We start from the raw sequence: 288,358 nt of genomic DNA, 5'->3' as shown, positions 1-288,358 counted from the left end.
TGTCTCATTGCTTTTCTATAAAAACTAATGATTTTCTTTTATGAAAACAGATGTATAATATATTATACAGTATTTCGCTATTATAGAAGGTGATTATATTGTAATATATTTGTGGAGTTTGACAGGTGGATCTAGCTTTTGTAAATCAATCCTTCCCTTTATAACAAGCTGGAACAAAACCCAGATTCCAAAAGCGCCTAACTGTGATGTTTTTCATATCCAGGTCTGAATCCAGATCTGAATTTTGTGGGTTAAACCTATCACTAATTTTGAATCCATTTACCATTGTAGTCTCCATTTTGGTCGCAATCTCTGGTTGTGTTCTAATTGGGTAAGGACCTGATCCAACACTCATTGAAGTTAAAGAGAGCTTTTTACATTGACTTCAGCAGCTATGAGGTCAAGGCATAGATACTCAAATATCTGAAGCTCTCTTCTGTTGCCAGATGGGCCTCGAACTCCCAGCATAATTCACAGTTATGATGAGAGAAAAACATGGAAAATCTCTTTCACCTAAATTTTATATTTATTATGGGATCAAAATGCAACTAGGCCAGGACCTGTTTTTACTGCTGCACAAAGTAGTTGCACATGTGGTTGCAAATGTGATTGGCCTTAACTACTTGGTGAACAAGTTATGAAATTGTATCCACAACCTCAAGAAAGAAATAAGTCTTGCAGGCGTATAGGAAATGTTGTCCACAAATGCGACATTAACATATGATTGGATAATATAAAATTGTAACCAAATGCAAATGGCAAAATGAAATGATGGGTTGAAGAGCAAGCCATGTAACCTAGTATTATCTTTGTTGTTAAGTAAGTCAAACTGTTCTTGACCTTTTGTAAGTATGTCTAGTTGGAAACTTGGAACCTAAGACTTAAGATGTATGTGTCTAGACCATTGACTGCAAGGTTGACATTTGATGGTGATTGGATGATAGAGGTGTGTAGCTAGCAGCAAATTATAAAAAAAAGGTAAACAACTAGGACATAAAACCCCACGTAAAAGTAATCAATTTTGGAACAGTGACCGCTGCAACCTGTGTCCCCACATGGAGGTGTTATAGAAATCTTAACTTTTGGCTTTCTGTACTTGTGCTGATCTCTCTTAGTTAGAGCAATCTGATAAAAATGATTGAGCTTGGATATCTGATAGCTCTTTGATTAATATCTAAACTGAATGGAACCCATTTTTAATACTCTGGAGAGGTAATATCAAAGGTATCCAGTTTACATTTATAAATTAACAGATACAAATGAATTCTTGTTTTTATCTCCAAAGTACAATATGTGATACAAACATGCACTCACAGTTGTGAAATCTGCTGTCAATCATTCCAAACCTGTAACAAAAGCAAACCAACCCCCTGTTAGCTAGCAGCCTTCCAATACTGCCTTCAATGCTACAGAGGCTGCTACCTAGAAACCTAACAAAATAATACATTATACAGTGCCAACACCTGAAAAGCAAAACCATACCATGGAGTGCTAAATTTTGCTCACTCTAAGACTTTGTGGAGGCTGCAATTAGCAATGAGAATGGCATTTGCAAACATGAGTATTAACAATTTTAGTTTTCCTATTTTTTAAACAAAAATAATATTTAAATCTGCAGTTTTATGCATGTGTTGAAATATTTTTTCTCTTTTTGTAAATATGCATGGGTTAGTTACCATTTGTTTTAATCTTCAGGGATTCTACTGCCATCTTTGAAAATCATCATAGAATAATGTTTAAAAGTATCTTAATTGGATGGTCATTTGAGTCCACCACTCTTGTAGGTGACTGAATTGTACATTAAAACACTTAGTTACGCTAACTGATGGTCCTGTTAGCAGTTCCAGCTGACAGGTCAAGGACTGTAAAAGGTTAGAATCTGAACTACCCTTTCACCGTTCCAGGAGGACATTTTGGTCAGTGTTGAGATACATTAACAGGGTACTGTGGGAGAAGTGTGTACTACCACTGCCTATGTTATGAAATATGTTATTAAATAAAAGATTTCAGTCACCTGGGCTTTCCCTCTGGTTCCTTTCATATGCGCAAAATTCACTCAAAATACAAAGATGTCTGAAACACTTAACAAAATGGAAGATACTGTCTTGAGCACTAATAATGGATTATAAATATGCCTTTAAATTCCACTCATTTGGAATAACTCAAAATAGCTCACACATGGTATGAATTTTGCATTCTTTCCTGAATTATATATTTTTTTCAAGGTGGGTGAGGTAACATCTTTTATCAGACCAACTTCTGTTGGTGGAACGGGCAACTTTTGAGCTTCACAGGTCTGAGGAAAAAATTATTGGATGAGGTTCTTTGGTTTATGCTCTTGAGAACATCAGACTCGATGATCATAATGATGTTGTCTGGTCTTAAAAATCTAAGAATCATCACATTATACCTATTACTTTCACAAGCAAACAATTGTTTATAGGTGTAGTCCCTGGTTTCACGTAAAAGGCTGTTCATCCCATCTTGTGGTTTCTACAGTAGGATTGATAGGCTAGTGTAGATTCTGCTTCAACTAAAGGATTAAGTTAAAAGGAATATTGGGTAGTAAGAGAGTAACGGATGGAGAATAATTTTATTTGTTGCTTTTAGAACGTTAACTCCTATATCACAGAGATTACACCAGCATTTTAGGATATTTACCAAAAACTTAGCTGAAAAAGGCTCAGAATTAGCAAAGATAAAATATATTACTCACAGAGCATTTGGGTATAAGAAGCAGTCTGTTGCCATGACACTGTATTCTTGCTTCTCCAGCAGATGTTCTTTTGTGAAACTTGTTTTTGTGATTCATAATAAAATCTTGACAAGCATGAGTGACCAGGCATATTCTTCCTCCCAAGGCCACTTAAATTAACATCCAAACATTGTCCAATGTCCAAACAGACATTTACATTACCAAACTCTTTGCTATAGCTTGCATTCTCTAGGAGCTTGGTTCCAAAGCTATGGAAGTCAGTGGAAAGATTTAGTGGCCTAAACATGCAGATAGGTGCCTAGTGGGATTTGTAAAAGCATTTGATTTTAATTGAACCCATTTGCCTCTGGGCACTTATCTAAATCACTAGGTACATAACTTGATTCCAGTGACTCCAATGGACTTTGGATCAGGCTGAAGGTGTCTGACTCTTTTTTGTTGATTGGTCTGTAAGGTAAGAAGGCCACCTTTTTCTTTTTATTACTGAGGCACCAAAGAAGTTCAGCTGTTTCACTTCAGTGCCATACAAACTAGAAAGGAAGGACCTCCAATACACTTACTCCTTAAGATCTACAAGAACAGATTATGATTAGGAGAATTCAGTGTTTTCAGTGCACATATTCTTAATTCTTTGTGAGCAGAAGCTATCTTCTTGGGCAACTACTTGTGGCCTGTAAATATTCCAGTATCTTCTACAACAGGGGTGTCCAAACTTACTGACCCTTCGAGCCACATATGACAATCTTCAGAAGTTTGAGAGCCAGGGCATGCCTGCCGGGGCTCAGGACTTAACCCGCAAGGGAGTTGCCTGCTAGGGCTTCAGCCCCACTCCTGCTGAAGCCCCAAGCCCCAGCAAGCACACCCTGTGCGGGCTGAAGTCCTAGGACCCCCCTCCCTTCTGGACAGAAACCCCTACCCCACAACCCTGCTGCAAGGCAGACTTCCCAAACTCCACCACCCAGTCAAGTAAGTGGAGAATGGGGGGAGGTGAGAGGGGCTCCGTGAGCTGCACTTTAACTATAAAAGAGCCCCATGAGGCTCACAGGCCACAGTTTAGCCTCCCCTGTCCTACAAGGACAATAGAGGCTTTTCCCAGCAATGTTATACATATTTATTGAAAAGTGAAACTTTTTGGTATATTAATCCATCCATAACTCCTTACTCAGGCAAAACTCCCATTACCAAAGAAGGGAATTTTACCTGAGGTAGGATTACTCACTTAAATAGTTACTTATTTGAGTAGATGTTCGTAAAACCAGGTGCCAATTTAACATCAGCCTTCATTTTCATAGAATCATAGAATATCAGGGTTGGAAGGGACCTCAGGAGGTCAACTAGCCCAACCCCCTGCTCAAAGCAGGACCAATCCCCAACTAAATCATCCCAGCCAGGGCTTTGTCAAGCCTGACCTTAAAAACTTCTAAGGAAGGAGATTCCACCACCTCCCTAGGTAACACATTCCAGTGCTTCACCACCCTCCTAGTGAAAAAGTTTTTCCTAATATCCAACCTAAACCTCCCCCACTGCAACTTGACACCATTACTCCTTGTTCTGTCCTCTGCTACCACTGAGAACAGTCTAGATCCATCCTCTTTGGAACCCCCTTTCAGGTAGTTGAAAGCAGCTATCAAATCCCCCTCATTCTTCTCTTCCGCAGACTAAACAATCCCAGTTCCCTCAGCCTCTCCTCATAAGTCATGTGTTCCAATCCCCTAATCATTTTTGTTGCCCTCCGCTGGACGTTTTCCAATTTTTCCACATCCTTGTTGTAGCGTGGGGCCCAAAACTGGACACAGTACTCCAGATGAGGCCTCACCAATGCTGAATAGAGGGGAACAATCACATCCTTTAGTCTGCTGGCAATGCCCCTACTTATACATCCCAAAATGCCATTGGCCTTCTTGGCAACAAGGGCACACTGTTGACTCATATCCAGCTTCTCGTCCACGGAAACCCCTAGGTCCATTTCTGCAGAACTGCTGTCTAGCCTTCAGTCCCTAATCTGTAGCGGTGCATGGGATTCTTACTTCCTAAGTGCAGGACTCTGCACTTGTCCTTGTTGAACCTCATCAGATCTCTTTTGGCCCAATCCTCTAATTTGTCTAGGTCCCTCTGTACCCTATCCCTACTCTCCAGCATATCTACCTCTCCTCCCAGTTTAGTGTCATCTGCAAACTTGCTGAGGGTGCAATCCACACCATCCTCCAGATCATTAATGAAGATATTGTACAAAACCGGCCCGAGGACCAACCCTTGGGGCACTCCACTTGATACCGGCTGCCAACTAGACATGGAGCCATTGATCACTACCCATTGAGCCCGACAATCTAACCAGCTTTCTATCCACCTTATCGTCCATTCATCCAGCCCATACTTCTTTAACATACAGGCAAGAATACTGTGGGAGACTGTGTCAAAAGCTTTGCTAAAGTCAAGGAACAACATGTCCACTGCTTTCCCCTCATCCACAGAGCCAGTTGTCTCGTCATAGAAGGCAATTAGATTAGTCAGGCATGACTTGCCCTTGGTGAATCCATGCTGACTGTTCCTGATCACTTTCCTCTCCTCTAAGTGCTTCAGAATTGATTCCTTGAGGACCTGCTCCATGATTTTTCCAGGGACTGAGGTGAAGCTGACTGGCCTATAGTTCCCAGGATCCTCCTTCTTCCCTTTTTTAAAGATGGGCACTACATTAGCCTTTTTCCAGTTGTCCGGGACTTCCCCCAATCACCATGAGTTTTCATATGTGCAACCACAGTGAAATCAACGGGTCAGAACTTTATTGTAGTTAATGTCAAGGAGATTGATTTATTACTTTTTTTTAAGCATGAAAAATGTTTTCAGTTTGATACCAGAGAAATATCAATCCTGGACAGTTTACAATCCAGAAGTCTAACAGAAAAACAAAATCAGAACCAGAGTTAGGAAATAGATGACATTTTACCATTCTTCTTAATCAAATATATTTTTAAATGAAATTGTGATTACATTTATTTTTCATTAAGAACAATGTGATTAGGACATTATAGTACAGTAGTTTCATATCTAAATTCCAACCATTTTTATTCTTTCCCCCCTCAGTTTCATATCTTAAATCAGGATTTTGAGTGACATCTCAATCAGTTCTGTAACATGTAATTTAACACACTAGAAACCTATTGCCTGATCCTGTTTCATATGCATAAATATCTGTAGCTATCCAGAACAGAATGTGCTCACTTCAAAACAAAGTTATTTTGAACATCAGGTCCCAGAGGTGAAATGACAGTGAATTAAGGTAAAAAAATACAACTTTGAGCTACTCAATGCCCTGCAGAATTTCTTTCTTTCAGATGTGTCTCTCTGCCAAAGCTGGAGATGTCAGCTTGGAGCCATTGTGTTGCCAGTTTAGTTGTGTTAAGGAAGTATCAGCACAATCAATGACATTTTACAAATCTTGCAACAGTGGGATTTTTGACACTTTATTTCCGATGTTGTCTGGTGCCCTGCCTTAGTAAGAGTTTTAATCTATGTGAAAACATTGGCTTTGGCTTAAAGTGTTAAATCAAATGACAGACAGTGTTGTGCTATGTCAAGGTTCCTCCCCCACTCTGAACTCTAGGGTACAGATGTGGGGACCTGCATGAAAACCTCCTAAGCTTACTTTCACCAGCTTAGGTTAAAACTTCCCCAAGGTACAAATTAATTTTATCCTTTGTCCCTGGATCTCCACTGCCACCACCAAACTCTATCTGGATTTACTGGGAAATGTAGTTTGGACACGTCTTTCCCCCCAAAATCCTCCCAACCCTTGCACCCCACTTCCTGGGGAAGGTTTGGTAAAAATCCTCACCAATTTGCACAGGTGACCACAGACCCTAACCCTTGGATCTGAGAACAATGAAAAAAGCATTCAGTTTTCTTACAAGAAGACTTTTAACAGAAGTAAAGAAATCACCTCTGTAAAATCAGGATGGTAGATACCTTACAGGGTAATTAGATTCAAAACATAGAGAATCCCTCTAGGCAAAACCTTAAGTTACAAAAAAGACACACAGACAGGAATAGTCATTCTATTCAGCACAGTTCTTTTCTCAGCCATTTAAAGAAATCATAATCTAACACATACATAGCTAGATTACTTACTAAAGTTCGAAGACTCCATTCCTGTTCTATCCCCGGCAAAAGCAGCATACAGACACAGACACAGACCCTTTGTTTCTCTCCCTCCTCCCAGCTTTTGAAAGTATCTTGTCTCCTCATTGGTCATTTTGGTCAGGTGCTAGCGAGGTTACCTTTAGCTTCTTAACCCTTTACAGGTGAGAGGATTTTTCCTCTGGTCAGGAGGGATTTTAAAGCGGTTTACCCTTCCCTTTATATTTATGACATGCTGTTACATAATTAAAGCGGGATACTGCTTCTATAGTTAACTCAGAGAAATCATGCCAGATGTTGAAAGGAATGGGCAGGAGAAATAGTACTTGGAAACATTTCTGAATCATTTAAATGTTGTGCAATCAGATTCGCTTATGTAAACTAATATAAATCCTATGGGAATATTGGGAATATCTCTTCCTTTACGAAGTGGTGTAATCTCAGTAAGGGAAGAAAAGGGAAGATGCTGGGCAAAAGGTCAAGGGACTAATTGTTTTTTGATCGGCAAGTGAATAAAGTAGACTTTCAGGGTAAATTTTACTAGGGAAAGGACTAGGATGGATTCATAGAAATCACTGACTTTAATTATGATTTAAATCAGGAAACTGCAAATCTGTATTTTAATCTTGTTTTGCATTTGTACTTTTTCCTAAAGAAAGGTTCATTCTCATTTATTGGTATAACAATGAAAACATGTTTCAGAGTAACAGCCATGTTAGTCTGTATTCGCAAAAAGAAAAGGAGTACTTGTGGCACCTTAGAGACTAACCAATTTATTTGAGCATAAGCTTTCGGAGCTAAGCTCACTCATGGATGCATCCGATGAAGTGAGCTGTAGCTCACGAAAGCTTATGCTCAAATAAATTGGTTAGTCTCTAAGGTGCCAAATGAAAACATGTCAATTTTTTAACCACATATAACCTTCACTCTACCTTTGATACTGTTTGTTTGTTTTGTTATCAGGAGAACATACTATATCTATACACATTTATTTAAGCAATTATATAGCTTACCATACATGTTGATTTTTACATTTTTCTGTGAGAAAATGTAAATAGCGAATAACATTTCTTATTAAAAAGATGATAAATCTTTAATCAGGATTTATATCAAGCTGCATTTGGATAGAAATTGGAATTCAATTAAAATGTACAAAAACTACCATTTTCAATTTGTTTTTATTAGTTATATAAAACTACCTTCAGTGTTCTGGAAACTTTTTTTTAGTGTAAGTTTATCTAAACATGTTTTGCATTTAAAACTGATTTATTATACAAGGGAGGTAATATCTGCAGTTAGTGAACTGATGGATTGTTTCTGGTCTCCATGGGTCAGATTTTCAAAGTGCCTAAAGATGCAGATTTTCAAAAGTGCCTAAACAGATTAGTTGCCTAACTCCCACTGAAATCACTGAAACCATTGCCAAAATACCTTTACAAATTTGATTCTGTGTCCCTCAAGATGTTAGAATTAGTAGATCTTGTCCTCTCCTACCTGTTTTTTCATAGATTGGAAGAGGAAAACAGGCTTTACTGATTTTTTTCAACTGCCAATTGGCGTTTCATGTTTGAATGAACAAGAAAATATTCTCTCAGCACCTGCTAGTGAAACCAAAACAAAAACTAATTAAGGCAAATGCTTTTCTTCACAACAAAAAGCAAAAGTACTTACATGTAGAAAAGTATAAATTCCAGCATTTTTCTCTATTGTAAAAACTGTAAATAAAATAGATAGGTACTTAATGAAATACAGGACTGTGACATATGTACAAAGTTAGATTATAGTAAATTTAGACTTTAACACAGGTTGTCATAATTTCAAATTTAATATTAATGGGTTAATCTAGTTTAGTTTATGAGAAGTGTAAATATAGATATGTTAAGCAAGTAGTATATTTTAATCTGATTCAATTTTTCTCACTCTCTCTATCTTAAACAAGAAAAGAGAACCCTGTAACCTTGCAGGAGAGGTGATCAAAGGTAAAGAGTTTCTGGACCCTCTGCTGAAAGTTTAAAGTTTAAAGTGATGCACAATCATTTTTTCTGAGAAACACATTATCAGTTCATAAATTGATGAATGATCCCATTGCTTCAACCTATGGATGTATTCACATTACCTTTAATGGATAGTCTCTGCGCATATAAAGGGGAAAACAGACCACTAGTCTTGCATTTAAGATAGAATGGACATTTTCCCTTGATCTCAGTAATTCCAAGTCTTTTTTCCCTTAGTGAAATCATCAGTGACTTGGGACATTACAGTATATTTCTCATTCAAGGTAAATTTAATTCATATACATTACACTCATAATTTCAATTTCTTTCATTGGAGGAATTTAAAATATTTTACATATATTAATTAATTGTACCTCACAATATGAGTTTGAAGTAAATATATATTATGCTTATTTTACAGATGGGAAAATGGAAGCACCCAGTGTGAATTCTGCTGTTAGGTATGCCATTATACATCCAGAGTAACACCACTGTAAATAAAGGTCCCAACTCCTTCGCTACAGTGGAGAAGCACACATTGCAACTCTTGCTGGTGGGAAAAGAGAGGATCAGCGTGTGTGTGTGTATGTGGTGTGTGTGTGTGTGCGTGCAATGCTTGTTTTAGGCATCTTTGCACTCCTCTGATCCTGGGCCAGTTATTGGTATGCCCAGTGAAGTTAGAGCCATCTGAGAGTAGTACAAAACAAGAAAGGAGGGATCACTCAGAAATTCTAAGGTATGAAATTTAGACTGCGCTGGAGAAGCCTTACCTGCTGTTCTACAAGGGTCCACACAGCACTTTTCAACAAACATCATGTATGGTACAATGTTTACATCTGGTATATCATCAGTCTACACTCCCATGTACAGTCTGCTGCACTTCCAAGAAAGCATGTCCCAACCCTCCCTATTGTTCTGTGTGTCTAAGGTCAAGATGCAGCACATCTCTCTGCACAGAGCTCATTGAAGAATCAGGACATACATTTGTAGAAGGTGGTAGGGTATTACATTATTTGTATTCCCTGTACAGTGCCTAGTACAATGGGGCTCTATTCTTGGTTGGTCTGACATTATTTTAATAAGCATGATTACTATTAATAATGAATGCATAATAATATTTTAGAAATAGGGTTTGATTCTGTAATTAATGATTCAATTATAGTCTATAAACTAAAAGAAGCATGGATGGAAAGAATTACAGTTGCATTTGTCATGCTTTCTGGGGTAACTCACAACTGTGAGTGCCAGCCTCAGGGCAGACTGTCAAAAGGTAGGGCAGAAACCCCAGACTGATTCTATGTTCAATAATTAGATTTCAGCAACCCAGTGACAAGTATGAACTCCTAGAGCACTATAAGAATCTCACCATGGAGTCCCTGACAGTCCCTTTGGGCATGCCAGTCTGTTTTGCCACCCAGGCAAGCTGGATTATATGATAGGTGGTTACTTTACAGCAACAAAATCACAACAATATTCAGGTTACTCCCAGTCCCAAAGGACCAGGCACTTACTCCAGGTCATTTTTACTCAGATCTCAAACCAAAGACAATGCTTGTAGCCAATCCTGTAATAAACTAACTAAAGATTGATTAATAAAAATATGAGAGTTATTTACAAGATTAAAACAGGAAGCATACACACACAAATGAGTTCAGTCTTAGATTTTAAGAAGTAATATAAGCTCAGGGAACTGATGGGCAGGATCCCCTGAGAAAATAATATGAGGGGGAAAGGAGTCCAGAAGAGCTGGCTGTATTTTAAAGAATCCTTATTGAGGTTACAGGGACAAACCATCCCGATGTGTAGAAAGAATAGTAAATATGGCAGGCGACCAGCTTGGCTTAACAGTGAAATCCTTGCTGATCTTAAACACAAAAAAGAAGCTTACAGGAAGTGGAAGCTTGGACAAATGACCAGGGAAGAGTATAAAAATATTTCTTGGGCATGCAGGAATGAAATCAGGAAGGCCAAATCACACCTGGAGGTGCAGCTAGCAAGAGATGTTAAGAGTAACAAGAAGGGTTTCTTCAGGTATGTTAGCAACAAGAAGAAAATCAAGGAAAGTGTGGGCCCCTTACTGAATAAGGGAGACAACGTGGTGACAGAGGATGTGGAAAAAGCTAATGTACTCAATGTTTTTTTTTGCCTCTGTCTTCACAAACAAGGTCAGCTTCCAGACTGCTGCACTAGGCAGCACAGCATGGGGAGGAAGTGACCAGCCCTCTGTGAAGAAAGAAGTGGCTCTGGACTATTTAGAAAAGCTGGACAAGCACAAGTCCATGGGGTGGATGTAATTGCAGAGCCATTGGCCATTATCTTTGAAAACTCATGGGGATCGGGGGAGGTCCTGGATGACTGGAAAAAGGCTAATGTAGTGCCCATCTTTAAAAAAGGGAAGAAGGAGGATCCTGGGAACTATAGGCCAGTCAGCCTCACCTCAGTCCCTGGAAAAATCATGGAGCAGGTCCTCAAGGAATCAATTCTGAAGCACTTAGAGGAGAGGAAAGTGATCAGGAACAGTCAGCATGGATTCACCAAGGGCAAGTCATGCCTGACTAATCTAATTGCCTTCTATGATGAGATAACTGGCTCTGTGGATGAGGGGAAAGCAGTGGACGTGTTGTTCCTTGACTTTAGCAAAGCTTTTGACGCAGTCTCCCACAGTATTCTTGCCTGTATGTTAAAGAAGTATGGGCTGGATGAATGGACAATAAGGTGGATAGAAAGCTGGCTAGATTGTCGGGCTCAATGGGTAGTGATCAATGGCTCCATGTCTAGTTGGCAGCCGGTATCAAGTGGAGTGCCCCAAGGGTCGGTCCTCGGGCCAGTTTTGTTCAATATCTTCATTAATGATCTGGAGGATGGTGTGGATTGCACCCTCAGCAAGTTTGTAGATGACACTAAACTGGGAGGAGAGGTAGATATGCTGGAGAGTAGGGATAGGATACAGACGGACCTAGACAAATTAGAGGATTGGGCCAAAAGAAATCTGATGAGGTTCAACAAGGACAAGTGCAGAGTCCTGCACTTAGGACGGAAGAATCCCATGCACCGCTACAGATTAGGGACCGAAAGGCTAGACAGCAGTTCTGCAGAAACAGACCTAGGGGTTTCCGTGGACGAGAAGCTGGATATGAGTCAACAGTGTGCCCTTGTTGCCAAGAAGGCCAATGGCATTTTGGGATGTATAAATAGGGGCATTGCCAGCAGATTGAGGGATGTGATCGTTCCCCTCTATTCGACATTGGTGAGGTCTCATCTGGAGTACTGTGTCCAGTTTTGGGCCCCATCCTACAAGAAGGATGTGGAAAAATTGGAAAACGTCCAGCGGAGGGCAACAAAAATGATTAGGGGATTGGAACACATGACTTATGAGGAGAGGCTGAGGGAACTGGGATTGTTTCGTCTGCGGAAGAGAAGAATGAGGGGGATTTGATAGCTGCTTTCAACTACCTGAAAGGGGGTTCCAAAGAGGATGGATCTAGACTGTTCTCAGTGGTAGCAGAGGACAGAACAAGGAGTAATGGTCTCAAGTTGCAGTGGGGGAGTTTTAGGTTGGATATTAGGAAAAACTTTAGGAAGGTGGTTAAACACTGGAATGCATTACTTAGGGAGGTGGTGGAATCTCCTTCCTTAAAAGTTTTTAAGGTCAGGCTTGACAAAGCCCTGGCTGGGATGATTTAGTTGGGGATTGGTCCTGCTTTGAGCAGGGGATTGGACTAGATGACCTCCTGAGGTCCCTTCCATCCCTCATATTCTATGATTCTATGATTATAAGCTTTTATAATAAGCAGCTATATATGTCGTTTAGGGCTGACCCATGCCAAGTAGCATGAGGATCTCTTCTTGTGTTTAGGAATCTTTGCCCCTCAAGAGTTCAGACAGCATAAATATCCTGGTTTCTCCTTATCAGGGATTTTTATTCCCCTTCACCTCTGAAACCAAGCTGATGGGATGATTTCATGCACAGGTTTCTTCTTCCTGGAGGGAGAATGCAATCAGCAAAGTCTCATTGGTGCTACACAATGCCTCATTTGCCTTCAGTGAGCCGTCTTGTGTGCAGGACCAGAACTCTATCTTAATTAATGTGTCTTTCCTGTTTGTTAAATTACACAGTTAGAGATTTACAATGCAAACACTCAATATAACTTTATACCATGGGGTACAGATACTATAAGTAGGATTAATACCTGCAGCATCCTAAAACAATCCCTTAAAGTGTAGACATTAAACACATTCTTATAACTCTAATATGTATTTAACTATATCTACCCACAGGTAAGCCGGACTGGTTTCCAGCTGTGCATTTGTAAGATTCAGTGAGGCCTGTGGGGTGTTGGCATGAGCTGTCATCTGCTTTGCCAGCATCACAGTACTTTCAGCCTCAGCTTTGTATGTCCTGATTTCTGTAGGGAATCATGAAACTGTAATCATGCATGAACATACGTTTCTGTTGGTTTGTTTTGTCTTTGATCATACAGATTTATTTTTAAAATAAAAAATTACAGGTAAACCCCACAAATTTCAGTCAGGAGGTTGAAACAAACTTTTGAAGTTCAGAAACATTTCAAGATACCTTCCTTTTTCTTAATTTTTGCATATCTCTGTATTTCTTGGACTGGGTGAGAGTAAGAGGCAAAAATGCCAAAATATTACTAGATAGTTTTTCTCATGATATTTCTAACCCAATCTTCAAAAGGAAGCACTGAAAATCTTGCAAGTGAGTTTGTTTTTATAAGATTTTCAGCCCAGGATAAGAATCTGAACTTCTGGGCTTCACTAAATAGAACTGTTTTCAGCCACCTCACATATAAATTATCCTTTTTAATGAGACTGTTGGTCATGTAATATGTGTATATATATATATTTTTTCATTCTTTTCAGCAAAAGATGTCAAAAGGCGGGGAGGGAACATGATATATCTGAAGTCAGGAAACAGTTATCTAAGACTGTCCATTTCTGAATCATCACAGCCCACACAGCTTTCTAACTTCACCTGCTGAAAGAAATTGTTTGTTGCTCTTTTTGGAGACTGACAAAGGTGTTGGACGGACAGGTATCTGTGAGGAAACTCTAATAACAGCCAAGGGAGAAAACAGAGGCTGAGATTTATGTTTGTCTTGTTGTTATTTAAGTTACAAGTAAAGCACAATCTCCAGGAAGGGGTGCGGAGGGGTAGGGTTAGACTAATTACAATGGAATAGATTGTACAACTCTAGTTATCTTGACAAGCATTTACTCACCAGAGTGGAGCCATTGACTTCAGTGGGCCCACTGGTGTAAGTACTCAAGTAGATTCCACAGTCTGGCCTAATTGGTAAAGGTTTTGTTCAGAACAGGGTGCAGGGAAGTCCACCTGCCCCCAGGAAACACTTTTAGAAACACTTTTGCAGAATGTCAATTTTAAGCATATATTACTGTCCTTGTTTTATGTTCTTACTCGCTATGTTACATAGGACCAACAGCACAAGTTAAACATTGTGTGACAGTGTAAAATCTGAATGTTTTTGATTTTCTCAATTTAAATTAGTCTTTCAATGTTGTTTTAATGTTGTGGGGTGGAGGGGGGGTTGTATATAAACAGATTCCAGAGGGAACAGATTTTGTCTTTGCTTTTATCTGGTCAGGGATGAAAATAAGTGTTAAATCCACAAGAACTAGGGGAAAGAAAATCAAGTTTCATATTGTACAACCAATGCCAAATCTAGGTCAGTGTCACTTTCATTGCTGGATCCTGTCCAAAGTAGGGTGAAAAGCTCCTGATTTGGTTTATTATGGATTTTTACTGTTTTTTATGAACTGAGACTTGCTGAAATTTTCATTAGAATGATAATTTTCAACTTTTGTCTTATCCCTTGTCCCTTTCCTCTTGCATAAATGATTGGTTTTAAAATTCTTGACACTTCCATTGATTTTAGAAGTCTTGCATTGAGAAAATTTTGTCTAGTAAAATCATTCTTCAGCAAGGTGAATGTAAGAATATGACATTCAACAAAGGATTATCAGGCCTGAATCACTAATGGGGGCTAATTAAATAGGCTAAAGCACTAATCAGCTGAGATATTTTATATTCTTTTAGGACACTGATCTGATCCAAAACCCAGTATTTTCTCTACCAGTGTAGTAAGGGGGCTATTTCTCAGAAGAGTTCTTTCTGTTATGTTTACAAGCTGCTCTTTATTTTGCTTATCCTGAAACTTAGAAATAGCTACTGCATATAGTGTATTGCACTTTATGGTACTGAGCAGACTAAACACTATGAAACAACATTAAAATGCCTTTTTTTCTTATTCAAAGATCAATGGTTTTACCCTTTTAAGTTTTCTCTTGATTCACTGAGTGCTTTACTGAGGAAAACAGTAAATATACACACTTCATTTCTGTTTAAATGAACCTTTCCACAGAATTTGGAGTCTACTTCCTTTAATAATGGTATTATGACCTGAAAATAATGTTGTGATATGACTGATCAAATTATGATAAGATAGATCAAATTCCTTGGCTTCTGCTGTGATCTCCATTGCTCTTCTGTGCTCACTTTAAGCAACCTTCTCACCAGGATTGCTATTTATCAAATGTCCCTGAAAGTATAAGTCTTTTGCATTGAAACAGAAATTGGCTTTTTCTTTCCCAATAGGTGTAATGGAGCAATACAAAATGCAATAAAGAGATAACCAACATCCCTGATATCTCTTGATTAAACAAAATAGGCTTTATTGGTTGTAGCTGGATACTCATAGATTCCTTAATTCATGGACATTCGGCATTCGAAGGATCTTATTCTTAGACTTCAAGGCGTGCTGTGTCAATCTGGATTAATTATTAATTCACTTGTTCTCAGAGTAGTTCACTGATCATTTTATTCTTTCAGATATATGCAATAAAAATATTATGGGCCAAATTCTGACCTGATCTTTATCCAAAGCACCACTATTGACTTTTTTCTAAAAATGATCAGAATTCAGCCTTGTGTTAAGTAACTATGGAGTTACCATATTCTTTTGTAAAAAAAAATAAAAAACATTAAAAAATAATCTTGTTTTGGAATGCAAGCTGTGACAAACTTTTAAACCCCAGTACATATGAGTAGTAGCAATGTATTTCAACTCTCACACTCTGTACCAATCAGTCCCCAAGTTGAAACACAGTGTGATACCTCATTAGAGAGACTGGAATTATACATAAATAAGTGAGGCTGGAAGAACCAGAGATGGCAAAGCTCCTTTCCAATATAAATTATATATTTGCTTAGTTCAGAACTGATCTTTAAATAACCATTTCTGGCTAGAAGAAATATTACTGCTGGTATGAAAAAAGCCACTTACATTTATGAAAACAAAAATACAGATATTTGACATTAAAATAGAACTGTCAGATTTGTAGCATGCATCAAATCAGGGTCTAGCAGAAGGATTTCCTGAACCTTGATTTTCAAAGCTGTTTCGGGGAGCGTGGGAGGAGGAAAATGGAAGGAATGAAGCAGGAATTCAACAGGGATCAGGAAAGAGTGTTTAGACATTTGCTTAAGTTTTGCATTAACATATTGCTTGATGTTTCCCTGAAGCAAAATTTTAGAGATTCATCCACCATAAATCAATGTAAATGCATGTATACTTTTGACTTATATGCTATATGCAATGATACCAACTAGAGACTAATTATGCCTTCTTCCAGAACCCCAAGATTCACATTGATAGTTTCCTACTGAGTTTCTATTTCTCCTTCCTCTGCCTCCCTTTGTGATCATGCAACTACCACCTGCTTTACAGAGTTACAGACATATATCCAGGAGAGATCTGGTCCCCTTATTTTTCTGTCAGTGATATGTGTGCTGAACAAAACCCAGTAGGAAATATTAGCACAGTTCAGTTTATTAGTTGTATTTTTGGAACATTTCTTCTTAGAATGAATGTGAAGTTGATGGAAACTTCTCCTCAAGAGACTGCTTCACAACAAGTAGCATTTGTAAAAAAGTCCAGTGTCAGAGATATAATGTCTCATACGGTAATTGTGAGGTGCTAGCTGTGCTGTCAGATGGTGATGATGAAGAGAAGTTAAAAATCTTCAAGGCCCTTTCTTTTCCTCTGTTTTTTCCTCAGCTGCACCTGTCAACTGTTGCATGTTCCATTCAGTCTTGATGACCCTTTTTTGAAGTGTGACATTCCAAAGTACTTGAAAGAGAAAAATAAATCCAATTATGTTAGTTGCCTAATATTGTTTGTATCCCTTAAATAGTTTCACCGTAACCCTCATCCCCATTTTATATAATAGCTATATCATATTTTATGGGGAACAGACATTCAAAGCCATAAACTTCTATTGACTACAGTGGAAGCTGTATGAGGGATAAATTTGGCCTGTTATATCTGCTGAGGATATACAGAATGGTAGTATTCCCCAATGTAGTAGAAAGGGGTTCAACTACAATAACTGAACAAGGTAAGAGATATGAATATTTCACAGAGCATTATAAATACCACTTAACTTCTACAGTCATTTTGCCTTACAAAGGCTACAGGCCCAGTAGGAGTTCAGCAAACACTCAACACCTCCACTCCCCATTCAACACCTCTGAAAATCAGGCCCACAGTTTTTACTAGAGACTAATGTGATGCACAGAATTTGGATCCTAACTAGAATTTCTCCATGCTTAGAAGGGTTAGGAGGATAATTTTTTTTTCCCATTCTACTCTTACATGGACAGTGCCTTTTTTGCTGATGTTCATGGTGTCCAGTACATTTTCCTGCACTTTCCACACAAAACTCCATAAAACAGGTCTGGCCACCACTGCACAACAGCCCATAGAATGGGATGGGAGTGAAGAGGGAAGCAGGCTTTGCAGCCCCCCTGCTCAGCAGAGTATATTGTTATCAGACAGAATGCCAGAGGGAGGTGTAGCTCCACTCCACCCCTCACTCATGCCTGTGCCTAAATCCCAGAGTTTGGTCCTTTAGCATATGTATATCTTCTTCCCTGTTAGAGAATCGGTCACTCTTCCACTCCTGGTTTTGTGCCTGGTATCATGCTGTCCTCTATTGCTGGAGAAGTCTCTTTGTGTTCATCCATCCAGAAGCTGCTTTTGCCTTCTCGGCATTCTTCCTTGAAGCCCAGCCTTCCTATTATCAGTTTTAAACTCCACACTATCTTCTGCTGAAACTATGCTGTCCAAGATCTTGTTTAGATTCTAAGCTCTTCTGGAGAGGGATTATGCCTTATCTAAGTCTGTAGATGTCATAAATATAAAGGGAAGGGTAAACACCTTTAAAATCCCTCCTGGCCAGAGGAAAAACCCTTTCACCTGTAAAGGGTTAAGAAGCTAGGATAACCTCGCTGGCACCTGACCAAAATGACCAATGAGGAGACAAGATACTTTCAAAAGCTGGGGGGAGAGAGAAACAAAGCCTCTCTCTCTCTGTCTGTGTGATGCTTTTGCCGGGGACAGAACAGGAATGGAGTCTTAGAACTTAGTAAGTAATCTAGCTAGATATGCGTTAGATTCTGATTTCTTTAAATGGCTGAGTAAATAAGCTGTGCTGAATGGAATGTATATTCCTGTTTTTTGTGTCTTTTTGTAACTTAAGGTTTTGCCTAGAGGGATTCTCTATATTTTGAATCTGATTACCCTGTAAGGTATTTACCACCCTCATTTTACAGAGGTGATTCTTTTACTTTTTCTTCTATTAAAATTCTCCTTTTAAGAACCTGATTGCTTTTTCATTGTTCTTAAGATCCAAGGGTTTGGGTCTGTGTTCACCTATGCAAATTGGTGAGGATTTTCATCAAGCCTTCCCCGGAAAAGGGGGTGTAGGGTTTGGGGAGGATTTTGTGGGGAAAGGTGTTTCCAAGCGGGCTCTTTCCCGGTTATATATCTGTTAGACGCTTGGTGGTGGTGGCAGCAATAAAGTCCAAGGGAAAAAGGAAAATAGTTTGTACCTTGTGGAAGTTTTAACTAAGCTGGTAAAAATAATCTTAGGGGGTTTTCATGCAGGTCCTCACATCTGTACCCTAGAGTTCAGAGTGGGGAAGGAACCTTGACAGTAGAACACTGGATACATGTATGGAAATGTAAGTGTTCATTTATTTAAGCTCAGAAGGGACCATTAGATCATCCAATCTAATCTCCTGTATAACACAAGCCATAGAATTTCACTGTTACCCCTATAGTGAGCCCAAAGTACATATTCCAAAAAGGTACCCCATCTTCAACACATCACGAGATGAAGAACCCATCACTTCCCTTGGAAGGGAATTCTACTGACAGCTTAAACCCTCACTGTTAAAAATGTGTGCCTTTATTTCTAATTTGGACCTTAATATAACGTACACTTGAGTCCCTCTCCTTTCAAATAAGCATATGGCTCAATTGTGGACAAACCTTGGACTGAATTTACCTTCATTAGATTCTCAATTTATTCTTAAACTACATAATTACAGTACAGGATAATTTATGTAGCAAATGTTTATATCTAATTTTTATTTATAGGTTTCTATTATTGAATCTGAATCCTTTCTGTGCAGTCATACATCACTTAGGGCAAGAATAAAGCTCTGCCATTTTAATCTGTCACGCTGTATGATGGAATGGCTATTATGCTGTGTTTTTATAACTTTTTTTTGTTGAGGATAGAATATTGGCCTGTCACTCAACTCCTAACCTGGAGGATCAATGCACAGGTTTTCATCTGATCTCTACCCTATCAGGAATTAAAACTCCCACTGGCATAGCTCTCAGGATCAGTGGAAAACACAAGCCTTCCCATTATGTCAAAGTGCAGTCCCCAGACATTATATGATGTCTGTAGCAATTAATGAATCCTGGCAATCCCTGGATGACTGAGAACTAGATGTCAACCCAGCAAGTCCCATTCAGTTCATTAAACTATTTCCAACATTCAGTCAATCCTTCCCACCCACCCACACACTACTCCCAAGCTTTTGAGAAGTGGACATCTGAGGAAAGCTATCTGGGAGAGGTGAGTCATTTAACATTTCTCATTTAAGTGGTGTTCTGCTCTTTTTGTTACATGAGGATGTTTGGGCTGCTAATTTTGCCTTATTGCCTGATTTGTGCTTTTAGGTTTACTAGGTTGGCTTGTAGGCTTTTTGGAACAGCGCTCTCTTTTTGTTCTGTTTCTACAGTACCTAGCTGAACAAAGGGGTCCTGGTCCATGACTGGGGATCCTAGGTGCCACTGTAATAGAAATTATAAGAAGTATATGGATAGATGCTTTTTATTTTGAATTTTTAGTTTTTATTACATCAAATAAATAGGTATAAAAATCACTCAATATCATTAGGGTAAAAAGCAATTTAATTTTCTTTTTGAAAAGGTCATTTGGAAACGGTAACACATGAATATACTAACTCAACCAAGAACACAGTATCAGGGAATATGGGTTGGCTTATTAAGTCTTATTTCTTATATTATTTCATAGGTTTCAAAAATACAGTTCATTGTTGCCAGGTGCACGATGAATTATAAAATCTGCTCACTGACCTTTCTGATTAGATCAAGGTCACATTGTGCTAAATTACAGTGGCTACCACTATTGTAAACCACATCTTTGTATTTTCTTGTCTTTGAACTATCATCTAATTTCTTCAGCCTATTCATCTTTTAGACACTCTTGCTTTCACTTTCACAGTGAGATACCTGCCGGAAGATAATGATTTGGTACGTTTTCTCTGTCCTTTGGATTGTAAGTCACAGATACTTGTCACCCTATTCTTTGTGGTGATGTGAACTTCCATGAACTTTCTGTTTAGTGAACAAGACCCCATAAGACAGAAAATTTACTATCATTCACCTGTTAAGCTCCTTTATGGGATCTTTTGCTCTCCTCTTCTGGGTGCGTTCATTTTAGTGTCTTAGATAACTATGACAGAGAGAGAAACAATTGGTGCCAATAATCACTGAATGCTCTGATTTAGTCTATCACTGAAGCAGTCAAATGAAGATGATATAAAACTATCATTCAGCATGGCAGAGTAGGGAAAGGCTGGCTTTTTTCTATTATTTTTGTTAACAGAGGTGGACACAGGGAGTGTGTCAGATTTTGTAGCTGATAATATAGTTCAAAGACAGGCCACTATTTTTACCGTGTATAAATCAGTGTGTTCATGAGGAATACATTATAGGCTTTTACTGCTCTGCAATGGGAAGGGAAATTGAATTCAAGAGTTCAAATTCTGCCTCCTTCTTCCCCCCATGTAGTACGAGTGGCTTCAAAACTATTGCATGAGGATGTGAAAGTAAGTACTGAATTTGTCCCAAAGAGTCTGTCTAATATCATTTGCAATGATATAAATCCACAAAAAATCCAGTAGTGTCCATGGAGTTATCTGGTACAAACCTGTGTAAATTCAAAATTAGCCCTCATAGAGTACATCTACATTGGAATAAATGACCCTCAGCATAGCCATGGCTAGCCCGACTCAGCAGACTCAGACTCCTGGGGATCAGGCTACGAGAATCTTAAATTGCTGTGTAGATGTTTGTGTAGATGACTGGAGCACAGGCTCCGGAACCCTGCCTCCTATCAGGATCCCAGAGCCCAGGCTGCAGCCCAAGCATGGACGTCTACAGAGCAATTTTACAACACTGCAGCCTGAGCCTGTAACCCTGAGTCAGTTGTCCTGAGCCATTCCCTGCTGTGCATTCATGAAGTTACTCCAGATTCATGCTCATGTAAAATGAGACCATGAATATACACTAACAACTGGTCTTATTTTATCAGGTACTGCTGTGGAATGAGTTTCTGCATTTGGAGGCAAGAGAAACAGAGACATTTACCAGAATGGTGAAAATTTAATTCATGCTCTCTGACCCAAATCTCAAATTAAATGGATGTAATTCCATTGCATTAAATCACTGAAGTTGCACAATTGTAAATGAAGGCAGAATTTGTCTTTATACTCCACATAGTTTGAAAGCAAAATTTTATCTGAGTATACAGCAAAAGAGCAGTGATCAGTTTTTCTGTGTAAAGGCATGATTATTATAGCAACTACCACATCATATAATAAACTATCGTATGTCTCCATTCTGAGACAGAGCACATTTTAAAGATACATCCTCACTAGTATTCATTGTAATTACAATGGATGTTAATAGAACAAAAATGATCTTCAAATGGCAATATGTTAGTTGTAGACTTTTAAGCATTTACTTTTCTGTTTTCCTTTCCAAAAGTTTTTGAAAAGAATATAAATTAATTGGAATTATTTATTAAGAAAGAAAAAAATGGCATGCAAGTGGATTGTGTGTGTTTGAGAGGGAGGTGGTATTTTACTTCAGTATCCTTTTGCTACTTCTATAGAAATACAGCAAATGTTCTCAAGTAGTATTTCAGCAACAGTTTCTGTAGAGGAAAATATAGCTATCACTTTGTGATCAGAAACTGTAACAGAAACAGGTAAAAATGTGCTCCCCATGCCAAATTCTGCTTTCATTTACCCAGTATAACTGCAAACTAAATCTACTGAAGCCATGAAATTCCATGTTTACAATGAATTGTTGCTCAGATCTACATATTTTCATTAATTAACCTTTCTGACACCACCTAGCCTGGTTTAGTCATCGGGACGGATTCTCCCATATGACCTATCCCCTTTGAGCTGCTCAGTTCATATAAAGGGGACAAATTCTCTCTGCAAATGGACACTGAAGAATTCCCTTGGCAGAGGAAGACTTTCCATTAGTGTAAAATAGGATCTGCACCAGCTGCCATCACCTCCCAATCTATCCTAGGAGAAATGCTGGAGGAGGAAGTATGAAGAGCTGAGCTATACTTCATGGGTCCTCCACTGGCTTAGGTCCTTCAGACTCTAGGTTGCTTTAATTTATACCAAGGTTGGCAACAGCAAAGGCCACCCCAGGAATAAGGAAGCCATAATTGGCTTCCTGATGTCCTCCCTTCCCCACACACTCATCTGCACTGAGTAGAGTTCAGACCCTGGGGGGAAGCTGACAATTGTTTTTATTTCTAATGAGGGTACAAAAATATGGTGAAGAGCAGCAGATGGAAAACAAAGGTCTCTTTAGGATTTCACTGCAATTCTAAAAATACGAGATAACATTACATTTCCTCTGTCTTCTCCCACAGCTCTAGCCAGTGATCTGGAACCTGATTTTGGACCCTTGATATCCACCACAATATTCTCATTGGCTTTAATGAGTACAGGATTGGTCCCTTATTTTATTCATCCTTTCTACAGTTCAATCTAATTTAGTGATTTCATTAAAAGTCTAGCAGAGGATTTAAAGCATTCAAGCAAAGTTTAGTCACTATGGCAGTTTATCATTATACAGATAGTGGATAAACCGGTCTATTCAATTGTATCAAAATTCTGGGGAAATTGTGGATAATACCTAAAATGCTCTCCCCTCCTACTTTCTGTTTTTTTTCCATTAAAGGCATATGCTTTCACTAAATGTAATTAAACTTGTAATACTAATTAATAAATCAGACCCCACAACTTGGTTTTGTATAACATTTTGCTATTCTATAGAATGAATAAAAATCTATGGATGCAAATTATTACTACAAGCTTGAATTATATACTAACATGAGTATCATCATGACAGTGGTTACTAAAGTTCCATCAAGAACTGTCTTCTTTATAAGAAGAAAAGGAGTACTTGTGGCACCTTAGAGACTAACCAATTTATTTGAGCATGAGCTTTCGTGATCTACAGCTCACTTCATCGGATGTAGCTCACGAAAGCTCATGCTCAAATAAATTGGTTAGTCTCTAAGGTGCCACAAGTACTCCTTTTCTTTTTGCGAATACAGACTAACACGGCTGTTACTCTGAAACCTGTCTTCTTTATACGACATGAATATTTTGTGTACATTTTGTGTATTTAAGTCAGGATATATTTTGTGCATGTGACAAAGCATGGTTATTTATGTGTTTAGTGACTCAGCTGTACTATTGCATTACTATTACTGAAAAAGTTTTAATATTCTATAAATTTATTTAATGAATACAACAACCAAAACAGAATCCCGTAAGCCACACTGATGCAATTAAATTACATCTCAAGGGATAATCATTTTGTTTTGGATATCTACACCAGGAGCATTAAAAAGTTTATTATTTTGTTCCCATGTTCAGATTAGGGTAAAGGTGTGTAATTTTGTATTAGTGGTGTACAGTTATAAGGAAAATTTAGACTGTTGCCTAAATAATGCAAAATTCATTTTCTGAGTTTAGGAGGCCAGAATATGCCCCATGATAGGGAAGACAGCTTAATCAGATTCCTGTACACATTCACCCTGTCTCTACAGACCCTGTTGTGAAGAGTGTGGCTAGCAAAAGGGAGGCATGGCTGGAAAGCCTCTGCACTCTGGCTGTTCCTGGCTGCCTTGATTCACCAGAGGGCCTCAGGCAACTGAGGTGGGATAGGGAAGACCTGAGTCTGCTCTAAATTATTCCAGGGGCAAAATGCCCCCCGACTTAACCCCAGAATCAAGGCGCCACAAAGGTGGCATGAAGACAGCTTACCTTCCTTCTCTCTTGTGTCTTGTGCTTGGGACACTTAGGTCGAACATTAAGAAGCTGAGCCACGGAAACCTAAATATTTTGTATCATACTCATTTACTAGAAGATTCTTTCTGCAACACAAGGCTATTTTCCAAGTGCAGCGTATCACCAGTTATTATAACTAATTATTATAATTTGGGGCAAGTTCTATGGCCTTTGTTATACAGGAAATCGGACTAGATAATCACAATGGTTCCTTCTGGCACTGGAATCTATTATTTATTTCTAAATTGCCAGCACTAGTATACTTAGTAATGCTGCACAAAACAAAAATAAAGACACAGGCTCTTTCCCAAGGAACTTACAATTTGCAACACAAAGATCAGTTAAGAACTCTCTGAGAGAGACCCGATGACTAAGAACTTAGAACTTTAAATATATACACCTACAACCATCCTCACAGACAGTAGTGGTGATAGCGTCATATTGACAGGTTGCCATTTCTTGGGCCTTGTGGTTGAGGTGAATTTCAGTGACAGGTTTAAATGAAGAGAGGGTGGAACTGAATAAACTAAGATGGAGAAAATTCAGGAAGAAGGAATGGAATAAAAGATAGTATGACGGCAAGAGTGGGAGAAGGAAATGAAGGAGAAAGCTATGAGGCTGATATTGCTGGTGGAGCAATGGGAGAAAGATAAGTTACACTTGGCCCTGGTCTACACTAGGACTTTAGGTCGAATATAGCAGCGTTAAATCGATGTAAACTTGCACCCATCCACACGATGAAGCCCTTTATTTCGACTTAAAGGGCTCTTAAAATCGATTTCCTTACTCCACCCCTGACAAGTGGATTAGCACTTAAATCGGCCTTGCCGGATCAAATTTGGGGTACTGTGGACACAATTTGATGGTATTGGCCTCCGGGAGCTATCCCAGAGTACTCCATTGTGACCGCTCTGGACAGCACTCTCAACTCAGATGCACGATTGTTTGCCATTGCTCTGACGCAGGGAGGGGCGACTGACGACACGGCTTACAGGGTTGGCTTCAGGGAGCTAAAATCAACAAAGGGGGTGGCTTTACATCAAGGTGTATTTCAGGCAGGACTTCACGGAGGGTTCCAATAAGATATGGTGCACCTAAGTTATTGTTCTTATTGGAACAAGGAGGTTAGTCTGGCCTCTGATTGATACATGGCTAGATTTACCTCGCTGCACCTTCTCTGTGAGTGACTACAGTGTGACCTAGAGGAATGAGTCCCCTAGACAGGGGAGGGGGGGAAGCAAATGAGTACAAAACAAATCTGGTCTATTTCTTGTTTTGATCCACTCCATCTATCTTTTACATCTTTGGCTGGCAGCAGACGGTGCAGAAGGACTGCATGCCATCCACATCTCATGGCTGCTCGGCAGAAGATGGTACAATACGACTGCTAGCCATCCTCATCTCTTGCCTGCCCGGCAGAAGATGGTACAGTACGACTGCTAGCAATCCGTATCGCCTGCCTGCTCACCATAAGACGGTTCAATAGGACTGGCTGCAGGACTAAAGAGAATGACCTGGTAAAGTCACTCCAAATTTAGTCCCTGCGCCCATGTCTGCCCAGGCGCTCCCAGCCGACGTGGCCAGGAGCACCTCGGACATGACGATGACGGCTACCAGTCGTATTGCACCGTCTGCTGCTACAAGGCAATGGGTTGCTGCTACGGTGTAGCAATGCAGTACCGCGTCTGCCAGCACCCAGGAGACATACGGTGATGGTTACCTGAGCGGGCTCCATGCTTGCCGTGGTATGGCGTCTGCACAGGTAACTCAGGAAAAAAGGCGCAAAACGATTGTCTGCCCTTGCTTTCACGGAGGGAGGGAGGGAACGGAAGCCTGACGATATGTACCCAGAACCACCTGTGACAATGTTTTAGCCCCATCAGGCATTGGGATCTCAACCCAGAATTCCAATGGGCAGCGGAGACTGCGGGAACTGTGGGATAGCCACCCACAGTGCAACGCTCCAGAAGTCGACTCTAGCCTCGGTACTGTGGAAGCACTCCGCTGAGTTAATGCACTTAATGCACTTAGAGCATTTTCTGTGGGGACACACACACTCGAATATATAAAAACGATTTCTAAAAAAACGACTTCTATTAATTCGACCTAATTCCATAGTGTAGACATATCCTAAGAAACAAGAACAGCAATAGAGGCCCTGATTCAGTGAGGAACTTAAGTGTGTGACTAATTCAAAGTCACAGTATTACTCTATTATTATTTTTAATTATTTTTAAGAAAAATGCATAACCAAGATATCCCCCCAGAAACACTCCAAAATAAACAAAACAAAAAACATACACCCAATCAATACGCAAGCACATTTAATTTAATACAAACATTTTGCTTAGCTTTTGTAGAAGGAATAGAAACATATAAGTTTATTTCTTTATGCTTCTGTTTTCTCTCTTCGTCCATTTTAAATTTTGACGCAGGAAAGGACTAGTACATGACCATATGATCAGTATCATCTTTCATCCTGCAACATAAAGTTCTATTTTATGAAAATTCTACACTGAAAAATCACTTGGAAAGTGACAATAATTCCATGTATATTATCTGCCTATAATGTCTATAGCTTTATTATTATTGTTATTATTGTCTTGTTTTGTATGCTACTAAAGCAAATAGCCTCTCTATCTTACTGTTCCACTAAATCTTTTAGTTTTGGAGGCCACATATTAGTACCATATGTCTACACTCTTATCTTTTAGTTATTAAGTGCTGTAGGACATTGACTGGGATCATTGATTTTTCTATGTGCAAGTTCTAATTGCTTATTTCCTGCACCAGTTGGCATAATTATTCAGTAATGATTTCCTTTCCTCCCACCCCCCCACCCCCCCTCAAAGTGGAGTATGTTATGGTTTGGCTTCAGAGAGAAGCTGAAAGCAAGCCCCACAAAATAAAGAATGATTCCATAGAATCTTTATTAAATTATACCTATTTTTCAATTTGGGCCATCATAAAAGCAATATAATCTGCTGCTATAACATAATGTTATAAAATGATCATATGAAAAGTCAAGAGTTCCTATTCTTTATATCCAAAATGTGCAACCACTCATCATAAAGGCATAGATATCATTTCAACTGTGTTTGAGACTTCTCAAAGATTTCAAAATGAAAACACACAATCATTTTAATATATCAATCCTGGATATACCAACCAAAGGGAATTAAATATAACTCAGACACATCATTCACCAGTGGTCAAGGAAGCATAAATATTGCAATGTATGGTAGCACTTATTTTAATACACTGAGGACTGTTTATAAAATGTAGGATGACCTCTCAAGAAAAAGGTCTAATGCAAGGTTAGAATACCTGCCCTCCCATAACCCCCTATGGCAAAAAAGGGGGAAATATTTGAATATGTAAATTAATATTAGGCATAGGTCCCTGCATGGAATTTGAAATATTTCAATTATCAAAAGTATTTTGGGGCCTGGAGGGTTCAGAGAACAATTTTTAGTTTGTGAAATTTTCCCCGACCCTTTTTCTTTTAAATCCCACCTCCCCAGGGCGATTCAGTTTATTAATTATTATTAGTTTAAAAGAAATGGAAGTCTGAGCTATGCAGTAGGAACAGAAATATCCCCTTCCCCCTCTCACCAGAGGACAGGATTGTAGACAGACAAATAGATACACAGGCTCAGATTTGCATTTCATGAAGCTGCTGGGGGTAATACAGGTGTACTTGAGAACAGAGCTTGTTCCAGAATTCAGTGGGAGCCGAGGGCAGACAGCGCTTTTGAAAAACTGGCCAAACATTCTTGGCAGCCTAATTGTAGGCACTCATTAAAAAAAATATAAAAATCTCATTTGCAATGTCAGATTCAGCATCTCACCATTCTGGAACCACTAACAAAAAATAAATTCACACATTTATAAATAGTTTCTTTAAACAGGGGCCTCTTGCCCCACTTAATGTTATCGAACAACTCACCTTTGCTTTTTTCTAATTATTTCTAGCACATTCTTTAATGGGCTGATTCTCAACTGATGTAAATTGACAGCTTCATGGGCCAATATTCTTCACCATGCCTGCTTTCTTGGGAGCTGCTGTGGTGCAGTAAAAATTATAGAGCAATTTTCTACTTCAAGAGGCTATTTAAGTAGTTGTGTAGCTATGTCAGCATTCTATCTACCATCGTTATTTCTTTCCTTTGCATTACCTGGGACATGTAAATCAAGAGGCCGAGCTGTATGAATGGTTGTGACTTCGATCTATACAGTGCTTCCAGACAAGGCAGTATTTTTTCAGTGTGATATGCACTACTTCTTTAATCCGTGACTAGTTGGTTTATCCTATGAGCACTTACGGTTGCCTTGTGTGTTTTTTGAGTGACATGCTTTTTCTAATCTCCATTCACCTCAGGGTATGTCTGTACTGCAGTAAAAGACCCTCGGCACAGCTATGGATGGCCTGGGTCAGCTGATGGTCTCCTGGGGCTTGGGCAGCAGGGCTATAAAATTGCAGTGTAGATGTTTGGGCTTGGGCTGGAACCTGGACTCAGACTTCAAAAGTGGGGAGGGTCTCAGAACCCTGACTCTAGCCTGAGTCTGAACATCTATGCTGCTATTTTTAGCTTGGCAGCCTAGCCTGTGAGTTCGAGTCAGCTGACCCAAGCTCTGACCCTTGGTGCTGCAGGTTTTTTATTGCAGTGGAGCCATATCCTAAGAGACCACACAGCTGCTATGCTACTTGAGACCTATTAGTCAAACAGCCCTGTCTGCTTATTAAACTGCTGATCTTGATCTCAGCTACCAAATATTTTAGCAGAAACATGATTATATTCAATTCCTGCTGCTTCTTTCTTATGGAGATGCGTTAGCATTGCTCCATAGTTAAAGCTCCCTGGAGTTTGCTACTTTAGTCCTGATTCAGCAAAGAACTTAAGCATGGGCTCAAAAAAGAATCTCATACTTAAGATATAATGAATTTCAGTTCAGCAATACAGTTAAGCATGGGCCTGACTTAAAGAACATATATGCCTCTGTGACTTCTTATGTGCTTAAATGCCTTGCTGAATTGAGTCTTAAGTGCTTTGCTGAATAAGGATGAACCTAAGCATGTGCTTAAGTGTTTTAGTGTATCAGGGCCTTAAAGAGGATAGCAAGTTCCTTAATTAAACAGAGAAGTCACAGAAATTATTCTCAAAGATGGACACATTTTATTTTTTTACACAGCTACTATAGAAATTTAAAAGATTGAAAAATCACTCCTTTTTAAAATTTTCCCACAGATTCTATTGTAAGGTCCCACTTAAATAACAGTTTCAAAAGTCACAAACTTTAAATTTCACACAAAGTTTCAGAGACAGAAGAAACATCTATCAGGGATGGTCTAGATAATACTTATTCCTGCCATGAGAGCAGGGGACTGGACTAGATGACCTCTCGAGGTCCCTTCCAGTCCTATGATTCTGTTCTATGAAAAACAAGATTATTTTTTTGGGGGGGTAGGGGAATGTAAACTTCCACACCATTTTTTGGTTTCTTTTTCAAACCTGTTCTATTTTTCACCACAGAGAGAGAGAGAAAGAGAGAGAGAGAGAGAGTGTGCGCGCGTGCGTGTATGAAGGGTGGTCAAACAGACTAACATATCTTCATGGAGAACTTCTGTGCCTTAGCATCCCTATCCAACCCCCCTCTGATTTCTTACTACAGCCTTTTGCATCCCTTAACATGCCTCTGTGCCCATGATGTTACATGGAGGTAAGGATGGGATGAATGTTAAAGTTGCTTTAATTAGCAATTTCCTTGATTTTTTTTAAATGATTTCATGGTAGAAAATGCACTTGAACAACCTTAAATTAAGCTCCCACAACTAAGTTTTTTTGTGTGTGTGGGAATCAGACAAACTTTTCTCCCTGGTCAGATGTGTATTTCTTGTTCATCCTTCCCAGTAAACAATATTCCCATGTAGATTTCTACAAATTAATTTGGAATCCCAGTTAACAACTATTACCTGCAATGTTTCTTCTTCATATTAACAATGAATGTAGTATGTTTAGTTTCTATTCTTCCCTTAAGTAGACTACTATTCATTCCCACAATTTCTAGAACAATAAGAGAATTGGGGGTGGAGGGAAGAATCAAAACAGATGTGTTATTTCATTTGAGGTTTACAAGCACCAAATCTTAATTATTTCTTGTTTTTGAGAATAATTAATTGTTTTAAGCCCCATCAGAATATATCTAATCATTTTTCTGTCTTCTGTCCTCATTAATTCTCCAGCGTTCCCATATACACTAAAGTGCATGTGTGCCGATGGTAGGAACAGACAGCTGTTGTTATTATTCAAAGGTCTATTAAAAATGTACCAGAAAAGAATATGAAATGAACAGACTAGCTTAACTAATGTAGAAGATCTTCTCTGTAAGTTTCATAAAACGTAATGCTCATTAAAAGTTTTTAGAAGGACTTCTGTAAGCTAGAAACAAGCACCGTAAATGCAGGCATTTTAGGAACTCCCCTACACAGTTCTGCCTTTGCACCTCAGGCCTAGTCGATCACAGTCACCCCATCTTTATGGTAACTTCTGCTGCATAATATCAGTGGACTAAATCCTCACATCCCTCATAGACTTCCATAGCACTGTCTCCTGCTGTTTCTAGTCCCAGAGGCATGCCTTCCATGGTTTTATGATGGATGAGGGAGATGGAATGGCTGAGACAGGGGCAAGGAGGCATTGTTCTGCCTCTCGTTCCATGGACTTTACCTGAAAATTGTAGTATAGACCCAGGCTTTATTACCTTTTTTGTAAAGCCATTTCAGGATTCCAAGGGACTGTGCAGCCAGGATGATTCCTCAATAGTGTGGCTGCAATGCAGATGAGGGTACTGACATTCCAGAGCTGGAACAGACTCACAGGGTCTCCAGGCAGCTGCTTCCCATTGAGCCTAGGATGGGCACGTGGGATACACCTTTTTTTCCACAGAGAAGTAAACCTGGTCCCTAGGAGTATAATCTTGAGGAACCTCATTGAGGCAAAGCCTGTGGAGATTTCTTCCGACAACTTTTAACACAGCAGGAGGATGATCTAGCCCAATATGAGGACATCAATAGCTGTCAAAGCTCCTCAAGTCAGACCTCATTTGTCATTTACCTGTACATTATGGCTACACAGAAAAAAAAAAGTATATTCTTAATTCAGTTTAGCTAACCTGCGTTAGCTAACTCTTGTTATAACAGCAATTTCTTAGCATTTAACTGAAGGCAAAACATGAGAGTTACAATATTACCTGAAAATAAAACACTTATTCTGTGCTTGGCAACCAGTCAAAATTCAGGCTTTACAAAGCTACTTTATCCTGTCCCTTTGGCCTGTGAGTTCTGCGCTGCACCTCTAAGGAGAGACAAGTTATCATGACCAAATGGACAGATATTTTATACATAGTTACTTCCCTGTTTTCTCTTTTATACAGTACCAGAAATATTGTGTTACAATCTCCAGTGATTTTTGTCATATGTATAACACGATGGCCATCACTTTCACTATTCAGGGCAACTGAACACCTGTATTCTATGGTCTACCAAAGGAACCTACTTTTAGGCTTCTGGCTCCCCAGCTGTCACCTCTATTGGGTGGAAACCCCTTTCTCTTTCCCTTATGGATGGGGTTGCTCCAGTTCCCTGCTTACACTGTGTTATTCCCAACAAGCCAGACTCCCTAAACTGGCCAGAGTCTGTGCTTTTTGCTTTCTCCTCAGAAGCTATAAAAAGAGTATAATTGCCCACAGATATAAGTTACCATACAGCTCTTTCTAAGCCAGCACATTTATTCTTAAAGCAAAAGCATTAGAGAGAAAACATTAAAAATAATAAAAGAATGTATACTATGCTAATTTTATTTTAATTTTATTTTTAATTTTATTATGCTAATAAACTTACCAGAGTTTACCCTCCACTCCAGCAAGGGCTTCAAACCCCACCAAAGCTGTTTTCTGTTTTTACAAATTCAAAACTAGCACACCCATGCTTAGGTTAATATTTCCTTTGTACAGCATGGGCCTTTCATCTTCAGGTTCCGGGAACAGGTAATCAGTAGACAAGGATTCCCTCCTCAGGGCTTAGCTTCAAAAGACTGGTCTTTTGTATAACCAGAGGTAGGAATTTTCATTTACCTCCCACTACAGATTGCCCAGGCAAACAACTTAACAAGTTTTGTCCAAAATTCCATTCCGGCTGATTGTTCAGTGTAGTCCTTTGAAGTTCATAACACTTTCTGGGGCAGAGGGGGTGGTCACAATGTGGACTCCAAAGATACTTACACTTAATTCAATCAGGCTTTTCAAGGCTATTGCAGGAAATTGCCATCAAATCAGTTGTAAGTGCCCAGCTCTGCCCTCACATTCACTTCATTAAGAGAATTTCAGACTGGGCAAAGTGGCCTGCTGTTAAGAATGAGATATGCAGAAATTGTGGGGGAAAACAAAAATTTTTGTTCCTGAGATCTTTGTATTGGTGCAGATGTAAACTTCATATTATTCATTGGTTATCTATTGGGAGAAAGCTGTGCCAGAAATTCAAACACTTATTTCCCTGGACAAAGCCTTCAAATGGATTTATAAATTGCTGTGCATGAACTGCCTCAGCATGGGGGCGTTGGACTAGATGACCTCTCGGGGTCCCTTCCCTCCTGATGGTTGTATGATTCTAGTCTATAAATTAGTTTTTAATATTTGGCTTTCCTTCCCTTTTCTTACTGGATGGTTCTGGAGTAGCAGAGCACAGGAATTGATTAACAATGCATAAACAATATTGAGGTGTGTGGGGATGGGGTCATTCTGTTTTTTTCCAACAACCTGGTATTTTTATTGTATGTATGATTCCTTACTAGATGAGGACAGAGTTAAGAACAGCTGTGCAAAATGTTCACAGTAAAGCCAGATGTACCTTACCTGAGTTTCAGTTTCCTTGCAAAGTTTAAACTCAGACCAGATTCTCTGAAAGGTTTACAAATCTTTCATGTGAACTTGGGTCCTGTTTTGAATCACTCCAGGCTGATTTTGTGGCATTTGGAATAATTATGCTTAAGAGCCTGGAGACAAGCAGCTAAAATCAGACAACTTCATGTCTGCTTTGAGGACAGATGAGTCCCAACAGACCAATTACTCAAAAACTATGACGAAGATATCAAGAAAGTTAGACCCTTGAATAAAATACTCACACAATAGACCCAATGATACATGGAAATTGAGAGTGGTGAAAGAGCCCAGACAAACTTCTGATAGTAATTTTTCTGCACCCAAGCCACCTGCTACCATATACTGTGAGATTTGTATATTTAAGAGAACAACATACACTTGTATAACTTCATGTATTCCAGATGCCTTATAGACCAGTGCAGAAGATGTCAAGGGTACAATCCTAGCCCCTTTGAAGTCAATGGGCCAGGAGTTCACCCCAAGCACATGCTTGATGTATATCTAGCTCTAACAACCATTTGAAGATACAAATATATAGTTATTGGATTTAAAAAAAACCTGCTTCATTAAACTTAATTCAGCAGAACTGGAGTCTTCACTAAGCCAGAGAACCAGTTCAGACTAATTTTCAAAGAACTCCACCCACTCAACTTTTCCAGTTAGATATTGACTGCTAGAACACCTCACCAATGAAACAAGACAGAAGCACTGTATATCAGAATGTGCATTGGCTGAACATACCCAAAAGGCAGGATTTTTTAAATAAGATTAACCCTTTCGTGTATGTCACATACACCACAGGTCTATGCTTTTACATTTAAACCAGGTGGAGTTTGTGATTTTGCCTGGCTTAAACATGAAACCAGGGAGATCTAGGAGGCGCTGACTAAAGCTGGTTGAAAATTGTGAAGAAAATATAATAATGGAAACTGGCAAATAACTTTTGACATTTCTTGTTGCAATTTTGAAATGTCAAAATATTTTATCCAGTCTAGTTTTGATTGTTTGGCTTTGAAATTCTATTTCACACTCACAATGCATAGAAAATCCAATGAGAAAAGCATGCATTCATATGGATTTAAATCAAATTGAATGTTTGCAGGAACCCAAGTGAAGCAAAGCTATGACATTTCTCACACCTTATTTAAATCTTCTTCAAACCCTGGGAGTTACAAGTTGACAGTGCCTCTTTAAGAGCAATAACACTAACCCACATTTTACAATCCATTTAACATTTACATATATTTATGAAAATGTTGTGTCTGTGTGGTAATATATATTATAAAATGGTCAAGTGTAAGTATATATCAACATCTTTCATGTACATTGTTTATGCAAATATTTACTTATACTTGCACATTTTATAACATGTTGTGTTCAACTTTTTATAATGTTGAAAGCTTGCAAACTGTTTAACACTATTTTTATAATGCTTACATTTATACCAATTCACAAGGAATGTCAAATGAACATACTGAAAATTGCAAAACTTTTGTCACACAAATTAAAATTTAAAATGAAAGTTGGCAAAAGAGCAGTTTTGGAGGAAAAAATCTAAATTCTGAAAACATGGTATTTGCATAATCTGGCATCACTAAGGCCATATGAGTTTATTTCTTTCCATTTCTGTCTCTGTTAATTTAAAAAAAAAGTTACCATTATTCAACAAAAAGCCAATGTAGCTATCTCACTGTCATTACAGAAATGCAAGCACACTGTTCACAGTCATTTATTAATAACATTCTCATTTTCATAAAATACAGGACAAATGGAGCCTGCGGGTATGGAGCTAGGTCCGAAAAATACTTTGATTTCAAAATATATTTTACCTGGAGGACCAAACAGCACAGTTCTGTATTTGCTGCAATTTCTTGCTAGCCTTTAATTTTAGTTCCAAACTCTTGTTTTTAATCTAACAGTCCGAGCTTTAACAAAATACAAGACACCTCTGATGCTCAAAGTTCTAGATGTGTGAGTATTGTGCAATATCCATAATATGCTTTTTCTTCAAGTTCGATGATAAATATAATATTAAAATCTTTTATTTCCTAAGGGTAATTCAAAGAATAATTATACAAAACCTACTGAGCCATTTGATGAATCACAGTGCTGAGTAAATTATATCTTTTTTATTTTACTTTAGTGAGGTCAATATAATAGGTCTTACTATTCCATGTTGCATGCTATTGTGTAACGGGACCTGTTTTTCAGTGAGATGGGGGAATAGCCCTGGCCCCCTGTGCAAAACCTGAGTGAACAGGCTGTGCATACAGGACCTATCTGGAAGATAGGGAAGGCTGGGAATCACACTAGGGAAGACTAGGAGTAGCTTGGCAAAGAGACTTGGACTGGGAACAGTGGGGTGGATGGAAGGGAATGAGGGAGTGGGTACGTAAGAGAGAGCTGATGAGGAGCTAGTGTCGAGGAGAAGAACTGGGACTGGGTGGGTAAATAAAACTGGGACTGGGAGCCACATGTTGGAGGAGGACACTGAGACTGGACAAGTTGCCTGGAGAGAGAAACTGGGGACTGGGAGTCTGTAAGGACAGGAAACATAGGTTGCGGGGTGACTGGAGGCGAAGGCGTGTGGAGAGAGAGACATATCAGATAAGGAGCTGTGAGAGGGGAACTGGGGTAGTCTGGGCAAGGAGACTGGGGACCAGAAGTGGAGGGTAGGTAACTGAGAATGAATTGCCTAGCAGACTGGGACTAGGAGGTGGAAAACTGGGAGTGGGATGGGGAGTCCAGAGAGAGCGGGCACTGAAACTGGCTTGGCAAGGAGACGGAGACTAGGATCAGAAGCCGAGGAATGGAGTCTGACACGGTCCAGGTGAGGAGAATGAGACTGGGATGAAGAGACAGAGGTGTTAAGAGAGAGAACTGAGACAGGAACAGGTTGGATGGGACAGGGCAGAAGGGGTCATGCTTGGGAGAACAGGCAGAAGAGTCTGCATCCAGAGCACACTGACCGCCAGAGCCTAAAATCAAACCCAAGATTCCTGAGTCTTGCCATTCCTCTGCTGTCAAGAAATATCTGTGAAACCCATTGGTAAAGTGTGTCTCACCCATCTCTAGTGCTGGTCAACACAGAGGGTGACCACATATCACTGCTACCAGTTCCAGTCCTGCTGATGACCTATGTGGATGTAGGTATATTACAACTTGATGGATTTTATATTTTTTCAGTTTGCGTTTTTTTAAACCAAGGAAATTATAGACACATATTGTTAAGGTTGCAATGTTGAGTTCTTAAAGTTAGGGAATACCAGAATTAAGGCTGCCTGTGCACAAAGCCTCTCTGTGGCCCATACCCTTCTGAGTTATGAAGGAACCAAGAAGTATTGCCAACCTCACAGCCTTCAGAAATAATGAAATTCTGCATTAAGGTTGTGAAGCTTTTCTCCATAACCATGAAACTTATTAGCTGCTCATGTACTCACAGGCGTACTCATGTACTGGAGGAGCTGGAGCTTTAAGGAAAGCACCAAATATCACAAGACTTGCAATGAAATCAGGAAAGTTGGCAACACTGGTCTTCTGCTGCTTTTGGAGCTGTGAACACCTTCAGAATAGGGCACAATTCACTGTAAGTGAATTGAATGTATATGAAAAATGTTGCAATGGCAACTAAAAGTCCCCTATTAATCTAGGGGTACACCACAGGTTTTCACCAGGTAGCCCACTAATGCACCTCAAAACCAAGCTGGAAGGACCATCTCTTGGAATGTGAAGGTAGCTCAGTCTCTAGGTTTATTTGGACTCTCTTCTGAGACTGTCTATTAGGATCAAACTTGATGTGTGATTTAAAAAAAAAAAATCTTTTCTCCTTCATCTGTCCACTGAGATCTGGATTGAGAACTTCAGCTCTATTTCACATGGGTCTCAATAGCCATTAGATTAAAATAATTTTTAGTCACTATTCACCTAGGTCAAATTCTAACCAGTAACCAAGAGGTGTTGGTTATATAGCCCCTTTCCAATCACCCTGAGCCATCAACCTGTGTGCTCATTGTGTCAATATAACACAAGACTAAAACTGGAAATACGTATGTCTTACAATTTTTCTCCACACCTCTTTTATTCTCAAGAAACTCTAACCCAGTACATTATTTTTAACAAATTCTGTTAAAATTAGGTCATCCCAGCTTTTTGCTACCTCTAGATACAAGGGGAAAGTTTTCAATCTGCTATACAAAGTAGCTGCTCAGTTTGTTTTATCTGCTTAAGTGATTATTTAGTTGTTTCATGGTAACATCATTGTCCTGAGCAAATACGTCAGAAACTCCCAAAAAATTGTAATCATGGTCTATTCCAGCAAAATAAAAGTTCTATGAAGAAGACAACACTGATCCTGATCTGCATGTGACAAGCACTTGTCAGGGTTCCCTCCCCACTCTGAACTCTGGGGTACAGATGTGGTGACCCACATGAAAGACCCCCTAAGCTTATATTCCACCAGCTTAGGTTAAAAACTTCCCAAGGCACAAATTCCTTTCCTTGTCCTTGGAGAGTATTGCTGCCACCACCAAGTGATTTAAACAAACATTCAGGGAGGGGCTACTTGGAGCCCTATCCCCTCAAAATATCCCCCTTCGCCCCCTTTCCTGAGGAGGCCCGAGAATAATATACCAACCAATAGGTTAACAAACTGAGCATTGACCAAATCCCTAGTTTTTAGAACACTGAAAATCAGGTTCTTAAAAGAAGAATTTTATTTTAAAAAAAGTAAAAGAATCACACCTGCAAAATCAGGATGGAAGATAACTTTACAGGGGAAATAAAAAGATTTAAAACACAGAGGATTCCCCTCTGACTCTGCTTCCTAGTTACAAACAGGAATAAAATTACCTCTTAGCATAGGGAAAATTCACAAGCTAAAACAAAAGATAATCTAATGCATTTCCTTGCTATTACTTACAATTTCTGTAATTTTATATGCATCATTTCAGGATCTTTTTAGGAGCTGGTTTACCTGCTTGGTCTCTCTCTTTGTCCTGAGAGGGAACAAAATAAAGAGAGCACAAACAAAGCCTACCTCCCACCCCCAGATTTGAAAGTATCTTCTTTTCCCTTTGGTCTTTCTGGTCAGGTGCCAACTAGGTTAATTGAACTGATTAACCCCTTACAGTAAGGGAATCTGTACCTCTGGCCAGGAGGAATTTTATGTTACTGCATACATAAGGGTTGTTATCCTTCCCTTTATATTTATGACAGCACTAAACATTAAGCTCAGGAAGCTGTGAAATGTTCAGTGTTGGACTAACTCTGCTATCACTGACAAAGACTGAAGCCAATGGGAACATTTTTGAAACTCGCCCCTACCAAAAGCATGGGTGATGTTAACCAAGGGAAATAAAATATCTTCAATAAATAGAATGGATTTTTATGACAAAATCATGATACACTGTCTCTGTCTATGATGTAGTGCTTTGAGAAATAATCTAAGGAAGTGAAAGCTTCAGTGAAAAACCTGAGATTTCCTTTTCAACATATTTGCTGCTTGTGAAAAGTGCCAGACTGACAACACTGGAAACTGAAGCCCTCTCTCTATCCACAGAACCAGTAAAAGCAAACGCCCATATCAATGCACATTAACCTTGATGTACAGGAACTACCTTAAATGGGGATAAGAGAGTCTTTCTTTCTTCCATGACTAAGAAAGCATAAAAGATAAGCACTCTTTGCTTCAACTGAGATTGTCACCAACTTCACCAATGGTCATCTGTATAGTAGAAACTGAAGCCATCTATTCAGTTCATAAAGTCTATCAAGCAGCTGGTAGATGGTAAGGAATGTTAGGCCACTAGCAACCGGGGTCAGGTCCAAACTAGTGACCTACCGATGAAAAATATCCCCTTTCCATTCATAACCTTTTTTTTGCTAAGTTTAGGAGTCAGCTTCTGGCTACAGCATATCCTGTAATGTATTAATTAAAAACAAATGTTCACACAAGGAGTACAATTTCAACTTGAGCAGTAATCACTGTAAAATAGTGGGAGGCAGCCATTTGCAGTTACTGAATTTCAGATTAAGTTATTTGAAATCCTTCCCTTTGGAATTTATTAGTCTTGTGTAAGCATAATAAACTGTCCTGTTTAGAGGAAAGTAATAGCAAGCATTTCCCCTGACACTCATAAAGTCTCCACAACTCCAGCCTCAGCATTTTAGGAAAAACGTAGCTCTTAATTCCCGGAAGCCATATCAGGACACAGCACAATTGCTGTTGTTCTCATTCCCAGATTTTATAAATTCCCTTTCTAACTCTAACAGCATAAATTTATCTGTGTCTGGAGTCCTTCAGATTCCAGAGCCCTCCCAGGCCCTGTTCAATTTAAAATCTCAGAATACAAACAAATATGTATTCAACTGGTGATTTAGATTTTGTGGAAAATTAGCCTTCTAGTAGAGCTGGTGGGGAATTTTTCAAACAAACATTTTTTCTGTCAAAAAAAAATGCCTGTTGGTTGACACTGAATTAAGATGTTTTGACATTTCAAAATGAAAAGTTTTTTTTTTTCTTTTTTCAAAAGGACTTTTCATTTCAGAATTTAAGCTAAATATGGTAGAAAAATGTTTAAAGATAGAAAAATGATCCAAATTAAAATGAAATATTTCAAAATTTTCTTAAAACAACAACAACATTTAAATTGACCAGGGATGGTTTCATTAAAAAAATAAGCAAACCTGTATTTCAAGTTCAGGTAAGGCCTGTGCTATGTATAGTCAACTCCCTAAAATCTAGCATGCTGCAAGAGGTTCCCTCTCTACTGCATTTAGATTGCACTTTTCCCCCTTTGGAATTTACCATTTCTTCCAGAAAACAGCCTCTTTCCCCGACGAGTTTTTTTCATGGGCCCAATGGCTTAACCAAAGTAATTCTAAAAAGATTAAATAAAAGGAAGGAAAGAACTCGGACAGCCTATGACTTGCATATCTTGAATTAGTTTTTGTAGTAAACATACACACATTTCGATTAATCTAGAAAACAGTTTAGCATGTAGAGCGTTGGGTTCCAACAAACTGGAGTTTCTTATCTTTAGGTAACAGTAAAACTAGAAGAAATGTTCTGAATTTCAGTCTGTTAAGTTTTTGTAGAGATATTTTGATTTTTGGGGAAAAAAAAGGATAGCTCAGTCATGACTTTTTTGTGAAAAATATTGCCTCATTTTTAACCAGTCTTGGTTAAGAGCTATTCTTCACCACTAGTTATAAAGTGCACTGTATGAATATTTAATACGCCTAATAGATTTTCAGGTTCCCATACAGGGAATCCACAGCCAGTAACTATTTGAAGCATGGTATATGAATATATCTACTCTATTTTAGGGTCACTGTGTAATAAAACTAATCATTCTTCATAACAGAAGATGCGATACTCTTTTTCTTTTAGATTAAGATACATTTCTCTCTTACTACAGTTTCTAAATTTCCTTCTTCTTGATGCAAAGGCTATAATTGATGTACACACTGTGTATATAATAAACCAGTGCTAAAGATTTTAATTCTGTTAGCCATTTCCCACATGAAAAGATGTTGGGGGTCTCGTATGATATAGCTGTGACATGACCCTGCAGTTTCAAAGGCTGCAATTTCCTAATGACAATTGTGATTAAAACTGGTGTTTTGGTTCTTTCAGAACCTTTCTTCCTCACTTTTAATTATTAACAAGTCAGCATTGAAAAAAGCACTGAGATAAAACATTTACTAAAAACTAAAAACCAAAGGTTTGGAAGAGATGGGATCTCTGAAAGCCTGGAATTGGATGATTTTATAAGTAGGTGTTAATACCTTCACCAAAATACTTAGCATTTGTATATTGTCACTTTCCAAATATTTTACACATCTTATTTAATTGTAGCCTAGATCACACCCACCCTCTGCTCAGCAAATATGGGATCAGCCAGAGGGGAGGGATACATCTGAGATTCTCCTAGCAGAGTTTTAGGAAATAGGGTTTGACCTCCTATGGATGAAGTAAGGAAATCAGCCTCACAACTCTGCAGATTGCTAGAGATCCACTGTAACAATTGGGCCATCCACAGAGAAGTCGTCTGCCTCCATGTTGTGTACTGGCCCTTTATCAGCATGATTCTAATAGAGCCACAAACCACCAAGAGACAAAACCACAGACTGAAATTTCATTAACTTCAGTGAAGTTACTCCTGATTTAGGCCGATACAAGTGGGAGAAGAACTGGGCTTCAGGTTCATAAGCAGAGGGAGATGAATGCTCACTACTACTGTACTAATCTTGCCTACATATCTCAGAAATTCTAGTCTTTACCAGTTCCTTTGTTTAGTCTAGTTTTCAGGGCAAATGATTGGTAGCTGATCTCTCTTTTTATCAGTTCACACTCCCTAATGGAACAATCATTCCCAGCTAAACCCAGACCCTATCCCTGGGTTCCGCTCCAATCTCTGCACTGAGTAAAGGATCAGTTCCCAGCTCTTTTCCACTTGTGACAAAGTGCAGGGAGTTAACAGGTGAACCTGTACTCTGACCTCTCTGGCACTAATTGGTACCCCCCACCCCCAGAGGTCTGGCTGGGGAATGAAATGCAATTAGCTAATCAGGACCAGAGTCTGAGTGAGCTAAATGATTACCGGTAATTAGTCAATCAGCTGATGACTGATAAACAAGGGATAGGAAGGGAAGGCAATGCAATGAGGAAGGGCCAGTGCAGTGCAGTGCAGTGCAGTGCAGTGCAGTGCAGTGCAGTGCAGTGTCAGTGGGTTGTCTAGGAAGGGTGATCTCTTTTCTTTTGGGGCTCTGGGAAAAGAGCTGAGAATACAAGGGACATTGAAAATAATATTTCACAAAACTATAAGTCTAGGTGGTGGGATCTGAAATAAACAGCATGGTATGATATCCAGCCAGTGGAGTCTGAGTAGATTTCTGTGGTATAAGAAGGCAGGAGTGAACTGTGCCTTGATGCACTATGAAGCTATAGATAGAGTCTATACACACTTCCTTATGTTTTGTATGTGTAGCAGATGTTATATATTTAGTATTTTCATGGCTTATTGAATCCCTCTGGGTAGGTGTAGAGCGGGGTGCATGTTCACACTTATGGGCAAAGATCCAATGTTTGAAAGATAAGTAAATCAATGCAGAAATTAATCTTGTACCTTTTCTTTAAGTATTGATTAAATGAGATGGTTCATCTCGCAGGCTTTACCCTTAAACTATGCATTGTTTAAAAAGGTGTTTTCATATCAATCCAACTAGAATTTCAGAAGTTACATGCTGATTTCATTAGGCTGAAGGGAGAAAACTCTTTTATGTATGTCCATTATCTTAAATATGAATCATATTTCAGGTTAAACTTAGAGTAATTATGGAACAAAGGGGGCATACTTGATTAGTGGATAAGCAACATATTTGCCTAACAAAAGTGGGTATACCAGACACCTGGACACCATAGTGTGGGGTGCAGTATAACAGCCCAGATAGAAGATACTAGAGTAGGAAAAAGGCAGTACTAAGGGTAAGCTTGACAGGGATAGTTGAAAACTGGTTGGATTTTTTTTTAAAATGGGTACAGCTCTCAGGAGTATTGGTAAGGATGCAGTTTCAGTCTAAATTATTTGAACCTAAAAGTAATTTAAACAAACTTTTCTCTTAGTTACTCTTTATTGCTGCCTTAGAAAGAGGCATCTCTTTTGTTCTTTTACATTTTAAATTTTTTTAACAAATGTCAATGAATATAGTATAAAATAAAACTTCCTAAAGCACTTTTCTAACAAGGATCATGTTTCCTATAGCTCAAACATCACCTATTTCAAAATACATTCTAATTTTAAGGAGTTAAAATACTAATAACTCCCATCAATCTTCAGATAAGTTCATGCACCATTTATTTTTTTAGCCAGCAATGGAAATAGCAAGGAATTATTTTCTTGCACTTGATGGATGAGTGAAATTAAGTGTAGCATGCAAATGAAGCCTGTCTGAGGTCACAACTCCCACTGACATGACTGGGAATCCTGTGCCTGGACTGACCGCATTATCTGGCCATAGATTATTGCACTTGAGCTATTCAGGAGATGAAAATGGCAACAGATAAATATACTGAACGTGTAATAGTGTGGTGTGGAGGAAAGAAGGCCTTGGATGTTATGGAGACTGGTTTTGGATGATGGAGAAGTTAATAGCTCTAAAGAATCACAGAAAGCATGCCTGAAATGAAGAGATGGATATTATGATGTTGGGTTGGAAACCGAGTGAAAACACCTTGGGGGCTGAGGGACATGCTTCAGAGCAGAGAGCATTGTCTTTTTATTTTTGATCTAATAACCTATCTGGTTATGAAAACTTCTCACTCTGTGTAATTTACCTTTGAAAACCACAGCATACATTTTTTTGCAAAAATTTAAATACTAAAATGCTGCATATATCAACTAATATATAGTAAGCATGAGTCTATAGGTCTGAAAAAATCCATTCCTGAGGTGTTTGTAACTCTGAAGTTCTAGTGTATTTATCAACACTGAACTCTAGACACCAAGTGTAAAATGTGCAAAAAGTGTCAAGACCAAGAACCAACTAGTTAAAGACCATATGTAAAAAGTATAGCTCTATTGGTTAAATCTCCTCATTAGGGAAAGAGCAAATTCTTCTGCTCTGGCAAACTCTAAACAAAGTTAAAATAACACTGCAGTCTGAGTGTGACTGCAAATAGGAGTATGCAACTGTGCTTGAAAGACCACCACATGGACTACTAAATTACATACACAGGTCAGGGAGGGAGAGAAGTGCTTCTGACACACGAAAGATAGCTAAGTGTTGCTCACAGAGCACTACAAGCAAAACTGGATAGGGTGCATTGTCAGCGCATGCCTGTGAGACTTACTGGGTATCCTCCATATTAGAGACAAAAAAACCCCCAAACAAACATATATCGCAGCTGGCAGCAAATTCCAGTGACATGTAGTATGTACTTAGTACACTGCCAGTTGTCTGGGTTCATCTTCCTCCCACATACCTTTAAGAAGATCGGCTCTCCGCTCACCAGTGACTAGGATGTTTACAAGTGTAAAGGTAGCCAGTGATTCTAAGCACACAACCACACACAGCTTTAGGAAAAGAACAGTCTAAAGCAACAGCACAATAATAATTATAACTCCATCCTGACACTAACACTTATTTACTGTACTTTGTCTCAGAATAAAGGTGAGTGGTCCAATGTAATAACTTAAGCTGTAGTGTAGTGGGGTTGTCACCCACTCTACCGTGAAGGGCTTGAAATCAGCCCTGATGAGGGCTGAGGCTGTGAGAGGGCTGCTGCTAGGGAAAGGCTCAGCTGATTGGGAAAACAGCCACAGCTGCAGCCATGCCCCAATCAGGGCCCACTTGGCCTTTATAAGAGGGCAGTGGGCCAGGAGGACACAGTCTCTCTCTAGATGTTAAGAGGGAGGGTCCTGACTGCTGGGAGCTGAGCAAGATACCTGTCAGGATTCCTTCCCCACTCTGAACTCTAGGGTACAGATGTGGGGACCCACATGAAAGACCCCCTAAGCTTATTCTTACCAGCTTAGGTTAAAAACTTCCCTAAAGTACAAACTTTGCCTTGTCCTTGAACAGTATGCTGCCACCACCAAGCGTTTTAAACAAAGAACAGGGAAAGAGCCTACTTGGAGATGTCTTCCCCAAAATATCCCCCCAAAGCCTATACCCCCTTTCCTGGGGAAGATTTGATAATAATCCTCACCGATTTGTACAGGTGAACACAGACCCAAACCCTTGGATCTTAAGAACAATGAAAAATCAATCAGGTTTGTTAGGATATAGATATTCAGGCCTGTCTATAAAGGCCTATACTCTAAGAATTTAGGTGTATTCTTATCACTTAGCTAGTTAGAGGTATAAAAGAAAGAAAGAAAGAAAGAAAGAATCAAAATCACTGTCTGCTGGTGTAAGAACCTTCTCTTACTGTGACAGTCTGAGGCCCTGTTCTTAGGCTAAGGCCTTTGGCTAAGCAACTGAGGCAGCCATAAGCTGGGAAGCGAACGGTCACATCCTCACATTCCAAACTAGTCACATTGAAATAAGGTGCTATTGGGCTGTTAGGCTAATCAGGACAGGATTGTATTCCTATCACCACCAGAGAAAGGGAAGAACCTAGAAGATGTAAAAGGAAACTTAGTTTGATAAGTGAGTTCTTGCCAGACAGGATGTTATCAATAGCTGGGATGTAAAATCCTCATTTCTGTGTTTGTTCTATCACTGTAGTCCCCATTTCCCTATTGTTTGTCTGTATAATCTCTGTCTGGTTCTGTGATTATTCCTGTCGGCTGTATAATTAATTTTGCTGGGTGTAAACTAATTAAGGTGGTGGGATATAATTGGTTAAATACTCATGTTATAATATGTTAGGATTGGTTAGTTAAATTTTAGTAAAATGATTGGTTGAGGTATAGCTAAGTAGAACTCAAGTTTTACTATATAGTCTGCAGTCAGTCAGGAAGTGAGTGAGTGGGTGTGTGTGGGGGAAATGGGAACAGGGTATGGGGAAATTGGAATCATGTTTAGCTAAGAGGGGAAATGGGAACAGGGACACAGGTAAGCCTCTGTGGTGTCAGAGCTGGGAAGGGGGACACTAAGGAAGGAAACTGGAATCATGCTTGCTGGAAGTTCACCCCAATAAACATCAAATTGTTTGCACCTTTAGACTTCGGGTATTGTTGCTCTCTGTTCATGTGAGAAGGACCAGGGAAGTAAGTGGGTGAAGGAATAAGCCCCCTAACAAGGTTCTTAAAAGAAGAATTTTAATTAAAGAAAAGGTAAAAGAATCACCTCTGTAAAATCAGGATGGAAAATACTTTACAGGGTATTCAGATTCAAAACACAGAGGATCCCCCTCTGGGCAAAACCTTAAAGTTACAGAAAACAGGAATAAACCTCCCTCTTAACACAGGGAAAATTCACATAAAACAAAAGATAAACTAATCCGCCTTGTCTGGCTTACCTATACTGGTTGCAATACTGGAGACTTGGATTAGGATGGGTTGGAGAAGATGGATTTCTGTCTGGCCTCTCTCCGTCCGAAGAGAGAACAAACATGTAAACAAAGAGCACAAACGAAAAGCCCCCCCAGCCCAAGATTTGAAAGTATCTTGTTCCCTTATTGGTCCTTTGGGTCAGGTGCCAGCCAGGTTAGCTGAGCTTCTTAAACCTTTACAGGTAACAGGATGTTGCCTCTGGCCAGGAGAGATTTTATAGCACTGTTTCCAAAAAGGTGGTTACCCTTCTCTTTATATTTATGACAGTACCTAAAATGGAGCAGGGCTGGAGAAAGGGCAGAGGAGCTGGGCAGCTCTAGTCTGGGAACCCCCTAGGCTGCAGGCCTTGATGAAGGCCTAGAAAAGGGTACTGGGGTTGCAGAGGGCAGCCCAAGGGTAGGCAGAAGCAGCAGGACCTTGCCGATGATGAGTGGCAATTATACTGCAGTCCGCCCCAAGGAGTGGGGGCTAGATGGTGACTGGCAGTAGCCAAAGACTGAGGCAAGGTGTGGATGGAGGGTGGGGGTTCCCTGGGAGTGGGGGAGACCCAGATCTGTGGGGGTACTGCCAGGGAGCAGCACCCCAGCATGAAAGGGACACTGGGGTCTGGGAGGGACTCAGGGCCCAGCGGCAAGTGGGACACCAGCCTGCAGAGGGTGCTGGAAATGCTGGAAATGCTAATTCCCTGGATGACCAGCAGGGGGCGCCGCAGCGGTGAGTCCCGCCCCGCCACATGTAGTAACCCAGAAGCAATGGCAGTGACCACAGACTTCCATATTTCACAAACTGATTCAATAACTAGTGCATTCACATCATCTAATGAAAAGGATCCGGAAACTTCTTTTGTGAAGCAGACTGCATATCTGGAACATAGGACCAGTGGTCCATCTAATATTCCATCACCAACAGTGTCTTCTACCAAATGCTTTAGAGAATGATATGAGGTGAGATAACCTGGCCTCAAGGAAAGTTTTATCCTAACCGCAGTATCTAGAAGCTAGTTTATGCCCTGAAACATCAATAGTGCTAGTCAAAAAGTAATAACAAAGAAACATAGGGAGAATCTCATAAATATGACATAAGGGCATCCTATATTACATACAGTTGATCTGATCCTGTAGTCCTTACTCAGGCAAAATTCCCATTGAGTCCCAAAAGAACTCCAGTGTCATGAGTATTACTGCAGTGTTAATGTTTGTAAACAAAGATATTTCAGCCACTGAAAAATGATCACCTGTGTACAATACAGAAATTTCCAAAACCAAAAAACTAAATTCAATGTGCTTTTGTAGTGTTATATGATGTAATGATCTTGGTTATTTTACGTTTCCTCATCTCTTTCAATTTGGGCTATATTATGGTTGGCAATTCAAGATTCTTCTCTTCTGATGCAGAGTGGTAGTTCTTCAAGCAAATCAATTAGTTTACCTAAGGACTTATTTTAAGCAAATTGAATGCGACAACACTAACATAAAATTTGATCTCATTAAGAGGCAAAAGGGAAATAAGACACTTTTTATATAATAAGCTGATTTATAATCTATTAACTGAGACTGAAAATTTCATCATATCCACATCCCAAATTCTCTTTGCTTAGGAGCCTGAAGAAAAGCTCGTGGGTCATGAAAAGAGGTAATGTGATCTCAAAATTTGTATGCTCTGTGCCAGCCTTTTCTAACTTGCCAATTATTTAAGTTTATCATGAAACTCTCCTCAATATTATTGCTATATCTAGATGAAGGAAAGTTGAGGATCATTTTGATGATCAATTAATAGAAAAAGCTGAGCAAGAGACAAACTGCGGAAATTGGTAAGTCATAGCAAATACAGTCCATGATTCAACTACATAAATGTTGCCGGCACAGAGTGCCCGAGGCAAGCAACAGCTGAGTTCGTTGCCCGGTGTGCCTCGCGTCAATGACCACAACGGGATGGAGAAGCAGAGAGATTTATTTGAAGCTTCAAATAGGGCGCAGGGAGACTGAGCTGTCTCAAATCCTGCCGCAGTGCAGCAGATTCCAGTATACATTTTATACCTTTGCCTATTTCACTACATAAGCTTATGCAACCAATTACCTGTTGCCCTGTACAATACCGTAGCCAATCAGCTAAAGCAGCCAGTTGTGTTTTTCCTCAGTAGCATTGCCCGAGCCTTGCCTTATTTGGTCCTAGTTGTTACTGGTTTCGCTAAACATTTCTGCCTTATCTATCCATTTCCCAGGCCGAAGCTGGCCTTGGCTGGCGAGCCATGTGCAAACCTGTCTGTGTGCTAGCTTCCTCAGAGTTATGCAGAATCACAGAGGGTTCAAGGAGCACAGGGGCCTTAGTTTATCCGGGCCTAGAGCAAGAGGGCTTCGTCGACACTCATGGTCTTCCACCCTCCCGAGTTACCTAGTGTAGTGCCCAGTGTCACCAACATAAATATATGATAAGTCTATCCAAACTAGGATGGTTTGTATGCCCATTAAAGCAGCTTTGGGCCAGATCCTCAGAGGAGGCAAGTCAGCATAGCTCAGTTGACTTCAATGTTTTGTTTTGTTCTATGGTTTTTATTTACGGAATATTGTGGATATAGGAAGCAAGGGTCTTTTCTGATCACTGAGCCATTTCAATAACTAATCCTTCCTTTATAAAACAGTTATGTGTTTTTCTCAATGAAACAAATCAATCGATAATGTTACTGGAGTTTTGACTTTTTTTAATGGGAGTTTTTATGGCATTTGTTAGTTTATTTGGCCATATTGCTGCTTGAGCCAATACAATGTAAAAAAGTACTTGCTTTTTAAAAGGCCAAGAAAAGAGATGGCATGAACTGAAAGTGCCAGATATTTTGCCTGTTGACTTTGCTGCTAAATCAAATGCCCACAGTAGCAAATCCCAGCCACCGGGTTTGTGGGATACAGTGATATGTCTTTTGTTAACGCAGCAATAGCGGCTTGTTAATAACAGAGAGAATGGTGTCTTGTAACCTGGCCAGTCAAGCACTGAAGAAAAATGACTTAATACATTTTAAAAATCTGTGCAGTTTCTCTCCAATTATTTTTTAATGTGCCTTTTGACAAATTGTCAAGAAGGAAAGTTAGCAGATTTTACTTTTATGGCCATTATCTTTTGCATCCTGCCAAGTGATGAGCGGCAGAGTTCTGAACAGGATGAATGGAGTGTGGAAGGAGGGTCACCATGCAGAATTTATGATGACAGGCCTTTTATTTTACTGACAGAAAGAAAATGTGGGAGGTGATGAGAATCTGATTCTAAATGTTTTAACGGTGTCCACAGGAATCTGGAATAATTGCTGGAAACAGGTTCAGAACTGAGCAGAAAAGCTGTAATTAGTATAGAATTTACAAGCAAGGTATATAAAATGCTATTTGATTTCCAATAGGGAATATTTCTAGTCTACACTATTTATAAGTGATACATGCAAAGCAAAGGCAGAATTTTTTCTATATATTTAGGTATTATTTCAAGCTGAATCACCAAAGGAATATGATCGTTAACATGAGGAAATATATCCATCCCTCATAGAATCAGTGTTCATTTATATAGGATTTTTAGTGACAACCACAGCATTAACCTTACTCCTGAAGAGTCAGAGGTTTGCTTGCTCACTCAAATGTTGCATGGCAAATTCTTAAGATGTGCAAATAACATTGTAAGAAGAGCAGGTCAGGGAAGGTAGTGTCCTCCTCCCCCTCTTCAACAAGAAAAAAAATAGATTATTTTTTCTGTCTACATTGAATTTGCTACAATTTATTTTTGGGGAGTTTCATAGAAAAAAAAAGTCTGATTTTTCAGCAACCAAACAAAAAAACCAGCTGATTAAACCACAATTTGGTTTTGTTGATTTTATATATTTTTTTTATTTTTAAACTGGGCTGGCAAAAAACTAAACAATATTTGATGAAAAACCTGAAAAATTTTGTCAGAGAGAGGGGTAACATTTCCATATGGAAGAAGCAGCCATTTTGTTGGGGGGGGGGGGGGGGGGAAATGATTTGAATGAAAAATGTTGACCATATTTTGAAAATATATTGCCCACATTTTCTAAAAGGCTGAAGCATATTTTTGAAATATTAAAATATTTTTAAAAAATTGTATTTAATCTTTCATTAGCATGGAAAATTTTAGTTCCAAAGTAAGAGTTTCAGAAAGTTAGTAGTGACTGTAAGAGAAGTTTAGAATGGAAATCATTATCTAACCTTAGGTGAAGCGGTTGGTATCAAAGTTAGTTACAAGAATCATTAATATTGCACTGTTAACCACAGGAAATGTGGAAGTCAAAGCTGCATATGGCACTTAAACACAGCCTTTGTGTGATCACAGGCTATTTCTGAAATAACACACTATCATACCAATTTTCTATTCTCTTGATTGTGGATTCTCATTAGGAGGTCATTACTGACCTGCCCTTCTTTTCGCCATACAGCTAAATGGGGGTAGGTCCCAGCTAGATGGGAGGACGGTTTTTGGTCTGTCCTGACATGGAAAAGGTTTAGAATGCCCTAGATGGGCATGTGTAACATCTTCTACTGCAGTGGTTCTCAAACTAGGACCTCCGCTTGTTCAGGGAAAGTCCCTGGCGGGCCGGGCCGGTTTGTTTACCTGCTGCATCCACAGGTTCGGCCGATCGCGGCTCCCACTGGCTGCGGTTCACCGCTCCAGGCCAATGGGGGCTGCGGGAAGCGGCACGGACCGAGGGATGTGCTAGCCGCCCTTCCTGCAGCCCCTATTGGCCTGGAGTGGTGAACTGTGGCCAGTGGGAGCCGCGATCGGCCGAACCTGCAGGTGCGGCGGGTAAACAAACTGGCCCGGCCTGCCAGGGGCTTTCCCTGAACAAGCGGTGGCTCTAGTTTGAGAACCACTGTTCTCCTGTACTGCTCTCCAAGTGTCATACATACATATTACCTCACCCACCTTGTCTCTGTCTATTATTACACAGAAAGAGTCCATCACAGCTAGTTACAACAGCACACGGTGTGCACTGAATGAGACCAGGCTGCAAAGGAAACACCATCCTACTTTGTGTACTGGGAGGAGAGGGAAGCTTTTGTTCTTGTCAGGGTTTTGGAGTGGAGCCGCTCCGGAGCAGTGGAGCTGCAGGTTTTTGCCTGGAGCTGGACCGGAGCCGGAGCACAGCTCCAAAGCCCTGGTTCTTGTTGTAGCTCCACAACAAGTCAGTACATCCCTTAAAATAATGATACTACTTAGTTCCAGGCCTCTTCTGGCTGACTGCAGGCAGAATGGAGGTGGTAGGCTGCTTACCCTGCTCTTGCCCCACTTCAAGTGGAATTTCCATAACTGGAGATTTTAAGCCCGGGTTTCTACTGGCAGAAACTAATGAATCTGGCCACTGTGTGTGAACACCCCCTCCCCCCCGGGGTAGAACTCAGTGGGGTATGTACAGAGTCTTCCACCACTTAAACCTCACAGTGGAGTTTCATTTAGCAGAGTGTGAGGAAGGTGGCCACAGATGAGGTCTGTTCAGTCCTGTACATTCCTATACCTCAGCAGGGGTGTCAGCCCCAGTTGCCAGTTGGCTTAGGAATTAATGGAGTTGAAGAAACACAAAAGTAGAGCTACTAGGATTTTCTATATGGCCCACTTTCCATCTAGACACATGGCTTCAGCAGATGCTGCACTGCCATTGACCACATTACTCTGTGGTTTCTAAGTATCAGCAGTAGGGGGACCCAGAGGGAGGCACACACAAGCCCCAGATATACAGAAGCCTCTTGGACTTCCATGTAGAAATCCCTAGGCTCTTACAATGGGCAGTCACAGAGAGCGGTACCTCAGCTATTCTCTTTCAGGGAACCCTGGTGAGAGGTCTCCATGAAATATTAAGTAAAGGGGATGGTACAGTTCAAGCAGCACATCACCGTTCCGTGCACAAGAGGGAAATCCACAGACAGAGGTACCTATTACATTTGTAGCTCCATAAGCAAAAATCTGTCCCCATTCATTTATAGTTTGGCTGCTCCAACACCCACTGCAGTTTCAACTATGTAAGCTATTCCTATTTCCTTCCTTTGGGACCAATCCAATGGAAGCCTTTGCATTGACTTTAGTGGGAATGTGAAACAACCTTCATTTCACCTCAGTTGTGTTTGCATTTCAGCGATGGCTGAAGTAATAAACTTATTTATAAATTATATTTAGGTAAATTTTTGAAGAGCTTTGAGAACCTTCAGGCATTATATAAATATAAACTAGTCATTATTATTACAAATACAAGCTCCAAGTATCTACTGTGAGTTCTCCAAATTGTTATTTTTGATTCTATGATGCTACAATATAGAAAACTATTAATACACATTAGATTATTAGATGAAAACACTTGTCAATGAGGATAGATAATTAAAAGGCATATGATTTACTGTGCTTGTGACAATAAGTGACTGTCAAAAAGAAATAAAAAAGAAAGTATATATCTGGTCCTCCTACAGTGTGTCTGTGCCTTGAAAGTCATGTCATGAGCAATTTTCATTATTCCTCTTGAAGTATGGGAGAGTAATATAATATCAGTGAATTTAAGTTGACCATTTGCAATATCAGTAAAGCCGAATTCACTTGGAAGTCAGCTTGACTTGTGTGAAAATGTTAAAGTGCTGTCCCTAATGCATGGGCACATTTCTCTACCCCTTGAGATAACAGCAGTCAAAGAGAAACTGCACACATAAAAGCCTCAGGGGTTACTCATAAAAGGGCAAAGAAATTTATCAAAATTGAGAGAAAGTGTTCTGTACTTCTGAGAAAAGTGAAATCTTGCATGACAAATTGAGTCAGTTTTACGCAGTGTAATTGAACAGCGCTGCTCAAGTGGAACTCAGCCTACTCAAAGGGCACGTTATACAGTGGGAAGGACTGACGTATGTATAGTGTGTTCAAGGTAAATATACAAATGTACTTAAGAGTTGAGTGACTTTGAAATTTTATTGGAGATTCGATGACAGTCAGCAAACACGGCCTTCAGGAAAAAAACAAGTTGGGAAGATATAGGCTGTTGAACAACTGTTTTGTGGCTTGGGTACATAAAGGGCCCAGGGTTGTACAGTTTTAAGAATTCAGGAAGTCATGTACAGCTTTCTTTTTTAAAAGAATGAGTTGTTTCATGCAAGGCAGGAAGATTTTGTTGAGTTTTCAGGGTTTAGGTTTTTTTTAAATTTATTTCCAGAGTAACATGCTAAAATAAACAGACCAATAAACAAAAATCAGATCATTCCATTTAATATAGTTTACAAGATGTTACTCACATAATTCCTACTCACACAATCTGTCATTTCTCTATATGTAGTTATATAAAGCATAGAAAATGCTGCCAATATTTTACATTGCATTGGTTAACTAAGTGTTCCTGTTTGAACCATGTCTTTTCCAAGGTTCAGTGACCTTTGATGAGCTTCATGTTTGCATCACATGACCTTCATTTGGGTTAGGATATCAGTGTGAAGGGCTCTTTCACAGCCACTTGTGTTCTCCTTCTGTTGTTTGAAGGGTGTAGAGACAGCTGTATTTAAAAGTGGAGAAGAGAATTGGAAAATAGTAATCCCATGTTGATGGAAAATGCTCTTTAGAACTATATTACAAGTTAGTGATCTGGAACATTAAACAGATGTAAAGATGATATGTAGGCCTATGTGATTCATCTTTTGGAAGAAAAGGCACATGGATATATACTCTCAACTTAATACATATCACACACATACACAACCCTCCTCTTCACTCCATTATAAAGAACATCATTAAGGTTGAGAAGTCAACCACTCCACAATTAGAAAATGCCAGAATTAAGGTGTCCTTAATGCATCCTTAATTTGGGCACCATATACATTATGTCACTGTCTTGAATTTATTACATACTATTTTTTTGCCTCATTCAGGCACACAGTGGGTGGTGCTCACTTATTCAATATTTTATTGTATCCTCTTTGTTCAAAGTGCACCCATGACCTATTTACTGCACTCTATCCCAACCCTACTCTGAAGACAGAATTATTTTTTTCCTTGGGGCCTTTTCTATTGCACTGATCACTATAGCTTTTGAGTAGACCTGGTTGGAAACTGAAAGAAAATGGAAATTCTAGAGAAATTGATAAATAATAGCCCTCTTTCAAAATGGTACCAATTCTCATTGTTCTCAATGGGGCTGAGATCAAACACTTCCCTTAACTACTGCCTCCAGTCATCTTCTCTTCACAGTGCTCCTCTCTGCTTCTGACAGCATAGGGACTACCATCTTTAAGAGTAGCTTGGCTTGTTCCAACTTGAAACAATGGGAAGCAGTGGTAGGAAGCACAAACACTAAACAAAAACATTAATAATAATTTCATGGTTACTGCATGACATCACTATAAGCCAGAGTTAAGGTTCCTTTTGGAATATGCAATGTGAGATTTTGCATGTATATTTCTTTTACTGTTCTTGTCCCTACTTTTAAATTATTTATTTTTCTTTTAAATGTTAACAACCCTTGGTGTATGTATATATATGTATGTGTGTGTGTGCCACCTTAAATTAGAGGTTTTAATTTGTTAGTATACCAGAATGGCTTCATCTATGAAAAGGAACATTACATAAGTTTTACAGAAATACTTTGTCCAGTTTATACTGGATATATAAAGGTAAATAATTGCTAGTATTTAGATATTCAGGCCTGTCTGCAAAGGCCTATACTTTAAGAATTTAGGTATATGTTTATCACTTAGCTAGCTATAAAGGTATAAAAGAGAGAATCAAAATCACTGTCTGCTGATGTAAGGGCCTTCTCTCACTATGACAGTCTGAGGCCCTGATCTCAGGCTCAGGCCTCTGGCTAAACAGCAGAGGCAGCCATAAGCTGGAAAGTGTATGGTCACATCCTTACATTCCAAACTAATCACATTGAAATAAGGTGCTATTGGGCTGTTAGGAATACAATCCTGTCCTGATAATGCCTATCACCACCAGAGAAAGGGAAGAGCCTAGAAGATGTGAAAGGAAACTTAGTTTGATAACATCCTGTCTGGCAAGAACTCACTTATCAATAGCTGGGATGTGAAATCCTCATTTCTTTAAAAAAAGAACAGGGTACTTGTGGCAACTTAGAGACTAACAAATTTCTTAGAACATAAGCTTTCGTGGGCTACAGCCCACTTCATCGGATGCATAGAATGGAACCTATAGTAAGAATATATATAAGTTGGAAGTTGCCATACAAACTGTGAGAGGCTAATTAGTTAAGATGAGCTATTATCAGCAGGAGTAAAAAACTTTTGTGGTGATAATCAAGATGGCCCATTTAGACAGTTGACAAGAAGGTGTGAGGTTACGTAACTTAAGGAAATAGATTCAATATGTGTAATGACCCAGCCACTCCCAGTCTCTATTCAAACCCAAGTTAATGGTATCTAGTTTGCATATTAATTCAAGCTCAGCAGTTTCTCACTGGAGTATGTTTCTGAAGCTTTTCTGTTGCAAAATTGCCACCCTTAAATCTTTTACTGAGTGGCCAGAGATGTTGAAGTGTTCTCCTACCGGTTTTTGAATGTTATGATTCCTGATGTCAGATTTGTGTCCATTTATTTTGCGTAGAGACTGTCCGGTTTGGCCAATGTACATGGCAGAGGGGCATTGCTGGCACATGATGGCATATATCACATTGGTACATATGCAGGTGGACGGGCCCCTGATGGCGTAGCTAATGTGATTAGGTCCTATGATGGTGTCACTTGAATAAATATGTGGACAGAGTTGGCATCGGGCTTTGTTGCAAGGATAGGTTCCTGGGTTAGTGTTTTTATTGTGTGGTGTGTGGTTGCTGGAGAGTATTTGCTTCAGGTTGGGGGGCTGTCTGTAATGAGGACTGGTCTGTCTCCCAAGATCTGTGAAAGTGAGGGATCATTTTTCAGGATAGGTTCTAAATCTTTAATGATGTGCTGGAGAGGTTTTAGTTGGGGGCTGAAGGTGACAGCATTTCTTTGTTGTTCTATCACTGTAGTCCCCATTTCCCTATTATTTGTCTGTATAATCTCTGCCTGTTTCTGTGATTGTTTCTGTGTGCTGTATAATTAATTTTGCTGGGTGTAAACTAATTAAGGTGGTGGGATATAATTGGTTAAATCATGTTACAATATGTTAGGATTGGTTAGTTAAATTTCAGTAACATGATTGGTTAAGGTATAGCTAAGCAGAACTCAAGTTTTACTACATAGTCTGCAGTCAATGAGGAAGTAAAGAGGGGGAAGGGGAACAGGGAATGGGGGTGGGGAACTGGAATAATGTTTTGCTAAGCGGGGGGAATGGGAACAGGGACATAGGCAAGGTTCTGTAGTGTCAGAGCTGGGAAGGGGGACACTAAGGAAGGAAATTGGAATCATTGCTTGCTGGAAGTTCACCCCAATAAACATTAAATCGTATGCACCTTTGGACTTTGGGTATTGTTGCTCTGTTCATGCGAGAAGGACCAGGGAAGTGAGCAGGTGAAGGAATAAGCCCCTAACAATAATTAAAACTGTGCTACATTGTATGTGCTAGCTTACATGTTGAAATATTTCTGTATATTTCTCTCTCATCATTTTAAGAAAACATGTATATTTGAAGATGTCAGACTATGCAATGCAACACATTTAATTTAAATGCAGAGTAATTGTGACAGACTGCTAGTGGCTAATGAGTGAGCCAGATCTCTACTTAGATGCCAATTAGTTCCCCAGAGAAAGCTGAGGGAGGTAATTAGATACTCAGGCTGGCTAGGTGGTTGGGATAAGGGGCCAATTAGCCCATCTGCCCAAGTCTGATAAAGGGGCACAGGAAGGAAGTGCCAGACAGAGGGAGGGGAAATAGGTTTAGTTGAGCCCAGTCACACACACAGGCCTTAGGGAAGAGCAACCCCTGTTTCCCTCATTTCCTGAGGAGAGGGCCAAAGCACTGTAGATATTGTAAATAGACTGTTGCATAAGGATTATAGTAATGGTGGAGGGAACTTAAAATTAAAGGATGCTGTGATTGCATAACCAATGGAGTCTGCACAGTTTCTGGAGGAAGAAGACAGGAGCGAAATCACACCCTATTACAGTAATACACAAGGGAACAATATCTGTCTGAAGAGTCAAACATTTGCAAGGGCAGTTGCTATTATCACAAAGAAACACAAGAGTGAGCCTGCCTATCAAGCAATATCATGTACTGAAACACTAGTGAAAAATTATACCAGCACAATGATCTAGAGGGCTAGAGAATTCTGTACAGCCTGTATCTCACAGAGCTATTGTAGCTCAAGAGGAAAGGGTCAGTAAGTGCTACTGGTCTCCCAGAATTCATTAAGCTAATAATACATTGTTCTTCGCCATAATTAAGCTCATTATTAGGGGGTCAAGGTTGTATGCATTTGGATGAAATCTTGGGAAGTTGATTCTTTTATTGAACTACAAAAGGGGTGAAATCTACTATACGGACAAGTCCATTCAGTGATGATGACCTCATTATCTCATATACTACTTGTTAAACTACAAAAGATAATAAATTTTATGACCTGAAGATATTTATAGGACCTCATAATCCTATGTTGTAACGGCACAACCAAGCTGCATCTCCCACTATGCCCCACAAAGAACTCCAGCTATATCTTTAAGACATGAGAGCTTCCTTTCTAGGAATAAAAGAAAATCTGTAATATAAAGAAATAGCAACTCATCTCCCAGTCATGCTCTATGTATAGTTCTGAGAGGTGGAATTGGTAAAGATTGTTAGCAGAACTCCGGACTGAATTTGATTTCAAGTGAAAAGATAACTCCTTAACCTTTAATCAATTCAATTGCTGTCTGTACATGTAGCTGCTGAACATGACTAACATGAACATCATGCACCTAGAAATTAAAGAAAATGTGGTATAGAACCATGAAAAACTACATTTTTTTTCTAACCACGATTGATGTTTCAAAGCTGCCTTGCATTCCTTTGTTCACAATGGCACCTGTACTAACTAGCAAAGGTATAGAAATATATACAGGCTAAAATGTTCAGTCTACCAACTCTAAAATTAGGTACCTAAATCAAGTGCCCTGATTTTCAAAGGTGCTGAGAACACACTGATCCCACAGAAGTCACTAAGTATGGATTTAGGTGCCCAACTTTAAAAATCCAAGTTTGCTAAACAATTCAATAGTCCTTTCCCTCCTCCCTTCGAGCAGAAGAGTGTGAGGAGGAGAAGGAAAACTGCCTTTTATTCTTTTGGGAATCCCCAGCTGGGAACCCTAAAGAATAGGTGAACACACAGGGCCTCAAGCCCACACTGCTTCTCTTGTCTCAGGGTATTTCCTTCTCCTGCTTTCTCTTCACAGCTACACTTCCACCCCTTAATGCAGGGCTCTTGGCCAAGCTTACTCTGCCCTTGACACTCCCAGGGTTCCTTTCTTTCCTTCTAATTCCCTTTCAGGACTTAAGAACTAACTGATCCCTAGATTCCTGATTTTACACCGGACCTGTTCCACAGCTCTTCTTGGTCTTCTTCCCCAGCTGTCTTGGTGGAGAGCCTCACTTCATGTCTTGTCCAGCCCTAGATCTATACAGATATGAACAGGTAGCTTTGTGACACTCTGTACCTCAGGGGAACAACCTGCACCCCCATAAGCATCCTTATGATTGTGTGGTATCCAATGCAAAGTTTGTCATGTCGGGTGTCTTCGGAAGGCTCATGATGCACTGAATAGTGTTGTTATAGTAATGTTATAGGTTGTAATTTCATGTATGTAGTTATGAGGCTGAAAATGTGTCCTCATGGCTTAAAAAAAGCCCAGGCAAAACTCTCCAGGAGCAGAGGGGCAGTTCACACCTCATCAGGGCATGTATGGGACAAACCCAGCCCAGCCTCACAGAAACAAAGGACACTGGCCTACAATCTGTTGGACTCTCGAGTGAGTTACCCCGCTTCCCTTGGTCAGTTTGGGACTACAATGAGGTAATGTTCACCTGACTCTGAAATGGGGGGGAGAGGGGCAAAGCCAAGAGGGAAGAAAGGGTATGGTAAAAGGGAGAGACATTTGCCATGCTCTTTCTCTCTCTTCCACCTCCATCTATAGACACCACCACCTAGCGACTAAAGCACTGATCAAAGGGGAGAGCCTGGCTGAAGGGCAACCAGCCAGCCTGTGATGAGAAGAATCTAAGTTTGTAAGGGCACTGAAAGTGTTAAAATCAGCTTAGAATGCATTTTGCTTTTATTTCATTTGACCAAATCTGACTTGTGCTTTGACTTTTAATCACTTAAAATCTATTTTTGTAGTTAATAAATTTATTTGTTTATTCTACCTGAAGCAGTGCCTTTGGTTTGAAGCATGTCAGAGACTCCCCTTGGGATAACAAGGCTGGTACATATCAATTTGTTTGATAAATTGATGAATTTATATAAACTTGCAGCATCCAGTGGGCATAACTGGACACTACAAGATGGAGGTTCCTAGGGTTGTGTCTGGGACCGGAGATATTGGCTAGTGTCATTTGGTTGCATAATCCAAGCAGCAGCTTGCCAAAAGTGCTCACTTGTGTAGCTGGGGGAAGCTCACACGCTAGTGGTTGTGTGTGAACAGTCCGGGAGTGGGGGTTCTCACAGCAGAGTAGGGTAAGGCTGGCTCCCAGAGTCGAGAATTGGAGTGACCTAGCAGATCACTGGTCCAGATAATACCAGGAACATCACAAGCTTGTCTGATATAATCTTGCCTTTCTCGGAATTTTCTGCTATCCCTAGCCTCATTCTGTGCTGAAATCAGGAATAGGCTGTGCTAGTTTTGTAGCCTTCCATTAAGGACCAGCACTCCTGTAGGGTATGTAAGGTCCAGGAAAAGCTGCAGTAGACAAAACCAAAGTCTTCTGTTCTTGACAAATTGGAAGCTGCATATGGTTATATCAGGTGGTTATTATAAACCTCTCTTCCAGAGGGGGAGTGGAGGGTGTGAGATAGAAGGAATTTGCTGAATCAGGAGTTGGGGGTCATATTTAGGAGATTTTTTGTGATCAACTTTTAAGTAGTTGTTATATTATTTTTTGTGTCTTTCCAAGAGACATTGATAAAAGATGAGGTAAAGAGTAAATGGAGCTGCATAAAGTCAATGGAACTACTTAGATGCTTAAAGTTAACCAGGTTTATGAGCCTTATGTAATGAGGTTCACAAATCCTATACAGAATGCAGACAGAAGAGAGAGGAGAGCTTTGCTGGCTTCCAGGCTGACCATACCTCAGCACAGCGGCCAGAACTGTCAGCCATGGAGTCCCACACCAACAACTGGGACCAGTAAGGAAAACAAGCCCAGCTATAAAGGAAGGAGAATAGAGAGAGAAGGGAAGGCAAAATTCTGAGAAGTATATGTAACAGTTGACCTAATGCAAGGTTCTGAGAGAAAGAACCAAGTTACTCTATTTAGAATTCTAACTGATCATTGTGGATTAAATAATAATGTATTTCTAAATAAAATGCACAAAGATGGATTATGTATAATGTGTAAGATCCAGGAAAAGCTAGATCATATCCTTGGGGATAGTAAAGAATGTACTAGTGAAAGGAGGTGTTTGTATAGAAAACTCAGCAGCCACAGAGTAACAGCATTTTCTTTGCAACCTCTATCAAGAATACAAAGAAAATGGGGCTCAATTAAAATAAAAACTCTTCTGCAATTCTTTAAGAACACTGGGAAAAGTGGAAGGCTCTAAGTGATGAAAAGAGACAAAGTAGAGTGTATGGAGGTCATACCCAGCAATGACAAAAATCACAAAGCAGAAGAAGAGGAGGAGTCAGAAAAAGAAGGGCTTGGGATAATTGAGGGAAAGCAACCCCATGCCAGGCTGCCTTGAGGGAACCAAGAATACAGAATAGGAAGACTACAAGCATTCTAGTCTTAGGGCTGATTGATTTGTTTTATATTGAGTTGATGAACTGGACTAATTTCAGTTATATAGAGGAGAACCAGCTGAGTGAAAGTTGGGACACCAACAAAAAAAAAAGGACAATGCATAGAGCAGCTGACACATGTTTAAGTGCTTTGTTGGTGCAGGGTCTTCTGGGGGAAGTGATTGGGTTGAAAAAAATTAAACGTATTTGTGGTGTTTAGATGTTGCTTGTAATTATTAGAGTTGGGAGTCTGAAAGGACAGGAAACAGGAAGGAGGGGGGAGGAGTTGAGAGGCTGGGAGAGAGCTACAGAGGGTGCAGCAGGAGCTTGGTAAAGAGGTTTCCACTTTGAAAATAAAGTCCTGTTGAAGCTTGTTAGTACTTTGCCTGGTTGATACAATAGTATTGTTTTAGCTGTTCAGTTTTGCTATGCTGATAATGTGATAGCTCCTCTCTTGTTGGGGCTGACTCTTTACTTATGTCCTACCCTATCAATTTAATATTTGCTATGATTATTTGGTTTGTCTTACTGCGACCCAATACATCTGGGATTGCTTTAAAGTGCTCTCTGCTGGATACTTAATGAGTTTACATAAAATAATGTTTCCGCAGATCAAGGGCATTGTGTTTCCGACACTATCTGAAAAGGTTAAGCCCCCTTTTCTATATATATTTTCTTAGTTCATAACTACTCACACTCTGCCTAGGAACACTAATTCTAAATTTAATGTTGCTATAGGTATGGCGTTTGTCTTAGATTCCATGCAAATGAAATTGTACAAATAGAAAAGTAGCATTACAAAACTTCCATTGTCTTGAGCCCTAAAATGTCACCTTATTCAATTGGTCTATCAGCCCTTACAGAGAGATCACCAATCATAACATGTTGTTTGAGCCATTTTTTTCAGCCACCCGCTGGCCAGGTTGTCAGTAGAACTGGACACCAAATCAGCATAGTGCAATGGAGCCCAAGCAATTGCCAGCCTCAGCCTCCCACGTGGCTGTAATTACAGGCACGTGCCACTGTGCCCAGTCCTTAAAATGTAAATGCAGATAAATTAGGAAGGCTTTACCACAGTGTTGCTGATATAGGTTTTTATAGTTAACTTGCTACTTTTCTTCTTGAAGAACACCACAGCCACTTAATATGAAGCCCAAAGCCAGTGGCACGACCCAGGCAACATCACCATGTCTACCATTTCTTAGTAGAGCTGTAGCTATAGACCCTCTAGTGAACAGACTCCAGGATAAACTATATTTTCTTCCCAATAAGTGCAAAGGTTTTTCCACTCTAACAATAACACCTGAATCAGCAGGTACTACCCCCTGTCATCTGATAGGGTTATTTTGCAAACCCGATCCAAGTTAGGTGGGTGGGGTGAAGAAAAAAAGTGCATTTTCTTACCAGCACACTTTTATAGCATTTGCTAGAGGAAATTGTTTTTTTAATTTTTGCGGAAATGTATCTATAGTTCTACGAGTGTGATGAATATTTTAGCTGCATAAAAAATGGCTTATCTTGTTTTTTTTAAAGTTACTAGTGATTTTAAATATCTTAATTTTTGGATGCCCAAACTGTAACACTTTAAAGGAACTTCATTTTCAGGAAAGTGGTGAAAACCCATCCTTTCAAAATCAGGCCTCTTTAGTATGGCTCAAATGGAACACCTAAAAATTGGGATGCCTAAAATCACCAGTTTCTCTTGAGTATCGGGTCCCTATTGTTGTATTTAAGAACAATAAGAAGGCTAAGAGAATATCCTTAAAACTTCAAGAAGAAACAAATATCAAGGGTGGATGGCAGATAAACCCTGCTGAGTGGTTTATCATCCCTTCAAGTCTGTACTCTGCACCCAATAACATACATAAAACAAATGAATCAATAGTTTTCCTTGTTCTAATTGATGTTGATATTCAATGTATTTTTCCCCACAACATAATTAAGAGTTTATAGGGATAGATTCAAGTATGTTAATCTGATAACATTTACAATAAGGCTACCAAGCATTCCTACCTGCCTCTACTCCAATTTCTATAAAACAATACAGGGTTTTTATTTTGACCCTTCCTAATGAGTATCTAATTTTCTTTAATAACAAATGGTATTAAATCTATGACTGTTTTACTAGGGGGGAAATATAACGATGGCATTGTCCTTTCTGTTATGTTATTAGTAAGTCAAGAATTTTTGGCAGGTGACTCATATTTATTTCTGAGTAACTCCAACTTAATTGTGAACACTTAACATTCTATGCAAAATTTAAGAAGTCATAAAAGTTAATAATGCATCACTACTGACTAACAAATCACTATAATTAAAATGCCTATATGATTAAAAATCAATATATTTTGTCCTGGGAAGTGCAAACCAGCATCTGTGAGATATCTTCCCAGTTTTGATTAGAAGGATCAGCATTACTTCAGTCTCACACCATTGTTACATTTAAAAGTCCCTTTGTTTAGACTTAAAACAACTGTAGTAATAATACTGATTACCTAATAAACACATATTGCATCAGTGAGGTGGCACAATTATTATCTGGGGCAAGAATATTGCATGGTGGATATCTGGGCTGATGCCTATCTTTCCATTTATACTCATAAGTAAGTTAGGCCGGGATTCAGCAAAGCACTTCAACTTGTATTTAGAGTCCCATAGGACTTAAAATGAAGCTCATGCTTATGTACTTTGCTGACTTTGGAATTTAATCACCACAAGAGTGAGGAAATAATTGTTATAAAAGAAAGTCACCAACACAAGTCAAAGCTGAAAAGGCAAATCTTCACCCTCCCCCATCCCCCACCCCCAGACAGTAACAATAAAATTTTCAAAGCCGTGATCAAATATGTGAGATTCCCATTGACCTTAATGTAATTCATGCTGTTAAATCTCCATGAAAGAAAAACTTCAGGTGGCATGTTATTAGTGTTTTACTAAGGAAAGAACTATCCCAGGAGATTATTAGACACACCAACCACTTGATCGTGCTACTCGTGGCACATCAATATTTAGCCCAGTTATTTTTTTTATAAATTATATACAATACATAATAAAATAAAGCAAGATAGTCATTGGCTGAAAATCTTCTTGCAATATAAGGGCCTGATCCAAAACACGTAAAAGTCAATGGAAAAATTGCCATTGACTTCAGTAGTCTTTTATTAAGGTCCTTTGAAAAAGGAATGTTCAGGGGGAAAAGTACTTAACACCAAAGCATACAACCAAAGGAATCGACAAAGCATAGTTACTCTTATTGTGCCATTCTCTAATTTTTTGAAGGAGAAATGTTTCCCCAAGTACTGCTAACTTGGGGAACTGAAGGCACAGTATGTAGAGTAGCAGTGCAAACTTCTCCACAGTGTCCCCATCAGTACACCTCAATCTTTAACTTAAGGGATCAGCCTCTAGTGTTGGGTAGGCTGTTCTTCATTCAAGCCATTCCTTCTTTGGCTTTTATGGTAAGACTATTGAAAAAGAGTCACAAATTGGGGAAATGTGATGCTGATATGGAGACCTATCCAGTAATAACAGGACTGAGACAATCAATATACTTCACCTGGACCACTAAATACTCATCAGAAATAATTCTTCTACCACACTGTCAATGGAAAAAGCTACTTATCTCAAGAGAAACAGCTATTCAATGCACAACAGCAGTTAAAATGCAAACACAATATTAAGTTGAAATAAAAAAAGAGACACACACTAGTCCAAATGGATGCTACGCTTGCATCCTGGATACTGTGTTTAGATTTTGTCACCACATTTGAGGAAGGATTTAGTGTAAAGGGAAAAGCTCAGAGAAAGGAAAATGATCAGAGGTTTGGAAACACTAGTATGAGGGTGTATAAAGAGACTAGGGTCCTGATCCTTTAACCTTGCACAGTAAGGGACTGCTGCACCTATACAGAGTCCCATTAACTTGAAGGTTTCTGCATGGAGAGCAGCATGTCCACTTCCAAGGAGCTGGAGTCTCTGGCTATATAACTTAGAGAGGAAAACAAAACATGATATGGCATAAAGAAGGTAAACTGAACTTCCTGTTTACCAATTTGCACAATGCAAAAAGTCAAAGAAATCAAATGTCAACAAATTTAAAACTGATGATAGATGATTCTTGTAATTAACAAGTGAACTCACTGTTATTGAGTTAGAGAGCTTAAAAGGATTCTCAATAGAATTAGACTTATATATGAATAATAAGAATATTCACAATTATATTTAGATAGAAATGAGTAAGAGTATAAATCCTCATGTTCTGAGATATAAGGCAACCACTAACAGCCTGGGCTGAGGAAAAATAGCCTTCCTCAAGATGTTGCCTATTGTGAATGATTTTCACTTTTCTCTGAAGAATCTAGCATTCACAACTGAGAAACAAGGGATACCAGACTAGATAGATCTTTGACCTGATCAATTTTGGCAATTCCTGTGTTCTTATGTCAGGAAAAATAAAATATGAAAGACTTTGAGCCTGGTTCTGCAATTCAGACATATGCAAACCCCCCTAGACTCCCAGTGAGACTTAAATATAAGTATATGCATTACTGAAAGATCAAACTTATTCATATTACATGCACACCTGACACTCAGAGTCAAGCTTTCCCTGTGTAGTGCTGGTGGTATGCTCAATCCTCTCAAGGGAAAAAAATATCCTGTTTAATAAATGTTGGGTTGTGATTTACTGTAGTCCATGTTAAGAAACTTCCCTATATTAAAGGCAGACTGTCTTTGAAATTTATAATTGAAAAGTTATGAAGAATCCATGTACAATATATAATTGTTACACATTACTTTCCCTGTGGTGTGCTGGTTGGTTTGCTCAAAGCGAGGTTGGTTCTTGTTCTCCGCTCAGAGAAGAATAAACTTTGAAATGGATCTTCATTAGTACATTTGTCTTGAGCCCTTGCTATTTTCTCAGACGATTGTGCCATGCAAATGGCAACTCAGTTATTACTGTAGATGAAAGAAAACATGAAATGTAAACTCAAATAAAGTTTACATTATTTAATTGCAAATTAGGTGTTTTTTTTTAAACAAGAAGTGAGCTAATAGAGGGCCTGTTGTGTTTTTTTTTTTATTTTATCCATTCCTTTATTAATGAATATTTGATATCACATTTATTTAATTTGAGAAAAGAGAAGATGTTTACAAAGAAAAAATCTGGTAAGAATTTTCACAGAAAAAGAATCAGTCATAGTAGGGGATAGGGTGAGAAAGGTGCACCAGGCAATGGCTGTCATTGCCAAGAGCAGGCAAAATGCCTCTAGGAGTGTTGGAGAGTATATTTGGCAGAGGAACTTATTGTACCTCTAGAAGAGTTGTTGCTTGTCCCCTTGCAATTGCAGTGATGCAGCTGTTTACTGAAATGCAAGGAGCTGGATCTATGACTAGCAGCTTCTCGTTGGCATTCAGGGAATACCAGCTGCCACAGTCTTCACGTGGACTCTCATAACTACTACAATATTTTGCTCTTAGACAGTCTACTCCAACTCCCATTGAAATCAATGGACTCTAATGGAATTTGGATCAGGCCCATATAGCACCTTTCAACCCAGAATAAAAAAAGGCCTGATCCAAAGCCTATTGCAATCATTGGGAATCTCTCCATTGGTTTCAGTGGGCTCTGAATCAGATTTAATGCACTTCAATAATTAATGTCTATAACACTCTTGTGAAGAACAGCAGGAAAAAAGTATTACTGTGGGCATTGCACAGATTTGTAAAGTAAGGCACAGAAGGGATAAATATCATGTTCAAACTCAAAGTATCATGTGGAACAGGATCAGCGAATCCCAACACCCTGTCCCTTGCTGTAATCAGTCAATGTGCTACCTATGTTTTGTGACTTCTTTAAAGGCCAAACCTTCAGTAACACAGAAAACAATGAATACAATCTGGCTAATAAAAAAATTGCAGTATACATGGACTGCACCCACAGTGAGGCACACCATTAAAGTGGAAGTATTTAAAAGTGAATGAGACACAGAGAGACACTTAGTGAGGTAGGGACATAACAATGAGTACTGTCGAGATGAAACATATGGTGGCTAAATTAAGCTATTTGGATAATATGCACCATTTAAAACTTTCAAGAGATGATCAATACAAACTAAAATGTTTCTTAATGTTTAAAATATTGATTACATTAGCCAACATGATTCCTCTGTGAAATGAAGGTGCCTAGTTGGTTTAAACAAAGATTTATAAAGTGCTGATTGATCTTCTGCATTTTTATGTGTAAATTGTCAGTGAGACTAAAGTATGTACCATTTCACCTCTTGACATGAAAGTAATGCAAGAAGTTCATTTCTTAGTCCCTTCTAACGTATTAGTTAAGGAAGCATTTCTGTAGCAGATAGAATGTGAAAGTCATGATCCTCAATGAAAAGAGGTGACAAACAATTTCAAGAAAATAACTACGGGGTCAAGATTTTCTGATACAGCTAGTGATTCTCGGACTCTGAATTTTTGTATACCCAATCATAAACAGGCCTGATTTTTGGAGGGTGCAGATTGACCATGTTTTGAAATATGGGCCTCTTTAAGGTGTCTCAGGTTGGGCACCCAAAAACTGAGGCACTCAAAATCGCTACTCACTTTTGAACATTTAACTTTCTACCATTAGCATGTTATGAATTAAGAATCAAATATAAGAGGCAATATTAATCTGACTGTTTCATTATTCCTTCTGAAATTGACAATGATTGATTCATAGAATCATAGAATATCAGGGTTGGAAGGGACCTCAGGAGGTCATCTAGTCCAACCCCCTGCTCAAAGCAGGATCAATCCCCAATTAAATCGTCATGCACTTCTGAATATCAAAGATGAGTCGAATTTGGGACCAAAGATGTGTTGTTTTTAGTCCAATATCCTGCTCCTGGGGCTCCTGGAGGGGGAAATAAGACTTGTGCACAGTAGAAAGTTAGCAGAGAGGAGTAGCTGAATATACACAAGGAGTACTGTTGGAACATACACTCTGCAGACACATCTGCAAGTTGCACAGTATGGTACCTTTGAAACACTGACATTAATATGGCTTTAGTGAATTAATTTCAAATTGAAAAGATTGCTCATTGGCTTTTTATTTCTAACTGCACTGCAAAGCAGTATTGTCATATGGATTTTTTTGTGTCAAATAGCACAGCTATTGACACAGCCACTAGATTCCGTATATACCTCTGGAGAAGAGGCTTTTCTGTCACTACTCCTTTCACACACTTCATTTTATTGTAATTGGGATTGAATTAACATTTAATCCTTTTCTTCCAATCTAGCCAAAAGCGATACGAAAATCCTCAGAGGAAATCTCTCTGGAAAACAATTTACAGTTAAACAGAGAATAAAAAAGGACAAGTAAAAATAAATAAATAAAGCAACCACAATGAGGATAAAAATAAATTATCAAAGCATGTCTGTGCAAGAAATGTAATGGATCTACAACTGAAAACAAGATTAGTATTTTTTTAAATAATATGGGCCAGATCCTCAGCTCACAAATTGGCATTGACAGTAACCCCAATTTACACTATCTGAGGATTTGGCCCTGTATGCATAGAAGTTAGCATTAATATAGGCTATCTGGTTTCTTAAATAGTAAGAGGCCATACAGAGTAGAACAGAAATGTTATGAGAAAGCTCGTTTCCGCTTGAATTATAACAAAGTTCAGATTTAAGTTAGGAACAGCTAGCATTAACTCCCCAAATTTTATCGACCGCATTTTCATTTCCTAATTCTGTAGGCTTTCCATTCAGTGGGAAATGTTCTCTTTCAAAAAGCAAGTATGAATTCTGAGAGATAGCGTATGTCTCGTTATTATTTGTATACAGTTAGTCCATATTCAAACACAGCAGGCCAAATTCATTCCTGGTGTCACTCCATTGAAGCTAATGGAGGAAAGCCAGGGATGAATCAGGTCCTTTAAGTTAAAGCTGTGCAAGTCTAGTGATAAGGAAATGGAAAGGAGACCCTAAAAAGCCTAAGCAGACTTTGAAGACATAGTGTTGGATGTCTGACAGTGAAGTTTTCTCTGAGAGGCTGGAATTAATGTGAAAAGAAACAATATTTTTAATTCATGGAGCAAGAAATGTCCACTTATATTACGATACAGAAATCATGTTCTCTCAGCTTTCAATGGCATTTCCGTAAGAATTCTTTAAACTTGATTCTTTACTTGTTAATAATAATACTACTATAAATAATAACACCCCCAAAAAAGGCTTCACAAACCTATTTAAATGTCTGGAGCTAAAAGTTCAGTCATATGAACTGTCACTCTGGGTTGAAAGGTGGCAGTGAGACCAGCTTGTTAGCAATTGCAAACTTAAACAGTAAAAAGATGGAGCTTCTTAAGAGCCAGGCAGTTGCTAAAGCCCAGGAGGCAGCCTAAACGCCCAGGCTGTAAGTCCCTGGAGATTCCCTGCTGAGTCCTTTCCCCCCCATCACCGCCCCCACCACACCTCCCGCCAATGTATTCCATCTTCCTAGGTGCAAATTGGCAGGTGGATCCTGCACACTGGACACAGAAAGCTCCTTTGGAACAGAAGTCCTGAGCACGCAGAGGGTGTGGATCCCTGTGCAGGCTTTCCAAATCTTCTTCCCCTTTTTCCACAGTGGAATTGCTTGGTTTCCACTCAGTCAGGGCTCTCCAAGACTACCAGGGGTGATGGGTCATGATTTGGCTCCCAAGGTGAAATACATCCAAAGCAATCAGGCTTTGTGTGTGGAACCAAGCAGGGTAGCTTCCTTGTGGCTCAGCAGGTTAGGGTTATCAACAGAGATGCTTCTGTGAAGGTTACTGGCTCAGCAGCTTTTGCATAATGTTCTAGTGTCAAATGAGGCTTCACTGGCAGATAGTGACATCAGTCCAGGGGCAGGTCGCAGGGGCACGATTGTCTCAAGACTCCTAGCTTGCTGGTCTGATGTCAAGGTCAGTCCTTTGTGAGGTCACTATCTCAGCAACCGTGCTAAAGTAGATCAAAACAGGAGGGAGAGACCACTTATGCTCATGGTTATTTGTGGTCATAAATTTGTCTTCATGTGATGATATGACATTGCATCATCTTTTGTGAGAGAACATGGTGTGGGGAAGGGAATAAATGTATCTATCAGAAGTCCATCTCCCCAAGCAGGCCCATAATCAGTAAAGCAAATATATGCATTTGTATGTGAACTAAACAGTCCAAGTGCTCCCCCATGTGCTCTCTCCCTCTCCATCCACTCCTCACATGGAGAGTCAGGGTCAGAGAAAAAACATCTAGAACCATTCTGGTTCTCATCGATTGTGATGCGGTGTTGGGAAGATGTTGGAAAGGCTTTCCCATTTAAGGGACTGGGAAATGGTCTTCATACAGCAAAAAGGGCTCCCAGTTTGGATAATTCCTCTCTTATACGGTGCCAATGCTTCTCCATCTACTGGAAAGAAAGAATTGGAGCACTGTGCAGAGACAACTAATACAGTGTTAAATCTGAGCACAGAGGGCCAAAATTTGTCCTCATCTGGGCTCCTACAGCCCTACTTATTTTAGTGAGGAGTGAGAGAGGACAGAATTTGACCCATGCCCTTTACTTAGCTCACTAAATTCATCCTCAGTGTAATAATCTTGATTTAACTGGAGTTGCATCAGGGATTTGGTCAACTTCTTCTTCTTTCTCCTCCGCCTCCTCTTTTTGTTTTGTTTTGGTCAGGAAGTGAAACTGTGTTTAACATTGATTTTTATCTTTTCCTACTCTATTGTATTTGCACTAAGATTCATCACAACCAGCTCGTAAACTGGAGACACACCATTGAATATTACAACAATTGAAGTAGAACTCCTAAAATGATCTATTCAAGACCATTCCATTTTTCAGGCTTTATTATTTTTAATTTCTTGACAATTTTTAAAACAATATTCTCTTTTCCATCTTATTGTATTCTCTGTTTGCATAGCACCCATGGGAGCCACACACTCCTTTGCAAAGGAGAAAAAATTCTTCTCTATGTAAGAAGGTTCATTACACCTTTTGGTAGGATTTTAAGGATTGACAGATGCAAAATTCCTCTGACTTTTTAACCCTAAATAAAAGCTGCAGCATAACAATAGGAACAAAAAAATCAACTGTAATTACTGCAAAAGCAAAGTGAAGTGTTTTGCATGCTCAGCCACTGGACAACTAGTTAATTAATTTTGACACACATAAAAGCTTTGCTATACTTTCATATTATGGTAGTGATACAAAGAAATGCTAGCAGTCTTATCGACAGGCAAATGTATGAAATGCTCTGAACTGTTTCTCACTTACTGTAGCTCTGTTGTTTTTAAGATACAACAGTCTATTTGCAATGACAAAATGAGCACAATAAGAAATATTTGTGCATATATTTGAATTACATCAAAAGCATTAATTCTAATAGTTTTTTTAGAAAGAAGCACAGGTAAAAATAATGAAGCCTTTCCAATAAACTGAACACAGAATTATGTCACACCGTAAAGTGTGATCTCGCCTTTACGCTCTAGACTCACAGCGCAGTCGTCTCTTGCTAGATGTATGGTGAAGGATCACACTGAAGCTCGATCCATACTGAAATTATTTGGAGTACAAATTGCTAACCAAGATTTAATTCTAAGCACTCTCACATTTACTTGTCAGTAAAGAGCTAATGCAGTTAAATGAAAACTGTATCTTAATGAGTTACTAAGGGCAGACCTTCAGGAAACTGGGGAAAAATAAATGAGCAGTGTGCAAAAATTCCATGGTTTCCATTTATTAAACACAATAAAGCCTATCAAAGAAACGACCATGACCAGTTACCATAAGATCAATAGAGAAGATTCCATTAAGAAAAACTCAGATCTTAAAATATTTTTTTCCTGGGGTAGCGGGAAAGGGGTTCAGTCCCACCCCCTTTCACTGTTACTATATGGGTAATATTCATCACAGTGCAAAGGACCGGCTCAAGCCTATGCTCCACTGAAGCGCTGTGAATTTCAGCCTTTCTGAATATGCATTTTAAAAGGTCATCTTTTATCCCAAGTAGCAATACAAAATTCTTACTATTAGGGCAATTGGGTGATAGAATAAACTAGCAAGAGAAAGTCACAGTATCATCACTGCACACATTCAAGAAGAGATATATGCATGGTATACTGGAAAAGATGTAGCGAACAGTATTTCAAAACACAAGGAATCACACATGATAAACCAATACAAATTAAACTGTATGCTCTCAGGGACCTGGTCTTACAGATTAAATCATAATAATTAATAAATGAATAGCATTTCTGGCTATCTGATCAAAAATTTTATGTTCCCACACATAACTAGAGGTGCTTGAAAAATAATTAATATTTTCACTGTATTAAAAATTGTTTTCTCTAAAATTTCCAGACTGGGGAAGGACATTTTTCCCAATGAAAAACTGAATCTGAAAAGCATTTTTTTCAGGTTTTGAAAAAAAGTTGTAAAATTCTTGGTTATTAGAAATCTGTTTGCATGAAGTAAAATAGTCTTTCAGGAAATATCTTTGGTGTTTGAAAAGTGAAAACATTTACTGAAAAAATAAGTTCCGAAATGAAAATTTTCTGAGACAATTTATGCTTTGGTCAAAAAGACTCATCTCAAATAACTGTTTTGGTGAAAAAAATCAACCATCTTTATATTTTACACATTTTGGTTGTGGTTTTACTTATCAGTTGAGCATCTCTTGCTATACTACAACTTTCCTCTAATGCTAACTGTTATAGACACACATGAAAGAGACAAAAACTATTGCCCTTCTGGAAACTAAGGTGGCTGTTAATTTTATGCCTTGGGCCAAATGACAGCTTGCTGCAGCATTGGTAGGCAGTGTATCTTCATTGGCAGTACTGCAGGCATGCTGGTTTTAAAAACAGAATACTGGAAGTGTCTATATTTTAAAAAGGAATGTGTTATTTGCCTCCAAATGTCAGAAGAATCTCAAAGCAACAGTATTAAGGATGTTCATAAATATGAATAATTAATGGCAGGAATATTGTGGTAGCTTCAGTTCTGTTTCAGATCTTGAATTTCAAATAAACAAAATGGCCATGAACACAGATATGCAAGAGAGAATCTGAGCTATATTAGCCTTTCCCTACGTCTGCCTAGCTCTTGTTAATTATTCCAGGGTGAATATAGTAGCACATCATATTCAGCATACTAACTGTAATGCATATTTAGTTATTATTTCAATGTATAAAAAGAACCCAGGCTCTGAATGCCTTGACATAATTTAATGTCACAATGTGACCTCAAATGCAATGGATTACTCTTCCAAATGTAAAATAATTACATATTAGAAGATAAAGTAACCCTAACAGCAAACAACAAATCTTTTCCAGTCCTCAATCCACCTCATTGCCTGGGAAAAAATGGACCAATCATCTTGCTCTGCTGGTTTACAGACCTAACTCTGGTGCCTTTGAAGCCAATGGCAAAACTGGAAATGACTTCAACAGGGTCTGAAATTCAGTCATGGGTTTTAAGTTAATAGAAGGAGGCGTGACTTCCTAAAAATCTGGATTCTTTACCCACCTGAGCTCTCCTCACATGCAGTGTAGGCAGAGGGACATAGGGAACAAATTTCAGCAACCTGATTGTGTAACTTCCAGCTCAGGCATTAATTAGAAGCACTGAGGAACAGCTTTAACTTATTCCCTGGGCATAAGATCCCTCATGATCTCTGTTCTGCCACACTCCTCCTTGACGGCAGCCCAGCATTTGCACAATCCAACCCGCCCCATTCCTACACGAGAGGGGCAGGGACTCCACTATCTCTGCCAGCAGCATATTTGGGGAGAGCTCATCTATACATGAATAATTCTCTATTGGCTGTTTCTGATCCGTTTAATTCCACAGTGGATTTGGCATACCAGAGCAGCTGGCCTTAAGATTCCATATATGCCTTTATTGAATCTGGATCTAGCCTTTTCATCTTCAGGTCATTTGATCATTTTCTTTCTTCTTTACAGCAAAAATGAAGTGAGGAAAAGAACAAAAACAAATGTTAAAAGTGTCAAAACCAAATGAAACCTACTATGTATTACTACTAGTAGGTATAATTTGTATTACAGTAGCACCCCGAGGCTGTAACCAAGATTTGGGGCTTGTGCTGGGCACCATAAAAGTCATAGAAAGAAACAGTCCCTGCCCCAGAACTCTTGTAATTTAAACAGACCACACAGACAAAGGGTGGGAGAATGAATTATTATTATCTGCATTTTACTGATGACAAATGGAGGCAGAAAGCGATTAAGTAATTTGCCCAAGGATGTCTGTCCCAGAGTCAGGAAATGAACCAAGTTCTCTTGACTCCCACTCCACTACCTTAACTACAATATTATCCTTCCATATAAACTTCAATTTTCTGCTCTGTTTATCCACTTTTTCTGATGTGTGTCCAGAAACTGGGGTGATAACAATCTTTGTCAAATGCACATTGCCATGTGAACCCCCCTGCCCCAACCATTCATTTTAATGAACACATGTTAAGTCCAGAAAGTATAACTTCCACTGATTTCACTTTGAAAGCTGTTGGAACTCTTCATCTGCAGCATCTCAGAGGGTATGTCTACACTGTGGACACCCTAAGGAGAACTTCCTGTAAAATAGACATGAACTGAACCACAATGGCAATGAATTTGATGTAAACATAGCAGAATGGAAAAAGTCAGAGTTCAGTGTTAGGGATGTGAAAGACAAGCACCTGTATTTGGCAATCCCAGGTGTATCACGTGTTATACGTGACATTCAGTGGTGGGGTGACAAGGAGGAGAACCTGAACTGATTTTCTTCATTGTGGCAAAATGGTCTGATGTGCAATTTATTGATGGGAATGAACTGACTGGAGGGGAGGAAGAAAGGGTGAAGTGATTTGATTAACTTATGGGTGGACTAACTAACATGATTGAGGTGAATTAATTTAAGTGATTATGACCATTTTATTTATTTTCATTATGGTAGTTGCTAGAGGTCCCACTAAGGGGCCCTGTGGTGGTAAGCACCGTACAGATATAGAATGAAAAGATGGCCCCTGCTCCAAAGATCATACAAACTAAGTAAAAGAACTGGTGACATAGCAATCTAAGAAAGGGGGATGAACTAATATAATGGAAAGGAAGTAGAGAATGCAGTGATTTGATTGAGGGTTGAATTGATTTGCTTGGGTAAGGCTTTATTACTGGCAGTAGGCAGGGCCATTCATGGATGTGGGCATATAATCTTTGGCTTTGGCCTCAGTATCCCCCAGCACATTCACCCTTAATTTTGGCATTTTCTGATTTCTGAGTGCTTAACTGTGTACTCTGGGTATTCTCTTTCAGCACAGGTTTATACATTTAATAGCTTACTGTTTAGATAGTCTCAAATAACCATTGTAACAATGATAAATCAGTACAGCCAGAAAGCATAAGGTGGAATTTTTATTTCATTTGTGGTTTTGTTCTTTGTTTTTTCAGCTATAAGTGAATTTATTGCTGGTGAAAGATGCTGTATTTATCCTGTTAAAAAGATAAGGCAAACAGCAGATTTTAAAGCTTCTCCATTTTGCCCTGCTAACCTAGTTTAAATCTAACCACTACAGGCAAGAGAGTATTTAGACTCCCAGGACAAATCAGTCCTGTGAATCTCTTTTAAGGTTGACCGCCCTACACATTTAAGTGGGTGGGGGAGGTATTTGGCTGGCTGGCCATGTGAAGGGAACAGTGCTTTATGGCTTGGGGGGGGTGGGGAGGATGAAAACTGTTGCAAAAGGGGTTGGCATGGTTGCTTACTCATCCCCTGGGAATGCAGGGTTTAAAAGGGCAGCCCTGGGCCTGAAGCCTCCCTTTTACACCAAGCAGTCTGAAGCAGAACCCACCTTCCCTCCTGGTTATGTGGTCAAATACCAGGGTTGGTCAAGACCTGCTGTGGGCATTTCACTAGCCACCCCTTTTATAGAGGGTCTGGGAAGGAATTTTTCCCTTACCACCATATTGGCTTGGGTGCAGTTGGGTTTTATTCGCCTTCCCCACAGTGGGTTCAGGAGGGGCTCTGTTTATGCATGGCAGGAAGAGCGGTTGGCTATATGTGACAATTCATTATTTAACTGTAAGGCAGATGTCCAGTGCAGGTGCTCCATAGGAAAGGTACACAGTGACCGGATCAATGGCTTGGAAAAGGACTTAAAAAGAGGAACACACTGCGGGTGGTTGGGGACTCCTATTATTGGTATAGCAGGGAGCCAACCCCGCATTCTTGTAGCCCACCTTAACCCTCCTATGAGGGGGGTGGATGATAAGATCCCAGCAATGGATTTGCTGGAGGGACCTGGATGGAAAAAGAGGGGGAGCTGGTAAAAGCCCCTCAAGTAATTACAGAATAAACATGGTGTTACCTGCACTGTACACTTATCTGCTGGGTAGTTCCAGATATCTAATTATAAAGTTGCAGCCTGATTAAGCCCATGTCAGATGTCTCCTGCCCTTCTTTCGGCATAGCCAGACAATGCTACCAATGCAGTTGAGATTAATCGTGGAGTGAAATTTTGTGATGACGATTCAGTGCCTGGGAACTAGACTGGCCACTAGACAACCACCATCAGCTCAATGGTCATGTCCTTTAGTCACTGCTGACCTGGATAACATTCAGAATAGCAACCTGCCATTTAAGATCTGTAGGTACTATGAGCAATGTCCAAAATGATCTAGTCCTCAGGACAGAATTTTTTTAAGAATTCAAGTATGTTTTCCACATCAAATTATACATTTTTTAAAGCATTCTTTTCCAGTCATGACTGATCTTAATCTGTATAACTTCAAAAACTCATATTGGAACTCAACAACTAGCTGATGCCTGGCATTTCCAACAGTGTGTAACCTGGAGAAGTTTAACAAAATTTCAGAAATCATTATGCTGCAAAAACATGCCTATCAGCTGTGCTGACCTTTAAGCTTACCTTCATCTTCATTTTAGGATTAATAATTCCATATCTTGCATTTGTGAACCTCCTTACATAGTGATGATCATCATGTGAATGAGAGATGGCACCTGTTTCTGTGTTCATGTCCTGTCAAATTACATTTTGGAAAAAAAAAGTTTTTAATTTGTTTCCTTACAGGCAAGGAAGTAAAACAAAAACCTTTTACCAAAAACCATTGCCAAAGCACAGATAAAATTTTACTCACTAGATTTGCAATATGAATAAATCCTTAAACAACAACAACAAAAACATTTGTCACAGTAAAACATATGTACTCAAATGCAAAGCAAATTTCATACGGGACTATTAAAATGCAGACAATCCTCACAAGTTTTTTGAAAATAAGGTTCCATTAAAGTAAAGCATTTTATTACCATTGTAGTTTTCAAAGTTAGTGCTATCAAGGGATCACTAGGAAAAAATCTCAGTTTTACTTATGTTTATTATAACTCTGGTACCAAGTATAAGATGGGTAGCCATGTTAGTCTGTATCCACAAAAACAACGAAGAGTCCGGTGGTACCTTAAAGACTAACAGATTTATTTGGGCATAAGCTTTTGTGGATTAAAAAAACACTTTTTCAGATTCATGGAGAAAGCTTCTGCCCAAATAAATCAGTTAGTCTTTAAGGTGCCACTGGACTCCTCGTTGTTTTTATAACTCTGGTGTTGCTTCTTTTGCTGGCCTGAAATCAATATCACTACAGAAGGTCTGAATTGTCATTTTTCTTTTTAATGCTATTATCCCAAATATTAGAGAAGTATTTAATATAATTACATACAGAGCTGTATTGTGTAAGGTGCACAGAAAATTCTGCATTCTCTGAATATTGTTGACATTGCATTTTCACTTGAAAGCATGTTCACTCTCTTCTTTGATCTTTAAGTAAAAGTTAGGGATGTGCCCAAGCCACAAAGTTTTGATCCAGAGTTAGAGCCAAACTTTCCACAAGTTGAAAGAATTGTGGTCTGTTGCTCCATCTGGAGCTTCTCTGTAATTGTAGGCAGAGAAAAGTTGGGAATGGGGCTAACATTTGCATTCCCCATCACATGTTGTGATAGGGAACTCTACCCAACTACTGTGGCAGATTTTCAAATTAAGGGGCTGTAGCATATGACCACTGCACCTTTTCTATAAGGAGACTAAGGTCAACCAATGACTTATTTTTCCCCCACCTGCAAGTTTCCTTTTTTCCCCTCTAACCAAAACCACCTGTTTTGAGACAGTCAGCATGTATTATTGATTTTATTTTCTGTGGTAATTTAGATATTACTGCATACTTGTTGACTTTCTTTACTTTGGTTGTTTGAAACTGTGAAGATACTTTGGCCCCTTAGTGTTATACTATTATTTTAAATTTGCTCCTTGTTTCAGAGCCTTGCAGTGGGCCATATCCATTACTAGAGCAACCAGTGACATGGAGTCATCTTCCAGTGTAATTTATTTTACACTATGTATGTAAGTCCTATGGAGGTGGTCCAAACGGCATGCAGACAGCCCCTCTCTGCAGAATTCTCCATTCAGTTATTAAAGCAGGCACTACTTTCTATTTTAAAATAAATACCCATTTTGTCAATGAAGAAAAAAGAGATGAACATTAAAAGGTAGACATAGTTAAGTAATATTTCCCATTTAAACTTTGCTCAGTTGTTTAGCATATCTGAGTAGTTTTACAAAGGGAGTAAGAGGAAAACATACCTATTAATTAATAAATAGTACATCCTCTTTCTCTCAATTTCTCCCCTTTGTTATCTATCTCCAAGGTATCTAATCAGCTCATCTATTTTATTCCCCATTTAGCCAAGAAAATAAGATAATAAAATTTAAAAATGCATTTTAGAATTGTATGCTCAATTTACCATAAATCATTAAAAGGACTGTTTTAAGCTGAACAACTATTATAAACAGAGAAATTTTAGTATTTTGTAATAATTGGTACCCTCAGAATATGGTGAAAGAGAAGTTGACAACGAAGGAAACTCTGCCGCAGAGAAGTTCTGAAGTATGAAAGAACATATAGTATTTGCCAAGGACACGCTAAGGATGACTCTTCCACTGTGATTGGAAAGACTTGCATGTAGATCACATCTGTAGGCAAAAAGCTACTGTTAGGGTATGTCTTCACAGCAGTTGGGAGAAGCAGCTGGGTACATACTCGGGCAGCTAACCTGAGCCATTGACTGTGCCATCGCAGCCACATTGCTACTTTTAGGTATTAGCTCGAACAGAGTTAGCCCTTGTATGTCGATCTGTGCAGGGAATTACACCACTCAGCTGCTTTGGAGACATGCTCTTAGTCACCCACATGAAACCCTAATGACAAAACCCAGGCTCCAGACACTAATTTTTGGAGACTTAAAAAAATCAAGGTTGAATATCAGTTTTGAATTTTAACTTACATTTATTTTAGCCTTCTTCCTTGTGACAGCCTTTAACATGTAAAGCAAACATTCATTGCTCATTTTTCTTACTGAACCAGGAGCAATTTTTGCAGGGAAAGGCATTTATCAGAAGACAAGACTAATTTTTTTTTTTAAAAAAATACAGCCCTGTAAAATGAGGACTCAACCTGAATGCTGTACACAGTACTTTTATTCTTCACACTTCTGTAACTTAAAAGGAACTTAACCATATTTTAAAAAAATAATAAAACAAAAAATCGTGTTTGCCAAGTTTCAGCCTGAAGCAATTTTTTAAACTGGGTTAAAACTCCAGGAAATAAAGGTTAATAAATGGCAGCACTGAAAGATCCTGACCCAAAATGTTGTTTGCTGTAATTTTCTGTCATTACTTGTCACAAATCATCCTTGCAGCTTGAATCTTGACATGTCGGATCAAGGACTGTCAGTAAAGTTAGAAATTGCAAGAGTTCCAAAAAGAAATGGATTTGACAATTGTCCCAGCCACACAAGAATAAAGACAAGATGCAACAAATGTGGTTTAATTAGGCTACAACTTTATTACACCACAGATCATCATTATTTCCTTAATCATTAACACCTATTTGGGAGGGCTACTATCACCCTCCGTCTTCCCAACCTGGCCCCAGCCCATTGCTGGCACCCCACCATCCTCCACTCATATGGGGGTAAACGGGGGTTCTCTTCGCTGTACCAGTTGTTAGGAGTCCCACCCTCCTTCCACAGCTTCTTTAGGGTATGTCTTTCCCTGAATCTACTTCCTACTCCAGTTTATCAGGGAACCAGATCCCATCTGGAACAAGTACCTGCACTGGACCTCTGCCATACCTGCTGCCTACTAAGGTGCGGCATCTGAACCTAATCTCGTTGCTCAGCCAACCAGGTCCATGACCTGCTGAGGGGAAGGAGAAAAAAAAATCACCCCACCTTGGCCAGTCTGTGGATGAGGGAAAAATTCCTTCCCAGAGAAAAAGGAGAGCAGTGTAATGCCTATAGCAGATCATAAAGCCCCATTGCTACTTTGATCCCATGGGGAGGAGTGTAGGCGCTACTAGTGTGTGGTGAGGGAGGGTTCTGTTTGGAGAGCACAAGGTCTAAATGCTCATAGCATCATCTTTTACACAGTTATACTAAAACAAAAAAACCCCCTAAAAACAAAAATGAGATTGCATGTTCCAGATTTAGAAAAAAAATTAGCTCCCTGTGACAAGATTAAGGTGGACCCCATCAGGTGCAGGGAAAGTGCGCCCGTCTTCCTCGGGGAATAGGGGCAGGCGCATGAGCCTTACGTGCCTATTTCCCCCAACTCAAGTCCGCATGTATGGGCTTAACTGTGGGGTAGAGTGGCCCTATGGCCAGAGTCAATGCAAATGACACCACTCATTTGGGGTAGTACGGCCCAGCGGCCAGAGTCCATGCAACATGCCCCTACTGTCAAGCAGTGCAGCCCAATGGCCAGAATTCATGGGGCCGGTGGCCCAGATAGGAGGGCCTGGGCCCACCCAACTCCACCAGGCCCTGGCCCAGGGCCCTAGTAGCTCTGGAACTACCAGATACCAGCTCAGCAGGAAGTCCCACTGAAACACACCAAGCTTATCTCAGTGGGAGATACCACTCCAACACCGCCCCGGGTCACTTCCTACTGCAGTCTCAGGTGTTGTAGTCCAGGAGCCGTTGGGATCTCTTAGTTCCCCAGCACCGACCACTCCCTGTGTCTCTGTGGGCTGCTGAGGTCAAGTTGTGGTCCAAGTCTCTGCTCCCCTCTGACACAGGCTGGAGGACATCCTTAGCAGAAGCTCCTGGCACATGTTCTTCCCTGCCACAGTCTCCCCCTGCTTGAGCTGGGCTGCTCTCTTTTATACTTTTACAGCTGGAGCATGCCCAGTAGGGAGAAGGGGGCATGGCTGCCTCAGCCCACAATGTGGCGTTATCCCCTTCCCGTCCAGTGAAGGGTGAGTGCACCCCATCACACTCCCCATTGTGTATTTCTTTGAAGGATGTTGAGAGATGATGATGATGATGGGTGATCACTCGTTACCAAGTATGATCATCTTCCATGGGAGTTATGGGTCCTCAGGTGGCTAATAAGGCCAATCCTTGAACCATAAGTTCTATTACAATGAGGGCAGATGTTTTCAGGCTAGTCTCTCCTTCCTACTGTGCCTCTTGTCCTCTTCAGCTTGTTGGCGAGCAAGTTCAAAATACAGGAGACCATCATGTAGGACTTCACTCCATTTTAAGCGATCCTGGGCAAGTGTCTGCCAAGTGTCAATGTCAATATTTCACTTTTTTAGGTTGTCCTTCAGCAAGTCTTTATAATGCTTCCATTGTCCACCCATGTTATGGTCCCCTTCTTTCAGTTGAGAGAAAAGGACCTGTTTTGGGAGGCAATGGTCTGGCATCTGGACAATGTGACCAGTCCAGCAAAATTGCTGACGGATTATCAGTGTATCGATACTGGTGGTCTTTGCCTCTTTCAGAACACAAATATTGGTGCGCCTGTCTTCCCATTTGATCTTCAGAATCTTACGAAGGCAGCGTTGATGGTGCCTCTCAAGGACTTTTAAGTGGTGTCTACAGGTTGTCCAAGTTTCAGACCCATATAACAGTGTTGGGAGAATAATGACTTGATAAACAAGACGCTTGGTGTCTGTTCGAATGTCGTGATCTTCAAAAACCCTGTGCCATAAATGAGAAAAACCTACACTAGCACAGTTCAAGCAATGTTGAATTTCTGCATCAATATCTGCCTTGGATGAAAGATGACTTCCAAGGTAGAGGAAGTGATCGACATTCTCCAGTGCCACTCCATTGATTTTGATAGATGGGGCATGTAATACCACATTTGGAGAGGGCTGATAGAGCATATCAGTCTTCTTGATATTAAGAGTGAAACCAAGAAACGCGTAAGCATCGGCAAACACATTCAAGATAGTTTGGAGATCTTTCTCAGAGTGGGCAAAGATTGTGTTGTCATCAGCATACTGAATCAAAGGCTTTAGTTAGATCAATAAAATCCATGTACAGTGGTCGGTTTTGCTCCCAACACTTTTTTTGCAGCTGCCATGCTGTGAAGATCATATCCGCAGTTCCAGGAAATGGTCAGAAACCATTCTGTGACTCCGGTAAAATTTCTTCTTGACAGGGGCAGAAAGCGGGTTGCAAGGATATGCACCAGGACTTTTCCTGCAATGGCTAGGAGGGAGATACCATGATAATTTCCACAGTCCACTTTATCCCCTTTCTTGAAGAGGGTGACAATCATGGCATCCATCATTTCACTGGGTATCTCCTCCTTTATCCAGATTTTAAGGATAAGCAGGTAGAGCTGCCAAATTAGCTCTGGTCCACCGTCTTTAAAGATTTCAGTGAGGATCCCATCTAGACCTGCTGCCTTGTTCTTCATCTGCTTGGTGGCATTGTGCACCTCATACAAATTGGGAGGGTCTCCAAGCTCATCCCTAAATGGTTGTTGAGGGATTTGCTCAAGGACTTCATCTGCAACCACAGAATTACAGTTAAGGAGATCTTCAAAATGTTCTTTCCAGTGAGAATTAATGGCTTCGTTGTCCTTCAGAAGTGCGATTCCATTCTTAGAACAAAGAGGATTCATACCATGTCAAACTGGTCCATAAACAGCGTTGGTGGCACTAAAGAAACCATGTGTATTGTGGATGTCCACAAGATGTTGGAGTTCTTGTGCTTTCTCAGTCCACCATTTGTTCTTGAGTTCTCTGGTTTTACGTTGTACTTCTGCCCTCGCCTTGGCATGGACTTCTCTTTTTATATTACAATTTCTGTTGTTCTGCCAAGCACAAAATGCCATTCTCTTGTCATTGATGAGTTGCTCAATTTCAGCATCATTCTCATCAAACCAGTCCTGATGTTTTCTGGTTTGGTAGCCTATGGTTTCCTCACAGGCATTGATGATTACTGCTTTCAACTGGCTCCAGTGTTCCTCAATTTCTTCCAGAAACTCTGATGGGAGCTTTTCTTCTAAGACTGCTTGGAAGTGGTCATGCTTAATAGGGTCCTTCAAATCTTGAACCTTCAACTTGCTCCTAACCTGCTTCTTTTGCAGCCTCCATTTGGGAGCGATCTTAATTTTCATTGTGGATCGAATAAGGGAATGATCAGTACAACAGTCATCAACACTTGTCATTGCTCTGGTGAGAAGTACGTCACTACGATCTCGGGCACAGTCTATGACGTAGTAGAGGAAATGCCAGTGCTTTGACCGTGGGTGTCTCCAAGATGTTTTGAACTTTTCCTGTTGTCAGAAAAGGGTGTTCATAATAATAAGTTCATGTTCAGCACAGTTGGTCAGGAGAAGAATTCCATTTGAATTGCTTTTGCCAACTCCTTCTTTCCTGATTGTTCCTTTTCACAGGTCTGAGTCTCACTCAACATGTGCATCGAAATCCCACAGAAGGATGACTTTGTCTTCTGTAGGGGCTCTGATAAAATGGTTTCCAAATGAGAGTAAAAATCTTCCTTTATATTTTCATTGGCATCCAGTGTTGGTGCATAGGCACTCACAGTAGTTGCCTGTTGATTTTCGGTGAACCTCAATCGGAGTGTCATAAACTGCTCATTGATGCCAACTGGTACCTCAGAGAGGCACCTTCCAAGCTTGTTCTTTATAGCAAAGCCCACTCCATGCAATCAGGGTTCATCTATGGATTTTTCCTTCCAGAAGTAGGTGTATCCTCCTTTCTCCTCCCTAACCTGTCCTTCAACAGTTGTCCTTCAGCATGAAGAGAGATAGCGTCTATGCTCACCAAAGTGGCTGCACTTTCAGCTCACTTTCAGTCTGCCTTTGGCATTGATACCTGACTAGATTTCTAATTAGAAATATTGTATATATGTAAAAATAACTAAAGAAGTGAAAACTACAAGCTGAGGACTATCTGAATACCAAAACGTTACAAGATTATTTTACAGGTATAACGTATGATTTAAAAATACTTTCACAAGAAAAGATTATACATTTCAGATGTGATGTACAGAGAACATAATGGAAAGAGAAATAGTATGGGAAAGGAACAGTATGCCATGAAATAATGGGGGTGGGAGAGTGCAGGGGGAAGTACCAGCTTCTTCCATCTGTAAAATTTATTTATGCACCTTTTTAAAGTGGCACAACTTGAACAGAGTTCTCAATTACTGACTACTTAAACCAATGTTTTCCAGTCGAGATGGTCTATTCAGTGTTTTAAACCTTCTTGAAAATTTCTGTCCATTTCCTACACAGTTTATTTTATAGACCCAAGGCTTAGCACTTTTGTCCCTTCGTCCCTCAATTTTTTGAAATGGCATTCATCAAACACAAGGATCAAGCTCAGACTTCAAGAGAGATGCCACGATCTGTACTGAAACACATTATTTCATCTATTTTAAACCTCTGGCTAGATTAAAAATAAGAGAGGCCTGTGGGAGGTACATCCAGAAAAATGTGGTGCTTGAAGATGAACCATATTTGTGTGACTGCTAGGACATCTCAGCAGCTCTGTGTAGATTCCTTTGGAGAGTCTGGATGTGAATTTCATAGAATTAATTCATTCTGTCTGCACAAGGGTTCACGCCTCTTATCAGAAAATCTGCAGGAGCATTGGAGAGTTATGTGACCGTGATAGGCTGTGTGTGTGCCCTATCCCTGGCTGAATCAAAAAGGGGTAAAACCTTTTCACTAGCTGGAGAGAAAAAAACGAGCCTGTCAGCTCTGGAGTCTTTGTAGGGGAAGAACAAAATTTTCAAAGGTACAAATATAGGCATTAACAGTGAGTTAGGCACTTATTTCAAGGGGAGTTAGACACCTCGCTGCACTTTGTATCTTTAAAAATCTCCCCTCAAGTTTTTCCTCTTAATCCAGTAAAGAGTTTTAACCATTTCTTGGTTCAGCCAGAGATAGGACTTTATATATCATGTCATACTGAAACATTCTTGTGAAAACTATCAGCAAATGCAAACTGGAAAATTTTCTCTCATTGCTCATTTCTAGGATTATCAAAGGGGATAGAAAGCAATTAATAAGATAATATTCCTAGGGTCTTCAGTATTCCTTAGGCAGAATTTACCATCACTCTCTGTTCATCTGGACTGCTTTGATTTTATTCATTTAATTTTTAATCTGTTGGATGTAGGTGCAGTGCTATGAGGTTAAAAAGACCAATTTTCCCCCTTCATTTTATCAAACAGCAGTTTATGGAATGGATATGGAAAAAAATTGTGTGTACACTGAACATGTGATTGGGAGACCCTTAAAGCTGTTACCTCTTGTAGTTCTGATGCTTTTATTGACCTGTACAATTAATACAAATCCCCATCTCTAGACCTCAAAGTGCTTTACCATCCATTATTATCAGATGGGGAAACTGAGACACAAAGAAGTGCCTCGCTCAAGGTCACCCAGTAGACCTGGGGCAGAGATAAGAATAGAGCCCAGGTCTACCTGGATTCTAGGTCAGTGTTCTAGCTACTAAACCACACTGATTCCCTAAAGACTAAAGATTGTTTTCACTGAAAATATGTGCCTAAAGGTATTAATCAATATTTGTAGGCTTTTATCTGAACTGCTGGCATTTTAAAAAATTGTGGTTCTTGGTCATGAAAAAGAAAATAAAGGTAAAATGTAGAGTATTGTTCCAATATATGTTTAAAACAGAAAATACAGTAGTACATTGTTCATTTCAAGAGTTGTGATGGATTGTTTGTAGACCTCTTTTTGCATGGAAGACTGCCTCTTACAATATGTGGCTAGTACACTATATAGAAAATTTTAACTTTTATTTCCTAGTCACAATACATAGATTTAATAATTTTGTTTGCACCAATTTACAGTAACAAAGGGAAAATATATGAGGAAATGTAAGGAGAACACATAATTATACAGCTTGGTTACTTCACATTACTTTGAAGAAACTGCATTCCATGCCGTGTTGATCTAAGAATGATTTTATGCATGGATTTAAAGTAGCAATGAGAAAAAGTAAGGCAAGTGGAAAAGTGAAGTACTGTAATTATATTTTGACAGTCCATGGGCTCTTGTAAGAGGAATAATTTGGTTGTTGTTTTAAACAGGTATGTGAGCTATCCTTCCTAAAGGTTTTGGAAGAAAAAAAAATGCATTCCCTTAGAAATGAGATCAACCCCTTCGTCAGGGATAGCCCTTGATGATGGCTGTCAGATACCACATTGATCATTGTTTAGATACATAGATATGTCTTGAGGCTAGGGCTAAATACTGAACAGTTAATGTAAAAATTCAATAAACATGCTTGGCCAAATTCATATTTTTTGAGTTGAGATAGCAGACACAAGCCCACCAAACTCTCCAGACACCTCTTCCCATCCTCCAGCATCATCTTTGTCTTGTCTGGTTTAGACTTCAGCCTACTCTGCCTAGGCCTTGCTCCTAGCAAAGTCAGTCATAAAGAAAGCAAAAGGATTGCTCCACCCAGATATTATAGAAAGAGGGACTATACACAGTGTTGTCAGCATGCTGCTTTACACTGCATCCATAATCCTCTGTTTCCCCAAGCAGACTTTCATATGCATTAAACAGAAGCAGTGACAGAGTGCTACCTTCATCCAATGATAGGATCCTTGGAGAAGACAAGCCCATAACCTCCTGCTGGAGAAGAAAAACAAAAAGGGAGGGGAATTTAAAAAAATCACAACCTTCACCCCATCTTTTCAATCAACTCTCTATGACATACACTAAAGTCAACGGAAAGATTCCCACTTTCTTCAGTGGACGTGGGTTTTGGCCTTGAAAGCAAAAGATCTAAAACTGCTAGCATCTCCCAGATGCATCATATCTTGTGAAGCCTTAAATATAATGAGTTTTTCACTAGCTATGTCTTCACTGAAAAAAAAAAAGTGCTTTTACATTATGATAGCTAACTTAAGATACCTATCTTGATGTAAAATGCTCCTGGAGACAAGACACTGCTACTGTTGACTGCTGTGTAGCTAGTTGAGATCAACCCCAGGTGGAGGATGTAGGGGTGACTTCAAGGTGATGTAAAAATACACGCATATTTTACACTGAAGACATAGCCACTTTAATACAGATGCGCCAATTCTTTACAAGCTATTTTCAGTATAAAACGCACCCTCATACTACAGGCAGTCCATTTATGTAAACAGGGTGTGTGTATTGTATTGTATAGCCAATTGATTTCTACAGCAGCCTCATTTCAGCAATCCCTGCATTTTATGTGTTAAATTCAGATTTTTAGTGTTATACACCACCCCTTCTGCAGTAAATTTGTGAAGAAAATATTTATATCTGTATTTGTTTCGGGAAATGTCTGCAATATCAGAAGAGTCTTTATCTTGTTTCTGCAATGCAAATGGAAGTAATTATTTCCAGTTCTTAAGAGCATGGATTTCTTTTAAAATCACTCTAGCTAAAAACTGGAAAAGTAAGCATTTAAATAAGCTCACCTTTTAATGTTCCATCCCCACATTAGAATATTCTATTCCTTCAAAAGAAAGCCTGAAAATATTTTGTTCTTAATAGGTTAGCATAAAAAGATAGTTACAAATTTACAGGCTGTAAATTATTTTTCTCTCCTTAAAAATGCTTGATCTGCCTTCTGTTAGTTATGTTTCTGAACATATAGACTCATAGATATTAAGGTCAGAAGGGACCATTATAATCATCTAGTCTGACCTCCTGAACAATGCAGACTGCAGAATCTCACCCACCCACTCCTGCAATAAACCTCTCACCTATGTCTGAGCTATTGAAGTCCTCAAATCATGGTTTAAAGACTTCAAGATGCAGAGAATCCTCCAGCAAGTGACCCGTGCCCCATGCTACAGAGGAAGGCGAAAAACCCCCAGGGCCTCTGCCAATCTGCCCTGGAGGAAAATTCCTTCCCGACCCCAAATATGAAGATCAGCTGAACCCTGAGCACGTGGGCAAGATTCACCAGCCAGATACCCAGGAAAGAATTCTCTGTAGTAACTCAGATCCCACCCCATCTAACATCCCATCACGGGCCACTGGCTATTTACCATGAATAGTTAAAGATCAATTAATTGCCAAAATCACGTTATCCCATCATACCATCTCCTCCATAAACTTATCGAGTTTAATCTTGAAGCCAGATTGGAGGATTCTCTGCACCTTGAAGTCTTTAAACCATGATTTGAGGACTTCAATGGCTCAGACATAGGTGGGAGGTTTACCGCAGGACTGGGTGGGTGAGATTCTGTGGCCTGCATTGTGCAGGAGGTCAGACTAGATGATCATAATGGTCCCTTCGGACCTTAATATCTCTGAATCTATGAATCTAGGTCTTTTGCCCCCACTGCTTCCCTTGGAAGGCTATTCCAAAACGTCACTCCTCTGATGGTTAGAAACCTTCATCTAATTTCAAGTCTAAACTTTTTGATGGTCAGTTTATATCCATTTCTTCTTGTGTCCACATTGGTACTGAGCTTAAATAATTTCTCTCCCTCTCCAGTATTTATCCCTCTGATATATTTATAGAGAGCAATCATATCTCCCCTCAACCTTCTTTTGGTTAGGCTAAACAAGCCAAGCTCCTTGAATCTCCTTTCATAAGACAGGTTTTCCATTCCTCGGATCATCCTAGTAGCCCTCTGTGCCTGTTCCAGTTTGAATTCATCCTTCTTAAACATGGGAGACCAGAACTGCACACAATATTCCAGATGAGGTCTCACCAGTGCCTTGTATAACGGTACTAACACCTCCTTATCTCTACTAGAAATACCTTGCCTGATGCATCCCAAGACCGCATTAGCTTTTTCCACAGCCATATCACACTGGCAGCTCATAGTCATCCTATGATCAACCAATACTCCAAGGTCCTTCTCCTCCTCGATAACTTCTAATTGATGCGTCCCCAGCTTATAACTAAAATTCTTGTTATTAATCCCTAAATGCATGACCTTACACTTCTCACTATTAAATTTCATCCTATTACTATTACTCCAGTTTACAAGGTCATCCAGATCTTCCTGTATGATATCCTGGTCCTTCTCTAAATTGGCAATACCTCCCAGCTTTGTATCATCCGCAAACTTTATTAGCACACTCCCACTTTTTGTGCCGAGGTCAGTAATAAAAAGATTAAATAAGATTGGTCCCAAATCCGATCCCTGAGGAACTCCACTGGTAACCTCCCTCCAGTCTGACAGTTCACCTTTCAGTGTGACCTGCTGTAGTCTTCCCTTTAACCAATTCCTTATCCACCTTTCAATTTTCATACTGATCCCCATCTTTTCCAATGTAACTAATAATTCCCCATGTGGCACCATATCAAATGCCTTACTAAAATCGAGGTAAATTAGATCCACTGTGTTTCCTTTGTCTAAAAATTCTGTTACTTTCTCAAAGAAGGAGATCAGGTTGGTTTGGCATGATCTACCTTTTGTAAAACCATGTTGTATTTTGTCCCATTTACCATTGACCTCAATGTCCTTAACAACTTTCTCCTTCAATTTTTTTTCCAAGACCTTCCATACTACAGATGTCAAACTAACAGGCCTGTAGTTACAAGGATCACTTTTTTTTTACTTTCTTAAAAATAGGAACTATGTTAGCAATTCTCCAGTCATACGGTACAACCCTTGAGTTTACAGATTTATTAAAAATTTTTGCTAATGGGCTTGCAGTTTCATGTGCCAATTCCTTTAATATTCTTAGTAAAGATTATCTGGGCCCCCCATATATTTAGGATCTGAATCTGTAAACCTTTACTAAAATGAATAGTCTATAATTAGTATCAGTATATCATTTGTGAATATTATAGTAAGATTAACAGTGCATTTACAACTGCTTGATATTTTTCCTTTTATTTTCACATAATTTAATCATATTGTTAACTCTATTGTCTGGTACTTTAATCTTTAAAAAAACAAAACAAAACTGTGCCCAGAAGTTATATGCTTACCTTAAAATCCCATGCACTTGGTGTCACATAGTAAACCAACTGAACTGAAGAAAATACGCTACACTTCACCAATAATAAATTTCCCCAGGTAAACTATTAAACCTGGGCAGGGGGAAGGGGGGTTACTAGTGGGGGGTTCTCTCCCCCCCCCAAAAAAAGCATCTACAGAGACACACTTGCCATTGTTGCCCAAGGTATTTCAGAGAAAAATAAAGACGCTTAATAAAATGAACCATCTTCCAGGGAACAGAATTTTAAAGTTCAATTTTTTTTTTTAAATGAACATGGTTCTAAAGGCTTGTTCCATTCCTCCATTCCCCCCTCCCCTTCCCCATCTAGTTTCAGTACTAATGAAAACTGGGGCACCAAAAAATCCAACACCAAGTAGATAGTTCACATTTCAGTATTAGACTGTAAACAGAAAAAATACATAGATATGACAATTACTACTTACCAAATTTTTGTGAAGAAGGTACAACTCCCCTTGTGTACTAGATGCACAGCCAACACCACCCCAATCCACTGCCCCACATGTGCCTCCAAAATACAGTATAATTTTACTGCAGGGAGATGATTTTTTTTCCCTTCCGTGCAATCAAAAAGTGGAAACCCATCAACATTGTTGCTTTTACCTCTCCCCTCCCCCAGGTAGGTGGTCAAATACAACATAATGGGAATTGATTCTACAAAATTATACCTCCAATTGTCTGTGTCTATATAATTATGGGTGCAAAAAGGAAAACCTGCCTAAGATCTTATTAAAAACCTGGCCTTTACACACTATGTTGGAAAGAAGAGTTAAGATATTGACAGCCAGGCTCAAACTTGGCCCATTATCATCATAATTCTGTATTCCATTACAGTGGGACATGGATCAGCATTCACATCACACTTTCTGTCAGCACCTGGCCCAAGCTGGGGAAGCTAATCATCCAACCAGTGGACCAAATTAGGAGATGTATCCTGGTCACGTGCCACTGAGGCAAGTTGCACATATGCTTAGAAGAAGATTCCGTTGCACAAGTTTAAGACTGTGTGCAACAAATTCTTTGATGGAATAATTTCAGTGAAGTAAATGGAGTTATTCCAGCATATAAGAACATAAGAACGCCCATACTGGGTCAGACCAAAGGTCCATCTTGCTCAGTATCCTGTCTTCCTACAAGTGGCCAATGCCAGGTATCCCAGAGGGAATGAACATAGTAGGTAATCATCAAGTGAGCCATCCCCTGTCACTCATTCCTAGCTTCTAGCTAATAGCCATTGATGGACCTATCCTCCATGAACTTATCTAGTTCTTTTTTTAACCATTATAGTCGTGACCTTCACAACATCCTCTGGCAAGGAGTTTCTCAGGTTGACTGTGCATTGTATGAAAAAATACTCCATTTTGATTGTTTTAAACCAGCTGCCTATTAATTTCATTGGGTGATCCCTGGTTCTTGTGTTATGAGAAGGAGTAAATAACACTTCCTTATTTACTTTATCCACACTAGTCATGATTTTATAGACCTCAATCATATTCCCCCTTAGTTGTCTCTTTTCCAAACTGAAAAGTCCCAGTCTTACTAATCTCTCCTCATATGGCAGCCGTTCCATACCCTTATAATTTTTGTTGCCCTTTTCTGAACCTTTTCCAGTTCCAATATGTCTTTTTTGAGATGGGGTTACCAAATCTATACGCAGTATTAAAGATGTGGGCATACAATGTATTTATATAGAGGCAGTACAATATTTCCTGTCTTATTACTATCCCTTTCTTAATGATTCCCAACATTCTGTTAGCTTTTTTGACTGCCGCTGCACACTGAGTGGATGTTTTCAGCAAACTATCCACAAATGACTCCAAGATCTCTTTTTTGAGTGGTAACAGCTAATTTAGACCCGATCATTTCATATGTATAGTTGGGATTATGTTTTCCAATGTGCATTACTTTGCATTTATCAACACTGAATTACATCTACCATTTTGTTGCCTAGTCATCCAGGTTTGTGAGATCCTTGTGTAGCTCTTTGCAGACTGCTTGGGACTTAACTATCTTGAGTAGTTTTGTATCGTCTGAAAATTCTGCCACCTCACTATTTACCCCTTTTTCCAGATCAGATAATTTAGCCCTGTGGCTCTGCTGAAATACAAGGAGTTTCACCAGCTTAAAATTAGAGTAATGGAATGGAGAATCAGAGATGACAATTGCTTGTGGTGAAAATTAAATCATAGGGTTTAATTTGTAGTTTGGCCTTGCTTCATGCTACACTTTTTGCCCACCTGTGATGTAAGAGGGTATTTGGGTCCTGATTACAACAAACAGGAACTCTGAACAGAAGGCTAGGGTTTTAGGTGTGAACACATAGTTGAACTCATGCCTGCAATAGGGACCTACCCAATCTGGCTTTGGGCCTGTCTACTATCTCAGTTTTCCCTTGCATCATCCAATCAAATGGTTCTCTAGCTCCCAGCATGATTACTCTACAGCCAAGATGCAAAGTTGGTGGACTTTGTTATTAAGGTCCAGGTTATCAACAACCAAACAAGCACAAAACTAAAGAGACTTCTGTCCCAGACTTGATCTGGGCACAGACTTTCTTTCCTGAGGGTCTGTCTTTTCTTCCACAGCGTGCTCTTCCAACAGTGCCTTCCCCTGGGTTCAACTTTAGCTGCTTCCCCCCTGCCCACCATCCCGGAGTCTACTCAGTCTCTCTATCCTCCCCTTGTTCCTAGGTATCACTGCATCACTTAGGACATCCTCTCAGTCCTCCTCTTAAGGGCTGTTGTCCCAGGGTGGCAGAATAGGAGAAACTCACATCCATTCTCTTCTATAGGTTCCTGGCCCTAGGAATCCTAAGCAATTGGGCAGTCTTCTCCTCATTCCATAGCTTCACAAACCTAACTCTCTTTCTCAAGGATTCTTCCCATACTCTAGCCCTACTTGCTTCCCCCGTTCTTAACCACATGTTCCCCTGTCACATGACTTTGCTCATTTCCTCTACCTAGGAAGGTGAGCTGTGCCTTAAAGTGTCATCTCACCCTGTGACAATGCTAATAAAAATGAAATTGTGGATACAGACTAAAAACATGGGAAAATAATTTTGATACTGGGTGAAATCCTGGCCCTGCTGAAGTCAATGGCAAAATTCCTGTTGATTCAACAGACTCAGTGTTTCACCTGTTCTATCCATTATCCACAGGGAGTAGCCAAACAACAGATATTTTCAACCTCTTTTAATAGGGCATTTACAAGCTAGATTCCAGCTTATTTTCACAGATATTTTTTGTTTAATGTGTAATGAAAGATAAAGGAATTCAGGTTTTTTTATGGTTTTGTACATTACATTCTCTGCTGTTTGTTTCACAAAAGGTAATCCAACATCTATATTAAGCAGTCCCCTTCCTGTTGGTTCTTTACATATTAATTTTCTGTTTGCTTCTCAGTGGCTAACGTGTCCAAATGCTCCATTTCACAAGGTCCAAAGATACAACACATTTAAAATTAGTAGCTTTTGTGGAGCTGTCTGGCTATGTATATTCAGCAGAATAAAATGACAGATCATGACAAACTATTTTGAAAAGGCAAGTCTAAGTAGTACCACCTTTCCCCTTACACTCTTGGTTCTATTCCAATGTGTAAAGTATGTTGCCTGAGCATGACTTCCCCTTGTCACAGCTGGCAATCACAAATCTTGCAAAGAGCAGATGAAATGATGGTGATTATGAAGATCCATAAGGAGGATTTCCACAACCAAGGAAGAGAGCTAACTCACTAGTAAAGGGAGGAATTGATTGTGGTGTTTGTACAAAGTCATAACAAGTTCCTCATTGGGTTTTATAGAATATTATTAGAGTGGCTTCCTCAAACAGAAAAAGTAGAATATACAAATCCATTAAGAAAGAGGTTGATGGATTTATTTCATGCAAATGTTTGTGAGTGGTTGTGTGGGATTTTACTCTAATCTTCAAATTAGTAAGGATGTTATTCCTGATCTGACCTTGGAAATTTTGCTATTCTCTCATTATAAGAAAGGCTGCCAAAAACTGGGTAACTTTAACCACCAGGAGTAAAATAACTGTGTGGATAATGCACTGTTCCAAGAAGTCTATCTGATATTATGAAATGATCTACTAGGAAATACATACATTGGTAGAACACTTAGTCTCATGAATTTATTGGACATCACAGTCAAGAGAGTGACTGACAGCCATCATTTTGTTCAAAGTTACAAAGCCATTTCATAACTGGCATTAGCAGTGTATATTAATGCCATCAATTCAACTCTGTGGTATCACTCTAGGTGATCTGGACTGATACTAATTAAGGTATTTGTATATTACTATGAAGCTAATTCAAAAGACTTTTTTTTGTTTTGGTCCAGTAGGGAAAATTAATTAATTTCATTGAAAACTCCTGGGAAGGAAGGTTAAGTGGTGAGTAACATTCTACTTTACTATAATCCATGGTTTGAGTCTAATTCACAATCGCAGTACTCCAGTGAAATGCCATTGAAATCAATGGAGTTACACCAGTGAAAAAAAAGAGTAGCACAGTGATGAATCATCAATATCACTGTGGCCACATAAAAAAAAAAAAAAAACCACTTATCACACAAGAACTCTAACAAATTGTTTAACATTCCTGAACATATTCACTTTGAGATATTGAGTTGCAATGGCAAGTACCATGTTTTTTATCAGATTACAGTAAAAACAAATAAACGATAGTAACTTATTTCTCTGGAAGGAGGGGATTAAATTTACAGCAGAAACTTAAATTTAACTAGAAATAGAAAATTGGAAGAAACAACTGCTTCATTTATTCCCAGCTCTGCTTCCTGGTATGAATAACCTTTTGAGTGGGCACAGTAGACCCATACCTGTCTTCTATATGCAAACAAACGTCCATCTTTAGTCCCCTTATACTAGTACCCATGCTATTTCTTGTTGTAGACTTATGAGACTATCCATGACTCTTTGAGTGAGGAAGTCTTACCTTTGGCCAGATTTCCAGCTTGTGTCAGTTGCAATAGCAGTATTGATTTCAGTGGAGCCAAGCTGATTTACACCAGCTGAGGATCTGATCTATAGTGTCCAAATGAAATCTTTCTTGTCTTAGTTTAAGGTTATGACAATGGAATATAGCCTTTCCCTAACCCAGGTCTAAGATCTCTCATTGACTCTTTTCCACCTTGATACAGTTTCCCTCAAACTTTTTTCAGGACTGAGCTTTTATTTTACAATTTGATTTTCCTTTTGAATGGGACCACATTACAACATGTGTTGTTGGATTTTCTGTTTTGTATTTCAGCCTCCTTTTTAAACCTTCCTATTCATATTGGTCATGTATTTTATTTTGTTTATAGGAGGGAATAAGATGAACAGGATAAAAATACCTTTTGTTTTTCAAAGACAAAAACACAAAAGTAAAAAGGTCTAGACTCGGGGATAAATTGGTGTCCCTCTATTAGTATATGCTAGCTGAGAATTTGACCCAGTATATTTAATCTATTCAACCCATTCTTCCCAAATCATTTAAACTCATAAGGCCATATCCTCCCATTGATCTGTTAGAAAAACTTCCACTAAACACCAGTGGAACATGTACTAGTGGATCATAAGAATACATAGCCCATAATATCTACAGCATTCTCTCCTATCTTTAACTATTCAAATATGTTTCAATTACTGCTCTCTAGGAGTTACAAGTAAATATTTACACTGTACAAAAATGAAAGCTGGAACAAATAATAGATTTTGCTAGAGAACAAAAATATTGTACATTCCAAGTAATGGGAACTGTACCACATGTTAAAAGTAAGTAGATACCACTATATTTGTGAACATGTATGTAAATTATTTTCAAAAGAGAAGGTTTAAAATTCTACAGATGGCAATACATCTCGTCTGCAACAACATAACCAAATAGCTTAATATGTATGTATGAATTGATTTCAAAGTTTTCATTGTGGTGCTTACAGCAGTCTCTCTCTTACTCTCAGTGTATTTTTTTTTGCTATGTAACTCCCTGCTGTTTTCAACTATATCTATAACAAGAGACAAAATTGTGTTTACCCATTTATTCTTCCACATAAGGACTAATGGATGTATAAGCAAACTGAGCCATGAAAAAATAAAACAATTTAAAACTCCATAACAGAAAGTTACACAAATCAGTCCCAAGAAAAGGATGCCCCAACCTGCAAATACTTGTGCAAGTGCTTAATTTTAAGCATGTGTGTACTGTCATGGAATGTAGTCAGATTACTCACATGATTAAATTTAAACCTTTGCAGAATTGACATCCTGGTGGATCATGACCACTGTCAAGTGATCGCTCCAGTTTTAAGATCCCTTTTTATTAAAAATGTGGTTTGCAATAATTTCTAATACTCTAGGCTTTCATTTAGTGTTGTCCAGTGGCTCAGCTGGCAGAGTGGGAGGAACAAAGAGATGTGGCTTTCATAACAAGGCCTGATTCTGAACTTTACTTCTCTGCACAAGCAGAAGCTGGTTGTGTGATGTAGGTGATATTCACAAGCTACAAGTAAAAGGTACAAACTATGCTATCTCTCTGTAACCATTAATATCTGGCAGTCCCCTCAAAACACAATATTAGTTCTACAAAGTATCCATTGATGAATGGAAGTGTGATTTTGGGGGAAAGGGGTGGTTCTTCAAAATAAAACAAAGGCCTAGGCAAAAGTTCAAAGCCCCACCTTCAGATGATCGAGTATCATGCATCCTTCTGTGTCATTAGATGAGAAACCCTTATCATACACTTCAGATCAAAAGATCTGAGAGAGAACTCATGCTGATATAATTTGGGGCTCCCTCTGCAAAAGAAGAAAATTTCAAGTTCTAGCCCATACCTGACCACAGATTTCATGTCTACTATATAATACAGGTCACCCCAGTCTGTCTCTTTAATAGTATAGTAAAAAAAATATGATGGTGTAAGGATAGCAGTTGAAGGCTTAATAACATGTAAGAGATTATAACTAAGGTGGGGATAGGCCATGAAGTTCTCTAAAAGGGAAGTCAACTTTGACATATTGGATAATGAGGATCCAGTGGAAGGATGTAAAGAAAGAGATGGTGTGGTTGAAGCAACAAGCCAGGATATGGATCCTTGCAACAATATTATGAATGGATATAAGTGGGATAAAATAACATTTGTCATGGCTAAAGAGGAGGGCATTGCAGCAGTTAAGATGCAAAATGATGAGGGCTTTCATGAGAGTTTCAGCATTGTGGATAAAGGGGAACAATTGGATCTCAGAGGTATAGACATCAGTGAAAGGCCCGATCAAACTAGAAAAACTTTGGACTCCCCTCTGGCCACTATTCAATAGAAAATTAGATTTTAAGATTAATTTAGTGATGATTAATGGTGCCAGACTAATGGGCAATACACACAAAGGTCCTTTTTTTATCCCGAGAACAGATTCACCAGACGTGGCAGCTGCCATGCCACACTCGTAGTTTGCCTCAACCTGAATCTAAATGAACCACCTTCTCTGGGTGACAGGGTATTTCATTCTCCTTGCCACTTCAGTATTCAACCTTTCTAGTGAGACTGCCAACAAGGGTTCTAATTATAATGATGGTATTTAGGACAGAGATTACTGGACACCTGCATACTTGGAACTGTACTGAGACCACTAATTCACAGCAAACTTGGGTAGTGAACAAAACACTAAGTCATATGAAAACTGTCAGATGCTAACTTGTTCACTACCAACAGGGGATGGAAGTGCACAACCCTTCTGAACATAGTATGAGGATACTGAAAACCTTTGCCTACAATTTTTATGATGCATCTAATTTATTAAGCATAATTGAAATACAGTATCTTATATAATTTAGGATTATTATTTTTATTTTACATTTCTGCCTGTAAAATTATTTTTTGGTAGATTTGTAACTTGGTGTGTGGGGAAAAAAGTTATTATTCTAATTAGAAAAAAAAGTATGCTGATGGCTTAGTTCATCCTCCAACAAATCAATAGTTAATTAACAGTATGTCGTAATCCAAATACTTGTTATTACATTCTATGTGGGTAAGATGGCAATACCATTCTTCACAATAACTCTGCTCTCAGTCTCCAGGTCTCTGTTGCCACAGTTAGAAAACCCTCTGTAGCTTCCCCACGACTGCCTCAGATGTCTCACAACTACTTTTCAAAAGCTCCAGTTAAAAACATTCTTGCTGAGCAAGCAGTGATCATTGAGCATTTGTTCTGGCCTTGAGAAAAGAACTTGGAAATGGTTCTGGTTCCTGGACACTTCTGCAAGTCTGGCCTATTTTCTCATAGTTCTCTTGGTCTCCGAGCAGGCCTTTTTGAAATCCCTCACAAGCCATTACTTCAGGCAGCTATGCTAGGAACTGAGGGATGGGTCCCCAGAGGGCAATGCCACTATAATTGTGAAGTACAGCCAAGTATGGAGAGGAGGCACAGCTACACAAAGAACAGCACTGTTAGGATGGACACTTGCACGAGTGGTATCCCATTGGTTCGGTTCTCAAGGGGATGCAACCAGTGCTTGCCTGAGTATAACTGAATGAAGACTGTATTCATTTTTAAAATTAATAGTGGGTACTGGATTCACTCACAAATTGATTTTTTTTACCTGATTTTTTTTAACATAAAAAAACAAGCCAAGAAAATGTGTTCCCAAGGAATCTCTCATGCACATTACTAGCCTCTAGCTAATTTTCACATTCCTGTTTTGACCTCCCAGGAATAATGGTTTATAACTGCAATGCTTCAAGACTTTTAAGTAGGCAGGTGGTAGCAATCCAACCCCTTCTCTGTCACGCTCAGCCCTCTGCATTCATCTGATATATTGTCTTCACCAAGGGTATTTCTACACAGCAATTAAACCACCCGCAGTGGGCCTGTGTCAGCTGACTCAGGCTGTGGGGATGTAAAATTGTAGTGTAGAAGTTTGGACTTGAGCTGGAGCCTGAGCTCTAAGACCCCTCCCCCTTTATGGGTTCTGAGATTCTGGGTGCCAGCCCAAGCCTGAATATCTACACTACAATTTTACAGCTCCACAGCCAGACCCCTGCGAGCCTAAGTCAGCTGACTCAGGCCAGCTGCAGGTGTTTAATTGCTGTGTAGACATACCACAAGTATAGGTGCTGGAACTAGGGGTGGTTTTCATTATATACAGGGTTTACAGTTTGGTACGATGGCTCTCAAAACCCCCACTATAAAAGTTGTTCCAGCACCCTGGCCCCAAGTGAGCTGCAGTCACTGTAACTTCTTCAAAGACACTGCCTAAGACCAAACACTACTTTTCGCAGAAATAGTTTAGCAACCACCATGTGTGCATTTCCAAGTTTAGCCTGACCAGTGTTTCCACATGCATTAGGGTCAGTACAAATGCCATATTACAGCACTGGATTGAGAGTCACCTTCCAAGAATTGTGAGCTAATCACTATATTGCAGTGGAATTTCTCCCGGCTTTCCAAATGGGAAATTACATGTACCCTTTTGAAGTGTATTAATATCTTTAATCAACATTGCTGGAGTTATTGTAAAGAGAATAATGTTTTCATTATCACCAAGGCAAAATTAAACAAAACCATTGTGCTGCTTTAGAGAAAATAAGATCCAGCTCTATGCCTGGCATAATAATGTGTGTCAGTGTGAGATTTTAATAGTATTTTATTACAGGAATGGAATATCCTGAGGAAAAAGTGACAAAAACATCACCGCTTGTAGCCAGGGAATATCCGTTTTCCATTATAGTAATCATCGAGCCAGGCAGAAATGACAGATTTTATGTTTCCAGTTTATGTTGGTTCTGTATTTATATAAAATTATTTTGAATCAGTTTTTTTTTTAATTATTACTGTAATTTTACCTGTGTCTGGACTTTACACTCTTTACTGGGTGGGGTGTTGTCTAGTGATTAGACCACAGGACTTATACCTCAATCCATGTGCTTCCTCTAGCTGTATTTCCGCTGGAGTGCCAGCTCTCCAGGGGTGGAACCAAGTCTCCATCCACCTGTGTAAGTCAGGGAGAAAAGGCCCTTCAGCGGCTGTTCTTCCCCAGCAATGATTCCTGTGATATGAATTGTGAGTGAAGAACAGTAAATAATCTCCTTCATGGGCTCACAGCCAAGGTTATGATCCAGCCCCAAATGAATAAGGTGTTACCAGAGTCAAAAAGATGATTGGTTGGTTACTGAGCTTAAAGTGTTATCATTTTAGTTACATTAGTCAATTAAAAATTAGGTGCTTTATTTGTCTTGTCATAAAGTCATGGGGGAAGAAGAACACAATCTGAGGTACTGTCACATGGGAAAAAAAAACCAAGCACAGGCTCCTGAACCCATTTTTCTTGTCTGACGTGAAAAAGTCGGTCATCATAATCAAAACCTGCATTCTGAGCTAGGTAACCACATGTATTTGCTTTCTTCCTCAATGCCAAGGGGAAAGCCAGTTATCACACTTGACTGACTAGACAAAACCCAAACATTAAACCAGTGATACTCAGACTGAGGCTGGGAAGCTGCAAGTGGCTCTTTAGCGTGTCTCCTATGGCTCTTTGCAGCACATGCTATTAAAACAGCATGTGATTTAATTATTAACCAATTTTAAGTTATTATCCAATCAGGATGTTGTTACTATGTTATTAACCAATTATAGTTGATAAAATAATAATAATACTTGGTCAATCATATATATAGTGAATGAAACAATGAATGCACACTATTGTGGCTCTTTTGGGTAATGTTGATCGCTAATTTGGCTCCTGAACCACTTAGGTCTGTGGAAAAGGAAGAGGGAATCTTAAGGAATTTGAAAATACAATTGATCACTTATTTTAGGACCATAAACCAATGCTAAATAAATAAATAAATAATAGTAATAATAATGAATAACAATAAACTCCATGGACAAGCGTGCTTTACGTTTGAACTATTTTTCCCAAAAAACATTGTCACCATTTTTATATACGTAAGAGGATTGCAATTCATTCCAATTTTAATGTGCTTACCAGTTCCAGGGTAGTCCATATATTGAAAATGGGGATCATCATTAATATCTCCAGAACATTTTAAGTGGATTCACTATAGGTATATCCTATAACTTTGTGTTCAATTAATCTTGTATTGCAATGCACTCGGATCTCACAAAGACAGAACTTTTTTTTCCTCTTGATTAATTTAGTATTTACACTAGATAAAACAAATGTTAAGTTCCATCTGTCTGTTTAGTGTTGTGAAGTAGTTCCAAGATGCTGCAGGCAGCCTTGATCCCATAGAGAAATCTTGCCTAAAAAGCACTGCAAGCTTTAGTCAAAAAATCCCAAGAGCAAATGAAAACAAACCTCCTATTTCAAGCTTTGTGAGGGTTTATATTTTCCATCCCTTTCATTCTTCCTGCTACTAACTAGTTTTACCACATACAGTAAGAAGTGAGATTATCCTCCAGACATCAGCCAAAGAACCACCTCCCAAACATTTCCACAAATGTTCATATTAAGAAATACAGCTACAACAACTTTTGTCAAAAATGTTAGATTATTACAACAGAGAAATTCCTTTCATTCTCATCTGCAGCGTCCAATAAATGCCATGTCTCTAAAACAGAATGAAAGCAGGAATAGACAAAAACAGAAAACCAAAGAGAGCTCAGACTACAGAGAAAGGAGTTTTAAGGAGCTTCATCTTTGTTGTGATATGGGTCAAATCAAAATAAACCATCAGTTTACAGACAGTAAAATAACCCACTTCACTTGCAATATACCGGATGAATTTATATATCTTAAACATATTCCTAGATGGGAAAGTACTAAATGAGTAGTTTTTCTAGGTGCCTGATTTGCTAGGCCAGGGGTTTCCAACATTTGCAGGCAAACATTTATCAGACTTAACGGCTATGGTTCCTGCTTGTTCCCACCACTTTCTTTTCAACTCTGGGGGCCAGATCCTCCAGTGATGTAAACTATCCTAGCTACACTGATTGCAGTGGAGCCACAGTGATTTACAACAACTGAAGAACTGGTCCCTTGTGTTTTATATCCTAATGGACTCACCCCCTTCGCCAGTCTTGTCACGAATTGGAATATGAAAAATGCAAGATTTACTGTGGATTGGAGAAAGCATAACTGAGTGGGAATTGTGCCATGATGAGGTGCCAGGTCTGAGCACAAATTCTCCTCTCTGTAATAGGTGGAGAGTAGCTTAGAATGACAGTCATAAAAGCCTGAAGCATAGCACTGTTAGGGAACATACCATGTTCTCATTTAGATCAGGATTACAAAGAGAAAATTCAGGGTGACTGTATTTTACTTTCAAAGTTAACTCTCCAGTAAAAGCTCCATTCAGTGTAATGGAGAACCCAAAACAAAATACAAATTTTTAAACATACCCCAGACAGTCAGATCTTTTTTCATCTACACATATCACATGTAGGCAAAGCAGGTCCGGTGTCAGCCAGGTGGATGAGAGGTGTTTGTTGTCTTTAAGAAAGGAAGGTCTTCTCACTGTAGTTATAAGAAATTGCCTCTGCTAAATAATATTGCATTGAGCTGTGTGAAAATTTGCTGTGGCCAATGACCCTCAAAATTTCTCATTTTTTTCCCTTTTGTGGAGTGGTCAGTCTAGTGAACGCACAATGAACTAGTAGAAAGCATATGTAGACATTGTTTCATGCTTTAAAGCTAGTTTCCACACTGCCTACAAAGTAGATCTGGATTTCTTTTCTTTTAATATCTTAAGTTTATACTGAGAAAATTTGACAGTAAGATTATTTTAAAAGCACACAAACAGAGGCCATTGTAGACCTAGGATTACATCTGGCCCGTTAACTTCTGCAAAAGATGGGGCTTGAAGTTCCAAGGTCCTCACCCTGAATACAACTTCACATAGACAGAAACCCTTAGTACACATAGAAGCCTACTGAAATGAGTGGGATCCATGCAGTCCCATGTGAATCAGATGCAAGGTCCAAGCCTAACAAATCTTCAATGCAATGGTTATGGACAGTAGTAAAACATATTTGTAACATTATTTTTAAATATCTTGTAATTCATTTTTGCACATTTAATACACAGAACTGCTCAATGTCCCTTTCTCCCTTTGAGTGTGTGTCTTATCTGGTATCACTAACTCCACGCATTCAAAAGCCATGAGTCATGAACCCTAAAAAATCATGAGTTTGGGTTCAAAATCATGACTTTTTTTAAAGTATGGGTTTATTTTTCCTTTTGGTGTTTGAGACTTTAGCGCTTACATTTTCAAGTTGTTGTTTTTTTCCAAAACCATAGGACCAGAAACTTACCAACTAGTTTTGTTTTGTTTTAAAAAGAAAGCTGATATTTCCACATCAGAACACAATTCCAGGAGCTGGGACTTGAATAAAAATACAAAATATTGTAGAATTGGCAACACTGTTACATTGGCATGTGACCTATATAGTACTTTATATGACATGTATGTTTAATTAACATACAATCCTAAAAAGTTTTCTTTATAATTACAAAAGAGAGCTCATCTAAGCCATTTATTATAGCATTTTTTTCTTCCTATTAGGAGTTACTTTCCTGTTAAAAAAATAAATACTATTAGACATTTTTCTTTTTTATATACAGATACAATTGCCTTCAGAGATGTTCCTTTTCAGAACAAACAGATGGTCTAGATAGTGAGATTACTTTTTTAACAGAAGCTTTTCTCTCTGAGTGCTGAAAATAGGTCTCTCTACTGTTAACAGTGGGAGGGAGATATAGAAGCATCTAGGCTCTTAAAAGCACTTTCTGTACTATGCAGTCTAACTTCTTTATTGTGTTTAAAGCTGTCAGACTGGTCACAACTACAGTTATTTCTTATTACCGAAGAAGAAAAATGTTGGTTTGAAGATTTTTAAAGGTATCAGGGCTGCAAACCTCTTCACCTCTAGATATTTGACAGACTGTAGTGTTTCTTATACATGCTATTTGATATGGGGCAATTAATTCAATTTCTTATATGGGTTTTTTTGGTGGAGAGCTGCAGCATTGCTTTATAGGATTTTTTAGGCTTCCTATTTTTTGGTACTGCAGTTATGGGTCAGTTGCCCTTCCTATTATAAAACCCTGTTTCAGAGGGAATTACAATTCTGCAATAAACTATCCTGCCTGCTCCACTGCCCAAACCCCTTTCTATTCCAGTCTAAAGAAGGACATTTTATGCTATAAAACTCAGCCTACATTTTTCAGGTGGTATTAAATGCAATATATTTGGTGTGTGTATTAAGGAGGAATGAAAAAATAGACACCTTGGGGATTCTGTTAAAAAATATATATTACCCTAAATCCTTTAATCACATTCTTGTAATTGCTACTTTTGGAACGGCTGGTAAAGTAAGAGTAATCAATTGTGAGCCAGAGGAGCTAAAATAGCAGTTGGGTCTAATTTATAATGGCTCTTGTTGGGCCTAATTGGGGTGGAGCAATAGGCGCTTTTACTTCTCCTGTTGGCTGTTTGAATTCTGCTAGCTGCTATAAAAGCTTCACTTTCGGTGCTCAGTAAGACTGAACTACTCAGTTCTTTAACAAGAGAGAAGGGTCTTAGAAGTACTTTGCCTTGTGTGGAGGAGAGTTGTGTTGTCTAGAGAATTCTTATTTAATAGTGGATTTTATTTAGTGAGGCATTCTCTATGAACACTTTTCTTCCTGTGGCATTTTCTAGGATATTTCTGCCTCCTCATTAGTGGAGCTTGTCTATCATATAAGTTTTTTGTCTGAGTTGAGGCATGCTTTTTGCACAGAAACAATACTTAAGTGCATAGTGGCTGTAGATTAGGGAGTGCAAAATTTATCTCCTGCCAGAGAGACTAGTGGCAGTTTTATGAGTAACGCTTGTGTGTGACATCTGTCAGTCTCTTTAACAGCTTATAGCAATTTTTCACACCAATTTATGACAGGAAATAAAGATATTTTAGGGTGAAGGCTATCCAGGCTGGAAGAATGTGATTACCTCAAATACAAGTGGCTAGGTCTTCAATACATCTCTTCTGAAAGAGTAAAGGTCAAATGTCCTCTAATGGCCTGGAGATAATACTGGCAGTTCAGTTGGTGGCAACACAAATTTCTGCAGCTCTGAGTTTTCTGTGCAGGTCTAGTCATAGCTTGACCAATAAATCTTTGGGAAGTGGCACATTTTGCCTACTGAGCACATGCAAATTTTGCTATAAGATTCTAACTATTAGAGTTAGGAAAGTGCTATCAAATCCTATACCCTGTTAGGGTAGGAAAGAATCCCTTAATAGAGGCTGTATCAGGCATTCAATAGCTGATCCAACTAGAACTAATACTCCAAATCTGATAGCTAACAAAGAATCCTTGGTGTGCTTGACTAGGCAGTTTTAGACCTGCACAGAATATATAGCGTTCACATTAAAACATATGGAAAACTCTTTAATCTATGTCACCTACTGGAAAAAAAAAATAAAGAATTGAAAGGAGCTGTCTGGTTGTTTCTTGTAGAAGACTGTGCTCTACTAGCACCCAAAAGACCTGTAACTAATCAGCAATTGCACTACAATTTTGGCAGAATAGAACACTCAGATTAAAAGAGACAGAAGCAATGTATCAACCTTCAGCTGGCAAAAAAAAGGTTCTTTACCTGCAAATCAGCATCTGTGATTATCAATTAGATCAGTGGCTCTCAACCTTTCCAGACTACTATACCCCTTTCAAAAGTTTGATTTGTCTTGCCTACCCCCAAGTTTCACCTCACTTAAAAACTACTTGCTTACAAGATCAGACATAAAGACACAAAAGTGTCACAGCACACTATTACTGACAAATTGCTTACTTATTCATTTTTACCATATAATTATAAAATAATTCAATTGGAATATAAATATTATACTTACATTTCAGTGTATAGTATATAGACCAGTAAAAACAAGTCATTGTCTGTATGAAATCTTAGTTTGCACTGACTTTGCTAGTGCTTGTTGTAAATGTAGGCAAATATCTAGATGAGTTGATGTACTGCCTGGAAGACCTCTCTTTACCCATAGGGGTATGTGTACCCCTGGTTGAGAACCACTGAATTAAATGCAATGCAATAAGCAGCTGCTTTGGAAACAAAGAGCAAAATTATTTTCTTTGATCAGCACAGTGAAACCTGATTGTTCTGCCCATGTAGGGGGAACAGAATATTGGAATTGTGACCCTCCATGTGGGCATGAGAGGAGAGTTTTTTGTCTGTATTTTTAGTGCTGTCACAGGGAGCATCTCCCCAAACCAGAAAAGCCACCAGTGCTTTGGCAGCCTTAGGAAATCAGATTTGAAGTTAGAAACTTATCTCGAGGTGTGTGGCATGAAAGCAATAATTTTTTTGGTCCATCTCATTGAGCAATGAGACCAGGAGATGTCTGCTTCTGTCAAAGGTTCAGCACACACTCTTCTGAAAATTTAACACACCCAAGTGGTATCTAGCTACATTACTGATGCTGGTTCACATTTTCTGAAATGTTGTCTTTTGATGTAAATATTAAAAAAACATTCTCAAGAAATGTTCATTCTTTCTTGACCTGCAGTATACACTGTTACCATGAATTTGGGATATGGGATAAATCACAACTAGAACCACACAACCCTAGGATCACTTCAAGTACACATGAGTGCTATCGGAATAATTACTCAGTTTATGAGAACAATTATCAAGTAACTTATGCCCTGAGCTACACACTTCTGTATTGTATCCAGTTGCCTATTGTGACTGTAGCACTTGGAGGGATCACACTGAGATTGCTCCGTCAGGGCAAACTGCAAAGATGGGGCAGCCGGTCCCCAAAACTGGTGATTTATTCTAATAATTAGACTCACCAAACCAGCAACAAAACAGCTTTTACAATACCTCACTTGTTACCCAGAAGCCACAAACATAGCTCCCTTAAAACAGCCCAGCCCTGGGCTCCCACCCAGACAGCCAAGTCAAATATGATGAGGATTACTGAAAATCTTTTAAGTAAAACCTCCTATTTTCTATGTATACACAGGTAATTAGTTGCATTTGTCAGAATTAAGCAGTTTGCAGACAGTTTACTACAAACTTCAGAGAGAAATATAGACAATTATATTATTACACCACGTTGCATCTCTGAATCAATAGAATACAGTAACAGACAGGACCCATCTGGCTAGGTTGTTAACATCTAACAAGATATAGGTAAACACAAACACAATCAGTATCTTCTTCTAATTCACTAACAATACAAGTCTACATTTCAAAGCTCTAATCTATCTAGCATGGCTTTGTTAGCTATTTATAAGGAAAGGCCTTAATTACCATGTATATAATTTTCTAATATGCCTTTAAAGGTTGAATTTGGGTAATTTAGCCCGCTAGTTGCTGGCTCAGTGTCACACCTATGAAAATTGAATTCCATAATTTGGATAGGTAACTTTGCTGTATTCCTAACACCTACTACTTGTGAACCAACATGTGTACCTCTGAATCTGTATACTTACCTTAATGCAACATTCACTTGTACAACTTCAAGTATACCACCTGGCAATTATATATGTGTTCCTAAATGTAGCCTTGATAGTGAACATACTATAAATAACTCTCTGAAATGGAAATAACTGGTTTAAAATGAACGAAAGAAATATTAGGACAAAGTTATACTGGTAGACATACATTCAGACATCTTTCTATCAACCTTTGTGACATAACTTCCTCTCCCCCAGACAGACTTGGTGTTCATAGTCTTGAAAGTGATTCATGTATATACAGAGTACATGGGTTGATACTTCTGTAGAAAAGATATTTAGATAAATGCATATTTTGCTGTGAATTTTAGATGAGGTATTGCATAAATTAGAAAGGAGATGATTTGTCTACATCAATTACAGCTTTAAAGATCAAATGTAAAATGATATGGAAAACCTCTGGAAGACAATGAATGCTTCTGGTACATAAGAGAGATCTTTCTGTTTACTTAACAGAATTTATGTGTGTTCAGTGGCAGGAGGAGAATATAGAGATGTGATGGGGCGCCTACCGCACACTGGGCTTTCAGGGGTTAATAAAGCCTTAGAGGAGGCTGCAAAGGAGGCAGCCAAACAGAGAAGGGCTGAAGGGAGAAGTGAAGCAGGGCCAAATAGGCCCATATAAAAAGGGAGCTGCAGGGCAGAGGAGGGCAGTTCTGTGCTTGGATCTCAGAGACGAAAGACTGTGTTTCTGAAGGGCTAAGAGAACTGCCAGCAACCTGGACAGAGCAGTGATACTAGCAGGGACTGGGGGAGTGAGAGACAGCTCCTGGATGGATGCTAGGGTTTGCAAGCAGAGGCCCTGAGGCAAGGGCAAAAAGGATGCTGGGGCCACGAGGAAGTGACCAGATAATACACTGCAGTAGCCACTAAGTGAAGTGGCTGAACAGCAGACTGCGGGTCCCCAGGAACAGTGGAGCACCATATGTGGCACAGCTGGAGAGCTGTGTTACTGAAGAGGATTCCGCGGACCTTGGAAAGGTGCGGGTCCTGGAACAAAAGTGATGGCAGCGAGACACCACCAAAGGAGGGCATATTGGTGAACAGAGCTAATCCCCAAGACAGCCAGCAGGAGGTGCCACACTGGAAAGTGAGTCCTGTTACAAGAGATATAATGAACTTTGATGAAGAATGTTACCGTAAAACTAGAAAAACTAGAAATTATCATATTGCATGACTGTTTCAGATATATGATGGCCCATTGGCTTTTATTTGACCCAAAAGTTCTGATTCCCCATTGCCTGTATTTTGTGAAACCATTTACACATGTGAAAAGTAAATGCAAAATATTACTAAAGTTTATACTAACTTTACATGGGTGTGAATAATTTTGCAAGATACAAGCCAGTGTAAAATAAGGGAGTGTGTTTTACTCAGTTCAACCCCCATTAAAGACAACAGAAATACTTTTACTTCAATGGGATCTCCAGTGGTCCTTGTATTTATCCATTGTTAAACAAGTGAGAAACGGCAAAAGTTTTGTCAAATGGAGCAGAAGAAAAGCAGAGAAAAAACCTAGGAAGAAATTGGACAGTTGGCTACTCAGACTTTATTAGCTAATGACATATTAACATTTAATATTAAACAAAACAAATACTAGATTGTTTATCTTCATACCCATTCTTATGAACAAAACAATGCTCATGCTGTAACAAGGAAAGAGACTGGTCCTGTGTTTTCAGCTCAGTCAAATATCAATTCAACCACATATTTTCATCCACATGAGGCTGGATTGAGAGTGACTGTTAAGGCTGAGGCTAAGACAACTGAAGGAGCTTCATACTAAAGCTGCATGATACAAAGGGCGGAAGCTAACTCTGATTCTCTGTAACAAAAAGATGTCAATAAAGTTAAAAGGTAGAGTGTATACAACTGTAATTTGAGCCATCTTAATATACGGAACAGAGACTTGGCCAGCCATAAAAAAGGAAAACAGTATGGTCTCCACCATGGGAATGAAGATGTTGAGATTGTCAAATAGTTGTACACTCCATGACAGGAAATTAAACAAGGTATTAAGGGCCTAATATGGGTTGCTCCAAATGAAGACAAGTTGAGGAAGTCTAGGCTATGTTTATATGTGCATATGCAGCAGAGAACGGACAACTATATCAGTAGGTTGGCTCTTGCAATGATTTTGGATGAAAGACAATCCAGGGGCAGACAAAAGACTCTTTGCATACTAGCTATCAGCAAGCCTCAAAGAGACCAATCTGTATCACAACCTGTATGATCATGATTTTTGTAAGACTCAGAATAGGGAAGTGGCAAAAAAGAAGATATTTTAATCCACATGAATGTTTTGCCATTGGCTTCAATTGAAGGAAGATGGGGCTCATAGGATGATTTTTGGGAAAGGATTGAAATGCCTCTAGAGTTTTAGTAACTGGTGGTTTGTCACAGTAGTTTTAGTCTGCACAAGAGCAGAATGCTTGGAAACTGTGTGCCATTTTGTGAATAAATTGTAAATAAAGCATTTAATTACATTGTTTAGCTCCATAAAACTGAAAATGGTGTATAGGAAATTGGGATTACAGTTAACTAATGTGTTATGAAGATTTTGTTAATCTCTAGAGAGGACATTCTTTGCTAGCTAATTTGCTCTATATAATAGTCTGGATAGAAACACCAATGGTCCCCTGGGGAAAAATACATGAATTTACAATACTATTTTATCCATGACTTGAAATAAACAAAATGCTGCTATTGAATAACAGTAATGAATGTTTGTTATTTTTTATATTGATGGAAAAATGTCAACAAAATTTAGTTCCACTGCTATTTATTACCCTTATTTGAATTACAGTAGCACCGAATTGAGGCTGCATTGTGCTAGGCATTGTACAGACTCATAGTAAGAGGGAATCCCTGTCCTCAGGAGCTTACAATGTAAATACAGAAAACAGACAATTGGAGGGAGAGGAAGCCTAAATGAACCGGTAGCACTGGCCACAGAAATCAGATGTCCTGACCTTCAGTCCAGTGAGATCTGCACCAAATAGCTCAAAATTCACAAAGCCCCATAATATCAGTAGTTCAGTCCAGTCCACTCTATTTTCTAGAAAGAAAAATTATCACCTCCATTTCAATGACAGATATTGAGCAAACAGTAGTAGATCCAATCTAAAGGGCCTTGGAGAAGCAATGCTACCTCTGTGGCATGCTCTCCCTTCTCTGCTCAGTAGATGCACTGCAGAAATCAATCTCCAGATCTCAGACTGAGGGTTTGGTCTGGAGAGGAGAGAATTCGGAGGGGGATAGGCAGGTCAGAACTATATTATGCTCCGTTCCTACCAGGTAAATTCAACAGGGCTTCTCCAGAACCATTGTTGCTATAGCGCTCAGGGCAAACTGGGAGGCTGGGAATCATAGGGTGGTAGCATAGGGTGGCCACTCTTTCTATGTATCTGACCTTGGGTAAAGCTCCCAGGAACTGTAAAAATCTGTCCCTAAAACAGAGTAAACAGTTAATCAAGAACTTTGAGTTAAAACGTGTGAAGCATCCTGTTACATATGCAGAAATAATCCATTCATGGTACAATCTGGTTTTGAAAAAGGAAGTCCCCATTAAAAAGCCAATATTAATATAAAATAATGATCTACACATAAAAGTATTATTTTTTTTCTTAAATGTAATTGACTCTTTATTGTCATGTTTATTTTGGTAGGGTCAGATTTATTGTGTTAATTTCAAACATTTCTTCTCATAGATGTCATTTTCCCCCAATGCTGGTTCAGAATATGAATTTCAATATACCTAACATTCTCAGTTCAACTAAAATGTTGTTCATTGATGGCAAAATATCACAAACTGATTTTTTAAACTTGGTTTGATAAATGAGAACTCTGGAATATATAATCTCAAAAACACACAGAAAAAGCAGAGAAATATGGGTACCCAAAGATATAGAAGCATGTTACTTCCTTTGAACTATATGTACTATCAAATCCTCAAATAAATAATTAGATCTATACTCCCATTGAATTGTTTTGCTTTTTATGAGTTCCTGTTCATTTTTGTTTGATTCAGCTGAAGGTTGATACTTTTCCATTATCCCCTACCTCTGAAGGAATGTTAAAGCTCTGATGGAAAAAATATGTCACAGTCACACCAGTTTACACAGTTGTGTTTTCTTTGAGGGTGGGCAAGGAGATGTGCATGAAGGGAGAAGATTGCACCACTGTATGCTTGGTATAGCTCCAGCATTTTCAATATTTTTCATTTAAGCTACAACGTATCCTATTAGGTTCATAGTCAGTGACAAGGCTGAAAGCTGGTGCCCACACAAAGAAGTAAACAGAATGTTATTGATTTCACTTTCATTAGAAATTCAGTTGGGGGAGAATGCTTTCCAAGTGGAAAAAAGACAAAAATCAATATTATTTTAAGTGTATTTTTAAGCTTCTTGCTGTTAATAGGGTGTTACAAATAATGAAAAGTAATAAAACATGAACTTCATTCAACCAAAACTATTTGACAGCTTCCATTTAGGCCCTGATTAAATGTGAATTCAGTTTCAAGATCAAGGCCTTGAGGATGACATTTTAATGTGAAGTTTTGCATATCAGTGTTTTACTTTGATTGTCACATATAAAATTTGCAGAAACAATCTAAAATCTATAAAACATTATTTTAAACTTTTTTTGTTTTGTTTTTTACCTTCAGGCACTGTTCAAATTATGTTTTTTGTTTTACTTTTTAAATAGAAGAGATTATTACTTCTTCAAATTTTCATTTATTCTATGGCATAGACTAACACAATGCCAATGCAAATGAGCATAACTACTCATTTTCAGGGATCTTTTTATTTTTTAGATTGAAAGGTGGAGTTTATGTCATCTAAAGGCTTTTTCTTTATTGCCCCCACAACTGCAGTAATTCAGCACTTCATCAGCATTAATTAATTTAGTCTCACAATATCCCTGTGAGGCGAGGTAGTATTATCCCCACTTTACATATGGGGAGCTAAAGCACAGAAACAATCAATTATTTGCCCAAGGTCACACAGGCAGTCTAGAGCAAACAGGAATAGAATCCAGATCTCTTGCATCTGAGGCAAGTGCTTTACCACAAGACCATCTCTAAGTGCTGCAGAATCACTGCAATCCACTGGAGACTCAGGGCCATTCATGCTCAGATCCTATGCATCCTCACTGGGACTAGCCACCCTGGTCTTCCCTCCAGCTTCCTAATAATACAGCTAGAAATTGTCCTTTCCAAGGCTTCCTGTGGAACCTCTCTTAGATGGAGATTCCCCAGCATCAAGGGAAAAGTTAATACAACCTCAGATAGCATTAACTATCCTTTGGATTCCCATTGGTTTGTGGGGGAATGATACACCTCCCCTTTGACTTCACATTCCCGAACCTACCCCCACATTATACATTGATTCACTCACCCTTGGAGGGGTCTCTGTGGATACAAGACTGAGGATAATGTTGAGGAATGAGCAGCATCTTCTTTCGTGTGAGGAGAACACTCATGAGTGGACATCCATGTATGGGTGTAGGACATGAACTCACCTCTTGATAAACACTGCAGAGTCACAATAACATAATAATGGTGATGCATCAGTCTATCTGAGGACTTTCATAATGCCATGTAGTAAAAGTGCATTGTTGTTACAAAAGCAATCCCTTGAAACAAGTGGTTATTTAAATAGAGTGGTGACATGATTTTAGCTATAGCAGGGAAAATGATACAATGCACTGAAAAAACCCCACTTCCATATTAATTTTACTCTAATTTAAATTTGTATTAACAAATTTGCATATATCCCATTCCCACTCTCAATGTTTCAAATCTTAAATTAAGCTAATTAAACTGGAAATCTCTAGGTAGGTCACAGCTCTCAAGTTTAATAAAAATTGAGTGAAACAGGTTTAATAGAAATTCATAAATTACCAATGTTCTTTGGAGTAATACATACATAATTTATTTCTGAACGATGCTCTACACATTTTACTGTATTTGGGCAACTAATTGTGTTAGATATAATGTCCCTGTGTGAATATCTTTCAAGATACAAGACAGCTACTCACTTAGCTCATGGGACTGTTCACAAAAGCAAAACCCAGCTACGGTATATTGATTACTCTTTATCAACAGTTTTAGTGACAAGAGAACACTGCATAGGATAAACTACAAACTTATTAATTACTTTTAATAGGCCTTGGTTGGCAACGTTTGAAGGAGGTTATCCCAGAAATTATTTTAATGCATTTTTTAAGTACCTCAAAACAACATTAATTTATTAGGTTAAGGGTTTGATATCATGAGGTGCTGAGCACCTGCCTTTCTCATTGATTTCAGGTAAAGTTGTGGGTGCTCAGCACTCCTGAACATCAGGTTCAGCATTGTTAAATGTTTCAGACACATATAAATTTTGGTTTATATAATGCACTATATAATACCAGACAGGATGAAAATTAGTGAGGTATCAGTTGTGATAACTAAATTTTACACCGAAAGGGAGTGTAGTCAAGGCAGCAGCTTCTATTGTGTATCTTGTTAAAACTTTGTTCTCAAGTGACTTGATGGATCACCAAGTTCCCATAACACAACCAGTCCTACATGTACTATCGTCTAGGACAGGGGTGTGCAAACTACAGCCCGCGGGCTGGATCCGGCCCACCAGCCATTTTAATCTGGCCTTCAAGCTCCCGCTGGGGAACAGGGTCTGGGTCTTGCCCCACTCCAGCACTCCAGCTGGGGAGTAGGGTTGGGACCACTCTGCGCAGCTCCCAGAAGCAGCAGCATTGTCCCCCCCTCTGGCTCCTATGTTTAGGGGCAGCCAGGGGGCTCTGCTCAGCATGTTGTTTCCACCCCAAGCACCACCCCCACAGTGCCCATTGGCTGGTAACTATGGCCAATGGAAGCTGCAGGGGTGGTGCCTGCAGACAGGCAGCGAGCACCAAAGCTGCCCAGCTGCCCCTCCATGTGGGAGTTGGAGAGGAGACATGTCACTGCTTCTGGGACCAACTTGAGGTAAGCGCCACCCGGAGTCTGCACCCCGAGCCACCCCCCGCCATGCCCCAACCCCAATTTTGTGAGCATTCATGGCTCGCTATACAATTTCTATACCCAGATGTGGCCCTTGGTCCAAAAACTTTGCCCATCCCTCATCTAGGAGGATTTTGCATGGAATTGGAAACAGAATAGTCCAGAGAGAAATTTCTTTTTCCCTTGGAAAATTTTAAAATTTGTTGTTGTTGTTTTCTAACTTTCCTATGATTTTTTCTTTCACAACAAAAGATAAACACCAATTAAAAAACCAACTTTGTTTTATTTGAAACATAATGATCCCTTTTTTCATTTCAATTAAATTCATGAAAAGTTCAATTTGTTTTGAAAAGCCATTTTTAAAGTTAAAAAACAACCAAATAAACAACAAACTTGTGAATGGAAAATGTTTTGACCAGGTCTAGTTGAAGTTAGGAGGGGTAGAGTGCTGTGGGCCAAAGACACAACAAAAAGTATGTTCCATATCTTCCCAAAGTTGTACAACAGCCACTCTGCGGTAGAACCATATACCTGAATATTTGTAGATTCAGATTTAGTAAGTCTCTTACCAGATGCAGAATGAAATATGCATTTCTTTCAGTTCCCATAGTATGTTGAGTGAAACCAAAACTTCTAACAGATGTTACAACAAGAACAGAGTTGGCTGAGAGAGAAAGTCTATTTCACAGTTGGATTCCCTTAACCCAGATAGTGTCTGCTAATGATGTAATGAGTCACAAGCACGTATGTTTCTCAAACATTTCTTTATCTTTCATACTACGGATTGGAAGGACTCCTTTTGCCAAATTTGAAACTCACTCAAAAACTGTGAGTTCTACCAAAATTTCAGTTCTAAGCTAGTCGGTAAACAGATTTTGAGTGTTTGGAAAAAATTTTGAGAAAACCTGGGTCATTTCTTGATTTCAGAAGGAAGGTATTTAGAATTCAATGGCTTTGAATTGTTTTACCTCAAACAAGCTAAAACTCAGTAGTTATAGCTGAGCTTTTCTTTGAATTTTAGGTCTTGATCAATCTCAGAAAAATTCATTGTGTCAACAGGAAACAAAATCCATAAAAGGTTTCTCACTAAGCCCTTCAACTGAAACTGGTCAGTTAATTATTCATTTATAAGGCTACAGTAGTGCATAGGGTTCCCAACTGAGATTGGAGCCAAATAATCCTTGCTAGAGGCTGTACATATACACATTCAGAGATAGTCCCTATCCCCAACTGTTTACAATCAAAATAAGCAAGACCAAAAAAAAAAAGGGTCAGAGGAATTATTATTATCCTCATTTTACAGATGAGAAACTGAATTAGAGATCAAGTGGCTCATGAGAGGTCACAGAAAAAGTGTGTGGTAGAACCAGGAATTAAATCTCACAAGTATTAGTCTAGTGTCTTAACCACAGGTTCAGTCTTCATTTATACTTCATATCACCTCACTATTAACCTTATCATTTATTTCTTATTACCATTCATTAAACAGGACTTTCCTCATGAACATAAAACTGTTCTTAATTTCCTCTTTGATGAATACAGTGAAGCTGCTAATAAGGACTTTTGGTGATTGTCTATTGAGATCTTTCTGTTTCTAGTTTACTGGGGACCTACAATAACTCCTGTGCTGGTGCCACTTTCCTGATTTGTTTTTCCTTCTGTATATTCTGATTTGTTTTGTTATATTTTTTAATATTTAATAGTAATTATTTCCAGTTTAGAAAGTTTTGGACAAGTCTGTAAATATTAATTTAAGAGGAAGTTACTCAAACTTCAGTTTTTCTATTTCGAGTTGGAAATCCAGTGTATTTGGGTGAAATGTAGAAATGAAGCAAGAACTCTGCCCACTTGTTTGTTATGCAAAGGACAAGTAAAAGTGTGAAGTGCAGAAGCTCAGTACTTGTACCAGAAGGAACATGCAATACAATTTGAATTACATGCAGACACTTCATGTACAGAAAATGGACAGGTAAGGGTCCATCAACATTTAAATGTGTTTTTTTTTCTATTTAGTTTATGAAAACTCTGGGGATGTGTAAAAGCAAAGTTATGTTTCTTCCTCTGGACTTCCATGAACATCAACTCCACTCCATTCTCCACTTATGGAAAAGAGCTTGTGTACAAAATGCTAGTCTATGCTGGATAAAGACAAGAATGATATCTGAGATTGCTTGAAGACTTATACCATTTGTGATTTGTAGTTCAGGAGAAGTACTATGAAGAGATATTTTCTGCTATTTTTGACTCTGGATGCATTCTTTGTGGTGCAAGAGCAACATTAACACGGGGAGTAACCATTTCTCATCTAAGAGAGCATGAGTCCAGGTGTGAGTGTTGAAAATGATTAATGTCTTCTGGTGCAGTGAAAAAGTCACCATCTTCATTTGCAACAGGATCTTATACCCACAAAGCAGTCTGAACACTTCCACCTCCTTCAGGGATGATACAATTCACACTGAAATCAATGGAATTCTTGATGCTTTGTGGCAAATTCCGCGAGGTACTGAGTACAATGTTGGTTGAGGATTTTTATCACTTCCAATAAGACACTCAGTCAGCACCTGGCAGGATTATAACTTTTTTGTGAGTATTTGGTACTTTTCTTGGTTAGATTTAGGATATTATATCTGGAATGATAGTTTGACACTTGCATCACACGCAGGTTGAGGAAATTGGTGCTTTACTCATAGACTCTAAGGTCAGAAGCGACCATCGTGATCATCTAGTCTGCCCTCGGGCACATTGCAGGCCAGAGAACCTCAACCAGCCACTCTCTCGCAATAGACCCCTAACCTCTGGCTGCGTTACTGAAGCCCTCAAATCATGGTTTAAAGGCTTCAAGTTACAGAGAATCCACTTCTTCCTTGTATGACTGTAGTACCTGGGATGTCTAGTTATGGATCAGTACGCCATTAGTCTACGTGCTGTACAATCACAAAACATAAAGATGGTTTCTTTTTGGTGCAGTGGCATATTGTTCCTGGCAAAAAGATGTGTAGACAAGCTGCTGGGGCAATATTTTTATATTTCCTGTATTCTGTGGGTTAATACTTATTTTACTAAAAAAACATGCACCATAAATAAAACAAAAATTTCATATGTCAATACAAGTTCCTGGCACTTGATTTGCAAAGGGTGTGAAAGCGTGTTAATATTAGTACAAAGAGAAAATAACTATATAAGAACTGAATTGCTTACAGGAATGACATTCCCCGTACTCAGAACAAGACGTCAATTTAAAAGCCATTTTAATGGGATTTTCAAAATGTGATGTGAAGAGTGTTTAGTACAAGAAAGTTCATCTTTGTAACAACAAATTCCAACAATTATTTTGATGCTAAAAGTGTACATAGAGTAACATGGTATTTTAAAAACATGTAAACAGTTATGGTAGGTAGCTCCTTTCATCATGTAGCTACAGGAGAGGCATATTGATTTATGACCTTAAACTGCATGTCAAAACTAATTTAAACATTTCACTCAAATGTGATGCAAACAACCACTCTATCCTGGGAAATTCTTTACAGGGTTATGAGTATATTACAGAGTAATCAAAAGTCAAAGCTTGTATTTGTAAACCAATATACAAAGAAAGATGGCAAAGCCCGAAAATTATGAGTTATTGACGGTCTCATTGAGAGAGTGTTTTATACATAAAACAAAGTACACTAGTGGAGGAAAAATCCATAAACCTTACAAGCATCTGCAAACAAATCGGCTTGCACAGAGGTCTGCAGTGGAGAGCTTGATGAATCAGCATTTCCTCTCATTATGGTCAAAGATCTGGGTTTGAATTAGAGTTGCCTAAACAGTGAGAGGTTGAAGTTTTCAACTGCAGGCTATGTACAGGCGTATGTAGACGAGGCAGATTCTGAGCTGATGTAAATCAAAATAGTTCCAATGACTTCGAAGAGCAACGCTAGTTTACACCAGCTGAGGATCTGGCCTTTTTGATCTTATTACAGATAACAAGTTGGTCTTCAGAGCTAAACTACGGTTGGATTATAGTGTTAAACATATAAAGAAAGAAACTGATTAGGTCATTAAATAATCCTCAAAACACAGGGGAAGGCAAAGTACTACGAACCAAACAGTCTCAGTGCATCTGTTTTTATCATAACACTTATAGGCAACAAAAAACATGCTATGAAGGGTACAAACACAAGAGTATAATGGAAAATAAGTATAATAATGATTGTTCCTATGGATAGGCCAGATGTACAAAATCATTACTTTTATCTCAGTGACAGAATTTTATAGAAAACAATAAAGGCTAAATCAAATAATGCTGATAACATCACTTTGTTCTCTTGGCACAAGCTAATGAGAGGTGTGGTTGTATGTGTCAGTACAGAAGGAGGGAAGAAGGGACATGCTATTTGACCATTACATTAGTGAACCTGATAAATGGAATTGTAATAAGGATATAAAGTAGCAGTATGGCTTCCTTAGAGTCTGCTTCTTTCATTTGAGTCACTTTAACATGGTATTCCCAGCTATTTATATTTTATAGTTGCCTGTTTTGATTTGTTCTTGCTTTTTAATGATAAGCTAGGGTTGTTGTTTTTTCCTCCTTCCTGGAGGGGAAGAGTGTAAGGGAAAACACCATTCCTCTAAAGTCCCTGGCACCCTACAAAGGAAGTTGAGGATGTTCAGCACATGACAGAAGGCAATCAGTACTTCCTTGGATTGGGCCCTTAAACACTGTTTCTAGTGCTGCAAGATGTCAAACACTCTGGTGCTGATCCAGAAAAGCACTTAAGTGCATGCTGAACTTTAAAGATGAGAAATCAAACAGCAAAGGTTCATAATATAATGCAACTCAGACAAATCGCATCCTTAAAGTTGTGCTTTGCTGGATTGGGGTTAGAGTGCTCAGCATCTTGCAAGATTCAGCTCATATGGAACAGAGATTTTCAGATGAAAAGTGTTAAAATAAAAGGTCATATTTCAATATTTAAATAAGTGCATATTTCAATATATATTTAAATGAAATACACTATACAATGTCTTTCTTTAGTGTGGTGAAACGCAACTGGAAAACACAGTTCATTTCAACACAAAGCTCCTCATATGTCAGGTCATATCTGGGGACAAAAATAAAGACTTTGTTCATATGCAAAGGTGCCTCTAGGATGGATATATTGTTTTTTTCTCCAAAAAGTTAACTAATTTGTTTTTTTGGAGGTGGCAGGGGGGAGGAGGCAGGCTAAAAGTCTACATTTCTGAATAACAACAATTCTAGTTTTAGGATCATCAAACAATTGCAAAAAAAACAACCCACTATTTATCAAGACTTTCAAAATAACTGATGCAAGCTACATTTTCCATTAAAAGAAACCTTAACTGTTGTTTTCTAAGTTTCAAGCTGTAAGGTACGTAATTGCATGAAACAAAATAATCATTAACCATCAATCAAAAACTGAGATACTTGTACAAAATTATTATGCATATAAATGCTTGAAGTGAAAAAAACCCCACAAAATTGCAACTTCTAAGTATTCTCCATATCTTTGGGGAAGGCAGGGGGAAGATAAACTGCTGATACAAGCAATTTTGTGTGCAAGTGCAGAGGAAATAGAAAATAAAAAACCTTTTTTTGTTTGATGTAACATTAACTAGAACAAATGAGGTTTGCAGAATAGATGATTAACAAAAACTACATAGTCTTAGGCAATCAATGTCTGTATAGATTAACTTCAAGGAAAGATCATCACTTATCAACGTACATTTAAATTAAATTTTAAAATACATTGCTGGGCAGATACAGAAATGACTATAAGAAGCTTAAGACTTCCAGGTTTTAATGACATCTCCAGTTTTAAATGGATACTTCTTCATTTTATGTCCTAGACTATTATTTAGTGTTGCTGTGCATTGCTAAATAGCTACTGTATACCTCACCAGGGTTGACTTCATTTCAGTGGTATGTAAAGAGATTTTTGTACATATAAAGTCTACCCTTAATAATGTCCAAAATTGCATTTTATTTTAAGGGAGTCCTAGTAAGAAATGTTAGTTAAATATATATAACCTATGATTTACATTTTCAAACGTGACTAGTGTTTTTGGTTGCCTCAGTAGCATGTCCACTTTGAGACAATTTAAGGGGCCCGCTTTTTAGAAAGCACTGAGTGCTTAAAAGAGCTCTCGAGGTGAGCACCCAGAATCACTGGTCTCTCTCAAAAATTTAGATCCACAGATTGTAAAACACATTGGGATGTTTTAAAGTGTACCGTGTGATGATAAAATTGTTAATATTGATTATTGTTATATTCACTGAGCTGTAATATACTAGAAATATGTTCTAACTGCACTGTCGCACTGTCGTATTTTTACAATGAAACTGTACTTTGGCTAACATTTAGAATGAAGGATATATTTCAAAATACTTCACAGATGTAATATATAGTACAGACAGTATCAAACTACTATTTTATGGTTGCTGTTTACTCCTTTATGCTGACATGCCATTTCAGTGTTCTGTCAAAGCCATTCTATAATCAAAGGTTCTCAGTGTCCCATCCTTTGGTCATACAGAGATAATCACTCAGCTATTCCCCCACCTGTCTTCTCTTCCCATGCCTCTCTCTTCTGGCCAGTGTGTTGCTCCTTATTCTGTTCCCGCCAGTGGAACTAGAGCTTCTTACCTACCTTAGTTAGGCTATATATAAAGCTGTTGTTCAGCTGTTGGGCACTTTTCAAGCAGTCCGCTACTTACTTCCCTCTCCAGTTCCTCTTTCTCTTCAGCTGCCTGCCTCTGCAGCCACCAGCCCAATTTCTCTGACCTGCTTGGATGTGCCTTGCTCCCATCTCCTACTTTCTAGCTGCTCCTTCTTCCCCATCCTGCTGATATCTACTCTACTACTCCTGGGACCTTAGAGACTAACCAATTTATTTGAGCATAAGCTTTCGTGAGCTACAGCTCATGCATCCGATGAAGTGAGAGCTGTAGCTCACGAAAGCTTATGCTCAAATAAATTGGTTAGTCTCTAAGGTGCCACAAGTACCTTTTCTTTTTGCGAATACAGACTAACACGGCTGTTACTCTGAAATCTGCTGCTCCTGTTCCCCCAATCCACACCTCAGTCCTGCTTCTCTAGTTCCCAGCTACTCCTTCCCCTGACCACCTGTTCCCTTTCACTTTAACGCCTCCCATTGCTTCACAACCCTCCACTATCCAAGAACCTACCTACCATTGTGGATACTTGCAACCATCCTCCCACTGTCAAATTTTAGTTGCCTACCCTCATCTGCCACTAATATTCCAGCTGCACCCTTGAGCTTTAAAATAAAGCAGGTATAGATGAGTTGAATCTAAAGAAACATTTAAAGGCTAAATCTAAACTAGCCAAAGACAAACACGGCCAATGCAAAATGTTCTGAATGTTTCTAGATACTCACAATGAAACCGAAAGACAGACTGATTATGGAAACCCCTTTCTTTCTACAGGAGGTAAAGACGATTGTCTTCCTTTCTCTGGGGAAAATTCCAGATTTTGATTGCTTGTCTGCTGACTTTTATAAGATTCTCCCTTATGAAGTGTTGGCTTTATCACTAAACACATTTAGTGGGGCAAAAGAAAAGAGCTTGTAGTATGACATGCTCTGTAGAAAGTCACCCTTGTGAAAGACAGGTCACCATTTTGTTGTAAGGTTTTTGGAATATTGGTTTACTCTGCATAACTTATAACTTTGTTACATTGTTTTTTTTTTTCTCACCTTAAAAAATGATTGTTGGCAGATGACTGAGAAAATGTTAAACTATTATAAATTAAACACTATCACAGCTCCCAGGGTAACTGCACTTCTGACTCTTCCTGTGTTCCATGAGGGTACCTCACTTAGGTCTCAGACCTCTAGCTGTAACTCCTTTTGGGGTGGGATCCTGTGATCCACTCCCTCCAGATCGGGGTCTAAGGCTGAAGAATCCTGAAATTTACTGTGATTATCTCAGCAGGTCTGAATTTATTTCAGTACCTGAAGTCTTGTTCTCTCAGATTCAATGAAAGAGCTAACCAATGACCAGCCAGCCAGGATAAAGCAAAGTACTATTTATTCAGAACAAAAGCATTACAGAGAAACCATATAATAAAAACAGTGGATAGCTTATCGGGAGGTCTATTTTACCAGGCAGTTCCCAGTATTCCATATGGAGACCCTAATACTTCAGGCCCTTTCAGCAGATTCTGCCTTCCTTAGTCCTAGTTTCATGTCAATTTCTGAATCAAGTGAGCATGACCACTCTCCCTATATCAGTTTATACAGTTTAGAGTTCTTTGTCTGCCAGGCCTTTTGACTCAGTTTAAACCAGTATGTGCTATTTCACCAGCTGGCAAACCTTCCACAGAGTTGTTACCTGCATTAGGAATTTGTATTAATTACCTACCAGCAACTTTAGTGCCTACAGGAAACATCTTTTAGATCACCCATCAAACCAATAATGTAATCACTAGCCAGCCCATAAAGATACACTCAACACTTATAATGTTGATAAATAATCTTTGAATATTCCTTGTGTCCATAGCATCTGTCACATCTCAGTATATTAGTCTTTGGATATTCCATGTTTCTAAAGAATCACATCTGTCACAAACACCTTCTCCCAAGAAAATGAAAAAGCTTTTCATGGGGTGAAAAGGAACAAGATACTTGTAACTTAAATCCTTTAGGGAAATGGCTTTTCAAGGCACCATGACTTCAATAAAAAATCTCCTACCCATACTCAATGCAATCTGTAATGTCTGATGGAATATACTGTGACGACTTTGATCTGGCTTGAGGTACATATTAAGTGTCCCTTGTCCCATTTACTATTTCTCCTTTCAACAGAATCCCTAGCTGTCAAAATCAACAATCATTCACAGATTTTTGTCATCCAGAATGAAACAGTACCCACAAAAGCTGTGTATCTGGGCACATTATGACAGCACAGGTGAAACCATTCTCTAGAATATTGCCTCACCAAAAGAGCATGAAATAGTTTGGTGTTTGGCTCATGCCCAATTCAAGGATATGGAAGACAAAAAGAGCAAGATCAACTCTTGCTATACCCCTGTGCAGATTCTATTGTGCAGCCTCATGGAGACTCAGCCATTGGCAGCACAGCTCCTGTGGTTGGAGGGAGAAAACACTGCAACACTGCAAAGGGGTATACAGGATGGCGCCAACCTTTGTGGATGGGTACGGCTCTCCATAATATGGGAGGCCTAATCCCCTCTCCACTATATAGTTCAACAAACACGTTCTCCTTGAGGGCATGCCGTTCACGTTATTTACCCAGCAGGTTCATATTTTGTGACTTTTTGGTCCCCAACCCATGAAGTTTTCCCTATAGGAAAGAAAAGAGAATGATCTGACCAGTTCAAAGGGGATAATTATGCAGAAAGCACTATGGACACAGCAAGAAAAAGCATCAAGAATCCCATGTGAGCTGAGAGTCAAGATGGGGTCTTTCTGGCTCACTAAGAGTATTGTTTTGACATAGAGATATGATTCATATATTCAGTGTCTTTCAAGTTTTATCAGGGCCTCTGTGACTTTCAATAGCTATTGGGTCCTTAACAAGATTCTCAAAATCTGCCCTCACTCACCTAATCAGCTCTACTCCAGAATGGTAAAGAGACCCAAAGTTCCAGAGACTACATCCTCCGTAGTCAGAAGGGGTGCCCTCATTCCAGATCTCACAAAGGAGAAAATACCCACTGTCAACTCCATCCTAGGCACACCATAGGAAAGGAGAGAGAAAGGAAGCACAAGGGATATGGCAAAGAATAGATAACCAAAAAACAAAACAAAAAAATAAAGGATGAATCAGAAATTGGCAGCTCCGCATATAACTCTGTCATTCTCAAATCCTGCCTCTGCCTGACCACCACTACCATGTGCTGGGACCCCACTTTCCACTTACCCTGAATAACGGTAGCAATAACATATGCCTCTTTAAATTAAACAGCTGTGTATCACTTTTGGTCACTAACAGAAAATGACAAGGCTGATTGTAATTAGTAGTAGTTGCTACAGCTTCCTAACTATCCCTTTCAGCCCACACATCTTCAGGAGGGAGACAATAGGTTTTTTGTGTTTGTTTTTTAAATTTGATTTCAAATATTCTTTTATTACAGAGGTAAATTATTTAAATAATAACAGTGTGAGCCACATGGTCACTAAGCGCTGTTGTACCATTAGTATCCCCATTTCTTTTCAGTGGGACACAATAAATAAGAGTTATTTTTCATTTGCTTAATTATCAAATCTACTAGTGGGCAGAGACTTAAGGCAGGAGTATGTGGGTGGGTAGTTAAATGATCTCCATTTCCTTCTAGACGTGAGCTTTTATACTTTCTCCTTCGTGGCCCTACTGCACAGTGGCTCTAGGCAGCTACTTCTAACACCACAGCCATAAGGACTACTTTAACGAAAAATCCTGGGAGTCATATTCCAACACATTTTGTCTATAGGTGCCTGCCAGGAAAACCATGCCCCATGGTGGGAGTGGAGGGTGGCTACCTCTCTTCTGACTGACCCACAGCCTATGGAGAAACCTCTCAGCAGGCCTCTTGTGCCAGGAGAGACCTACAACTATAGCAATGTTTGGTATATTTGTCTGTGTATTCTCCGCAAACAAGTAAGAGCCCTTTCACGAGACATCCCACAGATGTTAGTTCCTGCCAGCCTCAGAAATATCTGTATATGGTTGCAGAGGTGGCAGCTGGTGTGGTGCTGCTACCAGCCAGAAGGGAGGCATATGTTAACCCTGATTGTGTACTTCATGATCTGGCATTTCCTTTCATGCCATCACAGAGCAGTGCTCATGCAGAGCCCCACTGAAGTCACTGTGGGTAAAGAATCAAGGCTTATATTTGCATCCATTTAGGGGACACTGTATCACATAGTCCCCGAATTTGTCCCTACATGTAAGTGCAACCAAATGGCACAACTGTCAAGATCTATTTAATTTAAGGCACTTAAAACCTTTACCACGTCCCTTTGTTTTAAGTGTACTATCTTTCATTTTCATAATTGGTAGTGCAGAGAAGGCTAAGTACAAAGTCAGAAAATTAATTTAGATATGATGCCTTTATCTACATTTCTTTAATTCAGTCTGACATGCTCAATTAGGGGTCACTTTCAGTGATGATGGACTAGAAGTGTGTCACCAAGGAGGCCAATCAATGACAAACCTAAGCCAGGAAAAACTTGAACTGTCAAAAACACGAGAAGCTGTGGTGGAGTGTTTTCCATGTGTTGTTTTCATTTGAAGAGAGAAGACGACTCCTCTAGCCTCCAGTCCAACAAAACACTTGAACATATGCTTAGCTTTAAGCATTCAATTTCGCCCATAAAGCAAAGCCAATCCTTAAAGTTAAATATGTGTTTTGCTGAATTGGGCCCATAATCAGAGCAAGAGGCCAACAAATCCCCCTGCATACGTTAGAGTCCTGTTCTCCCTTTTATCTCCCCCTCCCCAAACTCCTGAGAAAACTGTTGGATTTGTAACCTACTGAAGGGCAATTTCATTCCAAGGGGGGAAGTGCATTCCAGAATCTAAGGCACCTCAGAGAAAATGTGCCAGAAACTTTTCCCTGTTTAGACCATATGTGTTCTGATTCTATAGTCTACTCTGATCACAACTGTTGGGAATAAGGAAGAAAAGGGCCCCTGAAGTAGGTGCTTGCAAAGCATTTAGTGTTTTGCAGGTGAAAACAAGCAAGTTATGTGCCACCTGTCAATTAATAGGCAACTAGTGCTGAAGTACAAAACCATATCTTTAAGAGTATTTGTGATTATTCTTACCAATAACATCTATCAATTTTGTATCTCTGATATTCATAACCTTTTTTCTTCATTTATCTGCAAACATTCTGGTTTGTATTAGCTAGAATGTTCTCAGACCAGCAAAAATGTCTTGAATACTATCACAAATAAATATTCACAAGAACATGTGCACTAGAGGTACCTCAGCAGCCATTTTGAAACCTCTTTCTAAAATGTTTCACACAGTATATCTGATGACCAATTTGTTCTCACCAGTGATTATGTGTAAGTAATCATGACCAGTTTGTGAATAATTCATGAACACAGGAAAATAAAAGACAAAAAAAAAAGGCTAAATTGTTCAGTTAAATGATTCACAATGAATAATTCAACCAACTCTGCTTGGCAGTCTGATGCATGACAAATGTGTATGAGATTTCCTGTTCCAGCCTTGAATTGTTTTGAGCTGCATCTCTTCTAATGAGTAAAGACAGCCACAAAAATAAATACAAGATTTTTTTTTTTAAATGGCGAGAAACTGGTATATAAAAGAGGATACTTCAAGAAAAGTAAATCCTATTAGAGACATGATAGATTGCAGGCACAAGGGTAAAACTGGGGAACTGGTGCTGATAAGAAAAGCAGGTTCCTAAATTCATCAGTTTCCTGAAAGTCAATTTTTATAAGAAAAAATGTGTTTTCATGATTAATTGTTGATAATATGCTGTAGGACTCAAAAGTTTGTACATTAAAGGCTGAGACTGCAGGCTCCTGCAGTCTTCTGTTATACTTCCTAAGGTTTTAATGGGAAGGTACTTCCTAGATAATTTACTCTAAGTGTTATAGATCTGCCCAGCAGCATTGCTGTGGTTTATTTTATTTATTTCAATTTCTAAAGACAAAAAAAGTAACTATTAATCACCATGAGCCCCCTGTTCTCATACAAAATTACTCCTAACCTTCCCCCTCTCCTCCCCCCAAAACCCACCTAGTCTTACCCCTCACAAATGCAATCATAACTAAAGTAATGGAATGAAGAAGCCTATATAGCAGGGCTGGTCATGGGCAGCCTGGGGGTGCTCAGTATCATGGCCAAAGGTCAGACATCAGTCTGGGGCCAGGCCAGTCAAAAGAACAAAGCCCTGTCAGAGTGAGGAAGTGAGACTGAGATATCAAACCAAGAGCCATGAGGCAAGAATCAGGGACAGTCCGGGCCAGGGTCAGCAAATGGTCTTAAGCCAGAGATAGTAAACCAGAATCAGAATTTGGAGGGAGCCAAGCCTAGGTCAAGAGTCAAGAGTCTGGGATCAAAACAAGTCATAGTAAGGAGTAGCAAGTGGGGTCTTAAGCAGAAGCACACCAGAAGTCTGCATTGTTCAGACAACTCCCAGCAATGGGTTCCTCATTTATGTAGGGAGTGCCAACCAGCCTGGCAATCACAGAGGCCTATCTTGCATGCTCCTTATCATGAGACTTTCTGCAGGGATTAGCTTCTCAGTTCCTCTTGGTGTCGTCCTTACCTAAGCCCCTGGTGGCAAGAAGGAAGCAGTGCCTGCCTTGACCCTTGCAGACCCCGTTGCAGGCCTGTGGTTCTTACACTATACCCATTTCCACCTCTGAGTCCTATTTCATTTTCTCTGTATGCCTACAGTTCCAGAATACCTTGGGCAGGGGAAAGCGGGCTTGCAGTATGTTCTTGAGGTCAACAGTTTAAATTATTTCCAACCAAGGGGTATGGAGGCAGGAATGAATTTCAAAGTCAAGGGTCCATTATAAATAATTCTTTGCCAACAGCCTCCTCCCATGTAAAACAAAGGATCTCCAGCTCAGGTGTTTCAAGGCAAATGGGTTGGTACTGTATGAGGAGATAGACATTTTCAATTATCAAAACCCCATATGAAATCAAAACTTTTGTGTGCTACATTTTCCTCTTATGTCTGGTCACTTCAGTTCAGTTTTGCACCCTTTATTATGATACTTCTGGCGATTATGTAACCTACCTCTATAGACGTATAAGACTAGAGTACTGTCTCTCTCTGTTGGATGGATGTCATATATAGTCATTGAATATTAAATACAAGAAGTATTGCATTTGATCCTCAGGTGTGACCAATCTTTGCTCAGTGGAATGATTAAGGAATAGGAGTAAAAGTGTCTTAAAGCTACCTTCTAGCTCTCCAGATCATGGGACTAGTGGACTTTACAGCAGGCTAAGGGCTAGGGATTATAAAAGCCCAGGCTGCTCCAGCCATTTCCTCTCCCATTCCTGACCACACCTCAGACACATTATTTATGCTGGGAGAGGGTGGTGCAGAAGTGTGTGGTTTAGAGCTACCTACATCAGGTATATTCCCAGCTGTTACTTTAAGGCAGATTTCTGGCTACTTTGTGCCCCAGGAGCAGCACAGAAGGGAATGGGCAGAGGGCAAGGATCTGGCTCATTATTTGTTAATGTTGTTGAACAGAACAACACATTGAAAACAATATACTGCAGCATGAAATCTTACTGTAATCAAAGAGTGCAGCTGAGGGATCTGATGTCCACCAGATATTAACACCCCAAATCTCAGTTTTTTACTGGGGGTTGAGGATGCTAAGCACTCCTCAGGATCACACCCTTTGTTCTCCAATTATATGGGAACTGTCAGACAGAAATATATTCATTCTTAAGAAACTGGAAGTTCTCTTTGAGAGTATCCCTCCTCTCTTCCATATGCTGAAAGTCTTCCCCTATTCACACTGGTAAGAAAATGCCAACTCTGACACTAGGATTTTCAGCACTGGCATAGAATCTAGAGGGTGGGAAAAAAATCTGTGCTATTTTAGGGGTTTGAACAAGTGCATTGCTGGAATGGACTGTAGTCATTATCATGACCCAGGGTGCTCATTTTCACAGACTGAAATTCTTTGACAAATAAGTACTAACTTCTAATGAGTGCTCATATGGCCCCTGCTAAGATGGCAGATCCCTTGGATCTGTGACTATGGTAATAGCATTTCATGGGGTTAGCAATCACATTGATTTCCCATGAGAAATAAGGAGAGTGGACCACTATATTTCTGGATGGAGTTTATTGAGTATGCAGGATATTAGCAGTCATAGCTGGTTAGACCAGGTATACACAAACCAACTTTATCTTTATCACTTTTATTTCCCAAACACTTCATCCCATGTCTCTGTTCAGGGCTTACATTCTATGAAACCTTCAACAAACATTCACGTTACACAACAGTGATGCATAGCTCCCTAGTCCTTCTTGAATTTTACATAAAAGGACATAAGCTGGGGGGGCTTATCAGTTGAAAGCTTTAGAGGAAGAGAGAGACTTTATGAGTGTTGGTTGATCACAGAATAGCTATAGTCACCAATGCTATGTGGCTGCAAAAAAGGCAATTGTGATCCTAAATTGTCCCAAGCAAGGAATTTCTAACAGAGATAGGATAGTGTTGGTGCCATTGTACAAGGAATATTGTGTACAATTAATTTGGAATACTGTGTACAATTTTGGTCACCCATGTTCAAGAAAGATTAATTCAAACTGGAGCAAGTGCAGAGAAGAGTATCAGAGGAATGGAAAGCCTATTTTACAAGAGGTGCCTAAGAGTTAGGCTTGTTTAAACTACCAAAGCGAAGTCTGAGAAGGGATAGGATTGCTTTCTTTAAATATATCTGGGAGGTTAACACCAGCAAGTGTAAAGAGCTGTTTAAACAAAAGGACAATGATGGCACAAAAACAAATAGGTATAAACTGGCCATGACTAAATTTACACTGGGAATTAGAAGAAGGTTCCTAACCATCAGAAGAGTGAGGTTCCCAATCTGGAACATCTTCCCAGGAGGAGCTGTGGAGGCAAACAATGTAATTAGTTTTAAAATAAACCTTGATGAATTTATGTGGGATTATATGATGTGGTTGATTGTCTTGGTGGGGGGCTGGGCTCAGGATCCCTTGGATCCCTTCTGGTTTATGTCTTATGTTAATAAAATCTCCTGCTTCAGGGTTCCTGTCAGTCACCTGTTGGGGTCAGGAAGGATTTTTTCTGCAGTGTATTCTAGGTATTTTTCTTCTTCCTCTGAAGCAACAGAGATGGCCATGGCTGAAGGTGGGACATGGGATGGCGTGGGCTGGTGCTCTAAGGTGGTATTGAGGATTGTCTTTCCCAAGTGCTTAGTGGTTGGTTTTTGCTCACAATGCTCAGGATCAAACTGATTGCCATGCTCAGGGTAAGGAAGATATTTTCCCCAGATCAAATTGAAAAGGACCTTGGGGTGTTTTCACTATTCTCTGCAGCATGGGGCGTGGATCATCTGTTGGGATCATCTGGGTTTATTTCAATCACTTCCCTGCCATTTCAGGGCGTTGGCCGTTGGTGCTCCTCAGTGTTTCCTGTTCCTTGCCTGTGGTACACAACATATTAATCTCCTGTGGGCGATAATACTTTGATCTAATTCTGGTTGTTGGGGTTGTTGTGAAGGTGGCAGGGTAGTGTTTAGTGCTGTGATATATGATAGGTCAGGCTACATGATGTGGTGTTCCCTTCTTTTCTTATTCTATTCAAGGTTTTATACCAGGCTCATCACCATAGATTCTAAGCATCTTCCTATAGTGCATTAAGCCAATGGTTCTCAAAGTCGGTCTGCCGCTTGTTCAGGGAAAGCCCCTGGCAGGCCGGGACGGTTTGTTTAACTGCCGTGTCTGCAGGTTCAGCCGATCGCGGCTCCCACTGGCTGCAGTTCGCCGCTCCAGGCCAATGGGGGCTGCGGGAAGGGTGGCCAGCACATCACTCCTGGCGGGAGAGATAGCTCAGTGGTTTGAGCATTGGCCTGCTAAACCCAGGGTTGTGAGTTCAATCCTTGAGGGGGCCATTTGGGGCAAAAATTGGGGATTGGTCCTGCTTTGAGCAGGGGGTTGGACTAGATGACCTCCTGAGGTCCCTTCCAACCCTGATATTCTATGATTCTGTGCTGTGTTTAATAAATTTAGGGTGCCTTCATGTCTATAAAACTCAAGATATTCTTGGACATTATCTCCTTAACATATATATAAAATGCTGACATAAGCATATCTAAACTAGGGAAACTAATAAGAGATTATTGTTTTTGCAGATATTTTCTATTGGGGAAATCAACATGGAAGAATGATTGTGGGGTAAGAAAGACCCACTTAGAGATATTAACTTGAAGAATTGTTAGCCCTCTCAGCTGTAAATAATCAAGTCTTCTCATATGAGTCAGGTAAACTGAGACTGTATAGAAATGATATCAGAACATATGTTTCTGGGAGAATTTTCTTGGCAACTAGTTTTCCTTTGTCTGAAACCCTATATGATAGTGACATGAAAACTTAGTTGCGGGGAGGGGGATTAAAACTGTGCATCCCTTCCAGATACAAGACAGACACATATCCAGCTCTTAGTTTGAAAACAAAGGGTGGTAATGTATCTATTTATTTCTGTATTTTGGATAGTGTTGTATTAATCTCTGACTAATACTCTTATAGTAAATAATTTCAATTAAGCCCATTTCAAAAATCTTGAGTTGTTAATTCAGACGCGCAACACCTCCATCCCCCTTTTGTTTTTAATTTATTACCTGGATATAATTGTTGCTATGTGTTTATATTACAGAAGGCAAGATCAAAGAAATGTGTCTTACACTTGGAGCAGAAAGTGGTGAGGTTTTTAAGGGGCCTTAGTTCCTTGGGGAGTTAATTCCACTATCTTGGACCACTCCCAGAGGAGGTACAGTTCAGAGATGGCAAAGTCATGAATATCTGAAGCCACGTCTTTGGCTGTCAGGATGGGACAGAGTCTCCTATACAAGTGGAGATGCTAAAAAGTGTTCCCGTCATAATGTTGGTTATCATTATCACCATAGTAGGTGCTGTTATGTGAGAGCTCAGTGAGAAATCCAAGAGTACTCCTAGACTATGGATTGAACTGATCAATTGTGGATGTGTATCTTCAATGATGAAGCACTGTAGCTACAAGTGCTTAAAATACTTTCCTCTGCCCACCAGCATCACCTCTATTTTGCTTGGTTTCAGCTTCAGGCAGATGCTCTTCATCCATGGGTTGACCACATCCAAGCACTGGACAATCTTGGGGGTAGTTTTGTGGTTGTCTGTGTGTCATTTTCATATTGCTGGCACTATGTCCATGTTGCCTGAGCAGTTCACTTAATGGTTACATGTAGATGTTGAATAGACTGGAGAGAGAAAATTAATCCTTGTGGAACCCCATAAGTGTAGGCTGAGTGGTGAAGATGAAGTTTCCCAACAGTACTCTTTGGGTGTGTCCCTCCAGGAAGGAGTCCAACCATATTAGTGCATTACCTGTAAACTCTATTACTCTATTTTAGGCATTGAGAGACCAGTCTTGCTCCCTTTGACATCAATGGCATAATTGCCATTAGCTTGAATGGTTCAATATCTGGCCCCTAATATGGGCCAATGGATCCAGCTATAATGGATGTGCTTTAGTAATAGGAAATCAAGGGTTCACTAAGAGGGAACTCCTTTATATACAATGTAGCCAAAAAGACTTATAGACCTACTATAGGGTCAGATTCTATTCTCATTTACACCGGTGCTAAGTTTATTTTTTGTTTTAAGCTCATTCAAGTGAGAGAGTTTTCCACCATTCTGATGTAACTTTGAAAGTCCATTTAATGTTCCTTGGAGAGAAGCTTATGACCAAAGATGAAGCTGATTTTTAACTACCCACATCTATGTGACTTCTAATATCCTGCATGCTCAATAAGCTTCTACTAAAAATATAGAAGCCCACTCTCAATATTACTTATGGGAAATCAATGTAATTGCTAACCCTATGAAATGCTATTACCATCATCACAGAGGTAAGGGATCTACCATTTTAGCAGTTGTCATCTGAGCACTCATTAGAAATTACTAATTTGTCACAGAATCACAGTATGTGGAAATGAACACCCTGGGTGAGACATGATAATGCCTGTATTTTACTCAATAATGTGTTTGCTGGAACCCTATGGATAGTAGAAATATTTTCCTATCTCCAGGCAGCTTAAGAAAGAGCTATGCTATGTCAGTGCTGGAAGTGTTAATGTAAAAAAACTCTTGAAATTGTTTTACCACTGTGAGTGTGGGGAGAAATTTAATATGGAGAGCACAATGGAGATACTTCAAACTTATCTCAGTGTAAATGAGAGCCAAATCTGGCCTGGCATAAAATACAAGAGGAAAAATACAAACAAAATAGACTGCAGGAAAACTTGGTTAATGAAAAACTAAGCAATTTCTTGGGAATTCTAACAGGAAATGTGTGCTAAAGTGGAAAGTAAAGACATATTTAATAATTTTTTTAGATTATTATTACAGAATGTTAAGGTGTCTCTCTCAAGAAGTAAAACCACCTACATTTAATAATTAGCATCTGATTTTCAAACTACTTTCAATCTGGGCTTTAAATTTGCTTCTGGGTTATTTATGATTAGTTATTATTATTATTATTATTTTATTATATTACGTTTTTACATCTCTTTGTTATCATTCTTCACACAGTTTTCCTTGCAAAGCAGTTTGTGCATGTAGAGTAATGCTCTGATCCTGCAATGAGCTCTATGTCTGTAGACCCTTTCTCTTGCACAGAGTCAGTCTTAATAAACTAAAGTTTCATGTTACACTGAGGTCTGCCTGCATGAAGCCAGTTGCAAGACTGGGATCTTAGTTAGAGGCCTACATTTCGGTTTTCCATGTGCAAATGAAAATGTGCACAAAAATTTGAGGTTTTGACCTTTTAAAATCTGGAGCCCAGTTTTGAGATGCTGACCCTTAATATAGGACCAAATTTTGATGTCCTTGCTTGGTTATGCATGTGCCCTCTTTTAAAGGTCTTTGGGGGAATATTTCCACTATCCTAATCTCTATATTTAGGATATAATTTATAATTTATGTTATATGGGGAGTTAGATATGTGGAGTTACTATCTCCACTTATCAACCATTCAGACACTGATCATGCAGTCTCTTGATTTCCAGTATGTGCTAGAACTGCTTCCCACATTCCATGCCATGGTCCCTCTCATGTGGCCACTCTTATTTACATTCCATACACTCCCCTCCTCCCCCATCCTAGTGCTGTTTCTCCCACTTGGTGTACTTTTTCTCTCTTTGAGCTTTTCTCCCTTTCCAGTTGCAGTTTCTCCAACTCCAATTTCCAGTTGCCCACAAGCTTTTCCTGGATGGTCTCCAGCTGCTCCTCCAACCATTGTAGAAAATATGCATTATTGTTTCCTTCCAGATAGTGCCTTCCTCCTTGTATTTCTTTGCATCCATTTGACCCTCTCTTCTGGTCAACATCACCATTTCTCTCTGTAGTCTCTGAATATGGACTCTTTACTGGCACCACCCGACAGTGTTTCTTACGGCTGCCTTTTACTAAAATGCTTATATCTGATTTCTCTTTGTTTAGGTCTCTGAGCTACTATTTCTTTAATGTCTCATCGCTTATCTGTCCTCACCTTAATCTTACTCCAAAAAGATAATAAGAAAATGACAAAGGTTTTCCCTTTTTTTCTCTCTTTATATTTTTTTAATGATTTTCCAAGTTTCATTGTGGGGGATACCATAGGCTTTCATTAGGTCCTCTATTCCTGCCACTCTTCTTGATTCACTGGCTTGATTCACTGGCTTGCTCCATGCCACCAAGAAATTACAACCAGTTTCTAGATAGCACCCATGAACAGGCTGTGTCAACTTCAAGTTGGGGTACCATTTTCTCCTGACTGCCCCTGACAAGAGGCCAGAAGTTTGTCTCCTCTTCAAGGACTCATTGATGTGACTTAAAAAAATTGGACTCAAATTAATAAGGTTTATAAAGCCTGGAGCAAGCAAATCCAATTAAAAGCAATGAAATTATGCTTATAAAGTCTAGTCTTACATTACAACAGCTATACTGGACAGGTGCAGTTTGGGAAAAGTACAGCAAAGAAACATGGTCTTACATGTCTGCAGAGTGCATTCTCTTTCCACAAGTGTGACAGGTTGTACCCCTATGTTCACCCATTTTACAGGACTATGATAAATTTCACACAAAATATGTCTTGTGAGGTATCATTTGAGAACTCATAATTTGCTGACCATTATTGTCCTGGTAAAATGTGTGGCTTCATTGTGTGTAAAGTTATAAGCTTCTACTGCGTAATATTGCAAAGACATGTTCCAAATCTGGGGGTCAGTCACAAACTAGTTTCCCAGAGACAAAAGGCGATGTGATGCCTCAGCCAGGTGTAAACAAAATCAAACGGACCATCATCTGGTTAAAAGCGGCAATTATTTGCAGGAAAGAAGGTATGAGCAAAAAATCTACATCTTGACAAAGAAACAGCTTGGGGTTCCCATCCACAGTGACTTTGTCTCCTGAACCTCAGCTGGAGATGATTCACAAAGAAGAGAAAGAACTATCAGAAGGGAGAGCAAAGGCCCCAAATGATCTTTTCCTTTCTCTCTACCATGGCATTGACGATACTTGAAAAACAAAGGAAGCAGCATTGGATTTAGAGAGGGATCCTGATTGAAAAAAATTAAGCTAGTAAGATTGCTGAAACATGTGGTGAGAGAGACCTTTGCTTTGAATTCATTTAGCTTGTTAAATTAGGGATTCATTTTGTTTTGCTTTTATTTTCTTGTAACTAATTTTGCCTTGTATGCCTCATTATTGTAGTGACTTAAAATCTATCTTGTAGTTACTAAATTTGTTTTTTTGTTTTACCAATGTGTTTGGATTGATGTGTTTGGGAAACTGCATTTGGGATAACAGGAATTTATATAAAATATTTATAATAAAGTGACTGACTTTATATGAGCTTGAATTGTCCAGGGGGCAGTACAAGATTTACTTCTCTGGGGAAATTCTGGGACTGGGAACTTGTTGATGTTGCTCTGCCATGGTATTCAAGAGTGGCTGACTATAGGACTCATACAATATAACTGAAAGTAACCTACATGCTGAAGGATGTGTGTGAGCAGACCAGAAGTGGTTGCTCTCACAGCAATGTGGTGTAAAAGGCACCCCAGGTTGGAGAACTGAGGGGACACAGCTGTTCATTGGTTCAGATTGTACCCTGAGTAATACCCCAGCAAGTTCATCCTATTCTTCTCTCTTCTCTCTGATTGGCAGGCAGCATTGCTAGACACATCCTCAGGTGTTTCAGGTCAGTATATTTTTCTTCTTCTCTAAGTGCTTCATATCCTCTCAGTTAATAGCCTGTGATCCTCTTGATGTTTAAGGCATTAGCCTGCTCTTTATAATATCAAGCATTCCCAACAAAGATTTTACACAAAGGGTTCTCACTGTCACCTTTGAATGCATCCTCAAGCCAACTCTTGCTCTGAACAAACAATTTTGGTTCCTGTTTAGCTCACCTAGGTTTAACTGTTCTAGAAAATGTATATGCAACAATGCTTCCAGTTGGTTCATCTGAAGGGACTGAACCTGAAATTTTTGGAACTAAAACTATGAGCATCTACGGTTTGACCTAAAAGACCATTTCCATTAGCTGAAAGGCAGTAGCAGATTCATAATCCAAAATCCATGTATTAGGCATTAGAGCAGGCAAAGAGCTGATAGCCTGGATTATACATACAGACAACATTTTCCCTCACCCCAGACTTAAGCTCATTTCCAAGTAAGCATCCTCCTCCAAGGGCTGTGTGCTCCTTGTTCTGGCCTAACAACCCTGCTCCTGCATGTCAGTTGTTCCGACTGGCTGTGTTAACCTGAACTTCCTATCTCCCTTACATCTGAGGCTACGTCTACACTTGGAGCCAGTCCTACAGACATGCTTGCACTAGCTCTCATCGAGCTAGCATTCTAAAAATAGTATATCTGCAGTAGCACAGGCGGCAGCAAGCTGAGTCAAGTACTAGCTGACATGAATATAAACCCACCTGGACCCTGAGGGTGCATCCTCATGGCAGCTAACCCTTGCTGTCACTCATCACTGCCTGTGCTACTGTGGCTACACTACTATTTTAGCTTGCCAGCTCAATGGCAGCTAGCATAAGTGTGTTTACATGAACTGGGCATCACACCCCTGGCTCCAATTGTAGACATAGCTCTCTAGTAACTCTAATTCTGCTCTATATCAACTATGACTTCCTGTGAGATTAACACTGGATGATCTGTCACACTAGCCATGAGGAACCTCAGAGTGACCATGTCGTTCTGAGAGAAAAGAGGTATGTGTGTGGACGTGTGTGTAAACTGTAACAAAAATATGTTTCCATGTATTTTTTTCAGAGAAGACCACTTGAAATTGAAAGCAATTTGCTGGGTAAAAATAATAAATGACTGAAGTAAAAGAATTGTCGGACCTGATTCTTTATTATATCATTAAAGTATGTTTAATCCTGCAGTAACACAATACTAGGTATCTAAATGTCTGACATGTCTCACACATATTAGGAAAGCTCAAAAGTATTTTGATTTTGTTTCTTTTCTGTCACTCTATTTTGAACGTGTATGAGAGCCACGTACAAAATTGTTCCCCCTACTTGTATGCTTTTCTATAAAGATATGTGCTGTCGTGTAAAAAAATCAAAATTTAATATCATTGCTGTGATGTGTGTGGCTTTGATTTTTGGCCACCAGAGTGAAACTGACTTTCTGTATTTACACATAATTAAAATGATCAGGGAGTTCCTCTTCAACAGGTCTCTCTCGTATGTTTTTTTAAACTCCCATTCTACCGTCATTAATTGCCATTCTTGGGGCTTTTAGTGATGTCCAAGAATCAAAATCCATTCATTCACCCAAACTTCTATCCAAACCCTATGTGCCATGTCAGCCTCCATATTTTTTTTTTTTTGCCTTTCTGGAATATCAGCGTTATCCATTACTAATTATGCCTCCAACTTCTAGCTGATTTATCTTAGATTTATCTTGTCTCCCACTATTTCAGTACCCAGTATACTCAAAGGTATTTTGTTGGTTTAAAATAACAGCGCTATTCCAATATCCAGAAGTTCAGAGTTCTCTGAAAACCAGAACATTAAATTTTGTCATCTTACTCCAGTGTTATCTGCTAAAGGATGGTAAGTTTCTTGCACCTTCCACTTAGAACTATGTACTGGAGTCTCAATGTTTTTAAACTAGCAGAGAACCACTGAAGTGGAGGATCTGGCTCCCAGGACTTCAGTGGAGTCAAACGAATGTAAAATCAATGCAAGTGAGTGGTGAAGGTCTTTAAATCCTACATTTACCTTAAACCTCTCTCTCTGTAAGGTCCCTAATCTTTTAGTCACTGTTTAAATGTCAGTTAGTTCTGTTTCAATCTTGACTCTTTGCACGGGTCTCCTAGGGGCTATTTTTTAAATCCAAACCAAGAGTAATCAAATCTGCTGTCATAAAATGGATAAATACATCCATGCCATACTTAGAATGAACTATGTGTATGTTATATCAAAAATATATGTTAAAAGATGTTAGGAAATGCCATCATTAAAGATGCCTTTGCCTTAATTTGTCATTTTTATGCATATTCGTTATGCTGCAGTCTTTTAATTACATGATCACATGCTATTTTGTCCACAGGCCCTGACTTCTGTCTAATTCTCCCTCTGATGCCCTTACAATGGATCCTGTCCTTTCCTCCCCTTCCTCCTTCTTCTCACCCTCTCATTCTGCTCCTCACCCCTCTGATTTCACTATTTTCTCTTCCTCTGCTGGCACCTCAGCACCCCGATCTGCAGGAGGAGCAATTGCAGGGAAAGTCCTGTTTTACTGAGCATATGCAAACTATAGTTTTGCAGAGCATTATAATTTGGCCAAATTTAGATAATTTTTTGGGGGGTTGCAAGAGGAATCCTTGACAGCAGGGCAACCTCCTGCCTAGTTTCAAGTCCCTTCTCCAAAATACGGAAGCACTAGCACTTCTCAATGAAATGGTTGTCATGTTATACCAATAAAATAAAAACCAGCAGGATCTTATTAAAGGGAAAAAGGAAAAATGCCACATTTATTGTGAATACAGAAAGAATCATAGTAAGCAGTTAGTTATAGCTATAACATTCCATTCAATTTCATATTTATTCACACATTCATTCATACACACACACACACACACACACACAGGTTCTGCAAGGTTGTTATCATAGTTACAAGCCTTAGAGTTGCTCATGCCAAGCCACTGGCCAGTTGGCCTGGACATGAGAAGGGAGCAGGGCCTTGTCAGATGCTCATCTGATGCTCCTGGAAGTTGGTTTGCAGAATCAGACCCCAGAGTTCTCACTTTCTAGAGTCCATTTTTATAGGAAAAAGAAAAGGAGTACGTGTGGCACCTTAGAGACTAACCAATTTATTTGAGCATAAGCTTTCATGAGCAACAGCTCACTTCATCGGGTGCGTACTGTGGAAAATACAGAAGATGTTCTTATACATACAAACCATGAAAAAATCATACACATTGTAAGGAGAGTGATCACTTTAGATAAGCTATTACCAACAGGAGAGTGGGTCTGTGTGTGTGGAAAAGGCGGGGCGGGGGGAGGGGGGAGAAAACCTGGATTTGTGCTGGAAATGGCCCAACTTGATTATCATACACATTGTAAGGAGAGTGATCACTTTAGATAAGCTATTACCAGCAGGAGAGTGGGGTGGGGGGAGAGAAAACCTTTTCTAGTGGTAAACACCCATTTTTTCATGGTTTGTATGTATAAGAACATCTTCTGTATTTTCCACAGTATGCATCCGATGAACTGAGCTGTAGCTCATGAAAGCTTATGCTCAAATAAATTGGTTAGTCTCTAAGGTGCCACGAGTACTCCTTTTCTTTTTGCGAATACAGACTAACATGGCTGTTACTCTGAAACCTGTCATTTTTACAGGAATTTCTTCCTATGCCAGTCTAAGGGAATTGCTTCATCATGCTGTTGCTGAATCAATCAGCAGATGGCACATTCCTGATGGCTCCGTGCTGCCAGATGTTATCTTGTTCTTTGGTTCTCCCATTCTTGAGGCTGTTGGGTGGATTCCAGTCTGCCCTCCGGGGGTCCTCTGGTTATTTCCACTTGACGCCTTCTTCAGCCGATGGACACTGGATTCTTAGGCTGGCACCTCCCTGATCATTCAGTTATTATCCACACCAAGCATCCATCCACATACATCCTCTATCTCTATTTTAATCACAATTGTTAACAAAGCTAGATGAATATAACAAAAGGGCAGGGAGTTTTTGGGTGCTGTTTCTGTTACAGAGTATTGCTTTGAGTCTCTCTCTCTGAGTAGTTGTTACAAAGAATTGCTTTGAGAACAGACTCTGTCTTAGAATGTACTAACACAATTAGCAGCTTGCAAGTTTCACACATAGAGGGAGAGAAACAGTACCAAAAACCAAGAGACCTCTTAATTAGTAATACCCTGGAATTTAAACTATGGGGAATCAAACTCATTTGTGATTTTAGAACTTCTTTAATATGATCCAACAGTCAGAATATTTTTAACATGGGGGAAAACATTTTTTTCCATAATCTTCTTCTCAGAAATGGCTGAACTGTTTTATCTGGAGCTTTCTATATATATCAGCCTAAGGCAGATGCTTTGCATGGAAAAAATGCAGCCTGAATGATTTAAATTCGGCAAAGTTATATGCAAATTTAGGCACTGGAAAGTGTTAACCAACCTTATCTATAGGCTCTGCCTATAATATTCCATTTTATTTTGAAGGATTTTGGAGTGATTTATCATCCACTGAAATGAAAATAGAGAATAGGAATTTCTATACTGGAGAACACCATTGGTCCCTCTGGTCCAGTATCATGTGACCAACAGTGGCAACTATGAGACGCTTCAGAGGAAGGTGTAAGAAATCCTATAGCAGAAAATTATGGAATAAGCTACTGTCACCGTGCCTCAGTGGGTCACACCTGAGAAAACCAGGTTCAGGACAAACTGCTGAGAAATAGGGCAGACTCACCCCAAGCTAATGGTTATTCTTCCATTAGCTATACCAAGTCAGTAACGAAGTCTGTCTCTCAACATTAAATAACTAGAAGTCAGAAATGCAGTCTCCTAAGGCATTTCAGCCCTTGTCTCACCACCTAGACACTGGACTCTATAATGAATGGTTACTGAAAACCAATTTCATTACACAGGGTCCTCTAATCCCAAGTGATCAGGCACATAGCCAGGTCAATATTTAACTCAGAACTTACCCAATAATCACACTGCAGCCAGTCCTTCCATATCTAAAATCTAAAGGTCTATTCATAAGAGAAAAGAAGGAGAGAGTTAAAATGGTCAACAAAATCATATACCTATATGTATAAATCATATACATATATATGCAAAGTTCTTGGATCAGGTTGTAGCAGTGACGTTATAGGCTGCTGTCTTGTAAATCTTTGGTAACTTCCAAAAGATTGGAATGTCTTCAGTTCATAATCAATATGCTCCTTTTAGTATATAAGTCCATAGATCAAAGCAGGAAAGAGGCAAAATGGAGATGCTTCCAGGGTCTTTTATATCTTCTCCCACGTGGAGAGAATGTTCTCAGTTTGTGGAAAATTACAGGCACAAGATGGAGTCTAGGCTCACATGAGCAAGTCACATGCCCTTACAGACTTTGATTACTGACAGGAGCAGCCATTACCCATATTCTGGCTAAAGCATCCACAAGAAGGCTCACTTGGAAGGATGAATTTCTTCTATGGCCCATTGTGAGAGTTAATTGCCTTTAATGGGCTATCAAGCTTGAATAGTCCATCCACAATGGCTGGCTAGACTGGATGTAAACTACCTTGTGGGTGTTGCGCAGGAATACAGCACATAGGTAGGATGCCAATATATAGTCAATATTTATAATTTCAAATACAAAAATGCATGCATTTAAACAGGATAATCATATGCAGCCAATCATAACTTTTCTATTAACACTTTACACGACATACTTTGTACAAGATTTGTTGCAGTTGTCTAACAGTGGCAATATTAATGATATAAAGGTCATTTTCAATCATACATCATCACACCTACCACCAGGGAAAGTTGGTCCTGAACCCCCTTAGTTAGAAGCTGGATTGTGCCATGAAGCATAATGAGATCAGCTCTGATGTCCACACATGGCCAGACAACACATAGCATTGGACTGAGAGGAAATCTTAGCAAGGACTTAGGAACAGTTCCCTACTCTCACATAAATTGGAGTAGGGTTACAATTAATGTTCATATTGAACAAAAAAAGGACTTTATTTTTAAAAATCTTATGCAAAAGAATCCCATACAGTCACAGTGATGTAAAATTGGGGTAGCGAATCAGACCCCTTTAGTTATCTAAATCAGAAGATTGGACAAGACAAACTCACAGAAGCCAGAAGTTACATGTAATGGGAAAAATGGATATCACATTATGTATAACCTTTTTTACAGCCTGCTTATCAAACACAACATCCAATATTAATCCTGAGAACAATTCTCCACATTTGCCTGCTATCAGATATACAGCGGTAGCAGTAAGTCTTATTTGATTTTTATGTTTTGATAGATTTCCAGCTATTCTGAGAGACAGTGAAAGAAATCATATGGCTAATGGTCAAGCTGGAACATAAAATACAAAGAGGAGAAGTATGAAGAATTTGAGCTCAGCAAGTATAATGCAAATGGTTATTTAAAGCGAAGGAAGATATGGATAATCAGAAATAAGCATTGTTTTAAGTTTGTGTACAGCAGCACAGAAAAAACATCAGATCACCAATTAGTTGTATAATGTAGTTTTGCAATCCTATAATGCAAAACACTTATTTTAAAACACAGGTAGAAGCCCATCGCAACGATCCTAGATTATTGTGTATAAAATGATGCGCTTATTTCTTTTTGAAGAGGTTGCTGCATAGTTCCAGCCTGTTGATAATCCTAAACAATTTAGAATGGTTTAGAATGTACATTATGGCCCTCTGTACATGTTAAAATAATGCTTAATACCATACTAGTTTTAGAATAATTAACAATTAACACATACATAATGCATTGTATATACACAATACCTACATTTAAAGCAAGAGAATCTCGGACTAGGTTGCCCCCTCCAACAGGAAAAACCTGCAAGAGGATTTCTAGGAGAGGCAAACTTCCAAGGCATACTCCTCTCAGGATATTACCCACATTCTTCCAGTGGGGAACTGTGTTTGCCCTGCCACTTACCTCCAGGAAACAAACGCGTTCTGATCCTAACATCTACAGGTCATCTGAGATTGTTGTGGATCTGGGATATACCCTAGTTATATTCTGTGATGCTCTGTACCTTAGGGTAACACCTTACACCCCCATGTTCATCTTTATAAAATGATTGTGTGGTATCCAACGCAAAGTTTGTCACGTTGGGGGTCTTTGGAAGGCTCATGATGCGTGGAGCATTGTTGTTATAGTAATGTTATAGTAATGGTTCCAGTAATGTTATAGGTTATAATTTCATGTGTATAGTTATGAGGTTGAAAATGTACCCTCAGGGCTTAAAGCAAGCCCATGCAAAACCTCTCCAAGAACAGGGAGGCAGTTCATACCTCATCAGGGCATGGATGGGACAAACCCAGCCCAGCCTCACAGGAACAAAGGATGCTGGCTGAGGCAGCAACAAAAGAATCTGTTAGACCCTCGAGGGAGTCACCCCCTTCCTTTGAGAAGTTTGCGACTGCGATGAGGTAATGCTTGGCTGACTCCGAGGTGGGGGCGGGGGGCAAAGCCAAGAGGAAAGAAAGAATATGATAAAAAGGAGAGACATTTTGCCATGCTCTCTCTCTTCCACCTACATCTACAGACACCACCAGCACCAAGCGACTGAAACGCTGATCAAAGGGGAGAGCCTGACTGAAAAGTAACCAGCCAGCCTGTGGTGAGAAGCATCTAATTTTTTAGGGATGTTGAAAGTGTTAAGATCTTAGAATGGGTTTTACTTTTATTTAATTTGACTAAATCTGACTTATGCTTTGATTTATAATCACTTAAAATCTACCTTTGTAGTTAATAAATCTGTTTTTATTCTACCTGAAGCAGTACATTTGGTTTGAAGTGTGTCAGAGACTCCCCTTGGGAGAACAAGCCTGGTACATACCAATTTCTTTGTTAAATTGACAAACTTATATAAGCTTGCAGCGTCCAGTGAGCATAACTGGACACTGCAAGACGGAGGTTCCCAGGGTTGTGTCTGGGACCGGAGATATTGGCCAATGTTATTCGCTTGCAAGTAGCTGGGAGCATCTTACATGCCAGACGCTGTGCGTGAACAGCCCAGGAGTGGGGGTTCTCACAGCAGAGAAGGGTAAGGCTGGCTCCCAGAGTCAAGGATTGGAGTCGCCTAGCAGATCACTGGTTCAGACAACAGCAGAGGGGAATGTCACATATCCCCACAGTATATCCTTTATGTCTTCATGGACTGTAATATTCTGTAGATTTCCCATCTCGCTAGAACCATGGCCCTATCAGACCTAGGCTGCCAGTGACTTTCTTATCCACAGCTTCTCTAGTAAAACCGTGAAAAGCAGGAAGTTCACCTGTGTAAAAGTGACTTCATGCCATTTTCAGTAATTTGAGGGATTACTTTGACAACAAAATTAAGAAGAGTGGGTTTCGCCCTTAAATGCCTGTTTAATTCCTCAGCAAACATCTAGCACTGCAGTCTAGGGATAATCCATGTGATGAGTGAAAATTAAGTCAGAAACTTGAAAGGTTCATTCGGCAGAGAAAGATGAATGGCTGTGCACCTTCTAAGAGTCTTTTTTTTTCAACATATAGTTGATGGCTTCACAAGAAAGAGAACAGTCTGTGACTGTGGACAGCAATGGAATATCCTCTTAAAGCTATTGCACAAAGATTGCTCCAAAAGTAACTGTACGGAATATTGAAATATCAAATTAAAGAGACATCTCTTGCAGGTCTCTGAAGTTCAGTGCACATTTCTTGTTCTTTTTATGCCACAACTTTCTTTTCCTGCTCTTTTTATAAAATTTTACTTTAGTAAATGAACTGTGTATTTAGTCCTGCTGAGACCAAGGTTCTCTTTGATTTGAAAAGTGATGCATTATAGAAATAATTTAGTCTCTTAAGCTAAAGTACAGACAGGGACTGAGGCTTGCTGCTGCTGCTGTTTCTTCTAATTCTTCCATTCTTTGGAATGTCCCTAAAGAACCAATAAACATTGCTATAAAGGCATATCTGATGTAGCTCTCCCTGAGACCTTAAGCCCTAAGAATTCTTCTGCCTCTTGGAGACAAAATAAAAAAGGTCAGGGGACCCAAAAGGAATGATGATACATGTCCTTCCTCACATAAAGTGAAATTGGCACATTTGGGTCACAATCAGATCACAGAAACATATTCTCCCACATTCTTAACCAGTCAAGATTACACTCTAGTAACTCTTTTTTAGAATTTTCCAAATCAATCAATCATTATTCTGCTTGCCCCCCAATAAAAATAATAATTATACATAAAGAAAAAAAAATCATAAGATAAGATTAGCTATAATGATTAATTCTGAGCTCTTTCCAGTCAGGAGGGCAGAAGTCTACATTAAGAGCTAAATTCAGATGATTTGCCCCAACGTGACATTACATATTACTATAAGTTATAGATAGCATAATAATTTTGTGCACTCAGTATGTTGTTCAAGTCTGCTGTATTGAAGTTCTACTTTGCCTCCATAACTAATTTTTACTAGTGAAGCTTCCATATTGGGGCAGCCATGTCTATGATGCATTGAAAATTTACAGTACCATAGAATGCTCCTTGGACCTCAGTCATCATTACTCTCAGGCTGATTTCTTTCTCTTTCTCTCCTGTTGCACTGTTGTGGTCACATGGCACTGGTGTTTGTTTGCATAGCAAACATTACAAGAATGGTTTTGATAAGAGCTCTGGATCAAATGGAGCTTTTAGGTATAAATTGAACTACATATTTCAGCAACAGAAGGTGAAAACTGCTGTAATTTTACTGATGCTTGGATCAAATTGAGCAAAGGAAGGGCAATTCCTTTGTCCCCTGAATTTTTTACTTCGTCTTTCAGAGGCATTTGAGTTCTTTGGGTTTAAGATTTCAGGGTGCAAATGACAGAAGAATCACCGGTTAACTTCCTTGGTGATGTGGGCTGAAACTGTAGTTGGAAAATGGGACAAAACAGCAAGGGGACAACTATTAAGAACATCGGTGGGTAGATTTCTGGGTTGACAGATCTCCACACTATCATGTAAAATAACTCAGATGCACATAAATAAATCTGAAGGAGGACAGAGTATAGTATCAGAGAGATCAACCAGATAGGGTGATGAGAATTTAGAACGCATTGTGGGAAATGTGAAGGAAAAGTAATTTGCTAACCATGGTTTATGAAACAACAATATCAGAGACACAGGAGATGTACCGATAATGAAATCAGATGATACAATGTAACATGGACCATATAGAGATCCAGAGACCCAATAAGAAAATGCACAGGAAAACTGCAGCAATGGATTTGTAGGAAGTTATTGAATCAGTGGAGGGCAGACTTAAGAAACCCAGAAGAAGGTACAGAGATATCTGCGACTGGAAACAAGGTATCAAGGTGTCTTGGAATCAAGACAGGCCCTGCCAAGTACACTGCAGTGCACATAACTAATTTGTCTGCACAACTAGTTTGTTCTAGTCAGATTGCAATAGCTGAGGAGACATGTTTGGAAATCAAGAAAAAGGGCCTTGGCCAGTTCCTGAAAGCTTAATCATTTTCACTCTCAAGGCTGATCTCTCCCTACATCACAATCACGAAATACTTTATCTCACATTTAGAAGTTCACTTATGCCTATTCTACACCATACCCTTGTTTTCATACCAGTAAAGTGACAGTGTGTTTTATTAACAGATCACTGTAGAAGATGAGCACATAAGTGGCCACAATGGCCACTTACCAGGCAGAGCTTCAGGGCTGCACATAACAATAAATGCATGCACAATTACAATATTTCAAAGGTTTTGTATCGTTCCTGATAGAGTCATAGAAGTTAATCAATGTCTACATTCACCAGCAACAACAAATTATCCTCCCCATCTCAGTCCCTTTTGGGTAACCCGACTATTGGGAGTGTCTTATGCCTAATACTACATAGTTGCTTCTATTGCACAATCCACATTTTTTCTTCCTTTAAGGAACCCCACCATTGACTTTAGTTCTACGAGGTGAATATGGGACAGCTCCTCCAGTTCATTATGACCCCCTTTTGCTCTACTATAATCTAGTTGAAAATGCCTGGCAGAGAATTCCCCTATCAGAGAGGAACTCCCTGATGAAACAACTATACTGCAGCCAGGCTCTGTGCATGGGATCCCTCCCAAGTCCAGCATTGGGGGCGAAGGCTACTGGGAATAAAGATAGGTTTTGGTAGAAGTTAGAACACAGTTCCACTAAGGCAATCCTCCACTGGCAATGGTCCATTGAGACCCTATATCAATAAAGCAACGTAGGACAGCCCATTAGCTGCTTTAAATTGCACAAGGGATAAGACTATCCCTGAGAATTAAGGAGTCATATTTTAGTCTCTGATTTCCCTCCCGCTCCCCATCTCTAGAATATAGCCTTACATTTTTAGAAATTTTAACTAACTCCATATCTAATAGATATATATTGAAACTCAGCAGATCCCTAAGTATGCTGGCCTCCTGGAATAATATAGTGTAACAGCTTCAGAATTTCTCGTCGGTTAAAGGAAAGCTACAAGTGAAATGAAGCTTAGTCCACAATAGACAACTTTACAGCTATACTAAACCAGCTCACAAATACTGTAATTTAACATTTAACTTGCATTCAAATTAAAGGAAAAAAATCAGCACAAGAAGCTACTTGCAATATATGCCTTTGTGCAGCTTCTATTAAAAATGTGCAAACAACATTGTTATGCTAGACACAGAAAAGCACTTTCCCAAATGTCATATTAAACACATTACTAGGAAAATGGCAAGCCTCTCTAATGTGATTGCTCTTTCTTCATAATAAAGGTGAAAATTACCAGTGCCTCAGCGCTTAAAATGAGATGTGATTGGAGTTAGATGAATGGGCGCTGATGAATATTCATTTGTACTGGTATGCATGTGTGCAAAGGCATGATTACATGTGTATGTTTCATCTGCATTGTTAGCATGTATTCAGCAGGCCAGATCCTTTCCTCAGTCACATATGTGCAGCTTCCACAAAAATCAATGGCAAACGTGTGCATGCACTTGAAGGCAGAATTTGGCATTTATGGGTAAAATCCTGGCTCTGTTGAAGTCAGTGGGAGTTTTGACATTAACTTCAATGGAACCAGAATGTCACATCTATTCATTTTGTTTTAGCAAACTGAACAATGTGTTTAGACTATCGGTTGTCATTTGGTAAGTCCCACAGATACCATGGTAATGTGCATGGTATTGATTGGATTAGATCAATAGAACAAATTGATAGGCAGATACACAGACAGTTGGAGAACACGTTCCTCTTTCTTTTTAACCTTCTCTATATTAATGAATTGCACGGCTGACTCTTACACTGGTATGCAAATTGCAGTGATGCTGCAAGAGGAGCAACTGTATACATACATAGCACTCTCTTTACTGGTACAGTTGTGCTGTATTGTGGACACGATTTATGGCATAGTTGTCCATTGCTGCTCCATCACTTTTTTTTCCTACTGGTATGCTATACACACTTGCATTTTCTAGGTAGGAAACATGTTTATATGTTGCAAGGGAAATGAGCAGGTTTGGGGGAAACTAGGCCACCAATATATATATATATATATATATATATATATATATATATATATATATATATATATATATATATATATATATATATATATATATGTTGAGGGGTGTCGAGGGGACTGTGGGGGAGTGTTTTATTTAGCATTCATATAGTTATATTATTACTGTGTCCCTTTTTCCCTAGTAAAGTTTCCCTTGTTTCATACACAGACTCAGTGCTTGTGAAAGGGGAAGTATTGCCTGTTAAGGGCACCCAGAGATGATATTTTGTAACACCGGAATAGCTGGTTAGAGGCATGAGCTAGTGTTGTTTGAGGGACCCCTAACTGTGTGAATCTGGTTGCTTGTTCCTGCTGAAAACACCTAGCTACACTAACATGTTTGTGAATATGTTCTCCCACTAGTTGTTCAGCCCTAATCGTTAGCTTCTTAGGCCCAGAAGTGGGGAGTGGGGGGAGTACAAAACAAAGAACTCATCTTAGAGTACATCAAAGCCTGGGTTTTATATGAAGTGTCAGCAGTAGCAGCTTCTGAAACCAAAGCAGCTGAAAAATAAAATCTCTGAAGGTCTTTTGTGCCGCTGAATTTTTACAATGTTTAATATCCTTTAAATGATCTGCTAATTTCATTACATATTTAAAGCACCAGTAAATTTCCCCTTGTGTTGGGTGATACCTTATGCCTGGCAAAATGTCAGGAATGCTCCAAAAGAATATACAAAAAATATGAGCATCTTCCAAAAGAATTTGAGAAAATTCTACTGTAACAGCCAAGAATATGGTTGAGCAGACCAACCATTACATTATTCTTGTTTTACTAGTGACTGTCATCTCTGGATGTTGATTTCTTACTATTTATGTCATGGTTTATAATGAGCAGAAAATAATAAGTACCAAGCAGAGTCAGGTGAAAATGCTGGCTGAGAAGAAGATGTATTCAGGCATTCTACATAATTAGATCTGCTCTGTGCTAACCTTGGAAGCAAAATCTGGAATAAACCAACAATGCTGTATTCCAAGATATAATGAGCAACCTGTATATTTTAACAAGAAACATCATCATGATTTTAAATGTAGCGAAATCCTTAACTGGTATTAAGAATGTAGCACAAATTTGTTTACCTCTGTGGTATGCATTATAAAATCTAATTGGAGGGAAAAAATCTTGAAGGTTAATATTTCTACATCAAACTATGAATTCATGCAATATTTATCCTAGAGAAAAGACTGAAGTTATATCAAATAAATAGAAGAGAGACACGATACATACAAAAGTACTATGGCATTGGTGTTCTGAATAAAATGGAAAAGATTAGGAATTAAAATTTAAACAGACGAGGCGTATCTTCAGCTGGTGTAAATTGTCATAGCTCTATTGACTTTGATGGAATGATGACAATTTACACCACCGAGGATCTGCCCCATGATGGATTATAGGCTGAGATTTTCAAAGGAATTGAAGGGAGTTAAATCCCATTGAAAACCTTCTGAAAATCTCATACATTTATGACTGAGCAGAGTATGTCAGGGATAAAGGACAGAGGGGAGAGTCTCAGTGGGGTAGACCTCAGTTAGTATAAACTGGCATTGTTCCATCAGAGTCAACACAACTGCACATCCATTTCTACCAACTGAGGAGCTGGCAAGGTAACTCAAGACGTAGTGTGATTATAACAGCTGATACTTGTAGAAGCTTTTTGCTTCCCTCACAGAAAAAAAATATAACATCTTATCAGGCATCTAATGTTTCATGTCTGACTTGGGCAAATTATATCACTGAACATGTGAGTTAGGTGAGCAGTGTTTGATACCACATGATGTTTACAAATTAATAAACACGAATTCTAATTCTCATTGGAAAATGCAGCATGACCCGCTGGCTTACCCTGGTAAAGCTTATATGACCTATTCAGATGGAACTGGGAGGAGTCTAAATACACAGAACACTTACTATCTTGATTCAAGCAGAAGAGGTTGGAGGTGCTGGACAGTCCCCCACCTGAAAAAAAAATGGACCAGGTCTACTGCTGTAAATCATGACAGTTCCTTTAATCAGCTGAGGATCTGGCCCTAAATAATCAGGCGTGGCAATTAAAAGTTTATGAAAAACCTTTATCGGATGCATGCAGTGAAAAATACAGTGGGGAGATTTTATACAAGCCGTCAGGAACAGTATCCCCGATAATGTCACGGCAAACCTGGTGGCTGAACTTTGTGACTTTGTCCTCACCCATAACTATTTCACATTTGGGGACAATGAATACCTTCAAATCAGCGGCACTGCTATGGGTACCCGCATGGCCCCACAGTATGCCACCATTTTTATGGCTGACTTAGAAGAACGCTTCCTCAACTCTCGTTCCCTAATGCCCCTACTCTACTTGCGCTACATTGATGACATCTTCACCATCTGGACCCATGGAAAAGAAGCCCTTGATTTCACCATGATTTCAACAATTTCCATCCCACCATCAACCTCAGCCTGGACCAGTCCACAGAAGAGATCCACTTCCTGGACACTACAGTGCTAATAAGCGATGGTCACATAAACACCACCCTATACCAGAAACCTACTGACCGCTATGCCTACCTACATGCCTCCAGCTTTCATCCAGACCACGCCACACAATCCATTGTCTACAGCCAAGCTCTACAATACAACCGCATTTGCTCCAACCCCTCAGACAGAGACAAACACCAACAAGATCTCTATCAAGCGTTCTTACAACTACAATACCCACCTGCTGAAGTGAAGAAACAGATTGACAGAGCCAGAAGAGTACCCAGAGGTCACCTACTACAGGACAGGCCCAACAAAGAAAATAACAGAACACCACTAACCATCACCTCCAGCCCCCAACTAAAACCTCTCCAAGCATCATCAAGGATCTACAACCTATCCTGAAGGACAACCCATCACTCTCTCAGATCTTGGAAGACAGGCCAGTCCTTGCTTACAGACAGCCCCCCAACCTGAAGCAAATACTCACCAGCAACCAAACACCACACAAGAAAAATACTAACCCAGGAACCTATCCTTGCAACAAAGCCCGTTGCCAACTGTGTCCACATAACTATTCAGGGGACACCATCATAGGACCTTATCACATCAGCCACACTATCAGAGGCTCGTTCACCTGTACATCTACCAATGTGATATATGTCATTATGTGCCAGCAATGCCCCTCTGCCACGTACATTGGCCAAACTGGACAGTCTCTACGTAAAAGATTAAATGGACACAAATCAGACATCAAGAATTATAAATGGCCCAACTTGATTATCATACACATTGTAAGGGGAGTGATCACTTTAGATAAGCTATTATCAGCAGGAGAGTGGGGTGGGAGGAGGTATTTTTTCATGCTTTGTGTGTATATAATAAGATCTTCTACGCTTTCCACAGTATGCATCCAATGAAGTGAGCTGTAGCTCACGAAAGCTTATGCTCAAATAAATTGGTTAGTCTTTAAGGTGCCACAAGTACTCCTTTTCTTTTTGCGAATACAGACTAACATGGCTGTTACTCTGAAACCATTCAAAAACCAGTCGGAGAACACTTCAATCTCTTTGGTCACTCGATTACAAACCTAAAAGTAGCAATTCTTCAACAAAAAAACTTCAAAATCAGACTCCAACAAGAGACTGCTGAATTGGAATTAATTTGCAAACACGATACAATTAACTTAGGCTTGAATAAAGACTGGGAGTGGATGGGTCATTACACAAAGTAAAACTATTTCCCCATGTTTATTTCCCCCCCCCCCCCACACACACACACTGTTCCTCACAAGTTCTTGTCAACTGCTGGAAATGGCCCACCTTGATTATCACTACAAAAGTTTCCCCCGGCCCCCCGCTCTCCTGCTGGTAATTGCTCACCTTACCTGATCACTCTTGTTACAGTGTGTATGGTAACACCCATTGTTTCATGTTCTCTGTGTATATAAAATCTCCCCACTGTATTTTCCACTGCATGCATCCGATGAAGTGAGCTGTAGCTCACGAAAGCTTATGCTCAAATAAATTTGTTAGTCTCTAAGGTGCCAAAAGTACTCTTCATCTTTCCAAGAGTCTATACAAATTTATTCATGGGTTATAGTTTACCCTGGAACTGCCTGAAGAGAATGCAGAACAGGCCAGCCTTTCATTCTGAAAAATATGCATCTGAAATAGACTCATTCATTTGTTGTCTGTGGCTATGACTTTAATGTTTGCTGGGTTAGGATTTGGAGCCAGCTGAAGAGAAAGATAAAAAACCAGGAAGAAGTGCAATCTTCCACAGCTCTCACTCAGTTTAATTTTGGCCCAAATAAAGTCAATTTATTCAAAGATTCTGGACATGTTTTTTTTTAAAGTTACTCATGTATGTGCTGCTCACTGTGAGGGAAGATTGCAGAAGCAGGCCTTTAGCACTTAGGATTTGGGGTTTTTTAATTCTTTGTAAAGACTTCACTAAACTGCATTTTAAAATGGAGAGAGTTTTCATTTTCAATTTCACAACAGGTATCTACAAAAATATGAATGACAGAAAATGCCCCTCTCGATGCAAATGGAGAATATAGATGCACTCATAGATCTCATGCATTTATAATAATCTGGGATTAGGTCAATGAAAGTGGAATTCGTTTTTAAATAATGACACATTTTAAATTCTGGATGGTCATGTTTGAAACAACCCTTTGGTTGTCTTGAAGGAGAAAGGGCAAACAAACACCTTAAAAATGAACTATTTGAAAGACAGCAACATGACTATAAAAATCCAAGAGCATAGAAAGCAACCCCATTGTCTTCCATGTCAGTGCTTTCTATCTGTCCCTTGATGATCTGGAGGAACAATAGGAAAAGGAATAGAAGTATGACTGGCCTGTGGCCTGGGTGTATGCAAGAGAAAAAGAAGAGGCTTTATAACTAGTGCAAGTCGAGGGTCTCTCTGGAGTTCATTTCAAGTTTCCTGAGAGGGAGGTTGAACACCTGTAATGCTTTTCCTCTTTCTTCAAGAATTCCCAAACCCTTAGAAACCACAATAGATCAGCAGGGAGTCAGAACGAATATGTCTGTGCTTCCTACAAACCTGAGAATAGAGAGGAGGGAAATTGAGGTCTTGACCTAAGGTCAGAGTCTATATGGAAAAGGCTACTCTCCAGATGCCATCTATATTGCAATCTCTCCGGCTTATTTCAGTTTGTTGGTAAATTACATGTACAGTAAGTCTTGTGCTTGAAGTCTCTCACCTCAATACTTACCAGACCTCATTGTTAACCTTTTGCCTTCTTGAAAATTGATCACTTATTCCTGTTCTTTGTTTTCCATCTCTTAGCTAGTTTCTAATCTGTGGCAGAACTGTACCTCTCACCTCATGACTACTTAGTTTCTGGAATAGCTTCCTGTGAGGGACTTTGTCAAAATCTTTTTTGAAAGTCCAAATAAATTGATATCTATCACTTCCCCTTTATCCATTACTTCCTTGACACTCAAAAAATTACAGTAGATAGAGGCGGTGTGATGGACAGTGCTGAGTTTGCATATCATTTCCACTCAGCACAGCTCAATAGTCAATAGTCTTTAGTGGAGGGACACCATGGAATGGTTGGTGATACAGGATGGAGCAGATATGAGGATAGAGTATAAGGATTGAATAAGAAATTAAATGGCATTAGACTTTAGCTGTGAGCTTTCTCCATAGTAACTTGCAAACTTTTATTTGGATCAGATGTCCTGGCAGGATCAGATTGTGCTCCAGGCCTTTTCTGAGAAAAAGGGTTTGAATGTTGCACAGAAATCCTCTGTGTCATCACTCACACAAGGCTCTTCATTTTGTCGCTTGATAATGTATTGTACAGTGAAGATTGGAAGCACTTGATGGCAACTCATAAAATAAAAACAGCTGCATAGTACTGGAATAAACAGTGGGCAGAATGGAATGATAAGTCAGTTCTGTTTATTATTAAAATGTAAGCAGAGTCAGGATGAGCTCCACCCTGACATCTGGTGGTGAGGTGTGGCAAGTTGTGGAAAAGAACTTCAGGGGCTGACCTCATTTGCATAGGCACAACCACCCCGCCTAGAATGAGGCCATAGCTGCCCAAATAGTCACTTTGGCTGCTGTGGGATCCCTAGTGTCTCTGTTATTGGGGCAGGAAGAATAAATTGTTATTACCCTGATTATGGGAATCAAGGACAGTGGAACTGCACTTGGCCTTTTGTTATGATGGAGGGACTCACCATCAACTAAGTAGCACTCGCTAGGCAAGGGACATGGGTTCCAAAACTCTGTGAATTGAGAGAGGCTGGGAACAGGTTTTAATACTTGGTGGTATGGGCCCCCTGGTGAGGGCCTTACATGCTAATTGTACTTCCTCTTCTCTCCACTGTGGAATATCAGAGCTAATTTTGATTCCATTAGGAGTCTAGTTACAGGCTGCTGAGCTGAATTCACTTTGGGCTAATGGTACACCAGCACTGAGGCTCCCCTACAACAAGCTGAAATCACAAAAGAGCTGGAATCACTAAGAGCTGAAATCACTGAGTGTTGTGTTAAGTAGTGGGGGAGCCTGAAGTTACATGGTAGAGCAGTTTGTGGGACGGCGAGCGGAGCGGCTGGCGGAGCAGAGCAGTTTGCGGGACGGCGAGCGGAGCGGCTGGCGGAGCAGAGCAGTTTGCGGGACGGCGAGCGGAGCGGAGCCCCATGGAGAGGTGGGTCCATCAGTGTTGGACCATGTAAGGTGCCCCTTAACACGCCCCCCCTCAATCTCCACCCAGGTTGGGAGGTAAAACTCTGCAGATAAACTTTTGAACTCTGGGGCCGCCCTGACCAAGGACAGAGACTTTTGGGTCGTTGGACTTTTGGGACTTTGGGTGATTTTGGGTTGCTGGACTCAAGAACCAAAGGGAAAGGACATGCCCCAATTTGCTTGGGGCGCGTTTTGCTCATAGGTTGTATTATGAATCCTGTTGGTGGTGTTTCCCCAACATAATGCCACATTGTTTCTCTCTGTTATTAAAAGGCTTTTTGCTATACTCAGACTATGTGCTTGCGAGAGGGGAAGTATTGCCTCTTGGAGGCGCTCAGCGTGGGTGGTATATATTTGTCCCAGGTCACTGGGTGGGGCCTCGAGCCGGTTTTGCATTGTGTTATTGGAATGGAACCCCTAGATACTGAACTCGGCCCTTGTTGCTGCCAACTCTGACAGGCAGAAGGGTTACAAAAGCATTATAGAAACTGATCTTTAAAGAAAGTAAATAAGTGATGCAAAGGATCCTAAATATTCCCCCACCAAATTCAATTAATGCTGCAGTAGAGGAAGAAAACACCAAAGGCTGCAGCTACCCTTATAAGAATGAACCTGGGTTATATCTCTCACAAAGCAGTCCATTTGCATATCGTACAATGGCTAGAACTAGGAGTCCTGACTTCTGTTGCCAATTCTTCTAACCACTAGATTGCACTCCACCCCGTTCCCATACGCTGTGAGAGTGAGCAGGTGTACTGATCCCTAGATCCTGTGCTCTAACCAGCAGACCATACAACTGTGAACAGCAGTAGTAGAAAGCAAGAAGCAAGAAATTGTGGAGCAATGCAAGCAGCAAGAGATCTTCACTGTCTGTCTCCCCATGCACAGCATTTCCCATCAGTCACTAATGTGTCCTTCCTAACAGATGTTGTTTTTCTCAAAAGTGTTTTCTCAAAACCCCATGAATCCACCAAAGAGTTGGGTATCTAAAGAAAGGGAAGATAGGGTCTGGGAGAATGGAATTAGCCCCTTCCTCCCTCTACAAAATTTACTTTTACCAAGAGTCTTATTTTCTCAGCAGCAGGGGGCTCTCCCTAAGGGGAGTTCTGTGCAAGTGCAAAATGGCAAGACATTCATTTTTGTGAAATGTAACAAAGCCACCATTTGGCTGAACTATTTATTCAGCCATCAGAGTCAGGCAGTCCTTTCTATGCTCTGATTTTCAAAGACATCCAATCCAATCTCTTGCCTGTCCATTTTATAACTGACACTTCTTCTTCCCATTGAAGAAGGAAAGTGCTGATAAAATATAACTATTTTAAGAGCCTCAATTCAGTTCTCTTAAAATAAATCATTTTGTGGTACTGGATTTTCTACAGCTGACATACTGTAAACCCTTTCACAAAAACATGAAATCATTGGCGCTGGCATATTGCTGCTCTGTATGTCTGTCAGTTGCAGATTAACAAAGTTTATCAAGCAGCAACAAGAAAAGGCAGATATCAGAGTATGCACTGCAGCATTCTAACAGCAATGTTGTTCCTGAAAGCTATTTCTTGAACACACTGTCTTCCATGCACGTCATAGATTAAATGCATGCTGCTTAGCTTGCTGACAAGGAGATGTGGAAAGTTACTCATTCACCCCCAACATATTCACTCCCCAACCAGACTTTCCATCACATATGCTCAGCCTCCATCCCCTCTCTCCCACAAGCGTATGATGGGGTGGGAGATGCCAAGAAGAGTCTATGCCCTCTCCCTGCTTGGGGCCTCTGGGAGCTGCTACTATGTTTTCTGCTTCTCCCCATGGCAGCCATGGGCTTGGGACAAGCACAGCTTGGTGATGGCTCACTAATGGATATGGGAAAGGTCTCTGATCATGGATCCCACCCAGATTGCTCTAGGGTATCCCACATAGGGCAGCAACAGCTCTGAAGTAGCATGAGGGCCAGCACTACTTGTGCTGTAATAGCAGACCCATAGACTCCAACACATACTGATGGTCAGGCCTGGGAACGCAGAAAACTAGGCCATGAAGTGCAAGTGACCTGAGGGGTTGATAATGATTATCAAGGTTCTATTGTAATGGGAGCACAAATTCTTTCCATCTCTGCTTTTCGTAGTGACAGCAGATCTCAATCGTTGATCCTATCTGGACATGTTTACCCTCTTGCTGTATATATGTATGTTTTCCCTCTGTTTCTGCACTTGCTGTATCTGAGACTTCCCTGCCTTGTCATCCTTCACATATAGCAGGGGTGGCCTAGTGAAAGTGTGGCTTGCGGAGACCCTCATCCCCTTTCCCCCCTCCCTCCGCATTCTCCACCTACCAGACTGGACGGGGAGCTCGGAGATTCTTCCCTGTGGCTGGGTGGGGGGGTAGGGGCTTCTGCGCAGTGAGGAAGGAGCTCAGGGCTTCAGCCCTGTGGGAGGTGCCTGCCAAGGCTCAGGACTTCAGCAGGAGCAGGACTGAAGCCCCAAGTCCTGGCAGGTGTCTCCAGCAGGGCTGAAGCCCCAAGTCCCAGCAGGTGTGCCTGGCTCTTGAACTTCTGAAGATTATCGTATGCAGCTTGGAGGATCAGTAAGTTTGGCCACCCCTGACACATACATATGCTGAGTGGGAATTTAGGTTTAAAAATCTCTTATTTGTAGGTCTTCTAAAGTGACCTCTGCCACTTATACACTAATATATAGGGTGGATCATCTTGCCTTTAAAGTATACTTTTTACAATCAAATATTTGGATCTCTCTGACTGAATTCTCATGTGTGTCTATTACTTTAGATGGTGATGTGCACAAATAAACTCTTTAAATCTGGAAGGCCTACGTAAAGAGATGTCCGGCAATTCTTCGTACATGTTGCCAAATCCATGCTAAAATCTATTTCTGGTGAGAGTGAATTCTATAGACAAAACTATCCCATCTTTGACTTCCATGGATTTTACCATCAAAACAGTTTCAACATTCTGGTGGAATGCATAAATCAGATGGTGGTTTAGAGATGAAGCAGCAGGCTTTGGGCCTTCACCAAGTAAATGCTCACCACCAGCTTGAATTTTATAGTCGGGTATACTGGCAGCCAGGGAGCAGAGCATAGCAATAGTAAGATTGAAGAGACCAGACCATATCTATCTGCATTAAAATCACCCCAAAGATTATATCAAGCCTAAGAACTGAGGAAGTTAAAATATATACTCTGCCATTACAGATATGTAAATGTTAAACAATAATATGTCTCTTTTCCCTACTAAGCAATATACAAGAACATATTTTCCCTGAGTGCCAGGTACCATAGTCTAAGTTCTCAGCTTGTGAAAATGAGTGCAGCTGCAATAACTTTAGCTGAGTTTCACCATATGTGCAAGCAAAAAAATTGGCTCTGTAGTTTTTGCACTGCTGTGAGGAAATCTATTCCATGCTTAGGTGTTTGGTATGTAAAGACAACTCAATCTTTACATATGCAAGTGAGTAAGACATGTTTATTGGGGGAAATGAATTTGGTTCCCAATCTCCTTAACAAAACAAAACTTGCTGAATGTCATCTAGTTATTAATATTCTCACTTAAAGTACATGACAGGGATATCCGCCATATTGATAATGAACCAAGCATACCTCAATTATATGCATTTTTTTCTGAAACATTTTCTACTCCTTTTTTTCAGTTTCAAGGTAGATTGATTGAATGATTGGAAATGGTGTATAAATAGTTCTAGCAGTTAACAAGTGCAGTTTTCCAACCTGGAAATTGCATGAAGAAGGCCTGAAGTAGATGTGGAAGTTCTGAAAATCTGATGCAGCCAAGAAGGTGCATCGCATTTCCAACCAACCTTTTTCTAGCTTCAGAAATTATTTATCAACCAATGACGTTAGTTCATAGTTTATACAAGCTGTTTCACCCAATTCTGAAAAAGATATTTGCCACTGGAGCACTGATGCAATGTTTTTAAGGTTGTACCAAAGATGTCACTCTAATCATGGCACTAAATCCTTGGCTAGAATTCAACTTCATTAGGATGAATGGTTTCCTCCTAGTGTCCTTGTTTTATTTCCCATTTAACATCCACCTGTCTTTTTTTCCCCCTTGGGCACTCCCAATTTAAATCAAAAGCTATTTACAATATTTTGTTTTTGTTTTCCATGAGTAATGGCACCACATATCTTATTGAAGAACTGTGTACAGTATCAGTATATCCGATCACTTTAGGTCTTTGGAATCAATTCTGCTTACTTCTGTCCACCACTATACTTTGAGTTCTTTAACCAACAGTCCAAGCTGTAAAAATCAAAGTTTAAAGCTCCATCACTGAATGCATAGTTCTTGATTTCATCAGTTGAGCCTTAGGAAAGCCTCTGCCGGAATGTTTATTTTAACTCTTTTCAAACATTTTTTTTGGTAATTTCTAGATAGACTATACATTAAGATGAGGTAAAGGCTCAGTCCAAATCAGTAATTTAAGAGTACAAATATTGCAGGATGATGTGTATGTGACAGGTTGGATCACAGAAACCCCCTGGGAGCTGCCACCTGATGTGCCAAGATTACTTCTGCTCCTGCTTTCCTGCCCAGTCAGCTTAGGACCTCAGTGCCCTGCCTGGCTTGAGCCAGACCCGCTAGCCTGCTGCAAGCCCAGACCCAGGTCTGAACCACGTTCCCTAACAGCTGTAGACTTAACTGAAAGCAATTTAAGAAGTGTTTCTGCCTTTAACACTCAGGTGCCCAACTCCCAGTGGGGTCCAAACCCTAAATAAATCCATTTTACCCTGTATAAAACTTATACGGGGTAAATTCATAAATTTTTCATCCTCTATAACACTGATAGAGAGATATGCACAGCTGTCCTCCCCCCCCCCCCCCCCCACAAGTATGAATACATACTCTGGGTTAATTAATAAGTAAAAAGTGATTTTATTAAATACAGAAAGTAGGATTTAAGTGGTTCCAAGTAGTAACAGATAGAACAAAGTGAATTACCATGCAAAATAAAATAAAACACGCAAGTCTATGTCTAATCAAACCGAATACAGATAAAATCCTCACCAGTTCCAGTAAACTCTCTTTTACAGACTAGCCTCTTTCTAGTCTGGGTCCAGAAAGCACTCACACTCCTTGTAGTTACTGTCCTTTGTTCCAATTTCTTTGAGGTATCCTTGGGAGTGGAAAGACTATCTCCTTAGCCAGCTGAAGACAAAATGGAGGGGTCTCCCACGGGCTTAAATAGACTTTCTGTTGTGACCCTCCTCTCTCCTCCTCTCTCCTATGCAAAGTCCAGCTCCAAGATGGAGTTCTGGAGTCACCTGGGCAAGTCACATGTCCATGCATGACTCACAGTTTTTACAGGCAGAAGCCATTGCCCACATGGCATCTTGAATGTCTCCAGGAAGACTTCTTATGTGGATTGCATCCGATGAAGTGAGCTGTAGCTCACGAAAGCTAAATAAACTCAATAAACTCAAATAAATTGGTTAGTCTCTAAGGTGCCACAAGTACTCTTTTTCTTTTTGCGAATACAGACTAACACGGCTGTTACTCTGAAATATGTGGATTGAAGCATTCCAAGATGCATTGTTCCTTACGTGCTTCTTGATTGGGCACTTAACTTTGTGAATTCCTTTCTCCAGGAACTGACCAAATGCTCTATTAAGGTTATTTAGAAATCAAGCCAGTACATGGCCAATATTCATAACTTCAAATACAAAAATGATACATGCATACAAATAGGATTAATAGATTCAGTAGATCATAACCTTTACATAGTTATGTGACATGGCATATGTAGCATTGAACATATTCCAGTTATGTCATATATATTCATAAGCATATTTCCATAAAGCCTTATGGGGGGCACCATCACAGTGTAATTATCCCAAAAGCAAGCATTACAAACCCAGGGAATTCAATGTTAGGATTACACTTAAAAGAAGATTAAGCATGTTAAGGTATGGAAAGTACAGTTAAGGCACCCAAACAATTTTAACTCTGCCCTGTAAGGACATTATACAGTAAGCATACAGTTTTGATTTGTAAAGAATAACGTGCATAGTTCTGAATTAAACTGATTTTAAAAAACACACACTTACAACCTTACATATCCCTACCCGGATATGTATCTTTAAAATTTTGTGAATACTTCAGAATAAATGCTACAATTTTGGGGAGAGAATACTGTATCCTTCATATATTGGAAAGTGATTGAATCCCTACTTTAAATGCAAAACTCAATTTACCTTTAACTATGGAACAATGATGGGTGCCGCCATAATTAGCAATACAAACACAAATCTTGAACTTTAGTAACATGATACATACCCTTTTTTAGTTTGTTTAAAGAAAAAAGGGGAATAGAAAGTTAAGGGGCATTTCTATTTTTGTGTGTTAGAGTAAGGACAGGTTTCAGAGTAACAGCCGTGTTAGTCTGTATTCGCAAAAAGAAAAGGAGTACTTGTGGCACCTTAGAGACTAACCAATTTATTTGAGCATGAGCTTTCGTGAGCTACAGCTCACTGCACAGTGTTTAAATAAATGTTATCAGATGGACACGTGGCAGCTGCTTATTTGTTGATCAGAGATTGGAAGGCATTATTCCACTAGCCTCATCAAGCGTTGTTGGGAGGAGGAAAAATGATTGATGCTATTTTGAAATTCTGTATGAATTCATTTGTTTCATTTTTACAGCTCTTTCAGTGGTAATTCAAAGAGGGGAAGGAGAGGAGGTTTTACTTTTATGGTTCTTATCTATTTCCAAACGGACATGAATAGTAAGTGGCATAGCTTACTATTCATGCATAGCTATGGTTAGAATGAAGAGTATGGGAGACTGGGTCATCATAAAGGACTTATAATGGCAGACTATATATTTCCCTGTCAAAGATGAATGGTTGGGAAACTGTAAATCTGTATTGAGTTAAAATATATGAAATGTCAGTTGGTGCTGAGGATCCTGGATGCCAGAAAACTTTTGAATAAACAGTAGTAAGGCCAAAGATGTATGAAAAGAAAATATCCCATCTCCTTTCTTTCCAGTCTGTTTTCTATTGAAGGTTACACATACTTAGTCTCAGTTCTTCTGATATTTCATTTTCTCAACTTTTGAGCTTTATTTCAGATCTCCTAAATAAGTACTTTATTGAAATGTTAACTGCTGGGAGCAAGGAAACCTAACATAAGACTTAGAAGTGAGTCCAGGTATGTTCAGGTGTATTAAAAAAGCCATGGATGTGGTAGGGAGGAACAAGTGGTGATTGCAATGTATCTATACAGTTGAATGTTCTGCAGCATCTTAATATATTAGCATATTCTACCATAAAAACAGCCACTACCATAAAAAAGCCATAGATGCACTCTAAAAATATTCTGCTCTAAAGTTCTGATTCCACAAAGCATTTCAGCACATTTGAAATATAATGTACGTCAATGGAACTTAGGTACATTGCTAAATTGGGGTCTTAGATAGCATCTTTAAACAAGGTATTGAGAAGCTTTAGTTAATTAAGACTTGCAACACTCTTGTAAGGTAGGCACTTATTTAATGCATTGGGAAACTGAGGCACTGAGATTTTTTAAAACTATTTGTCCAAGGTAACACAGCTAGATTCTGGCCATATCCAGCATGGGTGCACGAGAAAAGGAGGGTGAAGGAGGCAGGGACTGACAGAATCCCAATAAAGAGTGGAGCTCCTGCTAGGTGCCTAAACAGGGAGGCCAGTTTCGGTGGTTGTAGAGAGAGAGGAATAATTCTGCATCTTCTTCAAAGGCAGAACAGTACATGTACCAAGACACACAGCCTGTCAAGCTCGAGAGGATTTCTGTTTAGGATAGCCAAGATTCCTTACAGGGACTCCAAGGGTGTGTGGACCCTGTAGTCCAGGTGCCTGAGGTGGTGCTCATTTTCTTTCTAATTCTGATTTGGAAGGAAAACCAAAAAAGGGGGGAGGTATTTTTTCTTTTTGTTTTCTTTTTCTTGATTTCCCCCACACATCGTCATGTTTTGACTGGATCTGGCTGAGGTTATGAAGGGCAGCGTTCACTATGCAGTGAGTCAAAGGCAAACTGAGGCACAGAATATATAAACAGCCAACACCAATGACAATACTTTGGGAGAGTCTTCCAAAACCAACTGAGCAAGACAAACATTATTTGGGAGCAGTCTCGCAACAATTATTCTCAGACTTACCTGCTATAAACAAAAACAAGAGCAGTTACTCACACCAGTATTCCCAATTACTCCAAATTTCCCAGATTGCAAGAGGATGACAATCTGTCTGTCTGTCTAGGAATATAAAATATCATCCATTCCATCAGAAATGTTTCCAGCATGTTAAAAATCAATTGGCTGTTTGAATAATCAGGAAAGAGACTCAGAATCTGAACCTTCACTGACTTATGCCTATGACTGCAGTTACTACAATGGGACTGCTCAGGGTGCATAACCTTAAACAATTGCATAAGTGTTTGCAGGATCAGGGACTAGAAAAGTAATTCAGAGTGGGGGGAACATAACAGCATTTTGGGAAGGAATGTATTAGAGTGTTTTGTGTTGTATATTGAATAGTAAAGTACCTTTTTTTTTTTTCATTGCTAAAGCAGTACTAAACCAGGACAGAATAAATACAGCTGCCACAGAGCCAGTATGTTATTTTTCAGCAAGCCGGCTGTCACTGTAGTAAGCTCAAAAATGCCAACTGTGATTAAATACTATTATCAGGTACAATTCAGGATGTTCGAATGGTGACAAGTGCTTGTGACCTTTTCAAAATTCAGATTGTCAGGCTGAGCAAAAAATGGTACAAGCTTACTTCTTATAAGATTAGTGAGGGATCTGGCACTGGCAGCCCTATCAGATTGTGAATGTTTTTTTTCCTCCCCAATTGTTACTGTTTTATCAAGCCACAAGAAATTAGATAAGCTGTTTGGTTGGAAAAATACATATTTTTATGACAAAGTATTTTTCCCATAAATAGCAGCATATGCTTTTCACAACATAATCAAATAACAATTTTATTTTAATAAATTTAATTTTTAACTATTCAATTTTTTATCTGTTCAGCCCCCCAAAGTTGTTATCACTTGTCTTGTGGCTTAGTTTTCATGGGAAAATTTAGTCAATGGAAGGGAAAAGTCAGAGTAGCCTCAGGGAGAGAGTGCTTTACTAAAACTCATGTGACCTAAGTTTCGGTCCCTGCTGTGCCATTAACATGCTGTATGAACATGGGTAAGTCACTCCATCATTCTGTGCCTCTGTTTCCTCTTACACTTACTTTCCTATCTGTTTAGATTATAACTTCTTTGAAGCAGGAATTGTCTCTTCTTATGAGTAAATGGCACTTCTCTGTATCCAGAAATCCATCGAAAGCTTTGCTCCATTGAATTTAATATTCTAACAGTAGTAATTAGTTCCTGCTAGTGAATACGCAATACTGGGTTATTCACAATACTGGTGAAACTGAAATCTTTGCTCCGCAGAAGAGTTCAATGCCCAAAATCCATTTTTTTAATTTATTTTTGGTGCACCATAACTATTCACATATTTGTTTCAAATTTAGTGAATATTTTTCAGCTTAAAAAAACTGGAAGCAAACATTTCAAAATGAACTGTTTCAACATTTCCTTTTGAATTGACATTTTCTAAACAAAATGCCAATTCAATTTGACATTTCAGTTAGAAAATGTTGTTTTGAATCAACCTGAACTAATCTTTTTCCAGTTTTTCTTTCACTGAGGGAGAAAAAAAGTCAGTTTAGGTTCTAAACAAACCTTTTATTGATTGATTGATTGATTATGTTACAGAACTGCAACAAAAATCAATTATTCACTCGGTTCTACTCCCTACTGAATGACACATGGCTATCAGGCTTTTGTAATTAGTGCTCTGTTTGCCCTACCCTTCACAAAGCAAGAACCTAATTCAATACTTCAGTGGGGTTTGGATCAGGCCCTAATTATGAAGCCACATTTTCCTGAAATTAAACGTCATGAAATAATTGAATTTGTTTGGTCAGGTTTGAGTCTCAGAATTTGCAGTGCCATTGCCATTTTTCTTAGGTGTTCATTCACCCATCTTCATTTTAATAATATTAACTAAAGTAATTCTAGGATACATTGAGATTAAGCCAGATGAACCAATACTAATATACTTTTAATTTGCATATTTTGTTTGCTTTATTTACTCAATAGTGCAATGAAAGCCTGATGCAATTTCCCCTTTAACATGGCCTTCCAATCCAACACTGTTAATAATACAAAGATGTGATTAGAAAAGGCAGCTTCATTTTTTCCGTTTATTACTACTTAGTGTTTTATGAGACATAATTGCATTATTAATACAGACAGCAGCTATTGGTGAGTCATAATAAAAATCGTAATGTGTTTGCAAATTCCCTCATATACAATTTCTTTGCAACTGGCAGCACTTTAAGCTGAAAAATAAGTTGAGGGAAGTTATTAGTGTTTTATTGCTAATTAATAATTGCTAACTAAACAGATTTATGTACAGTTTTTCTTTCAAAGCTGGAACTGAAAACACATTGAAAGGTAAGAACTATAATATACTCTGGACAGGATATATATAAGTACATTTAATCATTTTCTGTGTATCTACAAAGAGAATTTACATAGAAAGGGCAAGACTACATTTTTATATTATTTATTTCTTAAATACTGAGATCAGGGTTTCCCAAACTAGATAAAAGCAATGGGCATATGACCTATACTAGCCCTTTAGAAAGAATTGTTCTTGGTATGGGATTCAATTAACTGAATATTTTGCAAACAAAAGTAGTCAGTGGGACCAGAGGTGCTGGAACAATTTTTATAGTGGGGCTGATAATGACGGAAACCATATATTTGGTGTTTGTAATTACTACTTCAAGCCAGGAGGTGCAGTGGCACCCCTAGTTCCAGCACCAGTGAGTGGGACCACCTACTGTATGTACGGTTTGTTTACCACTGTTACAGTATATCTATGGTCTGGTCTACACTTAAAATTTAGGTTGACATAGCTAGAGTGCTCACAGGTTAAAAAAATCCTGAGTCATTGAGCCCAGTCCCCTGATATTTAGGAAACCTCTTTCATATATAATCCTGTTATCATAGGGTTGCCATCTTGGAGTGCCTCCTCATCATGTGGGGTGGCCCTGCAAGTGCTTCAGCCTCAGTTTCCCCATCTCAAGGCTCATCAAAAATACTTCTCCAACATAGACTGGAATATCTCATGGGGTAATTTATTAATATTCCCACTCTTAGACCAGGTCCTAGAATACAGTACCTTGTGGCTCAGCCATGCTCATGAAGCAGATCGAACAGAGTACATTATCTTCAGTTCTTCCCTTTGTGAGCAGCAGTCAATATGGTTACCTAAAATAACCTTCTGTTTAATCCCAATAATAAGAGCAAAGCACATCATAAGAAAGAGAGAAAAAAAATTAAAACAACAAAAGGTCTACAAGTGTGTTTTCCTTACCAAGACTCCTAGGTAGGTGCAGGATGAGCTCTAACATTAAATGTATTATTTACTTGTGATGCCCTTTGGTATGACATGAATCTTTGGGGCCCATATGCAGGACACATAGACCATACTTACAGAATGGGGGACTATATCCTGGGAAGCAGTGACTCTGAAAAAGGACTTGATGTGCATGATGGATAATCAGCTGAACATGAGCTCCTTATATGACATTGTGACCAAAATATCTGCTACAATCCTTGGATATATAAACACAGGATCCTGAAGCAGGAGTATTATATCTGTACTTGGCATTGCTGTGACTGCTACTGAAATACTGTGTCCTGTTCTGGTGCCCACAATTCAAGAAGGATGTTGAAAAATTGGAGAGGGTTCGGAGAAGGGAATGATTAAAGGAAAACAAGCCTTTCAGAATCAAGGAGCTCAATCTATTTAGCTTACCAAAGAGAAGGTTAAAGTTGATAGAGTTACAGTCTACAGGTTTCTACACTGGGAACAGAAAATTGATAACAGAGAGCTCTTCAGACTATCAGACAAAGATATAACAAGATCCAGTGAATGGAAGCTGCAACTTGACAAATTCAGACTCTAAATCAGGTGCATTTTTTTTTAAGAGTGAGGAACTATTGGAGCAAGTTACCAAGAGTTGTGATGGATTCTCTAAGACTGGTTGTTTTTTCTAAAATTTAGCTGCCATTCAAACAAGAATTAATTCATGGAAGTGTCCTGTATTATTCAGGAGGTCAGATTAGATTATCACAATTGTCCTTTCTGGATCTATAATCTATCAACCCAGTGGCAATAGTGTGTGCAGATCAGCTGCAGAACACTTTCTTTTCTGTTCTGAATAATTCAGGCCCCAATGCTGTAATCTGGTCCATATTGGTGTATCCCTATGCCTGTGCAGAGCCCCAATGAAGTCATCAAAATTCCACATTGGTGTAGGGCCTGACCTTCACAAATCAGGTTGTAGAATCAGGCCTTTGGTTATTTCTAAAATCCCTTCAAAAAAAGGAAGGAAAAATGACTGTGCTTTTTTCAGTGCCAAATTCTTAACTGGCATAAACTCAGTATTTTTTTTTCCTGTAGCAGATACAACTGTGCACTGTGAAATCAATTGAATATGTCGAGGGGGTGGAGGGGGAGGGAAAGAACAGTAAAGGACAAGTGATTAAATTAAAATGCAAAGTATAGAACAAAATTCTACTGGCAGGTTTAGAATTATGACTCATTCTGAACTGTATAAAATTATAGTCTTGCAAAGTTGTCCAAATACCTTAAGGTTGGGGTTGAAATGGCATAAGAAACCATATAATAAGGTTCTATTTTTAACTTCAACAAATCACTGATTTTTATATACTTGAAAATTGTTTTTCAGGAGACTTGTGTATTCAAAAGTGTATTTTATGTCTCTACTAAATTGAGTCAAAGAATGGGCTTATACATAAAAAGACATCTTAATTTGTGATTTATACTTATATTACCAATTGTCCATGAATACTAGTTAATATGATGGTGTTGAGCAGATATTGAAGGGCCACTTTGATTTAAGCCTGTACGATTTTGATTTGATGCAAATGTCCCACGCTGTGTGACAGGAGAGTTAACCAAGTGCAGATCCTCAAAGGTATTTAGGCACCTCACTTCCATTGTTTTCAATGTTTCGTCTTGGATCTATGCCATTCTGCCCATGTGGTGTGTTACTGCAAAGACCACATGAAAGATCCATTCTGGGATACGCTGGATGATATCTGATCTGCAGTGCACCACTCTGTTGATGTGTGGCACACAAAAGTCCCACTGATGTTGTACAGGGATAAAGTGCAGAGTATTAAAGAGCTGCTGAGGCAGAGCTCCCTTTGCCCTCTTTGCACAGAAGACCTTTGTGATATGGGAGTGGGGGGAAACAGCCCTTCATCTTCTTGTCTCTAACTTTGAAGACGAAGGAATTCCTCACTGGCAGTTCCCTACCCTGCAGACATATGGCCCAGCTCTGACTAAGATTGTCAAATAAAAGTGCTATATACATGAAAAGTATTGCTAGTTATGGCAGATTTCAAAGCCATGTAAGGGATTTAGATACCCAATGAGAACTGGCCATTCAAATCCCTTTGACAACTTCGAAAAATCTCATCTTTACACATTTAGAATTGAAAATGTAATTGTATTCATATCAACGGGAGGGAAATAATTACAGGATAAGTCCTCTCATATAGGAAAATAGGACCTTACTGGATCAGACCAACGTTCAATCTGATATTCTAAACAGTTTCTGACAGTAGTCACAAAATACATCAAGTGAAAACACACACAGACAATTAACTAACAATCCACCCATTAGGGAAATAACTTCCTAACTTTCATCAATTAGTTGTTTGTGTAACGATGCACAAAAGTTTATATTGCTTATCCAGTTTTATTTTTTTTCTTATTTAACCATGGATGTTCTTAGTATATGTGTAAATGTCTCAATCATGTTTGAGTCCTACTCTTGGCTTCAATATCTTGTGGCAGGGAGTTATCTGTTAAGGAAAAGTTAGCACATGTGACTCCATTTTGGTTTGGGGCCCACCATTATCTAAAAGCAAGCACATCATGAACCAGGAGGAGTGTGTCTTCTGCTTTCCTGTGAAAATCCTCCTCCTTGTCTCCAGCTTGCCTCCAGTATCTGTTTTTTTGTCGGTCCCTAACTCCCTATCTCCTGGCCTTTGATGTGAGGCCTCCCATCCTGATAATAAAAGTTACTGATGCATGGCTTTAGGACCATGCTGTGTAATTAACATACTGGTTTAGCATGAGGAATGCATGAAGCAGGGATAGGTGGTAGATAAGAAAAGGGTTTGTTTATTGGCTAAGGTTTCCAGTGCACGAGGGCAACATGCTTTGCTAAAAAGTATATAACCTTTGTATAATCTGTATTCGGGGTCCTCTCCTGGCTAGCAGGGGGGCACCACGCTTGAGCGTAATAAACTTAGTATTTTTTGGGAACTCTGCAGTTGTGGACTTTGTTTATGTGCCTCAGCCTAGATTCGAACTGTGTGTGTCCTACCAGGTGTAATTCGCAGCGTTTGTGTGCGTGTCCTACCAGGTGTAATTCGCAGCGTTTGTGTGCGTGTCCTACCAGGTGTAATTCGCAGCATTTGTGTGCGTGTCCTACCAGGTATAATTCGCAGCAGTTTTGGCGACCACGAAGGGACTCTAGGCTCGCCCCAACAAGCGAGACTACACTCCTCCTCTCGGACAGCTCCAGCCGGCACAGGATGAGTTCACCTTTGAGAACTCCGAGGAGGGGGGGTGTGAGGCGTCGCTTAGGCAATAAGGTGGCACATTTGGTGTCCTTTTGGTAGCCCGTTATGGGTTTTGGGCAGAGTGTAAGTAAGGGGACCCCTTTGGCTGAAATTCTCGAGAATTGGGGGAATATTTCTGGTACCCATGGTTTAGGTTAAAAAAAAAAAAAAAAAGCTGTAATCTTGTGCGAGGTTGAGTGGCCAGCACTAGCAACTCAAACACCTTTCAAATGGCCACCGGATGGTTCCTTGACTGGGAAAAAATTAACAGAGCTTAGGAAAAGGCTGGAGAACAAAACTCCAGCCCAGATGGATTATTGGTATGTATGGGACAACTGGGCTTATGCGCGTGCGAAAGGACGTCCTCTTTCCTCCTCCTTTTCTTATTCATCTCAGGGGTCTCCAGCCCCGCTCTGTGCTATGCCTGCTTCTGCCCCTCCTCCGGCTTACCCTTGGCTTTCTGACTTATGCCCGTCACCTCCTTGCTTGCCAATTAGCCATGCTTTCTGTCCAGGTGACAAGCCTCATGGGGGGGAGGACTCGGGTAGCCCTTGTAAGTGAAAATATTTAAAAAAAGAGACCTGGGGGGCTGGGGGCTAGTTAAGAAGCCCACCCTCCTTGTTAATTTGTTGGTAAAACAAAGCTGGTGCTCATAGAAGGGACCGTTCAGAGAGAAAAACAGGATCGGGCCCAAGCGGGCAGGCAACAGATAGAGAGATTGGAAAACAGGTTGGAAACTTGGAGGTCATAGTGAAAAAAGAGGAGTAAACAATTACAGGAATGGAAAACGTAAATCCCGGAATAATACTTGAAATGGTAAAATCTAAGTTAATTGAGTGTCGTTTTGGGAAATAAGCAAGTAATTTAAGAAAGGAAAGTAAGAAGTTAACTCTGTAGTTGCTGAAAAGAATTAAGCAGTTAAACTTTGTGAAATACTGGAAAGAAAAAGAATTCTTGGTTTCTTTGCAGCCATTTTGGAAAAAATGGGCCCTTTTCCAAAGAAATGCAATTATACAGTGCTACTTAATTAATATTTTATTAGGCTCCAAGGGGCTAAAATAGGTGGTGTCTTCCTTTTCAGGTCGCTGTGTGTTTGACAGAAGGAGTTAAAAGTAAAAGGCAACCAAAAGTCTGGTAAAGTTTATTGTGCCCTTTTTAAAGTAAGAATCTTTAAGCTGCGGATCCAAAAGCAAACCGGAAAACATTTGTTTTAATGTAAATTACCTAACTGATAAGGTAGAGGCCACTGAAACCTGGGCTGCCTATAAAACAAATACAAGAAAATATGGGTAATTCCTCTGTTTTGCCTGCAATTAACAAGGGTATTTGTATCAAAATGAGATATTTTAAGCAATGACTGACTGCCCAAAAGGGGTAAATCTGTGTGGGTTTTTTTGTCTTTCAAAAAATCAGAGAAAACTGATGCCAGCTGAAAAGCAATTCAACATCTCATGAATTTACTGGCACAATACGAATTCTGTTCTGTGTTCTATGTCCTGTCTTGTGGTGTTTGTCTTGTGGCCAGAATTGCTGTGTTTAATTTTTCATAGGACAGTTTAGTTTAAAACTAAATAGAAGGGTTAAATCAAAATGCAGATACTTGTTTTATTCAACTTGGAATACAAAGTGTTTGGATAATATCAGAAAAATGTGATATACTAAAGTTTAATACATTTGCTTAAGTAAAAAAAAAATTTCATTGGCCAGATCTTTTAATTGAAAAATATTGTTGTTAAAATTTGCACACCAACAGTCTTTGGAAGCAAGGACATGAAAGGTTAACCCACTCCCCATATTATACATGGGATCCTTCTGGCTACCTCAGATTTCTAGCCAGAGGCCTGGGGAGGGAGGAAAGCTATTGGACACCAGAGGTTGTACCAAGTGGACTCCTCAAAAGTGGGTGTGCTTGTCCTGGCTTGTTGCTCCAAAGCTCTGTAATAGTCATTTTCCTAAAAGGGTGTATGTGGCATACATTAAACAATAAGACTAAAGTGCTGTATAATGGACAATGTATATGTGTTCCTTTTTAAACAAAGGTGCATAAGTAAAAAGTAAAAGTTTCCTTTGCAGGTTAATAACAGCCAAAAAGGGGAGAAGAAAAAAAAAACGAAAAACGAGCTAATTCAATGCTGTAGCTGGCAGGCTCAGTCCAAAGATAAGACACTGGCCTGGCAAAGGACACTACTCACAGCTAGGATTTGGCTAACAGCCAAGAAAGAGGGGGGCTTGACTGTGCCCAAGCAGCTGTGAGATCTGCAACACACTACCAGACATTAATGAAATGTGTTAGGTCTCTGTATTTACAGGTAAAAGAAGTCCTGCTTCAAGACTAGTCCGGGGGACTGAGTCATCTATCTGCCGCCCTGACCAGGAAAACCAAGAAGTCTGCTGCTTGCCAGGGGCTAAGATTCGCGATGTGACGGAGAGACTGCCGAGACTCATCAAGCCCTCAGATCGCTACCCCTTCCTGCTTCTCCACGTGGGCACCAATGATACTGCCAAGAATGACCTTGAGTGGATCACTGTGGACTACATGGCTCTGGGAAGAAGGATAAAGGAGTTTGAGGCGCAAGTGGTGGTCTCGTCCATCCTCCCAGTGGAAGGAAAAGGCCTGGGTAGGGACCGTCGAATCGTGGAAGTCAATGAATGGCTACGCAGGTGGTGTCGGAGAGAAGGCTTTGGATTCTTTGACCATGGGATGCTGTTCCATGACGGAGGAGTGCTGGGCAGAGACGGCTCCACCTTACGAAGAGAGGGAAGAGCATCTTTGCGAGCAGGCTGGCTAACCTAGTGAGGAGGGCTTTAAACTAGGTTCACCGGGGGAAGGAGACCAAAGCCCTGAGGTAAGTGGGAAAGCGGGATACCAGGAGGAAACACAGGCAGGAACGTCTGTGAGGGGAGGGCTCCTGCCTCATACTGAGAATGAGGGGCGATCAGGAGGTTATCTCAAGTGCTTATATACGAATGCACAAAGCCTTGGAAACAAGCAGGGAGAACTGGAGGTCCTGGTAATGTCAAGGAATTATGACGTGATTGGAATAACAGAGACTTGGTGGGTTAACTCACATGACTGGAGTACTGTCATGGATGGTTATAAACTGTTCAGGAAGGACAGGCAAGGCAGAAAAGGTGGGAGAGTAGCACTGTATGTAAGGGAGCAGTATGAATGCTCAGAGCTCCGGTACAAAACTGCAGAAAAACCTGAATGTCTATGGATGAAGTTTAGAAGTGTGAGCAACAAGGGTGATGTAGTGGTGGGAGTCTGCTACAGACCACCGGACCAGGGGGATGAGGTGGATGAGGCTTTCTTCCGGCAACTCGCAGAAGCTACTAGATCGCACGCCCTGGTTCTCATGGGTGACTTTAATTTTCCTGATATCTGCTGGGAGAGCAATACAGCGGTGCATAGACAATCCAGGAAGTTTTTGGAAAGCGTAGGGGACAATTTCCTGGTGCAAGTGCTAGAGGAGCCAACGGGGGGGGAGCTTTTCTTGACCTGCTGCTCACAAACAGGGAAGAATTAGTGGGGGAAGCAAAAGTGGATGGGAATCTGGGGGGCAGTGACCATGAGTTGGTTGAGTTCAGGATCCTGATGCAGGGAAGAAAGGTAAGCAGCAGGATATGGACCCTGGACTTCAGGAAAGCAGATTTCGACTCCCTCAGGGAATTGATGGGTAGGATCCCCTGGGGGACTAACATGAAGGGGAAAGGAGTCCAGGAGAGCTGGCTGTATTTCAAGGAATCCCTTTTGAGGTTACAGGGACAAACCATCCCGATGAGTCGAAAGAATAGTAAATATGGCAGGTGACCAGCTTGGCTTAACAGTGAAATCCTAGCGGATCTTAAACATAAAAAAGAAGCTTACAAGAAGTGGAAGGTTGGACATATGACCAGGGATGAGTATAAAAATATTGCTCAGGCATGTAGGAATGAAATCAGGAGGGCCAAATCGCACCTGGAGCTGCAGCTAGCAAGAGATGTCAAGAGTAACAAGAAGGGTTTCTTCAGGTATGTTGGTAACAAGAAGAAAGCCAAGGAAAGTGTGGGCCCCTTACTGAATGAGGGAGGCAACCTAGTGACAGAGGATGTGGAAAAAGCTAATGTGCTCAATGCTTTTTTTGCCTCTGTCTTCACGAACAAGGTCAGCTCCCAGACTGCTGCCCTGGGTATCACAACAGGGGGAGTAGATGGCCAGCCCTCAGTGGAGAAAGAGGTGGTTAGGGACTATTTAGAAAAGCTGGACGTGCACAAGTCCATGGGGCCGGACGAGTTGCATCTGAGAGTGCTAGAGGAATTGGCGGCTGTGATTGCAGAGCCATCGGCCATTATCTTTGAAAACTCGTGGCGAATGGGGGAAGTCCCGGATGACTGGAAAAAGGCTAATGTAGTGCCAATCTTTAAAAAAGGGAAGAAGGAGGATCCTGGGAACTACAGGCCAGGCCGCCTCACCTCAGTCCCCGGAAAAATCATGGAGCAGGTCCTCAAAGAATCAATCCTGAAGCACTTACATGAGAGGAAAGTGATCAGAAACAGTCAGCATGGATTCACCAAGGGAAGGTCATGCCTGACTAATCTAATCGCCTTCTATGATGAGATTAATGGTTCTGTGGATGAAGGGAAAGCAGTGGATGTATTGTTTCTTGACTTTAGCAAAGCTTTTGACACGGTCTCCCACAGTATTCTTGTCAGCAAGTTAAAGAAGTATGGGCTGGATGAATGCACTATAAGGTGGGTAGAAAGTTGGCTAGATTGTCGGGCTCAACGGGTAGTGATCAATGGCTCCATGTCTAGTTGGCAGCCGGTGTCAAGTGGAGTGCCCCAGGGGTCGGTCCTGGGGCCGGTTTTGTTCAATATCTTCATAAATGATCTGGAGGATGGTGTGGATTGCACCCTCAGCAAATTTGCGGATGATACTAAACTAGGAGGAGTGGTAGATACGCTGGAGGGCAGGGATAGGATACAGAGGGACCTAGACAAATTGGAGGATTGGGCCAAAAGAAATCTGATGAGGTTCAATAAGGATAAGTGCAGGGTCCTGCACTTAGGACGGAAGAACCCAATGCACCGCTACAGACTAGGGACCGAGTGGCTAGGCATCAGTTCTGCGGAAAAGGACCTAGGGGTGACAGTGGACGAGAAGCTGGATATGAGTCAGCAGTGTGCCCTTGTTGCCAAGAAGGCCAATGGCATTTTGGGATGTATAAGTAGGGGCATAGCGAGCAGATCGAGGGACGTGATCATTCCCCTCTATTCGACATTGGTGAGGCCTCATCTGGAGTACTGTGTCCAGTTTTGGGCCCCACACTACAAGAAGGATGTGGATAAATTGGAGAGAGTCCGAAGGGCAACAAAAATGATTAGGAACACATGACTTATGAGGAGAGGCTGAGGGAACTGGGATTGTTTAGTCTGCAGAAGAGAAGAATGAGGGGGGATTTGATAGCTGCTTTCAACTACCTGAGAGGTGGTTCCAGAGAGGATGGTTCTAGACTATTCTCAGTGGTAGAAGAGGACAGAACAAGGAGTAATGGTCTCAAGTTGCAGTGGGGGAGGTTTAGGTTGGATATTAGGAAAAACTTTTTCACCAAGAGGGTGGTGAAACACTGGAATGTGTTACCTAGGGAGGTGGTAGAATCTCCTTCTTTAGAAGTTTTTAAGGTCAGGCTTGACAAAGCCCTGGCTGGGATGATTTAATTGGGGATTGGTTCTGCTTTGAGCAGGGGGTTGGACTAGATGACCTCCTGAGGTCCCTTCCAACCCTGATATTTTATGATTCTATGATTCTAAGAATCCTGAGCAAACCTGCCATTTGTTAAAACCAGGTGACTGGGTCTACATAAAGGTCCATCAACAAAAGACTACTCTGGCCCCATGCTGGAAAGGCCCTTATTAAGTCCTGCTAACTACCAACACCACTGTGAAGTGCCAAGGACTGACTACCTGGACCCATGCTTCTTACTACAAAAAGATCCCTCCACCTCAAGATGACTTCACTTCGACTACTGATCAGCCTGTCCCTCCTTCTGGTTTTTTTTTTCTTTCCTCCTTTTGGACAGCAGGGGAAAGGACAAGGGGAAGTGCTAGTAACCTCTCCCTTGTCCACTGACAGAGCTAACCTGCATTCAGTATTTGCTAAAAAAACCAAAGCACTACAGGGTGACATGCTAGTAACCTCTCCCCTGTATAATACAAAACCATGACTGTTCCAAGAAAGAAGAAGAAACGCCTGCTCTGCTCAAACCACCAAGATCCAAGGATTCCTGACTGCAAAAGACACTGAGAATTGGCCTTGGTGACAAAGACGAAGCATTGTACATTGGCAGGGAGGGAGTTGCGGGATGTATTCTTGGGAATGTGGAGTGAAGTGGTGGGGTGGGTTTATTCCAGAGGCTGGAATCTGTGCTTATAGGCAAGTATGAATACCAAAAACGCCTTACCGCCACGAACATTACTCCCACCATCTGCCACCACTCCTTTGCAGGTAAAGGTTCCTGGATCCAACATAGCTACGTTAAGTTGGCGCTGGGACCCCCACCTGACCCTGACAAGCCATTGGACGAGCCACTTCACGAATGAACACCACGACCAACCCATGGACTAAGCTTTCCAGCTACTGGGACCTTCACAGCCCACCAGGACTTTTTGTGTTCCTGTTTATTGGACTTACATTGGGGGTAGTGTTTTTTGTATGGTACAGGGGAGTATGTCGACATTGGTATGGTTTGCCTGGGGGGTTCCTCTCCCTATTCCCAAGTCCAGTACAAGGATGGGAGGGCAATAGCTTTTTGAATTTAACCCGTGCCATAAAACAGGGTGTAAATCGAACGCAGTGTTGGGTTTGTATTCATACCCCCACATATTTGGGTAGGAGGTCCTGTTGGTAGGGGTACCTATTCCCCTTAATCAAACACTCCAAACTAAGCTATGGGTAAACACTACATTTAACTGGAATGTTACAATCCAAATATGGTCTATTGATATGCTGGACCAGGGTAATTATGCTTTATGTGTATCACAACGTAAGGGCATAGAAAATACATTTTTTGTAGGAAATTTTGTGGGGTGTAAGGACACCATCCAAATCAGCTCTGGTGCGGGAGGCCCCTCCACCTACTCCAGGACCCCGTGGCCAGTCCCCAAGGGGTCTGGCTGGTATTGGTTATGCAATCACACAGCCTATAAGGTTCTCCCAGCAGGATGGTGTGGTACATGTACCTTAGGGGCTGTGGTACCCGCCGTTACAGTACACCAGAACCTGACCCGGGGAGAGATCTGCAATCTAGTATGGAGGGACCGACGAAGTATTCCTTTAAACCCCCTTCCTCAATGGCCCAAAGGCTTTCACTCCTTTTTGCATTGGTTTCTGCCATGGTTGGGAGTAAGCGAGCAAAAAAAAATTTAGTTAACATTTCAGCTGCTTTGGAACTAATGGCAAATGTTACTGCAGATGCTCTATCTGCCCTTCAAATTGAAGTCACCCAGCTATCCCAAACTACATTGCAAAACTGCCTAGCCCTGGATTATCTCCTTGCAAATCAAGGCAGGGTTTGTGCTCTGGTCAACTCAAGCTGTTGTGTATTTGTAAATCAGCACCATAGAGTGGAAACTGACATCCACATCCTCAAGCAACAGGCAGCCCTATTCCACCACATCAGCCTCGACACTACCAGCGCCAGATTCCAAGAGGTCTGGGACTGGCTCACCTCATGGCTACCGGATGTGGGGACCTGGGGACGGTGTATTTTGTATTTACTTTTTTTGACTGTTATTGTTTTTGCATTATTTTTTTGTATGCTTACAATGCTGCAGTATGTGCTGTCGGCAGTTGCTAACCCTGCAGCGTGGTTACTCAGCCCCGATATAACTTACTAAAGTACCAAAAAAAAAAAGGGAGGACTGTAAAGGAAAAGTTAGCACATGTGACTCCATTTTGGTTTGGGGCCAACCATTATCTAAAAGCAAGCACATCATGGACCAGGAGGAGTGTGTCTTCTGCTTTCCTGTGAAAATCCTCCTCCTTGTCTCCAGCCTGCCTTGACTCCCAGTATCTGTTTTTTTGTAAGTCCCTAACTCCCTATCTCCTGGCCTTTGATGTGAGGCCTCCCATCCTGATAATAAAAGTTACTGATGCATGGCTTTAGGACCATGCTGTGTAATTAACATACTGGTTTAGCACGAGGAATGCACCAAGCAGGGATAGGTGGTAGATAAGAAAAGGGTTTGTTTATTGGCTAAGGTTTCCGATGCACGAGGGCAACATGCTTTGCTAAAAAGTATATAACCTTTGTATAATCTGTATTCGGGATCCCCTCCTGGCTAGCAGGGGGGCACCATGCTTGAACGTAATAAACTTAGTATTTTTTGGGAACTCTGCAGTTGTGGACTTTGTTTATGTGCCTCAGCCTAGATTCAAACTGTGCGTGACCTATCAGGTATAATTCGCAGCGTTTGTGTGCGTGTCCTACCAGGTGTAATTCGTAGCATTTGTGTGCGTCCTACCAGGTGTAATTCACAGCATTTGTGTGCATGTCCTACCAGGTATAATTCGCAGCAGTTGTGTGCGTGTCCTGTCAGGTATAATTCGTAACATATCCAAGTTAATTGTGTAAAAATGTATATCATTTTATCAGTTTTGTGCTGCCTTTCACTTTCATTGAATGCCCCTCTTTGATTGAGTAATCAAAGCCTGATAATAGAGTTATTAAAGAGACGGAAGGTAAATAAGAATGATAGCCATGTACAAGAACCTAAACTGTGGTTCAATGGGAATGACTGTATTCCATCTGTTACAAAACTGCAGTCTTTTGCAGTTGTCTTTCTGGCATTTTGCTCTGGAGAAAAAGGGGTGGTGCAGATTGTGTTGGGTTCTTTTTGAAATGCAGCTGTGTGAAGAAACAAGATAATTTTGATATAAATATCATTTTATGTAAGCCTTATCTATTCCTGTACATGATTGGGAAAAAGATGTTTGAAATATGTCAATGGCAGTCAAGAAACTAAAACCCCAGGATAATGGGGAAAGACTGGTGCTGGTGTGTTACACTGTGGAATAATCCTCTTCGCTTTCTTCAGACAGAAAAGAGCTAATTAATACTGTGAACTTGACATTTTATCTCCTCTTTTGACCATTTTCCACTGAAAGGGGCAGTGAGCAATGTAGTAAGACCACTGAAAAGAAAAATAGATTATTGCAGAGATGCATGATAAGTTTTATTGTCAGCATCGTTCACCTGCTAAGTTTAAGAGGGAGGCCTCAGTAAAGACCAAATTTTACAGTATTCCATTGGTCCTTACAGTCAGGAATTCAGGCTAAACTACTACTGAATTCAGATAGGAGTTTAGACTGTGTAGGGGTGACTGTATTTGTCCTGGTGGATATCAGCGTAAAATGGTTAAAACTCATATGAAAACTTGCTCCACTGGAAAGAGTATTGTATTTGATGTTCCCTAAAATGGGTATTCAGATGTTCTCAAAATGGATTACATTGGATGCCCTACATTTAATAACTATAAGCAATGATTTATTTGTGCAGAGCAGCAATTACATTCCCACCTCTAATCAAGCTTTCTTGTTCTAGCCATTCACATAGATCCAATACATTTGGTTTTCCCTTTATTTTTCTACATATCTTTTCCTGTGGTTTGCATGTATTGTTACTCAGTCATTATATTATGGCAGCACACAGAGGCTCCAAACAAAATTGAGGGGCCAATTGTGCTAGGTGCTATATGTGACACACAAGAAGACCTGGTCCCTGCCCCAACTATATTAGACTAAAAAAAGTCAGAGTGGAGGCAGGTGTACAATACACAAGGAAATGTCTGAGAGAGGGTGGGAGCATGTCTTGATAGTTCCATTTGTTTTTCTTTGCTTATGGACAAGTATCTTATAGGGTAAGAGGGGGAGAGGAATAAGTTTGAGAAAGGAAAAAGAATGAGAAGGATATACGGGAGGTGATATGGAGAAGGAGGAAAGATGCAGAGGGACATGCACAGAATGAGGTCTTAAAATAGAGGGAGTTTGGAATTCAGACACAAGTAAGAACAAGGGAAAAACTCACAATGTGAAAAGTGGGCAGGGTTAAAATTGAGTGTCCCAGTGGCATCGGGCTACCGCGAGTGTGAGGCTGCGCTAATGCTCGCAGCCGCTGTTTTTCCTACCAACTGGGGAATGAAGTGCTCTAGGCACTGGGTCTTTAAGGCCACTTCTAGAAAGGGAGGTGCTGGATTCTGGCATTCTTAACAAGCAGTCATGATTTAGTAGACGGGGAAAGAGGGTGACAGAGTAGGGCTGGCAAACCCAAACTCGCCCTCTTTTCCTCTGCTTGTGTTGTTGCTATAAGGAACTCCAGAGGGCTGGGACTTCAATGCTATTCCCAGAGCTCCTGCCAGTGCATAGGGAAAAGAGATAACATTTGGGATTCCCAGTGGAGCTGTGTGGAGTAGGTAAGGTGCTTGCTGTCTCATAGCCTCTGTGCAGTATGGTTTATGAATGTCTGTGAAAGAACAGGCCTACTCTGGCAGTGCCTTGGTGACATATTTACAACAATGAAAAAGGATTCATGTTGGGAACCAGGCCAGCAGTTCTATCTAACAGTGCTGCAGCTGGCTAAGAGCATTAGTTTGCTAATCATTTTTATGGGTCATCATCATTATACTTGTGACAGTCTGAACAATGCAGGTTATAAGTGACTAAATGTTTTGAGTACACTTTGAGATGCTGATGGGAAATTATAAAAGGCTTATGTGCTGCTTTTGCTGCACCTGCTCTTTTCTCAGTGCAACTCTATATGCATTTCCTTATCTAAAAGCTGCTTGTCCTTTTGATTCTGTTACTACATGAGTGTGCTTCTGATTGACCTGCCTATTTCATCCAAATTCCATCATACTTATCCCAGGTCTCCTTGCCTAGTGCAAAACTGGTAAAATGTTGTAATGTTACTGCCATTCCCAGTTGTGGACTTCGGGTTCTGTATGTGGAAACAAAACTACAAGTAGATTGTTCTCTTGTAACTGGTTGGTCACAGTAGTCCTTTCATGCTGTGAGACCAAACTATTTTCAATTTTAACCCCTTAACATTTTGCTTTTGCTGCAATTCCTTAGCAAATTTTGTTATGGCATTTTTAAAGTACTGACATACCACTGGTCTATGTGCAAGTCAAAGAACAGTGAACACAGCACAGTGTAGTTGTATTTTATTATTATATATTTAACCACTGGAATAGCTTGTGATAGATTTTCCATCACTTCTGAAGTCTTTAAGTCAAGAATGGATGACTTTCTAGCAGATATGCTCTAGGTTCACCACAAGTTATTGCGCTCAACACAGGTATTACTGGGTGAAGTTTTATGGCCTGTTACGTTCATCTAGCATGAACTGTTGCATAATGGTCACTTCTACTGTTAAAATCTATAAATTATTAATGTGCAGTACCGTACTTCCTAGGGATCTCAACTGAAATCAGTGCTTCATTGTGCTAATGTAGTGAACAGCAGTCCCGGCCCTGAAGAAGTTACAGTTTAAGACAAAGAGTGGGGAAGAAGTATTTCCCCATTTTACCGATGGAGAAATGAGGCACAAAGAGGGACTTATTCAGGGTCACATGGGAAGTTAGTAGTAGACTCAGGAATTGAACCCAGGTTTCCTGAATCTGAGTGAAATCCTTTAACCACAAAACCATTCCTTTCTCTCCCCTCCCTTCACTGGATGCAAAAATAAGCACTTTAGTAGTTAATGAAGCAAATTCTAATTTGCTAATTATTTCCGGTATTTTATAAAATGTCCTTCATGGTGCCCTGAAGAAGTTCAATTTCACATAGTTCCATTGTCTAACACAAAGCATGAGTCATCCTATCATTCAAGAAAAGGAACCCTCTGGGCACCATAAACATTTATATTGGATACACTATCCATGGCTATTGATATTGCTCACAGCAGTCACTACTGGGACCGTAATCTCATTAATGACCTTCTTGTAAAAAAGATAATCCTTTTTGGTTTTACTGGAAATAAATAGTAATAGACTTAGTTCAGATGCTTTTCCTGACCTAGTTCTTTCCCATTAATTTAGTTTTTACACATTAGTGGGTTTTTTCCCTTCATAGTATTTATAACCTCAGCATTATCATCAGCTTTATGACAAGAATCATTGTGTCCTTATTTCTAGGCTATTTATCTTTTATATAACATAAGAACTTACATTTGGAATAGTGTAATGATAGTATAATGCTTTGCTTAAACAACCTTGCCAATCAAAACCTGCTAATGCTTCTCCCTCTCCCTCACTGCAAAATTATTTAATTCTTTCAAAGGATGTATGCTCAATTTGATTTGTACTGGCAATAACTTTAGCAGATATAAACTTGAAATACATTCATGAGTCTCCATGTGATCAATGAATTACTTGTGTTTGTTTTCCTCATGCTAAGTGCTGGATCCCCATAGCAAACCCTTCCCTCCAAAAATATAACTCAAAGAACAAAAAACACACTATGAATTCTAAAACAAGAAGAGCACAAAGTGTATGTATTTATTTACAGGACTCTCCACAGTTTTGGGGCTAAATCTAGGAGCTGAAGGTGTAGAATACCAGACTCTGCTAGCATAATTTCCTTAAAAATAAATACATAAAGCAAATTAACAACAACAAAAATCCATAAATTACATACTATATTGTACAGTTATTGTGCAGTACATAGAAGACTAGGAGTTGATGGAATGAGATCATGCTGTGACACTCTGTACCCAATCTTCACCACTATTATAAGGTTATGATATATTTTACACAAAGTAGGCCTTCTGAGATATCATTTGAAAACTAATAATCTTATGGATATTATTATCCTGTTGAAATGCGTGTATTATCACTGCATGTAAAATTATGATATTTTATTATATGATTGTTACTGAAATATGATTTACGTCTGGGTAACTCCTACAAACTAATTTTCAGAGACAAAGACACACTGGCAACACCAGCCATGGAAAGTTTTGAGAAACAAAGGGGAAAGGATTGGGGATGCAGGTAGAAGGAGAGAGGAGCTGGGAAAGGATGTGGGTGAATGAAATGAACTTTCTTTTATGAAGTGGTCCACAGAATGAAACAGTTAAGGAACTACTTCAGAAGACATACAGAGAATGGCAAATAGCTTACAAAAAGGACATAGAAAACTGAGTGAATGAACATTTAATATTGTATCAGAACATTCTTTTAAATGTTTAAAGGGTCAAAAAAGGACATTTCTTTCTAGCTGAAGCACATCAGAGCCAGTTATTTAGGTGAATAAATAGCATCTAATGCAGGGGGGCCCTACTTTTGGCACCTACATTGGAAAACTTTCATCCCTATTTTACTGAAAGCCTTGTGGAAACCAGCAGACAAAAGGACAAATATTCAGTGGTTCTCATCATATATGGGGAGGACACCTGCATTTTTAACATGTCAGTTGTGTAGTTAGAAGCCTGTCTTATTTGTTTGGGTTAAGAGGGTTGTGCATGTAAACAACTGGGAAGACAAGGTTTGTGGATACAAATTTAGGCCTTGATCTTGTAAAAGATCCTGTAAACATTTAAGGAGACTGACTGAAATTCAGAATTTCTGTCCCATGGGAAATTTTCATACTTTAACATTTGGTTTTGTCTTGAAATTTCTATTTGGAAAAGTGAAAATGTTTCATTTTGCCACTTTGACAATTGTCAGAACTAAAATTCCCATTAGGCAATGTTCTATGGGTAAATTCAGTTTAATGAGGGATTTTTTTTCCCTTCAACTAATTCAAAACAAAACATTTTAAGTCAGGTTAAAAAAAAGCAATATTTTCATTTGGATCAAACTGACCCCAAATGAAATATTTCCTTTAGATTATCCTGATTGAAAATTATTCACAAAATCAAAATTTCCCCATGGAAACTGCATTTTCCACCAGAAAATCAAACCAGTGGAAAAGTCCTTACCAGCTCTATGCTTAAGCATGTGCTTAATTTTAACCTCATGAATAGTCCCATTGACTTTTATGGCACTACTCACATTCTTAAATGCTAAGCCAATGTGCAAAGTGTTTGAAGGATCAGGATCTTAAAGGACCATTTGAAATCTTGGCCCACAGTTTTCCTCAAGCACATACGTTTCAATGCAGGGACCTTAGTCTAGAGGCAAAAGTGCATTCTGACCTCACTATTTGCAAATTCTGCCCTCATTCCATGTGGGAATGTAACACTGTGGATGAGAGATGCACAGTGCAGAATGGGGAGAAGAATTTCACCCTACAACATTTTGCACAATTCTAATATTGGTCCTTTAAAGTGAAAGTCATTATTCTGTCAGGCTCTATGTCCTAATTGTTGGCAAACCTCAAACTAAATTAAGGTTTCAGAGTAGCAGCCATGTTAGTCTGTATTCGCAAAAAGAAAAGGAGTACTTGTGGCACCTTAGAGACTAACAAATTTATTTGAGCATAAGCTTTCGTGGGCTACAGCTCACTTCATCGGATGAAGTGAGCTGTAGCTCACAAAAGCTTATGCTCAAATAAATTTGTTAGTCTCTAAACTAAATTAAGAAACCCAAAGGACTTCAACCAAGTGTCCTACCCACTTGGCAGAAAATAATCTTCTTCATCTGTCCCTTCTGTTTATCTAAAATTTTCTGGTTTGTTTCATACATTATCTGGCTAGAAAGTGAAGCAAGAGATTCCCAAGGGAACACCTGATTCCAGTGCTAATCTAGGACCTTGAAGACTAAAATTGCTAACATCCCAAATGTTTTTATAGAGTCAAGGAATTAGCAGAGGAGAAAAAGCCATTTGATTCAACAAGCTTTTTAAGGTTTATCTTTTCTCAACCTCCTCCCTACTTCTTTGCATCCTTCAATTAGTTCCCCATAAAAAAAAACTGGTTGTCTTGAATTCATGTATTATATTTGCTTTAATTGCTTTATTATATCATTTTGTATATATTAACTGTAGCAAGACAATGTAAACATTTAAAGGATTGCATGAGATTTTGGTCACAGAACACCTGTTATGTTAATGGCTGTCATGTGGTTATAACCATGTGCATCCCTTTCAAATTGTAGGGGGTAAAATGATGCTAGCCACCAAACCTCTTCAAATAAACTGAATAGAAGCTCTTCCTTAGAGTAATGGGGTAGACTGTCTAATCTTTTTTGTTTTGTTTTAAGAATGCACCAATTACGTCTAATCACAGTTGAGGTAATCTTAATCTACAAAGTGAGATCCTTCAATTCTAAGTTTATTAATTGATTCATAGATTCATAGATATTTAGGTCAGAAGGGACCATTATGATCATCTAGTCTGACCTCCTGCACAACGCAGGCCACAGAATTTCACCCACCACTCCTACAAAAAAAACCTCACACCTATATCTGTGCTATTGAAGTCCTCAAATCGTAGTTTAAAGACTTCAAGAGCAGAGAATCCTCCAGCAAGTGACCCGTGCCCCATGCTACAGAGGAAGGCGAAAAACCTCCAGGGCCTTCCAATCTGCCCTGGAGGAAAATTCCTTCCCGACCCCAAATATGGCAATCAGCTAAACCCTGAGCATATGGGCAAGATTCATCAGCCAGATACTACAGAAAATTCTTTCCCGGGTAACTTGGATCTTACCCCATCTAAAAACCCATCACAGGCCATTGGGCCTATTTACCATGAATATTTAATTACCAAAACCATGTTATCCCATCATACCATCTCCTCCATAAACTTATCGAGTTTAATCTTAAAGCAAGATAGATCTTTTGCCCTCACTACTTCCCTCGGAAGGCTATTCCAAAACTTGACTCCTCTGATGGTTAGAAACCTTCGTCTAATTTCTAATCTAAATTTCCTAGTGGCCAGTTTATATCCATTTGTTCTTGTGTCCACATTGGTACTGAGTTTAAATAATTCCTCTCCCTCTCTGGTATTTATCCCTCTGATATATTTATAGAGAGCAATCATATCTCCCCTCAACCTTCTTTTAGTTAGGCTAAACAAGCCAAGCTCCCTGAGTCTCCTTTCATAAGACAAGTTTTCCATTCCTCGGATCATCCTAGTAGCCCTTCTCTGTATCTGTTCCAGTTTGAATTCATCCTTCTTAAACATGGGAGACCAGAACGGCACACAGTATTCCAGGTGAGGTCTCACCAGTGCCTTGTATAACGGTACTAAAACCTCCTTATCCCTACTGGAAATACCTCTCCTGATGCATCCCAAGACTACATTAGCTACATTTTTGGGGGGTGGGAGAGAAAGTCCAATGCACAGATTGCATTTATGGCAGTTCTGAATACAAATATGTTGTTAATTAGCTTTTCAGTGCAGAAATAAGTATAGATATGATACACTGTGCATCTAAATGTTAATTTGGTGTGATGTGCTTGTAAGAACAAGTATCAATGAGAAATGTTGATACTGTATGGTTACTGGCTATGGAAAACTGTCTCCATATTAATGCACTGTCAGTTATTCATGTGTTTGCTTCTTTGCACTTAGCTAAAGGCGTGTGTGTGTGTAGAACCTTACGACAGAGGTACTAAAGATTTCTGGATGTAGCCTTAAGAACAGACTACAGCTGTGTTATTAAAATGCTATCTCAAAAGAAGATATTCACAATAATCTGGGTATACTTAGAACTGCTATTGAAAGAAAAAGCATATGAATAATAATTTCCATTATTAATGAGATGTATTCTTGTTTAAACATTATGAGCATATTCTCATACACACACCAGCTTAAATTGTGATATTATAAGGTCTCAGGAGATAAGATGCATCAATAGTTGTATGGGAGACCTCTAGGAGCTGAAAGGAAGCCGTGTTTTTAATCCAGTAGATTAGCATTCCTACTCTGAGCCAGTGGAACTCCTTCCTCTGTGCAAGTGGTCCTCCATGATGCTGGGAAGGTACTGTTCTTTTTCAGATGAGACATAAACTCACCTGCAATCACTTGAGATCCAGTGGGAATGTTTTTTCCCAAGAGTAGGGGCTTAAGGAAAGTATTTCACTCTCCTGTGAAGTTCAGAACTTCCACGAGAAAGTGTCTCCCCAGTGAAGCCGAGAACCTCTCCTGCTGATGTTAGGAGTTTTGCAGGAGGCCCAGATATAGCTTGCCATTTTGAGTCTGATACGATGTTTATTTATTTTAGAGGGGAGTCCCGCAACATAAACTCAGTTGCAACCTTAACAATGGAATGGATCATGGAGCTAGATCAGTGAGCCAGTAACATGCAATTGCTCTGTGCCTTAGTTCCCCAATTTATAAAATGGGGACAAGAACATTTCCTGCCTTCCACTCTTTGTCTGTCGTCTGTTTAACTTGTAAGATCTTTGGAGCAGGGACTGTTCATACATTGCCAAGTACAACGCGGCCTTGATCTTGGTTGGGACTTGTAAGAACTATGGTAATACAAATAATTAATAACAATATTTCAGAAAATATTCTTCAGTGTGTTAGCATATACCTCCTTTCTATGCCTGCACCTTTAAAAAATTAAAAAGACGGTAAGAGCAAAATAACTGCATGAAATAGGAACAAGCGGGGAAAGTATACTAGTATTTGGTTACATATGAAAGACATGCATGTCATAGTGACTAAACTATGTGCACTTACTCCTTTCCAAATGTTTATATTTTAATTTAAAAGTATTTCTAGATCTAAGGTCACAATAATTATCCTAGGTTTCAGAGTAGCAGCCGTGTTAGTCTGTATCCGCAAAAAGAAAAGGAGGACTTGTGGCACCTTAGAGACTAACAAATGTATTTGAGCATAAGAATGTAAATTATCTGTATTATTATAATGAACACTATTTAGACATCTTGCCCTGTTTACTCACATGAGCAGAGCTACTGAAGCAAAAGAAGTGGGTGAGGAGGGTCAGGCCACATGGGTCTGAATCTCTATTATGTAAAGGCCCCTTTATACTGCAGATCTTCAATGGAACTAAGACAATTTGCACCAACTGAAGTCAATGCAGCTATGACAAGCTACAGCAACCAAGGAACTGCCCTTACCAGTTTAAAGGAGCTTTAAAATACAGACAGATGACAATTGCATCCAGTATAAGGCCCCTTTACATTACCCGAGATCTGTATAGGGGCCTTAGCATCACTGAAAATCAGGTTTACTGTCTCACTGTATCGTTTTTCTTTACATTCCTATTTATATTTGAAAAAAAAAACAATAAAAACAAAGGGGTCTCCACAATTTTGGACAGATATTTATGAACCTATTAGGTTTATTTTATACCAAGTCTGTTGCTTTAGCTCTTTTTTCTCATCTAGTCTTTTGTGCTCCATTGACTAGAGAAAATAAATGTCAGTCTGACAGCTCTTTTTAAGGTGATACCATTCAGAGATCCTGATTGTAGGAGTTCTGCCCTGCTTGTAACCCAATTAAATAGTTTAGTAGTGCCTTCAAGAGATAAGGGGAGGGAGGAATCTAGTTCCTAGTGATCAGTCACTAATCTAATTAAGCAGATGGTTCTTGCAAGTATGGTCAAAGCCAGAGACCATTGATAGTACCTCAATTCAGAAATCCCAAGACATCAAACTAACCAATGTATAATTCTATAATTGAATGCTTATGTGGGTTCAATATAGCTATTTTGTAAAGCTTTTGGTCTCAGTAGGATACAGATTGATGATATGTGATGCTAAGTTCTGAGCTCAGCACTTACAAAGCATTTCTTAAATCTTTCTTACCGCTTTCTGTCTAGGCAGTTGGAAAAATCTGTCCTGAGAGTAACTGAAAATTGCCCCAGATTGTCATTGAGTGATTTACAGAAATACCTTTTGATTATAATCCCAGTCACTTTTATATTTTACTGGCCATCTTATTGGACAAAGAAAAAAATTAATAATTTGTCAGCTGTGAACAACCAAATAATTGGTGTAGTTTGTTCAGCAAAATTTATGTCTATTTCTTTTGGAGATCTTCTGCAAGGTTAAAAAATCAATATAATAAATCATATTTCAATGGAAATATGATGGTCTTACAAGGTCTGCTAAACTGTTACCAAATATTTATTTTGCTTCAATGCTGTGCATTTTATGTAGGAGGTGAGGGTTGCAGTATACTTTGCATCAGAACTATCAACGTGATATTCAATTGATTAGTCCAAAAAAAAATTGGGAAATAATAAAAATGTCTTGACATCACAGGATTTGCCTTTAAGCTTTCAGATACACATACTACATGCCTGGTTCAAAATAAAGGAATCTATGTGTTCTACTCACCTTTATGATGCAAAAAGGAGGTGTTGTTTTTGTTTTTTTCTGTAAGTGAAGCAAGTTGACAATGCATATTAACACTCAGGTATGTTTGTTTTAATAAATAATCAGAGACAAAAGGTATCATCAGATGACTCTGACTGGTTTAGGCCCAGGTAAGCAAGATCCTTGAACGTGTCTAACGTTAACCATGTGAGTAGTCTAATAAAATCAGTGAAACTATTCATGCTCTTACAGTTAATCACAGACTTAAATACCTTGCTGAATCAAGGACTTAGAACTATGTAAGTCTTTAATACAAGCAAAATGATTGAGGGCCCAATCCAAACCCACTGAAGTCAGTGGGAGAATTCTCGCTGACCTCAATGGGCTTTGGAGCAGGCCCTGTGTATGGTGCAGAGCACGGAAAAAAAGATTATTTCACCTAAATCTGGGCCATAAAAAATTGTGGAGCCAGTGATATCAGTGAAATGTCTATTCAGGTTCCCATTACCCAGTGTGGCTAATCCCCACGGCACCATTTCAACAAGAGAAAACTAGACAAGAAAAAAAGAAACTTCTGACAGGCAAAACTGGCTGAGAACATGAGTAAAAAATCCCCAACATTTGAATGAGTGTCACATATGCAACAGGAAAACAGCTTTTTGAAAAAATGTCCCACAGCTACCGAAAGCCAACAATATCTTAGTGTTTAAGGAATAGCATTGCAATGTTACAGAGGTCTTTTAGGAACAGTGAAAGCAAAGCCAGATGCTTCTAAGTAGCAAATATAGCTAAATATTAATGAATTGTTTTGTAAAGGGGGGGCAATTATATATTTTCCTTGTAATAATATTTAATACAATAGCTAAGGAAACTACTAAAATCTAAAGCAGAGCTTATAACTTACTGGGGACATAAAAATACCAGTAAAAGGTCTAGTTACATGTTCTAAAAAACAGTACCACTAAGATTTCCCAATAAAAAATTAAGATATTAGGACTAATACTCTTCTTTGGGACTTGTTCGTTTTGGGGGGGGGGAAAAAGTTTGCTGTAAATACCTCCGAATCACATGCAGAAAATACAGCCAAGATACTGGGGAAATTCTCACATAACTTCCAAAGCCTGGGTTTGTCAGGAAAGATGCCAGCCCCCATTGCTCACTACTAGTTATGGTTTCATACAAACACCTTCTTGCTTTCTCCCATTCTGCTACACACGTTTGAGAGGCGCTCCCTGTAAAAATCCATCCCCAAAGTCACTTCATTGTTCTATTTCAAATCCCTCCTTAAAACTCTCTCTTGCTGTGATGCCTATGAAAAACTTGACAATCACTAGGCTGCTAGTGTCCTCAGAATACTGCCTATCATGCTGACCAATATGGTCTCTGATTGTATCTATCTTTTGTCTCTTATCTTACTTAAATTGTAATCTCTTTGGGACAGGGACTTTTTTTAATCTTTGTACAGTGCCTAGCATAATGGGGCCCTGGTCCTTGGCAAAGGCTCTTACTGTACAGCTCCTAGCTCAATGGCACCCCAATCTCAGTTGGGCCTTTAGGTGTTACCATGATTTTACTACTAAATTTTATTTTGCCGATGGTCCTGGTCCATGACAAAGGCTCTTAGTGCTACAATAATACAAATAAAATAATAAATAATAAGGAGAATGCCACTTTACAATAGATGGATTATCAAATCTAATGATCTATCTACCCAGGGGAAAAGAAAAAAAAATGTTCGGAAAGGTAGAATAAGTTACTGAAAAGGAAGAAACACATACAGACAATGCTTATTCTCTTCTTATGATTGATTGATTGATTGATTGATAGGGCCAATAAAGTATGAATTGACCCTCCTGATAAAGGCATAAGGTGGCCGTGATAGGATCTTCTTGCTCCCATTCAATTCAGTGGCAAAACACCCATTGACTTCAACAGTGCAGGACAGAGACCTTAGAAACAAATATAGTCTCAGTATTAGATACAGGACATGCAGTCTGGAAAGTAGAATTAGATGAATCAAGCCCTAAGCTAGAGATTTGAAATACACTTTTCAGATATTATAATCTTAAACAAATGCCATTTGATATTACTTCTACTCCTGAGGTATTTTAAAGAATAACTGCACAGATCTGAGGGATTATAAAGTGTTACAACTCTAATGGATGATGATTTAATTTAGGCTAGAAGCCTTCAAGAAGACAATGAAAAAATTTAGGGAAGCATTGCAGAGCACAATACAGACAACTAAATTTAAAACTGAATTTAAAACCTCAATAAAAATGATCTAGCAGAAATACTACTATGCTGGGTATAAATTGACTAAAGAATCGTAACAACGGGTCCCGACAAAATAAAAATAACAGTGCTGAGCTGCCCACTTCACAATGTAAAATGGATGTACAGAGATTTGAGGACTAGTAACGATTTGGCAATACTCACTACAAATGTATGTTTGGTCAGTAAGTTGTTAATGAAAGTGCTGGAAAATGGCATTGCCTGGTATTTGGAAAACATACCTGTGGAGGTGATATCCATATGACATGAACTGCAAAGCCATGCATTAATGAATTTATCAGGTACTTTTGACTGCATGATCTCTCTTCTGCCCTACAGTCCAGCTGCCCTTTGGTACTGTAACATTCCTACACCATGAATATCTTCAAGCAACCTACCCAGTAGAGGAGTGATTTCTCTTCTGCTCACCCATTTACATGTCTGAGAGCTAAAACAGGCAAATTTCCACACACAGCTTTTGCTCAGTGGAAATGTGTACTCCACCTTAAACAGTTAACAGCAGTAAAGAACGGTCATCTGCCTTGAATGAAAGCACAGGATGTCCATAAGCTATACATTTAAAAGGAATAATGCCTTTCAAATGATTATTTGCTAACTGCATCAACAGGTGCCACAGAAGAGTTCTAGGGTTAGGCAGCTGATTCAATAGCTGTCCTTTAAAGTCACATTTTGTTTTACTATTGTGAAATGTAATTAGTAGGTGTCATCAGTAGTCACTGAGAGTGACATGGTTCCTCACCCTATGTGTAGCTTGTAAAGTGTTAAAGTATATTGTGTACCGCTTAGACCTTTGACAAAAGCATTTTCACGTGTCTGTTTCTCGACAATGGCAAAATATTCAAAGGTGTTTGCAATTTTTTCTGAGAGCAGGAGGAAGATGCCTATAGAGAGGAATGAAAGTATAACATGCAGAAGAAAAGATGAGGCTGCCCTAGCAAGAAAATACAACCCTAAGAGTAGAAATGATTCAAAATAGTGTGGTGTAAGATCTAGGGAGCCAACCTGTCCCTGTGCCTAGACTCTCAGGTAGCATCAGTGGTGAAATCAATCATTTTCAATTTGCTGATGCCTAATAGATTGTCCCCTTCCTGGATAAGGATCTGGCCCCAGTGAGCTACACATTTGTCACCTCCATACTGGCTCATTGTCACTCTAGCTGTCCGAAATGTGTCTCCAGGTGAAAGCAGAAAGCGGCTGCCCACCACTACAATGGGGCAAGCCACTGTAGCGGCATTCCCATGGTGCCATGACTAGGGCAAGTTGATTCACTGCGTTGTCACTGGCAGTTCTGAAAAAAAGTCTACAAAATAGTTTCAGTATAACAAAATAAAACTTTCAAATTTTCAGTGAACTGAAAAGTTTTTAAAAAATCATTTTGGGTTGAACTATTTAATAAAATTGAAGGAAATTTCTAAACAAAAGAATTATTTCAAATTGAATAAGTCAAAATGCTTCATTTCAGAAATGTTTTGGGTGTTTTTAATTTTTGTTTATTTTTAGCTGAAACATTTTGGCCAAATCAGCATGAATTTGCAAAATGTTTTTGTTGACACATTTGATTTTTTTTGTCAGAAAAAAATCATCCAGCTCTAGCTATGACTGCTCCAGTGTTTCTAAGTCACTTCTGTCTCTAGTTAAGGGGCTTAACCCTGATCTTCAAAGTTCTCCATGGGTCAGGATCCAGCTACATCAGGGGTGGGCAAACATTTTGGCCCAAGGGCCGCATCTGGGTATGGAAATTGTATGGCAGGCCATGAATGCTCACAAAATTGGGGGTGGGATAGGGAGGGGTGAGGGCTCTGGCTGGGGGGTGCAGGCTCTGGGGTGGGGACAGAAATGAGGAGTTCAGGGTATGGGAGGGGGCTCCGGTATGGGGCAGGGGGTTGGGGTGTGTGTGGGGGGGTGAAGGCTCCGGCTGTGGGTGCAGGCTCTTGGGTGGGGCTGGGGATGAGGGGTTTGGGGTTCAGGAGGGTGCTCCGGGCTGGGACCGAGGGGTTTGGAGGGCAGGAGGGGAATCAGGGCTGGGGCAGGGGCACTGGGGGCTCCTGCTGGGGGTGCAGGCCCTGGAGTGAGGCTGGGGATGAGGGGTTTGTGGTGTAGGATAGTGCTCCGGGCTGGGACCGAGGGGTTCAGAGGACAGGAGGTGGATCAGGGCAGAGGCGGGGGGTGGGAATGCAGGAGGGGTGGCTCAGGGGTCTAGGCTCTAGGCAGTGCTTACCTCAAGCAGCTCCCAGAAGCAGCGGCATGTCCACCCTCCGGCTCCTACATGAAGGTGCAGCCAGATGTCTCCGCTGCATGCTGCCCCATCCGCAGGCTTTACCCCTGCAGCTCCCATTGGCCGTGGTTCCTGGCCAATAGGGGCAGCACTTGGGGCAGGGGCAGCATGCGGAGCGAAGGCCCCTGGCTGCCCCTACACGTAGGAGCCAGAGGGGTCCATGCTTCTGCTTCTGGGAGCCACATGGAGTGGCCCCTGACACTGCTCCCTGTCTGGAGCACCAGAGTGGGGCAAGCCCCAAACCCCGCTCCCCAGCAGGAGCTCAAGCGCTGGATTAAAACAGCTGGCAGGCTGGATCCAGCCAGTGGGTTGTAGTTTTCCCACCCCTGAGCTACATCATGATCTTCCAAGTTACCTTCTAAAGGGTGAATTTCCTGAAATGTGCAGGGTTCAAGATGGCAGATTCTTGAGCTCCATGCAGTTGGAAGGCAACATACTCTGCCCAATCGTCAGACTATGTCAGACACAATTTTTGTTCCATATGTTACCTTAGGGTGGGAGAGGTCTCCTCAGAAGGGAAAACATTTGCTATAAGAAATTTAGGAAGCACCTTATCAGGTATTGTTCAGTCAAGAGACTCACAAAAAAGAGGAATTTATTTTTATTTTAATAAGTTAATAGTGAGAAATAACATATTATTTTCACTTGAATATAAATTTAGGCTAGTAAAAAGAATTACCCAAACCTTATAAAAGCTAAATTTATTGTGATTTAAGATAGCTTGAAAAAGGGAATGGCTCATTAGAAAAGGCAGGGGGACAGAACAAAGACCACAGTGGGAATACAACTTTCTGACAAAATGATGACTACTTTAGATCATTTCATGATTAATTCAGATAATGCCAAGAGGAAGGCTATGTACTTGTTTGCTGTATAAATGTAGGTTCTTCAGAGGTGTGATCCGAAGCCCACTGAAGTCAATGAAAGTATTTGCATTGACTTCAAAGGAGTCTGGATCAAGCCCCAGAAGCTTCACCAGTCCTCAGTAGAGCAATGTACCTCAAGCTTAAGAGCTAATGCTGGAGTTGAAACTCCATTTCATGGCCCTAGCTCGTGGTAAAGATAATAAATTAGTACAGATATAATTGTTTAGGCAATTCTCCAATATTTAGGCATAAAAATGGCCATACGGAGTAAGACCTATGGTCCATCTATCCCAGTATCCTGTCTTCCAACAGAGGACAACGCCAGGTGTTTCAGAGGGAATTAACAGAACAGGGCAATTATCTAGTGATCCATCCACACCCGGCCTCTGGCAGTCAGAGGCTAGGGACCCCCAAAGTACGGAGTTGCATCCTTGACCATCTTGGCTAATAGCTGTTGATGGACCTATCCTCCAGGAACTTATCTAGTTCTTTTTTGACCCCTGTTATAGTTTTAGCCTTCACAATATCCCTTAGTAACAAGTTCCACAGGCTAACTGTGTATTGTGTGAAGAAGTGCTCCCTTGTGTTTGTTTTAAACCTGTTGCCTATTAATTTCATAGGGTGACTCCTGGTTCTTATGTTATGTGAAAGAGTAAATAACACTTTTTCTCCACTCCATTCATGATTGTATAGGCTTCTAACATATCCCACCTTACTTCTCTCTTTTCTAAGCTGAAAAGTCCTACTCTTTTTTAATCTCTCCTCAGATAAAAGCTGTTTCATACCTTTCATCATTTTTGTTGCCCTTATCTGTACCTTTTCAAATTCTAATATATCTTTTTAGAGATAGGAAAACCAGAACTGCATGCAGTATTCAAGGTGTGGGCATACCATGGATTTATATAGTGGCATTTTGATATTTACTGTCTTATTATCTATCCCTTTCCTAATGTTCCTAATATTCTGTTAGCTTTTTTGGCTGCCAAAGCACGTTGAGCAGATGTTTTCAGAGAACTATCTGCAATGACTCGAAAATCTCTTTATTGAGTGGTAACAGCTAATTTAGATCCCACTATTTTATATGTATAGTTGGGATTATGTTTTCCAATGTGCATTACTTTGCATTTATCAACATTGAATTTCACCTGACATTTTATTTCCCAGTCGCCCAGTTTTGTGAGATCCCTTTCATAGAACATAATTATTTCTTTTAAAGGGATTTCCTTGGGCAACTGTTTTCTTGATGAATTAGTTAGTCAAGAGCAGAATCTATTTTCACAACTTCTTCTAGCCATGACCGTAAAGCTGTTTATAAGTAACATATGCTTTTCAAATTAATTTATTTAAGTAAGTGAGTGACTGACTAACTGACACTAGGAAACTAAGATTCAGCTATTATGATTACACTGGCTGAGATTCAAAATAGTGTGTCAGAATATTTTTTCTTTTTTCCAGACTTATTATTTCTACACAGTCAATATTTCGGCCAATACTATATACTTTAATGATTTTGTGCTTAAGGAAATTGCTGCACTCGAAGAGACATTTTTAAAATAAAATCATATTAAATACATATTGATATGATCCAGCAACTGGGAGCCAAATGGGTAGGTTAATTTCTTTCTGTGTTATATGTCTTTCTATTATGTATTAGTTATATCTCAATAATTTTATTCTATTTTCTGTACTAATGGAGGGTTAGGTGATAGGAGAATTAGATCCAGAATAAGTAAACAAAAACTCACAATTTCCTCCAAATTGAGCAGAATGACTTTCGCTCCTTTTTCTTTTCTGTTACAGTTACTGGTATAAATTTGTTGGCAGGGATTGACATAAGTACACTGCAGCCAACATTCTCCCTGTAGGCACTAAACAGTTTACCTGAGTGATGTACTCTGCTTCTGCCAGCTTGAGGCCCGAGGTCTCAAATCTTTTTTCTTGATTTTGGTCTTTTGCATAGAAACATAATATGCTTGCAGCTGCCCCAACAGGCTGGTTCCCCTTCAGCCGAGGCCAGGAAATCACAGCTGTGTGAAGTGACACAAATCATAAACAATTAGGCAAGGGAATTACTTTTTAAAGTGATCGTTCCCTGAGCTAGTCAATGATCAGAAGGTAACTAAGTGCCCTTCTACTCAAGGAAAGGCATTTTTCTTACAACCTGATTAATGGCACTGGATGGCTCAGGGATTTAGTAATGGGTTGCAAAGGTTTTCAGCTCTACAGCACTAGTTCCTGCAGTAAAGTTGTGTCTGATACCTGTTTGGAGGACTACGTGAAATGAGTTGGTGGGCTCAGTCCTATTCCTAATGGCCAGGAATCCACAAAATAAAGGACCCCATTAGGATTTTGGCCCTCTTCTTCACAGTGTCAGTGAACCATTGAGACTAATTTATCCTCTCATCCCTAGAGGTGGTCCCTCTAATTGGGGGCTGAGGCAAATGGGTGTGGCAGTGTGGTGAAATCTTATGGCATTGTTGTCTGTGCAGCACCCTGACTGTAGATAAACAAGGATGTTATTATTGTTAATGTTAATTATTATTGTTATTGAAAACTGAAGGGAGTTGAGTGAGTAACTCCCACTTCTGCTTTTGAAAATCTCCCTGGGAATGTCAGTCCAGCACCTTTCATCAATACTGAATTCTGTTTAAAACGAGATAGTATAAATGCACATATTTGAGATTAGTTACAAACACCTATTAACATCTGCCAGACACCCCGTGTGAATATAAATACCTTTTGGGCTCAGGGCAGGAGTAAAGGGCCTCTGGGACAACACTGATGGTAAGAAGCCAAGCCAAGAAGTAGTGGTTGGAGCTCTTTATTGCAGGAGCCAGTGTTGAAAGAGGGAGCTAAGCAGTGGGTAGAAAAGGACACTGTAGAGAGGTAGCAAGGTGAACAGTAGAGGACAGAGACACTTACAAACAGCTGTCATCACATATTCATTGATGGTCATTTCTCAAACTTATTATTCCTATTGGAATCAGATTTACATTGCAGTACTTGTATAAACCTGGCAAAATGGTTGGAGTCATGTGCCAATTAATTCAGAATCAGGGATTTTTATTATATCAATACTTAACAATGTTTTTAAAAGATTATTATTGCGGCTGATGGTCTTTATGTTTCATCAAACAGCTTTAGGAAAAACCTATGAAAATAAGGAAAATGAGGAGAAATTTGCAACTTACATGAAAAAAAATTGAATGATACAATGCAAGCTAAATCAGTTTGTGGGAGGGCGGAGGGAGAAGCAATACCTCTGTATTGTTCATACCTATAACTATGCAAAATATGTGTTAGCAACATTTGGATTTAGCTTGTATCATTATTATTACACATTTAGTCTCCAATCCTGAAAATATATATGTGCATATTTAACTTTAAGCATGTAACCTGTCCCATTGCAGGAGTCAGACTTTATATCACTAAAATCAGCACCTGTCTGTAAATACATGTTTTTTTTCTTTTGTAAACACTGACTCACTTTACCTACACCTGGCTGATAGCGATTTGCATGTGTTTCTGACAATACCAAATACTATTAGCTGAACAAAAAAGAAGAATTGAAAAAAAAATGCCTTAAGGGATCAGGTATTTTAAATGTGTGTGTGTTGCCTATTCTATCAGATGTACTTATATGTAATTTCATAGGCTTACGTTCTAAAATACGATTTTTAACAGTAGCACTTAAATACATAAGGTAAAATTCGGGCCCCACTGAAGTCAATGGCAAAACTCCCATTGTCTCAAATGTGGACAGATTTCACCCCTGCCCTTTTTTAACCTATGTTGTGTAACTAAACCAGGAAAATAAACCCCAGTTTCTTAGCAGCACTTTTGAATGCCAGATCTTGTTTATTCTATTCCTTGTACAAGGAATTTCTATTAAAAATTATCTATGTTTATTAAAAGCAGATTTCAGATACTTTTTTTAAAATGTGATCACTGCCTACAATGTGGTTACAGTTAGAAACAGGAATCTAAAATTGATCTTTTGTTACAACATTTTATCTACTCCCTGTGTATTTTTCACAGCATCCACTGTACTATATAGGTTACTGACCAATATGTTGTACTGCTTTTGTCATTGCAGAACAGAAGAGCAAGTTTTGTTCAGTTTTAAGCATCAGCAAAATCACCAGCTACGATTCCTACATTTTTTACTCATAATAGTGATGTATGAAGCAGAAAAACACAGCTTGACTTTCAGGTACTAGACTGAGGTTACACGGACAGTCAGGATTTTTTAAAAAAAACTTGTAAATGAAGCAAATTTGATGTGGAATTCAATGAGGGAAAATAAACATGGAAAGTGTTTTTAAGTCACTATTTCCCACATGCACACACCTTTAAATATACTGTATGACTCAAACTATATTGTTAATGAGATGGAAAAAGACAATATACATATATTTGTAATAGCAAAACATTGCTTCTCATGTGTTTTCCTACTTTAAAAAAAGAGTATTGCCTAAGACAGTTCTTTAGACAGTTATTCAGCTCTTGAAAATTCAATAGTTAAAATGTTAGCAGTTCTGAAGAAACATATGGCAATTGTGGAGAAGTTCTGCTTATGAAATGCAAACATTGAATATATTACAAAAGCATACCCATTGTTATTTTCCTATATTGGCTGGAGATTCTTTGTATAAATCTTGTCCAATATTCTCTTTATTGTTGAATTATGAAAAAAGTATTAGTATTCCATTCTAGAAAAATCCCAATTAAAGTAAATATATAACTATATCCACTGAAAAAACCCTCAAACCCTAAGTTGAGATAATGGTACATTCAATCTTAACTCTACCTTATTGTATACAAATTAAGGTATATTAATTAAATAATCAACATAAAAAGGCTCCAGCTACACAATAAAAGTTGTAACCGCATTTGGTAGGTGTGTAGCATGGTTTGTTATTAGTAGTGTATGTGTTGTAGTAATGCCTAGAGTCTCCAGGCAAGAAAGGAACCTCAGCAGTACTAGGAGCTTTAAAAATCTCATAGGAAGAGACAGGTCTCTATCCCAGACAGTTTACAGTCAGAATGGAATGTGTGCAGAATTTGCAAACAAGACCTGCACTATCTATACAAGACATTCATTACAGGGGAAATCTATGCTCTATTTCAGTTCTGAGAGGGAGGGAGTTTGTCATAAATTAATTGGCTTGGTCATTCCACATGCAACGGTGCCAGCTGCCACCCAAGCGCCCCCTCATGGCCAGGATGCCTCTTTTGGACCCTGCCTCTCTTTTCCCCTTCACTAGCGCTCCTTCAATAAAATCCACACAGTCTCTTTCAGTCACAGCCCTTATCGGGGCTGTTTTTTAAAAATTAAGCTAACAAAGTTCTCAAACACAAAAACAATCTTCTACCCAGGCTTAAGCTGGCCACTCTCCCAGCAGATTCACTTTACAATTCCTTCACTGCAGGAACCACCCTCCCTACAGATTCCTGCTGCCTTTTACCCTGGTATCAACTGATTTAACCCAAGTGGGGCTCATTCTGTAATCAGGGCTGACTTAGCTCCATGTAGGAGCAGGATTTTATAATTGTACTATAAGAAGCGAGGTACTAATGTATGTCTTTTTTCAGAGTAGCAGCTGTGTTAGTCTGAATTCGCAAAAAGAAAAGGAGTACTTGTGGCACCTTAAAGACTAACAAATTTATTTGAGCATAAGCTTTCATGAGCTACAGCTCACTTCATCGGATGCATTTCCACAGAATTTGCAAATTAATTCCAATTCAGCAGTCTCTTGTTGGAGTCTGTTTTCGAAGTTTTTGTTGAAGAATAGGTTTTCTTCAAAAGGTTTTCTCTCCCCCGACCCCACTCTCCTTCTGGTAATAGCTCATCTTAAGTGATCACTCTCCTTACAATGTGTATGGTAAACATCCATTTTTGCATGGTCTATGTGTATATAAATCTCCTCACTGTATTTTCCACTTTATGCATCCGATGAAGTAAGCTGTAGCTCACGACAGCTTATGCTCAAATAAATTGGTTAGTCTCTAAGGTGCCACAAGTACTCCTTTTCTTTTCACCTTACTAGGTCATTTCAAAATACAGATCATATCAGATTAATTTTGCACTTGGTTTATACTGGGCCATCTGACTGCTTTTAGCACAAACACCTTATTGGTTTTCCATTTATTTGAATACAGTATTAATTATCTCTAGTTTAGAGCACCTAGCCTTCAGCCTGAAGTTTGGTGTCTGATCCTTACGGCCTCCAGCACTCAATCAGCTTCTTCTTGCTGCCATGCAGGTAGGTCAATCATTTATAACATCTTTAATTTATAATCCTCTATTTTCCCTCATAAATTGCCAGGTCATAAATCCTAAACCCTGAAAAGGGCCTCAGGAGCACAGAAGGATGAGTGAGGAATCAGTGCTTTCAGAATTGTTATAATGTGGTCACCACCAAGCAGAACATTGTCTAAAAAGTAATATACTGTAAGCTGGTGAAGCAATTCAGCACAAGAACATAGGGTAAATCAGTGAGATCCTCTTTCCCAGGAGGAATTGTATCTTTTGGTCACAGAAATAGATGATAAACCTCAAAATACAACACAAATGTTCCTCAACTCATGGCTTCTTGCCCAGACCCATTACCCTGGGTTCAGAAAACAAAATTATCACAGTCAGTGTCTCACTTCCTGTTCCTGAACCAGTTGCTTTTACGGCTCCTTCCTGAACTAACAGTCCAAACTCTTCATTTGCCAGGAATGGCAATGTTTATGTACCCTAAAGACATGTCACATTTCTGGGGCAAGTTGCACCTTTAAAAACAAACAAACAAAAAACAAACAAACACCTTTGAGTTCTAGGCACATAAACCTGGAAGCTTTTTGGGAAGCTGGGTTGTCTGCCTGCATTAGCCATTGTGTGGGCATTCACTATTGCTTCCTGTACTTGGGATTGTGTTATTTAAGATATTTATACATGATCTGGAAAAAGAGAGGTGAACTGTAAGGGGACAAAATTTGCATATGGTTCAAAATCATTGAGGGTTAATCTAGCCTACAAAGGACTGAACAGTACATCAGAAGATCCCAACAAAGCTAGGCATTTTGCCAACATAGTAGGAGATTAAACCCATTCTGACAACTGCAAGGTAAGGCACATTGGAAGGAGCAATTTAAACTACTCACATACATTGATGGTATCTAAATTAAATGTAACCACTCAAGAAAAGTCCTGGGTGTCATTGTAAATAGCTTAATGAAAACCTTTGCTCAATGCTCTGTAATGATTTTAAAAACAACAATTTGTTAGGTTGAATAGAGGAGAGGAGGTGATTTTGAAAACTATTCTGTATAAGGCTATTCTATAAATGGATATATGAGCTCACCTTGAATTATAAATTCAGTTGTATTCATCATATTTCTAAAAGGATATATCAGAAAGAGAAAGAATAGGGAAACTGAAAGAATACTTCATCAGGATTACTGGGCCAAATTCTGCTTTGGTTTGCAACCACAGCAATCCCTTGAATTACTGGTTACCCAGTTATAATCCATAGTTGAATATGGACTATTTAATTTAGAGAAGAGATGGTGTCTCTGTTACTGGCAAATTTTAAATCAACATTGGATGTTTTATAAAAGATATATTCTAGTTCAAATGGAAATTAAGTCACGGAAGTCCTATGGCTTGTGTTACACAGAAGGTCAGACTAGATGATCACAATGGCCTTATAATCTATGAGCCCTTCTGGTTTTATAATCTGTGAATAGGAAGGGTTCTGATAGAGCAGAGGTTCCCAGACTTGGTTCGCGGCTTGTTCAGGGTAAGCCTCTAGTGGACTGCGAGATGCTTTGTTTACCTGAGCATCCACAGGTGTGGCCACCCACAGCTCTCTGTTCCTGCGGTTCGCCATTTCCAGCCAAGGGGAGCTGCTGGAAGTGGCACGGGCCAGGCCATTGATTCCCGCAGCTTCCATTGGTCAGGAACGGCAAACCGCAGCCCTGAACAAGCCGTGAACCAAGTTTGGGAACCCCTGTGATAGAGAGATACAAAACAATAGATCGTACCATATACAGGGGCTCAACTTTGTGCTCCTATTTCCCCTTACTCATAATAGAGAGACAGGAAGAGAGACAATGCCATGAAAAGGCAACAAATTTAACATTGATCAAAGAAAATACTGTTCCACAAAATGCATAATTACCCTGTAAAACTCACTGCCAGGAGAGACCATTGACGCCAAGACTTTAGCAGGACTCAGAAAAGACATTTGAATTGATCATAAGAACATTATCCACATTTTCACTAGTTAGGTTAACTATTTATAAGAGGTATCTGAACCTCAATAATTTACAACATAAGCCTCCCACTAAATGTCTTGTGTTAGGTCAGGGATCAGCAACCTTTGGCACACGGTCCATCAGGGAAAGCTGCTGGCAGGCCAGGATGGTTTGTTTACCTGCAGCGTCCACAGGTTCGGCCGATCGCAGCTCCCACTGGTCAGCAGAACCTGCAGACACTGCAGGTAAACAAACCATCTCGGCCCGCCAGCAGCTTTCCCTGACGTGCTGCGTGTCAAAGGTCGCCGATCCTTGTGTTAGGTATTCGTTTCCCTTATGTTATTATAAAATTGTCCATTACTGGGAAGGTGAAAAACTTTCTTGGAAGCAGCTGTACTGTATACCTTTGAGACAAGTTTCCAGACTCGACCATCACTTTTTTATCCAATATGATGATTCCTGTTTTCCTACAAATGAAGTACAGTCAAACCTCAGAGTTATGAATGTCAGAGATATGAATGCTAGACGAGTCAACCATACACCTAATTTGGAACCGGAAGTACCCATTCAGGCAGCAGCAAAGGGAAAAACAAAACAAATGCAGTACAGTACTGTGTTAAATGTAAACTGCTAAAAACTAAAGTGAAAGCAGCATTTTTCATCTGCATAGTAAAGTTTCAAAGCTGTATTAAGTCAATGTTCCATTGTAAACTTTTGAAAGAACAACCATGATGTTCAGAGTTACAAACATTTCATAGATACGAACAACCTCCATTCCTAATGTGTTCGAACAACCTCCATTCCTAAGGTGTTCGTAACTCTGAGGTTCTATTGTAATACAACAGATTTGTGTTGTATTCAGGTGCTCTCTGGTTTGTAGGTGGCAACATGTGTGATACACTATTACCATTATCAATTATTATTTAATAGTTGTATTGTGAGAGAATCCTCAAGGTTCCAATGACGATCAAGACTCCCTTGTGATCTAGCAACATAGAAGTTGGCACATTCTCTGCCCTGAACAGCTTGTGGTCTAAAATGATTAACAATATATGGGGGGGAGAAGGAAATAAGCAAAATTTTATATACATGCATTTATTTGATATTTATTTTAGTTTAGTAGTCAAATATACAAATATTAACTTTCCACAGGTACCTCTCATTCAACTTCCCCAGCTATCCCTCATTAAATAATGGCTGATTTCTGACAGGCCTCATCGCAGAAGTGGATTTTGAGAAAGGGTTTGAGGAGAAGATTGGGTAATAGCCTAATAGATCCATTCACACAGGGCATTCCGCAAATAAAGGACAGTGCAGAAAAAAACACAGAAGATGTTTCTGGGGAGAACAAGCAAGAAAAAAAGAAGAGTCTTGTATAATTGTCAGAGCAGGGAAGGGTCAATGTAATGAAAAATAAGAAAGGATAGGAGGGAGAGTCAAAGTTACAAGAGTCCCTGAAGGTTGTGAAGCCAAGAAACTTGATATGGTGTAAGGAGTACTAGTGGAGGGATGCAAATAAACTGGTTAAAAGATAGGAAACAAAGGGTAGGAAAAAATGGTCAGTTTTCAGAATGGAGATACCTAAATAGTAGTGTCCCCCAGAGGTCTGTACTGGGACCAGTACTTCTCCACATATTCATAAATGATCAGGAACAGAGGGTAAACAGTGAGATGTCAAAATTTGCAGATGATACAAAAGTACTCAAGATAGTTAAGTGTAAAGCAGACTGCAAAGAGTTACAAAGGGATCTCACAAAAGTGGGTGACTGGGCAACAAAATGGCAGATGAAATTCAGTGTCGATAAATTCAAAGTAACGCACATTGGAAAACATAATCCCAACTACATATACAAAATGATGGGGTCTAAATTAGCTGTTATCACTCAAGAAAGAGATCTTGGAGTCATTTTGGATAGTTCTCTGAAAACATCCACTCAATGTGCAGCAGCAGTCAAAAAAGCTAAGAGACTGTTGGGGATCATTAGGAAAGGGATAGATAATAAGACAGAAAATATCATATTGCCTCTATATAAATCCATGGCATGGCCATATCTTGAAAACTGCAAGCAGATGTGGTTGCCCATCTCGAAAAAGATATATTGGAATTGGAAAAGATTCAGAAAAGGGGTACAAAAATTATTAGGGATGTGGAACAGCTACCATATGAAGAGAGATTAATAAAAGTGGGACTTTTCAGCTTGGAAAAGAGATGACTAAGGGGGATATGATTGAGGTCTATAAAATTATGACTGGTGTGGAGAAAGTAGATAAGGAAGTGTTATTTACTCCTCATAACACAAGAACTAGGGATAATCAAATGAAACCAGGAGTCACCCGAAGAAATTAATAGGCAATAGGTTTAAAACAAACAAAAGGAAGTATTTCTTCACACAGTGCACAGTCAACCTGTTGAACTCTTTGCCAGAGGATGTTGTGAAAGCCAAGACTATAACAGGGTTCAAAAAAAGAACTAGGTAAATTCATGGAGGGATAGGTCCATCAACGGCTATTAGCCAGGATGAGCCAGAATAGTGTCCCTAGCCTCTGTTTGCCAGAAGCGGGGAATGGGTGACAGGGGATGGATCACTTGATGATTACCTGTTCTGTTCATTCCCTCTGGGGCACCTGGCATTGGCCGCTGTCGGAAGATAGGATACTAGGTTAGATGGACCTTTAGTCTGACCCAGTATGTCCATTCTTATATTCTTAAAGGATATGGGTGCGAAGGGAAACGTTATATAGACCTCTGTTATAACAGGAGAAATCCAATTTATTCAGAGTTAACTTGTTTGCTGGAGATCACTGTTCAGCAATGTAAGCAAAAGCTGAAAGTTCAGCTCAATACATCATGGCTTTACATGCTCTGCCACAGGGGTGGGGGTGTGTGTGTGTATGTGTGTGTGTGTGTGTGTGTGTGTGTGGTGGAAATGCTTAGAGACTGATTAGGGGAAAAGTCTCTTAATGTTCACTTGTTTGAAAGATTGCTACCTTAACATAGTCTGAAGCTCCTACTTTAGCAAATGAAAATGAGTCAGTTATTAATAATGAAAGTTGATCGCTGAGGGAGATACTCAGTCTTTGAATTTAATTTGTAACAGACAAAGAAGAAAGCAGAATTTCAGTAGGGGAAAGATAAATTTGGATCTCTTCCTTCATATTTCAGCAGTGGAGAAAGCACAAATGGTTTATATGCTGCAGAGATTTCCAGCCTTTGGTGTAGATTACGTGATTTATAGGAGTTCAAAGGAGCCACACTGGCAGGTCCAGGGATGGTGCCTCAGCAGATGCATCTTTCCCAGATCCACTTGTTATGCACTTTAAACCATTCATACCAATGTTTCAGTTTGCTACATCTACTGTGTCACTGCAGAAAGAGGTCTCTGACTATGGATCCTGCTCCTTCCCATCCAACTCATCCATTTCTCCCCAGTGGGAGTAAGGATTTTATGAACTTTCAGAAATGAATGGTTAGTAAAACTAATTAATTAGTTCCAAGAGCTGGTTGGGAATTTTTTAATGAAATAGCTTTGGTCAGAAAATGCCAATTCATTGAAACCAAAACTTTTTGCATTGGAATGGAACCAAATTTCAAAACCTTGAAAACTTTCACATAACTAAATTATTTTTTCCAGCCAGGCCTATCAATCAGCCATTTTGAATGGCTTTTTTTTTGTGCACTATTGCCAACCTCACTTCACCAGCTAGAGTATATACTTAGGTCAATATGTTCATGCATCTGTTCCTTATTTATTAATATGTAAGTCACCTACCACTTAAGAAAATCCTGATTAATTTGCTTGAAGGTAATAGTATGAATGAAATTAAAAATAAAAGGAGCTTGTTGATGATTTTAACCATAAGAGAATAAGAATAAACATAAATTTTGGTGAGGTGAAGACATTCAGATTTGAAGAGATAAGTTTTGAAGGAACGTGGACCAAAAAGTATAAAGAGAGAGAAAATATTAGAAGAGAAATAAAGATAGAGAGAAATAAAAAGGATCACATTGTGGTGGGAAGATATGGGGACAGAGGATACAAAGGGCTTCCTCCTACTACAATGTTCCTCTCAGAGAGGTCTTCCAGGGATGGTTGAGGTTAGCCTTTGTATGACTTGTTCAATAGCTACCCCCAAAAAGGTGTACCATGGGGATGGTACAATGACTTCACAGCATCTCTGTAATCTTCATTGGAGCTGGCCAGTAGTATGTGGGGATGGGGAAGCCCTCAGAGCTGGTCAGAATTTTTTTTTCTGCAGAAAATTGTGGGTTTTTTTTAAGTAGAAAAAATGAAAAAAAATTGGCTTTAAAGATTTCACCAAAACAATTTTGGTTTGAGGGATTTTGATTTTAATGAAAAGTCAAAAAATTTCCTCATAAAACAGACAATTTTCATTAAACATGTCATTTAGTCAAAAACCCAAACATGGTCAAAACACTTTTGATGGAAATTTTTCAACCAGACCTTGAGTGCATACTGCACTCTGTCTCATAATATTGGAGCTATTGTTGAATCATGCCCCAAGAGCCTTCTGGTTATATCAGCCGAATTCCTGTGTATTATGCTCTTCTCTCAGCACTGACTGTAAGCCACATTCTAGCCTAAAATGTCAAGCATGCAGGAAGAAATAGATCAAATTCTGTTCCCAGTTACTGAACCCCAGTGTAAATCCAAAACTAGTGCAGTTACTCTATATTTGCACTGATGTAACACACCAGAATTTGGCCGTTCATAAAAGTGGAGTAGATTTTTAAAAATTCCTGTGTGGAGAAAAAGTCAAGTAAAAAAGTTATTAATAAAAAGAAAGCAGCTTCCTGACATATTAATAGTGCTATCTCTCTCAGTTTCTCTGAAGTCTTCCCATTCTGTCCCTGGTGGGATCAAATCACCGAAAAGGTGTTCATACATTTGACTTGTTTGTAAAAGTAAAGGAAGACAGGTTGCCTTTAATTTAAAACCAGGTTGTTTTGTTTATGAAGGGAAATAAAGACATTAATTTTCCCTCTTGGTTTATCACTAGAGTGTTGTTGAACAGTTTATTATAGTGAACATATTATTCATTGAATGTCTGCATGAATAAGTTTTATCCTGTGGGTTGTTCATGAAGTTTGTTATGAGTATTGCCTCAGCTATGTGATATCTGGAATTACTGTTTAATCTGTGTGAGATGTAGTATTCTCATAGAAGCAGGAAATCCCAGGTTTCAGTAAAGGACTTTTATTTAACTGTTATATTAACAACATAATGGATGAGCCCAGATTCAATGTCTGGATCAGAGAACCTAAACTGTCTCCATGTTTTCCTCACATTTGTGCTTTCTGGTGATGGAATGTACATAAAATGGTACTCTGCCGAATGATCCCCCAAGTCGCATTCTCTTGCTCTTTTCTGTTTGGAGGACTTAAGCTTTGTAAATGGAAGGAGTATCTGAACAACTCATTGGGGCTTTGGGTCTCTCAAGGACAGTGTATGAGAACTTTAGGAAGAGAAAGGTAACAGAGAATCAGGCTTGCAGAATTTAATTAAGACATATGAAATCTCTTTTCCTTTCCCACTGAAAGACCATCACACACTGTCTGCATAAGTGGATCTCATATTTCAAGTGAGGATCTGCATGGATTGTGCAAACATTAATGTTTGTTTTTCTTTAATATTATCTCCCAGTGAGTTCTTCTACCCCTTTTTTTAATCTAAATATTTCAGTAAAAGAGAAAGATCAGTTCTTACAATGGTTGCCTTTAAAATGTTGGCCTTTGATAATATGGTGGTATCTAGCATCTAAAAAGCTTAGCGTAGTAAACTAAGCTCAATAGTTTGGATATCACTGTATGATAACTCTTGGCAAATGCTAACTTTACATCACATCCAGTACCTCCTCCAGCAGGTTCATGAAATATTGAAATACTCAGTAAACAGATGATGTGAAAATTTTACATTACATAAAAGCTAGCAAAGTTCACAAAGTATTGTGTTTTTACAAAAAAAGTGTCATGAAGTGAACCAAAGAAGTTTGGCATGACAATAAATATTGAGCCAGGTTCTAAAACCAGGTAGAAACCTTACAAAATATCATTTGCATAGACAGATATAAAATATTTTATTTTTATTCTCTCTCCTTTTCCAAACATTTCTAAAGAAATGTCTTCTCTTTATAATCAGAGGATTTCTTAAGTGATATTCTACTGTGTATAACACAAAGGGACATAATTACTATGCCAAAAATATTAATAATCACTATTATTACTGGAAATATGTCCCCTAGACAATGACAACTGAACCACTGTAGTAAACTGTCTAGACAGCAAGCTGTAGCAGGTGTAGACAATAAAGGAGCTTGGGTACATCGCAAATTCTTTATGGAACTACTTTGTGAATAAGATTTCAAGAGAAAAAAGGGAATGGTGGGAAATCATGGTTGTAAAAGTTTCAGTACAATTTCTGGACATGGCAAGCAAAACAGTTTACAGTTCCCATTATGACTTTCTCTGAAATAGACAAGCCCCTGAGACTACAGTGAGGCAGACAAGCCAGGGTTATAAATATATTTATAGAAAGCACTGGTGCAGTGACTAAATGGGCTGTTACTTCCAACATCCTCCAGGGGTAATCACATATAGGTTCCACAACTTCTCCAAGGGCAGACCATCCTGACAGGCTGTTCCCAAGAACAGCAGGTAACACTGAACTTTCAGCAGTCTCAGAGTGTGCCCTGAAGCAGACATGTCAAGCAGGCTTTTCCTTGCAGTAGCAAACTACCATCTCCTTTATCATCAAAATATTGTATACATTCATATATAAACACACACACACACATATCCAGATCCATAAGTCCATCTGAGTAGCATTCACCCGCACACAGTCTCTAGATGTTATAGATGCAAAGAAAACCTACAAAATATGAACTAGGGTACCCAAAATGGAGATGAGTCTGCAGGGAACCTGGAACAGTAGCTCTAAGAGGTGTGAACTGTCTTATTCCTCTCAGTGAGGTTTTAATTCAGATGCCAAGGTATGGTAATTTAAATGTGAGCATGGTTAATTATTTCATTACTCTTGTTAGAAAAAGAGGGGGGATCACAGATCTATACAATATAATGAGAGTACATTTTGGTGCCATAAGTGAGTGGTTTTTCAGAAATACCACCACATTTTATTTCCATCTTGAATGGATCCCTTGGGTATATGCAAGCTTCCTGGAGGGGAAGTCAAGCTCAGGGAACCCAATGGAGCCAAGCTGCAAACACAATCCTAAATGGAGTAATTGGCACTATCTATTCTGCCATTATACTTATAAAGTTTGTACTGTGAATGGCACCTCATTGTTTTCTATTCATAGGATGGATTTTATTTGGGGGATGGAGGTTGGCTTTTTGTCCTAGTGGCTAGATGAAATACAGAAGTTTAAGTCTGCTATTATATGAGGTAAAAGGAAGGTTCTGGGATCAAACCCCACAGATGGCCTAACCAAGGTGATCAGTACATAAACACAGTGATCTCATTATATTTATCCTCAACCACCCTCTTCCCATCCTCATCTATTCTAACATTAACTTGTTGGATCTTGCCTTAAATTAGGTTGTAGGCTTATACACCAGCTGATATAATGGGATCTCAATCCTGATTGGATCCTTTGGGAGTCATGATAATATAAAGAGTTACTAGTAATAATAATAAATAATTGGCTCTGCCTACTTGTAATCAGTGTGAATGTGTTGTTGTCTTCTTCCCCCTCCCCAGCCCTGACTCCATTAATGTTCTGTTTACATTTATACCATGCAGGTAATCCTTGAAAATAATCATTCCTAGAGAGATGCATTATTAAGATAAATTGATTTCATTTATTGATACTTTTCTGAATCCATTTCCTGTTTGGTCTATTTATGAGAAGAATCAAGTAGCAACTTTATTTCAAAATGATTGTATTATAAATGTATCCAGCTGCCTTCCTGATAAACATGGAATCATGATGAGAAAATGTTACTTAATTTATCTATTTTAAGATATTTCTATGGTCCCCATTATGGTAGAATTTTAACACCACATAATCTTTAATGTGTTTGTCATCATCACAATCCTGTGAGAGGTTATCCTACCTTACAATGGGAAACTGAGGCACAGAAAGACTACATGACTTGCCCAACCTCACACAGGAAGTCACTCGTAGAGTTGAACTCAGATTTCGGACATTTGGATTAAAAAAATGAATTAGGAATTGAGTTGAGGGTCCCATTTTACTTAACCTGAAATGTTTAAGAAAGGAGAAAAGAAATTTGAAAAGAATCACCATGTTGCCTTGGTCACAAAAGAAACATTATTCAGCCCCAGAAATGCCATTTTACCATTGTTCAAATTCTTAAGCCTTGACAAGTAATTGCAATTTTTGCATACAAATGTGCATGAGGGAAAAAAAAATGTGGACTATGTTAGGGGGCTTATTCCTTCACCCACTTACTTCCCTGGTCCTTCTCGTATGAACAGAGAGCAACAATACCCGAAGTCCAAAGGTGCAAACAATTTGATGTTTATTGGGGTGAACTTCCAGCAATCATGATTCCAGTTTCCTTCCTTAGTGTCCCCCTTCCCAGCTCTGACACCACAGAGCCTTACACCTGTGTCCCTGTTCCCATTCCTGCCCTTAGCCAAACAGGATTCCAGTTTCCCCACTCCCATTCCCTGTTCCCATCTCCCCCTTTAGCAAAACATGATTCCAATTTCCTTACACCCATTCCCTGTTCCCATCTCCACCCATCCACACACACACACCCACACCCACCCACACCCACTCACTTCCTCATTGACTACAGATTATATAGTAAAACTTGAGTTCTGCTTAGCTATACCTTAACCAATCATTTTCCTGAAATTTAACTAACCAATCCTAACATATTGTAACATGATTATGTAACCAATTATATCCCACCACCTTAATTAGTTTACACCCAGCAAAATTAATTATACAGCAGACAGGAACAATCACAGAACCAGACAGAGATTATACAGACAAACAATAGCAAAGTGGGAACTATAATGACAAAACAATACAGAAGTGAGGATTTCACATCCCAGTATTGATAAGTGAGTTCTTGCCAGACAGGATGCTATCAAACTAAGTTTCCTTTTACATTTTCTAGGCACTTCCCTTTCTCTGGAGGTGATAGGAATTATCAGGACAGGATTGTATTCCTAAGAGCCCAATAGCACCTTCTTTCAATGTGACTAGTTTGGAATGTGAGGATGTGACCGGTCGCTTCCTAGCTTATGGCTGCCTCTGCTGCTTAGCCAAAGGCCTTAGCCTAAGCACAGGGCATCAGACTGTCACAGTAAGAAAAGGCCCTTACACCGGCAGACAGTGATTTTGATTCTCTTTTGTACCTCTATAACTAGCCAAGTGATAAGAATACACCTAAATTCTTAAAGTACAGGCCTTTGCAGACAGGCCTGAATATCTATATCCTAACAGACTACTCAAATGAGACCTTTAACTTTTCCTTTGCATAACAAAACCAGGCAGAAGAGACTTCAGGCTTACTGCTCATCTGAAGGCTAGTACATCTAAGAGTTTAGTATCCTTGTTATTGCACTGCAATATTTGAATTAGAATTGGGTATCAACAGTGGGAGAGGTGAACCTATAGCTTATGTCTACACTTCAATTAAAAATCCATGGCTAGCCTATGCCAGCTAACTCAGGTTTCTGGGGCTTGGGTTAAGGGGTTGTTTAATTGTGGTATAGTCATTCAGGTTCTGACTGGAGCCCAGGGTCTAGGACTCTGTGAGGTGGGAAGGTCCCAGAGCTCAGGCTGCAGCCCACACCTGAATGTCTACACCAAATTAAACAGCCCTTTAGCCAAGCCGCGAGAGTGCAAGTCAGTGGGCACAAGCCAGCTGCAGGTTTCTAACTGCAGTGTAGTCATACCTATAGATTTATCAGTAAGCAAGATGGATAAAACATGAGCCCAGGACTCAGAATTCTGAGTCGTGTTTTCCATTTACCTGGGAATAGCTTGATGGGGCTGTTTGTAAAGAATGTACAAACAGTGCCTATCTGTAGTGTGCATACATATTAGTTAATCCATGTCTACTGAAAAAAAAAAACAGATGACCCTTCCTGACATTCCTGTTGGTTACACATAATTTCAACCTGGTGGTATGAGTTTCTCAGTTTGCCAGATTTTAGCAGCAGCTAAATAAATTGTAACTGTATACAGCTCTTATTGCCTACTACAATTCATGACTAAAAGGAAAAGTTTGGAAAACCATTTTCAAGCAGATAAGAACATGAAAGCTTTCTAAAAGCAATGTTATTTGCAAAATGCACTCCAGGTATGGCTGTGCAAATTGCAATGCCATTTGCAAAGAGGTTATTTCAGATTATTTCTCTTCAGATCATCCAACCATTATGTAAATTCTCTGATCCTCAAATTTTTCTCTTTGTCTCATTTAGCAAGGCTATGCATCTTCACACATTAGATACAGCATTCCCACAAAGAGATTACTGCTGGTACACCACACCTTTAATATTTTCACTTCCAAAATCATTAAGGACATTAATGAGTTACTCTGAAGCATCTAAGCTTGATTGAACTTAAAGTTGGTGTCAAACTATGTACTACTACACTAGAGCTGCGTGAAATATTCACAATGAGAACAAGTTGTGAACACATTTTTTTATTTTCAGACAGTTTTCAACAAATGGATGGAAATTTGGAGATATTTCTTGAAAATGTTGCTCAAAGTTTGCTGTTTGACAGTGAAAATGGTTATGACAACTTTTCTTATTATTTCTTCATGTTTTGAGTTGGATTGTTTGGTTGTGATTGGCCACATAAATCATATGATGTTATTTCTGGTTGTCTTATTGGCTGGGACTCCAGGGAGTTGGATGGCAACTTATTATCAGTTTGAAAAATGTTTAGCCCAAGGGTGTGTGAGCATCTGAGGGATGCCTCCTCCAGGCTGAGGGAAACCTCATTAAGAATTGTTCCAGTAGAGAGCAAGAAAAGCTCTGTGGAGAGTTTTGTCGACTTGGAAGTAAGGTAGAGGCACAGAGATTACATGTGGAAGGCCATAGGACTTCAACAGAACCTGCATGATTGGCCCGTACATCTGGAAATCCACAGGGGTTGGAAACAGAATGCACTGTGTGTCTGGAAGGTAAACATCATCCTAGCAAAATGTTTTGAGGATAACTTTGATGGACAAGTCAGCTATAATTTCTCCCCATCACCTCCTTCCAGTAGACTTCTGTTCAGGGGTGAGGGAGAACTGATCCTTAATTAGTGTGCCAGCAGGAATTTTGGAGGTGAAACTTTTGCAATTCACACATCTGTCTTCTTCAGGGAGGTTATTAGACTAGAGCAAAGTTCCATTTGTCTCCTTTCCAAGGCTTCCAAGGCTAATGTACTCAATGCTTTTTTTGCCTCTGTTTTCACTAACAAGGTCAGCTCCCAGACTGCTGCGCTGGGCATCACAAAATGGGGAAGAGATGGCCAGCCCTCTGTAGAGATAGAGGTGGTTAGGGACTATTTAGAAAAGCTGGACGTGCACAAGTCCATGGGGCCGGACGAATTGCATCCGAGAGTGCTGAAGGAATTGGCGGCTGTGATTGCAGAGCCCTTGGCCATTATCTTTGAAAACTCGTGGCGAACGGGGGAAGTCCCGGATGACTGGAAAAAGGCTAATGTAGTGCCCATCTTTAAAAAAGGGAAGAAGGAGGATCCTGGGAACTACAGGCCAGTCAGCCTCACCTCAGTCCCTGGAAAAATCATGGAGCAGGTCCTCAAAGAATCAATCCTGAAGCACTTAGAGGAGAGGAAAGTGATCAGGAACAGTCAGCATGGATTCACCAAGGGAAGGTCATGCCTGACTAATCTAATCGCCTTTTATGATGAGATTACTGGTTCTGTGGATGAAGGGAAAGCAGTGGATGTATTGTTTCTTGACTTTAGCAAAGCTTTTGACACGGTCTCCCACAGCATTCTTGTCAGCAAGTTAAGGAAGTATGGGCTGGATGAATGCACTATAAGGTGGGTAGAAAGCTGGCTAGATTGTCGGGCTCAACGGGTAGTGATCAATGGCTCCATGTCTAGTTGGCAGCCGGTGTCAAGTGGAGTGCCCCAGGGGTCGGTCCTGGGGCCCGTTTTGTTCAATATCTTCATAAATGATCTGGAGGATGGTGTGGATTGCACTCTCAGCAAATTTGCGGATGATACTAAACTGGGAGGAGTGGTAGATACGCTGGAGGGGAGGGATATGATACAGAAGGACCTAGACAAATTGGAGGATTGGGCCAAAAGAAATCTGATGAGGTTCAATAAGGATAAGTGCAGGGTCCTGCACTTAGGACGGAAGAACCCAATGCACCGCTACAGACTAGGGACCGAATGGCTAGGCAGCAGTTCTGCGGAAAAGGACCTAGGGGTGACAGTGGACGAGAAGCTGGATATGAGTCAGCAGTGTGCCCTTGTTGCCAAGAAGGCCAATGGCATTTTGGGATGTATAAGTAGGGGCATAGCGAGCAGATCGAGGGACGTGATCGTTCCCCTCTATTCGACACTGGTGAGGCCTCATCTGGAGTACTGTGTCCAGTTTTGGGCCCCACACTACAAGAAGGATGTGGATAAATTGGAAAGAGTCCAGCGAAGGGCAACAAAAATGATTAGGGGTCTAGAGCACATGACTTATGAGGAGAGGCTGAGGGAGCTGGGATTGTTTAGTCTGCAGAAGAGAAGAATGAGGGGGGATTTGATAGCTGCTTTCAACTACCTGAAAGGGGGTTCCAAAGAGGATGGCTCTAGACTGTTCTCAATGGTAGCAGATGACAGAACGAGGAGTAATGGTCTCAAGTTGCAATGGGGGAGGTTTAGATTGGATATTAGGAAAAACTTTTTCACTAAGAGGGTGGTGAAACACTGGAATGCGTTACCTAGGGAGGTGGTAGAATCTCCTTCCTTACAGGTTTTTAAGGTCAGGCTTGACAAAGCCCTGGCTGGGATGATTTAACTGGGACTTGGTCCTGCTTTGAGCAGGGGGTTGGACTAGATGACCTTCTGGGGTCCCTTCCAACCCTGATATTCTATGATTCTATGATACTATGATTCTGACAAACTATTCTTTGTTCCCAGTGGGAGCACAGGAATTGTAATGTAGGCAGAAAATTGACCCTACATGAGGGACTCTGTAATGAAGTGAGGAGCACATCTCCAAATAATATTAAAACTACAAGACAAATTTGCAACATTTAATAAGGCATGTTTTCTTCCTCATCTGTAATTGTTGAAAAAGACACATTTCTTTATGTGCTATTAAAATGAAAAATTGTAGCTTAATACTGAAATAATTTACCCCTGCTGTTGACATTACTGTATCTTTTCTGAAAACAAAACATAACAGCATTTTTTATTGGAGTCCACTTAAGCTTTAACCAATTTCTTTTATCTAGCACAGCCTAATCTTATGATCCATGCATGAGAAATGTGGCCACTTTACTCAGATAGTTCTGCTTATGTGAACATTTTTCTTACAAATAACTCAGTAAAATACTGAAACATGATTACGATATAAAATGTGCTTCTGTGATGCATCCATCCTTTTCTCGGCTTTCTATAGCTAGCTGAACCTTGTCATTTGAATCTCTGAGATGTACAGCAATTAACAATTACAAACACAATACGACTGCTGCAAGAACCGAATTTTTCTGCGTTAGCCAGCTAAATTTATCTAATGATGTCAGCTTTCCTCTTGCTGTTGTCATCAACAAGTTTTTATTTGTTTAAAACATTTCTGTAAATTACTACATGGAGTGTCTGTCTTTGTTCTGTTCTAAGATAGTCAGCTAGTTAAGAGATGGTAGGATTAGCCTGTCTTGGAACATTGCTTCAGTAACCAGCTGTTCACTTATAAATGCATGAAGACTGTATCCATTCCCCCAGCTTTTGTTTGAAGCGTACTGTGCAAAATAATAATGTAGCAAGACTCCATTTAAAATCTATTAGGCCTGTAAAAGGGATGAGCAGCCTAAAAACACACTATCTCTAATATCCACTCAATTCAAGGTCTGATGTTTCCAAATAGTAATCAGAAAATATACATATTGGAACAACAAATCAGTTAATAGGTAGGGATTAGATGAAGATTTCTAAGCTTCTCAAGAGCATTATGATAAATCAGCAGCTGAATTTCTCCTCTGTCAAGTGATCCACCCATTCTGAATTCACAGCCATAATTTTAAAAAATATTGTGGGAGTAGGGAGAAAGTTAACCTTTGTTCTCTTCCTCAGCTTGTGATTCTACAGCTGCACTGTGTTCTCTGGCCCTGCCCATGCTTACAGTTTAACCCTATTATTTTTTTGTTATAGATTATTCCAATAATAGGCTTCACAGACAAATAGTATCTGAATGTTGGGATGGAGAAGATATAAAATACACAGTTTGATCTACAGCATCAATCATCCGTGTGCAGATGGTCCTGAAGATGGTCCCCTAGCTACACCTTACACCTCTAGTCCTATGAAGGTTATGGTGCCTGCAGTTTGCTGAAGACACCAGCTTCTCCATTTTATCTGAGTTGTTTGGTGTCGTTGAATGATCTACCAAAATTTCTAGTTGAGACTGCGGCTTGGATGAGGGATCTCTGGCTGAGGTTTGATCAGAAGTGCTCAGAAAAATGGAGGGGGAACTCATAACCATATCTGGATAAGGAGAAATTATTCCCCCTCCAGTCTATTTAAAGACCAGATTCCTGATTATGGTGTTATCTTGCAAGCTGATTATCTCGCCATAATCCAGCAAATTATTTCAACATGTGTAGTCCTATGGAAGTCAATGAGACTGCCCACATGCTTCAAGTTTAACACAAACATTAATGATTTATTAGATTGGGGATACAACACTCAGCACCTGGCAGGATCCAATCCTACTTCAGTGGGTCTGACTTAAAGCTTTAGAATTATACAGTACACTTCCATTTATCCAAATGGCCTGGAGGACATCCGAAGTTTTTTGAACAACTTAGCTGGGTATTCAGAGAAATAGAGATGCCTGAGGAGAATGGTTCCCTCCTGGCAAGGTGGTCCTGATTCCTCCTCTGCCACGTCCTGCACAGTTCTGCAGCTCCCTATTGTTGGACTACAATAGCTTGGTGCCGTTTTCCCTCAGGGTTGGACAGTGGGTATCAGAAAACCCTCATCCTGCTCATTTGAATCCCGGACCTTTTCATTGGCTTCAGACAGTTCTCGGACTCCTTCCTTCTGGATTCGATGGAATTTTGGTGCCAGGGAGCAGACAGGCAGGGCAACTGGGCAAGGCAGTTAACTCAGGGCCTACCAATAGCAGTGATGAGATTCTGGGACCTCTGGTGCTGCCCACCCTGGCAGGGTACAATGCCAGCAAATGCCACCGGCATGAGTGGCACTACCGGATTGGAACTGGCTTGTCCAAAGTGTAGTTTTCCTTCTTAAGGACATAGCTGAGCTGTACAAAAACAAAGCCATTGATTAGCACTAACACATGCTAAGAGGCTAATTGACAAATTATTAGCAGATGATTAACTAACATAGAGCTACCTGGGAGAGAGACTCTGGATTCAGAGAAGTAAGATTTTCAGATAAAGAGAATTTGGATAAATGGAATTATACTGTATTCACTTTTGTGAGTTGATCTCAAATGTATCTCTATCTTTAACTAAACCTATGATGCCTAGGTATTATAGCTCATGCAATCTTCTGTGCTCCTCAGAAGAATGAGGATTATCACCTATCACCCATATACACCATAGTGTTGGGCATGTACGAAATGTCAGGTAGTGGATGGATAATGCTACTTAGCACTTCAGTCACAACAAACATCATACTTTCTTCCATTCATGCCCTTATGTTTATGAATTCACTCCCATAAATATATGTTAACTCACCTCATTGACTTCATTCAAATGCCTCCTTAAAACTCCCTTTGGCTACCATGTCTATAGAAAATTCTGCTGTGTTTAGGCAGCTGATGTGCTTTGACCAAGGCTTATCATGCTGTTCATAATCATCATAAGGTTACCTTGTGCTTCTACTATCTCATAGAAGACTAGGGTTGGAAGAGAGCTCAGGAGGTCATCTAGTCCAACCCCCTGCTCAAAGCAGGACCAACACCAACTAAATCATCCCAGCCAGGGCTTTGTCAAGCCGGCCTTAAAAACCTCTAAGGATAGAGATTCCGCCACCTCCCTAAGTAACCCATTCCAGTGCTTCACCACCCTCCTAGTGAAATAGTGTTTCCTAATATCCAACCTAGACTTCCCCCACTGCAACTTGAGACCATTGCTCCTTGTTCTGTCATCTGCCACCACTGAGAACAGCCGAGCTCCATCCTCTTTGGAACCCCCTTCAGGTAGTTGAAGGCTGCTATCAAATCCTCCCTCACTCTTCTCTCTCTTGCAGACTAAACAAGCCCAGTTCCCTCAGCCTCTCCTCATAAATCATGTGCTCCAGTCCCCCAATCATTTTTGTTGCCATCCGCTGGACTCTCTCCAATTTGTCCACATCCTTTCTGTAGTGGGGGAGCCCAAAACTCGATGCAGTATTCCAGATGTGGCCTCACCAGTGCTGAATAGAGGGGAATAATCACTTCCCTCGATCTGCTGACAATGCTCCTACTAATGCAGACCAATATGTTGTTAGCCTTCTTGGAATCAAGGGCACACTGTTGACTCATATCCAGTTTCTCATTCACTGTAATCCCCAGGTCCTTTTCTGCAGAATTGCTGCTTAGCCAGTTGGTTGCCAGCCTGTAGCGGTGCACAGGATTCTTCTGTCCTAACAGCAGGACTCTACACTTGTCCTTGTTGAACCTCATCAGATTTCTTTTGGCTCCAATTTGTCTAGGTCACTCTGGACCCTATCCCTACCCTCCAGCATATCTACCTCTCCCCCCAGCTTAGTGTCATCCGCAAACTTGCTGAGGGTGCAATCTATCCCATCATCCAGATCGTTAATAAAGATGTTGAACAAAAACGGCCCCAGGACCGACCCCCTAGGACACTCTGCTTGATACCAGCTGTCAACTAGACATTGAGCCATTGATCACTACCTGCTGAGTCCAACAATCTAGACAGCTTTCCATCTACCTTATAGTCCATTCATACAATCCATACTTTTTTAACTTGCTGGCAAGAATACTGTGTGAGACCATATAAAAATTTTTGCTAAAGTCAAGATATATCATGCCCACCACTTTCCCCATATCCACAGAGCCAGTCATCTCATCATAGAAAGCAATCAGGTTGGTCAGGCATGACTTGCCCTTGGTGAATCCATGTTGACTGTTCCTGATCACTTTCCTCTTCTCCAAGTGCTTCAAAAATCTATTTGTATGTCTGGCCTTACATTAAGACTATAAGCTGTCTGGGGCAGAGACCATCTTTTGATTATCTGTTTTTACAGCCCCTCACACACTAGGGGACTCTAAGCTCTGTAATACAAATAAGAAAAGTAATAGGCCCAGTAAAGTGACAAAAGATGGAGTCCATCATTTAGTCTAAATTATGGTAAGTAGAAGTTTATGATGGCTGGCTATAAATTGTATTTTTTATCTACAGTATAATATACCTGCATCAGAAAGGAAGATTTGTATTACTTAGTGGAAGTACCTTTTACAAAATATTGAAAACTCTATGGCATGGAAAATAAATTCAAAAATAATTACAGTATACCAATGAAAACTGTCAAAAACTTCTTACATAAGGAGATCCCAGCAAAGTTTAATTCTTTGAAAGTTGGAGTATATGGTAAACTAAATTTAATAAGAACTAACAGGATTTTTCTCATAGACAGACACAACCATTATAATCCAGCTCTTGTGATCTCACTCTGACACTAAAATTAAAGTAGTTGCATTAGACAGATGTCGACTACTCTACACTGACAATCCTGTTTGCAATGACTAATTAGGACTATTTTGAGAGATGTGCAAGAGATGATCTTTTCCTTGCCTTGGGTGCATTACACTGAAAGAAGCTGAAACAACAACAAAAAAAGATAGTGTCGTAAACATGCTTGGCCCAGATGGCTACCACTATTCAGCTGTAGAAACACAAGAGACATTCTTGGGGACATTTGGAAGCTTATTGTAAATAACAGTCACAAGGCAGATGCTACTCCTTAGAAGTGTTAGATCTCACGTCCACTTGCATGAGTGTGTATATATGTGTGTGTAGCATTTCTTTGAAATAAAGGTGATAGCTGAGCTTCTATGAACCCTTTTATATGTATGCAGTAATGATGGTAGTTGCATGCATTTTCCATTGAAGTGGCAACTGAAGTCTGATAAGATGTTCATTTACTTCCTACAACAAGCTATCAAGATACTTAATGATCTTATATTTGTAAATCCAGCACCATCCAATCTAAATTATAATAATGGTTCACATTGCTAGAAGGTGTATCCCACATACACATCTGTCAAAGCTAATTCCCCACTCTGGCAATTCAAGTGCAGAAGGTGGGGACCCACAAGGATTCTAAAAATTAATACTGGCCACTTCAGGCTTGTATTAAACTCCCAAGGTTATGGCTTCTCTCCGACCTTGGATGGGTAGATGCTGCCACCACCCAAGTGCAGAACCCCTTTGAGAACCCAGGACGGCGCACTTGGGAATTCCTTCTTGTGGGGTACCCTCAAGTCCTTTCATACACCCCTCCAGGGAAGAGCTGAGAAAGAAAAAAAAAGAAATTAGCTGTTGCCACCAGCTAATTAAACAACATGCGCACAAGCCTCTTAAGACACAAAAATCCAGTTCTGTTCTTAAAAAAGGTAAATTTTATTGATAAAAATAAGAAAGAAAATACATCTGGGAACTTAGGCATTTGCTAGATTAAAAAAAAAAAAACTACCAGGATTAAGCCTCAAGAATAGCTTTCTTGAGGTCCATCTTAAAGGTTACAAGCAAAACAAAAAGCACCTGGGATTAGCACAGAGGAATCCACAAACCATAACAAAATAAAAGGAATAAACCGAATTGCATCTTCCTAGACATTTCCTGATCTACTTACATATCTGGGGTGTTTAAATGAGTAGTTTCTAGGTATGATACTGATGATTTTTTCATACCTGGCCCAAGATCTTACAGCATAGCTCTGTCCTGTCCGCCTCTCCCCAGAGAACCACCACAGACAGAAAAAAGGGGAGTCTTGTTTCAATTTTAAAAAGTTTTAGCCTTCCCATTGGCTCTTTTTGCCAGGTGCCCACTCACTTCCTTTTACCTATGCATAGCAGTGAGACTTTTTCACCCTTTACAGGTAGAGCAATTAGAGAACAGCTACTAAGGGATTTTATAGCTACTGGCTGGGTATCCATAAAAGGGAGCTTACCTGCCCCCGTCGTCATTTATCACAACTTCAGTGAGCTCCCTTTTTGAGTAAGTCTGTTCTATTTTAGGACCAAATCACGATCCCAGCAAAAGTTTGAAACTTCAGTGTGTAGCTCAGTCTACATAACATATTGCCAGCTAGCAATAAATCAGAACAGTCTTTCTCTCTTAGGAAATTCTTTACTGTCCTGAAGCATGCGGGCATTCTAAGCTGTGAGTCTAATCACATTTGTTCTTTGATTCTATTTAAATATTGACCATGATATATTTATCTCCCAGCTGTTTTGTTGTCCATCAGATCATTTTAAGACTTTTATGACTTTTTTCTTATATAATAAGACAACTGGCACACACAGAACACTAGGCCATTCACTCACCTAGGGTTTGCCAAACAGCATTGTTCCTGCCAAGTCTAACACTGAGTGATCATTATCGCTGACTACCTGCGTGAATATCTGGGACTCTGTTACTCTTTATACATCACTACGGATAGGCTGTAGAATCAAATTATGTCTATCTGGATTTAAGTTTTGGCTGGTTTGTGCTGAGTATCACTACATTTTGTTTCCCCTCCTACCCTTACTGTCTTACTGATTTAGTCTGCAAGCTTCTTCGGGCAAGGAATGCTACATTCTCTATACTGTACAGCTCCTAGCTCAATGGCATCCTAATTTCAGTTGGGCCTTTAGGTGTTACCATAATATTACTACTAAATTTTATTTTGCCGATGGTCCAAATCACGTATAAAAATGGAGCTGGTGATCACCAGGATGTAAGTTTAAGCCACCCTATGATCACTAGAAGAATGCCCTTCAGCAAAAAATCTGGGCTTTGCACTTGGCTGATTCATAAAGATGTTGCATCCCAAATTATCTCATACATTAGTGTTCCTAGTTTGGCTTATTCTAAGAGGTTACTTTGGCAAGCAGTGAGTAATGAAAAGGAAAATATACATCAGCACAGATGGAATTGGGACACAAATGAGATCTGAGCTTTCTTGTATGATTTCAGCTATAACACATGAGGTGCAACTGCAAAACAAAAAGGGAAACAAAAGGACTGGATCCTGCCAACTACCGCTTCCATAAGTAGTCCCACTGAAGCTAGGGAAGTAAGTCAGTATTACTAGTATGAATAAATGATGGGAGGGTCAGGTCCAATATGTGCATTTTTTTTTAAAGGATGAAGTAATGTTTTGGAGGAGAAAATAAAAATATCATGGAAAAGCTGTGTGTGATGCTGTCTATTTCTCAGTCTCTCATTTTGAGAATAATTGGAAAGAACAGATTGATTGTTTTTAATAAATTACTGTATAGCTTTTCACGCACCTGAAAGGAACCGGTCTAGGATTCTTAGGTAGCTATAGCAAAATTTTATATTTTAGAAATAATTTTCCATCACAAGCTTGTGAAAATAGTATACTGTACTGTATTCAGATAATCCTCCTATCTTGCACTCTTTGCATATTGCATTGAAAAGCAACCTTGGAATGGAAGGGATAAATTCATGTGTGGGATAAGCAGGCGAAACTCATTTGACTTCAATATAATACAAAGTGATGGGTTATGTTAGTGGTGATCATGGCCTAGAAGGTGTGTACTTACCTGATTTTAGTGGCCAGCTACAAGCTTGACACTACAAAAAGGGTGTATGTGCTATTTTTACAAACCGATGTTGCTCCTAATGGGGAAACCCCTGTTTGAGAGTAATGTGCAGCTGCATCACCCAGAGGGAAAATGGGAGGAATTCTGCCTCAGGGAGGTAGGTTGCTTCCCAGGGCTCTCTGGCATACAGCATACATGCATGTTTCTCCCACGTGCCTCTTCAGAGACCAAATAGAGAGAGAGGAAAAAATGTCACGCTCCCTCCTTTGGAACTGCAATTCTGACAGGTCCCTGAGAAAGCTCCATGAACACTTCCTTGCCCCTTTCAAAATCTGCCTGTAATTTTTAAATGTTAGACAGTTTTATAATGTGCATCTGTGATGGCCACCATCATGGCTGACATACAGGTGACCTCCAGAGACAAGAGGATGAACTGCAACAGCTTGAGCTAAACAGCCAAGAGCCGAGCTGTGGAGCTGGGGCTGCCACAAACTCTTATCCTCTGCGGATCAGGCACAGAGGGGGACCTATAACACAAGCTCACTGGTGGGTTACCCAAGGGGTATTTCATGAAGTCTGTCTCTTGAGGAATTAATTTAGGCTGAGATCAGGGACAGTTTGAATTTGTATCAATTTAATTACAGCTTTAGGGATTGCAGGGTAAGTATAAAATTACAAATTCTCATAGTCATTGATTAGCCCTTAACAGGATGACAGAAGTTCAATTACTGGAATGTGGACTGATAATTGCTTTAGCAAGCAAGCTCCAACTTTCTCAGTGTGGAAAACTCAACATTAAAGAAAAGGTCTCCAGAGCACATGACATTTGATCTTTTAAAATGGGCACAAATGAATTATTTTAAATATATTTCCAAAAGATTGGATTGCAAATGTTTTGATTTAATCTTAAACCCACTGAAAAAGCAGCTTTTTTTTTTTTGGAAGTAAAAAGAGTATTTGATCTGTATCACAGGGATGGTATAGGTTAAATTACCTCTGGTGATATTATTAATGAGAGCAGTGTTTTTGCTGATGAATTTAAAAATCATTTTGCAAACAAGAACACTGTATTGTTGCCAGAGATAATGTGGTCTTCAAATAAAAGAAATGTAAATCCCATTCATCCACCTGTGTTTACTTGCAGTGAAAACACCTAGATTTAGATTTAACTCAAACTCAAAACTTTCTAAATGACATCACATAAAATACTAGCACTTGACGCAAAAATCTACCTAACTCATAGTTTCTTTCTGTTCAAATACCCACTTACTCTCAAGCCTTCTGCAGTCAGATGTCACCTGTTTGCCCAGATGTCACCTGTTTTCTTATAGCTAGGGTGCCATCTAGCTCACATAGGAGTTGCATGTACTGGATGAATGAGAAATAGAACTCTCCCTAGTAGCTGGGGGAGGGGAGGTATTAATTTGTATGTATTTAAATAAGATCACGTTTCAGGATGCCCTAGTTTACTTCCTGTTCATTAATAAAGTTAGTTCAATACTTGCTCCCTGTATGTGCACCTTGCACTGCAGGTTTTCATCCAGGAAAGGAAAAGATTCAGGAGAAGTCATGGGAGCTCTGCCATTATGACCTCATGGGAACAGGCCCTTACTTAACATGCTGCATTAGGGGGGCAATGATTGTGTCTTGCAGCATGGCTTATGGGAAATGGTCACATGATGGGGTCATTGCTCCTCCATTCTGTCACCTCTGCTACTACAAATATCTTTGTCTCCAAAGCAAACTCCCTATATTTACAAGCACTGTGGTAATTGGACACCCTCTCCCTTTCCCCAAGGATCAATTGAGAAAAACTTCAAAAAGTGTAGTGACTTTAATTAGCCAGTTATTCAGCATGTTTTTATCATTAAGCAGCTCTGTAACCACCATCTTAATCACAACTATAATGATGGAGTAAATTAAATTATAGAGATTGACCGGATTTAATAAGCAATTTCAAAGTAAACTGGATTTAACAAGAATCTAGTGAGTCAATGGGTCTGGCTGTCTCATCACTTCAGATTTATGTCAATCTGAACTCCCCTCATTTGAAACCAATCCAGTATAGCTCTGAATTAAAACATCATAATGAACTCTCACACTGACAATATGAAAATCATGATTAATCTAAGGAAACCTATTAGCAAATTTAATATGCAGGGAGAAAAAACACTCTCTCCTTTAAATTAAAAGGAGTATAGCTTCAATATTCAATAAAAGATTGATTATTTTATTTGCTGGTGTGTGTTTTTTTTCTAATATTAAACGGATGTTACTAATTTCCTACTTTAATTACTAAGCACCTTCAGAGATGAGAAAAAAAAAATGTTTCTTAGCTGGAGCTCTCCACTGAGCTTAGGAGAGAGTAAACTAGCAAAATCTCATAAACTCTGAGTATTCTCCTCTTATATCATTTAAAAACTATCCAAGAGTAACAAAACTTGAGTTAATTCAGACTAATCCATCTGAGGCACTAACAGGGCCCCCATTACTGTAACATCTGTACTCTTCACAGTCTTTAATGTATTCATCTTCACAACAGAAGGAGACTAATGGCTAGACTCACAAAGGAGTTTGGACACCTAACTGCCACTCTCATAGAAAGGCAGGGAAGGGACTTTGAAAGGTCATCTAGTCCATCCCCCTGCCCAGAGTCAAGGCCAAATATACCTAAAATATCCCTGACAGGTGTGTGTCCAACTTGTTCTTCAAAACCTCTAGTGATATGGATTCCACAACCTCCCCTGGAAGCTATTCCAGTATGTAACTGTCCTTATAGTCAGAAAGTGTTTCCTAATATCAAACCCAAATCTCTCTGGCAGCAGATTAGTCTGATTACTTCCTGTCCTACCTTCAGTGGACATGGAGAACAGCTAATCATTATCCTCTTTATAGCCACCCTCAATATGTAGGAAGTCAGTTATCAGGTCCCCCGCATTCTTCTTTTCTCAAGACGAAACATACCTAGTATTTTTAACCTTTCTTCATAGGTCAAGTTTTCTAAACCTTTTATCTTTTTTGTTTCTCTCTTTTGGACCCTTTCTTCAATTTGTCTACATATTTCTCAGTGTGGCACCCTAAACTGGACACAGTACTTCAGCGGAGGCCTCACCAGTGCCAAGTAGATCAGAACAATTACCTCCTGTGTCTTACGTGAGACAAGAGTCCTGTTAATACAGCCCAGAATAATATTAGCCTTTTTCACAACTACATCACATTGTTGGCTCATATTCGGTTTGTGATCCACTATAACTCCCAGATTCTTTTCTGCAGAACTATAGACTAGCTCATTAATACCCCTGTCAAGGTTCCTTTCCCACTCTGAATGCTAGGGTACAGATGTGGGGACTTGCATGAAAACCTCCTAAGCTTACTTTTACCAGCTTAAGTTAAAACTTCCCCAAGGTACAAACTATTTTACCTTTTGCCCTTGGACTTTCGCTGCCACCACCAAACGTCTAACTGGTATTATATTATTTGGAAAGAGTCCTTTTGGAAATGTCTTTCCCCCCAAAATCCTCCCAAACGTTACCCCTCCTTTCCTGGGGAAGGTTTGATAAAAATCCTCACCAATTTGCATAGGTGACCACAGACCCAAACCCTTGGATCTTAAGAACAATAAAAAAGCATTCAGTTTCTTAAAAGAAGAATTTTAATAGAAGTAAAAAAAATCACCTCTGTAAAATCAGGATGGTAAATACCTTAAAGGGTAATTAGATTCAAAACACAGAGAATGCCTCTAGGCAAAACCTTAAGTTACAGAAAGACACAAAAACAGGAATATCCATTCCATTCAGCACAGCTTATTTTATCAGCCATTTAAAGAAATCAGAATCTAACACATATCTAGCTAGATTACTTACTAAGTTCTAAGACTCCATTCCTGTTCTGTCCCCGGCAAAAGCATCATCCAGACAGAGAGAGAGGCTTTGTTTCTCCCTCCCTCCAGCTTTTGAAAGTATCTTGTCTCCTCATTGGTCATTTTGGTCAGGTGCCAGCGAGGTTATCCTAGCTTCTTAACCCTTTACAGGTGAAAGGGTTTTTCCTCTGGCCAGGAGGGATTTTAAAGGGGTTTACCCTTCCCTTTATATTTATGAAAACCTCTTTTTGTATTTGTGCATTTGATTTTTCCTTCCTTAGTACTTGCACTTGTCTTTATTGAATTTCATCTTGTTGATTTCAGACCAATTCTCCAATTTATCAAGTTTGTTTTGAATTCTTATCCTCGACTCCAAAGTGCAGCTCTTTCCACCTTAGTGTCATTCACAAATTTTATAAACATACTTTCCATTCCATTATGCAAATGATTAATAAAATTATCAACTAGCACTGGACCCAGGATTGACCCCTTTGGGACCCTACTAGATACATCCTCCTAGTTTGACAGCAAAGAATTAAGAACTTTGAGTTCATTTTTTAACCAGTTACACACCTCTCATGGGACAGTGTCAAAAGCTTTACTACAATCAAGAGAAGTCACATCTACTGCTTTCCCTCCATCCACTAGACCAGTAATCCTATTATAACCCTGTTATGCTCTAGGTGTGTACAAACTGACTGTTTAATCATTTGTTTCAGTACCTTTCCAATTCTCAGTGTTAGGCTAACTGGTCTATAACCCCCAGATCCTCTTTCTTCCTCTGTTTAAAGATAGGTACATTTGCCCTTCCTCTCTCCTCCAGAAGTTCTTGATGATAATTTCTGCTAGATCCTGAAGTACCCTAGGGTGAATTGAATGAGGCCATGCCAAATTGAATACAGCTAGATTAGCTATATATTCTTTAACCCATTCTTTACCTATTCTGGCTTATGTTCCTTCCTCCTTGTTGTTAATATTAATTGTGTTAAGCATCCAGTCTTTTAGAGAAGACTGAAGTTAAATAGGCATTAAACACTTCAGCCTTCTTTTGTGCAGTCCATTATTAGCTTTCCTTTCATGCTAAGTAATGAACCCACGCTTTCCTCCAATAAGCGCAGGACCCACCAAGGCAGAGGAGGAACTTTGTCACAATATATATATACACACTACCTATGTAAAAGAAAAGAAAAGCAAACTAGTTTTCTTTAGCACCTTGTACAAAAACTACGCTATAAGACCAGCCATAGTCACAAACTGATCACATAGTGGGGGAAAAAAACAGAAGACTTAAGGTGAACAAACTAGCCTATACTACAATCATGTTAGGGGACTTAGTTACAAAGTGATTGCCACCAAATGCACAGTATTTGAACTATATTTAAATGTTATAGGCCCAGATATTTAAAGGTATCTAAGCATTGTTCCACTGAGCCTTGAAAGGCCAACAGTTATGCCACCAACGTAATTGGAGATGTGATTTGCAGCTCATGTATGCATACCTACATTAGCTTTAGTTTAGCTAGCTCACTAAAAATAATAGTAAAGATGTGGTGGTGCAGGCTTCGGCATGGTCTATACTTGGGCATGTACTCATCTTGCCTTCTCACACCGTGGCAGTGTAGATGTTCAGGCTCAGGCTGGAACTCAAAGTTTGAAACCCAGAGAGGAGGGAAATTACAGGATCCCAGGCTCCTTCCCAAGTGGGAATGTCTGCACTGCTATTTTTAGCCTGTAGTGTGAGCCCGACTCAGTTGACTGGGCTCTGAGATTCAGTGCTGCGAGCATTCTTTTTGCAGTACAGAGGTATCTTGAGCTACTTTATTATGTCTCTTACATTGTCTTCCAAAGATAATAAGTCTCGATAACTAGGTGAAACTAGGGGCTGGTCTTCACTATGGGGAGATTAACACTGCTGCAATAGATGCAGCAAGGGCTGATTTAGTGGGTCTAGTGAAGACCCACTAAATCAACGGCAGAGCGCTCTCTGGTGGTACTTCAACTCCCAGAGAAGATTAAGATAAATTGACAGGAGAGCATCTCCCTTCGACACAGTAAAGTAAAGACACAGAGGTAAGTTGACCGAAGCTACATTGACCTCAGCTATGTTATTCACATAGCTGGAGTAGTGTAACTAAGGTCACCTTACCCTGATAGTGAAGACAAGCCCTAAGTCTCCTGAAGTAGGTGTTGCATTTTCATTACTGAGATGATTCTGACTAGTTCTGCTTTAACCAGACTAGTAATCCCCTCCCCCATATCTATTAACAGTTAGAATTGAAGGAGATTTGTTTTTCTTTTTTACTAAATAAGACAATTTAAGAAGTACAGATATCAATTTGAATTTCTCTAGTGATAAACCTTCCCTGTCAGCTTTTCTTGGAATTAGTTTCTCCAGTCGTGCATAATGTTCTGCTATAACTATGTCATCTATATAAATAATTTAATAAAAGTGTTATGGGGTGGAGGAAAGGAAGATTTTTTTCCTGAACATCTTGTGGGCTTTTAGGATACTAAAAAAGAGATTCTCAGCCAATCAGTAAGAAGGTTTCATTTTCAGTAGTGTGATCTTAAAAGTTTTTAACCGTCTATTTATCTAATTCAGATGTAAACTGTCAAGCATTCATGATGGTTTATTGGCATGTGGTCAAGGGGACTTGAAAAAAAGTGTAAGTACATGGTATAAATCAAAATGTTTCCATCCTGGCAAAAAAACTGATCAACTTAAAATATATTTAGTAAGTGTGGCTGATGTTGCATAGTGTTACAATCACCCACATCCATTACTTGTCATTCTCTCTATTCCTCACTGCATTAAAGTAGCAATTAGAAGTTGATTAGAAATGTCCAAGAACAATAATACATAAAGATCAATTAGGAATACATGCTGTTAGGAAGATTAAATATTTGCTAAAATAACCACAGCCTTACAAATAATGGTTGAAATTTCATTACTCGAATACATTTTGAACTGCTATTTTCTGCCTCACTTCACTGTAATTGCAAAATATAATAGTAGCAGTAAATGTTTCAGACTGAAGACCATAAAATACACAACGCATTTAGGTTAAAATGACAGCAGTTTAGATGTTATAAACAGATGCCAAAAGGTTTTTTGTTTGTTTGTGTGTGATTGGTTTTGGTTTTTGCCGGCAAGTTTCTAAAAATCTTTTTTAATTGAAAATGGCAAAACTCTGTAGTTAACCTAAATTTAGCTGGAACTGATAGTATGAATCCACTAATCTTCCTTTTGTTTAGTAAAACAATCACCATAAAGCAATAGTAATACAATCACACATCCTTCTTCCTAACAGGGCTGGAGGAGGACAGAAATTGGTAGAACTGGGTGAGAATGAATGGAAGTGGGTGAGCAACACTTTGCAGAATAAACACTACTCCCTTCTGAGCTCACTGCTGAAGGCAAGGAGTTGCAAATCAACAGGACACAAGGCCCAATTAGACAACTATGACCATGGTTATGACGGGGCAATTATGTAACAATGTGGGAGTATCCCTAATCATGCAAGAACAGAGAGTTACAGGTTCTGCATGCATCTGCAGTAAGAAGAAGTCCAAACTAATCCCAGAGAGAAAGAAGAAAAGGAGGACAGGATTCTCAGATGACAGCACAGGTATTGCACAGGCATAGCAGGTGTTAAAGTGACTCTAAGCAACCCTAGCACAGAGTAACAAAACCCAGGGAGTAGGTGGGCCCAATGGTGTCTTATACACACAATCACTGGTACTGTTTTGTGGACATGTGCTATAGGGATGAGGATATCTTCTATAGTTCAGTAGTGACTCCCCACAATTAACAGGGAATTGATGGCACTCTCATATCACAGTGACAGCAATAGATGACAGGGATCCCAACAAAGGAAGATACAGGCCCATAAGCCACTGGATAGCTTGATCACATGTCATTGGCATCCAGTGCCATGTTGATATCTGCTTGGTTATCAGTTTGTTGAATAATCCTCTGACTATATGCAAGTACACTCTGTCGTCCACTGCCCATATCTGCCTGTGAACAGACTGGTTTCTGCTCAGATTATTGAGATGGATATGTGAGACACCACATTTGTCACTATGTTTCACCATATACACTTTTATGCACAGATTAACCCAATCAGGACCTGGCTGCTGGAGAGGAAGGTATAAGGTAGGGGTGGGGATTATGTGTTAGAAAGAATGTTCTATAGAATGATGTAGATGGATAGAAAGATCCCATGAGTTTGGGATGATGGCACAGCTCACAAATGCTGAAAAAAATGAGCAAATGCTAGGAAAAGCTCATCCTTAGAAATAATGGCATTTACCTCTGACAAAAATGACACTGTTGAGTGCTTGGGCTGCTGCAAAACATATTTTGTTTTGACTTGTACGAAATCCTAAACCTGACAGAAGTGGCTACCCAGTCATTGGAAAACTATTTGAGCATATGGAATGAGCTATAAAAGGAGAACACATGGAGCTACAGATAAACGAGAGAAGCATTAACAATTACAGTGATACAATCAGGACTGCACTAAATCATCCGATACTGTGAAATGCTATGAAAAAGCTTGCAAAGTTTATGCTCATTTTCCCCTTGGGTAAAGAAGGGCTGCTACAGAATGTTTGAATCTGATTGCTAAGAGGTGGGCTTAATAAGCTATTTACAGTGCATAAAACCAACAACTTTACTGAACTTCCCAACTTGAACAATGCCACATATTCTAATGTGCTAATCGATAGGCCTCTTTCTATTACTATATATGAAGTGGTCAAAGATTTTGGATGAGATTTTTTGTTGAGAAATGAGCTTTTGAAGCCAACAATTTTTATTGGAGAAATTGTATTGTTGAAATATTGTTTCTGGAAATTGAAAATGACATTTTATTTTAAAAATTCATTCTACACGGTGGGGAAAATATCCTTCTTTCCCTCACTTTTTCTCCTTTCCTTCCCTTTTTTGTCCCCTCTAGAAAAAAGAGAGAGAGAGAGAGAGAGAGAGAGAGACGGGTGGGAGGAACAAATATCTGAAATGAAAAATTGTCAATATTTTTCATAGAAAAAATTACAAATGTTGAATGAAATTAAAATTGTTCATTTAAAAAAAATTACCCTGATTTTTTTTAAAGCTTTATTATTTACAAAGACATAAATGTACAGATCTTTCCCCTTTATATATAATTCTCCTAATACTCACCCATGTAGGGTCTTAAACACAATGCCAGCTGGAGCACACATTAGGGTTGTAAGTCTCCATATCAGCCATCCCACCAGGGTGGGTCTGATCAGCACCGTCTCACCCAGTGTTAAGTTCCATGGCATTTAATGAGGGAAATCCCACCAAGTTTGATGGAAACTGATCCCCAACTCTCAAAAGAAGCAGTGAAATTGAATACAATTGTCAACAGATGCCATCTCCATGTGGCCTACCTTCCAGATGAACAAAACCATCAACTCTTCTAAAGCAGCCTGCCAGAGTGTTTCTAAAGGAGGCTTTCATTCTGGTAAAATAAGCAGATTTTGCAGTGATAGTGCTTTCACAATGGGATCAGTGATCCCGTAAGCAAGCTTGTCCTGCTCAATTCACATGAGACAGTTCTTCTATAAGTCTTTTCAGCCTTTTCTAGCATGCATAGAAGTGAAGGGAAATTGCTACTTCATACCTTGACCAAATAAGAATGGGAGTCTGTTGCTTGCAGGGACCATCAGCATAGTGCAATAAAAGATACAAATACATCCAGAGATCAGAAATCTATTATAGAAGTGCACCCCTCTATTCATTTTCATTTTTTGTGATAATAGATCCTGAAGATATTAATAATATAACATGAATCTGGCTTACACTTCCTTTGTCCTGAGACCAAAAATACAACAACAATCCACACCAGTCTGTGGCATTAGATTGTATTTTATTATCAAAGACTATGTTGTAATAATTATTATTATAATAATACTCATAATAGTATCTCATAATAATAAGTATTTATGTAGCTATTATTTTCATTAACATTATTTATGATAAATATATAACGCTTAAGGAAATTAGAAAATGTTAATCTGCTGTACAGTCATAAAATGGTGTAATGATTTTGGTCCAACATTTTTCATGATTATAAATTGTTTCCTTACACTGAACACATTCCGTCTCAGAGTCTGTAAAACCAACAGTATTTCGCATTGCTAGATCTATATCTGACAGTAAAAACATGCTAATCACCTTGATACTTTCAATCAGTGTTCTGAAAATGGTTTCCTTCAGACCGTGCCATGCATGGTTATAATATGAGCATAAGAGTAACAGATTCTATCTCCTATTATGTAAGCATTTAAATCCCACCTAGAAAGATGACTTCCTTTCATACTAGGAGTTAAATGTATGCCAGCATGACTGAAGAAGCTTTAAATTCTACTTGTTATGGGTCATATTTCTAACTATAGTTTTCACAATTTTGTTGAATTTTGTTTTGGTTTTCCCACCCCTTTAATTGCAGATTCTAGGCTCCTTAACATAGAAAATCTAAAGTAGTACTTGACTTTAGAGTGGACCTTCTGACTACCTGTTCAAGTTCATGTTAAAATGAGCCCATGGGTTACAGATGTAGCTGTCCCCTCTTATTCTCCCATCTGATTCTGGTTTGTGATCCTCATGTGTTAAACATAAGCAGGAGTGTACATTCCTTGGGGCAAGGATGTGCCCCCTCCTCACAAACCAGAAAAGGAAACCTAGGGGAAACTCCAACAAGAATTGGACTGTTACCAGTAGGAAATGCAGTAAGCAGTTCCTGCTTGCAAAATGCTCTCATTAGGATTGCAGCTCAAGATGTCTGACAAATTTAAAAAAGCTAGTCACTGGAAGAGGATGCTGGGGGAAAGCTCTCACAAGAGGCCAATCCTACACTGGGGATAGTCAGCACAGTTCAGGAAGCCACAAAGGAACGTGATGATTTCTGTATTTTTGTGGCTCACCATTGAATCAGAAGGAAGTACTTTGGGCTTGACTTACTGCTGCGCTGTGTAGTTATTTACACCTGTGCAATCAGTAGGGCAGTCATTACACAAAGCAACAGCTAATAGAATCATACTCTCTCTTTGAGCCAGATCCTTAGCTGTAATAGGGCCATTGGCTTGATCTGAGCTGTGTTTTAGATTAGCTAAGAATCTGGTCGTTAGTCCGTTGGATTTATTGGCTAGAGGAAGCACTTAAATCCTGCTTTTGAAGGCTGATTCTTCAGCAGCATTTGAGTAGGTCTAGCCAATTTGTCTAGCAAAAATGGTCAAAGTTGTAAATCACAACGCTATGTTTTATAGAAGGTTTTAGTCGTTTACAGTTGGTTAACTTTTATGAAAAGGTTATAACAGAAAATGACAATATTTTTTCTTACTAGTGACAAACATAATGGGAAAGCAGAGAGAACAGACCGATTCCACTCCCTTTAGAAAAGAACAAATCTTGGAGTGAATCAGACTAAGACTATAATTGTTTCATTAAAATATACAAAACAATATGCCATAGGGATGATATAGTAGTCTGATTCTGGAGGGAAAATATATATAGGCTTGACTAGTTTTTTCTAAATTTTACCCATAGCAGCAAATTGGACGATGGGAAACAAGGACATTGAATTTAAATCCTGAATTTAGCATCTTCATGTGCAGGGTCTGCATGGCCAAGAGAGAGACTTTTAAACATATATCTTTATGAAATACAAGATAAGCAACTTTTTTAAACTCATTATTTCACATACTTATAATGGCAGGAGACAGTATATAAAAGTTTTCATATAATAAACTTCCTGATTTCTCTCACCCTTCCCAATCATGCCAATTAAATAAATACTTTAGATAGAAATAATATATTTTATTGTCAGAGGAATCTCACCCCTCTGTTAATAAATAGAACAATTAACTGTAACAAATTAGCATTCATTCTATATCCAATGATTCATATAAAAAAAAACACAACAACCTCAGCCATTTTGGCTATATTTTACTCCATGAATGAATAAGAATGTTACAGATTATTTATTTATAATGTCTATGATTTATATACAAAACATGTGACAAAGCTCTGTCCCTGTCTCCGTGGGTCCCGCATTTCCTGGTGGATTTCTCTAGTCTCAGAGGCTCACTGTGACCCTCCACGTCGCCCTTCTCTCTCTAGAGGCGAAGGTCACAGCCTACTGAGCCATTTTCATCATAAGCCAGCGAGGGAGGTGAGGAGAAGCTATGCTCCCTTGCACAGTCTCTCAGCGCAACTTCCTCCTACAGCTCCTGACATGCTCACCTGCCTGACTAACTGGGAGGATTTTAACTACACCTCTACCCCAATATAACTTGGTCCTCGGGAGCCAAAAAATCTTACCATATTATAGGTGAAACTGCATTATATCGATTTTCCTATGGAGGGCCAGGTAGGGAAGGCTGTGCCTCCACAAACAACCTGGCCCCGCCCCTATCCAACCCCCACCTACTTTCCATGCCCTGATTGACCCCTCAGAACCCCCGACCCATCCAACCCCCACTGCTCCCTGTCCCCTGACTGCCCCCCGAGACCCTCTGCCCCTTATCCTGGCCCCGGCCCGGCCCCCTTAACACACCACTCAGAGCAGTGTGTCGGAGCCAGACACATTGCCGCCATAGGCACTGACTCTGGGGCTGGAGCACGCACGGAGAAAAATTGGCACCGGCAGCTCCCTGCCCAGCCGCCCCCCCGCCCCAGCTCACATCCGTTCCACATCTTTCCCTGAGCATGCCACCACCGCTCCGCTTCTCCCCGCTCCCTCTCTCCCTCCAAGGCTTTCCGTGAATCAGCTGTTTGGCGCGGCAAGCCTGGGAGGGAGGGGGGAGAAGCGGAGCGGCGGTGTGCTCGGGGGAGGAGGCAGAGGCAGAGGCAGAGTGGAGGGGAGCTGGGGGGGGAGCGGTTCCTCTGCGCCCCCTCCCCCGGTTACTTGCTGTGGCCCTCCCTGCCCCAGCTCACCTCCACTCCACCTCCTCCCTGAAGTGCACCACCGCTCCGCTTCTCCCCCCTTCTTCCCCCCCTCCTTGGAGGGAGGGAGGAGGAGGGGAAATTCCTTACCGCGTTATATCCAAATTCATGTTATATCGGATCGCGTTATATCAGGGTAGAGATGTAGTTTCAGCTAGCCCCTGACTGGCTTCAGGTGTCCTAATCAACCTAGCTGTCCTCCCTGCCTTCTGGAAAGATCTTAATTGGCCCCAGGTGTCTTAATTGACCTGGAGCAGGTGCCATTTGCTTATTCTGGTAACAGGGATTTGTTTAGCCTGTGGCTAATATATCTGTCTACCATTACTTTACTATAGCCATCTGGCCTTGCCCCGGCACAAACATGTAATCTTGATGTAAGGTAATTCATTTAAGTCCTAATAGGGCTAACTTTTTGGTAGCAGCTTACCACTGCTGCTACTTCTAGCTTGATTGAATAAAATATAATTGTGACAGAGAAACTCCGGAAAATGAGGTGACCTGTCAGAGCAGAACTGAGAACCTGAAAATTTTACATGGGTTTAAGAGAGGTTACCCTGGGAGGATTCATTTGAGATGGTGGGCAACTTCTGTTGATTTACAGCAAATTGAAGGTATCAGTGGGTGCAGGTTACATGAGTCCCAGTCACATTGTCTTCACTCATTGATAAAGAGAGCTACATTTTATCCTATCACAGTTTCAGCTCAAAGTGAGTAGTGTAGCTGGTTGAATAGTGGCTTTTGGGGGTGGGAGGGATGACAGGGAGGGGCAGGAAAAACCAGATCCATACCTTTTTGGCTTCTCCTGACCACCCTGAAGGGAAAATAATTGAGTGATTCTCAGGGAAATGTCACATACGGAACTTAGCAAGACCTGGCAGTGAGGAAGATTACTCCATTTACACTAACTAAGGATAACCTGCTGTCCCTGTATTTGCATCTGAACTGTACACTGCCCTAGTCCTTATCTCTGATCCCAGGAGTGTTCATTGTAAAAGGAGCAAGCAGGAGCAGTGCATGGTGTGTTGGCAATGGATGCAGGGAGAATGCTCTTGAGGCAATGGCAGACAGAAAGAGCTGTGACCGGGGCCTGAATACTTTGGATAGCTTCTGGCATTGTTGACCAAGCAGAGCTCCTAGAGAGTTTATAAGAAAAGAAAGAACCTTTCCTACTCAACCGAAATGAGAGAATGTGTCTAAGAATCTTATCACCCATTGTCCTACCATATGCCTGATTTGCCAGCTGCCTAAAGTGACCAAACGGTCTATATAAGGTAAGTGACTCTATCCTTAATGCATTAAAGGTATGAAGATTCAAAGAGCTACTGGCAGAGAAGATCTGTTTCACACAACAGGAGCTGTAGAGAAGGCTCTTGAACAACGTTTGGAGAGACTGCATGTGAGGCAGAGGAGAAGAGTGTAACATGAGCAGAAGGAATGGGAAGGGGAGCAGAGAGAAGCCAGTTTCATGTGGTAGGATGAGGCAAGTCCCTGGAAGATTTTGAAAAAGAAGGACCTTTTTGAGTTAGAACCTGAAGGGAAGCCAGTGGAATTGTTTGGAGGGAGGAATTAGGAGATAATTGGGGAGCAGACAGGTTCTAAGAACGAGATGTCTTTAGTAGAAGCATGAAGTGATTGGGGAAAATTGGATATATTTTAGGGGAAGTTATACCTGAAGCAAAGAGGAAATTGTCAAGCAGTTTCAAGGGTATGGAGCAGGAGTGGGATGGGAGTATGAAAGTAAGGGATGCCCAGCCTACCAATACAATCAGAGAGCAACAGAGCCCATTAGCATAAGGAACCTCATGTATACTGAATTTTCCTCTGGTTTGTCCTATGTGGAAATAAATATAATGAGGCCTGTTTACTGATGTCTGTATCTTCTGGTTTTAGGGAATACTAACCCAAAGGGAATAGAATGAATAGCCACCTTTGAGTTTAAAGCATTGAGATCTAAATGATTAATCTAGGCAGCAGTTACATTTCTTCAATTGGGATCATTAGTGTAGTGGAATTTACAAAATAATACCCATCGCTAGCATATAGAACAAAACCAAACTATTTGTATATGTTTATATGTAAGCTGCAGCATGCCAGTCTAATCTGATTCCAATGTAAATTCATTTTAGCCAACCTGTCACATTTTATTTTCTATAGGTAATATTATTTCAGGGGCAGTGCTCTACAAAAATTCACACATTTGAAAAAGGGATGATTTAAAACAACATTTAATTGTAAAGTTCAGAATCATCTACCATAATGAAGGATAATCAGGAAAAAGCTTACCTCAGAAGACCTCAAAATATTATACATTTTTCATATCCATATCAAAATCAGAACATTTATTTAACTCTAGTGTATTGGAAAGGTTTCAGGCCAAAGTATGGAGACTGCAGAGATGAATGCATTAAAGAGATGTGTGCTGGAATCAAGAAAATTGCAGAATAAATAAATAAATCCTTTGGCAGAGTTTACAAGCTCAGAACCCCATTAAGTTTTTCTACATTTTGGCCTGATGCTAAATACCTGTACAATGACATATTGAGGTTAAAGTTCCTCATGAAGCAATGTTGTGTATCTAACGGCATTTATATTGATTTTTATCACCAGATAGCTGCATTGTGATAGCTGACGGATTGTAAGGAACACACTCTGTTAACTCTGTGTGTCTGTCTCTTGCAAGTAGCCTTTTAAATCGCCTCACTTAATTACTCATAGAATGGGACTAAATAAGCTTGGTATAAATCTATTTTTGGGTCTAATATATTATTTGATCAATAGCTTTAAGCTGAATAGAATTCTATTCACAAAATTAACACTGATATTTATTCTTCTTCTTTACATAATTATTTTGGAAAGTTTTTGATGTTCTCTTAGGAATTTCTCAATGAAACGCTGTTTCAGTAACATAAAACATTGCAGTTCCCTTGAGAACAAGAAATAAGCAAACAGCTCTAAAAGACTAACAGACATATTGGAGCATAAGCTTTTGTGGTGAATACCCACTTCCTTGGATGCATGTGGGTATTCACCCACGAAAGCTTATACTCCAATATGTCTGTTAGTCTATAAGGTGCCACAGGACTCTTTGCCACTTTTACAGATCCAGACTAACACGGCTACCCCTTCGATACTTAGCTCTAAAAGAGAGATTTTACATTTGAGTCTAGATTACATCCTATACTTAATTACACTTTATGAAATGAATCATTATCAAACTCTTATATCAATGCAGTGAACACCAGAGGTGGCAAATTAATACACTAATTGACAGCATGATTAGCAAACATATCTGTTGCGTAAGGTGAACATTTTTTAAACAAGAACACCTTGAGATGGAAGAGCCGTGCCATGGTCCATCTTTTTGGTGCTTGGCCCAGGCTAGTTTTAAATGTCTCAAGTAATGGGGCTTCTACCAGTTCCTCTAGAGATTATTGAAGCCTCAAGTAGACCTGAATATTAGAAAGATTTTCTTGATATTCAGCCTACTGGAAAATGTCTACCTTTTTTCCCAAGGCAAAGTTACAATAAAACATTAACATATTACTTATTACTTTTTCAGTGTCCCATTACTCCTAATTTATATCTTTACATCACCTTAGATGCCCAGATTAATCCACTGCCTCCCACATTCAAGCAGGGGGCCCCTTGGTGGCTTCTCCAAATTCTTTGCAAACTGGAAAAGCCTTAATGTCTTAAATTCACTCCAGGGTAACTCCATTGGCATCAGCTGGAGACACCGCAAGAATGAATTTGGATTCTAGGAATTACCTTGTGACCTAAGGGATAAACTACTTATTTATTTTTGTTTGCACATCAGATTCACCAGCAATGTTAAAGAAAAAGTTAAAGAAGCAAAACAGAATGTGATCTCTGTAAAGCATACTCTTCCCTGGATTCAGACATATACAGCTCTCCTTGACAGTGATGAGAGAGGTCTGCCATGGATCATGCATAGTTATAGCCCTATATGTGATGGTTGGTTGGACTGCCTATTTATATTTTTTTTGTAAAGCTGTCTCCCTAGAGACATTTTTACTATCCTGTATATACCAACAGCCTGATTCACCACCACATTATTTTCATTTTATGTCTGCTTAATGACATTGAAATCAATAGAGTTACACCAACATAAAACTGGAGTAGTGAATCAAGCCCCACTTCTTTAACAATAGCACTATGATTTATAACACTTGAAACATAGTCTTGTCATTAAGTGATGAAGCTGGGAGATAGGAAACCTGGTTTCTACTCCCAGTTTTTCCATGTGAACAATAACAAATAATCACAGAAAGAGATACAGTTTATTTTCAATGTTGGAAGGAAGTGTTAGAGTAAGGAAAATAGGATTTTCCTAAAGCTACTCTGTCTTCATGTGTTTCACTGTAGGGGTTTTCCCCCAACTCCTTTCCTGCCCGGTTTTCTCATCCAGTGGAAACAATATAAAGTAACTAAAAAAATACACATATCAAAATGAGCTCTTATTCAAACTTCTGTGTGAATATGGACAAATCACTTAATTAGAACCTGGCTGTAAAATGGAATTTCTGGCATGTGGGGAATTTGGACTCTTCAAAATGTATTTCCATCCCAAATTGTTTTTTGTTTTGTTTTGTAGAATAGGAATTTTGCAAAAAATGATTTGGAAATATTAAAACTACCTTACTGAAACATTTCATTTTGATAATATATAATAAAAAAAACTCAAAACAAAATAAGTAAGAGCGTTAAAATGAACTGAGAAAGCTGAAATGGAATACTCCATTTAAATTTAGTATCATTTCAAAAAATTTCCATTGTATTTTTTTTTATCAACATGTTCCCACAAAACAGCATTTTCCACTATAAAACTGGTCCACTGAAAAATGTGATGTTTGTACATTGCTTTGACATCATCAGATTGAAGGTGTTTTGGAAATGCACAATGTTGGTATTAACCATAAGAGAGGAGCCTGGAAGGTGACTGGGACTAGTTAGGTGAGGAGACTGGGCTGGGATAAGGATCCTTGAGGGTTGAGGGGTGGGATGGGAGAGACTGGAATGAAGCACCAGAATGTTTGAAGGGAAAGAGACAGGACTAGCACGGGAACATGTTGGAAGGGATGTGGGCAGGAGGCATGAGACTTGGGGTGAAGAGGGCAGAAGGAATTTGTTCCACTAGAACACACTCCCCTTCAGAAACTGGAACTGAATCCAAAATTCTTGAGTCTCAACAGTCCTCTGCTATCCCCAAATATCTGTGAAACCCACTGGTAAAATGTGTGTCTCTTCCCCCTATACTATCTGGTCAACACACACATGACAACAAGATACTAACAGAGCAGTCTCAGGGAATGAGACAAAGACAGAAACGCTTCCTTCACCAACTCGACACTTCACTGGAACGAGGGTAACTATGGAGATGGTGCTATGGAAGTGGCTGAAGCCGTTTCTGGGTAAAGGGAAACCAATGCCTAGATAGTTCTCTTGATGAGTAGATCCTAAGGTTATGTCCCTTGCTTTGTCTGAAACTCTAATTCCCAATATCAAAAGGTTAATTTACAATAGCAAGCACTATGAAAGACTATGTATGGCACAAGGGGTATGAAGGCTACAGCAAGCCTGGGTCAGAGTCCCAACATTGTATAATGGCAAAAATGCCAGACTTGGCAGAAATATGGTAAACATCCTCTACTGTCTCCCAGATTCCATCTTTGGTCCCTCCTCATCCTCCAAAATTTTTGAAAATTGCACAGTCATTACAGTGTTCAATACTGGGAGCAAAACTAATTTCCAGGGTAATTCCATTGGTAGAATTTGGAGTTACACCCCGGAATGAATTTGGTAGTGCAAAGTTGTGTCTTTAGTTTTACAGTGAACTGTTGTAAAATATTTCCCATACACTCTAGTATCATACAGATGAACACCTCAACTACACTATCAACCATTGACAAAAGGCCTGAAAGTTCTGTTGGTTTGCTTAATAAAACAAAATGTGTATTTTATTTACCTGTCACCAATTCATTATGTGCTTAACAGTCTGCTGTATGAGAATGGGTGGAAAGAGATTTTAATGTAAAATGGAGGGGATAGTGGTGTCATGTGCTGGGCAAAATATTCACGCTGGGCTCAGTGCAGAGCTGTGTTACATGCTCCTGCAGAGGAGTAAGAGGCTGTAAGGAGTTCCCTTATGCTGCTGAGTGGGCTACATACGGCTGGAGTCCAGGTAGGGAGAAAGCAGCTGCCAAGACAGCTGCTATTCCCTCACCTGTGCTGGTGAGTGGAGTGTAGGAAAATGTTGGAGGCAGTGGGTGCAGCTTTGGCTTTATTCCCACCCTCCACTGCACGGGGGGAAATAAGCTATAGCAGTAAAAGGAAAAGATTACTTTCTTCTCTCCCCTCTCCAAGCAAAGAAGCAGCAGAAACTAGAAAGTGACTCTCATAGCCACAGTCTGGTTCCTGCCCAGCTCCCGAGCCATGCACGTTTAGGCTGAATTGTAGAGTTAAAATTCAGATGCTTTTACAGCAAGCAGTGCTTCCTCTTACCTTTTTCTCTATTTATACCAGTCTTATGTTCATGGAAGTAATAATCACTAGGAAATTAGCAAGCATTTTTATATTCAGATCTAATTATTGTTCTGTTATGTCACTCCAACTATATTTATGACTTAAGCAGATCTGATAAATTATTGATGATTAAAAAAACAACCACAGATAATTAGGGCATACTTTATTTGGCGCACCAAAAAAAAAAAAAAAAAAAAAAAGGAAGGATTTCAACTTCCATTCCAAATGGCGAAGTTTGGTTTTTGAAAACTTTCAAACAGGTGAGACATTGGTTTTGCTGGGGCGAATTTTCACCAGAAGCAAATACTGTTTTTGACAACAAACCTTGTACATAATACAGAAGGAAAACTGGAGATCGAAGAAGAATTGTGCATGTTGTGCCAGTTTCAGAATCTGAATCTGACCCTCAGCCCCAATATGGACTGTAAATCTAACTTTTCTGGTTATTTTATGATTTTACCCAGCATTGGGAGAAACCCCAGCTGGCAGAGAATTTGCTTAAAGGTTCTACGTCACACCCTTACAGGCCCTAGTGCAAGAGACGTGGTTAAGTGACAATGGGTGTGGCTAGAGCGCTACTTCACTTCAGTGACCCCCGGCTGCCTGAAAAAGTCCTTTGGGATGCAGGCAGCTGGGCAGAGATTAGATCAGCACTGTTATCAGGCAATGCAGAATCCTTATTCGAAAGATTAAGGGCCTGCTACTCTACTCCATTACACCAGTTTTATGCCAGTAAATCTCCCATGAACTCAACTGAGATTCACAGGCATAAGACTCAGGCCCTGGATCACTAACATAATAAAATAGAAAAGGAAGTGAGCTGTAGCTCACGAAAGCTTATGCTCAAATAATTTTGTTAGTCTCTAAGGTGCCACAAGTACTCCTTTTCTTTTTGCGAATACAGACTAACACGGCTGCTACTCTGAAACTTGTCATAATAAAATACAGTGGCAAGAATGTGGGATCTTGACAACAAGAATGAGTTCTTCTTCTCTTGAATCTATCCTTTCCCCCTTAGAACCATTAACAGAATAATGGAAACTTCACATTTCAGCATCAGTGTAATTTAGAGACTTGCAAGACACAGTCGAGACACTGTCCAATTTAAAGAAGACAATCCTCAAAACACTGCAGCACATCATGTGGGGAGGCACAAGTTGAGAGAAGATACCAATTCTGAAAGACAGTATCAGCCAATGACTTAAGACTTGTATTTCTTCCTTTAGAAAGTATTAACCTTTCTAAATGTGAAATATACGAGGACTTCATGCCCTTAACAAATGAACAAGTATTATAGAGAGAGAAAAGGAAACCAGGCCTTGGGGGTGGAGTTTGAGCTTTGATTCTTAATAGATACGCAGAATGAAGTGCCAGTATAATCAGACTGGAGAAAAGAGATGTGTAGCACGCCAATTACCGACAGCAGGGAAAATTGAAAGAAATTACATTCAGGGGAGTGTGAAATGTGAAAGTCAAGGAAATAAATTAGATGTTGTATGACCTCTAGTGTAATATGTGGAGAACTAATATATTTATCCTAGCTGTAATCACGTCATAGCTAGACTGCATTAGGAACTTTTTCACCTAAATTTTCCTGTCTGACTCCGTGCTGTACTTTTTAAAGTGCAAAATCACAGTGCAACCTAGAGAGCTTCAGAATTTGTTATAAGAAGGGAAACTATCTTCCCCTTTACAATGAAACGGAACACAGGTTTTGCTAGTCTTGCACCATACACATCTGGGAACCCTGAGCAGTAGGTCTCTGGAGACTTCTGCATAATTTAAGAAAAGTAATATATACACTGCATCCTATTGTATAAGTAACTGTAAAGTTAAAATGATCCATCAAGGAATAACTTTCTTAACAAGGATTCAAGATCATAACACAGTCACATGGAAATGTTCAGTTTCATGATGCCATGAAGACCTTCAGGCCTGGAACACAATAATTCATAATGACCTCAAATGATTGCCATGATAACAGCAGATTGCATGTTTTGCATCTTGAGGATCAGCAGCAAGGAATTATGGTGACAGAGAGAGAGGTCAGATGGAGACAAGACACAATCAAAGAAAGAAGTGGTTCCCTTCCTTCCAAGATGATGTGATAGGTTTGTGTTTTGGGAGTCTGGAACTCATAGTGATCTCGAAAGAATGAGTGGATTTCTATCTTCCATTAGCCCTATAAAAGACACAGAATAGGGAATATTCTCTGGAAAATATGAGATTAGAAGGAGAAACTATGGAAAAGATAAGGATCAGATGAACCAGGTCACACCTAAACACACTTGTGCTTCTGTCAGTGTAATTTATGTCATTGAGGGAGGTATTTTTTCACACTCCTGAGTGTGACATAAGTTACACCGACAAAAGTGCTAATGTAGACATAATCATACTCTCAAAGTTTGTCCTCTACTTCATGGATGGGGGGAAATCTTGACAATATGGGACTATAATAGCTCAGCTGCACATGTTAGGAAGAGCGTGCCTCTTGGCAGAGTCATCTCTGATATCACTAAGATTCCTCAGCAGTTTACTCATCATTAAGAGTACTTCTTTGGCTGAAATACTCAATGAAGATAAAGAGTTTTAAAATTAGATGTACGCATCTAATGATGCCTCAATTGTGGAAAACCATACTATACATTTTACTTCAAATATGATTGTGACCAGGGTCCCAGTGCGGGCCAGCTGAGGTCACTCAATTAGGGTGAACTGCAAAGAATGGGGCAGGCAAACCCCAAAGCTGGTGGATGATTCAGTATTTAGATTTACCAAGCCAGCATAAAACAGCTTCTTAATTACCTCACTGGTTATTCAGAGGTCAATAACACAGTTCCCTTAAAGTACCTAGCCTCAGGCTTCCATCCAGGTACACAAGTCAAATATGATGAAGATTCCTATAAATCTTATTTCATCATATAAAAGAAAAGTTTCTACCAGTCCCAAATTAGTATCACTTCTAAGTTCTAACAATATAGATTTGCATTTCAAAGTTCTAGCCTATTTAGCATGAATGGCCATAATTATCCTTCCCAAACTTTTTTAACATGGCTTTGGGTCATCCAGCCTGCAAGCTGTTTAACCCCTTCTGGCCATGAGTTATATTTTGTATAAAATTTGTTGCAGTTATATAACAGTGGTTGCAATAATGATTTGCATGGTTATATTTTAATTAACTTCATAATGATTATTTAGAAAGACATAAAGATACTGTAAGAGTTACACTGTACTATACCATACTGTATATCATTTAATATTGATTTTGGCAAAATGTTCCTGAAAACATCTCTTGAAACTACTAAAATGGTTCCTGAAATAAAAATACTTAAATATTCAGTTTTGGGGTAGAAAAATCTGCACCCTACCACCATTTATATTATATTGACATGTTAGTTTATGAGGGATGAGAACACATGCAGCTGATTTTTCAGCCCAGTGTTTAAAAAGGCTTAGTTTTTGTGGCCAGAGCATTTCCATACATAGTTTTGATCCTTTAAATGTCTAAATGCCAGTTGTGTAGGCAGACAAGATGGGTAAGGTAATACCTTTTATTGGACCAACTTCTGTTGGTGAGAGAGACAAGCTTTCAAGCCATACAGAGTTCTCTTTCTGGTCTGTAAAAGGTACTCCCAGCATCACAGCTAAATGCAAAGTGGAACAGATTGTTTAGCATTATTGTAAGAGGCCATTCAATATGAAGTGGCCTGTTAACACCCATAGGACATAGGACAAAAAGGGGGCTAATGGGTTACAGATTATTGTAGTAAGCCATAAATCCAGTGTCTTTATTCAGTCCATGATTTGTAGTGTCTAGCAAAGTAATTAAGCTCCCAGCACTCCAAAACCCTGCAGATTTTAGGAACATCAGAACATAGGAACAGCCATAGTGGATGAGACCCTCTACTCCAGTGTCCTGTCTCTGATGGTTGCAAGTATCAGATGCTTCAGAGGAAGGTGTAAGAGCACTGCAGTAGGCAAATGAGGGATAACCTACACCCACATAGGTCTCCTCCTGATTTCTATTAGTTAGAGATTGGCTTAAACCTTGAAACAATAGGTTTGTTATCCCTTCCAAAATCTGTTGTTGTTAATGATGATTATCTCATGTATTGAATGAGCTTTGGTCTCTTTGTGTATTCATCTGTGCAAACTTGTTCTGGTTTCACAGTGAAAAACAATTTAATGACTGCAAAATCCAAAAACTAGTGTATACATTCCTGACATCTGCATAACTACCAACCTCATTTGGAGTAATTTAGCCTGTCTATCTTTCAGAAGAAAGACATCAAAAGCACCCACTCAGCTGCTAAATGCCTTTATCAACAAAACTTCTGAAAGTTAAAGAAAGTCAAAAGCTTTTACTTGGAACAACTGTAATAACATTGTTCTCACTAAGGTAAAATGTTCCTTCTTAATGAAGTAAATCCACTGAAGAAAAAATAGAGGTGGCATGTATCTGAAAGAGATGCTACTGCCAGAGAGGATGCTTGAGTAATGGAGAAGAGGCAAATTTCTGGGACAAATAACAAATCTGATATTTTAACCTATAGACCCCAATCTTCTGACTTGGCAGAGGAAGCCTAAAAAGGTCTCTTCCTCTGATTCCATTGCCAGAAGAGGAGATTGTTGAGAGCAGTGCCTCCCAGGGAACTCTCAATCAAGTCAAATTTTCCCTGGCTGTTCAAGGCCCCCCAAAAGTATAGGCATAGTGGGGTGTATAGACCCCACACAGCAGTAGATATTGAAGAGTAATGAAGAGAGCAACCAGTCACTCAACTTCAGCTAAAAGATGGTTAGTAACAGCTGGGATAGAAAGCTGCAGCCCCAGCAGAGCAGGGTGGCTGTTGAAAAAGCTGAGAGCCACTGTGGAGGAGCTCCACATCATGTGGGGAAAATTAACCCACAGAGACCAATTTCCTGGCAGAGGGATCCAGAGAAGGTTGCCTATAAAGGTCATAGGTAAGAAACAGCCTAGGGATGCAGCAAGAGATGTAATCAAGCAGTTCTTGACTGCCAAACACAGAGCCCCTTGGGTAGAACTCTGACGAGAAGCTTGGTCTGCGTCCACCACCCCATCCCCATAGGCAAGGGGGGCTGAATGCTGAAGCTCCAGACTTGGGGAGGAGGGCCTAACATAAGGCCATTGAACTTTGTCCCTATTTTTAACTTCCTTTGTTCCTCCCCGATGAAGGGAAAGGGACATTGGGTCCCAGGTCTAGCAGCTGGCGGGCCATCATAGGATCCTTAGGCTCTTGGGATGAGACCCCTAATTACCTTGAAAAGGAAGTGACTCAAACAACCCAGCTAGAGCCCAGAAGAGTGGTTGAGTGCTATGGGTCATGTTCTGAGCTGATACAAAAGGAAACTGAGGCAAGGCCATTGTTACCCAAAAGCATGGCCACGAGGGAGCCCATTAGAGGGTTAGAACTCCGATGATAATGGACTTCTGAGCAATCACTGGCTATTTATGCTTAAAGCCATTCCCGGCACCAAAATCAATATACAGTTACAAGTGCTTGTTGATTATAGTGCTGGTTATTACATATTCAGCTCCACCCACACTGGTTCCTTGTGCTGCATCCACCCTTTCTCCTCCCCCTTGGGGAGGGGAGACAATATGTCGATAAGCAGGGCTTTGGAATTGTTTTCTTTCTATATGAATTATAGTAATCTGAAGCATAAATAACAAAACAGTTGCTTTATTTTGCTATTACTATGGCATGACAATAAATCTCAAGTAACAATAAGTACTTGACTTTCATATTGTAATTTTAATCTCTTATTTAGTTTGCATTTTGAGGTAAACACAAGGAACAATTTTCTTTTTTTTTTACTGTACCTATAATGCTGAAAAAATATGTACGCATGAGGATAACATATAGCTAAAAAGTCAACACAAACTGGGACCTCATTATTAAAGATGTGCCATACTCCCTGAATTATGAGAACTATGCTATTTCCTTTAAGCCAAATAAATGCCTTTTCCAATCTGTACAAAATGAACTGTCCACTTTGGTTAGTTAAAAATGACTTTTTCCTGAGTGTTTCAGGAAATACATTCTGCTATATCTTTTTTGCTATTTAAGCCTTTTATTTGACTCTCAGTGTGATATTAACTAAAAATATACCAGCTGTGGAACAGCACAGACTCAACACCAATTAAAAAGGTGCTTTTCTCCAGATTTGCTGTGAAAATGTTTCACACTAAAAAAAGCAAACAAATTGATGTAATCTTTAGTTTTCATTGCTTTCCAGTCTGACTCATCTTTAGGCTGTGCTTGTTCCCCAGAGATAGCATCTTGGCATCAGCTGTTGGAAACAGGCACCATCCTTTCCACACCCTTTAAAATTGTGCTTCTGGCTAGTTGCCTCTCAGCAGTGGTCAGAAGTGTGTGTTCTGTTTCTTTAAGGAAAGCTGTCATAAATATAAAGGGAAGGGTAAACACCTTTAAAATCCCTCCTGGCCAGAGGAAAAACCCTTTCACCTGTAAAGGGTTAAGAAGCTAGGATAACCTCTCTGGCACCTGACCAAAATGACCAATGAGGAGACAAGATACTGTCAAAGCTGGAGGGGGCGGGGAGAAACAAAGGTTCTCTCTGTCTGTGTGATGCTTTTGCCGAGAACAGAAAAGGAATGGAGTCTTAGAACTTAGTAAGTAATCTAGCTAGATATGTGTTAGATTCTGTTTTGTTTAAATGGCTGAGAAAATAAGCTGTGCTGAATGGAATGTATATTCCTGTTTTTGTGTCTTTTTGTAACTCACGGTTTTGCCTAGAGGGATTCTCTATGTTTTGAATCTGATTACCCTGTAAAGTATTTACCATCCTGATTTTACAGAGGTGATTCTTTTACTTTTTCTTCCATTAAAATTCTTCTTTTAAGAACCTGATTGCATTTTTCATTGTTCTTAAGATCCAAGAGTTTGAGTCTGTGTTCACCGATGCAAATTGGTGAGGATTTTTATCAAACCTTCCCCAGGAAAGGGGGTGTAGGGTTTGGGGAGGATTATGGGGGGAAAAGATGTTTCCAAGCGGGCTCTTTCCCGATTATATATTTGTTAGACACTTGGTGGTGGCAGCAAAAAAAGTCCAAGGGCAAAAGGTAAAATAGTTTGTACCTTGGGGAAGTTTTAACCTAAGCTGGTAAAAATAAGCTTAGAGGGTCTTTCATGCAGGTCTCCACATCTGTACCCTAGAGTTCAGAGTGGGGAAGGAACCTTGACAAAAGACTATAGTGTTTACCCCAGAAGAAGTCTATTGAGGAATGAAATAAAATTAAAATGATCAGCATAAACTCTCCTGGGGTTAGTTTCTACACACAGTCTAGCTGTACAGAGCCCAATTCTATTCTTACGTACACTGATGTAAATCTGGAGTAACTGCACTGAGGTCATATATATAAATATATAAAAAATAATTGTAAATGTTTATCTGCATTTTTAATTGCCAAATTTAATCTGATTCCAAAACTAGAATCTGAAATTCAACTCATCTCATACACAGAATGATGAGTTAAGTTGTCCTCCTATGGAAATGTTATTATGCAAAACATATAAGGATGACTGGTTTTGTGCAAACATATATCTGGAGTGAAGGAAAATATATGAAGTAACAGAAAAAGAAAAGGTCCATGCAGATATGAATATAGTGTGGACTCAGAAGTTGTTTATAAAAAAATAGGATTTTTCTTTTTTTAAGTCTGTAGTGATATATATTTTTTACTAAGAGAAGATGGGGGGGGGGGAACTAGTCAATTACTGAAGAATGCAAAGAATGCAATGAAAAATGCAAAGATGACTTCTCCGTATTATAGTCCACAGCTGCTGTTACACATCATAGAAAATAAACTGCCTCAATTACAAACTTGGCACAAAGAATAATGTTTGTGAGTCATAATTAATGTAAGTTGTTTGAACTGATTGTTCTGTATGCTTAATGACCAGTAACCTGCAGGTGAACACAACATTCTGTATTCAAGACCTATTTCATAATTTAGAACGAATTAACATTTAACATACACCTCATGCTCCTCAGCACATTTAATAGAGATCTGGCTGTCTTGTCCAATGAACAAGAAAAACAGCAATAATGGTGCTTATGTTTGAAGGAAATATATTAAGTCCTTAATTCTGTTATATTTATTCATGCTACTTTGTTAACATATTAGCAGTCTTAAAAAAAAACACCTTTGAACTGATCCACTGTATTTATGTAACCTTTCTTTGTGTTCTGGAGTGACTATTATGCTAAGTTTTGGAATGAAGCCATTCATCAACTTGGAAATTTAATTGTTACAGGGACCAAAGGAAACATAGAAGGACATAGTGTGGGTGTCCAAGAACCCTTATCTCCTACACAGAGTCAGCTCCAGTGTCCTCAGAAGCAAATCTGCTACTCCATGCAGCTGCTGCTGTTGATTCTAGCATAGTCCTAGTCAGCCGTCAGAGGGGCTTAGGCACAGGAGACAGCACACATTGCACTCCTCCAAGAGTGGTAGAGATGCCTCTGCTACATGCCTTCCCTTGAAGCCACAGGAAGAATTCTAATTGACTTAGCCAGAGGTCCTCACTGCACTCCAGCCCCTGCATTCCTCACCCCTAAAGCAAGCTTGTCCTTGAAGCTCACAGTTAATGATTAGTCCTGCTTTTCCTGTAACTTTCCTGTCCATGGTTTCAGAGTGGTAGCTGTGTTAGTCTGTATCAGTAAAAACAATGAGGAGTCCTTGTGGCACCTTAGAGACTAACAAGTGTATTTGGGCATAAGCTTTTGTGGGATACAATCCACTTCATCGGATGCGTGGAGTGGAAAATACAGGAAGTGGGTTTACATATACAGAACATGAAAAGGTGGGAGTTGCCTTACCAAGTGGGCGGGGGGAGGGGGGGGAGGGTATCAGTGCTAACCAGGCCAATTCAATTAGGGTGGATGTGGCCCATTCCCAACAGTTGACAAGAAGAGGGGAATATCAACAGAGGAAAAATGACTTTTTGTAGTGCTAACGAGGCCAATTCAATCAATTTCCCCTCTGTTGATATTCACCCCTTCTTGTCAACTGTTGGGAATTGGCCACTTTAAGTGAGGAGTTATTGTATTGGATGACCAGCCCCCAACTAAAACCTCTCCAACACATCATCAAGGATCTGCAACCTATCCTGAAGGACAGACCTTGGGAGACAGGCCAGTCCTTGCTTACAGACAGCCCCCCAACCTGAAGCAAATACTCACCAGCAACTGCACACCACACAACAAAAAACACTAACCCAGGAACCAAACCCTGCAACAAACCACAGTGCCAACTCTGTCTGTATATCTATTCCAAGGACACCATCATAGGACCTAACCACATCAGCCAAACCATCAGGGGCTTGATCACCTGCACATCTACCAATGTGATATATGCCATCATGTGCCAGCAATGACCCTCTGCCATGTACATTGGCCAAAACAGACAATCTCTACGCAAAAGAATAAATGGACACAAATCTGACATCAGGAATTATAACATTCAAAAACCAGTCGAAGAACACTTCAGTCTACCTGATCACTCAATCACAGACTTAAAAGTGGCAATTCTTCAACAAAAAAAAACTTCAAAACCAGACTCCAACAAGAAACTACAGAACTGGAATTAATTTGAAAACTAGACACCATCAAATTCAGCCTCAATAAAGACTGGGAGTGGATGGGTCATTACAAAAGCTAATTTACCCATACTTATTTCCCCCTACTGTTACTCACACCTTCTTGTCAACTGTTTGAAATAGGCCACCCTCATTACCACGACAAAAGTGATTTTTCCTCCCTTGGTATTCTACTGTTAATTGAATTGTCTCTTTAGCACTGACCCCCCACTTGGTAAGGCATCTCCTATCTTTTCATGTACTATGTATATATACTTGCTACTGTATTTTCCATTCCATGCATCTGATGAAATGGGTTTTAACCCACGAAAGCTTATGCCCAAATACATTTGTTAGTCTCTAAGGTGCCACAAGGACTCCTCGTTGTTTTTGCTGATATAAACTAACACAGTTATCACTCTGAAACCTTCGAGGTGTCCTCTCAAAGTCAGGTAGAAGGCACATTAAAGTGATGATGTTGTGATCTGTAGAATTGCATATTTGGCACCTTTATTTATTTTATATTAATATATAAAAGAGCTTGAACATTAGGAAGAACATCCTAACTGTCAGGGTAGTTAAGTACTGGAGCAAATTGTCTAGGGAGGTTGTGGAATCTCTGTCACTGGAGGCTTTTAAGAACAGGTTAGATAAACACATGTCAGGAAAGGAATAACTAGACCAGCCTTGAGTGCAGGGTACTGGACTATATAATTTATTGGGGTCCCTTCTAGTCCCATGCTTCTATGATTCTATGATATATCTAATCAAATTGAGCTATTTGTTACAAATAATGGCCTCAATTATTTTTTTTAAAACTTATTCAGGATAACAGTTAAAAACTTTCATAGATTACGAGGCCAGAAGAGACCACTGGGATCATCTAATCTGGCCTTCTACATAACACAGGCTTAGATTCTATTCATAGGTTCTATTCTAGAACTTTCCCAAAGTAATTCCTAGAGCATATCTTTTAGAAGAACATCCAATCTTGATTTAGTAATTGTCTGTGATGGAGAATCCACCACCATCCTTGGTAAATTGTTCCAAAGATTAATTACTCTCACCATTAAAAATATGCCTTATTTCCAGTCTGAATATATCTAGCTTCAGCTTCCAGCCATTTGATTATACCTGTCTCTGCTAGATTAAGAGCCTATTATTAAATATTTGTTTCCAATGTACGCTACTTACAGACTATAAGCAAGTCACCTCTTAATCTTCTTGTTAAATTAACTAGATTGAGGTATTTGAGCCTATCATTTTAAGGCATATTTTCTAATCCTTTATTCATTCTTATAGCTCTTCTCTGAACCCTCTCCAATTGATCAACATCATTCTTGAATTGTGGACACCAGAATTGGACACAGTACTTCAGCATTGGTAACATCAGTGCCAAATAAAGAGGTAAAATAACCTCTGTACTCCTACTTGAGATTCCCATGTTGTGATTGTGCACACATGATATTCCCAGACATGTTCACAATGTGTACAATCTCTTGTACACCAGCTACTCAATCAACTACAATTCCCTTTTGGGCAGAATGTCCCCTCATCATCCAGTCAGCCCTTGATCTCCCTACAGTCCAACCACCCCATTTCCACAGTCCACCTGGCAAACCTGGGCTTATATTCCTGTGAACATTCCATGTTCTCCTTGACTATTACCCTCCTTCCATCAGCATAAATTCCCTCCTGTCTACATCAGTCCTAATGTCACAGACTCCCAGAGCAGTGAAAACTGTTCAAATCCCAGCCCCGCCCCACTTCCCAGCAAAGTCACTTGTTGATCTGATAGCTAACAATGACACTCTGGACCAATTAAATAGGTTTATAAACAATTTAAAGAACAGTGTGTGATTTTTGGGGGGTGTAACTATCTAACTTTTTTTGAGTGTAACTCTTTTAACCCAAAAGGATAATATCCCAATAATTCCTTACTAACAGTAAGAACCCAATATAGTGAGATATTTGGCATCCTCGGCTTCTGTAAGGAAACAATGGGTTTGAAGCTGTTCAGCAACCTATGTAGAAACTGATTCCAGTCCTTTACATACCTTCATACCTGTCCTGCAGTTAATACTTGAAAAGTGAAAGGGATTTTCCCTCAGGTAGGGACTGTCTGATTGGCCCACGTATCAGGATTGTTTGTAAAATATAAAAATAATGGTGACGGTTTAACTCATTCCTTCCTCCCCTCCACCCAGGTTACTTTTTTTTTTTTTTTTTGCTACTGCTATTTTCAAAATAGTAAGATGTCACATGAACCAGATTCACTATGCAGAGTGATGTAAATTGCATAGCTTTGTGCCCCAGGGAGATTTACTCAAATGGAGGACAGGCAGCATTACCAGCTGTGGGCTATAGGAGCCCTGCATGTTAGCTGCACTAAATAAGCACATCTCTCTGCTGTCCTGGCCATGTTTCCTTCTAAACCAGAGGCATGCAGTATTTGAGCTGTGCTGCCCTGTCTTAACCACAACCCTCAGCGCAATTAAGGCTGTACCTCTTAATCCCATCACAACCTCCTCTTGGTAGATTTACTGCCTGGCATGAGTTTAGGCTAATTAACACACACCAGTAAAGCTGGTAATATCCATCTTTACTAAGCCCTGTCAAAATTCTTTTGACAGAAAGTAGCCATCAAAAAACAGGATCATTGCCCTTGACAAAAATCTCTTCATAGTTAGTGGGAACCTTCCCAATTTTAGGGTTTTCTATGCTCACCCCTGCCCCTTGCAAAAGGGGCGGCGGCGGGGGGGGATTAACAAAAAGTCTTTTTCTCACTCACAGTTTTTCCAACATGAAGGGGGCGGAGGAATGTGAGAGAAAGGGAAACCTTACTGAAAATTCAAAATGAAATGTTTCAAAACAAGGCAACATTTCTTAAAATGGAAAAAAAAAAGTTTCCAATTTTTTTGTTTACAATATCTTCATTGAAAAAAAAAAAGTGAAAATTTTTAACTTAACAAAAAAACCTTTCAAATTGTCCTTCTTTCCCCTTCACCAAGAAAGGCCAATAAAATTTCAACCAGATGTAACCACTATTTATTCCTGTGACACAGCAATCTCCCAGTGGTAGCAGTGTAATATTCAGTTCATGCAATTCCTTCCCAATACAAGGCTACACTGTGATTCAAACTTCACAGCCAGACACAGGCATAAGAAACTATCCTTAGAGCTGCCTGGAAGATGACAATACCACCTCGCAACAGCTTTTGATGTTTCTACATTTCTTTTCATTCTGCACTGGAATGTAACGAAAGCCTTTTGAACTGATGCAACACGTGCTGCTTGTTCAGAATGCAGTAGCACAATTGCTAGTGGGTTAGAGCTATTGTGATCATATTCAGCCCACTTTGCATTCTTTACATTAGCTGAACATTAAGTGGTGGATCCAACAGTCCATAAAGCTCTGAATGGGACTGACTCTGGTTATGAGGCCTCCTCCTGGAGTCTCCACCTGATCTTTTTTGAGCTTATATACCACCTGGTAGTTAGGTGTTCTGCCATCATGCTTAAAATCATTAGACGATTGATCTTTCACTGAGGTGTGGAACTCCCTCCCTCCTGAAATCCAGCTCATTTAATCTCTCCCCCATTTAAAAAAAATGCATAAAAACTTGTGTTTTTCATCCCACAGGTATTTTTAAATTACTGCTGCTAGTGCTGTGTTATTGTTTGTTTTTTGTTTACCCAATGAGATTGTAATTTTGTCGAGACTGGGATGTTTTATTTAACGTGGTACTGTTTTATGATTCCTGTTCAGCACTTTGTGGGGGTTGCTTTCCAAATACAGGTGGTTGTTCTCAAAATGGAAGTGTCGAAACACTTGTGATTCGATCAAAAATCTGAGATTTTCAGTTTGGGTACCTCATTCTCTCAGAGAGCCCGGCCCAAAAAAACACCTTCCTTAGAAAGTCACAATCTTTGAAAACTTTTCAGTTTTGACAAACAGCATATTTCAACAAAATTTCATTCAATTGAAAATGTTCGAACCGGCTCTCATAAGCAGGGCCACTCACCTGTTTACTCTATTCCTAGAGCAAGTGAGTGACTTGCAGAGGAGCTTGTAAAGGGAGGAGTCCACCTGTTGCTTGCTGACCAGACTAGCTGAGCCTGTGCAGAGAGATTACTGCCGGCCTACAGTGTTATACGATTACTGCCCGCTAAGAACATGGAGGAAACAGAGGGGGAATTGTGACTCCAAAGAATGTCTCTAATGCTAATTCTGGTCATTCACACTTTGCTCTGGGCTATACCTATGGCCTTAGTCTAGTCCACTTAGTGATAGCTGGATATAAAAGGCAAGAATCTGAGTCAAGACTATGTTTAAAAAACAAACCAACACAAAACTAAGGCCAATCTGCCATATGTTGCTCTCCATGCCTTTTGAAGAACATTGGGGAAAGAAAACCCTAGCAAAAATAAAGGAGACAAAATGGTTCCCCCATTACAGTTAATGGCTGATCATTTATTTGAATTAAACATTTAAATGTGGCTAATTAACTCATTAACCTTTACATTAACAACTATAGTTCACACTGTGCACTATACCACTTCTCTGGAGTGGTTCATGTGCTTCTTAATTAAATCTAAGTCCAGTAGCCTTTCAAAAATTCCCTATTAATTTAAACTACTATGAGTCCATAAATTTTGGGGGGAAATTGCTCAAGATATTGCCTTGTGATACGTTTGTGGTTAAACTCTCATCACTTTAAGAATGGCAGTTCGCCTTTACTCATTTTCTTAGAACCATAGAATCCTGTGGTATTTAATTAGAGAGTCTAGTTAAAGACTTCATGGAGTAAAAGACATAAGGAGACAGCTGTGACAAAGTTAAGGTTTCCTCTTGCTCAAGGTACTTGCTTCTGCCCAAGACTATGTTGCTCTTTATTTTCCCAAAAGAGTTGCTCTGAAACAGAGTTCTCCAGTGGTAAATGCCTATGTAAATACATGGCCAGTTTTAACTCCTAAGATTTTGGATTATGTTCCTTTCCTCTTTCTACATGTGGAACAAATTAGTCTGAGACTTAATACTGTATATAACTTAGCAGCAGAGCACTCTTGTCAACAGATCTCGGATGGCATCCAAAGTTGCTGTTTGTAGGGAAATGCTATAATATATCATGCCAGAATTCGTACTTTTTAGGACAGATTATCATCTCAGGTAGCCTGATGTAAATCTAGAATAACTCAATTAACTTTAGTTAGTTACTTCAGATTTACACCAGTGCAGCTAAGATCAGAATCTTGCCCCATGAGGCATTGTTCCATAAGTGAGTAAAAATTATAGCCCATTAAAACGTGTTTTTAACAAGCAGCAAAACTGGGAATATAATACTTACTTTTTGGGGCTTGATTATTTTTCTTACATAGTGTCTTTGGAAGTGAAAATTGTGTCAGACAAAGTCTCTGAGAAACACAATCTCTTAAATTATCTTTTCCTGGAATCATATGCACACAAAAAACAGAAAAAGATCATTACTGAAGCTCAAGATGTATGATAGCCTTTTTAAGTATAACTATTCTATGACAGAACAAGTTAAGTTATTGCTGAAATTACAGCATTAGATTTGTGTTCTGGGTTTTATACATATAAAATACCTGATATATATATATATATTTGGCCTTCCTCTGTCTCCTCAGATATAATTTATTAGCACACCATTAGTCTATTCCACAAGGACCCTGTTTCTGTTTGTCAATTTTCTACTGCAGATGATATACTGTAGATTTTCATGATTTGCTATTTTATTTATAGCAATTGAAGAATCAAGTCTTGTCTCAGAATGGAGACCAATCTTGATTGCCTCATTGTCAAATTTTCTAAAAAGCACTTTTGCACTTTCTCTTAGGCAGCCTGTTATACCTCCGAGAAACTCCCTATAGACATTCACAAAGCCACCTGATTGTTTGCATTCAAGTTTCTGCTTTAAAACTCTCTGCCTACAAAATGTCAACAATGGTTAAGCAACAGGTGTCATGTTACCAATGCTTATAATGCTCTTCATAATCATCTCATTGTTACCTTGTGCTTCCCCCATCAGTTTGTTGTATCCCTCTATTGACCCATCTTATTATTAGATTTCAAGCTCATCAGGGCAGGGACCATCTTATTACTATGTGTTTTTACAGTGCTTAGCATGTTGGGGCTCTGATCCCTGATTGGGGTCCCTAAGTTCTCCTACAATCTAAATATATAATAATAATAATATAATAATTAATTGAAATGAAGGAGGGTGAGAAAGAAATATATAGACTTGTAAAGACTCACAATAAGAGAACTAATGACATTGGTTAGATCAAAGTAATTAATATTTCCACTTTCATCTCTAATCAATGAGAACCAGAATAAGGAACACTGGATAAATTACTTTGCAAGGATTATGAATGAAGAGAAGCCAAAAGAACCATGCTGTGTGATAAAACCAAACCTGGACCTTGTGGCATCAGTCCTAGAAGAAGTTGCAGAAGAACTGAGCAACATGAAAAATAAGAAAACTCTCAACCCCAATGGCATGCCTGCTGAAGTGTGGAAGTGCTTGGGGCAAGTAGGCATGAACACAGCGGTTTAATTGCATCATGAAAACTGAGAAGAAAGAGCACATTAGTACCAATATTTAAGAGAAAAGGAGACATACAAGCCTGTGGTAACTACTGAAGCATTAAACTTGTGAGCTACACAATAAAGATCTGGGAGACTATGAAAAGAAGTTAAGGTCTGTGACATTTTGGATTCATGGCAGGCAAGTCAACAATGGATGTTATCTTTTCTTCATTCAAACTGCTTTGTGGAAAAATATAGAGTGAAAAGAAAAACCCGCATGTAGTATTTGTTGGTCTTGAGAAGGCTTATGACCACATTCCAAGAGAAATCATCCGGTGGTGTATGAGAATGAAACAGATAACTGAAGACTATCAAACTTGTCCAGGACGTGCCCCAGGGTGCACTTACTACAGTTAAAAGGCCATGTAGAGAAAATGAATTGTTTCTAGTAGGAATCAGAGTACATCAAGGCTTGGAATTAAGTCATTTTGTGTTCATGTTGATGCTGGATGAACTTAAGGAAAACATCCTGAGACTGGCACCTTGGTGCATGCTTCTTACTTAGTCATCTGGGAAAGAGCAAAGAGGAAGTGGAAGAAGATTTGGAGAGATGAATGTGCATACTTGAAAGAAATGGCTTGAAAATCAGCAGAAATAAATGAAAATATGGTCTGTAGATTTCATAATATCTTGTAGGAAGACAATGGGAACGTAAGGGTTTGTCTACACTTACTGGGGGATCGAGGAGTGGTGATCGATGCATCAGCAGTCGATTTAGTGGGTCTAGTGAAGATCCTCAAAATTGACTGCAGATCGCTCTCCCATCAACTCCTGAACTCCACCGGATAGAGAAGAGTAGGGGGAGTTGATGAGAGAGCATCTCCCATCGACATTGCATAGTGTGGAGCATGAGGTAAGTAGGTCTAAGATACGTCGATTTGAGTTACACTATTTATGTAACTGAAATTGTGTAGCTTAGATGGAACTTCCCCTGTAGTGTAGACAAGGCCTGTGTCTACGGGGGCAGCCACAACCAAAGGTACAGAAGTTCAGTAGTACAGGATAATGGTGAACTCAATGACAAACTTGTAAGCAGAACAGGGAAAGTCATGGACTAAATGGAGAGAAGCGATCAGAGTGATCTGCAATAAAAGAATGCTATCACACTGAAAAGTAAGATCTAGAAGACACTTTCATATGGCTTGAATGTTGGACAGGGCGGGAGAGGCATGAGAAGATCCTGAATACAGTTGAAATGAATTGTTTAGATGGATGCTTGGAGTTATAAGAATGGACCATATTTGGAATGAATGAATTACTAGAAGTGTGAAGGTGGTTACAATTATAAACAAGTTGAGGGAATCCAGGCTTAGATGGTTTGGGCATGTGAAAGGATCCAAAAAATATATAGGAAAGAAGTGTTAATTTAGAAGAGGAGGGTAAGAGAAGGGTTACAAGACTCAAAACTAGATGGATGGATGTTATACAAAGGGATCTGAATAGCTGCTGAGTGGAACTAAGGCTAGAAGAAGAAGCAGCTCAACTGAAGTCAATGGAGCTATGCTAATTTGCACCAGGTGAGGATCTGGGCCCTACTATTCATTACAATGAAAACTTAGCACTTTGTGCAAAGTAGATCTACTTCATAAGATACAATGGGCCAGACTCTGCTCCAATGTTAACTGGAGTCACTCCACTGAACTCAATTAACTAGTATAAGAATAGTACCCAAGTTACTGTTTTTCCTGCAATAATTCCCTCTTACTTTTATGCTATACATAATATTTGCCAATAAAAGCAGACTTGCACCCACCAGGAGAGAACTTGTAGAAGCAATGATGGTGCCCCTAAAGGTAAAATACAACTACTTAATTATATGGCGACTAGTAATGTCTCTGAAATGGCTAAAAAGACTTCTCTCAATATACTACTTACCATATTACGTTATCCAAACAAGATTGCCATTAGGCAGTAACACAGATTCCCTATTTTTATTGTTTTAATGTAGATTGCCTATTGTTTTGGAGGGGTCAAGGGTTCAAACATGGGTGAAACTGAAAAAATACACATGTACGGTACTTGCACTAGCCTCCAGGTCTACATTGAAGTATTGAAATGCTGCAAAAAGGGCCCTGGGCAGAATAAGAGTAATCAATGAAAAGTTATCTGGAGGTACAAGATTATAATGTCACCTTCTCCTGCAGCTGCAGCTTTTTCCTTTGCAATCCATACAGAGCAGGAAAAGTTGATTGTCATCCAACTTAAAATATTTGGCAAAGCCTCAGGTAATCAAAAACAACCCACTGTTGCCCACATAATAATAATAATAATAATTAATTAATTAATAAGCTTTTTATCCATCTTAAAGTGCATTATAAACAGTGATTGAACTGGGGAGTGAGTATGGATACTTATAATATACCTGGACTTTCCATGGTTTCCAAATGGAAAAAAGGTTAAAGAAAAATGTTGGAGCATATGGTTACTCCCATGCATCAATTTGTGTACTTCTTGCAAAAAGTAACTAGTTAAACCTCCCAATGCTCAGTGTGAGAATGAGTTGGTGGGTATATAGAAATCACTTCACCCACTACTGAAATACAGCTGCATATAAGGTGGGACGCAGCAACCTGTTCAAAATGCGCACAACAACTCTACTTGCTGGTTCTGGGGCAGGAATTGAAGAATACTGATCGGGGATTTCAATGGGCAAAATTTAATAATTGGATATGGAATTTGGAAATAACAGTGTGGACTTGTCTTCATAAACAATTAGTTTGCAACAAGCTGAGGTGTGAAGATATCCTCCACTAGCCTTGGTCCATAGAATCATAGGACTGGAAAGGACCTTGAGAGGTCTTCTAGTCCAGATGCCTGCACTCAAGGCAGGACAGTTAGTCCCCAGCAGGCTCTTGCAGGGTAGCTGCACACTCCAGCTTGCTGCAAACCAACTGTTCATGTAGATAAACCCTGGGATTTAAAAAGCTATTATTAAAATTGCCAGGAAATCATTAATAATAACAAATGAGCTCAATTCTATATTTCTACTGAAGTATGGTAATGCCCATAACACCATGTTGAAACCTTGGTGCACTAGCAGGGAAGAGGATCACCTATAAATATGAGAGGATAGCCGTTGTAGTCTGTATCCACAAAAACAACAAGGAATCCAGTGGCACCTTAAAAACTAACAGATTTATTTGGGCATAAGCTTTCATGGGCATCTGAAAAAGAGGTTTTTTACCCACGAAAGCTTATGTCCAAATAACCCTATTAGTCTTTAAAGTGCTACTGGATTCCTTGTTGTTATCACCTATAAGTGTACACTACTAGCTATTAATATTAATCACTGATGCTGCTTCCTACACAACCTGTCTGCTGATCTTCCTTGAAGGCCTCCAAATCAAGCAGTGACCTAACCTATCTTACCTTGTGAGACTGGATAGATTCACAGCACAAGGAGATATGTCTGCTGGAGAATTGAAAATGAGTTCACTGGACTGGCCAATGTAATCCATGCTTTCTAAAGGGAAACCCAAATTTCTGGGAAATGGTTCTTTACTCTCATTCATTGCACTGGCCCTAAAATGGGAGATTTTCATGCCACTCCGCACAATCAGGTTCTCCAAAGGTAGTGACTGCCACCCCTTCCTCACCATCAGAAGTTTTTGAAGCCTTAATTGCTTTTTCAGTGGATATCAAATAACACATGGGAGAGTAATAATGCTCAGTATAAGTCTTATTTTACAAAACTAAAGAAAATTTCCAAACTGACCCTCTGGTCTTTTTTCTAATGATAACAATAATCTGGCTGTTCTTCACCTAAATTTGTTGTTGAGGCTTATTCTCCAACCTATGCTCTCTCTGAAGAACTATCAAGCAGTACTTTACCCTTCTGGAACACAGAAATTGGGCTAATGTCAGATAGAATAGAAAAGTACATATTCATTAATGCTATCCTGTCCTTATTTAACAGCCTCTTTAGTACTGTGTTGCACTGATGGATGTTCTTTATATAAGAATGTGCTGACAAGGGAGGCTTTCCTGTATGAACTATGTTTTTTTTCCCCAATTTGGTGGGGTTTTTTACAGTGGTTAAATAAATGTGACAAATAAATGGAATCACATAACATTGAGTCGGGGCATCAGAGGAGTGAGAATGTTCTGCAGCTGCATTATAGGGATCATAAACAGGACAGTAAGAAGTTGATCTGATCCTTTTGTGCTTTGTAGTGTTTGCACTTGTGAATAAAAAGCCAACACCTGCTATTATGGTGCTGTAAGCCCTTTACTAGTATCAAAGTACTAATGAGCATACTTTGTGGAGAGGACCCCACAGTCCCATAATGGCTCCCCAGCCCCATTCTTCTCCCCTCAGATGCAGATAATTCTCACACACTCCCTCTTGAACCTCCCTCCTTTGCTGGAGGAACACACTCCACCCTTTACTTGCCCCTGACCCTATTCCCAAAGGTCCCCAAGGTTCAGCTCCAACCTACAGCAACATTGCAACTGTTCATGGGTCTGCTGCTCTGGAATCTGTGTACAGAGGAGCTCAGAGAAGCAGGATACTGAGAACTGAGATCACAGTACTCGAACATATGGATAGCCATACTGGTTCAGACCAATGGTCTATCTAGCCAGTATCCTGTCCTCCATCAGTGGTCAATGTCACATACTTCAGAGGGAATGAACAGAATGGAGCAATTTTCAAGTGATCCATCCCCTGCTGTCCAGTCCCAGCATCTGGCAGTCAGAGGCTTAGGGACATCCAGGGCATGGGGTTGCACCCCGACCATCTTGCCTAATAGCCACTGATGGACCTATTCTACATGAATGTATCTAATTTTATTTTGAACCCAATTATACTTTTGGCCTTCACAAATCCTCTGGCAATGAGTTCCACAGGTTGACTGTGTGATGTGTGAAGAAGTACTTCCTTTTGTTTGTTTTAAACCTTCTGCCTATTAATTTCACTGGGTGACCCATGGTTCTTGTGTTATGTGAAGGAGTAAACAACATTTCCTTATTCCTATTCTCCACAACATTCATGATTTTATAGATTTCTATCATATCCCCCCTTAATCATCTCTTTCCTAACTGGAACTATCCAGTCTTGTTCATCTCTCCTCACATGGAAACTTTTCCATACCCCCTAATCATTTTTATTGTTCTTATCTCTACATTTTCCAACTCTAATCTTTCTATCTTTCTTTATGTGTGTGGCTGGGCTACCAGAATTGCATGCACTGTTCAAGGTATGGGCATACCATGGGTTTATATAATGGTATTATGATATGTATTGTCTTATTATCTATTCCTTTCCTAATGGTTCCTAACATTGTTAGCTATTTTTTTTACTGCAACTGCAAGTTGTGGATAGTTCTCTGAAAACATCTGGTCAAGCACTTCAAAATCTTTCTTCAGTGGTAACAGCTAATTTAGACCCCATCATTTTGTATGTAAAGTTGGAATTATGTTTTCCAATGGGAATTATTTTGCATTTATCAACTTTGAATGTCATCTGTCATTTTGTTGCCCAGTCACCCAGTTTTGTGAGATCCCTTTGTAACTCTTCACAGTCTGCTTTGGAATTAACTATCTTGAGTAATTTTGTATCGTCTGCAAACTTTGCCACTGCACTCTTTACCCCTTTTCCCAGATCACTTATGAATTTGTTGAACAGCACTTGTCCCAGTAACAGATCCCTGGGAGACACCAATTTACCTCTCCCCATTATGAAATCTGAATTCAAATAGATTGGTGATGTATGATTTTCCTTTACAAAAGTTATGCTGACTCTTCCCCAACAAATTGTGTTCATCTGTGTGTCTGATAATTCTGCTCTTTACTATAGATTCAACCAATTTGCTTGGTTCCTAAGTTAGGCTTACCTGGCTCTAAGTCCCAGAATCACCTGTGGAGTCTTTTTCAAAAAATTGGTGTTGCGTTAGCTATCCTCTAGTCATCTGGTACAGAAGCTGATTTAAGCGATAGGTTGCATACCACAGTTAATAGTTCCTTCATAACTTGGGTGAATACTATCTGGTGGCTTATTACTGTTTAATTTATTTATTTCTTCCAAATCCTCCTCTATTGACACTTCATTCTGAGACAGTTCCTCAGATTTGTCACCTACAAAAAATGTCTCAGGTGTGGAAATCTCCCTCTTGTCCTCTGTAATGCAAATCAAAGCAAAGAATTCATCTAGCTTCTCTTCCTTGAGTGCCCTTTAGTACGATGATCATCCAGTGGCCCCACTGATTATTTGGCAGGCTTCCTGTTTCTGATGTACTTTAAAAATGCTGTTAGTTTTTGTGTCTTTTGCTAGTTGCTCTTCAAATTCTTTCTTGGCCTGCCTAATTATACTTTTACATTTGACTTGCCAGAACTTATATAATTGGCTAGGCATGTAGAACTAGAAACATTTCAGAGAATGCTACCATGGAGGTCCTGGACCTTAATCTCTTACCTAGCAGCCTAAATTTGGCCTCCAAGATCTCTCTCTTGCCTTTCCCTTTGTCATCTCTCCCTTGCCTTTCCCTCCACACCAGTTTAATGCTCTCCTTTCTTGAGACTTTCATCCTCCTCAGAAGCACAGAGGCTGTATGAATTGGGATGAGACTGCTGTACTGTCTCCTAGAAAGTCTCTTCTATGTACCTCTCTGTCTCCCTTTGCTCCTCCAGTTCAGCCACTCTGGCTTCAAGAGCCTGTAGTCCATCTCTGAGGGCCATTTGCTGCTTGCATCAAATGCACACATATGCCACCTGCCCATAAGGCAGGTAAACATACATGCTGCATTCAGTGCAATAAACTGGATAGCCCCAAACTGCTGCTGGCCTTCTCTCCGCATTATTTTCACTCTTGAAAAATGTTTTTGTTTTGGGGGGAGGGTGTTTATTGGTCTATGTTTAGAGAATGTTAGGCATATGTGGCTCTCATGCTTCCTCCCTAAACTCTTATGCAAAACTCCCCTGTTTCTTCCTCTGGTCACTTAGGAGCTGGCTTTTTAAATCCCTGTTCTCTCCAAATAGCCCTGCCCCTGTGTTAAAGAATCCTAAAGGGATTAGGGATAAAAAGATGCAGGCTTAGAGCCTTGTTAAAAAGCTCTCGGACAGGCCTCGCAGGCTGCTAGGCTCAGCACAGAGCCCCTCAAACAGACCACAATATAAACTTCAATCAGGCAGGTACATGGCAAGCAGCAAGCATACAACAAATAACTACCAAGAAAATAATTACTTCCTAAAACATGGAGCTGAGTGGACCTAAAAAGACCTGGCTATTTTTTATTATTACTTCTTCCCTACTTCTAAACCAAAACTTGGGTCCAAAATTTCATTATATAAATACACAGTGAATATCTCTGCACTTGACATGCCAATCAGATGTTTCAAGTAATTTTTCTGATGAATCCCTTAAAATTCAGGAATCTCTGACTTATTAATGCCAGTTCTTGAAAGACTAGGTCTCCTGCACAAATAATGTCAATGAATTAACACCTCTGGTTTCGTCTTTAACTTCAGGGCAAAGATATATGCAAGCAATACAAGCAGCTGCTAATACCATTGAGATGCTATTTTTTTTTCTATAGGCATGGAGAGTTTTATCTTCACTGTTTTAAAAGGCAGCAGTAACTCCTCTCCAATGACTTTTTAGTACTTTAGAATTTCCTTTATTTTTCTAGTTCATGTGTAGGTGACTTGCTTGAAAATAGCTGCATGGAAACATTTTGATAGCCCCATAAATAGTTCTTAGGAAAGTAAGAGCTCCCAAGTTACCTCTCCCCAACAAGAAAACTCCCACCCCATATTCATAACAGATTTTATTTACTTTAAACAAAAACCCTTTGGTTTACTTCTTACTTTCATTGTTTTCCCACATTCATGCAACTCTCCACTTCATTTTTCTGGCTAGAGTTAGAAATAGAAGTGACAACATACCATAGTAAGAAACGATGACCACGTTGTATTTCTATCCTGACCAGAAGCAAGGTATATTATAAATCAGACAAGAGACCCAATTTCTACAATATTTTCAGATCAGGTTTGTAGACAAGGGTGTTTCAGACATTTTGAAGAATCATCTGAACTTTGAGTGTTTAGTCAAACAAAAATGAAATTTTGAGGATTTTTGTCCTCAAATGTCCAGGAAATATCACTACTTCAAATCTTCAGAATCCATTGGTCCTATCCTTGGATAATGTAAATTTATTCAGGCTGCATCTTCACTGGAATAATGCTGAGTTTATAGCAAGTCAAGGGTCCAATATATTTTTAAAGTGAAATTTGTAACTTAACTGCATAGGACTCAATTTTCAATTACCTTGTTTACAGGTAGTTCCAAGTATAAGGTCACATGATGGTTTCAGCCCCCATGGAAATGGATGTAATTCCCAAAGATTTGAATGAAAGATATAGTTGCTTGAACAAGGACCCAGTTTAGTCTGTAAGGCCAAGATCATCAAAAGGTATTTAAGTATCTAACTCTCACTGAAATCAATGGGAGTTAGACAGCTAAATATCTTTTAGGATCTGGGCTTAAAACGTTAGAGAATACAGAGGAAAGTTATGGAAAACTCTTAAGAAGAATCGTTTAGACAAAGTTATTTTATTGCATAAAATGAAGGTAAGATGCTTTCCCTGAACATCTTTGAATAAATATAGCACTAAAATATTGCTATTGCAACTGGGGGTTGTGATTCATTAAATCTCTTCCTATGGCTAGGGTGCACAAAGTAACAACTCTTTAGCAATTGTTAAACAGACTGAAGCAAGCAAGATTGGTGGGCACTTATGCCGTTGAGCTTGCATCTAATTCTGAGTTTCAACTAGGCATACTAATTCATGGTCTATCACATAGATCACTGCACATATATTAACGAGAACTTGTTGAAAACATTCCATCAATACTGTTTTTCAGTGGAAAATTGGTTTTTCAACTTTGTTTTTATTTATGTATTTATTTTACAGAAAGCGTCTACTTTCTGTGGAAAACTTCCACCTTTTGTTGAAAAACCGAGCAACTAAAAATGTGAGGCTTTTCAGCTGCAAGTTTTCAGTTTTTCAATGAAAAGTCAACATTCTCTATGGGAGGAGGAACAAACATTTTACACCAGTTTTAATATTAGCAAATCTGAAATATTCATCCCCATTAAAAACATCTTGGTGATGGAAATGGCCCAAGAGTGAAAAAGAGACATGACTCCGACATCTGTATTGAAGGAACTGCAACAGGTTAAAAAAAAAGCTTTTTGTGGAAATGTCTCAATTCTAATGACTGCATTCCTGCCAACTCAGTCTTTAATTCTACCCTGTTTTCTTCATATCGTTATCTTAAACCACAGAAATGTGCTTTTTGTCTCTGGTCATTAAGGATTTCTGATGGACTAGGAGGTCTGCAGCTCTGACTGCTATGCACCTTATGGGAGAGGACCTTCTCTTTTGACCCCAAATCCTGAGCGGGTTCGGCTCCAGATAACCTTCCTTCCCTAATTCCTCTGAGAGGTCAAAGGTTGTTTTCACCTCGCTGGGACAATTTGTGCAACGTTCCCTCATAGTTGAAATCATAAGCATTGTACACAAGATTATTGAGATTATTAAGTAAAAAAAGTAGAAAACTATATTGTACCAGTATGCATAACACAGCTACTCCAGAGACCTTGCAGATCCAAACCTATGCTTCTGCAGTGCCTCTCTTCTTTTGAGTTTGTCCTGTTCTTTTCAGTCTCTTTGGCAAGGTTGCATGGTCAGAACCCCAAGTTCAAGTCTGCAGGTAGGTGTCATTCCCTGCATTTGTCTGCCTTCAGTCCCCCAGCTGATCTTCTACCTTTCATTCCTCTACCTCAGATAAAATGACCCAGATGTACTCATTGAGGATAGAAGTGTCTCCTGAAATATCCATTGTATGGTTACCACATCCATTCATGATTGAATTCAATGGCTTAGATAAAGAGCTTTTGGGTCTATTTTTCCTGTTTCTCTTTCAGATCCTATTTCTGTGTAAGCATCACCTAGTTTAGGGCTGTCAGCTCTTTTTTGTTCTAGTGTAATGATTATGCCTTAGTATGCTAATTGTACTAGCAATTTGATACCTCCAGCTCACTCTCTGCATTTAAAGAGAAGGGGCTTTTTCAATTAATAATAGTAATAATTCCTTCTTCAATTTATCTCTGCCCTATAGCAGATATGACTTATTGAGGGTTTAAAGTCAATCTGTCACTCATAGGTCCTGAATGTGAAAAGAAATACATTTACAAGTAACATGTTTTGGAAGGCCTTTTACTATAGTCAAAAGCTCTCACTGAAGCATCTATTAGCCAGTCTTCCTTTTATGAAAATCTAAACACTTGTTTTTATTGCCCATTATTTTCTTTGATACTTCTGCTCAGATCTAACAAGGTTATATTATACCATCTCCCTAATATACTCTGGGAAATGTCAGAAATACATTGGCTTTTTTTCTAGAATCCACTGCAAATTAGTCAATGGCCGGATGCAGCTGATGCTGTTCCAGGGAAACCCACTCACTGGGCCAGCTGCCCTCAGACAAAACAACACACACATCTTCTACAGATGCATTGTTTCTCTTGTGTTTTGTATCCTACAGCAGCAGCTAAATCAATCAGCTGCAATCAGTGCTGACACTATGAAAATACAAAAACATCACCACAAAATGGGAACATTGTGGGCAGGGGTGCTTTATGAATACACAAATAATAAACTCCAGCTGTGTTCTGCCAGTGGCTACATCAGCCAGACAATCAATTCTATTTGTTTGTTTGGGTATTCGTTTTGTGTATGTATCTGAATCCAAGAGTTTGTTTGTACGGATCGGTTGCCCAACAGAAGGAAGGAGGAGATATCAGGAAGCTGTTTACAGTTCCTTGACTCTTGGGCCATTCATGCACTGGCTAGAATGTTCCTCACAAGTCCAGCCACCAGCTGAGGGTAGGTGGAGCACAATATGGTCCACAAACTTATCCCTTACACTTGGGAGTGCTGTGGAGAGGTAGCATAGAATCAAGCCATGATAGCTTTTACCTGATGGTGAACAATCAGGTGGAGAAAAGTGAACAGTACCTATCCCACTCTTAATCACCTCATTCACTGACCCCTAAAAACAACTACAACACCCTCCCTCCCCTTAGCCCCCACATAGAGGTAGTTTTACGGAATGCCAAATCAGACATATCAGGATATGGAATGATGAAGATGTACATTTAACTTGCCACTAGTTTTAAAGTATTTTCCTATTGCAGGTCTTTGTTTTGATTGATATTTACAAAGAGATACCCCTGATTACAAGGGATAGTCCTACTTAGACTATAGGTATATAACTGATAACTTCTACCTCATGCACTGGATCCTGCTTTCTTAAAGTTAACTCATCCAGAGAATTCACTTGCTCCCACAAGATTCTTTTCCATATTAATTCATATCTCCCTGAAGATATTGGAGGATGAGAATTTTTGTTGTCTTTATGGATTATCTAAGAATTTCTTCTGCAAAATATATCTGTTAGTTTTAAACTCTTTGGCTTTCTTGATTCTAACACACTGATTATTGTCATGTATGATTTTTGACTCCCAAACTAAAGAAACACTTTGTTAGAGGGTGGCAGGGTTTCACTCACTTTTTACAATTTTTTTTAGTAGTTTGTCTGCTACTTAAACAGGATTTCTTATCTTGCTTTGCTTGAATCTTTGTTTAGGTTATGGAGCCAGGTCACCATATTGGGATCTGTACTGGGAAGGAATCCTTTTCCATGGGAACCAATCACTTCCATGACACTATCCCACCTATTAAAACTGATGTAAAAGTTGCTGGAGGAAGCCATTTGCATCCCACTACAAGTTTTACTGGTTTCACTCACTTTTTGGGGGGGAGGGAGTTTGGTTTTTTGAATAAACAAATGCTTTTTCATTCACATAAAATATCTGAATCTCTGTGAAAATACTTTGCTTCATGGGAAGACATTTCACCATGTTAGGAGAGAAGTATTGTGTTCACTGGCACCCGTTTTATCATAGGTCATATTTACAAATGATCAGGGACACAAATATTATACAAAAATGGAGAATTCTGCAAAGTTCTAACTGGTATAATGTAATGATCATATCTGAATATTGTTTTGTGATGGGTCGTTTTGGGGACTGAAGATTACACCTTCATCGTGATTAAACCATTATCTCACAACATTTGATTTAAGAGTCCACCTTTGCTCCCCTCAAGATGGAAGGAGGGAGTTAAATTGATTCGTTCCTGAATGCTTAAAGACCCAGTTCAGTTTCAAAGTTTCCCAACATTTTTGGTCAGAAAATTCTGATTTGTTGAAACTGAAACAATATGCAGGAAATGGTTAGTTTTGACAAATCTCCCAATTCAATTTTTTTTTATTTTTTTTAAATGAAATTGGCAAAATGTACAATTTTGACATTTTTAAATAACAAGTTTTATTTCTGTTTCAAATGATTTTTTTCTGAATTTTTAGCTAATTTATTCTAAAAGAGAAGTTAATTTTTAAAATAACATTTAAACAAAACATTTTGAAATTACTGAAACTAAGTGTTTCTATTGACCAGATCCTTTTTTTTCCAGATTATCGGTTCACGAAAATTTAAATTTTTGACTTTTTCATATTGATTTAGACCGGAGAACTTTTTTGAAATCTTGAAAACTCTCATGAGATGGGAAACTATTTCCCTGCCAGCTCTAGTGTTCATGTCTTTCTGTAGGAATACAGAATACCATTCCCCTCTTGATGATCATAGAATCATAGAATATCAGGGTTGGAAGGGACCTCAAGAGGTCATCTAGTCCAACCCCCTGCTCAAAGAAGGACCAATCCCCAACTAAATCATGATGATGGGTATCACACCAGTTATTGATCTGTCGCAAATCTCCCTTTTTCAGATAAGGTGATTAAGAAACTTGCATTAAACAAGTTTGTTCAGTTTAGAATTCAGATTTCCTTGATACTGTTGAATCTGGTTATCAGTGTAGGAATGATACAAAGACTAGGACATTCAGCTATTATGTACTCTTCATAACTTTGAATGGTCTGATTATTTTATGAAATATAACTATCTTCTGAAGTGCTTTACATATACTGGTAGCAATGCAAGGGATCATTAACTTTAACAGTGTCAGTGTGCTCTTACTATCCCATTTACTACCATCAGTGTAAACCCTATTTTTAATATTATACTTGGCACAGAGCTCATGGAGTGCACTCAGTTCCAATAAGCAGAATGCTGCAGAGCATTTTTTTTCCATTCACTCTCATTATGATTCAGAAAGACGTTAATAGGAGTTGCACATATTGTGCTGAATAAGAAAAAGCAAGCAAGTTTTATGTGGGTGGAATGGGGCAAAGCAAAGAATAGTCAACTAGACTATTAGTGGGGTATTTTAAGCAAAATAGTGTAAGGAGACAATTATCATTTATGTCAATTGGAAGAGAAGTTGTGTTATTTAAGTAATAAGGCATCCCAGGAGATGGTAATAATGTTTTATATTATTGCTTCTAGGATGGATGGATGGAAGGTAGTGAGCTAACAGATGCTTGCCTTACATTATAATGCAGTTCAAGCCTGTGTATGCATGTAGTAGATGTACTATTACCACACCCTGCAGTGTCTTATTGCCTTTATAAGGAAACTAGATTAAGAACTCATGGTTTTTAATCACCCATCTGAAAGCATTCAGCTATGGAAGTGAGAGATCCTGGCTGTGCAGTAAGATGATCTATTCAGGAGGCAGGTGAGTCTGTGGCAAGTGCCAAATGAAAGAAAAATCTACTTCAAGTGCAGTCTAAGTAACTATTGAGCAAAAGTCATCATAATGTGTTATGTGATCACTGTTCTGAAGCCTAAACTGATTATCTCAATCCAGGTCCTAGTGGACACCTGTCCATATCACCAAATTACCATCATTTTTGGCACCATTGTTGGAAGCCTTCATAACCACACAGCTAAGGGTAGCATAAAATCCCTCCTTTACCTGTAAGGGGTTAAGAAGCTCAAATAACCTGGTTGGCACCTGACCAAAAGGACCAATGAGGGAAGAAGATCCTTTCAAATCTGTGGGGGGAGTTTTTTGTTTGTCCTCTCTTTGTGCTCTCTTGGGACAGAGAGAGGGACCAGGCAGGAAAAAAACCTCTCCTAAAACCCTACCTGAAATAAACATCTAAGATTACAAAAATTGTAAGTAAAGCAAGGAAATGCGTTAGATTTTTTTTTTTTTTAGCTTGTGAATTTTCCCTATGCTAAGATGGAGGTTTATTCCTGTTTTTTGTAACTTTGAAGTTTTGCCTAGAGAGGAATCCTTTGTGTTTTAAATCTTATTACCCTGTAAAATTACCATCCATCCTGATTTTACAGAGGTGCTTCTTTTACTTTTTTCTTTATAATAAAGTTCTGCTTTTAAGAACCTGATTGGTTTTTAGTGTCCTAAAAACCCAAGGGTCTGGTCTGTGCTCATCTTGTTTACCTATCTGGTTGATATATTATTCTCAAGCCTCCCCAGGAAAGGGGGTGAAGGAGCTTGAGGGGATATTTTAGGGAAACAGGAACTCCAAGTCGTCCTTTTCCTGAATCTTTGTCTAACTCACTTGGTGCTGGCAGCAATACCATCCAAGTACAGAGAAGGATTTGTGCCTTGGGAAAGTTTTTAACCTAAGCTGGTAGAAATAAGCTTAGGGGGTCTTTCATGTGGGTCCCCACATCTGTACCCCAGAGTTCAGAGTGGAAAGGAAACCCTGACAGAAGCGTTAGCACAGAGGTCAAGGACTGAATGCAATTACCCTCTCCTCTGTGGAGGTATAGAGGAAGGGAGTTAAGGCATATTATTAAAGCCATGTGGGGATGTGTGGTATTACCACTCTCAAGGTATAAATGGAGAACTTCTGTCTTTCCAGAAACACTTCTAGTTTTTACCATGAGCTCCTATCCTTTATCTCACCACCTCCTCCTGATTCCAGTACCCCTAGCCTAAGGGCTTGTCTTTACTGTAACAGTTATCTTGAGTTAGTACACTCAAGTCATTCGCCTAGCTTGAGAGTGACCAAAGTGAGAGCGACCACTTTGTGAAACAACACTTGAGCTCCACAGAGTGATTGGGTTTACAGCACAGACTGATTGGATTCACATCTGATGACCTGTTGTATCCCCACAGGATTACTAGCTCCAGCATCAGCTGGGCTTCTACATATTCCCACCCTTCATCCCAACAAACCAGTTAGGTTGAGTTAAAAGCACCCCTGAACTAGAAATTTGTGTGTGTGGGTGGGAGCCAGGTTAAGGGCAAAACTCAAATTAAACCTTGAGTTAACAATGTAGTGAAGACAAACTCTTAGTCTATCTCCCCTCCCTGCCACGGATGCTGTGTGGCATGTGGGAATTACTAATGTCAAAGGGCCCAGTAGATAGACAAATTGTACTGGGTAAGATGTCTCCATGTCTGGTCACCAGGCTAATGGCCTGTTGTTTACTGAGCTGTTTGCTTCACAGCCAGGATTTTCACCCAGAAGGCTATGTGTTTTTGAGTAGATAGAAACCTTAGTTTTTAGATTCCTTATAACAGTAATAAACACTCCAGGGTATGGTAATCCTACATCTACTTGTTATAGCACCACATGGGTCATTATAATGAAAGACCACAAAGCTGATGGCTGATTCCTTCACTCATCAGAGAAGTGGCAATATTACATATCACCATCTCCTGGATGCTTTATTGCTTAAGAAACTCATAAACACAAGTTCTTTTACAATTGATATAAATGATAATTACCCCCTTGCAGGATTTTATCTAAAATATCCATCTAATGATCATGGTGGAATCTTGATAGATAAATGATTATATTTCACACACTAGTGGGGTATTTTAATTCACCCCTTTTCCCAAAAAAATCTTTGAATCTTGTGTCTCTCTGTGCTTTTTTTTATTATTATTCAGAACACTACACATACCATTTCTTCTGGATCACTTTATAATGAGAATGAAGAACATGCTTTGCAATATTCTGTTTATTGGCATAGGAGATTGCACTCCATGTGCTCTGTGCTAAGTATAATATTAAAAATAGGGTTTGCACTAATGAAGGTAAATGAGATAGTAAGAACACACTGACATTGATAAAGTTAATGATCCATTGTGTTGCTATCAGTGGATATGTAAAGCCCTTCTGAAGATAATAGTCATATTTACATATTACTAAAATAATCATAACATTCAAGTTTGTAGAGAGCATATAATAAGATGAATGCCTGATATATATATATATATATATATATATATATATATAGCATTTATATATATATAACATTATATAGATTATATATAGCATTAAGGCATCTGGGCTTCCTTTTTGTTCACAAATGTTTTGTGTCCTGAGTTTCATTGTATTAGGCCACTAGAACTGTGCAAAACTATCTATTGATATAGTGTGTGCCTGAATTACAGGTTGTAATTTGGATCTTATGTAAAATGTCTATCAGAGAACACAGCTTGTCCTGGTTAGATGGGAAATTTCACTCCAGGTAGGAATGTTCCCATTTTCACAGAGAAATTGCTCTTTTCTACCATTTTTCCATATTTACTCCACCTTTAGTTCTTCGGTTCCATACCTTTAAACACTTAGAGATTTTGTTTGTGTGTTTTTCTTAACCATAATGTTCTTTGCTTTATATTTACTGTACGTAATAATGGACATGGGCCTGATCCACCTCTGCATTTTTCTAGATCCAGACCAATACAACCAATTATTTCAGTAGAGTTACATCAGCATAAACTGGAATATTGTAGGGGTAAATGAGGCCCCTTCACTGCAAGTTAACGCTTTTCATTCCCCCCACCCCCGTTCATATATAGTGGAGGGATCGCACACATTCTAATAATAAAAAATGTATTAGCATATGTGCCACCAAAGCAAGAATTTAAGTAGAAAACATACACATCATTTTGCCCAGCTGTATCCTTTGTTGGATTTGGTTTGCTTTGATAGAGATAGGGGAAAACAAACAACTCCTACTCCCATCTTTAGGTACTTTTAGATGTAAATAAAGAATAATGATGGAGATTTTCAAAGGGGCCTAAGGGAGTTAGTTACCTAATTCTCATTGAAAGTCAATGGGATTTGGACATGCAATTTTCATAATCTCATTTGATAATTCTAGCCCCAAAGTCATTTATGAGTAGCTCAGTGTTGGGTGATGAGATTCCTATATCAAACAAAAGTGACAAAACCAATTATTGGCAGAGTCAACTTCACTTCACTCATATACTGCAGAAGTTGCGTTGGGATTTCATCACCGTTGAAAAAGAAAAAAACAAACATCATGATAATACTTTGAAAGCCTTGGATGAAAGGTACTTTGAGAGCAAAGGGTATGTCTATACTGCAGCTGGAAGTGTTTCTCTCAGCCTGAATAGATTTACGCTAGAGGGGCTTGAGCTTTTGTGCTAAAAATAGTGGTGTGGATATTGCAGCGTGTAAGGGTACACATACACAAAGTGATTTTACAATCATAAATTAACCTTCACCACACATGAGTAAGTACTAGAACTGGCTGAACTTTTTTTTTTTTAAATGAAATCTTGTTTTTAGACAGAAAGCAATATTTGCATTTCCTTTGAAAGTTTCTTTTAAAAATTCTCCGCTAAAAAAGCTTACTATTTTTTTCTACCAACCCTAATAAATAATACTATACTAGTTCTGCAGATGGGTAAACAGAGACCCAGAGAGATTAAGGCCCCTATCCTGCAAACACTTAACAATGAGTTTAACTTTAAACATGTGAATAATCTAATTCACTTCAATAAAATTTAAAGTCAAAGATGTGAGCAAATGTTTGCAGGATCTGGACTTAATTTAGACTGTACATTCCTTTGGGGAGAGTCTGTCTTGTTATTATATGTTTTTATAGTGCCTCGAATAATGGGCCCTTCTAGGTACTACAACAATATAAATAATAAAAATGATTTGCCTAAGGTGTCACAGCAACTCAATGCCAGAACCAGGAATTGATGCCCAATCAACCGCTCTACCTATCAGTGATCCTTTCCATTTCATGACAGACTTGAAATATAGCACTCTGAAGATATAATTATGAGAGATGCCTTTCCTGCTAGCTGGCAATTCGAATTCCATTGCAAAGATTCTGGGAGACAGAGAAAAGGAAAAAAAGTCTCAATAAGAGTTAAAGTTCAGTGGCATTAATTCTTGATCAGTTTCCTTCCATAAACTCCCTAAAATAATTATCTATAAATTCCTGTAAAACTCAGCTTTATTGCAAAAAAGATCATTTTTAGAGAATATAATAAGCTGGGTGAGACTGTAAATTCATTCTGATTAACTGAATTCTACAATTTCAAAGTAGAGGAAAAAGGTAAAAGCATCTCAGCATGTTAAATCAGATCTGAATTTACTGAGTATATTTAGAATATCATATCTGAACATGACATTCATAAATGGGGTTATCCAAAGGTACAGATACTAATGGCCTTGTGAGAGTAACTGGTAAGGAAAAGAGTAAAATTAAGCCTGATTTCTTTCATTGTAAATGTCCCAGTACTAAAGCTTCAGATTTCTTATAAATAATTAGATAACCAAATTAATCTCTCTACACATATACCCATAGGGCAGCAGACGTTCAATTGTGTGCAGTGTTTCATATGCAGAATTATACCCTGAGACCTTCTGGTTAAAGGGGCCATGTGCAATTACTTATAACCCTAATTGTGGGATCATTAGTTTGCACAAACAATAAGGCTCTTTGCAAAACCTAGCTTCTAGCATATCTTCAGGTGTTTTGCTAGGAAAAAAAAATCCTGGTTTAAGGAGAGTAATTCCAAAATTGAATTCATTTTAAAACAATGCCTCTTTATTAGGGCTGTTGATTAATCAGAGTTAACTCACACAATTAACTCAAAAAATTAATCAGGATTAAAAAAATTCATTGCGATTAATCGCAGTTTTAATCACATTGTTAAACAATAGAATACCAATTTAAATTTATTAAATATTTTGAATGTTTTTCTATTTTCAAATGTATTGATTTCAATGACAACACAGAATACAAAGTGTACAGTGCTCATTTTATATTATTATTTTATTACAAATATTTGCACTGTAAAATGATAAACAAAAGAAATAAGTTTCAATTCACCTCATACAAGTACCATAGTGCAATCTCTTTATCGTGAAAGTGCAACTTACCAATGTAGATTTTTTTTGTAACATAACTGCACTCAAAACCAAAACAATGTAAATCTTTAGAGCCTACAAGTCCACGCAGTCCTACTTCTTGTTCAGCCAATTGCCCAGACAAACAAGTGTGTTTACATTTATGGGAGATAATGCTGCCCACTTCTTATTTACAATGTCACCTGAAAGTGAGAACAGACATTCGCATGGCACTTTTGTAGCGGCATTGTAAGGTATTTACATGGCAGACATGCTAAACATTCATATGTCCCTTCATGCTTTGACCACCATTCCAGAGGACATGATTCCATGCTTCTAGGCTCTACAGTTTTACATTATTTTGTACATACGTATTTTGTACATTATTTGTATGCATGTATTTTTGTACATTATTCTACATTTGTAAATTCAACTTCCATGATAAAGAGATCACACTACAGTACTTTCATTTTTCAATTCACTTAATGCTACTTTTATTTTTACAGTGCTAATATTTATATTGAAAATAAATATAAAGTGAGGACTGTACATTTTGTGTTCTGTGTTGTAATTGAAATCAATATATATGAAAATGTGGAAAACATCCAAAAATATTTACATAAATAGTATTCTATTATAATTAAACTGTGTGATTAATCACTCAATTAATCATGACTTTTTTAAAATTCTGTGATTAATCGCAATTAATTTTTTAAATCGCTTGACAGCCCTTCTCCTTATTAAATTAAACTGTTAAATAGGATGAACCAGTCTACCTGATCAGAACATATCTTGGCTTCCATATGCAACACTAGGAGTCTGATTATCAAGGGCTTACACCTAACAATCTTTGTGTTCCTCAAAACCAAGTCACTTATGAGAGTTGCACTTCCAGCTAAGCCATGTAGATGCCATGTAGTCTGCTTGAATGCTTACTGTATTTTATGCTGCAGAGGTGTGGTATCCAAGTTTAATTCAGTTAAAGCTGACAAGATGCTGTCTGAAGGAAGGAAGTACTTTAAAGGACTGGCAGAATAAACAATGACTCTTTGCTTCCTCTCTTGAGGGCAATAGTCCTCTGATCAGTGATGCGGTGCATAGTCTGTCTCAGAGTTGTACTAGACTCATAGCTATACCTTGACACTGAAAGAAGAGTCACAATCCCATTTTCTATTTTCTGTTAGCCAAGAGACTGCATCTCTTCCTCTCAGACCTAGCCACAGCAATCTATCACCTCCAGCTGGACTGCTGCAATGTCCACAACCTAGAGACGAAAGTAAAACCCATGTGAAAAAACATCAGTTTTTCTCTGGACTGGGACAGATTGGCAGGAGCACATCAGTATCAGTGCTCCATATCCATGGGAAGCTTTTGCTTCCCATTCAGTTCAGATCCACTTTAAAGTCCAGGTTTTCATAATTAAAAGACAATAATGGGCTAGGGTTTAGCTACCTCTGAAAGTGCAATCCAAATGCAATCTACAAAAAAAAGATGGTCAAACAAAACAGACAGAGCTTCTGCTTTTGTGAAACTTCACTCCCTGGAGATCAGGATGAGCATAGATCTTTCCCTTTTAAGAACACAATGCGAAATACATATTCTTCTGAAAATACATATTCTTCCCCTAGTAGAGGAGAATACTGGCGCCAAATGAAGTTGATTGTAAAATCCCCATTGATTTTAACGGATCCAGTGTATCCTATTAACTGCATCCCTCTTCCCTACAGACTTATCTCACTTAGAGATCCTTGGGCACTTAGATATCAGGAGGATAAGAGAGGTATAAAATCTTAGAACAAAAGAAAAATGACTCTGCCAAAAGAAAGGCAGAGAAAAATAGAGTCCTTACTCAGACTGCTTTCATGAACCTTTTAATGCTGTACTTAGCACCTAGATTCTAAAGCACTGTTATGGCACTGTAGAGGTGAATAGATAGATCCCTGATGTTTGTGATGGCTACCTTGTCTCCAGAGCTCTCACCTGTGCAATTATGCAGGGCTTCATCCTCTCTTATTGAGATCATGATCTTACATAACAGTGTCACAATAAAATGCCCCCCCACATGGGGTCCCCTGGGTCAGCACCAGTGTTGTATATTGTTAACGCCTTTATATGCATTGGAAAGTATCTTGGGAAGGGTTGAAGGTGTAAGTGTGGAGTGGAAGATTCCTTTGCAGGTTACAAGAGACCGAAGCGGGAGGAAGGGAGAAAGGAACGGGTTAACTCGATGATCCAGCTAGGCCTGAAGATAAGGAACAAAACTGCAGCCCAAGGCCAGCACACACAAACAAGCTCTCTGCTGCCAAACAGCAGAAGCCTGTATCTCAGTACCGGCCAGCTGTGAGAAAGGAGAACTGAGCCAGACAGAACTGAAGGGGTTGCAAAACTATTAAGACTGTGAGCATAAGCTTTCGTGAGCTACAGCTCACATCCGATGAAGTGAGCTGTAGCTCATGAAAGCTTATGCTCAAATAAATTGGTTAGTCTCTAAGGTGCCACAAGTACTCCTTTTCTTTTTGCGAATACAGACTAACACGGCTGTTACTCTGAAACCTATTAAGACTGTGAAGGTCAGTGAGTTGAAAAACAACAGTCTTGCGATGCTGAAACCGGTGTATTTTGGGGAAACGAAGGGAGCCGCGGTAGGTCAGTTCAGACTGGTACCGAGAGTATGGGGCACAAGGGTCCCTGGACAAAAACGCCCCCAGAAGAACCCAGGGCTTAAAACCCTTCCGAGGTTGTTTTTTTTTTTTTTTTTTTGAAGCAAGTCAGAGATTTACAGCGGACCCTAGACAACCTGTGTACTGGGCAGAACTCTCATCTACCCTTCCCCCTCTTCTTCTTATGTTACACACCAGCTTGGCCAGCCTTGGGTTGTGCATGTGTAAGTATGAAAGTGGGTTAGGGCTCGGGCACTAACTCTTTTTTCCTCCTTCTGAGTGACGTGGGGCACAACCAGCACTCATCGCTTTTATTTGGTTAATAAAGCTTTAAACTTAGTCACTTGGTGTGCTCCTTCATCTCCTCCCCTAAAGATCCTGCGGCCTCAGCCTTAACACCTGAAGTCCCAAGCAGATTGGTAACATAAATCTGTCACAACAGCTGTGTTCTTCAGGAACAACAGAAGGATGAGGCACAAAATGAAACCTGTGTGTGTAGGACACCGAGAAATCTCTTAAAATAGCTGGACACATGGGGACTAACTTCTGCATGGGATCAGAATGACAAGGAGTTTTACCATCTTCAGAGCAAATTTGTTATTTCCTCACTTAGCTTTGCCATACAAAAATCATTTCAATAAAGAGAAGTCTAACTATTCAGAGATGGGAAGGAGAGTAACAGTAACTGGATCTATTGATGGAGTATATAATTGTGTAAGGCACTCAGATGGCATGGTGATTCAGTGCTGTGCCTTTTAGACTGTGTGCGCATCCTAGAATAAAGATGATGGAACTTTGCTGATTTACACCAGCTGAGGATCTGTCTCCATATGTTGTGTAATATAGAGTGGACACAGGGCACGGAAGACCTCTTTACAAATTCATATAATTAAATTCATTTAGTGAATGGCCATTTCATAATGTGAATATTTATTGTACAATAGCTTTTTTGTTGTTATATAGATAAAAACAATCCAACTACAATATGGTTAATTAAATTATAAGCATAGTGTTTAATAAAACATAATTGATTTTAAACACTAATAACTATATAATAGTAGTGATAATATCTTAAAGTCTACCACAGATATTCTTGTCTGTAGGCAGTGAAAAAGGCCTAATTAAAAGGAACTGTAATGATGTTCACCCAGCATGTGATATGCCTTATTATAAATTCATTCCCATATTAATTCAGTATACTCTTTTTGTAGTTTCAGGATTAATAATTAGGAAGGGGGGGAGGGGAAATGAAGGTAATTAATTTGCTCTTTCTGCAGTACTGACACTTTTCACCTTAATGAGCACTTAACATTTAAATTATACAGTGGGATTTTTTAAAAAAATAGAACAAAGGCTACGTGTGTGAGGCTCTTTTTCATTATTTTTCACATTTGAATTAGCTGCAATTATGATAAAAAATATCTATGTTCCACAATATTCTATAGCCAAAAGTAGCAAGCATGAGGAGAGGGCTCCATGTTTTCAGAAATCACAGTTATTTTGCCTAAACTCAGGCTAAAATATATGAGTATGTGATGTAGTGCATAAACCCTGCATTGGTTAACAAAGAGTTAACAGGACCTTAAGCCCAAGTGGGCATCAAAGTGGCACCTGGAGAAGTGTTAGGCAAAACTGATGATCAAACCCAGATATGGAGGAGCTGGATCCTTGTAATAGGAGGAGCACTGAGCAGTAGGAAAAAAGAGCCAGAGAGGAGATTCAGGTGTGCTGTTGCTGGGAGTTTCCTCTCTTTGGCTAAAGGCTGAGAGAAGCCTGGGAGATCTGAAGTTTGCAGCCTGAACCAGGAGGAAGTCTAGGTGGCTTATGCTCTGAAATCAGAGCAAGAAAATACATTGCAGATATTATGGTAAGCCCTAGCAAGAAATCCTGAGTAAGCAGTGCCTGGCACCTGGAAAGGAAACTGGGGAACTGGAAGGTGTCAGGAAAAGACACTAGAGAAAGGGAATAAGCAATTAAAGGCAAAGGCTACAGGAGATGGTAATCCTAACTGCAGCACATGAAAGAGTGTGCAACAAGGAGTTGAGACTCAGGGAATACCAACATAATGGGAGATAAGGGGTTCTTGCCATGGTGACCCTGAGACAGGGTTTGGGAATTCTTTGAGTAGTCTATGTTTACAATCCTGGGTGAGAGCCTGAGAGTCTTAGTAATCCCCAGGAAGGGGGGCTGAAGAGATGGGAGCTTTGGGTATTGTTTTATGTGGACTTGGGACTTAAGTGCTCTGGAAGAGGTGGATTTAAATATGACCTAGACAAAAGGCCAAGAGCTGAGTCTCAAGAAGGAGTGCCTCAGGACTGGGGCAGTCATTGGCAGGCAGTGATAGAGAAGAGAGCTATGACACCAGGGCTAACAATGAGGGGCAGATCCCCAGAAGTGAGTGAATTCTTCTACAGGCTATTTTTATACTTAATGAGGGAATGGTTAGAGCAGAGGGTTGATTAGGATCATAGGACCCTGATTTAGGAAAGCACTTAAGCAAGTGATGGCCTGAATAACAATGCTTTCCTGAATCAGTACAGGATTCCTAGTCCCTGCATTTCTGCAGAAGGTAGTAGATGACAAGAAGTCACTTAACCTATGTAATTCCTTTAATACAAGAATCTTACAAGGATGAGGCTTACCCATTTTCTGTGGCTGCATTTGGAACTCAGAGCTCCATCCTGTGGCAATTTTTTTCATTTCCCCCCTCCCCCGCCCCCCCCAAAAAGTCAACAATTTATTTTCCAAACCAACTAGTCTTTTAAAAAGACCATATTTGATTCGGGAGAATAGAATGAATGAATTCTCTTCTAATGAATTATTAAACTGTTATATACTAGCCACCTTTAAAATAAGTTTGTTTCTCCTCTCACCCCTGGAACCCCAAAAGAAAACCAACCCTGCTGCATTTGAGATTAAGGGTTATCTATAATAGAGTTGTGCCAATTTAAACCAGCTGAGAATTTGGCCTGGAAAGCTTGCGGCACAGTCTAGATCCTTTTCTCTAGAAACTGCTCTTCTCTTTCTCTCTGTCCCCCTCCCCCATTCCTTTGCTCCCTTGGCTGATGAGCTGATGTTTTATATAATCATTTTGGACGCAATTAATTTCTTCATGGAGTAAACTACTAATCAGCATTTTGGGGGGCAACAGAGGATGTGAGGTTAGCTAATTACCTGTCAACATTTTGATGGTGCCCACGCTGGGTCATGCATCTTATTCCTGACCCATCTAGAGTGAAAACTTGAAGTGAAAAATCAATCTTGTTTTGTTTTCAGACTAGGTTTGGCTAAATGTATGAAAATTTAATTTTTTTCAATGGTTGTAAACTGTAGTACAATTTATTTATTTTTTTTAAAAAGCAATGTATACAGCACTGAAACCTTACATTTCCAGCTCTTCTACAGGGGATTTTGTATCTGCAAGATGAATGCCACTGGAAAAAAACCAAGAGTTCCTGTGGCAGAAAGATAGGCCCTTTTTTCAAGATATGGGAATGAATATAGTGACTATATATAATGTTGGAAGGGGAAAATGAACTGATAAGGCTCAGATTACCCATCTATCTAATTTCCAGTATGAGACAGCTATCTAAACTCCTCCTGATGGAAGCTTGTTTGTTTTCTGACTAAATCAATATTTATGGTCCAGAAAGCCATTAATAATCTAAACAATTATGTCTTGAAATAGAATTGTGTAGCTTTCAATTAATCACCTTTTGGTTGATTTGTTATTAAGTAATAACTGTGTTCATTTTTAAAAAAGAAATAACACTCGTATGAAAACATCGTGTTCTGAATAAGTCCTGGGACTTTTGTAAGGTCAACAGTTTGTTTTTTATTGCTATGCAAAGTATTGGCAGAAAGTAGGTCTCATTTCCACCTGATGTTTGTGCAGAATCTCTCCTCATAGTAGGTGCTGCGTACTTTCCACTCCAAACCTCATCCTGATGCACTTCTCATCACAACTTGCCTTTTGTTCTCAAATCATTCCTCCTCATCACCTTTTGTGCACCCATCTATTCTGATAGATTGACAAAGCCTGGGTACTGAAACTTGATTGTGTTTGTTCTGCTGGATACTGGTACACTTGGACAGTTTACTCATGGGTGACTAACTTCATTGCTTCTGCTGTATTAGCACTGCCTGACACATGGAAAGGTTCACCACCACTGATGAGAATTCTCTCAAGCTGTTCTCCTTAGAGGAAGAAACTAAACATAGGGTTTGATCTATTTGCTTCCAGCAGGCTCTATTTATAACTCCATCACTTTTTATTTAAAAAGTCATGAATCAAAGTGAATTTAGTTGCAAAAGTATGAGAATTTGGATTTTAAGGTTGAAATGGAAATGTAAACATAAATATTGGCTGCTCCTAAGCCTTGTGAAGCAGCATGAAAAATGAATCTGCTTCTAGCATTGCATATATGTTGTCAGTAATCATATTCAAACCTCCTACACACTTTAGATAATATTCAGATTGTTACAAACCAGCAAGAGCAAAGAAATCCCAAGTTAAATTGTCCCATTCTAACCCTGGCTGATCCCAACATGTAGAGCTTTGGCATCACAGCATACATAGAGTGTGATGTTACGGATATACCTGTGAGCACTTCAATACCTCTAACATCATCATAGGAAAGTTAACCAAGAGTCATAGTTTCAGAACATAGCTTAATTTAAATGACACACACACACAACCATGCTTAATAATGTTCAAGATACATATCAAACACTCAAAAGTTAGGAAATGTCAGAATTAAAGCTGCTTCTGCGACTTCTAATTCAGCCCCTTGTAATTAAGGACTAGCTTATAATAATATCCACATGCAATTTTTTCCTCCACAGGACTTCTGCCTCCTTTAACATGCAAGAATTTGTGGAAGAGCAGAGAAACAAACACTGGTCTTCTGAATCCCAGGCTAGCACCTTAACCACTGGACCATCCTTCCTCAGTGCACAGGCTAGACCAGCTCTGGGGGTGATAAGGGTTGTGTGGTGAAGGCTGTTATCTCCAGCACCCTACCTCACTTGTAGAAGTTGGACAGTGTACAGTGAATGAGGCAAGGGGTAAGTCTATCCCTGCTTCCTGCTGGGCAAAAAATGTGGGTAAATAGTCTATTTGATTGAAAAATGAAGTTTCACATTCACAAACTATCAGTGGAGTTGACAGTAATAGCCACTGACAAAACAGCAGCAGGAGGAAGAGGTTTTGGTGCTGTTGTCACCAACCCCTGCCTTTTCGCCTTTACCCGGTAGCTAGGGAACTCCCTTGGGGCTCGATAGATGCAGGTTAGCATTTCCACTCTGGAACACACCCAAAATGGCCTTTTTCAATATACCAAAAATGTTCAGATTCTGTTTTACCTGGCCCAATTGGTTTATTTTTCAGAACTGCCACCAAAGTAAAAAATCAGTCATGTTCTCAGCTCTAGTCTGGTTTTAAGTACAATACCTAGAATCAACAAAGTTTTCATACACTGTGTTCCTCATTTTTTGGGGTGCCTTGAGATCTTGGTCTGATTTGCAGAAGTGCTCAGCACTCAGATCTACAAGTCAATGAGAGCTGTGCTTTGAACACAAAGTTCTATATAATCCCTAGCAGTGGTTCTCAATCAGGGGCCTGGTGGCCCCTGGAGGCCATGAGCAGGTTTCAGGGGGTCCATCAAGCAGAGCCAGCGTTGGACTCGCTGGGGCCCAGGGCAGAAAGCCAAAGCCTGAACCCCGGGGCCCTGAGCCGCCATCCAGAACTGAAGCCAGAGCCTGAGCAATGTAGCTTCTCAGGGGCCTCTGGGGCATGAGGCCCCAAGCAGTTACCCTATTTGCTACCTCCTAATGCTGGCCTTGGCTTTTGTATGCAGAAAACCAGTTGTTGTGGGAAAGGTGGGCTGTGGAGTTGTTATAGTATGTTGGTGGGGGTTGGGGGAGGGAAGGTTGAGAACCCCTGATTTATAGCAATCAGGTGTCTCAAATGGGGCACTTAAAATTAGTGGATAATTTTGACCTCTCTCTGCACCTTAGTTCCTGATTGGTAAAGGTAGGATAATACCCCTTCATTTCACAGGGATGTTGTGAAAATAAATCCATTATGTGTGAAGCACTGTTATAACACAGTGATAAGCACCATAGAATAATCATAAG

The sequence above is a fragment of the Chelonia mydas genome, chromosome 8 (genome assembly GCF_015237465.2).
Source record: "Chelonia mydas isolate rCheMyd1 chromosome 8, rCheMyd1.pri.v2, whole genome shotgun sequence".
Taxonomy (NCBI): domain Eukaryota; kingdom Metazoa; phylum Chordata; order Testudines; family Cheloniidae; genus Chelonia; species Chelonia mydas.
The sequence above is the reverse complement of the archived record's forward strand: the minus strand, read 5'-3'. Positions refer to the sequence as shown.